General features: G+C 41.7%; 4 protein-coding genes across 5 annotated transcripts; 1 reads left to right on the forward strand and 3 right to left on the reverse strand.

Moving 5' to 3' along the window:
* Nucleotides 1–47,404: 47,404 nt before the first annotated feature.
* Nucleotides 47,405–69,787, reverse strand: CYP27C1 (cytochrome P450 family 27 subfamily C member 1). The gene is made up of 9 exons (XM_028101350.1): nt 69,506–69,787; nt 63,499–63,689; nt 62,126–62,325; nt 60,600–60,809; nt 59,247–59,410; nt 55,422–55,588; nt 54,126–54,204; nt 53,455–53,658; nt 47,405–48,899 (listed from the first exon to the last, which is right to left on the reverse strand). Exons 1-9 carry the CDS (start codon nt 69,785–69,787, stop codon nt 48,783–48,785), a joined length of 1,614 nt encoding a protein of 537 aa, XP_027957151.1. The 3' UTR covers nt 47,405–48,782.
* Nucleotides 69,788–101,947: 32,160 nt separating this feature from the next.
* Nucleotides 101,948–127,015, reverse strand: ERCC3 (ERCC excision repair 3, TFIIH core complex helicase subunit). The gene is made up of 15 exons (XM_028101313.2): nt 126,925–127,015; nt 126,361–126,566; nt 125,469–125,705; nt 123,705–123,754; nt 123,151–123,286; nt 122,789–122,953; nt 122,298–122,502; nt 120,749–121,063; nt 115,919–116,103; nt 112,123–112,325; nt 111,229–111,325; nt 110,022–110,139; nt 106,080–106,198; nt 104,041–104,193; nt 101,948–102,402 (listed from the first exon to the last, which is right to left on the reverse strand). The coding sequence occupies exons 1-15, from the start codon at nt 126,950–126,952 to the stop codon at nt 102,271–102,273; spliced, it is 2,349 nt and encodes a 782-aa protein (XP_027957114.1). The 5' UTR covers nt 126,953–127,015; the 3' UTR covers nt 101,948–102,270.
* A 7,688-nt stretch (nt 127,016–134,703) lies between these two features.
* Nucleotides 134,704–222,261, reverse strand: MAP3K2 (mitogen-activated protein kinase kinase kinase 2). Of its 2 annotated transcripts, none has more exons than XM_028101253.2 (17): nt 221,754–222,261; nt 172,595–172,659; nt 170,237–170,355; nt 169,551–169,591; nt 168,124–168,223; nt 164,911–165,024; nt 164,436–164,523; nt 159,632–159,762; nt 158,761–158,840; nt 157,110–157,177; nt 156,842–156,934; nt 155,898–156,104; nt 154,264–154,412; nt 153,755–153,886; nt 149,922–150,051; nt 144,475–144,652; nt 134,704–143,761 (listed from the first exon to the last, which is right to left on the reverse strand). In XM_028101253.2, exons 2-17 carry the CDS (start codon nt 172,599–172,601, stop codon nt 143,536–143,538), a joined length of 1,863 nt encoding a protein of 620 aa, XP_027957054.1. In that variant the 5' UTR covers nt 172,602–172,659; nt 221,754–222,261; the 3' UTR covers nt 134,704–143,535. The 2 variants fall into 2 exon arrangements, with proteins under 2 accessions (XP_027957054.1, XP_027957053.1); XM_028101252.2 differs by having other exon boundaries at nt 172,595–172,663.
* Nucleotides 222,262–251,178: 28,917 nt separating this feature from the next.
* Nucleotides 251,179–260,591, forward strand: PROC (protein C, inactivator of coagulation factors Va and VIIIa). The gene is made up of 9 exons (XM_088022170.1): nt 251,179–251,224; nt 252,554–252,640; nt 253,806–253,972; nt 255,377–255,401; nt 255,518–255,655; nt 255,765–255,899; nt 257,752–257,891; nt 258,813–258,930; nt 260,014–260,591. Exons 1-9 carry the CDS (start codon nt 251,179–251,181, stop codon nt 260,589–260,591), a joined length of 1,434 nt encoding a protein of 477 aa, XP_087878296.1.
* Nucleotides 260,592–288,358: the final 27,767 nt, after the last annotated feature.

Consider the following 288,358-nt stretch of genomic DNA (forward strand, 5'->3'; position numbering starts at 1 on the left):
TCTCAAGTGTCCCAGACCTCTGGGGCTCTGCCAGCTCCTGGAATTGGAGGCCTCGTTCGCATCAGCAAGTGGCATGTGACCAACAAGGAGGACCTGGGTCACTAACTGAAAGTAGCAGGAACACCTCAAAACACACAGAGAGTCCTGGCAGCTCTATTCAATGGGCAACTCAAAGATAACTAGTATGATCACACCTGGAAAACTGACCCAAGCCTTTCCAGTATACCAGCAGTCATAAAGCACCTACTATATACAAACATGGTGGAGCAATGATATCCAAACCCAATCATCCCTATTCACTAGGGAGCTTATTAAAGGGGTAGGCAAGGTTGTTTTTTTCAATACATATTGATAAATGGAACTATTACGTGCTTCTTTTGGCCTAGGACGGAAAAGGGGAATAGGAGTAGAGTAGTTCCCCAGAGGAAACTGGGGTGGTTGTTATGCAAAAGGTGAATGAGCGCTGTGTAGGCAAAAAATAGTAAATATTACTCTTGGTCTGCTATGCCAGGAGTTTATCAACCTGACCAGCTTCTGCATTAAAGAATCCAATCAGCATCATGTAACAGACATCAGTTGCTTTTCTGCCTCTCCTGCTCCCATTCCTCTAAAAACAGCACCTCTTTCCTTGGAGGATTTTCCCCTCCCCTTATCAGTGTAGTCTGACCCACCTCCCAGCCACAGTAATGGGTTCACAGGTGAGCACCTGACTCAAGCTGGGATAATCAGAGCCCTTCCCAGGGACTTTCTGAACTGGGAATAAGAAGGAAAGCCCACTCCTCCTCTCAAGTGCCAAATACATGAGGAGGCAATTCTGGAAGTGTCTAGGGCCATGCTCTAGAAAAAAGCCAGTGTGCCATAGAAGAGAGTGAAGGCAATGCTAAAAGAGAGCAGAAGCCATGAAGGAGAGGATGTCGTTGTAGCCCTGCATCCCTGGATTCATCAGCCCAGCTACTACTCAAGTTTGGGTTGGGTTTTTGTCACTTGCAACCAGAGTTATAACTAAAATTCATGTCATATATTATTTTATCCACAAAGGGGGTAACTGGGCTAAGAAATGTTGGGGCCAGAGTTCTCCCTCATATAGCCCAGCTTTTCAAGCTGCACTGACCTATTCATCAGCCAAATTCAGGTTTCATCATTCCAGAAATTCAATTAGAGGGCTGTGGTAAAATCAAGATATGCTTCCTGGAGGAGAGGAATTTAAGGCTGGATTTTGAAGAAAGAGAGACCCACTCAAAGCAGTGCTGCAGGCTGAAGATCTCTTTATTATAGGAAAAGTTGTAAAAATTCATGACTCCATGGGAAGATCTTCAGAGGCACATATACTGTATTCTCACTACTCTTAGCAGCATGCCATGGTTCAGGAAGGGATCAGGTTCCCTGTGGCTGCACGTCCTGGAGAAAAATGAGCTGGCCCCTCAGTTGTGCTACCCTGCTTAGCTCATAAGCTTAGCAGAATGAACTTGACTCACATTGCGGCTGGGGATTAAAGCTGAGGGGCTCCAGGAGGCCTGTCGAGCATGGCTGAGTTGGAAGTGTGTCCAATTGACATACCTCTTAAAGCCTGAAGAATGGAGCTGATGCATCCTGACAACTTGAAAGGAACCCTGCCCCCATGGTCTATACAACACTAGCAAGTTAATCTTCATCACAATAACTTTGCCTGGCATCCTGGACTCAGCTCACTTCCAACATGGGTTACAGGATTCTTTGCCTATTTTTAATTGGGTTATTTGTCTTTTTATTATTGAGTTGTAAGAGTTATTTTTATATTCTAGATACAAGTTTCTTGTTAAATATATGACTTACAAATATTTCTTCTCATTCTGTGGGTTGGCTTTTACTTTTTTTTTTTTAAGATTTTATTTATTTATTTGAGAGAAAGAGAGAGGGAAAGAGCACCAGCAGGGGGAGCAGCAGAGGGAGAGGGAGAAGCAGGCTTCCCGCTGAGCAGGGAGCCTGATGTGGGGCTCGATCCCGGGACCCTGGGATCATGACCTGAGCCAAAGGCAGCCATTTAACCATCTGAGCCACCCAGGCGCCCCTACTTTTTTTTTTAAATCGTCTCTACACTCAACATGGGGCTCAAACTCCCACAACCCTGAGATCAAGAGTCACATACTTTACCAACTGAGCCAACCAGGTGTCCCAGCTTTTACTTTCTCGACGGTGCTCTTTGAAGCGCAGAAGTGTTTAATTTTGATGTTTAATTTATTTACTTTTTATTTTGTTTTGTGTGGCTTTTGATGTCATATTTAAGAAACCATTATCAAATCCAAAGTCCTAAATGTTACTTTATGCTGTCTCCTAAAATTTTTATAGCTTTCACTTTTCCATTAGGTCTTTAATCCATTTTGAGTTAACTTTTACATGTGGTACGAGGTAGGGGTCCAATTTCTTTCATTTGCGTGCAAATATCCAGTTGTCTTAGCACATTTGTGGAAAGGACTAGTCTTTGCCCATTGAATTAGTTTGATACCTTTGACAATAATCAACTAACTGTAAATGTGAGACTCTCATCTATTCCATTGATCTATATGTCTCTCCTTATGCCCATAGCACACTGTCCTGATTACTATAGCTTTGTAGTAAGTTTTGAAATTGGGAAATGTGAGTTGTCTGACATTGTTTTTCCTTTAAAGATTATTTTGGCTATTCTGGGTCCCTTGGGCTTCCACAGGAGTTTTAGGATCAGCTTGTTACTTTCTATGAAAAATCCAACTCAAAATCTGATAAAGACTGTGTTGAATCTGTAGATCTATTTGGGGAGTATTGTCTTCTGATCCATGAACATGGGATGTGTTTCCATTTAAGTTTTATGTAATTTCTTTCAATGATATTTTGTGGTTTTCCATGTGCAAGTCTTACACTCCTTTTGTTAAATTTATTCCAGAGTATTATATTCCTCTTAATGCTGTTGTAAGTAGAATTGTTTTCTTAATTTTGTTTTTGTATTTTTCATTCCTAATGTATGGAAATACACCTGGTTTGGTTTTTAGTTCTTGTTTTTGTATATTGTGTTGGTATCCTGCAACCTTGATGAACTCATATATTAGCTCTAACAGGTTTTTTTTGTGGATTCCTTAGAATTTGCTTTTTATAAGGTTATGTCATCTGTGAACAGAGAAACTTTTATTTTTTCCTTTCTGGTCTGGATTCCATTTATTTCCTTTTCTTGCCTAATTTCCCTGGCTAGAATCTCCATTACAATATTGAAAGAAATAGTGAAAGCCAACATCCGTGTCTTGTTCCTGATCCTATCCTGATGCATCCAATCTTTCACTGTTAAGTATGATGTTAGCTGTAGATTTGGGTTTGTTTGTTGGTTTGTTTGTTTGTTTGTTTGTTTGTTTTGTAGCTGTCTTTACTAAGTTGAGGAAGTTCCAAGTTCCCTTCTACTCCTAGTTTGTTGAATGCCTTATAATGAAAGGGGGTTGGATTTTGTTGAATGGTTTTTCTGCTGTCTAATCTATTGACAGCTGATAAATAAACATGTCGTTGTTATTTTCAGTCTATTAATATGATGTATTACATTAATTATTTTTTGGATGTTAAACCAATCTTGCATTCTGGGACAAATCTCACTTGGTCAAAGTGTATAAATATTTTCATGTGTTGCTCAATTTGGTTTGCTAGTATTTTGTTGAAGAATTTTGCATTTATAATCATAAGAGATAATGTCTGTAGTTTCCTTTTTTTGTGATGTCCTTGTCTTCTTTTAATATCAGAATAATAATGACTTTATAGGGGCACTTGGGTGGCTCACTCAGTTAAGCATCTGACTCTTGATTTTGGCTCAGGTCATGATCTCAGGGTTGTGAGATCAAGCCCTGCATGGGTCTCCATACTGGGCATAGAGCCTGCTTAAGATTCTCTCTCTCCCTCACCCTCTTCCCCCTCCCCTGCCCTCTCTCCCTCTATAAAGAATATATATATTGACTTTATAGAATGTTTTATTCCTTTCTATTCCAGTTTTTGGAAGGGCTTGTAAATAATTGATATTAGTTCTCCTTTAAATGTTTGATGGGATTTACCAATAAAGCCATCTGGGCCTGGGTTTTTCTGTATGAATAGTTTAGGATTTTTTATTACAAATTCAGTCTCTTTTCTTGTTTTAAGTCTATTTAGACTTTCTATTTCTTTTTGAGTCAGTTTTGGTGGTTTGTATCTTTCCAAAAATTTATCCATTTCATCTGTTATCTAATTTATTAACATACAATTGTTCATAATATTCCTCTACAGTCCTTTTTATTTCTGTCAGTAATAATATCCCCTATTTCATTTATGAATTTAGTTATTTGAATTTTCTCTCTTTTTTCTTGACCAAAGTAGGTAGGTTTGTCCATTTTGATGACCTTTCTAAAAGACTAACTTTTGGTTGTATTGATTTTTCTCTATTATTTTTTCTGTTCCCTGCATCATTTATATTCACTCTGTTCTTTATTAATCACCTTCCTTTGCTTGCTTTAAGTTTAGTTTGTTCTTTTTCTAGTGTCTTAAAGTGGAAGGTTAGTTTATTTTAGATCTTGTTTTTTTTTTAACATAGGTGTTTACAGCTATAAATTTCCCCCTAAGCTCTGCTTTAGCTGCATCTTAAAAGTTTGGTATGTTGTATCTTCATTTATCTCAAAGCATTTTCTAATTTCACTTGGGATTTCTTCTTAGATCCATTGGGTATTTAGAAGTTGTATTGTTAATTTCTACATATTTGTGAGTTTCTCAAATTTCTTTCAGTTATTGATTTGCAATTATATACCATTGTGGTGAGAGAATGTACTTTGTATTATTTCAGTCTTTAAAAATTTATTTTGATTTGTTTTATGGCCTAACATTTGGTCTATTCTTCAGAATGTTGCATGTGCACTTGAAAAGAATGTACATTCTAATGTTGTTGGGTGGGAAGTTCTATTGATGTCTGTTAGTTCTACTTGGTTTATAATGATATTCAGGCCTTTTATTTGTTGATTTTTTGCATTGTCCTATCCGTTACTGAGTATGGCATATGAAGCCTCCCAATTATTACTGTTGAATTGTCTATTTCTTCCTTCAATTATGTCTTGTTTTATATATTTTGTGGCTTTGCTGTTAATTGTATATATGTTTATAATTGTTACATCTTACTGATGAGTTGACTCTTTTATCATTATAAAATGACCCTCCTTATCTCTAGTAATATTTTTAAAGTATATTTTGTCCAGTGAATAGCCACTCCATATTTCTTATCTTTGCTGTTTTCATCACATATCTTTTTTCCATTCCTTTACTCTTTTTTTAAGATATTATTTATTTATTTGACAGAGAGAGAGACATCGAGAGCAGGAACACAAGCAGCGGGAGTGGGAGAGGGAGAAGCAGGCTTCCCACTGAGCAGGGAGCCCGATGCAGGGCTCGATCCCAGGACCCCAGGATCATGACCTGAGCCAAAGGCAGATGCTTAACAGCTGAGCCACCCAGGCGCCCCTCCTTTACTCTTTTTTTTTTAAGATTTATTTATTTATTTGAGAGAGAGATTTATTTATTTGAGAGAGAGATTTATTTATTTATTTGAGAGCATGAGTGAGGGGAGGGGCAAAGGGAGAGTGAAAGAGAGAGAATCTCAGACTCCACACTGAGCACAGAGCCCTACACGGGGCTTATTTCACAACCCTGAAATCATGACCTAAGCCAAAACCAAGAGTCAGATGCTTAACCAACTGAGCCACCCAGGCACCCCATCCATTCTTTTACTTTTAATCAATTTGTATCTTTGGATCTAAAGCATGTCTCCTGTAGACAACATATAGTTGACTCTTGTGTTTTGTTTTGTTTTGTTTTGTTTTGTTTTGTTTTGTTTTGTTTTGTTTGATCCAGCCTGAAAATCTCTGCCTTTTGATTAGATTGCTTAATTCATTTACATTTAATGTGATCACTAATGTGGTTGGAATTATGCCTGCCCTTTTATTTTTTGTTTTCTATATTTCTTATATATTTTTGTTCCTCTATTCTTCTGCTACTACCTTCTTTTGTATTAAATAGATATTTCCTACTGTATCATTTCTATTTTCTTAATGTTTCTTTTAATATATACACTCCAAGTTCTTTCTCAGTGGTTACTCAGGTGATTACAATTAGCATGTTAATTTATATCAATCTAGTTCAGATTAATACCAAGTTAGTTTCAATAGTATATAAAACTTTGCTCCTATAAAGCTCCATTCCCTTCCCTCTGTTTTGTGGCTTCATCTTCATATAAATTATATCTTTATACATTTTGGGGCCATTGACACAGATTTTTAATTGGTGCTTTATGCATTTGTCTTGTAAGTCAGATTAGAAAAGACATTTATACTCTCTTCTATATGTACCTATTAGTTACTTTACCAGTGATTTTTATTTCTTCATACAGATTCAAGTTGCTGTCTGGTGTTTCTTTTATTTCATCCCAAAGGACCCCCATTAATATATCTTGTAAGGCAGATTTCCTAGTGATGAATTCTCTCAGTGTTTGTTTATATGGTAATATCTTAATTTCTTCATCTTTGAAGGACAGCTTTGCTGGATATAGAATCTTTGTTTCACAGGATTTTTTTTTCTTTCACAACTTCGAATATATCATTCCACAGTTTCCTGGCCCCCATTGTTTCTAATGAGAAATCAGCTTCAAATCTTATTGAGGATCACTTGTACATGATGAGTCATTTCTCTCTTATTGCTTTCAAGATTTTCTTTTCTTTCTTTGTCTTTTGACAGGTTGATTATGATGTTTATAGGTGTGGGTCTCTTTGAATTCACCATACTTGAAGTTTGTTGACGACTTGGAAGTTTGTTGAGCACTCATAAACCTAGATCTATATTATTTATATATACTTGATGTAAAATATGAAATGATTTTTTTCACCAAATTTGGGAGTTTTCATCCAATATATCTTCAAGTTTTTTTTCTGCCTTTTCCTCTCGCCTCTCCTGCTGAGATTCCCATTATGCATATGTTGGTATGTTTGATGGTTGGTATGTTGGTATGTTTGACTCTGGGAATATGTTAATATTTCCTCATTCTTGTTTCTTTCTGCTTCTCAGACTGGATAATCTCAATTGAGTTATTGTCAAATTCATTGACTTTTTTCTTCTGTCTGCTCAAATATAGTGTTGAGCACTTCTGGTGAAGATTTCATTTTAGTTATTGCATTTTTCAACTGCAGAATTTATATATATACATGACCATGTCATATTAAAAGAAAATAAGAGAATGATGATGGCACAACAAATATAGAACACCAATAAAGAGGTGGAAATTATTATATGTTTTCTTTTAGTATGACATCTTTTCTAATTCTTTGAACATATTTAAAATAGCTAATTTAAAGTCTTTGACTAGTAAGTCCAACATCTGAACTTCCTCGGGGACAGTTTTATTGATCATTTTCTTCTTCCTGTGACTAGGTTATGCTTTCTTATTTCTTTCCATGTCTCACAATTTTTTTTGAAACCTGAATATTTCAAATAATATGCTATGGCAATTCTGAAAATCAGATTCTCTCTCTCCCCAGAGTTTGTTGTTTTTGTTTTTTGTTGTAGTTGGTTTTTGTTTTGTTTTAGTGCTTTTTTTGAACTAATCTTGCATAGTAAGTATTCTTTGTCATATATGGACACTGAAGTTTCTGTTAAGTTAGTTTGGTGATCAGTTAATGGTTGGAGAGAAATTTCCTTAAAGACCTGGAACCAATAAGTTCCCCAGCCTTTGCAGGGAAGGGCTCTGTATGTGTTGGGCATGCCTTCATACTCAGCCAGGCAGTTTACAACTCAGCCAGGCAATTGTACAAGTCAACTCTTAAAGCTTTAGCTTCCTGCTTACAGAGCTTCAAGATCAGCCAGAGGTGAGAGCTTAGAGCCTTTTCAAGTCTTTCTTGAGTGTGCATACAGCCGTTAATATGCTCACAGCCCTACACATAAGCTTGGCCTTCTCTTCTAGATTCCCAGGAGTATTTTAGAGCTTTTCAATATCCCATGGACATTGCATTCCCCAGATTTTCCTCTTAAACCTCTTGATTAGTCTATTATTTGACCCAACTATAATCAATTGCCTGTAATTTTTTTAAGATTTATTTATTTATTTGAGAGAGAGAGCAGGTGCAAGTGGGGGGAGAGGCAGAGGGAGAATGAGAGAGAGAATCCCAAGCGGCTTCCCTGTTGATGCAGGGTTCAATCCCACAACCCATGAGATCATGACCTGAGCCAAAATAATGAGTCTGGTGTTTAACCCACTGAGCTACCCAGATGCCCTGCCTGTAATTGTTTTTTAAAAATTCTCTGTGGGAAAAGGCTTTTCACACAGTGTGTGCTCAGAGTCCAGTCAAATACAGACAGCCTAGTAAATGAGGTCTTCCAAGGAACCACCAGCATGTCAAATTATGACAGTTTTCTGGTAATGGGACTTTGGAAGTGCTCCATGCCAGTTTTGCTCTGTTAGGTGGCTGCCAGGCTGCTGATTTTCACTGCAAATGTGGACTGTTATTTTTTCAAGGCTATCCTGGGGATGGGATTAGGGCAGAATAAAATGCCACAAAGCTTACCATTCTCACCAAGATTCAGGCATTTGTCTTAAATAAAAGCTCCCCAAATTTCTGCAAGCTTGTAGTTAATTTCCAGAGTTCTTAAGAAGCTGATTCTCACCATTTTTCATCAATTTTTTCATTGTTTTTATAGAGAGAAATGTCAGAGGTCTTTTTTTTAAAGATTTTATTTATTTATTTGACAGAGAAAGAGCACAGGTAGGCAGAGTGGCAGGCAGAGGGTGAGGGAGAAGCAGACTCCCCACTGAGCAGAGAGCCTGATGTGGGGCTCGATCCCAGGACCCTGGGATCATGACCTGAGCTGAAGGCAGACGCTTAACGACTGAGCCACCCAGGTGTCCCGTCAGAGGTCTTTATTTCACCATTTTAACCGACATCCACTTCATATTTTACATTCAATTCCACGATATAGCCAAGTGTTTTTTTCCAAGTGTCTTAATATAACATTATCTGATTTTAAATTATTTACCATGGAATGAAATCAACTCTCTAGAAAGATACACTGAGTAGTCTATTCTGGGACTTCACACCCACCAGCATACTGCTAAGAAGTATAGCACATTATAACGTTCTAATTATGTGTTGTCTGCTGTACCAGACTGTAACCTCCCTGGGTACAGAACAAAGTAGCCTTCATTTCTGTCAATGATGCTTGGCACAAGAACTTGAAATAAGGTGGTTATAAATGTGGAGACAAGGGGCACCTGGGTGACTCAGTCGATTAGCATCCAACTCTTGATTTTGGCTCAGGTCATGATCTTAGGATTGTGAAATCGATCCCTGCACTGGGCTCTGTGCTCAGCATCCATGCTGCTTGGGATTCTCTCTCTCCCTCTCCCTCTGCCCCTGCTCCTGCTTACTCATGTGCACTCTCTCTTCTCTCTCTCTTTCTCATTCTCTCTCTCTCTCAAATAAATAAAATCTTTTTTTAAAGAAATAAATAAAAATGAAAATAAATGTGGAGCCAAAATTAATAGTCCATGTTCCTATTTATCTGAAGATCCCAACATTGGGCAGGATAGCCCAATAACCTCTGGGGGAAATGCCCTGTTAACCCCAAAAGACTGAGTTCAATACTTACTTCAAGGTCTGACATAAACCTTGGTCATTCCCAAACTGTATTTTCTCTGCCATGGGCTCTAAAAACTTTCCTGGTGGGAATTACCATCTTGAAATTCTAGGTTAGAAGCCTCTGATGCCCACAAAAGAGAGACATTTCTTCCAAAATGAATAAAATCAAGTAGTATATGTAATGTTATATATTGCTATATATAATTATAATATATAGGACATATATTATATATACATATACTATTCAGCAACATACATACATATACATACAGAACTCTTTTACTAGTCATTTCAAATGCATGACTAAATAACCACAATCTCTTGGCCACTGTCCTGGACACTTGATATTTAAGGATACTCAGCCAGAGGAGCGGTCTTCTTATCTGTCTGGTGGAAGCCAGGCTTTGCCTCCCACTGTGTGGCTGGAGGAAGCCAAGCCCTCTCCCTCCTCTCTCCCTGGTAGCCAGGGAAGGTTACACCACTCAGGTTCAGCTGACTGGGTGCTTCTGCCAGAGTCACTGAGCCAGCGAGATCATCTATTCCAGCAGAGGAGCTGAGGATCCAGGGAGGGTGCCACCATCTCCAGATGGCTTCTGGGACAAAGCCTGGGCAGTGATCAGGCCACTCTTTGTTCCTGCCCACTCTGCCGCTGCCTTCCCAGTCTGCCTCAGTAATCCACAGTGCTCTCCAAACACACCCCTGCTCTGCTTCAGCAGCCAGAATCAAGTGCACTATATTCCCCTCTTGGACCTTTGGCCATTCCCCATTTTTATTATTAACAGTCTTGTACATTTCCTTAACAATTAAGAACCAAGAATCCACTGGCATAGGATTTGTGATCCTGAGTCTAAGCAGTAGCATTTCAAGCCTTACAGAAGGTGGGCTTATGACTAGTTTCTCTTGATGAACTCCAATGCACACATGTATTCTCTGGATCCCAAAAGCTTTTTCAGGACCCTCAGGTGCTGGAGTAATCCCTACATGTACGATTCCTCCCGATCCCCCTCCTCAGCTCAGGTCTTGAAGTCAGCCTCACAGGGGCCTCACAGACACAACCACACTTGTGCACACCTGACACTCTTTGTGCTGCTACGGTGGTAGGACCCTGGGGGCTCCTCAGGGGAACCATGCTGCTTTCTCAGATACATTAAGAAGCGTCTCCCTCGATCAGGGGGCAGAGCAAGATGGCGGAGGAGTAGGAGACCTAGATTTCATCTGGTCTCAGGAATTCAGCTGAATAGGGATCAAACCATTCTGAACACCTACGAACTCAACAGGAGATCGAAGAGGAGAGTAGCAACAACTCTCTGAACAGAGAAGCGACCACTTACTGGAAGGTAGGACATGCGGAGAAGTGAATCCGAGGCGATATTCGGGAGGATAGATGGCGGGGGAGGGGCCTCCGCCGGCCACTTCTGGCAATTGATAGAGCCATGGAGCACAAAATCGGACCTTTTAGAAGTTGGCTCTGCTGAGGGACGTCGCTGCAGTGGCTAAGCGGGGGGTGGAATCCTCCTGGGACAGTGTGGTCTCAGGACCCTTGGGGTCACAGAAAGACCGGGGGTGCCTGAGTGCGCCAGAGCTCCCAGGTATCGGAGCGGGGAAGCCGGCTGCAGAGACAGAGCTGAGGCGCGGGCTCTCAGCTCAGGGTTGCCATAAACTGTGATCAGCGGCCCAGTCGGGCCACTGCTCCTCCAGCAGGGAACCAACAAGCGGCAGAGCTGGGGAGACTCCCCTTTCTCCCCGGGGAGGAGCGGCGCGAGAACGCACCGCAGGGATCTGCTGGGTTCGGAGACTCCACACGGGGTCGGGTGCCAGAGATAGCAATGCTCGGTCACAGGCCGGGTGAGCACGGAGTGCGGCCGGAGACCAGGGAGACGGGAGTGACTGCTTTTCTCTGGGGGCGCACTAAGGAGCGGGGCCCCGAGTTCTCAGCTCCTCCAGGTGGAGATTGGGAGGCCACCATTTTCGCCCTGGTCCTCCAAAGCTGTACCGAGAGCTTGCAGGGAACAAAAGCTCCTGAGAGCAAACCCGAGCAGCTTGCTTAGCCCGGACCGACAAGGGCGGGGCAATTCAGCCTCGGGCAAAGACATTTGGAAACCACAGCAACAGGCCCCTCCCCCAGAAGATCAGCATGAACAGCCATCAAGCCAAGACCAAGTTTACCGATCAAGGAGAATGGGAGAACTCCAGCGCTAGGGGAATACTGCACATAGAATTCATGGCTTCTTTTTTCCATGATTCATTAGTTCATCAAAGTTAATTTTTGTTAACTGTTTTTTTTATTTTTCTTTTTCCCTTTTTCAACCAAAATCTTATCAATCCCTTTTTAAAAAAAACTTTTTATTTTTCATTTTTAGAGTCATATTTTATCCCTTCATAGTAGTTACCCTTATTTTTGGCATATATATATAAGTTGATCTCTCTTTAAAATTTTGAGATACAGTTTCCTCTAACAGATCAAAACATACCCTAAATCACTAGTGCATGGCTTTGTTCTAGTCTCCTGCCTGATCACATTCTCTCCCTTTTTTCTTTTTTTTTCTTAAATTTTCTTCTTTTTTCAAACAACTTCTTATCTTATCAATTCCTTTTATGAAATCTTTTATAATTTTCATCTTTACAGTCTTCTTCCATCCACATTGTATTAACCCTTATTTTGTACATATATGTCTTTCTTCCTTTAAAATTTTAGGAGACACTTTTTTCTAACAGACCAAAATACGCCCAAAATCTAGTGTGTGGCACTGATCTATGCACTAGCCTGATCATATTTGATCATATTCTGCTTTTTTTGTATTGTTCTGTTTTTGTTTTTATCTTTTTTTTCTTTTTTTTTTCTCTTTTTTTTCTTTCTTTCCCTTTCTTTTCCCCTGGTTTCAGGTCTTTTCTGATTTGTATACAGTATATTTGCTGGGGACGTTGTAAACCTGTTAGCGTTTTGTTCTCTCATTCATCTATTCTCCTCTGGACAAAATGACAAGACGAAAAAAATCACCTCAGCAAAAAGAACAAGAGGTAGTACCGTCAGCCAGGGACCTACTCAATACGGACATTAGTACGATGTTGGACCTAGAGTTCAGAATCATGACTTTAAAGATACTAGCTGGGCTTGAAAAAAGCGTGGAAGTTATTAGAGAAACCCTTTCTGGAGAAATAAAAGAACTAAAATCTAACCAAGTCAAATTCAAAAAGGCTATTGATGAGGTGCAATCAAAAATGGGGGCACAAACTGCTAGGATAAATGAGGCAGAAGAGATAATCAGTGATATAGAAGACCAAATGAAGGAAAATAAAGAGGCTGAGAAAAAGATAAACAACTACAGGATCACGAGGGCAGAATTCGAGAGATAAGTGATACAATAAGATGAAACAACATTAGAATAATTGGAATCCCAGAAGAAGAAGAAAGAGAGAGAGGGGCAGAAGGTATATTGGAGCAAATAATAGCAGAGAACTTCCCTAATGTGAGGAAGGAAACAGGCATCAAAATCCAGGAGGCACAGAGAACCCCTCTCAAAATCAATAATAATAGGTCAACACCGCGACATCTAATAGTAAAACTTACTAGTCTCAGAGACAAAGAGAAAATCCTGAAAGCAGCTCGGGAGATGAGATATATAACCTACAATGGTAAAAATATTAGATTGGCAACAGACCTATCCACAGAAACCTGGCAGGCCAGAAAGGACTGGCAAGATATCTTCAGAGCACTAAACGAGAAAAATATGCAGCAAAGAATACTATATCCAGCTAGGCTCTCATTGAAAATAGAAGGAGAGATAAAAAGCTTCCAGGACAAACAAAAACTAAAGGAATTTGCAAACACGAAACCAGCCCTCCAAGAAATATGGAAAGGGGTCCTCTAAGCAAAGAGAGAGCCTAAAAGCAGCATAGATCAGAAAGGAACACAGACAATATACAGTAACAGTCACCTTACAGGAAATGCAATGGCACTAAATTCATACCTTTCAATAGTTACCCTGAATGTAAATGGGCTAAATGCCCCAATCAAAAGACACAGGCTATCAGATTGGATTAAAAAACAAGACCCATCAATATGCTGTCTGCAAGAGACTCATTTTAGACCCAAAGACACCCCCACATTGAATGTGAGGGGGTGGAAAACCATTTACCATGCTAATGGACACCAAAAGAAAGCTGCGGTGGCCATCCTTATATCAGACAAATTTGATTTTAAAACAAAGACTGTAATAAGAGATGAAGAAGGACACTATATCCTACTTAAAGGGTCTATCCAACAAGAAGATCTAACAATTGTAAATATCTATGCCCCTAACATGGGAGCAGCCAATTTTATAAGGCAATTAATAACAAAAGCGAAGAAACACATTGACAACAATACAATAATAGTGGGGGACTTTAAACCCCCCTAACTGAAATGGACAGATCATCTAAGCAAAAGATCAACAAGGAAATAAAGACTTTAAATGACACACTGGACCAAATGGACTTCACAGACATATTCAGAACATTCCATCCCAAAGCAACGGAATACACATTCTTCTCTAGTGCCCAAGGAACATTCTCCAGAATTGATCACATCCTAGGTCACATATCAGGTCTCAACCGGTACCAAAAGATTGGGATTATTCCCTGCATATTTTCAGACCACAATGCTTTGAAACTAGAACTCAATCACAAGAGGAAAGTCGGAAAGAACTCAAATACATGGATGCTAAAGAGCACCCTACTAAAGAATGTACGGGTCAACCAGGAAATTAAAGAAGAATTAAAAAAATTCATGGAAACCCATGAAAATGAAATCACAACTGTTCAAAATCTTTGGGATACAGCAAAGGCCGTCCTGAGAGGAAAGTATATAGCAATACAAGCCTTTCTGAAGAAACAAGAAAGGTCTCAAATACACAACCTAACCCTACACCTAAAGGAGCTGGAGAAAGAACAGCAAATAAAGCCTAAACCCAGCAGGAGAAGAGAAATAATCGAGATCAGAGCAGAAATCAATGAAATAGAAATGAAAAGCACAGTAGAACAGATCAATGACACTAGGAGCTGGTTCTTTGAAAGAATTAACAAGATTGATAAACCCCTGGCCAGACTGATCAAAAAGAAAAGAGAAATGACCCAGATCAACAAAATCATGAATGAAAGAGGAGAGATCACAACCAACACCAAAGAAATACAAACAATTATAAGAACATATTATGAGCAACTCTATGCCAGCAAATTAGATAACCTGGAAGAAATGGGTGCATTCCTAGAGATGTATCAACTACCAAAATTGAACCAGGAAGAAATAGAAAACCTGAACAGACCTATAACCACTAAGGAAATTGAAGCAGTCATCAAAAATCTCCCAACAAACAAAAGCCCAGGGCCAGATGGCTTCCCAGGGGAATTCTATCAGACATTTAAAGAAGAATTAATACCTATTCTCCTGAAACTGTTCCAAGAAATAGAAATGGAAGGAAAACTTTCAAACTCATTTTATGAGGCCACCATTACCTTGATCCCAAAACCAAAGACCCCATCAAAAAGGAGAATTCCAGACCAATATCCTTGATGAACATGGATGCAAAAATTCTCACCAAAATACTAGCCAATAGGATCCAACAGTACATGAAAAGGATTATTCACCATGACCAAGTGGGTTTTATCCCTGGGCTGCAAGGCTGGTTCAACATCTGCAAATCAATCAACGTGATACAATACATTAACAAAAGAAAGAACAAGAATCATATGATCCTCTCAATAGATGCAGAAAAAGCATTTGACAAAGTCCAGCATCCTTTCTTGATCAAAACTCTTCAGAGTATAGGGATAGAGGGTACATCCCTCAATATCATAAAAGCCATCTACGAAAAACCTACAGCGAATATCATTCTCAATGGGGAAAAGCTGAGAGCTTTTCCCCTAAGGTCAGGAACGCGGCAGGGATGTCCACTCTCACCACTGCTATTCAACATAGTATTAGAAGTCCTAGCCACAGCAATCAGACAACAAAAAGAAATCAAAGGCATCCAAATTGGCAAAGAGGAAATCAAACTCTCACTCTTTGCAGATGATATCATACTGTATGTGGAAAACCCAAAAGACTCCACTCCAAAACTGCTAGAACTCATACAGGAATTCAGTCAAGTAGCAGGCTATAAAATCAATGCACAGAAATCAGTGGCATTCCTATACACCAACAACAAGACAGAAGAGAGACAAATCAAGGAGTCGATCCCATTTACAACTGCACCCGAAACCATAAGATACCTAGGAATAAATTTAACCAAAGAGCCAAAGGATCTGTACTCAGAAAACTATAAAATACTCATGAAAGAAATTGAAGAAGACACAAAGAAATGGAAAAACTTTCCATGCTCATGGATTGGAAGAACAAACATTGTGAAGATGTCAATGCTACCTAGAGCAATCTACACATTCAATGCAATCCCCATCAAAATACCATCCACTTTTTTCAAAGAGCTGGAACAAATAATCCTAAAATTTGTATGGAACCAGAAGAGACCCCGAATAGCCAGAGGAATATTGAAAAAGAAAAGCAAAGCTGGCGGCATCACAATTCCGGACTTCCAGCTCTATTACAAAGCTGTCATCATCAAGACAGTATGGTACTGGCACAAAAACAGACACATCGATCAATGGAACAGAATAGAGAGCCCAGAAATGGACCCTCAGCTCTATGGTCAACTCATCTTCGACAAAGCAGGAAAGAATGTCCAGTGGAAAAAAGACAGTCTCTTCAACAAATGGTGTTGGGAAAGTTGGACAGCCACATGCAGAAGAATGAAACTGGACCATTTCCTTACACCACACACAAAAATAGACTCCAAATGGTTGAAAGACCTAAACGTGAGACAGGAGTCCATCAAAATCCTAAAGGAGAACACAGGCAGCAGCCTCTTCGACCTCAGCCGCAGCAACTTCTTCCTAGAAACATCGCCAAAGGCACGGGAAGCCAGAGCAAAAATGAACTATTGGGATTTCATCAAGATAAAAAGCTTTTGCACAGCAAAAGAAACAGTCCACAAAACCAAAAGACAACCGACAGAATGGGAGAAAATATTTGCCAATAACATATCAGATAAAGGGCTAGTATCCAAAATCTATAAAGAACTTATCAAACTCAACACCCAAAGAACAAATAATCCAATCAAGAAATGGGCAGAAGACATGAACAGACATTTTTCCAAAGAAAACATCCAAATGGCCAACAGACACATGAAAAAGTGCTCAACATCGCTCGGCATCAGGGAAATCCAAATCAAAACCTCAATGAGATACCACCTCACACCCGTCAGAATGGCTAAAATTAACAAGTCAGGAAACGACAGATGTCGGCGGGGATGCAGAGAAAGGGGAACCCTCCTACACTGTTGGTGTGAATGCAAGCTGGTGCAACCACTCTGGAAAACAGTATGGAGGTTCCTCAAACAGTTGAAAATAGAGCTACCATACGAACCAGCAATTGCACTACTGGGTATTTAGCACAAAGATACAAATGTAGGGACCCGAAGGGGTACGTGCACCCCAATGTTTATAGCAGCAATGTCCACAATAGCCAAACTGTGGAAAGAGCCAAGATGTCCATCGACAGATGAGTGGATAAAGAAGAGGTGGTATATATACACAATGGAATATTATGCAGCCATCAAAAGGAATGAGATCTTGCCATTTGCAATGACGTGGATGGAACTGGAGGGTGTTATGCTGAGTGAAATAAGTCAATCAGAGAAAGACATGTATCATATGACCTCACTGATATGAGGAATTCTTAATCTCAGGAAACAAACTGGGTGTTGCTGGAGTGGTGGGGGGTGGGAGGGATGGGGTGGCTGGGTGATAGACAGTGGGTAGAGTATGTGCTATGGTGAGCGCTGTGAATTGTGCAAGAGTGTTGAATCATAGATCTGTACTTCTGAAACAAATAATGCAACATATGTTAAGAAAAAAGAAAAAGAAGATAGCAGGAGGGGAAGAATAAAGGGAAGTAAGTCAGAGGGGGGAGACGAACCATGAGAGATGATGGACTCTGAAAAACAAACTGAGGGTTCTAGAGGGGAGGAGGGTAGGGGGATGGGTTGGCCTGGTGATGGGTATTAAGGAGGGCACATTCTGCATGGAGCACTGGGTGTTATCCACAAACAATGAATCATGGAACACTACATCAAAATCTAATGATGTAATGTATGGTGATTAACATAACAATAAAAAATTTAAAAAATTGTTGAAAAAAAAAAGAGATAGCCCTGGGGACACAGAGCAGCTGGGGTCTCCCTTTTTTTTTGCAGCCCAGCCCTAACGTCTTTGGAAACGTGCCGCAGTTCACTCTTGCCCTCCATGTGGGATGGGCCGACCAGCAGGGTGCTCACAAACAAGCTTTCCTGCATCCATGTGTTCGTGGCCCGGCCCGTGATAGAATTTCAGGGCAGATGGAGGACTGACTGCTGGGAACAGAAGTCCTCCCCTCCGGATGCTCGCTATGAAGCTGATGAGTAATCATGGCACTCAAGTGAGACCTAGGGGTGCCCGGCCACCACCGTGGAGGAGTGGTCCTCCAACTGTTTGGTCTCAGGAGCTCATTCAACTCTTAAAAGTTATAAAAGACCCTAAAGAGCTTTAGCTCCTATTGATCATATTTATAGTATTTAGCATATTAGAAATTAAAAGAGAAAGTTTAGAAATATTAATCCCTTCAACGAGTGCTTTTATTCTCCGGCCCTCAGTATCCTTAGCTGCTTCAAACGTGTCCTCTGCTCCCCACTCAGAGGCTGTAGGCTGCGAGACGATCTACCCCTTCTCCCCATGTGCCCATGGAGCAGAAGTTTCACTCAGCCAGTGCAGCTGATCTCAGGGAGGAAAAGCTATAGTTCACCTCAGTATGTCTTACTAAGGTGTACATGACTGCTAGCCCCAGACCTTCTAGGAAAAACCTGATCAGAAAAGGGGTTAACTAGGTTAATACAAATAATTCTCTCCCTCTTTGGCTTTTCCAGCAACCTGACAATGGAATGAACATTCTACCCACCTCTGTGGGAGTCTTTAGACTCCAATTTCCTAGACCCTTTCTGCTCTTCAGAGCTGCTTCTACTCTTCCACTTTAAACCCTTTAAAACGATTTTCCCCACTTGGGCCTGGAGCCCCCAGGGTGTCTAGTCATGAATGGATGTGCAGCAGTGGGCAGCATGCCAACACCTAAGCCCGGGAATGAATGAACCAAGTGCCTGTCGTGCGTCAGGACGCCCATGAGGGCGCAGCCAGGCTTCACCTCTTGCCTCATGGACTTCAGTTTGCATTAAAGCTGCAGGTCTCAAACTTTTTGGTTTCAGGTTCCTTTTCAATCTTCAAAATGTTTCAGGACCCCAAGGAGCTTTTGTTTGTGTGGACTATATCTACCCATATTTTTCCCGTTTGAACCTGAGCAAGCTGTAAATATTTATTAATTAATTAAAAAATAAAGCCATTGCATATAAACATAAAAGAACACATTTTGTGAAAAATAACTGCAGGTCTCAAAAATAAATTTAGTGCCTTTTTTTTTTTTACAGTTTTTGCAAGTCTCTTTAACATCTGGCTTTAATGGGAAACAGCTGGATTCTCCCAGCTGCCTCTGCAGGCAATACGGTGCGGTGGGCTGTTCTGGTTCAGTGTTGGGAAAATGTGCCACTGGAGAAGGGGGTGGATTTTCTTTCATAGCCTTTTCAGGTAGTTGTAGATCTGCTTCCTTGTTACTGTGCCCAAATGTGACATGTAGTGGTTTCTTAAAGGTTAATTTCCATGTGGAATCTGAAACCATTTATCCTCTGTTTGCCCTTAAACCATTGATCTAACTTGCTTTGTGAATGGATCTCTTACCCAGGCATGCACGGTCACGCATGAGTCCTGGGGAAGATTCACGGACCTATGCAGTGTTTCCCCACTGTTGACCCTTTTCACCGTCATACAATATCAAAAAATCAAATTTGGTAACACGGCCACTGATCGCATCAAAAAAGTCTTCACATATTTGGAGGCTGTCAAGCTTAGGATGGCAGTTACAATTTTGCAAAATTCTAATTTTTCCTTGAATGCTCAGATTTTATTATTGGCAACAAATACTGTCATTGTTTCCCTTGAAATGACAGACTCACTTTGTTCATTTTCCAAGAAATGTCTGTCAAATATTCAAGTCTGAATAACCATTGTTTGTTTGTCATTCTTTCAAGTAAAATGAAATTTCATTCTCTCAAGTAAAAATGGTATTCTATGCAAAAAAGGCGGCCAGATCGACTTGCGAGGCACACAATCCCATAGGTGCTTTCCTTGGGACAACTGTCACCCTTGCTTGTGCATTACAAGGGTTCTATGCCAACTTGAATTTAATACAATTAATATATTTTACTGTTTCATCAAGGACAATCTTAAGGAGAATGGGCACTTTTAAGAATTTGCGAGTGTGTGTGGTGGAGAAGAAAATGACTACAGTTTGGAACCACTGCGTGAGTCGTGCAAAGACCCTACACCTTTACCCACCAATGTTTGTGGCTTTCAGTGCAAATGCTGATAAAACAATTTTGACCTCTTGCATTCCCATAAAGGTCTCGTGGGATTTCCAGCCTGCCTGGACTATACTTTGAACACCTGTAGATGGAAGCATCTTCAAGCCAGTGATGGGTATGTTCTCTCAACATTTCTTAGCACGGCTCCAAGTCCCCGTGGGCTGGGCACCCAGCAGAAGTTCCACAAATCCTTGCTGGCTGAATGTTTGGCATCTCTGCAATGCAAGGTTAGGGAATGGAGTCTGGATAAAGGTACTTGTCATGGGAGTACATGTAATTAATATCCAGAGCCTGAGAGATACTCCCTGGAGACTGGTTGGTTTGGGGCAGTGCCCAGGTATTGGTATTTTTTAAATATTTAAAGTATTTAGGGGCACCTGGGTGGCTCAGTCATTAAGCGTCTGCCTTCGGCTCAGGTCATGGTCCCAGGGTCCTGGGATCGAGCCCCGCATTGGGCTCCCTGCTCAGCGGGGAGTCTGCTTCTCCCTCTCTCACTCTCCCTGCTTGTGTTTCTGCTCTTCTAACTCTCTCTCTCTCTCTGTAAAATAAATAAATAAAATCTTAAAAAAAAAGCATTTAAAAATCCTGCAACAAGAGAACTAACTACAGGGCCATCAGGCTGAGAACAGAAAGGCAACCTAACTATAAGGGGTAGAAACCCATTGGCATCTCTTCCTTTCCTTCACTTCTGCTTCAAACAATCAACACAGAGCACCTTGACCTTGGACAATGCAGTCTTGTACATTGTCAGGAGGCTTCCAGGGACTTCCTGCAGAATGTGTGGAGAGGGGTAAGGGGAGGTGAGGTGCGTTCTCAGAGGCCCTGGAGGGACTGGGGTGCTGGCTCCTCTGGGTGCTATTGGAATCATAGGGGGATGGGATCTTGAACGAGGAACGGATGGGGCTCCAGGGCAGATGCCTTGGTTCTGTTACAGAATTTTGGAGCCACGCTGGGCAAGGTGCTGTTCATGCAGCTCTGCCCTACAGCCCTCCGCTAGGGGTCTGCCTACTCTTTTCACTCTGAAAGAGGTCTCCCCAAAAGTCCAAGAACCTTCTCTTTGGCCCTGCTTCTTCCCAAGGGACACTTAGCAAGTCACCCAAGTGCGAGTGATTCTAATTCTGTGCCCATGTGCCACCTCAGGGCAGCCTCCCTGCTCTCTAGCCCTGGGCTCTCTCTGTCCAAACGTAGGGCTCAAGGCCCGGAGCCCTGCAGGCTCCACCACCCATCTGTGAGCCTCCCCCCTGAATGCATTTCTGTGGCTGTGAAGGGGCAGAAGAGGCCAGTGAGAACAAGGCTATTTTTGTTCCTGGTGATGCTTATAATTTCTTTTTTGCAAGTGTCTTGTGCCCTCCAGAGAGCGACTCAGGGCTGCTTGTCTAAAAACCTTCCTAGGTTATTATAATGCATGGCCAGGGGGAAGACCTGGCTTTGTTTATTTATTTTTCAATACTGATTATTCAGTAGGGAAACCAGGGAAGATATTTTGAGATCGAGGTGGAAACCAGAGATATGTACCTCACATGTGATTATGCAAATAAAAAAAAAAAAGCAGTATGTTTCTATGTAGTTTACCTATATAGATTAGTAAGCCAGAACTGTAGTTGAAATTTGGTTAACAATTTCATTGCTTATGTTTGTCTTTCTGTGATCAATACCAAAGAAGTGTATGAAATCTTGAAGACCCAGTTTCTCAATAGTGGTATGGGCTTGTAAGAAAAGTAGCATTATTTTATAATATTGTGGGGTGTAGAGAAAATATTTTTGTGTTTCTATAGGCTTTCTGAACAAAATTTTGCTGAAACTTGGAATTTGGTTGTCTTAGGGGGCTCAGGGTGTTGCAACAGAATACCACAGTCTGGGTAGTTTAAACAGAAATGTATTTCTCACAGTCCTGGAGGCTGGGAGTCACAGATCCAGGTCCTGGCTGATTCAGTCTCTGGTGAGGGCTCCCTTCCTCCTTGCAGATGGCCACCATCTTGCATGTCCTCCCAGGACAGAGCGAGTGAGCAAGCTCGGGGTGTCTCTTCTTATACAGGCACTAATGTCATCATGGGGCCTCACTTGAGCAAGCTCATCTGGCCCTAACCACCTTCCCAAGGCCCCATCTCCAAATATCATCACATTGTGAGGTAGGACTTTAACACAGGAATTTAGAGGGTAGGCAAGCAGTCTGTCCATAATACTGGGCTAAAAGCAAGCCTTAGAAGTTAATTTACAATGTGAAGATAGTGAGACAGCTCTAGAGAGGTTACCTCTCTAAGCTGGGGGTACATTTCAGCCCTTGGTGGGAGGCCTGGAATTGGGCTTTCCTCGTGGCACCTGGCTGGAGCAAGGAGGGGCCACAGGTTTGTTATTTACTGTAAGATCATTCATGAGAACGCTGTCTCAGATTCAGAACACCTCATAATTGCATTTAGAATAAAATTAATAAAGATGAATGTTAATAACAAACACCAAAGTTTTAAGTAATATATACTGAATGTTGATACCTTCAAGTAGAAAAAAAATAAAAAGAAATAGAATCAAATGATTAATATGATGGCAGTTGCATGGTGACAAATGTGGTGATTTTAATTTGTCTTTCCTCCTAAAATTTTCTTAAAAAGTGTATATTAATTTGAGAATGGAAAGAATTAAAAAGAAAGTTTTTTTTTGTTTTTTTGCATGACGGTCATGATAGGGAGGATCTCTGTCTTAGTTATCCATTGCTGCATTACAAATTAAGTCAAAATTTAACAGCTGCAAACAACACACCTTGATTATCCCCCATCGCCTGTGGTCAGGAGTCTGGGCCCAGCTGAGCTGGGTCCCTTGGCAGCCCCATTCCAGAGTCAGTGTTGTGTCCCAGGTGAATTAGGCTTATTAAATCAGTATAATTTTAACCTGGTCAGAAATAATTTTAAAGTGGTTCAGTTTATTTCATCTCCAGTAGCAGTATACATTCTGACTAATGTATTTGTGGTACCTAAGGAGTGTTGGCCATTTCTCGTAATGATTCTTTGTGGGTTCTTCCTTTAATATCATTATTTATGAAACCTCTATTTTCCCAGCAAACTGCTTGGGATTTCAATAAATATAAAATTTCGTATTTTGAAAAAAAATTTTTTTTATCCATCACTCCTTGGCTGATGGATAGAGAATGATGCATCTATAGGCCCTCTTCTCCTAGAAGGCGGGAAAATACCCTTGGCCCTTAGAGACTGTATGGCAGGTAACCTGGATCCTTACTCTTACTTGCTGGAGTGTAAATATAGCCCCCACCGAGGGCCCCAGAGCCCACCACCTTAGCAGCACAATAGGTAAGTATTTCAGTATTGAACTCATAAAGAAAATCATATTAATTCATGAAATATGTTTGAGTGCCTTGTGGTTCTTTCCTGTTCTTCTGTTTTGGGGTTTTGTATACGATTTCTATAATGTGTCGTTGTGACCATGCTACCTTGTCTTCCGGAGGCCCCCTCACTCCAGCCCTGCAAGCTCAATGTGCTTGCACTAATACAGCTCTCACGAGCACCGGAGGTTTGCGTTGCAGGGCTTGGTCTTCTTGGCAGAGTTCACTGTGTGTTTGGAATCAGTCACAGTAGTGGCTGGAGAAGCTGTTACACAATTTCTTGGCAGTGAGTATCTTCATTAGTGATCTGCATAATTAGGCATGATGGCACGGGGCAGCGGGGGGAATGTGGCTTGGACTTTGTATTAAGAAAAAAAGCTGAGAATGAAATAGAAAAGCCACTATTTGGAAACACAGAAGCTAGCCATGCAGAAGCAGTGACCTTTACCTGGGATCTTGGTGACCAGAGCTCTCCTGGCCTCTGTTCCTTACCTCCCTCCCCAGAGACCAAAGCCTTCTGACCTCCATCCATAGGAGAAGCCCTTGGGAACCCCTCCAAATTCCAAGTAAGGCCTTGAAGGACTCAACTCCAGGGCCTCCCTTCCCAGGCTTCGCTGGGTTGACCTGCCCTTGACCTAGACCCTAGTGGGCAGTGGGGGCAGGACCATGAAGGAGCTCATTTTCCCCATCATCTCTTTGGGGAATCCCCTGGCCAGCCCAGAGGGAGACGCTTCTTCTTCTTTTTTTTTAAAAATTTTTTACTGTTATGTTAATCACCATATATTACATCATTAGTTTTTGATGTAGTGTTCCATGATTCATTGTTTGTTCATAACACCCAGTGCTCCATGCAGAATGTGCCCTCTTTAATACCCATCACCAGACTAACCCATCCCCCTACCCTCCTCCCCTCTAGAACCCTCAGTTTGTTTTTCAGAGTCCATCATCTCTCATGGTTCGTCTCCCCCTCTGACTTACTCCCCTTCATTCTTCCTCTCCTGCTATCTTCTTCTTTTTCTTTTTTGTTTCAGAAGTACAGATCTGTGATTCAACAGTCTTGCACAATTCACAGCGCTCACCGTAGCACATACTCTCCCCAATGTCTATCACCCAGCCACCCCATCCCTCCCACCCCCCACCACTCCAGCAACACCCAGTTTGTTTCCTGAGATTAAGAATTCCTCATATCAGTGAGGTCATATGATACATGTCTTTCTCTGATTGACTTATTTCACTCAGCATAACACCCTCCAGTTCCATCCACGTCATTGCAAATGGCAAGATCTCATTCCTTTTGATGGCTGCATAATATTCCATTGTGTATATATACCACCTCTTCTTTATCCACTCATCTGTCGATGGACATCTTGGCTCTTTCCACAGTTTGGCTATTGTGGACATTGCTGCTATAAACATTGGGGTGCACGTACCCCTTCGGGTCCCTACATTTGTATCTTTGGGATAAATACCCAGTAGTGCAATTGCTGGTTCGTATGGTAGCTCTATTTTCAACTGTTTGAGGAACCTCCATACTGTTTTCCAGAGTGGTTGCACCAGCTTGCATTCACACCAACAGTGTAGGAGGGTTCCCCTTTCTCTGCATCCCCGCCGACATCTGTCGTTTCCTGACTTGTTAATTTTAGCCATTCTGACGGGTGTGAGGTGGTATCTCATTGAGGTTTTGATTTGGATTTCCCTGATGCCGAGCGATGTTGAGCACTTTTTCATGTGTCTGTTGGCCATTTGGATGTCTTCTTTGGAAAAATGTCTGTTCATGTCTTCTGCCCATTTCTTGATTGGATTATTTGTTCTTTGGGTGTTGAGTTTGATAAGTTCTTTATAGATTTTGGATACTAGCCCTTTATCTGATATGTTATTGGCAAATATTTTCTCCCATTCTGTCGGTTGTCTTTTGGTTTTGTGGACTGTTTCTTTTGCTGTGCAAAAGCTTTTTATCTTGATGAAATCCCAATAGTTCATTTTTGCTCTGGCTTCCCGTGCCTTTGGCGATGTTTCTAGGAAGAAGTTGCTGCGGCTGAGGTCGAAGAGGCTGCTGCCTGTGTTCTCCTTTAGGATTTTGATGGACTCCTGTCTCACGTTTAGGTCTTTCAACCATTTGGAGTCTATTTTTGTGTGTGGTGTAAGGAAATGGTCCAGTTTCATTCTTCTGCATGTGGCTGTCCAACTTTCCCAACACCATTTGTTGAAGAGACTGTCTTTTTTCCACTGGACATTCTTTCCTGCTTTGTCGAAGATGAGTTGACCATAGAGCTGAGGGTCCATTTCTGGGCTCTCTATTCTGTTCCATTGATCGATGTGTCTGTTTTTGTGCCAGTACCATACTGTCTTGATGATGACAGCTTTGTAATAGAGCTGGAAGTCCAGAATTGTGATGCCGCCAGCTTTGCTTTTCTTTTTCAATATTCCTCTGGCTATTCGGGGTCTCTTCTGGTTCCATACAAATTTTAGGATTATTTGTTCCAGCTCTTTGAAAAAAGTGGATGGTATTTTGATGGGGATTGCATTGAATGTGTAGATTGCTCTAGGTAGCATTGACATCTTCACAATGTTTGTTCTTCCAATCCATGAGCATGGAAAGTTTTTCCATTTCTTTGTGTCTTCTTCAATTTCTTTCATGAGTATTTTATAGTTTTCTGAGTACAGATCCTTTGGCTCTTTGGTTAAATTTATTCCTAGGTATCTTATGGTTTCGGGTGCAGTTGTAAATGGGATCGACTCCTTGATTTGTCTCTCTTCTGTCTTGTTGTTGGTGTATAGGAATGCCACTGATTTCTGTGCATTGATTTTATAGCCTGCTACTTGACTGAATTCCTGTATGAGTTCTAGCAGTTTTGGAGTGGAGTCTTTTGGGTTTTCCACATACAGTATGATATCATCTGCAAAGAGTGAGAGTTTGACTTCCTCTTTGCCAATTTGGATGCCTTTGATTTCTTTTTGTTGTCTGATTGCTGTGGCTAGGACTTCTAATACTATGTTGAATAGCAGTGGTGAGAGTGGACATCCCTGCCGCGTTCCTGACCTTAGGGGAAAAGCTCTCAGCTTTTCCCCATTGAGAATGATATTCGCTGTAGGTTTTTCGTAGATGGCTTTTATGATATTGAGGGATGTACCCTCTATCCCTATACTCTGAAGAGTTTTGATCAAGAAAGGATGCTGGACTTTGTCAAATGCTTTTTCTGCATCTATTGAGAGGATCATATGATTCTTGTTCTTTCTTTTGTTAATGTATTGTATCACGTTGATTGATTTGCGGATGTTGAACCAGCCTTGCAGCCCAGGGATAAAACCCACTTGGTCATGGTGAATAATCCTTTTCATGTACTGTTGGATCCTATTGGCTAGTATTTTGGTGAGAATTTTTGCATCCATGTTCATCAAGGATATTGGTCTGGAATTCTCCTTTTTGATGGGGTCTTTGGTTTTGGGATCAAGGTAATGGTGGCCTCATAAAATGAGTTTGAAAGTTTTCCTTCCATTTCTATTTCTTGGAACAGTTTCAGGAGAATAGGTATTAATTCTTCTTTAAATGTCTGATAGAATTCCCCTGGGAAGCCATCTGGCCCTGGGCTTTTGTTTGTTGGGAGATTTTTGATGACTGCTTCAATTTCCTTAGTGGTTATAGGTCTGTTCAGGTTTTCTATTTCTTCCTGGTTCAATTTTGGTAGTTGATACATCTCTAGGAATGCACCCATTTCTTCCAGGTTATCTAATTTGCTGGCATAGAGTTGCTCATAATATGTTCTTATAATTGTTTGTATTTCTTTGGTGTTGGTTGTGATCTCTCCTCTTTCATTCATGATTTTGTTGACCTGGGTCATTTCTCTTTTCTTTTTGATCAGTCTGGCCAGGGGTTTATCAATCTTGTTAATTCTTTCAAAGAACCAGCTCCTAGTGTCATTGATCTGTTCTACTGTGCTTTTCATTTCTATTTCATTGATTTCTGCTCTGATCTCGATTATTTCTCTTCTCCTGCTGGGTTTAGGCTTTATTTGCTGTTCTTTCTCCAGCTCCTTTAGGTGTAGGGTTAGGTTGTGTATTTGAGACCTTTCTTGTTTCTTCAGAAAGGCTTGTATTGCTATATACTTTCCTCTCAGGACGGCCTTTGCTGTATCCCAAAGATTTTGAACAGTTGTGATTTCATTTTCATGGGTTTCCATGAATTTTTTTAATTCTTCTTTAATTTCCTGGTTGACCCATACATTCTTTAGTAGGGTGCTCTTTAGCATCCATGTATTTGAGTTCTTTCCGACTTTCCTCTTGTGATTGAGTTCTAGTTTCAAAGCATTGTGGTCTGAAAATATGCAGGGAATAATCCCAATCTTTTGGTACCGGTTGAGACCTGATATGTGACCTAGGATGTGATCAATTCTGGAGAATGTTCCTTGGGCACTAGAGAAGAATGTGTATTCCGTTGCTTTGGGATGGAATGTTCTGAATATGTCTGTGAAGTCCATTTGGTCCAGTGTGTCATTTAAAGTCTTTATTTCCTTGTTGATCTTTTGCTTAGATGATCTGTCCATTTCAGTTAGGGGGGTTTAAAGTCCCCCACTATTATTGTATTGTTGTCAATGTGTTTCTTCGCTTTTGTTATTAATTGCCTTATAAAATTGGCTGCTCCCATGTTAGGGGCATAGATATTTACAATTGTTAGATCTTCTTGTTGGATAGACCCTTTAAGTAGGATATAGTGTCCTTCTTCATCTCTTATTACAGTCTTTGTTTTAAAATCAAATTTGTCTGATATAAGGATGGCCACCGCAGCTTTCTTTAGGTGTCCATTAGCATGGTAAATGGTTTTCCACCCCCTCACATTCAATGTGGGGGTGTCTTTGGGTCTAAAATGAGTCTCTTGCAGACAGCATATTGATGGGTCTTGTTTTTTAATCCAATCTGATAGCCTGTGTCTTTTGATTGGGGCATTTAGCCCATTTACATTCAGGGTAACTATTGAAAGGTATGAATTTAGTGCCATTGTATTACCTGTAGGTGACTGTTACTGTATATTGTCTGTGTTCCTTTCTGATCTATGCTGCTTTTAGGCTCTCTCTTTGCTTAGAGGACCCCTTTCCATATTTCTTGGAGGGCTGGTTTCGTGTTTGCAAATTCCTTTAGTTTTTGTTTGTTCTGGAAGCTTTTTATCTCTCCTTCAATTTTCAATGAGAGCCTAGCTGGATATAGTATTCTTGGTTGCATATTTTTCTCGTTTAGTGCTCTGAAGATCTCATGCCAGTCCTTTCTGGCCTGCCACGTCTCTGTGGATAGGTCTGTTGCCAATCTAATATTTTTACCATTGTAGGTTACATATCTCTTCTCCCGAGCTGCTTTCAGGATTTTCTCTTTGTCTCTGAGACTCGTAAGTTTTACTATTAGATGTCAGGGTGTTGACCTATTTTTATTGATTTTGAGAGGGGTTCTCTGTGCCTCCTGGATTTTGATGCCTGTTTCCTTCCTCACATTAGGGAAGTTCTCTGCTATTATTTACTCCAATATACCTTCTGCCCCTCTCTCTCTTTCTTCTTCTTCTGGGATTCCAATTATTCTAATGTTGTTTCATCTTATCGTAACGCTTATCTCTCGAATTCTGCCCTCGTGATCCTGTAGTTGTTTCTTCTCTTTTTCTCAGCTTCTTTATTTTCCATCATTTGGTCTTCTATATCGCTGATTCTCTCTTCTGCCTCATTTATCCTAGCATTTAGTGCCCCCATTTTTTATTGCACTTCATTAATAACCTTTTTGATTTTGACTTGGTTAGATTTTAGTTCTTTTATTTCTCCAGAAAGGGTTTCTCTAATAACTTCCACGCTTTTTTCAAGCCCAGCTAGTATCTTTAAAGTCATGATTCTGAACTCTAGGTCCGACATCATACTAATGTCCATATTGAGTAGGTCCCCAGGGCTATTTCTTAAAGGACCCCGGAAACGATCCTGCTTCCAGAGCATGGGAGACTCTGCTCAAACAGTATATACCTAGAGACTCAGGCCTGCATCCTTACAGGGCATCTCCCTGGAGAATACCAGCGTAGAGAGGAGACCACCAAAGGCAGGCTGGGGCATTGAAGCATGAGGACCAGGTGCCCCAGGGCACTGAAAGCCCAGTGAGGCTTTCAGTGAGCTGGGCACGCAGGCCGTCCAGACTGTGTACTCTGGGGACCAGACACCACCAAGGCCCCTCCCCACCTCTGAGTTGATATTACCAAATATCAATGCCTGATTAGTCTGGATTAATTCCTGGCAGTTTTATAATACCTGGGTGCTGGATTGAGTGTATCTATGTGTTCTTTTCTTTATTTTGAGAACAGTTTGAGTGTGTGTGTCAAGCTGGTCTGCATTCAAGTGTCAAGAGGGCTAAAAACCAAGCTTGGCCTCACGGCGTGCAATCAAGAGGGACTGTCCAAAGCAGCTTGAAGGGTGTGGACAGAAACTCAGAGGTCCTTCCAGAGGCCAGTGAACATGCAAGAAGCAACCTAGAGAAGGTTCCTGACCTCCCAAGGGTCTGCCTGTCCTCCAGCAAGGACCAGCCTTCTGTGACAGACAGCCTTCTTGGCAAGGGCAGTGCTTAGGATAGTGGCCCCAAGAAGCTTCCACTCAAGCTGGGGTCTACATGCTCTAAATGGAAGTTTTCCTTCCCGACAAACAAACTGCAGCTCTTCCCTGCCCCTCATGTGCAGGCCAGCATAAGCTGGGTCTGGAACAGTGGGCTCTCAGCCCAGCTCTGTGCCCTGCCTTCTCCCCCATCCTCTTCACAAAGAAACGTGGTGACAAGCCCCCTCTCCAGAGCTCCCACTCCCTGCTTCCTTTAAGCAGGAGCAGTGTTTAGCCTGCCACGTTGACCACCAGCCCCCCACCCCAGTTCTCTGCTTTGGAAGAAGACATTTCCTCAGTGCTCTGCCCCAGCCACCATTTCTCTGAGAATCACCCTTTCAGGTGCTTTTCTGGAATCCTGGGACAGCTGAGCCACTTCCTGCGCCTGGAACTCTCAATGGGCTGTGCCTCTGCGTTCAGGCCTCCTGAGCTTAGGCCAAGGCCAGGCTGCCGCCATTTCTGTGCTATCCACCATGCACAGAGCTCCTGCCTGCAAGGCCCCAGGGGCTGTGTCTTTCGTAAATCCACCTTTTGGTTGGGGTGGGGCAGGGGGTGGTCAGGCACAATTCTGTCCTCGGGAGCACCCAGCCTAATCCATGGCCAAGCCTAAAATTTCTCTCAAAGCACATGAGGGAGGGCTGAATCTTTAAACTGGCTTCCTAATGTATTCATTTTTGGCAAGTAGATCTCACTGGGGATTATTCAAGTTCTTAAGCCAAGTACATTTTCCTTTCTTAAAAAGTAATAAGACCAAGAACAGCATCAGGGTTGTGTCGGAGAATGTCCTTGTCTTTAGGGGATGCATGTTGAAGTGTTCAGAGTAGAAGTCCCATGTTGGCAACTGACTATTGTGTGGTACACACACACACACAAACACACACAGTGTAAAAAGGGACCAGGCAGGCCTGGCCACATGTTAACAAGTAGTGAATCTTGGTGAGACAGAAATGAGTGTTCACTGTACAATTCTTTCAACTTTTCTACAGGCTTGAAATTTTTCAAAATTAAGTTTGTAGGGAAAAAAACGAAACCCTCAAAAGTAATCCCACAGTCCCAGGGTCATCTCTGTTGACCTCCTGTCAATAGAAGTGTGGCTTAGGGTCTGTCCTCCAGCGTCTTCTTGGGCTCACCCACCTTCTGGAGCCTTCTGGAGCCTTCTAGCGCTGCAAATTGTGAGAAATCAAAATGCATGTTCTGAGACAGGGGACTCCAAGTCCCCTCAGCCTCCAGCTTTCCAGATGCAATAACTCTCTTGGTGGCTTCCTGGCTGCCTGAAAGTGCTCTCCTGGCATGACTGGAGTGTCCCTGATTCCAGGAACAACAAGAGCCTAGAAAGGGACTGAGCGCAGACAGCAGTTAATCCATCTTTCGCCTCGGCCGGTCAGGCCACCAGCTCCACCTAGTGGTGAGACTGGGCCAGCGCCTCCCCTGAGGGCCTGGCACACACCCGAGGCCTCCCTTCCCCCAGGGTCCTGCTCAGCAGTTTGAGAGGCAGAACGCCGCAGACAAAGAACATGGGCTTTGGAAGCAGACAGCTTGCGGAGGTGCCCAATAAATATCTGTTGACTGCATGGACAACTTGGATTCAAATCTAGACCCTCGACCTACTGTCAGTATAATTTTTGAGCAAGCTATTTAATATCCCTGAGCCTCTCTTTTCTTATCTGAAAAGTGGGGATAATAAACGCAATACAGGTGGCGGTGGTGAAGACTAAGAGGAATATGGAAGCCCTGGAAAAGGCAGTCATTCTTCAGTCGTGATTGTCCAAATTAAGTGCAGCCAGAGAAGCCCCCAGACAGTTAAGGAGAAAGTTTTGTGCAGGGTCCCTGGGGACAGAGACAGGGGAGACATGAGCCTGGTGTCTGTGCCCCATCTGCAAAGTCTCGGGGTGAGGGGCCAAAAGAGGCTCAAAGTGGGGGAGAGGAGCCTTCTCTCCATGTCCACACTGATCCTGGCCGAGCTCTGCACAAAGAGACAGCAGGAATGCAGGGTGGGGCTCAAAGCTCAGGCAGCCAAAAGAGGTGGCATCTGAGGCAGATGGGGCTTGCTGTGCAGGCCAGCAGCCACCTGGAGCTTGGCAGCATCCAGAGGGCAGGGGACCTAAACTGAGGTTGGAGAGAACAATAACCCCAGAGAACTGGAGACGGAAGAGAGGGGCAGACGCTCTTAGTCATAGGGTCTCCAAGTGGTGAAGTGTGGGGAGCCATCCAATAGACCCAGTTCCCACCCAGAGGCTGAGGAGGTCTACAGCAATCAGTTCCATGTGGTTTTGCCAGTGACTTGCACGAACATAGGGACTGTGGTTGCCAAGATTGTGACCCACACAACGCCAGCCAAACCATTCAAAATTTCACTTAACAAAACCAGGATATAAAAGTGATCCAATCAGCGAAACAGACTAAAACCAACAAACATCAAATCTGGCAGGGACAGAACTGGGGGGAGGACCCCTGGTAAAAGGTGGTTCCTGTGGGAGGACAGACAGGGCTACATCTTTCTCAGCCTCCCAGAGGACCGACGGGGATGGGGTACCGAGAAGACTAACCACATCCTGGCTGGATCAGTGGGTGTACAACACTCCAAACAAGGGAGGTATCAGCCAACCTGACCTCAGGGTTGGCCACATCCCAGGTTTCCCCTGGGTCCTGGGCCCAGCTCTGAGGACCACGCTTTAAGAAGGGCAGGGATATGTCAGATGGAACACATCCAAAGGAAGAAGGAAGGGGGCATGGTGGCTTAAGGGGCTAAAAGCCACAGCACGTGTCATGGCGAAGAGAAGACCTGGAGAAGAAAAGACATTGTGGAGACACAAGCGACAACATCACACACGTTGAATGAGGGGCTGCCATGTGGAAAGGAGAGGATCCACTCTGGGACACACACCTGGCCTGGGTAAGGAAGGGTTGGTGCACAGTGAAGGAGCTGGTTTCCCTGCACAGCCACGGCTCATGGGAAGGAGGCAGTCAAGCCATGTGCCTACACTCAGGAGGGCCAGAACAGGGAGGGGAGCCCAAGCATCCCTCTGCGTCTTCCCGTTCTACTATGGCATCATTCTGTGAATCTTGGATGTTTAGTCTAACTTATCTTAAGACTCATATTCCTAGGCAATCTTTCCATTTGAGCATAAATTGCTCTTAACTTGTTAAACCCAAAGCAGGGTGATCAAGGAAATAATGAGAATTCAAGGCATGCTCCATATGACTCTTCAAGAATTAATCTAAATAGCAGGAGACTACATCAAAATAAAAAGTTTCTGCACAGCAAAGGAAACAATCAACAACACTAAAAGACAAAAAAAAAAAAAAAAACTAAAAGACAGCCTACTGAATGGTAGGAGATAATTGCAAATGACATATCTGATAAAGGGTTAGTATCCAAAATCTATACAGAACTTATAAAACTCAACACCAAAATAAACAAATTAAAAAATGGGCAGAAGACATGAACAGTTTTTCTCTGAAGAAAACATACAAATGACCAACAGACACATGAAAAGATGCTCAACATCAGTCGTTATCAGGGAAATGCAAATCAAAACCACAATGAGATATCACCTCACACCTGTCAAAATGACTAAAATCAAAAGTTCAAGAAACAACCAGTGTTGGTAAGGACGCGGAGAAAAATGAATCTTCCTGCACTCTTGGTGGGAGTGCAGACTAGTTCAGCCACTGTGGAAAACAATATGGAGCTTCCTCAAAAAATTAAAAATAGAACTACCTATGATCCAGTAATTGCAACTACTGGGTATTTACCCAAAAAAATATAAAAACACTAATTCAAAGGGATACATGCACCCCTGTGCTTATTGCAGCATTATCTACAATAACAAAACTATGGAAGCCACCCAAGTGTCCATCAACTGATGAGTGGATAAAGAAGATGTGGCACACACACACACACACACACACACACACACACACACACAATGGAACATTACTCAGCCATAAAGAAGAATGAAATCTTGCCATTTGCAATAACATGGATGGAACTAGACAGTATAATGCTAAGCAAAACAAGTCAGTCAGAGAAAGACAAATACCATATGATTTCACTCACATGTGGAATTTAAGAAACCAAACAAATGAGCAAAGGAAAAAAAGAGAGAGAGAGACGAACCAAGAAACAGACTTTTTTTTCAGGAGGGTAGGGGCAGAGGGAGAGGGAGAGAGAGAATCTTAAGCAGGCTTCATACCCAGCATGGAGCCCAATGCCAGGCTCGATCTCACGACCCTGAGATCATGACCTGAGCCGAAATCAAAAGTCAGATATTTAACCGACTGAGCCACCCAGGTGCCCCAAAGCAGATTCTTAACTATACAGAACACACTGATGATTACCAGAGGAAAGGTGGGGAAGGGGTGGGTAGAGTAGGTGATGGGGATTAAGGAGTGCACTTGTCATGTTGGAAAAAATAATACTAAAACTGTTGGTGCTGCTGGTCTGTTGAACCCCTTGAGTAAACATGTCTCCACTGTGGAGTGTTAAATAAATATTTAATGAATAAAGTAAGAAATAAAGTTTAAAAGAAAAGGAAAAAAATATGGAGAAATAAGAACTCTCATACATTACTGATGAGAGTGCAAAATGGTACAGCCACTCGAAAACAGTTTGGTAGTTTCTTATAAAGTTAAAATTGTAATTACCATATGATCCTGGAATCCCACTTTTAAGCATTCATTTAAGAGGAATTAAACTTCTGTTAACACACACACACACACACACACACACACACTATATATGCACGTGTGGCAGGAAGCCTAGAAAGGTGTTTCCCATCTATAGTCAAATACATCTGGACATATCCCACTTTTAAAGATTCATGAATCCTACTAATATGCTAACATTAAGTTCCTGAGAAGTACTGCAGTAAAGAAATGTGAGTGTTCCCCAAATGTATTTGATCACCGATAATTCTGATACATTAACAAGGTTAAACAGACAGCCTGTGAAATGAGCGTTCTAGCTGCTAACACACTGGGAAGCCTTAGCCCATACAACAGACAGTGGTCTTTATAGGCTGGATGTGACCTTATGATTTCCTCACTAGAATTCTGGTCAAGGTGGGTCAGGAACCAACTTACCATCTTCATCTGTGTCACTGCTTCAAGTCTCTGAGAACAGAGAATAAGCTATTTATTAATCACCTGCCCCAAACCATGTAGAATCTCATTTACCCCTCCCACCCATTCTGTGTATATATTATTATCCGTGCGCCACAGAGGAAGAAACAGTGGCTCGGGAGGACTGGTAACTTGCCAGGAAGCAGTGGAGCAAATACACACACATACAATAAATAAACTATAACATAAATATATTAAATATATTAAAGTATGTAATATATAATATATATATATAATAAACATGTAGTTGTGTGTCCAGTATGGCCACCACTGACCACAGGAGACTGTTGAGCACTTGAATTGGGGCCAGTCCACATTGATATAAACATTACTAATGTGGTATTTTACAAATTTTTTCAACAAAAAATTTTTTCACAAAAAATTGTAAAATATGGGCACCTGGGTGGCTCAGTGGGTTAAGTGTCTGCCTTCAGCTCAGGTCATGATCCCAGGGTCCTGGGATCAAACCCTGTCTGGGGTTCCCAGCTCAGTGGGGAGTCTGCTTCTCCCTCTGTCTCCCCCATGTGCATGCGTGCTCTCTCTGGGGGGGGATCAATCAATCAATCAATAAAATCTTTAAAAAATTGTAAAATACCAAATTAGTAATGTTTATATCAATGACATGTTGAAAAGATAATATTTTGGGTATATTGGGTTAAATAAAACACATTATTAAAATTAACTTTGCATTTCTTTGTACTTTTTTAGTGTGGTTGTAGAAAATTTAAAATTGCCCTATAAGTTGTACCAAAACATCTACTTAACTTCTTTCATTTGTACCATTCCTTCAAATAAAGTAAATGGTACCAAACAAAAAAATTTTAAATTGCATACATGGCTCACATTTTCCTTCTATCGGACAGCACCATTCTGGAGTTTTATACACCTCTTCTTCCTTGTGACCTGCGGCCTAGTAGGTGCTTCATAATATTTGCCATTTTTGAGACAAATGTTGATTGATGTCTTGATTTCTTGAAAATACACTTGATCCAGTCTCCTTGGCCTCAGCCTCAGAAGAGTGAACTGCAAGTGGGAAAGAGACCCCACAGACCATGCTGTGTGTGGTGTGCCACAAGACTGAGAACACTGGTGATAAAATTTTTAAAAGAAAGACACACACACACACATACACACAGGATCAGCCTCCCCTGGGAGAAGACTGTGATGTCAGAGCCCTTTAAGAAGCCAAAATGAGAACCACACCCACCTGAGCCCTCATCTGACGTTTCTTCCCAAACACAGCAAATACACCAATCAGGGAGCCCTAGTGATGGGGAAACGGCCACTCCATAGCTGGAGCTGAAGACAAGGACTAGGTGGTCATGGTTTATACACTATGACACCCTTCCCCTCTCCCCAACCTCTCCAGTGACTCGTGACCAGAGGCTTGCTGCCAACTTGAGACATTGCCTGGTAGGGAAGGAGTCTGGTCTGTCCAGTGCTTGCTCTTAGAAACCGGGGTGGGGAACCACAGAAAGGAGCAATGGTGGGAGAGACGGGGGGCACTAACTTGGAGTGTATTATACATAATAGAGAAATTGTCTGGCCTTTGCCCCTAGTCCCTGGGAGGCAGCCCCTAAACCTTTGGAATTTCCCAAGCATTATTCACGCCTGATGGTTTACACTAACAAGGTGACTCAAGAAGGAGGCCGGTCACCTCAGAAAGACCAAGCATGTGGTTACAGGGTTAGGACTTTGAGCAACGTGATATCAGGCTGACCTTGGAGGGAAGAGCGGTAGGAGATGGAGTCACATGGGCCCAATTCAATCAATCATGATTACATAATAAAATCCCAATAAAAACTCTGACACCAGAGCTCAGGTGAACTTCCTCTGTTAGCAATGCTCTGCATATGGTCACACTTCAATGTGCTAGGAAGAAAATATGTCCCTGTGGGCAACTCCCCCTAATGCATCTCTCCCTTTGACAGGTTCTGACTAGCATCCCTGTGTCCTAATAAAACTGTAATTGGAAGTACAGCACTTTCTTGAGCACTTTCTGTGAGTCTTCTGGTAAATTATTGAACATGAGAGGGTAGTGAATGCCCCCAAATTTGTAGCCAGCTGATCAGAAGTGAGGGTGGCCTGGGGACCCTTGAACTTGTGGCTGGTGTCTAAAGTATGGGCAGTCTTGTGAAGGACAGTGCCTTTAACCTGTGAAGTTTGGCCCATCTCTGGGTGGCTGGCTGAGACACAGGGACAGAAGACCCGAGGAACATCAGGGCCATGCAGGAAAGCCAAGGTGTCGTGTCATCAGGAGCAGCATGTCAACTGGGGCTCTGGTAGAGACAGGATGTGCAGGGAGGGGAAGGGAGGAGAGAAGCAGACTCAGAAAGAGTCATGATAATATGAACCTTATTCCTGTGGCCAGGCAGCCGCAGAGGAAGCTCCGAGAGGTCAACACTGCCACCAGAGGGGAGCCGACGGGGAGCCAGGGCACGGGGAGGTGAGGGGAGGTGGGGTCACTTCACAAGTCCTGCAGTGTGTCAGCAGGGAGCCCGGGACTCAAGCCCAGGCAGCCCACACACCATGCCGTGCGCTTCCAATGCCACCTGGCCTTCATCTCGGCCACTTGTGCCCTTTTCCCATCTGGGCCATGACTTTGTAATCGCTCAGTCTCTAAGGATCAACCCTAATGGGACACGCGGTTCCTGTCCTCAGAGCCAGCACACTAATGTGCAGCTCAAAACTCAGACTGTGTCCCATTCCCCAAGGCAGGCAGTGCTGAGTGGTTGCCCTGGGAGGCCTGCTTCATTAAGCCCCGTGGGAGGAACCATGCCCTTACCCTTTCCTGAGTCCCAGCTATGTGCCAGGTGCTTCGATTTCATGACCTACCGAATCCCCACCCAGCAAAATAGCCGTGCCATCCCTCTTGTCTATGTGAAGGCCTCAAGGTCCCTAAGTGCTTGCCAAGGTCAAGCGCCAGACAGACCCAAGGTCTAGCCAGACCCAAACCCCAATGTGTCTGCATCAAAGCTCAGAGGTGTCTCCGGCATCCTACTGCTCATCTCAGGAGCTTCAAGGCAGGGGGAAGAAGGCAAGCGTTTGGGGAACCCTCACCTGGCAGCAGTGTTTGGGACAAGAGTGAGACGGAACTTTGGGACCCAACAGATGCCCACCTGCTGCCAAGATGGATCACATTCATGACACCCTGTCCCCAGGCCTCCTTTGAAGCAGGGCTAGCTGGGAGTCATTTGCTCAGGGAGCCCCATGCTGCTTTTCTGGAATAACCTATTTATGGAAATTGTTTCCACACCCTGGAGGAGGGTGTTATTTATCTCTTTCTGTCTCTACCAAAAACCAAAACACTTTGTTTTCTTTTTAAAAACTTAGTTTTAAGAGAAATATGTTCTGGCCATATTTTCTGCCATACAGAAGGCACTTTCAAACATCCTTGGGGGTCTCTGGGGCTTGTCTTAACATCCTGTTCCAGGAGCAGCCCACTTGCTCTTGCCTCTCCGATCCCACTAGGGCTCTGGGGGATCCAGGAGGGCCTCTGCAAGCAACACTGTAATCCTAAATTTTCACTGAGGCTGTAATTTAAAATCCGTATGGGTGGTAATATTAACACAACCACCTACCACATGTCTGACATTTAAAAACCCACGCTGGGTACCTGGGGAGTACTCGTGGTTTTACCACACCCGCAAATGCAGACCTATCCTGGCAGCCAGCATTTACTCATGACAGCAGGCTCGCTCTCTACAGGGTTTTCCACTCCCGCTGCCCTGCCCATCCGACGGCCAAAGCAGGACCAGCTCCTCAGCAGACAGCTTAGGGATGAAACAAGTCAACAAAGTTCTAGAGAAGGTTTTTTATTATCCAAAAGCTAAATTAGAGCCTTTAGAGAAAACAAAGCATTTGTCAGTGACTAAAATCTTCTGCCTCTTCTATATGTCACCCTGAGAGATGCATACAATGGGACTTTTGGCCATTGCCATTGTGTGTGACACCACTGACCTTAGAACCCATCATGATTATTCTTATTCAAGGCCTCACTTCCTGCACTTGTGTTTGTTCCAAAATGTGCCCCTTATGGAGAACCCAGCCATCCTTCTTGCTCTTATGCTCCAGGAGCTTATACAGGACATACTGGATTGAGAAGGAGGAATACAAGGAAGGGGGCCCTCCTGCTGTGAAGGCAGGAGACATGTCCTGAGCACAGAATTAGAACTGAACGCACCCCCCCAAAGCCAACTGCCCTGAAGGGCTACACTTTCAGGGATAAATAAAAATTCTCCCAGTCGCAAAATGACAAAGATTGTCCAGACTGTCTCATAATTTTCCCATAAGAATAACATAGCCACAGGGGTGCCATCATGCCTTGTCCAGGAACCCCACTGCTGAGAAATAAGAAAATAGCTGCCCTAAGCTGTTTAATACCCTGGATGTGTCTGGCAAATGCAAATGTAAAGCTCCTTTGGAGGAACACCCTCATCTGGGTTGCATGTGCGTTACAGATGAGGCACCACCAATAGGGATGCGTAATCCAAAACCGTGAAGCAGGTGAGGAAACTAGCCATGGTGAGCAAGAGTCAAAGGAAACCGTGAGCCACTGAACTGGACTCCTAAGAACTCCAGATAATAGGACAAGGTGATCTGATTATAAAATAATTATCTTTACATTTATTTTTTTAAAAGATTTTATTTGACAGAGAGAAAGAGAGAGCGAGAGCATGGGGGAACAGCAGAGGGAGAAGTGCCTATCTTTACATTTATTAAAGAATAAAAGAAGGAATCAAAGCATGACAAAAGAGCAACATATTATTAAAATATGTTGTCAGGGGGCACCTGGGTGGCTCAGTCAGTTACATCTGCCTTCAGCTCAGGTCATGATCTCAGGGTCCTGGGATCAAGCCCTCAGTCTCCTTGTCAGTGGGGAGCCTGCTTCTCCCTCTCCCTCTGCCACTCCCCCCATTTGTGCTCTCTCTCAAATAAATAAAATCTTAAAAAATAATATTACCAGGTATGCAAGAAAATGAACTAAACTGTTTACAGAATGGTTATTGAACTGGAACACTCAACGGGTGTGTTCAGTAGCAGGTAAAACAGCTGAAAGAACAATGGTAAGCTGAAAAATAAGTCTGAAGAGATCCCCAAGAATCCCAATCAGGAGAGACAGAGATGGAAATTCTGAAAGAAAAGATAAGAGGTGTGGAAGGCAGAATGAGAAGAGCCAACTAACAGTAGAAATTCCTGAAGAAGAGTACAGAGAGAATAGGAAAGAGAAAATTTTCTAAAAAAATAATGGCTGAGAATTTTCCAGATTTGATGAAGGACACAAATCTTCTGGTTCAGGGGATTATAACAGCTGTATATAAGATCAATAAAAATAATGAAATTAGGGGCGCCTGGGTGGCTCAGATGGTTGAGCGTCTGCCTTCGGCTCAGGTCATGATCCTGGGGTCCTGGGATCGAGCCCTGCATCGGGCTCCTGGCTCAGCGGGGAGCCTGCTTCTCCCTCTCCCCTTGCCTCTCCCCCTGCTCATGCTCTCTCTCTCTCTGTATCTCTGTGTCTCAAATGAATAAATAAAATCTTAAATAAATAAATAAATAAATAAATAAATAAAAATAATGAAATTGGAGGACTCAAAGGCCAAGGCCAAGGACAGTTGGACAGAAAAGATAAATTGCCTAAAAATAAGAACAGACTGACTTCAGACTTCTCAACAGCACTAACCGAAGCCTAACAACAACAGAATAATATCTCCAAAGTGTTGAGAGAGAATAATCACCAATGCAGAGTTTCAGACTCAATTAAATTATTCATGGAGGAGGGTGGCCTCTAGATCTAGCCACAAATACATAGGAAAAAGAGAGGATGGATGAACATGCTAAATGATACCAAAAGAATGAGATCACCAACATTCAGATTGGGGGGGGTGGCTTTCACAGAACAAATGACTTGGTTTCTTCAACAAATTGCAAGGGAATTTGAGGAAGAAAGAAAAAGAGGAAGAGGAGAACCCTAAAAAAAGACTTAAGAGACAAATCAGCCGATCTCAACAAATGGACCTTATTTGAATTGATTCAACCATGTTAAAAATTATATTCATGAGACACCTGGAAGTTTGAACACCAACTGGATATTTCATAATAATAACGAATCACTGTTAACTTTTTAGGTGTTATTATGGTACTATGGCTATCTGTTTTAAATAATCTTTATGTTTGAGAGATGTGCATTGAACTATTAACACATGTAATGATATGAAGTATAGTGTTTGCTTCAAAATAATCTAGTAAGTGGAGAGAAACATAAAACCAGATTGGCTGTGAGTTGATGATTTTGAGGCTGATACAAGGGAGCTCATTATATGTGTGGCTGCTTGAAATTTTTCACAATAAAAATATAATAGTAGTAATAATAAAATAAATCATTAGTTGAAAAAGCATCTTTCAAGTATATGAATAAATATGTTACACCATATTAATATGATGAAATATTATGGAGAGTTAAAATTAAAGAAACAGCGACATGTAACAACATGAGTACATAACATAATGTTGAGAGAATAAAGCAGGCTGTGGAGTATGACACTATTTATACAAAATTTGAAAACAAAAAAATGAGCATGAAACAAGACATTTCCAGACAAAACTGAGTTTACTACCAATAGATTTGTTTTATTTTGTTTTATGTGGAATTTTCTTAGATTTTTTTCCAGTCTTATTGAGATACAACTGATAGCATTGTATAAGTTTAAGGTGTGCAGCATAACAATTTGACTTATATATATTGTGAAATGACTACCATAATAGGTTGACTTAACATCCTCATCTCTTATAGATACAAAAAAAAAAAAAAGATGTTTTCTCCTTGTGATGAGGACTCTTAGGATCTACTCTCTTAACACTTTTTGAATATACCAGAGGGCAGTGTTAACCGCAGTCATCATGTTGACTGACATCCCTAGGTTACCACTAACAGATTTTTATTGCTACAACTTCTAAATTATGTACTTCAGGAAGAAAGGAATTAAAACCAGAAGGAGGATCTGAGATGCAAGAAATAAATGGATGGCAGAGAGACAGGTAAATATGTGGGTAAATCTAAATGAGTGTTTATGCCATAAAACCATAATTATAATAGTAAGTAATATGGAGGGTAGAAAAGGTGAACCTAAGAGACAAGGCAGGAGAGATATATAAGACAGAGCAAGGGGCAGGGGTGCCCGGGTGGCTCAGTCAGTTAAATGCCTGGCTTCAGCTCAGGTCATGATCCCAGGGTCTAGGATGGAGCCCCACACTGGGCTCCCTGTTCAGTGGGGAGCCTGCTTCTCCCTCTCTCTTTGCCTACCCCTCCTCCTGCTTGTGCCCACGTTCTCTCCCTCCCTCTCTCTCTCTGTCAAATAAATAAAATCTTAAAAAATAATAAAATAAAAATTAAAAAGAGTAGGAAAAGAGTATGTCATTGCCAAGCCAGTGGGGAGGGGAAAGGGAAAGAAAACCCAATCAAATCAGAAAGAAGTCAGGAAAGGAGAATCAAAGACAGAGAGAGAGAAGTTAAAAAGAAAGTGCAAAATAAAATGTAAGATAAATCCAAATGTATCAGTGGTAACAAAACGTTAAGAGTTAAATGACAGAGATCAACAAATGAGATTTTTTTCAATCCAGCTACGTTCTGTTTACAAGAGATACATCTGGGACATAAGAACACAGCAAGATTGAAAATAAAAGAACTGGGGCAGGAGATAAAATGGGAATAGAAATGCCAGGCAAATAAATAAAGCTGCAGTAGCTAAAGAAATGACAGATGAAAATGGACTTTGAGGCAAAAGTACCTGGTGGGGATCAGTAATAATGACAATGGTAATGACAAATGGGATAGCTCACCAGGAAGATAAAACAACACTTTACTTGGATGCACCTAATAACATGAACTAAGAATATATTAAGCAAAAACTGATAAAGCCACAATTATAGTGGGAATTTTTAACATGGCATTTTCAATAATTGGCAGGCAAACATTAGTAAGCAGACAGATGTTCTCGACAACACAACACCAAGCCTGGCCTAATAAACATATGTTGAGCTCTGCACTCAACAGCACATATGCAACATTTTCTAACCCTGTATGAGACAACGATGCAAGTCTCAACATCATGCAGATCAAAATACAATCAAATTAGCAATTTAAATCAAAAGAAGGTCACAGAGGGCCACCGGGGTGGCTCAGTCAGTGGAGCATGTGACTCTTGATCTCAGGGTTGTGAGTTCAAGCCTGTGTTGGGATTACTTTAGAGATTACTTTAAAAAATCTTAAGGAGCACCTGGGTGGCTCAGTCAGTTGGGCATCTGCCTTCAGCTCAGGTCACAATCCCAGGGTCCTGGTATCAAGCCCCACATCGAGCTCCCTGCTCAGCGGGAGTCTGCTTCTCCCTCTCCTCCCTGCTCATGCTCTCTTCTCACTGTCTCTGTCTGTCTCTCTCTCAAATAAATAAATAAAATCTTAAAAAGAAAAAGAAAAAAAAGAAGGTCATAGAATTAGAAGACATGACAACAGGTGGGGCTCTAAATGGCCCCCTTTCCACGCTGGGCAGATTCGTATGGCCCATTCCAGGCAACAGCCCTGACCCTTGTCTAAAAAAGTAAGGAAGCCCTAGCACAGACTTCCATGCTTGCCACTTTGTCCAGTGTGGGTCTGTCCTGTCCCTGGTGTCAACTGGGGCCAGTCCCTGTGGGTTCCTGAAGGCCCCAAGGAGGAACATCACAAGGTCTCCCCGGATAGCAGCTATGACTGAGGCAACAGGACTCTATCTCTTTCAGCTGAGGCAGCAGGTGGCAAGTACCCTGCATTCACACTCAGGCAACCCCCAGCCTGGGGTTATCTCCTCACTCCAGGCTGAGTGAGCCACTCAGCGGGAGCCTGCCCCTCATTGCCTGCAGGCTGCGGAGTGCAGCACTGGTGAGAGTCCCCGCACAAGCCTGGGCACACAGGAGGGCAACTAGATCCACCAAGAGTGGGGACAACAGAGTTGGGCAGGGGTTTTAGTCTGCCCAAGGGGAGAGCTTGGATGGGCCATGGGACCCAGACAGAAGTGGACCCTGGATGCCCCATGGCTGGGGGACAGTCGTAAGAAGCCACTTGGAGGAAAGGCACGGCCTGCTTCTTGGAGGTACACTTGGAGGTTCCTCATTTAGAAAAACTCCAAAGGAGGGAGAGTGAGCTTTGCAGGTCCTCTCAGGCCAAAGAGCCTGAAGCCAGATCTCCTGTGGACATCAGAAGCCACCCTTCCCCTTCCTGCCACCTCCTCTTCCTCTGCCAGCTCCAAACCCAGAGGAGGGGGGGAGGGGGCACGGCAGAAAAGAGACACCAGCCTGTCCCTCCCTCCATGGGCTTCCCTGAACCACCCAGAGCTGAGGGGGCTGGGGACTTGTCTGTGACTGAGATTCAGAGATGTTTTATTTCTACAGGACTGGATATCTTCATTATTAAATGAGAGGGTTATGATGGCTAAGAGTAACTGGAAACTTTTCCAGCAGTGACTTTGGGTCAAAGTGCCTGTCACAGGCCAAGCCAGTCAAACACCTGATTGAAGAGGAACCCGGGGTGGGGAGGGGGTCGCCTACAGATCCTGCAGCCCAGGGCCTTGACCTTCCTGGTGTCTGACTATTGAGCTGTAGCTTAGTGTGGAGGATGGCCAGTGTCCCTCCAGTCATTCTGCGCCGTTGGCCCTGCTACCTTGACAGAGCAGCTTTGAGCTGATTCTCACCACGCACCCGGCACCTTCATCAGCTCTCAGACCCGCCGGGCTCGGACCCCTTTCACAGGACCAGCACATTTTTAGAAATGGAGTTTGGGGGCACCTGGGTGGCTCAGTCGGTTAAGGTCCTGGGATCGAGCCCTGCATCACGTCGGGCTCCCTGCTCAGTGGGGAGCCTGCTTCTCCCTCTCCCTCTGCCTGCTGCTCCCCCTCTTGTGCTCACTCGCTCTCTCCATCAAATAAATGAAATCGGAAGAAAGAAAGAAAGAAAGAGAGAGAGAGAGAGAAGGAAGGAAGGAAGGAAGGAAGGAAGGAAGGAAGGAAGGAAGGAAGGAAGGAAGAAAAGAAAGAAAGAAAGAAAGAAAGAAAGAAAGAAAGAAAGAAAGAAGAAAGAAAGAAAGAAAGAAAGAAAGAAAGAAAGAAAGAAAGAAAGAAAGAAAGAAAGAAAAGAAAAGAAAAGAAAAGAAAAGAAAAGGAAGGGAAGGGAAAGGAAAGGAAAGGACAAGAAAAGAAAAGAAATGGAGTTTGCAGTCTGAGAACCCTGAGGCAGGGAACAGACTGCAGGGCCCACCACTCTGCTGGTTCACACCCAGGATTCTGTCCCGGTCCCAGCTTGGCTGCGGTGCCCGCCCTGCTCCTCCCTTCGTCACTCGTGTCTCTAGATCTGTCCTCAACTCTGAAGGCCAGCTGACCCAAGTTGACAGGTCCCCAGAATCCTAACACAGCAGCTATCCGGTAGCTAAATCGATCATTGCTAACAATTACTGGGGGGAAAAAAAGGTGTAGCTCCCTGAAGAACCTAATTTATAGTCAGTTTGGCTGGTTAGTGAATAGTAATGAAAAAGAAATGAATCATGAGGTAATTAATCAATCCAGTTGTTGGCTTTCGAAGACACGTTTTATTGTGGAAATGCACCCACACATGTACACAAAGCCGGGAGAATGTCATGAATCCTCCATGTACCCTTCACCCAGCTCCAACAGTTCTCAGCACTGGGCTGATCTCAGTTCACTTTGCCCTCCCCACACCCCCCACCACCCCCACACATCACCCACCCCCCACAGCAGCATTATTTTAAAGCAAATCCAAGATGTCATAGCAGCTCATCCACAAATATGGCCCATTGGTATCTCTAATTGATGTCTCCAAGAGATAAGACCTCTCTCTTTTTAATGTAATAACTACTACTACCACACTAAAAAAAAAAACAGTAATTCCTTAATATCATTCAAATACACAGTCAGTGTCCAAATTTCCCTAATTATCTCTTAAATGTCTCTTTACGAGCGGTTTATTTAAATCTGGATTCAAACCATGTCCAGCATCACGTGTGGTCAATACGTCTCTTAATTCTCTCGTAATCTGCAACAGCCTCCTTCCTCTTTTTCTTTTTCCTTGTCACTTATTTGCTGGAAAAAATGGAATTATTTGTCAGGTAGACTTCACCATATTCTGGATTCTGCTGACTGCATCTGCATGGAGTTTTTTGTTTTGGAGTTTGGGGGTTGTGGTTTTTTTTTTGAAAGCTCTTGTGTATTTTATGATTTTTCCATTTAGGGGTGCCTGGGTGGCTCAGATGGTTAAGCGTCTGCCCTTGGCTCAGGTCATGAACCCAGGGTCCTGGGATGGAGCCCCACATCAGACTTCCAGTTCAGCAGGGAGTCTGCTTCTCCTTCTCCCTCTGCCTCTCCCCCTGCTTGTGCTGTCTCTCTCTTTCTCAAATGAATAAAATCTTTAAAAAACATAATAATTTTTCCATTTAAAGACCACTTTTTTTTTTCATTTCAAAACCATTTTTTTATTTGAGTATAGTCGACACAGTGTTACCTTAGTTTCAGGTGTACAACACCGTGATTCCCCCACTTGATACATTACGTTACACTCACCACACATGTAGCTCGCATCCATCACCATACAACCCATTACAATACCACTGACTGTGTGCGCTGTGCTGGGCCTTACTCCAGTGACTTACTCATCCCATAACTGGAAGCCTGGGCCTCTCTCTCTCCCCTTCACCCATTTTGCCCACACCCTGCCCACTTCCCTCGGGCATCCATCAGTTTGTTCTCTATATTTACAGGTCTGACTCTGCTTTTTGTTGTCATTTGGTTTTTGTTTATAGATTCCACTTATAAGGGAAATCATATGGTATCTGTCCTGGAGTTTTAACATGTCCCTCTATAACTTGTGTTTCCTACAAACTGGTAGTTGATCTACAGACCTCTCCGGTACAATTTCCATTTCTTCGGTAAGAACACCATAGTTGTGCCAGGTGCTTCTTGTTGTGTCACATCAGGAGGCTCCTAAGGTCTGTCTGTCCCTCTCCCCAGGGAGACGGGACCGCAGGCTCGAGTGTTACCATCACCTTCACCACATGCCCATCGCCGGGCGCGGCCCCGCTTCACCAGAGGGGTCGCCTTGCAGAATAAAAGTCACTTTAAGTTGCTGCGTTCATCTCAATACTTTTTAATTTCAGTCACAAACAGAATAAAATTGTAGCTAGCTTATAAAAGTCCATGAACCTCAAAGCAATCCAACATCTTGTCAGTCACTATGACACAATTTCGTATTTAACTGTACATATTTTTACTGTGCTCAGACTAGAGTTATTCTGTCTTCACACGCAGATTTAACGCTGTTACATACTTTAACAAGGATGGTATGTGAAATGGCTATTATTTCTGTTTTATTTAAGGGTTATTTTGCAGCATGACTAAAGTGCGGGGGGAGATGTATGGTATGTATTAGTAGGGAGGTGATTTGGGGGAAGGATTATGTGAAAAGATTTGTGGGATTGAGAAGAAGCGGTTTCAAGCATGACTATGCAGGGAGAATGTTACAAAATGGTGTTCTTTCTTATTAGTGATCAGCAAGTAGCGTGAAAGGCAACAGAGCTTGGTGTGAGTGAACAATCCTGAGGCCCAAGGCGTCCGGTTGGAGCCTTACATAAGCACCAACAGCTGGATCACATTTCCGGTTCAGATATTTAAAATAACACCATGAAGATCAAAATATTATTTTATCTATAGCATGTCCACTTTTATGTTTATTTTTCCTTGAAATAAAAATGTTCTAAAGTTACATGGCTTTCCACAATGCTTGTCTAATTCATTTTTCTCAACTGAGGCAATGAAATTCCACACAGATTTTCTTATACATCTTCTTAGTGTTTATACTCGGTTAGAAAACCCAATATTTCTGGATTTCACAGGAGTTCTATTTTTTATTGATAATTTCTTTCAAACAAAAGCTAATCTTCAACTTCTTTAGGAGTTACTAGAAAAGGAAGCGCCAGTTTGGAGAGAAAAATAAGAATATGGTTCTTTTAATTTTGAGCCCTTCGGCAGGATCTAAATCTTAGGTGCTCAGGATAAAATGTTGACTCTGGTGCTTTCTTCCCATACTCACAGTACTACAGAGACATTCGTAATGTTCCCTCTTCAAATTGGAAACAGTAAGTTGCATTTGCCTCCTGACATAGAGTCCTGGTACAGTATTACAGAACATATATTCAAGCATGGAATTTATAAGTAAACAAACATTTCCTTGCATAAATGCATAGGAGACTATTGAATATCAAGTATAGCACAAGGGTAAGACCGCAGAGGAGACACCAGGATTCAGTGCCCCTCATTTTTAAACAGTCGTTTCTCCAAAGAAAAAACAACACTGGTTTGCAAAAGTCAAATAATCTTTTCAAATTACTCTGCATAAAGATGTACAAGTCTCCCAGAACATGGGGGGCCAGTTTATTACAAAGACAGCCTCTAAAAGGGACGGCTTCCCTCCTCCGCCATCATCAGTAACATTGGAACACCCGGTTTGTGTCAGGAGGCTGGCTGGGTTTAAAAATCCAGGCTCACTTTCTGTTAACAAAACGCACGTGGATGGGCCCCCCTGGCATCAGCAGCCCATGGGTTTTTGCAGGAACGGCTTTAGTCCAAGAGGATGTTTTGATCTCAAAATGTTGAAGCAACTAAGAAGAGAAAGAGAGAGGGGGGATTCAAAATGGGGACAACAGAGGCCTCGCAGTGCTCTGAATGCCCCTCATCTTCCTGCGGTAGCCATGGGTTGCAGGGAACCCAGGAAGTGGGCACGGTGCAGGACACCAATCTCTGGTCAGGGGGATGCAGGGGATGCTGCGGGTCTGAAAGCAGCACTAGGTCCTGCACAGGAGCCCGGCCTGTCCACTGAGCAACTGGGAAGTTCATGTGACAAAGATATGCAGACACAATATTCAAATGACTTCCATTTTCTCAGCCATTTCAAAACTCCAACTCCTCTGCTTCCTCTTCAGGTCGAGGTAGAGAAGTAATCAAAGGAGCAAAGAGAACAGAGGGACAAGTTTTCCCTCCGGCTGGGAACCTGAGGTGACATAGCACAGCACAGCACACTGCTGTTGGCAGGTGAATCACCCAAACAGGCTTCAGTGATTGATGTCCTCAGTTTAAATATTCTCGATCTGTACCTTTGATTCCATTTCTCATTTCTGCGGTTCAAAAGGAGAACCAGCTCTACCATTCAGGGTCAAACTGGAAAGTACCTCAATAGTGAGTTTTAGGGGCGCTGGGTGGCTCAGTCAGTTAAGCGTCTGCCTTCAGCTCAGGTCCTGATCTCAGGGTCCTGGGATCAAGCCCCGAGTCTAACTCCCTGCTCAGCAGGAGAGTCTGCTTCTCTTTCTGCCCCTGCCCCCACTTGTGCTCTCTCTCTCTCTCTCAAATAAATAAAACCTTTAAAAACACACACACAGTGAGTTTTAAAGAGCACCAAAATATCCAACAGCTTAAAGCAATAACCTCTGCCACCAACTGGCCCTGGCCTGATGTTCAAGGTCAGGTTGGCTTAGGGAACTGAAGGCAACCTGCTCTAAAGACCCGTGTCATGGGCACCTGGGTGGCTCAGTCGTTAAGTGTCTGCCTTCGGCTCAAGTCGTGATCCCAGAGTCCTGGGATCGAGCCCCGCATCAGGCTCCCTGCTCAGCGGGAAGCCTGCTTCTCCCTCTCCCACTCCCTCTGCTTGTGTTCCCTCTCTCGCTGTATCTCTCTCTGTCAAATAAATAAATAAAATCTTAAAAAAAAAAAAAAGACCCATGTCAGAGCACACATGTGTTCCTGGTGGGGGTGGAAGGGCCGTGCTCACCAGCACACTAGCTGCTGGCCCCTACTCTGCTGCCCACTGGGTCCAGAATAAAGTCCAGCCTAATGAAGTGTCAGTTTTGGAGAACATATAATGTCACATGGGATCCAAGCTGCCCACCCCCACCCTGCCCCGACTCCCTCTCCAGCCTCGTCCCCCAAGCAAAGCAGCAGGACCCACTGATGGGTCCTCAGGTGGGCTGAGGCTCCAGGGGAGGTCAGGCAGGGGGAAGGGGCAGGGCTGACTGGGGACATATGTTGGACCCCCTCCGTTGTCACATTTCAAGAGCCAAGCTGAATGACCCGTATTTCCGCAGCTCCAACACGTTATAGCATCGAGATAGCTTCAGCAAAACATCTAACCTCTGACCTTCAGTTCTGACTCCACAGAACTGCTTGCACACCCCACATGGCAGGAGAACTCACGTGTAGGTCTCCTCACTTCAAGGCCAACGTGCCACATGGCCTTCATCCCTTTCTGAGTGGGCAACACTATGCTCGCTAAAAAAAAAATCCAAACTACACAGAAAACGTACAAGCAAAAAACAAAGCCCCTCTTGCGCCTCAAGTCCCAACTCCCAAAGAGCTAAAATGTATTTCCTAAAAGTTCTCTGTGTGATACAAATACCCTGTTCCCATTTGACAGTGCTCCATTAATGTCCTTTCCCTTCCCGAAGCCAAAGGCATGTGCCCTGTCCTACTGGGGGAGACTCCATTTATTTGGTTAAGGAAAGCCCGTCCGTTACTACTGTGCTAAGAGATTTTCTTCATTAATGTGTGTGGAATGCTATCAATTCTTTCTGGGGGTGGTCATATATTTTTCCTCCTTCAATTAGCTACTGTGGTAAATGATATCAACAGATGTCCCTGAGGTGGGCCATCCTTGCATTCCTGAATACACCTGATGTGCTGGGGATGCATTTCTGTTTCCTATGCTGCTGGATTTGGTTTACCAATTTCTCATTTAGGATATTTTCCATCTTTGTTAATAAATCAGATTGGCCGGTAGTTTTCCTTTCCCGTATTATCCTCTCCAGGTTTTGAATATTGGGGCTATGCAAGTCTCATAAAAATGAGACTTCCTTTTTCTAGTCTCTGTTTGTATAAGGTGATGATTACCCATTCATGAAGGTTTGATAAAACTTGCAATGAAACTGTCTAGGTCTGGAACATTTGGGAGGCAAATCTTCTTACCACCAACTCCCTGTATTCAGTATCTGAGGTCTATTGTCCTTCGAGTCAATTTGGGCAACCTACGTTTTCTAGTACATTGTGTATTTTATCTAAATCTTCAAATGTATTCGCAAAAAAAAAGCAATTTGTGGTATTTTCTTGATTTAAAAAAATCAACGACTGCATTTTTAGCCATGTCCCCTTTCTCATTCCTAACATGGCTCATTTGTGCCTTCTCTCTCTTTTTTTTTTCCTTGACAATTACAAAAAATGATGCTCCGTTTCTCTATTTGCACAAGTAGAAATGAGGACTCAAGGAAAAACTGCAGCAGGTACATTTGTATGTTAATAGCACCAAACAAACAAAACCCCACCACTGCCACCAAACACCCCGTTTCTGACCCCCTTCCAACGGGAGCACCGGGCAGGGCTGGCCTCTGTGCCCTCAGCTGCCATCTTGCTCTTGTGGTGTCCCTTCTGGTTCTTCAGGCAGCCAGAACGGGGGGGGAGTGGTAAGCTCCACAGCCAACTTTCCGTAGGAAGCGGCCTCTGCCTGTCCTGGATGCAGCTGCAGAATCTATGGAGCCAATGTTATGGAGCATGAGACCTTCCTGAACACCCAAGAGCAGACACTCAGAGCAGGTGCATGGACAACAGCCGCTTCCACTTCTCTGGCACAGACTGTGTCCTCACACACCCAAGAAGTAGGTATTTGGCCCATTTCGTGCATAAGGGAATAGGCTCCGCATGGTTGAGAAACCTGCCTGGAGTGTCGGAACTGCAAACAGTAGAGCTGGGATTTGAGTCCGCTTGCCCCGGAAATGCCATCCACGCCGCACCGAGCTGCCTCTCACGTCAGACGCCGCCGGGACGGGCCAGTGTCCGCAGGGCCCACACCGTCCCCAGGAATGGCTGCACTGGTAGCAACACCACTGAGCCTGGCCAGCAGCCACCGCATCTCAACTGAGGGGGGGATGACCGTTTGACACACTGGTCACCGGGCTTCCTCCCACCTGAGCCACCCAGCTTGAGAGGCGTTCTGCTCCCACGCCTCCTGCTGCGTGCTCTCCGGCTGGGCAGAAGCCCCCTCAACTTCCCAGCTCTCAGAGCCGTCCCCAAGTGCTGACTGTCCAGAATCCCTCTCCACCCCTCCCAGGCTGGCCAGGCTTCCATAGCGCCTCACGCTCTCTCAGGCCATCTGTCATCGAGGTCCTAACCTCTCAGTGTCCTGCTGTAAGCTGCAGGAGAGCACCCCCATGACATGGAGAGAAATGGAGGAAGGAGTCAAGACACCTGGATTGTGCCATGCACCTACCACTCTGTGACCATGGCAAGTGGCTCCAGCTCTCGGAGCCTCAGTTGCCTCCTCAATAAAATGGGGATCCTGGGTCACCAGGTAATCTCTACATTCTTCCAATGCAATGTCAATGGCAGTAGCTCCCAAACCTTGGGCCAAGGTCTTCCACGGCTAAGATATGTTAACAGTACTCTTCCTAAACTTGCAGGGAAACCTGATGAGTAGAATTTTCTCTACTAAAGTGTTTTCTTTTATAAAATTTCCTTCAAACATGATTTAACTTATGCTACAGCACAAACTGAAATACAGTATAGGCAGAAAAGCATCATTTTAATAGTAAGAGATTAAATATAACAAAACCAAGCCTTCCTGCTGTTTCACAACCTAAACAAGTGTGAAAACCACTGCACGGCCTAAGTGGCTGGTTCACACGTCTCTCAGAGTGCAGCCCAGCAATCACTGGCATCAGAACCCCCTGGCAGCCCCATCCCAGACCCACCAAATTCCTATCTCTGTGGTGGCCCAGGAACCTGCATTCTAAGGATCCTCCTAATGCCTTTGCTGTTCCAAAACGTTCGAAGACCACTGGTTTGACACCTTCCCGTTAACTTCTGTTGAGAGCTCCACATGTGATGAAGAGCTGAGCTCTTGGACCCCTGTAGACCCACCACAGCATGCACACCTCCCAGTCCTCAGGCCTCCAAGAGCCCTAACTGCTGCTCCACGGTTCCAAGGAGAAAAGAGGCTCAGTGGGTGGTCAGGGGACCCAAGGGGGTGGCATTTTAAAATATAAAAGGGATTTAACACGAAGCTAGTGCATTTGAGTTCTCCAAATCACATCTCCTTTCCCACCTAAGTCTTGGTCTGGTGGAGCACAGGAAACGAGGTTGAGGCAGAAGGCCGACGTCTGGCCCCCACACGCCTACCTGGATCAAGAGGAGGTGGATCTCCAGCTCTGCGATTCTCTGTCCGATGCAGCTCCGAACCCCGTACCCAAAGGGGATGGACCCAAAGTTGTCAACTCGGTCCAGGCTTCCCTTCCGCAGCCAGCGCTCCGGCCGGAACTCCCTGGGCCGAGGGAAGTTCTCATCCGCATAGGATGTGGCATAGTGGCAGAGGGCCAGCTGGGTCTGAGGACACCATTTGCAACAGAAAAGGAATAAAGAATAGGATCAGGCAAAAGCAGAGCAGAGGCAAGAACCCAGTTGGCCAGTCCCTCCCGAGGTGCTTCTGGCCAGAAGGAGCCACGTAAGGGCCCCCACGGACAGCAGTCCTCCTTCAGTGGATGCCCACCTCTCATGCCACTGCAGCCACTGAGGAGATTCAAGTCCTTCAAACCTCCCCCCTCACCCCGACAACTGCTGTGTCCACCATACCTGAGGGAGGGAGGAGCTACAGAAACATCTGGCTTTGCTTTTGCCAGGGCAATGAGCACCTCCTTGCTTCTAAAGCCCCATCTTCATTATAAAATACATGCAGTAGGAAAGGAACCTATTGATATTTGCTTGGGCTCAAGGACTTCCTAACATACCAACAGATTTCCCACTCAGCCACCATGGCAGAGCCCAAGTCCCCACACCCTGGCAACCAAACTCACGCCTTTGGGAATCAGGTACCCGCCAACGACCAGGTCTTCCTGGGTGACTCGGCCGTTCCCTGGCAGCACTGGAAACAGCCTGGAAAAGAAGCAGGAATGGGGTGGTCACTTTTAAAGTACTTTGCTAAACTTTCAAAAATCTGGTCATTTTGCCATTTTCATTTTTCTAAAACGTAACACGTGGTCCAGTTTCAACTAAGAAATCTCATGAGGATCTTCATGGCTCCTTAGCTTTGGCCAGGGAGTATTCTAAGGTATGGGAAAACAGGTCCCCTAGTCAAAAATGTTTATGAAACACAAAGCAGAGTTTTGAACGTGCTACTGTGTTCCCAGAAGGGATAATCCCAAGTCCGGGAAATTTATGTGCGCATGTGACTCCCTTTATCAAGGAACAGTCCACAGGACTCAGGGGCCCTGGAAACACATGTTGAGAAATGCTCTACTTCAGCTTGTGGACTGTCTCCGAGAAGCAATTCAGAGAAAACGCTGAATAAAACTGCAATCGACAAATACCAGTAAACACATAGCTAGCTTTTTTTCCCCTGAGGTTAAACAACATGCTGTGGATTGAGGATGCACCACAACTTGAAACACCATTATCAAGTTTAAAACAATTATTGTAGAGTACACCATGTTGCCACTTCTACTCTTCTACATGGCAGTTCCTCAACAGAATCCTTGAACCTCAGAATCCTCGAACCTCAAAGGAGGAAGAAATTTCACTGGCCACTTGATCCTACCTCCCACCCAAACCCACCCAAGGCCACCCATATCCCTCACATCCAGGCTTTTCCGAGTGTTGTTAAAGCCCTGTCCAGGAGCGAATAAGTCCATCTGGTGTCGCCAATCCAACTAGCATATCCACACGAGAACCACAGTAAACAGGTTTGGTAATTAACCAAACATCCCAAAATATTTTCCTGATCAATCTATCTTGTTCTGCTTTACTTTCAGAGGAACAGGAACCGTGGAGTACTGATCCAGGAGCATGCCGGGGAGCTTGGTGAACCAAATGACTAAAACAGGTACGATGTCATGGGGTGATGGCTCCAAAAAGCTTTATGAAGAACAACTAATATTTCAGACCCTAAAACAGAACAGCCTGTCTGCTATTCTGACAAGGGCAAAGAGGAAACAGATAGTTATAACTATCTCCTTCCTAAACATTTCGGCCACTGAAGGTTGTTGGCCCATTTGTTTTGGACCCGGTTTTTAAGTCCAAAGCATAAATCATAGTGATAAAGAATCAGAGACTTAAAAGACAGTTTTTGACATGAATTTTGGTGAGCCTTTTACCTCAGCGTTTCCTTCAGCAGAGCTCTGACCAGTGGGACTTTGGGGACGTCAGCTGCAGTTGGGACATGCCTTTCCCCCAAATTCTTAACGATCTCCCGGTACACGGTCTGCTGCACTTCCGGGTGCCACGCGAGAAGGTACACTGCCCAGGATAAGGTGAAGGACGTCTAATAAAGAAACCGGCAGGCACAGGCACGTGGGTGAGTAACACCAGGATTTAAGCAGCAGGCAACGTCGGCCAGGAAGTCACGTGAGCATAAGCACATGTGCAAAGTCATGTCCGTTCAACTCTATCTGAGCACGTTAGGGCTTAGCAAAGCAAAAGCTGATTTTCCCTAAATCATGCCAGAAAAAAAAAAAACAAGTATTTTTGGAAAGTAGCATCAGCTATGTGATTCAATTGCTCTTTCAATGAAGGGGTGCAGAAATTATTTTTGAACCTTTTTGGAACACATAAGAGCAATTCTCTTCGATGGCGTCTAAGAGGACCTAAGGATGCTGGTCAAGCCTGGAAGTGGTGCCGGGAACTTTCTGTGACCTTCTTTGCAAGGGCCATCTGGTTTTTTGCTAGAAACAGAGCCTGCCGGTCAGCCCGGGAACTGTTCAGTCTGGCACTGCGCAGGCCCACGATGGCTGGGCGGGGCCTGCTCTGGCCGCCTCAAGGGGCTGGGGGCGGTATTTGTCCTCCACTGTTTCCATGCTTTTCTCAAGTAAAGCAACCTATAAGGATTTAATAGATCATTTATGCAAAACAGTACCATTTTTTTATACCATGTCTGACTGAAGAATTACATTTCTGGTTATTTAAAATAATTATATCTTATTCTCCCAGGTTCCAAGACTCTCACTACATTTTCCCTATTACCTATGTGACTGTATTTCACTCTCATAAACAAGGAAAGTCCACAGTATAAATGCCTTTTCTTTTACCTAAAAAAAAATCTAAAGTCAGTAGACCATACTGCTATCATTTCCCTGTCATAGATATTATCTGTTTTTAGAGGGCAAGCTCTCCTATAATATATATAATGTTCAAGTTCTTCCTTATAAATGATAAGGAAAAAATTTAGAAATTTCTATTAAAATCACATTTCTGTGGAAAAACCAAATGCAGTATATCCATACAATGGAATACTACAGGCGTACCTTGGAGATATTGTGGGTTGGGTTCCAGACCACCACAATAAAACGAGTATCACAATAAAGCAAGTCAAATGAATAGTTTGCTTTCCTAGTGCAAATAAAAGCTATGTTTACATTACACTGTAACCTATTAAGTATCCAATAGCATTATGTCTAAAACAACAATGTACACACTTTAATTTAAAAATACTTTGTTGCTAAAAAATGCTAACCATCACCTGAGCTTTCAGCAAGTCCTAATCACCCACTGAGCACAGACCAGTGATTCTATTTTTATATGTTATTATAACAAATATAATATATACTTATATATTATATATTATAACAAATATAATGTGTATTATATATTGTTATAGCAAATATAATAATAATGAAAATGTTTGAAATATCATGAGAATTAGCAAAATGTGACATGGAGACACAAAGGGAGCAGATGCTGTTGTAAAAATAGAGCCAATAGACGTGCTCAGTGCAGGGTGGCCACAAACCTTCAATTTGTAAAATAAAAACGACACACTAATCTGCGAAGCACAGTAAAGCGAGGGATGCCTGTACTCCATAATAAAAAAGAATAAACTACTTTGATATGCAACTACATCGGTGAATCCTGAAATCATTTGCTGACTGAATGAAGCTGGATGCAAAATACACACTGAATGATTCCATTCCTATAAATTGCTAGAAAAGTGCGAACTGATGCTCAGCATCAGAAAGCAGATCATCGGTTGCCTGGGGCAGAGAGAGATGGACTGAAATGGGAGTAGGGAAATTCCAGGGGTGGTAGAAATGTTCAGGATCTTGATGGTGGTGGTAGTTTCATAAATGATCGCATGTGTGCTTACCCTGTATCTGCCAACAAGTTATATCAAACTGTACGGTTTAAAAGGATGCAGTTTCTTTTGCTTAAATTATACTGCAATAAAGTTTTTTAAGTAATATTTTAGAAAATGAATATGAATTGTAAGAACGCTTCTGCTGATGTGGCCTCCAGGGGCCTCTGGTAGGAATGGTCCTTTCTGCCCTCCACCTCATGTGATGCTCTTAGTTACCACCAGGGGCCGGGAGGGACAACGCACCCAAATCCGCTTAGAGGCAAGGCCAACCACTCACTCATCCCTTCCCCATTCAAGCAAACCCGCACCACCCACCACATTCACATGACTGATTAGAATTTTCATTGATCACATTGATTTTATTGGTTAGCTTGATACATGTTTTTGTTTTATTGTTGTAGAAGATCCATAAGAATAAGGAGTTTTTACTAAGTTTTTTGCTTTTACATGTTTATGTGACATTATCATAAAAACAATGTCAGCCCTGGGGGAGGGGGTTCTCCCTTTAAACAGAAGGTCTGTGCCTTATTCAAGTTCAGGAAGCACTCCTGTAAAGGAAAAGCTTTGAGGTCATGAGCTTAGTTGTTTAGTTTTGAAAGGCTTTGGAAAGAGTAAAGCACCAGGCAAATCTTAATTATTTCACTCAACTAACTTTTCCTCTACCAAATACTAAAAGCCCAGCCCTGCTTTTTCCTGTTTCACTACTTCTTTTTAGCAAATTTTAAAATTTCTCTGTACATATATCCATATGAATATCATTTTTCACACATGAATAAATGTATCCTATTACACATATGTTTTAGGAGGAAACTTGGCTCCTATCCCCCCACAGCCCTCCATCCCCCAGGCAGGTAACCCATGTTAACAACCCATTGTGCACCCTCCATACTTCCTCCACACTCATAAAATCACATACAGGTACGGACATGCACACAGACGGGCAGGGGCTGGGCCACTGTTTGTTTTACCAACAGGAGCACGGCATACACAGGTTCTGCGCCTTCATTTCTCACTTAACAACAGGGGATGCAATTCCCACCCAGTCCATTGACAGTGCTTTGTTTCATTCAGATATTCATCCTTCCTTGGTCATAGTAGATTATTCATCTGCTACAATAAATCTATTCATCGGGATCTTACTTAAGACTGATAGACATGGGGCGCCTGGGTGGCTCAGTTGGTTAAGCGTCTGCCTTCAGCTCAGGTCATGATCCCAGGGTCCTGGGATTGAGTCCCACTTTGGGCTCTTTGCTCAGTGAAGAGTCTGCCTCTCCCTCTCCATCTGCCTCTCCCCCCAGCTCATGCGCTCTCTCACTCTCTCTCTCTCTGACAAATAAATAAATAAAATCTTAAAAAAAAAAAAAGACTGATAGACACACATATTCATAAGTCGAACTGTTTATTAAACTTTTCTTTCTTTATGCTCTCATTAGCAGGTTTGGGTTTAAAAGTGACGGTGGCTTTATAAAATGAATTAGGGAGTCCTCCATGACCTGCAACACTTTAAATGATAATAAGGTTTCTAACATCTGTGCCTTCTTCATTTTTGATATTATGAAGCAATGGACCAATGCTTGCAAATCGGGAATGATTTTTTAACTTTAAAACACATTGTTACTTTGTGTGCATGATAACTGAATGGGGGTTGCATTTTTTGCAGAATTATGTTTTTACGTTTTAAAATACATGTATATTATTTAAAAGTTAGAGTTTCCTCCTGGAGATGTTCAGCAGCGAAGCAGATGTTCAGTTAGCACCAACACATATGCACATATAAGATTACTTGGAAAGGCCCCCAGCTTCAGCTGTGCTTTGCTTATCAAGAAGAGAGCAAGGCCAAGATGCTCACCGTGTCGACGCCAGCCAGCAGCATCTCTGTGATGTTGGCGTAGATCTCCTCCAGCGTCAGCTCCTGGCTGAGGAAGAGGCATGTGAGCAGCCCCCCACTCACGCTCTCCCCACGGTCCATGTGGCACTGTATGTCCCTCAGCTTGTTGTCAACGTGGATTTGGCCTGTTTGAAAAGAGTTATTTCTTTTGAAATAAGTTTTGGTTGAGAGTAATCTCTTCATCCTCCCAATAACTTAATCTGTGGCCGGTTCCAAAGCTAAATGAAACCCAGGTCGATTTACTGTCAACCTGGGAAGCTCATCCACATGCTTGTTTGTATAAATGAATGAAAAGTTAAAGACAGGGGCACCTGGGTGGCTCAGTCGGTTAGACATCTGCCTTCGGCTCAGGTCACGAGCCCAGGGTCCTGGGATCAAGTCCCATGTCAGGCTCCCTGCTCTGCGGGAAGCCTGCTTCTCCCTCTCCGACCCCCATTCATGCTCTCTCTCGCTATCTCTTTCTTTCTCTCAAATAAATAAATAAAATCTTGAAAAAAAAGTTAAAGACAAGCTAAGCATCTCTTCCTCTCTAAAAATAATGCAGAAGATATTTGCAAATGTTTGCTTTACTCATCAAAAAGCCAAGAAAGCTTTGGAGTAACAAAACTACAGATCCCTTCTTTTTTTTTTTTCCTACTATGTTTCCAGAAGACGGAATGGCGTGAGCATAAAGGCCATGTTACATAAAAAGATAGTGGCACTTTCAATCCATAAGAACTTACATATTCAAATGAATGTTGGCCTTCAAAAGACACTATGGGACACATCTTTCAACGTTAGTGTTGTTCTAAAACCATTGTTCTAACAAACATTTTGCAAATCTTTTTTTTTTTGGAAATTCTTGGTTAGCTATGTAGGGAAACAAATGTCGCTTTGCTGGGTTTGAACACAGTACTGTTTCCTCATTTGTTTTGCCAGAGGAATTTGTCTCTTTCCAAAAAGCTGCAAATGAGAATGTTCGAGTGAAAGTGCACAGGCCCAAAACGCTGTCTGCATCTCAAGCACTGACAGAATTATTGGACCAAAGTCATCATCTCCCTTAGACATTTACTTGCATAAATCACCGTTAGCATGTTTGTCACAATAAAAAGAATTAAAAAATGAGAAATCGGTCGTGTTGCTCATAGTGGCAACCCACATGCATCTCGTCATTTGAGAAGCCGAGCCAAATCCCGGGTCCAAGTAAAAACATGCAACTGCATCAGGCCACCCTCCGGAACGTCACCCCTCTGGCAGCATGAGCATCAGATGCACCACGAGCCGCGCAGTTGTGTCAACTGGTGAGACAACAGGTGCCCCTCATTCTTCTCTTACTGAATTTGAAGAGTCCGTCCCAGGACCTGCAGAACTCCCGCCAGGGTTTCGGAATGAAGGGGCGCAGCCACCTGGGGATGGCGCCCGCGTACATGGAGGTCTTGAACGTGCTGAACATGAGCCCCAGAGCCTCGATGTAGTCCACGGTGGGCTGTGGGACGCTGGTCTCCAGGCAGCCCAGGCGGCTCTCATAAAGGATGGTGGCCACCCCTGCACAGGAGACAGAGTTTAAAACCCTCTTCTTCTCCATTACTCACAGTATCAACATGCAATATCTAGCCATAAAAGTAAGTTGCAAAAGCAATCGAGGCACCTTCCTCCAGCAAGGTTCTGTTTTATCACCAGAGATTTTCTCTACTAGGTCCTGAGCTACAGGGCTCTAAGTATTCAATGCTGATGGAAAACAGGTCAGCAGGTCATTCCTTCTGCCTGGCAGGGCTCAACCGCATCACACCCCCTCCCTCCCTCCCTTCCCAAGGGTTTGTTCAAGACCCAGGATGCAAAGTCCTAACCTTTTGGTCACTTGCCCAATGTTGGGGAATTGAAAGGTGGCTCCTCTGGGCCATGAAGTGGGGAGCCCCAGAGAGCCTCAGGAGCAGAGGAAACAGCTTCAGTGAATCAGGAAAAAGCAGGATTTTTCGCTGTGTTTACAACTCATCTCTCTGTTGATTTCGTTACTTTGTTCAGGGAGCATTAATATAACTTTAAAAAGTTAACTTAAAATTTAAATTTGAAATAAGGTAAACTCACTTTTAAAAAAGGAGAAGCCTGAAAGAAGGTCCTTGGGAAAAAGCAAAGTACAAAACAAGATGTTTGGTTCACTACTGTTTTGTTTTGTTTTGTTTTTCAAGTAAAAGGTAGGGACACCTGTCGGCTCAGTCGGTTAAGCCTCTGCCTTCGGCTCAGGTCATGATCCCAGGGTCCTGGGATGGAGCCCCACATCGGGCTCCCCGCTCAGCGGGGAGCCTGCTTCTCCCTCTGCCTGCCACTCCCCCTGCTTGTGCTCTGTCTCTCTCTCCTCCTCTGACCAAAAAAGAATATTTACATGTATCCCTTAAAGAAACTGGTGACCTCCCTGGGTCAGGAGAGAGGGAGAGGGCGGGGACTTTTCAATGACTACCTTTGGGGTTTGATTTTGACTTTAGGACATGGATGGGAATGTCCTACCCATCCCACATGAATTTTAAAAGCTAGAATGACTGTGGTAGAGGCCCTCTAAACTTCTGTTTGCTACAAACTGTGCTAAAGCAAAATGTGCAGGAATTAGGAGCACGATTCTTGAGTTAAAAAGACCTGGATTTGAAACTAAGTTTCTGCCACTAAAAATGGAGGCAGGTTTTCAGTTTCCCCACTTGTAAACCAGTGGTGGTGGTACACCCGGCTAAGTTAGCACTGTGAGGGCTACGGGTGTGTATGTGCGGGGCTCAGCACAGTGCCTGCTGGGGACACAGGGCATGCCCAGTGGATGAGAACTATCATTTTGGGCAAATGTCCTGTCTTCCATCTACCTCCTGACTTCGCCTCACCTTCCATTGAATATTTGAAGAAAAGGTCATTGACATTGGTCACAGTTTCTCCATCTTCTGCCTGGCTCTTGAGGATGTAGATTCTTTTAATTAAATCAGCAATAACTTGGTTGATTTCTCCTGAAAAAATGGCCACATCTCTTGGTTTCAGAATTCTTTGTCTCAATACACGTCTCATCTTGAGCCACTGTTCACCCTCCCTAGAAAAGTAAAGTGAGTTTCAAATAATCTTACTTCCATTGACATTCTGGAAAAGAACTCAGGGAACCTCTGAGAGTTTCCCCAGCAATAAAAAAGCCAACAAGGTCTGCCGATCCAAATGGAATTAAGATACTGTGTAGGGAGAGGAGAGTAATTTCAGCCTTGCTGTCTGTTCCCCTTGAAGCAAACTTTAAGGGGAAAAACTGCCCCTGGGAATCATCTTTATGAAAGTAATATGATTTCCTTTGAAAAACCTTGCAAAACTGTTATAATAATGAGACACGAGGCTGTTGTGATTAGCAAAAGAGAAAAAGGTTTATGTGTATGAACTCCTGAACCCTGAGTTCTGAACTGAGCTCCTGGGCGGAGAGTGGATAGTGGATGCCAAGCCGCAGGTGATGGTGCAGAGAGCAAAGAGCTTTTGCAGCATTTGGTCACTCCCCTCCGGGGCTGGACCAATGGGGAGGAGGTGTTTGATTATTTCCCTCAGAGCAGAAGTTGAGGGACTCTGGTGATATCCAGTCCCAGCTTTTATTTACCTCATCTGAGAATCCTATGGTTGTATTTCTCCCCAGTTCATGCATAGAGTATATATATATAATACATATATATTATCACAATAAATAAAATCACAATAAAATTTCTAAACCAAAGGGATTTGGACCAGGGGATACACAGATGCTCTGTGTTCTCCTTCCTGCCTAGGACTGTGCTGATTAGCTCTTAGGGGCACAGAGGTGTCGGTGAGCCTTGTTTACAAATAATAATCATAGCCTGTTATGAGACGGGAACAGCATCACATAGCGATCCATGCAGGAAGGATCTTAGCCCCTGTTCAGTACCTCCTAAAGCAGCTGCTTGCCTCCTTCCCTGCCCACAGATCAGCTCTGTGATCCCCCCCTCCCTTGGTTGTCACTGAGAGGACACCTACAGCCTCCGAGCACTGCTTGAGAAACAATTCCTCCCCTCTCCCAAGCTAGTGTGACCCGCACTAATCTCTTCCCAGAGGAGAAGGGACAAGGCCCTCAGCACCAGTATTTAGGAGATCATGCAAAGAGGCTATTTTGACACTACTCCACTGGGAGTTGTACAGTTTACTAAAGACTGGTTTTCAGAGCCCAGCCTCCAGGCAGGGGTCCCCCGACGATGGTCCCCCCAGGCCACATACTCACGCTGAGATGAGCCCGGTGGATCTCCCTCGTAAGTGTCGGTACTCCTGCCAGGACCCCATGTCGGCTCTCTGGGGCGCGGCCCCCTCTGCCCGGAGCACCTGAGCCACCATGTCTCGGTCTGCAATAGATACTACAGACTGAAGACCAAAGTGAGACTTGAAGATTTTTCCATATTCCTGTGTGTGCTTCTGCTGCAATACCATGGAGAAACCAAAAAAGGAAAAAATACAGATATGATATACCTTTGACATAAACATTTCTATGTGTTAGGGGAGAGAAAATTGGGGCAGAGGAAAGCTCTACATTATACAGAGCTGAATCAGAGTTGTAACTTTACATATTCCTGAGATAAATGTAATTTCACGTCATTAACCATATTCACATAAGTTTTCTTATTCTTTAGAGCTATGTTTTTAACAATACTTAGCTGTGTGGAGCAACAGGAGAGAAATATCATTATGGATGGGAATGAACTGCAGAGCCTTCAATGGCCTGAGCCAAAAAGACTGTGCCAGCCCCTGACCCAGACCCTCAGCAGCTCTGCCACCCTGTTCTGCAGAGAGAGCGCCCTCTGCAGGCAATCTGTAATGAACCTGTAAAAATGGATCCCTGCAAGAAAATGAAAGGGCATCCAGATTTGAAAGAGAGAAGTAAAGCTACCTTTAATCAGAGATGACATGATCTCCCATACAGAAAATTCTAAGGAATCCACTAGAAAACTATCTGAACTAATAAGTTCAGCAAGCTTGCATGATATAAGATCAATATGCAAAAGTCAGTTGTATTTCCATACACTAGCAATGAACAATCCAAAAAGAAAAGTAAGAAAACAATTCCATTTATAATAGCATCAAAAACAATAAAATGCTTAGGAATAAATTTAACAAAAAAAGTGCAAAACTTCTACTTTGAAAGCCATAAGAGATCATTGAAAGAAATTAAAGGAGACCTAAATAAATGGAAAGCTATCCCATGTTCATGGGTTGAAGGCTTAATATTATTAAGATGGGAATACTCCCCAGATTGACCCATAGATTCAACATAATCTCTATCAGAATTTCTGTTGACCTCTTTGTAGAAAATTGACAAGCTTAAAATGGAAATGCAAGGGACCAAGAATAGCAAAACAACCCTGAAAAAAAAGAAGAGCAAAGTTGAAGGCTTCCTTTTTCTCTATTTCAAACTTGCTACAAAAGCAACAGTAATGAAGACAATGTAGTACTGACATGAGGATAGACATCTAAACCACTGGAGTAGAATTGAGAATTCAGAAATAAACCCGTACATCTCTGGTCAATTGATTTTCAACAAGGGTGCCAGTGCCAAGACAATTAAATAGGGGAAGAATAGTCTCTTCAACAAATGGTGCTGGGACAAATGGGTATCTACAGGCAAAGAATGAACTTATACCCTTCTCTCATACCAGATATAAATATTACCTCAAAAGGGCTCAAGTCCTAAATGTAAGAGCCAAAACCATAAAATTCTTAGAAGAAAAGATAGGGGTAAATCTTCATGACCTTGAATTTGGCAATGGTGTCTTAAGATATAATACCAAAACCACAAACAACAAAAGAAAAAGTAGATAATTGGACTTCATCAAAATTTAAAACTTTGGTGTTTCAAAGGACACTATAAAGAAAGTAAAGGGTAATCCCCAGAATTGAGAAAATATTTGCAAAGCACATATCTGATAAGGGACTTGTATGTAAAACATATAAAGAACTATGACAACTCAATAAAACAATGAACCAATTAAAGACTGGGCAATTATTTGAATGGACATTTCTCCAAAGAAGATATACAAATGGATAATAAGCAGATGAAAAGAAGCTCGACATCATTAGTCATCAGGGAAATGCAAATCATAGTCACAATGAGATGCCACTTCACACCCACTAGAATGGTTGTAATCAAAAGGATAGGTAATCACAAGCCCTGGCAAGAATGTGGAGGAATCACAACCTCTTACATTTGCTGGCTGGAATGTACATACTGCAGCCACTTTGATAAACAGTCTGGCAGATTCTCAAAAGGTTAAATTCGAGTTACTATTTGACCCTGAAATTCCACTCCTAGATATATATCCAAAGAAATGAGAACATATGTCTATACAAAAATAAACTTATACTGAACGTTCATAGCTGCATTTTTCACAATTAGGAAAAAGGTGGAAACAATCCACATGTCTGTCAACTGATGAATGGACAAGCAAAATGTAGAATGTCCCTTACACTGGAATATTATTTGCCCATAAAAAGAAATGAGGCACTGGTACCCACCACAACATAGATGAACCTTGAAAATGTGATGCTCAGTGAAAGAAACCAGACACAAAAGACCACATGTTATGATTCCAGTTATATGAAATGTCCAGAATAGGCCAGTCTACAAAGACAAAAAGTAAATTAGTGGTTGCTTATGGCTGGGGGGGATGGAGAGTTGGGGAGTGACAGCTAAGTGAAACAATATGGGGTTTCTTTTTAAAGTTATGAAGATGTTCTGGGGTGCCTGGGTGTCTCAGTCATTAAGCATCTGCCTTCAGCTCAGGTCATGATCCCGGGGTCCTGGGATCGAGGCCCTCATCAGGCTCCCTGCTCGGCGGGAAGACTGCTTCTCCCTCCTCCACTCCCCCTGCTTGTGTTCCCTCTCTCGCTGTCTCTCTCTCTGTGTCAAATAAATAAATAAAATCTTTAAAAAAATGAATAAATAATAAAAAATAAATAAAGTTATGAAATGTTCTAAGGTTAAGTGGGGTGACTGTCATATGGTATGTGATAATAGCTCTAGTACCAAAAAACAAAGAGAAATCACAATAAATGTAAATGGGTTAAATAAATAAATGAGAGAGAGAGAAAGTACCCTTCAGCCTGGCTCAGCATGGCAGAGCCAGGTCTGAGCATATGGGGAAAATGACTGTCTCTCTTTGGTATCTGTCAACATTTCTCATCACCCCAATTCTCAACCTCAAAAATAGCAGGCCAGAGAGTCCATTGTCTCTCCATTCTTCCTTCTACTCCTCAGGTAGAAGATACTCACTTCCTTATCAACCTGGGTGAAGTCCTCCCACCCAGAGATAAAAACACTCAGCCTCAACTGGAAGGTGTTCCTCTGGGTCTCTGAATGGGAGCCATGGATGAGATGACTGTTAATAGCCAACTACTGGGAAATGGGTCACTCTCCAGGCAAATCCAGCTACTGAACAGGCACCATCAGCACTAAGGAGCAACTGACCAGGCACAAGAAAGAACAAGATGGATGACCCAGATAGTGTACAGCACTTTTTTGCTAGTGGACCACAGAACAGTACAGTCAGTCCTGGTACTTAGAATTTGCATAGACATTAAGAGCACAGACCCTGGAGTTTAAATCTTAGCTCAGTGTGTACTAGCTAGGCAACCTTACCCACTGCACTTCAGTTTCCTCACCTGTGAAATGGACAAATAACAGAACTTCTCTCACGTGTAGGACTAGAACTGTGCCTGGCACGTGAAAAAAGTTCTAGAAGTGTTCATTATTAGTATTTACATGTTATGATTATAGCTTACAAAGCCCCTCCACAGCCCTAATCTCATTTGATCACATAATAACTTGTGAGATGGATGAGGATTGTCAGACTCCTGCACAGACAAAGAAAATGAGGTCCAGAGAGAATAAGTGATTAGCCAAGACTCCACAGGTGCACGTAGAGGCCAGCATTTGAACACAGGGCCCTCCTGCTCTGTCACATCTGAAACAGCCTCTAGCAACACAGGCTAGGATGTTGCTCTGTCACTAATTAGCTGCGTGACCTCGGGCAAGTCACTCAACCAACACTTGGGTCTTTTCCACCTGTACAGGAAAGACTTGAACCATACAGATGACTGGCAAGCTAACACTGTGTGATCACAAGTCTAATAAAGTATACTGGACGTAATGGTAACAGAGTAACTGTCTTCCTCCTACAAGGGCCTCAGGAGCAACCTGGAGAGCAGGGCAGAGGTTTTTACTTCTAGTAAAACTTCTAGCTTATTCAGTCTAGAGCAACCTGCAGTGGGGTAACCCAAGGCCATAAAGCACTCCCTGGGGTCCTCAGAGGGGTTGCAGGAGGATTCCTGCTCTTGTAAATGAGTGCTATTTGGAGAATAAAGGAAAAGGGGAGCCCAGAAGGACAACGGAGCTGGGAACAGTTGGGGCCTGTCTACTGTGTTTTGAGAAAGCACAGGTGAGTCAGTTCCGTGACTGTCCTCTGGCAGGTGTGTGCCACCACTCAGGACCATCACGGTGATAGGTGTAGTCTGAGCCTTGGGCAGGAGGGCTGCGTGTAGGGTGATGGCAGGAAGCAGGGCAGATGCAGGGAAAATGCCCCTCTGAACTGAGACACTTTCTGGTGGTGGAGAGGTGGCTCTCTAGGCCGCTCCTGCTAGAGATGCAGGTTTTAACAGCAGTCAGCTTCTCAAAGAAACCTGTGCTGTGGAACCAACTGTGGGCTTATGCTGTGAGGATAAAAGCAGATGGCAACAGAAGGGGATAAAAGTAAAAAAAAATAAATAAACAAATTAAAATTAAAAAAAAGAAAAATATCAAACTGTACTGACTTGTCCACAATCAATAACAAAACGTGTTTTTCCCCATTTGAAAACTATCACACCCTGATATCTTATGTCCAGATTCCACAGGGAAAAGAAAGAAAATCCTTTTTGACCCCTAGAAGCATGTCAGGCGAAAACTGTGTAGGGTTGGTGTGGGGATGGAGAGGAGGGTCTGGAATTTCAAATTAAACCTTCTCCTGAGTTCTGTTTTTTCTCCCAATGAGGTTTCTGCTTCTCCAGCCCAATCAGGGCTTCTGCATCAGGTATGTTTCTTGGTTGAGGGAACGAACGAATGACCATGACCGCAGACCAGGTGGGTGGTCACGGAAGGCTTCCTCGGAGAAGTGCTTTGAAGGATGGTTTTGAACAAAAGTAAGTGGGACGGGGGTGGGGGGAGGGTGTTCTTGGAAGCGGTTAGAAGGCCCAGATCCCAGAAAGAAGTGTGCGCTGGGGTGGGAGTCCTGAGGAAATGAAGAAGTCAAGTAAGGAAGCAGCTGCAAGAGCGAGAGGAAAGGAGATCCCATGACCCTTGCAGGTGGAGGGTCCCACCTTGCAATGAAAGGCGCAATTTGGGATGGGGAAAAGAAGGGCAAAACTCAGGGTCGCGATGAGAAACTGTAGGCTGACGTGTCCCAAAACTCCCACAGGTTGTTGGAACGACTGGGTTCTAACTAGGTCCCTGCCCGAGTCCTGGCTTGCAGCCGAGGTTCATTTACATTCGTGTGGCGGCCTCATCGTTTGGAGGCTAAGCAACCTGTGGCCTCCGAACCTCAGATGTTTGGAGGAGGGGGCGTGTTTGTTTTCCATTTATAAAACACAAGCAAAAAGGACCAGAAAGGGACGCAACATGACCTCGGCCGGCCGTGTAGACACGGTGCTCTGGAGAGCTCAGAGCAGCTCGCAGCGCTCCCGGGCCGGGCCCCCGACGCCCCCGCGAGAGAAGGAGCTCTTCTGGGGCCCCCTCGGGGCCATCCCGGGACTGAACCGCAACTCCCTCCGCTGGGCTCCGCAAGCCTCCTCCCGCGGGGGTCCACCCTGAGCGGGACCTCCTACCTGGGGACAGCTCCCCGGCACCCCTCCTCGGGCTCATTCCCCAGAGCCCTCTCCCCGCCTCGCCCAGCCCGGAGACCCCGCCCTGGCGCCCTTCCTTGAAGCCCCTTTCTTGGCGCCCCCTGCCCGGCGTCCCCTCCCCGGCATCCGCTGCCCGGTGCCTCCTTCTTGGGGTCCCTCCCGGGCGACCCTCCTTAACGTCCCCTTCCCGGCCGGGCTTGGCGCCCCCTCCCCGGCGTCCCCCTCCCGGTGCCCCCTCCCTGGAGTTCCTTCGGGCACCCTCCGCGGCGCCTCCTTCCGGACGCCCTCCGGCGAGCGCGAGGCCTCCGCGCTCAGAGGAACAGTCCCCTGGCCCGCTCCCCTCCCGGCCGGGCGCGCGCTGCTACCTGGATCTCGTGGATGCGGCTGAAGCCGTCCTTCCAGAAGAACTCCACCAGGTTGGCGAGGGTGCGGGGCCCCGGCATGGCGGCGAGGCTGCGGGGCCCTTCGGCCCGGCCCCCGGCCCGCGGCGCTCCCGGCCTCCCCACTCCTTTGTCCTCGGCCCGCGTCCCCGCCGGCAGCCGGGCGCCCTCGGGCCGGGAGGGCCGCGAAACCCCGGCGCTCAGGAACCCGCCTCGCCCGGCCGCCGGGCTCACTCGGGCGTTCAGGATTCGCGCCAGGAGAGCCATTGCAGCCATTTGGGTTGGTTGGTTGGTCGAAGCAATTGTTTTGTTTGGGGAGATGCTGCCCTTTGGGGTTGGTTGCTCTTTGCTTCAATGTGTTCGAGCAGCGCTTCTTTGAACTCATACCGCCTGGGCATCAGTTTACACAGACCATTATTAAAGGCTCCCTCCCCTAAGGCTGGAAAAAAAAGAGGCTGCAAGAGAATGAGGCGGTTAGCTTTTCTTCACATCACATTAATTCACCACTTAAGCGTTGTTCGAAACCACAAAATTTTAAGTTCAACCCCACTTCTGACCATGGCCCAAAAAAAAAAGAAAAAGAAAAAGAAAAGTCTACTGGAATTTTCAAAAGTATTTTCTTCCTTAAAACTTACTGTGGAGGGGCGCCTGGGTGGCTCAGTCGTTAAGCGTCTGCCTTCGGCTCAGGTTATGATCCCAGGGTCCTGGGATCGAGTCCCGCATCGGGCTCTCTGCTCCGCGGGAAGCCTGCTTCTCCCTCTCCCACTCCCCCTGCTTGTGTTCCCTCTCTCGCTGTGTGTCTCTCTCTCTGTCAAATAAAGAAATAAAATCTTTTAAAAAAAATTACTATTGAGAGTACACCCAAAAAATTTAATTCACTATATATATATATATATGTTTTAGAAACTGCTCTTCATGATTTCAAGCTATACAGTTATAATTCAACATGCAAAAATGTTAGATGATTTGTGCATGTAGTTCGTGATATTGTAAAATGGCCACATTATTATTTTACCACAAGTTTCCATAAGGATAATTTTGCAGTCTCCGTTTGGCTTTCATGAGTCTGCTGGATTTTATGCCGGCTCACCACTGCAAGTAGTGAGGAAGTGTGGTGCTTGAACATTGGCTTGCGTATTTGGCAAGTTTCTGGTGTCTCTCAAGGATCACAAGGATTGGTCCTGTTAAATGCAACGCTTAGAGAAAGGAACACACCTACACGGGAAAGTGAGGAGAGGATCTTGCCAGAATAGGTTCAGAGCCCAGTGCCTTGTTGCAGAGAGGAAGTCGGCCACTGAGGGAGGGACTTGGCATGGGAAGAGCAAGAAGTGTGTCATCTGGTTTCAGGAAGGGAGCCCAGATTCTGAATGAGCAGTTCAACAACTTACCTTGAAAACTGAGAACATTGCTTAAAGATTTCTACAGTTTGCACTCGTGCAGCTGAAGGAGAAAAAACACACATGCACACACAAACTACAAACACCAAGTATTGTTATTAAACAAAACTAGATATATTTTTTGATTAATAGTTTATGCCTTTACAGCTCTGTTAAATCTACACTGGGCTTATAATAATTGTAAGTATGTAAGTGAAGCAAAGATGGCCACAGTTATTCAATTTCTAGAACTTACTAAGAAGTACTCAGCAACTCTTATTTATAAAGCATTGTAGCTGCAAGGGATTCAAAGAGTAAGCCATTGAACCTGCCTGTGAGGGCTCATAACCTATAAGAGGAATACAACAGGCACACAAATCCAAGCGGGATTACCATCAGTGTCATAAAGCTGGTACAGAATATGACTGGATTTTGTGGGAAGGAGTGATCACACCTACTTGAAGGGCTGGTGCAGAAGAAAGACCTCCCAAGAGAAGTCACATTTTCGGCAAGGTTTGAAGACCGGGCTCAATTTCAGTAATCAGAAGTGGGGCAGCGGTTGTTCGGGGAGAGTATGAAGAATGGCACAATGACTTTGTTTTGAGAGACTTTTTTTAAGTATTTCTGAGGGTTACTGGTCCTCCAGAACAAAGATTTCATTAAAGGGACCTTACATAGAAAAAGGCAATTCAGTCCATTCTAGACAAGAAACTGTTAAATATAGATTTATATATAAAGTGATTTGGGGAGCCTCGGTGGCTCAGTCGGTTAAGCGTCTGCCTTGGGCTCAGGTCATGATCCCGGGGTCCTGGGATCGAGTCCTGCATCGGGCTCCCTGCTTCTCCCCCCACTCATGCTCGCTCTCTCACTCTCAAATAAATAAAATGTGTTTAAAAAAATAAAGTGATTTAAAACATGGCTACATCTTTATTAGGGCTAACTAAGAAAAAGCCTGTGGTTGAAGACAGGAAGGTAGAGGGGAGTAAAAGAATACAGAAAAAGACAAGAAGAAAGATTTGATCATGTGCAGAAACAGGTCTTCAGGGAGCACTCTTGCTCGCCTATGTCTTAGGATGTCATCTCTGGTGATGTCTAAAGCTTGTTCCATAATTGTGGATACAGATAAAGTTAACAGTTCTTCATATTTGCCTCAAGCCCTAATGAAACTGAGCCAAAGGCTATTTTAGAATCTCAGTACAGTGGTATAAATTATCAATCTGAAATTCTGCAATAGAATAGTATATTGTTTTCTTTTTTTTCCTGTTTGCTTATTACAGTTTTGTAGCTCATTATTATTATTAGTGGAAAATGTATATAACACCAGAAATAGAATAAATCGTTCTGATTGGGAGACTTTCTTTCACTCTAACCTAAATAAATAAATAAATAAAAATTATAAAGTAACTATTACTTTGGTCTTTGTGCAGTTTTTTTTCAGTGAATATTGCTTTTATAATAAAAAATAGTTTATTTGAAATAAATGATTCTCATAGTTATGGGGAAGTTTAATGGGAGAAAATAAAGGGTGGAATGTTATAAGAATCTGAAATGCAAGTAAAAAAGGACTGAAAAAAATTTTTTTCCAAATAGGAAAATACTGTTCATGTGCTTGTTCCTTTCTCCCCCAGTGAGCAAGAGAAACAAAAATGAGACTCTGATTTCAAGTAGACAGGACAGCACTCTCTGTCCTCGTCTGACCTGAAACCAGGAGATTTTGCACAGCTGGTTTCCCTCAACAAAACCAGCTTATTGGCAGTACATAGGGAAACAATGAGGTGCCCTTACCCCAAGAGGAAAAAAAGGGAAATAAAGTTGCCCTTTAGAAGTTGGATGAATAAACTCTACACAAATTAACTATCTATCTGTGGAAGTAAAACCAAGATATACAGTCTTTAAAATCTCCCAGAACTCAAATCAAGGTGACCTCAGATGAATCTCTAGGATGCAAAACTGGAATGTGGGGGCTGGTAGGTAAGCAAAGCTTAATGACGTGTATTCATGGAATAGAATAGGGATGATCAAACAATCTCAGAAAAGAGAACTAGTGTACAAGACGTTCTAGGAAGCAAGGCTTTCCATTCCCAAACCCAAACTTGCCGGTCACGGTGAGGCAGGAATAATTTGCCAAGCTTCATATGGTCTAGGGCAATATCTCTCCCCCATGCTGGCTTCCCGTGCTCTGATTCCTCGCCCCTGATTGGTTTCATTTTCCATCTTTAGAATTAATGATGCCTCTAAAAAAAACTAATGGTAGATCTTGCTACTTCCCCACACCCGTCAATTAAAAGACAAAACAGAAAGAAAATGAAATGAAGATATTCTGGAAGACAGAACTGAAAGATCTCAAATCTTCTTTCTGTGAGTAAGCTGGGGCTCTTTAAGCCGCTGCTGACACGTAGCCCCAACCATCCCCGTCAGTTGAGGCAAAGAGAAAAACTTCCCTCTTCCTCAAAGGTATGTGGGAATTCTCCAGTGGGGTTCGTTAGCCAGCAAAGCTCTAGAAACAGTTGTCTAGCTGCCAAAATACCTTTAACTTCTGGGGCAGAGAACGAACAAAGGCTAACTGACGTTCTGGGCATGGGCAGGGGGTGCCCAGTGGTAGACCACTAGGCGTGGGAGGCAGCCTCCTGCCACCCTTGGCCTTCCCTTCCCCACGTGCCCATGTTCAAGAGGAACAAAGGGATAACCTGGAAACCTCAGCGTGTTCGGCGGCGGGGCATGGGCTCCTGGGACCGGCATGCCCACAGGAAACTGGAAGAGAAGCAGACCTCTGGTTGACTCTCAACTCAGGGACGCCTTGGGTCTGTCACTGCATTATTGTTATTTATGTCTAATCCTTTTTAAGGATCCACAGTTCTCCCTAGACTGAGAATCAGTATTTCCCCACAAAATCACCCTAAGTTCATGGAGGCCTGAGGCCCTTGCCAGGCCAATGAGAAGAGTGCACAGGCTTCCACTATCCATGAAAGTCTTCTCAGCATATAAAGCAGGCCCTGAAATATGAGGAGCCCAGGCACTGAAATACACCCTGATGAAAGCAGGCCATAGCAAGGCATTCTGTGCAAGACAGACCTACTCAGAATCAAACTGTCCTCCCTTCACCAGTGGAAGGAACAGTGTTAATAATAACTGTAACTTACTGAGCATTTACTATATGCCAGGTATTACACAGAGATCCTCATGCAGCTTCTCAATTCTCATAAAAATCTCCATTTTATACATGAAAAAACAGACACAGATGTTCAATAAGCCCATGGCCACCCAGCAGTAAGCAGTGCAATCAGGATTCAACCAGGCCTTGGGCTCCAAGCCCATAAATTTAGCCAAGCACTGTACATTCTCAGCTAAGCTTCCACACAACAGCATCAGAGGGCAAAGCAGGAGCAGTAAATGGTCTCTGAAAAATACCCTAGCATGTGGGAAGCAATATTGTATGGAAAAAACAGTTCTGTAGACATCTAATGTCCCAGATCTTAGACCCAGATCTGAGTTTTGACCAAGCCTGTACCTTACTACTTGACTTTGGAGAATTCAACCAAACCTCTTAGCTCCACGTCAGATATGTCTATCTCATTTATTAGGTAAGAACAAAGGATGGTCTGAAGAAATATCTGAATTCTAAACTGAGATCTTAATATATCTCAGAAAACCTTCTTTAAGATGAGAAATTTGTCAGGGTGCAGTAGAGTTTATTATTAGTGAAGATCCACAATGGAAATCTTTTAAAGGAAAACAAAAATTCCAGATAAGAAACTGGAAGAAGAAAAGCAAAAAGTAAAAGATCATTTGTTTGCACCCAGCACATTGCTTTCCCAGCAAGCACTTTTACCCGGGGACTCTACAGCCTCAGGAGAAGAGACAGAGACAGTGGACAGGACCCGCCTCAAATGGCACTGATGTTGCCGATGTTCACCAACTGCCGCTGACAAAAAAGTAGAGAGGCCACACCCAAAACTTGCCTCAGTCTCAGGCTAGGAGGGCCTGGTGGGTCATAGGCTAATTACGTGAATGGGTGATTCCCAAAGTCACTGGTAAGGTGGAGAAAATCCACTCTTAGCCACTGAACCCTCACCGTCTCCCTTCTCTTCCTGGGCCCACTTCTTGCTGGCCACTCCCAGGCAAAGGAGGAAAGTACCAAGAGCCTTTGGAGACCACTGACCAGGTTCAAATCCTTGGTTTTCCAGCAACTTAATCAACCTCTCTGAGCCCCAGTGTTTTCATCTGAAAAATGGAGACGATAATAATTGGGTGCCTGGTAAAGAGCATCCGTAAGAAAATCCATAATCTCATATTTAATGAAGAAAGACTAAAGTTTTCTCCCTAATATCAAAAACAAGGATATCTGTTCTAGCCATTTTTATTCAGCATTGTACTAGAGGTTCTAGCCAGGGCAATTAGATAAGGAAAAGAAAAAGAAAAAAAAAAGAAAGGAACCCATATTAGAAAGGAAGAAGTAAAACCATGTGTTTGCAAATTGTAAGGAATCCATACATACACATATTTAAGCTAATACCAATCCATACACACCAAATATTTAAGCTAATAAATGAGTTCAGCAAAATTGCAGGACTCAAGGTCAATGTACAAAATTGGTTGTACCTCTACATGCTAGCAATGAACAATCCAAAGATAAAATTAAGAAAACAATTCCACTTAAAATAGCACCAAAAAGATTAAAATATTTAAGAATAAATTTAACAAAAGAAGTACAAGACTTGGACACTAAAAACTATAAAATATCATTGAAAGAAATTTTAAAAGCAGTCAGTGGAAAGTCATCCATATACATGAGTTGAGAGACCTGACTTAATATCATTAAGATGGCAATATACCTCCAAATGATCTACTGATTCAGTGTAATCCCTAACAAAATTGTAGCTGCCTTTTTTTACAGAAACTGACAACCAGATCCTAAAATTGGTATAGAAATGCAAGGGGCCCAGAATAGCCAAAACAATCTTGAAAAAGAAGAACAAAGTTGGAGGAGTCATATTTCCTCATTTCAAAACTTATTATATAATCAAGATTATTACATAATCAAGGTGATTCAGTGCTGGCATACTGATAGACACTTCCTCAATGAGATAGAATTGAGTGCCCAGAAATAAACCCATAAAACTATGGGCAATTTATTTTCAACAAGTGTGCCAATACAATTACATGGGGAAAGAATTCTTTTCAACAGATGGTGCTGGGACAACTGGATGTTCACATGCAAAAGAATGAAGTTTGACTCCTACCTCATGCCATTTGCAAAAAGCAACTCAAATATAGGCCAATGATTTAAATGTAATGAGCCAAAACTATAAAACCCTTAAAAGGAAACATAGGTGTAAATGTTTATGACCTTTGATTAGGCAATGGTTTCTTTTTTACTTATTTTTTTTAAAGATTTCTATTTTCTTGACAGAGAGAGAGAACACAAGCAGGGGGAGTGGGACAGGGAGAAGCAGGCTTCCTGCTGAGCAGGGAGCCTGATGCAGGGCTTGATCCCAGGATTCTGGGATCATGAACTGAGCCCAAGGCAGACGCTTAACAACTGAGCCACCCAGGCACCCCTAGGCAATGCTTTCTTAGATATGACAGCTAAAGCACAGACAACAAAAGAAAAATAAGGGACAACTGGCTGTCTCAGTTGGTAGAGCATGTGACGCTTGATCTCAGGGTGGTGAGTTCAAGATCCACGCTGGGTTGTAGAGCCTACTTAAAAAAAAAAGTAAGTTGCAGTTCATCAAAATTTAAAATCCTTGTGCTTCAAAGAAAGTGAAGGAAAGTGAAATGGCAACCCAGATTTCCAGTTTCTGGTCTGACATATAAGGAGCTTGGAAGTCATCACTCTTGTACTAACAACAAGAAACTGAAAACTAAGTTTCTTAGATCCAAGGGAGAACAGAGGTCACAGGGCAAGCTGCTACCCCATACATTGATGAGAGCAGAGAATCACAACATATGAAAGATGAAGCCCAAGAGCAGAAGCTCTGCAGGAAGCAGAACCAGAGTAGGGAAACTGAAACTGTAATTGATGAATTGCTGGAGGCTCAGTGTGGGCAAGTTTGAGACTAAAACACCAGATGTCCACTCTTATGGAAGGTTTCAAACTTTTGTGAGTTTTACCTCCAGGAGCCCCACCAGGTTCTGACAATAAAGATCAGAGAAAAATACTGCCATACTTCCAGAATTGGGAGGGGTGTTGAGGGAAGTCATTGAGATGTGACTACCAGTCAACCTACAAGTGCAACTGGGCACTTGGAGGTTCCCCACCCCTCCCCTGTCCTTTGGAATGTGTGTTCCACTTGTTTTCCCTATTTCCAGAAGCTGCCCCAAGGATACAACCTTGAGATAGAAATGTGGTGTTGGGACTATCTGGATGGTATGCATGACTGCACCCATTAAGGCATCTATATAAACTTTGAGATTCTGGTGGAGTAAGTGCAGTATTTTGCAGCTGTGGAGTATTTTGCAGCTGCCTAAGACAAGCCCCATAAGTAGATTTCCTTGCATATGAAACCTGCCACCTACCAATCTGGAGGGCTCTGCCTCTCGCTTTGGTCTCTCCCTTCTCTCCAGGTACCAGGGGCTGGTTTCCGATTTCACTCAGTATGCTCCCAAAGAAGTTGCAAACTAGCAAGGGGAAATACATTGGAACACTCTGTTTTTAATAAGACCAGCTTTCAAGAAAAGCTATTTTACGAGAGCCTAACTGACTGAGGGTTTACCGGAGCCTAGCCAACCTGTAGGAAGCAGAGTACTCAACAGCAGCCCACTCTGGCCTTCCTGTCCTGCCAAAGGGGGCAGTGGATCTGAGAAGCACTTGAGCAGGTCACAGCATAGGCTCACTAAAAGACTGAGCCCTAATCATGAGCTGAGAGAATGTTTCCCTTCCCACACATCTTACTGGGACATCACTAGGGCTCTTGTGCAATAAAGGGAGGCAAAACCAAAAAAAACAGAGGAGTTTAGCCTCTGACACAACTACAACAAACAGTAAACACAGTCTAGCTCCTAGACAGGTAAAGCCTCACACTAACGGCATCTTTACCTAAGTTCCTTTTAACCACTACATCATGTCAGGCTTTCAACAGAAAATTATAAGGAAATCCTAAAAGACAAAAAACACTTTGAAGAGACAGAGCAAACATCAGAACCAGACTCAGGTATGGCAGAGATGTGGGAATTATCAGACTATGAATTTAAAATAACTATGATTAATATGCTAAGGGCTGTTATGGAAAAAAGTAGACAACATGAAAGAATAGATGGGCAATGTAAACAGAGAGATGGAGACTGTAAGAAAGAATTGGAAGTTAATGCTAGAAATCAAAAACACTGTAAAGAAATGAAAAATGCCAGGCTTATCAGCAGACTGATCATAGCCCAAGAAAGAATCAGTGAGCTTGCAGAAATGTCAATAGACACTTCTAAAACAGAAATACAAAGAGAAATATGAATGACAAAATGAACAGAATATCTAAGAACTGTGAGGCAATTTTAAAAGGTACACATACACATAAAGGAAATACAAGAAAAATAATAAAGGAAAGAAGAAATATTTGAAGTAATAATGACTGAGAATTTTCCAAAATTAATGACAACTAATTAGTTTTCCAAATTAATGACCAAACTACTGATCTAAAGGCTCAGAAAACATCAAACAAGATAAATACCAAAAAAATCTTTATCTAGACATGTCTTATTCAAACTGTTAAAAATCAAAGACAAAGAGAAAATCTTGAAAGAGACAGGGAAAAATACCTTACCTGTAGAGGAGAAAGGATACAAATTATACCAGACATCTCTTCAGAAACCATGGAAGCAAAAGGAGAGTGGTGTGAAAAATTTAAGGCATTAAAAAAAGAAAAGAAAACTCCCCAATCTAGAATTCTGTACTATTAAAAATTATTTTTAAAAAGTGAAAGAGGGGTTCCTGGCTAGCTCAGTCAGAGAAGCATGGGTCCTGAGTTATCAGGACCCATGAGTTTGAGCCCCACATTGGGTGTAGAAATTAAATAAAAATTTTAAATAGAGTGAGAGGGACGCCTGGGTGGCTCAGTTGGTGAAGCATCTGCCTTCAGCTCAGGTCATGATACCAGGGTCCTGGGATCGAGTCCCACATCGGGTTCCTTGCTCAGCGAGGAGCCTGCTCCTCCCTGTGCCTGCCGCTCCCCCTGCTTCTGCTCTGTCTCTCTCTCTCTGTCTCAAATAAAGATAAAATCTTAACAAAAAAGGAATAAGTGAAGTAAAGTAAAATATTTTATTTGTAGTATTCCTAATTGATATAATAGATAAGTTTGTTCAAAAAAATAGCAACAAAATATCCAGTGATGACAGTCTATAGAGAAGTGAAATAAATGACAGCAATGTTGTAAGGGGCAGGAGGAAGGATTTAGGAATCCTCAATTATAAAGTACTTGCACTACCTGTGAATTGGTATAATGTTAATTGAAAAAAGACTTGAATCTGTTGTAAATGTATATTGCAAATTCAAATGCAACCATTACAAAAAGTAAACAAAGAAATATAATTGATATGCTAAGAAAGGGGAGAAAGTGGAACCCTATAAAAATGCTCAATTAAAACCAGGGAAGGTAGAAAGAGTGGAACAACTACAACAACAAAAAAGAAAAACAACAAAAAAGAAACAAAGAACAGGGCAAGGAATAGAAAATGGTAACAGATTTGGTAAGACAGTAATCCAACCATATCTATAATCACTTAAACATCAATGGTCTAACACATCAGTTAAAAGGCAGAAACATCAGAGCGGATAAAAAGCCAGGCCCAACTGTATGCTGTCCACAAAAAGAAAACTCACTTTAAATATAGATAGATTTGAAAGAAAGGGGATGGAAAAATTTGAGCGTTGAGAGAGAGAGAAGGAGAGAAAGCTGGAGTAATTATACTCATTTCATACAAAACCATTCAGGAGTGCCTGGGTGGTGCAGTTGGTTAAGCATCCAACTCCTGGTTTTGGGTCAGGTCGTGATCTAATGTGGTGGGAACAAACCCCATGTCAGGCTTCACACTCAGCACAGTCTGCTGGAGATTCTCTCTCCCTCTCCCTTTGCCCCTCACATTCATGTGCTCACTCACTCTCTCTCAAATAAATAAATAAATCTTTTAAAAAAACAGTTCAGAGCAAGGAAATATTATCAGGAATAAAGAAGGGCATTACATAACAATAAAGGGACCAATTTTCCAAGAAGACAATGATCCTTACTGTGTATGTACCTAACAACACAGCATCAAAATACATGAAGCAAAAACTGATAGAACTGCAAAGAGCAACAGATGAGTTGACTATTATAGTTGGAGAGTTCAATACCCCCCTATTAGTAATTGACAGATCCAGCAGGCAGAAAATCAGTAGGGACGTAGTTGAACTGAACAGCACCACCAATCAAACTGCATCTAATTGACATCTATAGATGACTACATTTAACAAGAGCAGAATATATATTTTTCTCAAGCTTATACAGAATATCTACCAATATAGACATATTCTGGGCTGTAAAACACACCTTAACAAATTCAAAAGAACGGAAATCATACAAAGTATGCCATCAGACCACAACAGAATTAAATTAGAAATCAGTACCAGAAAAATACCTATAAAACCCCAAAATACTTGGAAATTAAACAACATGCCTCTAAATAATTCATGAACCAAAGTAGTCTCAAGATAAATTTCAAACTAAATGAAAATAAACATGCAGCTCATCAAAAGTTGTGGGAGGAATGCAATGAAAGTAGTGCTTAGAAGGAAATGTATAGCATTGAATTCACATATTAGAAAAGAAAGAAGATTTAAAATCAATACTCTAAGTTTCCACCTCAGGAAACTAGAAAGGAAGAACACATTAAATCCAAAATAAGCAAAAGAAAATAAATAATAAAAATTAGAGCAGAGGGGTGCCTGGCTGGCTCAGTTGGTAGAGCATCTGACTCTTCATCTCAGGGTTGTGAGTCTGAGTCCCACATTGGATGTAGAGATTACTTAAAAAAAAATTAGAGCAAAAATTAATGCAATTGAAAATAGGAAATTGAGAAAATAAACAAAACCAAGAGCTTTGGAAAGATCAATAAAAATGATAAACCTCTAGTCATGTTGACCAATAAGCAGAAAGAAGAGATAAATTACTAATATCAGAAATAAAAGAGGAGCCATGAACATCAAAAGGATAATAAAGGAGTATCATGAACAATTCTATGCCTATAAACTTGATAACCTGGATGAAATGGACCAATTCCTTGAAACACACAGTCTACCAAACACACAAGGAGAAATAGATAATCTAAAGAGGACTATATCCATGAAATAAATTGAATCAATAATAACCTTCAAACATAAAAAGCACCAGGCTCAGATGGATTCACTGCTGAATTCTACCAAACATTAAGGAAGAAATTATACCAATTTCTTATAATCTCTTCTAAAAAATAGAAACAGAGGGAATACTTTCTAACTCATTCTATGGGACCAGTATTACCCTAATATAAAAAAACAGAAAAAGTCATTATGAGAAAGGAAAACTACAAACCAATATCTTTCATGAACACAGAGGCAAAAATTCTTAACAAAATATTAATAAATTGATTCCAACCATGTATAAAAAGAATTATATATCACAATCAAGTGGGAATGATTCCAGGTATATAAGGCTGGTTCAAGATTTGAAAATTAATTAATGTAATCCATCACATCAATATGCTAAATAAGAAAAATCATGATTATATCAATAGGAACATAAAAGCATTTGACAAAATTCAGCACCCATTCATGATAAAAACTCTCAACACTGGAATAGAGGGAAAATTCTTCAGTTTGATAAAAGACATCCACAGCTAACATCATACTTAATGGTAAGAAACTGAATGTTTTCCTGCTAAGATCAGGAATAAGGGAAAGATGTCTGTTCTCACCACTTCTGTCCAACATCATACTTGAAGTCCATGCTAATGCAATATGGTAAGAAAAGGAAATAAAAGGCATACAGGTTAGGAAGGATAAAACCATCTTTGTTTGCAGATGACATGATTATCCATGTAGAAAATCCCAAAGGATCAACCAAAAAACTCCTGGAATGAATAAGCAATTACAGTAAGGTTGCAAGATACAAGATTAATATGTAAGTCAGTTGTTTTCTTACATACTAGCAATGAACAGTTGGAAATTGAAATTAAAAACTCAATACCATTTACATTAGCAAATGAAATATTAAGTATACGTCTAATAAAATATGTGTAAGATCTATATGAAGAATACTACAAAACTCTGATGAAAGAAATCAAAGTTCTAAATAAATGGAGAGATAGACCATTACACGGTTAGGAAGACCCAATATTTTCAATATGCCAGTTCTTCCCAATTTGATCTATAGATTCAGTTCCAATCAAAATCCTAGCAAGTTATTTTGTGGCTATCAACAAATTGATCCTAAAGGTTATTTGGAGATGCAAAAGACCTAGAATAGCCAACAAAATACTAAAGAACAAAGTTGGAGGACTGACACTACCCAACTTCAAGATCTACATAAAGCTACAATACAAGACAGTGTGATATTGGTGAAAAAATAAACAAGTATTTTGATGAAACAGAATAGAGAGCCCAGAAATAGATCTTCACAATATCCACTGACCTTTGACAAAGGAGCAAAAGGCAATACGATGGAGAAAGTCTTTCAACAAATGGTGCTGAAGCATAAGAACAAGAAATTATTAATAAAATTTTTAAAAAGACCCCTCCACCTGGAAATTAAATAATCTTCTATTAAACTCCTTGAGCGGGGCACCTGGGTGGCTCAGTCTGTTAAGCATCTGCCCTCAGCTCAGGTCATGATCCCAGGGTCCTGGGATCAAGCCCCGTGTCGGGCTCCCTGCTGCTCTGCCTACTTGTGCTCCCTCTTGCTGTCAAATAAATAAATAAAATCTTTTTAAAAAAATTCTTCAGCAAAGGGGAAAATACAAACCAAAATTATGAAATTTCTAAAAAATTTTATCATGAAAACTGATAGTATAATCCATTAAATTCATTTAAAGTAATGATCAGAAGAAAATTTGTAGTCTTGAACATTTTTTAAATTTTTTATTGTTATGTTAATCACCATATATTACATCGTTAGTTTTTGATGTAGTGTTCCATGATTCATTGTTTGTGTATAACACTCAGTGCTCCATGCAGAACGTGCCTTCTTTAATACCCATCACCAGGCTAACCCATCCTCCCACCCCCCTCCCCTATAGAACCCTCAGTTTGTTTTTCAGAGTCCATAGTCTCTCATGGTTCATCTCTCCCTCCGATTTCTCCCCCTTCATTCTTCCCCTCCTGCTATCTTCTTCTCCTTCTTTTTTTTTACATATAGTGTAGTATTTGTTTCAGAGGTACAGGTCTGTGATTCAACAGTCTTGCACAATTCACAGCGCTCACCATAGCACATACCTTACCCAATGTCTATCACCCAGCCACCCCATCCCTCCCACCCCCCACCACTCCAGCAACACCCAGTTTGTTTCCTGAGATTAAGAATTCCTCATATCAGTGAGGTCATATGATACATGTCTCTCTCTGATTGACTTATTTCACTCAGCATAACACCCTCCAGTTCCATCCACGTCATTGCAAATGGCAAGATCTCATTCCTTTTGATGGCTGCATAATATTCCACTGTATATATACCACATCTTCTTTATCCATTCATCTGTCGATGGACATCTTGGCACTTTCCACAGTTTAGCTATTGTGGATATTGCTGCTATAAACATCAGGGTGCACATAACCCCTTCGGATCCCTACATTTGTATCTTTGGGGTAAATACCCAGTAGTGCAATTGCTGGATCGTATGGTAGCTCTATTTTCAACTGTTTGAGGAACCTCCATACTGTTTTCCAAAGTGGCTGCACCAGCTTGCATTCCCAACAGTGTAGGAGGGTTCCCCTTTCTCTGCATACCTGCCAACATCTGTCATTTCCTGACTTGTTAATTTTAGCCATTCTGACTGGTGTGAGGTGATATCTCATTGAGGTTTTGATTGGGATTTCCCTGATGCCGAAAGATGTTGGGCACTTTTTCATGTGTCTGTTGGCCATTTGGATGTCTTCTTTGGAAAAATGTCTGTTCATGTCTTCTGCCCATTTCTTGATTGGATCATTTGTTCTTTGGGTGTTGAGTTTAAGAAGTTCTTTATAGATTTTGGATACTCGCCGTTTATCTGATATGTCATTTGCAAATATCTTCTCCCATTCTGTCGGTTGTCTTCCGGTTTTGTGGACTGTTTCTTTTACTGGGCAAAAGCTTTTTATCTTGATGAAGTCCCAATAGTTCATTTTTGCTTTTGTTTTCCTTGCCTTTAGCGATGTTTCTAGGAAGAAGTTGCTGCCACTGAGGTCGAAGAGGTGGCTGCCTGTGTTCTCCTTTAGGATTTGGATGGACTCCTGTCTCACGTTTAGGTCTTTCAACCATTTGGAGTCTATTTTTGTGTGTGGTGTAAGGAAATGGTCCAGTTTCATTCTTCTGCATGTGGCTGTCCAACTTTCCCAGCACCATTTGTTGAAGAGACTGTCTTTTTTCCACTGGACATTCTTTCCTGCTTTGTCAAAAATTAGTTGACCATAGCGTTGAGGGTCCATTTCTGGGCTCTCTATTCTGTTCCATTGATCGATGTGTCTGTTTTTGTGCCAGTACCATACTGTCTTGATGATGACAGCTTTGTAATAGAGCTGGAAGTCCGGAATTGTGATGCCGCCAGCTTTGCTTTTCTTTTTCAACATTCCTCTGGCTATTTGGGGTCTTTTCTGGTTCCATATAAATTTTAGGATTATTTGTTCCATTTCTTTGAAAAAAGTGGATGGTATTTTGATGGGGATTGCATTGAATGTGTAGCTTGCTCTAGGTAGCATTGACATCTTCACAATGTTTGTTCTTCCAATCCATGAGCATGGAACATTTTTCCCTTTCTTTGTGTCTTCCTCAATTTTTTTCAAGAGTATTTTATAGTTTTCTGAGTACAGATCCTTTGCCTCTTTGGTTAGATTTATTCCTAGATATCTTATGGTTTGGGGTGCAGTTATAAATGGGATTGACTCCTTAATTTCTCTTTCTTCTCTCTTGTTGTGGGTGTATAGGAATGCCACTGATTTCTGCGCATTGATTTTATATCCTACCATATTACTGAATTCCTGTATGAGTTCTAGCAGTTTTGGGGTGGAGTATTTTGGGTTTCCACATAAAATATCATATTATCTGCAAAGAGTGAGAGTTTGACTTCTTCTTTGCCAATTTGTATGCCTTTTATTTCTTTTTGTTGTCTGATTACTGTAGCTAGGACTTCTAATACTCTGTTGAATAGCAGTGGTGAGAGTGGACATCCCAGCCGCGTTCCTGACCTTAGGGGGGATGCTCTCAGTTTTTCCCCATTGAGAATGATATTCACTGTGTGTTTTTCATAGATGGCTTTCTTTTTTTTTTTAATATTTTTTATTTATTTATTTGAGAAAGAAAACGAGAGAGAGAGAGAGCATGAGAGGGGGTGGGTAAGAGGGAGAAGCAGAATCCCCGCTGAGCAGGGAGCCCAATGCGGGACTCGATCCCGGGACTCCAGAACCATGACCTGAGCTGAAGGGAGTCGCTTAACCAAATGAGCCACCCAGGCGCCCCATAGATGGCTTTTATGATATTGAGGCATGTACCCTCTATCCCTATACTCTGAAGAGTTTTGATCAAGAAAGGATGCTGTACTTTGTCAAATGCTTTTTCTGCATCTATTGAGAAGATCATATAGTTCTTGTTCTTTCTTTTATTAATGTATTGTACCACGTTGACTGATTTGCAGATGTTGAACCAACCTTGCAGCCCAGGAATAAATCCCACTTGGTCATGGTGAATAATCCTTTTAATGTACTGGTTGGATCCTATTGGCTAGTATTTTGGTGAGAATTTTTGCATCCATGTTCATCAAGGATATTGGTCTGGAATTCTCCTTTTTGATGGGGTCTTTGTCTGATTTTGGGATCCAGGTAATGGTGGCCTCATAAAACGAGTTTGGAAGTTTTCCTTCCATTTCTATTTTTTAGAACAGTTTCAGAAGAATAGCTATTAATTCTTCTTGAAATGTCTGATAGAATTCCCCTGGGAAGCCATCTGGCCCTGGGCTTTTTTTGGGTGGGTGAGATTTTTGATGACTGCTTCAATTTCCTTAGTGGTTATAGGTCTGTTCAGGTTTTCTATTTCTTCCTGGTTCAGTTTTGGTAGTTGATACATCTCTAGGAATGCATCCATTTCTTCTAGATTATCTAATTTGCTGACATAGAGTTGCTCATAATAGGTTCTTATAATTGTTTGTATTTCTTTAGTGTTGGTTGTGATCTCTCCTCTTTCACTCATGATTTTATTTATTTGTGTCCTTTCTCTTTTCTTTTTGATAAGTCTGGGTAAGGGTTTATCAATCTTGTTAATTCTTTCAAAGAACAAGCTCCTACTTTCGTTGATCTGTTCTGCTCTTCTCTTGGTTTCTATTTCATTGATTTCTGCTCTGATCTTGATTATTTCTCTTCTGCTGGGTTTAGGCTTTATTTGCTGTTCTTTCTTCAGCTCCTTTAGGTATAGGATTAGATTCTGTATTTGAGATGTTTCTTGTTTCTTGAGAAAGGATTGTATTGCTATATACCTTCCTCTTAGGACTGCCTTTGCTGCATCCGAAAGATTTTGAACAGTTGTGTTTTCATTTTCATGGGTTTCCATGAATTTTTTTAATTCTTCTTTAATTTCCTGGTTGACCCATTCATTCTTCAGTAGGATGCTCTTTAGCCTCCATGTATTTGAGTTCTTTCCGACTTTCCTCTTGTGATCGAGTTCTAGTTTCAAAGCACTGTGGTCTGAAAATACACCAGGAATGATCCCAATCTTTTGGTACCAGTTGAGACCTGATTTGTGACCTAGAATGAGATCTATTCTGGAGAATGTTCCATGGGCACTAGAGAATAATGTGTATTCTGTTGCTTTGGGATGGAATGTTCTGAATATATCTGTGAAGTCCATTTGGTCCAGTGTCATTTAAAGTCTTTATTTCATTGTTGATCTTTTGCTTAGATGATCTGTCCATTTCAGTGAGGGGGGTGTTAACGTCCCGTACTATTATTGTATTGTTGTCAATGTATTTCTTTGCTCTTGTTTTAATTGCCCTATATAATTGGCTACTCCCATGTTCGGGGCATAGATATTTACAATTGTTAGGTCTTCTTGTTGGATAGACCCTTTAGGTAGGATATAGTGTCCTTCCTCACCTCTTCTACAGGCTTTGGTTTAAAATCTAATTTGCCTGATATAAGGATTGCCACCCCAGCTTTCTTTTGGTGTCCATTAGCATGGTAAATGGTTTCCCACTCCCTCACTTTCAATCTGGGGGTGTCTTTGGGTCTAAAATGAGTGTCTTGCAGAGAGCTTATCGATGGGTCTTGTTTTTTTTATCCAATCTGATAGCCTGTGTCTTTTGATTGGGGCATTTAGCCCATTTACATTCAGGGTAACTATTGAAAGGTATGAATTTAGTGCCATTGAATTGCCTGTAAAGTGACTGTTACTGTATATTGTCTGTGTTCCTTTCTGATCTATGTTGCTTTTAGGCTCTCTCTTTGCTTAGAGGGCCCCTTTCCATATTTCTTGTAGGGCTGGTTTCGTGTTTGCAAATTCCTTTAGTTTTTGTTTGTCCTGGAAGTTTTTATCTGTCCTTCTATTTTCAGTGACAGTCTAGCTGGATGTAGTTTTCTTGGCTGCATGTTTTTCTCATTTAGTCCTCTGAATAGATCATGCCAGTCCTTTCTGGCCTGCCAGGTGTCTGTGGATAGGTCTGTTCCAATCTAGTGTTTCTACAATTGTAGGTTACAGATCTCTTCTCCCGAGCTGCTTTCAGGTTTTTCTCTTTGTCTCTGAGACTCGTATTTTTACTATTAGATGTCAGGGTGTTGACCTAGTTTTTATTGATTTTGAGAGGGGTTCTCTATGCCTCCTGGATTTTGATGCCTGTTTCCTTCCCCAAATTAGGGAAGTTCTCTGCTGTAATTTGCTCCAATATGCCTTCTGCCCCTCTCTCTCTTTCTTCTTCTTCTGGGATCCCAATTATTCTAATAGTTGTTTTGTCTTATGGTATCACTTATCTCTTGAATTCTGCCCTCATGATCCAGTAGTTGTTTATCTCTCTTTTTCTCAGCTTCCTTATTTTCCAACATTTGGTCTTCTATATCACTAATTCTCTCTTCTGCATTTATCCTAGCAGGTAGAGCCTCATTTTTTATTGCACCTCAGTAATAGCCTTTTTGATTTCGACTTGGTTAGATTTTAGTTCTTTTATTTCTCCAGAAAGGGTTTCTCTAATAACTTCCATGCTTTTTTCAAGCCCAGCTAGTATCTTTAAAATCATCATTCTAAACTCTAGTTCCAACATCGTACTAATGTCTGTATTGAGTAGGTCCCTGGCAGTCGGTACTGCCTCTTGTTCTTTTTGTTAAGCTGACTTTTTCCATCTTGTCATTTTGTCCAGAGGAGAATAGATGAATGAGAGAACAAAATGCTAATAGGGTACACAGGGAGCCTACTTCTCCCTCTCCTATTCCCCCTGCTTGTGTTCCCTCTCTCGCTGTGTCTCTCTCTGTCAAATAAATAAATAAAATCTTAAAAAAAAAATACTAATAGGGTACCAACGTCCCCTATCAGAAAAGACCTGAAACCGGGGGAAAAGAAAGGGAAAGAAAAAAAAGAAAAAGATAAAGATAAAAAGAAACAAAAACAGAACAAAACAAAAAAAAAAACGGAATATGATCAAATATGATCAGGCTGGTGCATAGATCAGTGCCACACACTATATTTTGGGTGTATTTTGGTCTGTTAGAAGAAAGTGCCTCCCAAAATTTTAAAGAAAGAACAACTTATATATGTACAAAAATAAGGGTTAATATGATGAAAGGATGGAATATGACTGTAAAGATGAAAATTATACAAGATTTTATAAAAGGAATTGATGATAAGAAGTTGGTTGAAAAAAGAAAGTAGAGGATTTTAACAAAAAAGGGGAGAGAATGTGATCAGGCAGGAGACTAGAACAAAGCCATACACTAGAGATTTAGGGTATATATTGATCTGTTAGAAGATACTGTATTTCAAAATTTTAAAAGAGAGAACAACATATATATATATATGCCAAAAATAAGGTAACTACTATGAAGGGATAGAATATGACTCTAAAAATGAAAAATAAAAAATGTTTTTTAAAGAAATTGATAAGATGTTGTTTGAAAAAGGGAAAAAGAAAAATTCAAAAAAGACAGTTAAAAAAAATAACTTTGTAAGCCTAAGGAATCATGGGAAAAAAGCCATGAATTCTATGTGCAGTGTTCCCCTAGCACTGGAGTTCTGCCGTTCTCATTGATCGGTAAACTTGGTCTTGGCTCGCTGTTCTTGCTGATCTTCTGGGGGAGGGGCCTGTTGCCTTGGTTCCCAAATGTCTTTGCCGGAGGCGGAATTGCCCCGCCCTTGTCAGTCCGGGCTAAGGAACCTGTTCGGGTTTGCTCTCAGGAGCTTTTGTTCCCTGCAAGCTTTCCATACAGCTTTGGAGGAAAAGAGTGAAAATGGCGGCCTCCAATCTCTGCCCTGGAGGAGCTGAGAACTCGGAGCCCCGCTCCTCAGTGTGCCCCCAGAGAAAAGCAGTCAGTCACTCCCGTCTCCCTGGTCTCTGGCCGCACTCCATGCTCACCCAGCCTGTGACCGAGTGTTTCTATCTCTGGCACCCGACTCGGTGTGGAGTCTCCAAACCCAGCAGATCCCTGTGGTGTGCTCCCATGCTGCTCCTCCCGGGGGAGGAAGGGGAGTCTCCCCGGATCTGCCGCTTTTTTGGGTCCCTGCTGGAAGAGCAGTGGCCCGACTCTCACTGATCATGGTTTATGGCAACCCCGAGCTGAAAGCCCACGCCTCGGCTCCATCTCTGCAGCTGGCTTCCCTGCTCCCATACCTGGGAGTTCTGCCTCAGTCAGGCACCCCCAGTCTTTCTGTGACCCCAAGGGTCCTGAGACCACACTGTCCTGCGAGGGTTCCACCCCCCACTTAGCCACTGGAGCGACGTCCCTCAGCGGGGCCGACTTCTAAAAGTTCCGATTTTGTGCTCCGTTGCTCTATCACTTGCCAGAAGTGGCCGATGGAGGCCCCCTCCCCCGCCATCTATCCTCCCGAATATCGCCTCGGATTCACTTCTCCACACATCCTACCTTCCAGAAAGTGGTTGCTTTTCTGTTCAGAGAGTTGTTGCTATTCCTTTCTTCGATCTCCTGTTGAGTTCGTAGGTGTTCAGAATGGTTTGATCCCTATCCAGCTAAATTCGTGGGACCAGAAGAAATCCAGGTCTCCTACTTCTCCGCCATCTTCAGCCTTGAACATTTTATCAAAAAAATGAAAGAACTTAAGTTCTCAGCTCAAAGAGAAATTAATAAGGCAAAGAATCAAGAAACAATAGATCCAATTAGTAAAACAAAAATCCTGGTTTCTTGGGGAAAAAAATAACAAAACAGACAAACTGCTACTTACATTTACTCAAGAAAAAAAAGAAAGTACAAATATACAAAATAAATATTAAATGGGGAAATAACCATTGAAACAGAAGATATTTTTAAAATCCTAAAGGACCATTTCTCAGGCCTCTATGAAAATATTGAAAACCTATATGAAGTGGATAACTTCCTATGAAAATACAGTTCATCAAAGCTGACCCCAATAGATGTAGACAGTTTAAACAGACTAATTTCCCTAGAAGTAGTAAAAATTATCAAGGCACTTCCACATTAAAAAAGAACCAAGTCCTCAAGGTTTCACAGGGTTATTCTACCAAATCTTCAAGACTAGAAAGTCACAGTGCTTTACAAAGTTTTCCAGAGGACTGAAAATGAAGGAACATTTCTTAACTCTTTTTATAAAAGAGGAACACTACCAAAACCTGATTAAGACAGTAAAAAAGGATTATAAATATCATTCATGAATATCCATGAAAACATTCTAAATAAAATACTAGTGAATAGAAATCCAAGATGACATTAAGAAAATGATACAACATAACCAAGTGGGATTTATTCCAGGAATACAAGGTTGATTACATATTAATAAATAAACACACCATATTTTTAGATCTAAGGAGAAAAATCACATTTATTTCCACAGATGCTGAAAAAAGTCTTTGACAAAATTCATCACCCAAAATTCATTAAAAACACTCAAGAAAATAGAAACTGGTGGATACTTTCTTAATATGTGAATAGACTCATGTACGTGTGTAGACACACGCACACACACACACACAGACACACACACACACACAACTTCTGTACTACAACCAGCGTTTCATTTAATGGGGAGGCACTAGGAACTTCCCACTAAGGTCAGGAACAAAGCAAGTTTTCCCACCATCTCCACTGCTATTCAACATTATACTGGTGATACTAGCCAATAAGACAAGAGACTCAATTACAGACAAGAGATTTGTTAAAGAAAAGTAGAACTAGCTCTATTTTGGAGATGATTTGAATGTACATGGAAACCCCTAGGGAATCAGTGATAATACTACTTCAATAAATTAGCAGACTATCAAATTAGCATATAGAAATCAATAGTCTTCCAGGTGCCTGGGTGGCTCAGTCGTTAAGCATCTGCCTTCGGCTCAGGTCATGATCTCAGGGTCCTGGAATCAAGCTCCACTTTGGGCTCCTTGCTCAGCGGGGAGTCTGCTTCCCCCCTCTCCATCTGCCTCTCCCCCCAGCTCATGCGCTCTCTCATTCTCTCTCTCTGGCAAATAAATAAATAAAAATCTTAAAAAATCAATAGCCTTCAACTTAAACAAACAATAAGCAGTAAGAATATATAATACAGAAAATCCCACTTACATGATAAGAAAATAAATTACTTAGTAGTAAATATAGTAAGAAATATTTTAAAACTACACGAGGAAAATTTTAAAAATATAAAAGTAGACTTGAACAAATGGGAAAACATTTCTTGTTCTTGAATATAATGACTCAGTATTGTAAAAATGTCAGGTTTCCCTAAATTAGTTTATAAATTTAATGCAATCCCAAGAAAGACACTAACAAGTTTTTTTAAATGGAACTACACAAGTTGATGTTAAATTTCATATGGAAAAATAAACATTCAAGAATATTCAAGAATAGCAAGGAAAACACTAAAAGGAAATGATATAAGGTGACTAGCCCTATAAATCATTAAAGCATGCTATAAAATTTCTATAATTAGAAAAGTGTGGGGCTAACACATGAATAGACAGGCAAGTCTATCATAGTTTATCATGTCTAGCATGGAAAAACCAGAAATAATTTCAAATACATATGAAACTTTAGTGTATGATAAAGGTAGCAACTCAAATCACTAGAGCAAAATGGACTTTTTAACAAATGATGTTGTAACAAATGGTTAGCCATTTGGGAAAAAGATAAGATTGAACTTTACCCCAAACCATATTCAAGAATAAACTCCAAATGATCAGGATCTAAATGTAAACTGAATCCGTGTAAGTATTAGGAGAAAACTAGAAGAATTTCTCTTTAGCCTGGGGAAAGGCTTTCTAACTATGATTCAAAATCCAGATTCACTAAATGCACTATAAGATTGATAAATTTGATTAAAACAAAAAACTGTGGTTTTGCATGGCAAATATCACCATAAACAAAGTCATAAGACCATCAACACCCTGGGAGAAAATATTTGCAACATATATTACAGAGCTAGGACCAGTATGCCACTATATAAATAACTTAAAAATTGAAGGGAAAGAAGGAGGGGGAAAAAAAAGAAGAAAAACTGGCAGAAGATGGCAAAGGGCAATTTAAAATTTATATGTGAAAATGAAAAGATTTTCAACCTCACTCATAAGAGAAAAGCAAATTAAAGCTACACTAAAATACCATTTCTCACCTATCACACTGGCAAAATTTTAAAATTATAATACATTCTGATGGCGAGGCAGTGGATAAACAAGCATCTCATACATTGCTGGAGGGAATGTGAATTCGTACAACCATCATAAAGAGTGATTTGGGAGTAACCAGCAAAACTACAGTTGCCTTTACCTTTTGAATTAGTGATCCCAATTCTAGGAATTTTTCCTGAAGATATACTTCCAACAATAAGAAAATATATTGCCCAGTGTTTATTACTGAAGCATTGTTTGCAGTTGCAGAATATTTTCAGTAATCTAAATGTCAAATATAAGACTGTTATTCTGAAAGATGGGAGGGCCAGCAGATTTGATGCCTGGTGCGGACCCACTTGCTGGCTTGCAGGTGTCCCCTTCTTCTCTGTATGCTCACATCACCTTTCCCCTGTGCAAGCTCATGGAGAGAAGGAGAGAGCACTTGCATTTCTTGCTCTTCTTACAAGGGCACTGATCCCGTTATGGAGACTCTACCCACACCTAAATCTAATCACCTCCGAAAAGCCCCACCTTCTAACAGCATCACAGTGGGGGTTAGGACTTCAACACGGGGGTTACATTTTGAGAGGACACAAACATTCAGTCCATAGAAACAGTGGTTAAATGAACATTGCCCCTTCACAAAATAGACTACCGTCAGTTGTTTAAAAAAAAAAAAAACAAAGAGGAACATCTCCATGAATTGATAGGATTTTCCAAAATTTATTAAGTTAAAAAAAAAAAAGCAGGGGTGACTGCCTAGCTAGGTCAATAGAGCATGTGACTCTTGATCTCCAGGTTGTGACTTCAAGCCTCACATTGGGTGTAGAGATTACTTAAATAAAAATTTTAAAAAGCAAAATGCAAAGGATGATCTACAGTATACTACCTATTGTGTAAGAAAGAAGAAATAATAATAAAGAAGGAAAAATAACAAAATATACATGTATTTACTCATTTGAGGAGAAGGAAACACATGCAAGATAAACTATAAGCTTAGATGGATGGCTATTAGGCATGTCAGGAAATGGAAAAGACAAAGGAAATTAGGGGGCCTGGGGAGTGAAAAAGACACTTCTCTGATGTTATTCTTGGTAAAGTCCAGACTTTTGGAGTCATGTTAGTGTTTCACAAATCAAAAAAGGAAAATAAGTAAAATCTACAAGGAGGGAGAAAATTTAATACAAATTGAAATTTAACACAACTAATAAAAAAACTCCAAATGAGCCAAACTGTGTATCCAATGAATAACATAACCACGCTGAAGGGGGATTAGGGAAAGAATCCAAATTATGTTTGAACACAGTATTAGGATGTACACCCTCAGGCTAAAACCCCAAATATCCCTGAACAAACACTGAACTCTAATTAATAGGCTTCTCTTCTACAGAGGCAAAAATTAACATCTCTGAAACTATGTACTTTCTAGGACTGAGAAAATAGGAAAATAAATTGTGTAAGATGGGAATCAGTTTTCTCACTGTCCGAGAAGGGAGTTGTATATATGAAAGATAAACCCTGTGTGTTGAGCTGGAATTATAGGTATCAATGTGAATTCATGGGGAGATATGTAGGTAGGAGGAAGGAAGAAGGAAGGAAGGAAGGAAGGAAGGAAGGAAGGAAGGAAGGAAGGAAGGAAGGAAGGAAGGAAGGAGGAAAGAAGGAAGGAAGGAAGGAAGGAAGGAAGGAAGGAAGGAAGGAAGGAAGGAAGGAAGGAAGGAAGGAAGGAGGGAGGGAGGGAGGGAGGGAGGTAAGAATGAGGGAGGGAGGGAGGAAGGAAAGGGGAGAGATAGATATTAGATAATACTGAAATGGATATAGATGTATAAGGGTGTGTATATGTGTGTATATACACTCATATAATGCTACTTTTTTGTCAACATGTTGACATAGAAGATATAAAAACCCATGTCGGACTTCTAGAGATTAAAACTACAATGTCTAAAATGAAAAATCTACTTTAGGAGCACCTGGGTGGCTCAGTCATTAAGCGTCTGCCTTTGGCTCAGGTCATGATCCCAGGGTCCTGGGATCAAGCCCTGCATCCGGCTCCCTGCTCCTCAGGAAGCCTGCTTCTCCCTCTCCCACTTCCCTTGCTGGTGTTCCCTCTCTCACTGTGTCTCTCTCTGTCAAATAAATAAATAAAATCTTTAAAAAAAAAATCTTTCTTTTGCTGGCTTTGTTTTATTTGCTCTTTCTTTTCTAGTTTCTTAAAGTGGAAGCTGAGTTCATTGACTTAAGATCTTTCTTCATTTCTATTATAGTTTAATGCTATACATTTCCCTCTAAGAACTGGATTGACTGCATGTCCCAAATTGATATGCTGGGTTCTGTTCTATGTACTTTTATGTCATGGTCAGCCAGGTGTAGCTACAAGAGAAGACACAGGAGAGGTTCAGAAAAACAAGTTTATTTTACTCACAGGTCCTAGAAACACAAGGCATGGCACACCATGTCACATGGGGCCACCTGGGGAAGCCTCAGGGTGGTCAGCGGGCAGATAGCAGGAGTTGGGTGGGGGGAGGCTGGGGCTAGAACCTTTACTGGAGTGTTTGTAGGACAGGTGAGGCAAGGCAGGATAAACACTTTAGGGTTGGTTGGCTAATTTGAATAATTTCAGCAGGCTCTAAACTAGAGGGATGGTCCCTAGTTGCCCGTACCTGGCTTTGGAATGATTAATATTACCTCTTAGGGTATCTGGGCCAGGTAGAGGAGGGATGGCTCTGGATTGGTTAGTTTGCTGATCAAAGACATGCTCCTGGCTGGACCCTTTGCCATCTCAAGAACTGGCTAGCCATAGGAGAGGCAGTCTCTTCCCAGCCAGAAAGGTTAAGATACCAAACATTGTAATATGCAGAAATAAAAATATATAAACAACATGGTTTTCATTTTCATGCAGTTCAAAAATACTAAATTCCCTTTTGAGGTTTTTAATTTAGAATTGCACTACTTGGTTTTCAAATATTTGGGGGTTTCCCAGAGATCTTTCTTTTATTGATTTTTAATTTAATTCCATTGTGATCACAAAACATAGTCAGTATGACTTGAATCCTTTTGAACTTATTGGGACCTGCTATATGGCCCAGAATGGAATCTGTCTTAGCAAATGATCTGTCTGAACTTGGAAAGAATGTGTATTCTGCTGTTAGTGGATGGTATTCTAGAATGTCAGTTAGGTCAAGTTGATGGATAGGGTTGTCTTCTGTGTCTTAACCAATTTTTGGTCTTTTTACTCTACCGATTATTGAGAGAAAGATATTAAAATCTCTGAATTGTAAATTTGTCTTATTCCTTCTTGCAGGTCTACCAACTTTTGCTTCATGTATTTTTAAACTGTTATCTGGGACATAAATATTTAGAGTTATTCCCTCTTTATGAATTGATCTCTTTATAAAATAACATCATTATAAAATGATGCTCTTTATCTGGGGTAATAGTCTATGATCTGAAATCTACTTCACCCAATATTAGTATAGCTACTCCAGCTTTCTTTTAACCTATTCGCATCCTAATATTTCATCTTGTAGGCAGCATAATTTGGTTCTTGTTCTCAGAATTTGACAATCTCTGCCTCTTAATTGAGGGTGTTCAGACCATTTCCTATTTATTATAGATTTTTTCCATCTACCTCTTATTTCCTTTTTCACCTTTTTTAGGGTTCAGTATTTTTCATGATTCCATCTCCTATGTTGGCTTATTAGCCATAATTCTTTGCTGTGCTATTTTAGTGGTTGCTTCAGAAGTTGTTTTAACTTACCACAGACTACTTCCAAGTAATATTGTTCCACTTTATATATAATACAAGAACTTTACAATAGTATACTTCCACCCTCTTGGCTTTTTTGCTATTGTTATACAATTTATTTTTATAAACTCCACAATACAACATTGTTGCTCTAAAGTTATTTTTTATTGTGGTGAAATATATATAACATAAAACTTACCATTCTACTCACTTTTTTTTTTAAAGATTTTACTTATTTATTTGAGAGAGAGAGAATGAGTGGTGAGGAGGGGCAGAGAAGAGGGAGAAGTAGATTCCCCACTGAGCAGGGAGCCCGATGCGGGGCTTGATCCTAGGACCCTGAGATCATGACCTGAGCTGAAGGCAAATGCTTAACTGACTGAGCCACCCCAGAGCCCCTGAACCACTTTTAAGTGCACAGTTCAGTGGCATTAATTATAGTCACCTTGTTGCACAATAATGACCACTATCTCTCCAGAACTCTGCAATAAATTCTTTACAAAAAGAGATGTAAAGAATAAGAAAATCGGGCGCCTGGGTGGCTCAGTCGTTAAACATCTGCCTTCGGCTCAGGTCGCGATCCCAGGGTCCAGGGATCGAGCCCCAGGACAGGTTGGCTCCCCGCTCCGCGGGAAGCCTGCTTCTCCCTCTCCCACTCCCTCTGCTTGTGTTCCTGCTCTCGTTGTGTCTCTCTCTGTCAAATAAATAAATAAAATCTTTAAGAATAAGAAAATCTTTTCTATTCACCAATGTCGTTTGCAGTGCTCTTCCTTCTTTTGCATAGATACAGATTTCAAACTAGGATTATTTTCCTTTCTTTGAAATTCAGAACTTCCTTAAACACGACTTGTAGTACAGGTTTGCTAGTGATGAATTCTTTCTGCTGCCATCTTTATCTGTGTTCCCTGTACATAACATGTACTCTCTCTGGCTCCTTTTTAAGATTTTCTTTTTATCATTGGTTTTAAGCAATTTGATTTTGATGTACCTGGGTGTTGTTTCCCTTGTATTTCCTGTGCTTGGAGTTTATTTTTGTTTCTTGTTACTGAGGGCTTACAGTTTGCATCAAGTTTAGAAAAATCTCAGGCATTGTATCTCCAACCCTTTTTTCTGTCTTCCCTTCCTCCCTTTTCTGCTTCCAGGATTCCGAATAGATGTACCTGAAGTCGCCCCATGGCTCACGGAATGCTCTGCTCATTTTATTTCAGTCTTTTTTCTGTGTTTCATTTTGGACATTTAAGTTGTGTTTTCAAGTTCACTAATCTCTCCTCCCACAATATCTGATCTCCAATAACCACTGTTTTAGCTGTCAGTTGCTGTTGGGAGAGGCTGAGAATTTTTTAAACCATCTAGAAATGGCTCCTTTTTAAAACAGTTCTGTCCTCCGTTTGCATTTTACTACTTAAGCAGCAAGAAGAAATCAGGTGGCACCTTGAACACTGCTTGCAAACCTTGCAAACCTAGATCACAAAGCTCATTAGAACGTTCTGCTCTCCGCAGAACCAGACAATAGCGGCACTAAGTTTTCTGCCACTGTGTGAGAGATCCCCCTTCCGCTAGTTTCCGATACCGTGTCCCTCACTTCCTTTTGAGCACTCACTGGCATAGCCCAGATTTCTACTAATAGTCTGTTGAAGGCAGTTCAGGTGCGCTCTCCTCCAAATCCCCGCAGTCTCCGCCCACTTCCTAGTTTCAAAGCCACACCCACTACTCCCAGGTATTGGTTAGAGCAGCATCCCGCCCTCAGTACCACCCTTGGTATTGGTTCTGTTGCCGTGTTAACTATATGCAGCCAGGACCACTATTCATCTCCAGAACCTAGCAATCAATTCTACTTTAAAAAAAAAAAAAAAAAAAAAGGACATGTAAATAGGAAGGTTTTTTAATTTAAAATTCAGTGGCTTAAAATGACATTTACAATCTCATTGTTTCTGTGCCTCTGGAATCCAGGAGTCCAGGGCCTCAGCTGGGTCCTCTGGCTCAAGGTTTTTCACAGGCTGTAATCAGGGCTAGGTCAGGGCGGCAGCCAGCGCAAGGCTCAACTGGGGGATGACCCGTTTCCAAGCTCACTCATGGGGCCGTTGGCAGGATTCAGTCCCTTCAGGGTTGTTGGGCAAGCCACCTGCCGCGTGGGATTCTCCAGAGGGCAGCTTGCTTGCTCAAAGCAAGCAAATGAGGAGTGTCAGAGAAGAGTACGGAAACAAGATAGAAGTCAAAGTCTTTTGTAATCCGATCTTGGAAGGGAGAGCCATCTCTTTTGATAGATTTTATCCACTAGAAGCAAGTCTGTACTTCTAGCTCACCTTTAAGGGAGGAGATTATACCAGGGCCTGAATGCCAAAGGTGGGATAATGGGAAGCCATTTCAGACGCTGCCCAAGACACCCATAAAGTATAGATTTTTCATTTTAGACATTGTAATTTTAGTCTCTGGAAGTCTGACACGGGTTTTTATATCTTCTATGTCAACATGTTGAATTTTTCTGGCTTTGTGGGCATCTGAAACACAGCTACAACTTTTAATGGCCTGTGTACTAATTGTATCATCTGGGCTATTTCTGGGTCCATTTTATTTCCCTTTTCATTATGGGTTGTATTTTACTGGCTCTTTGCTTGCCTGGTAATTTTTTTTTTCTTTTTTAAGAGAGAAAGCATGCATGAGCAGACAGGGGGGGGAGGTGGGGGGAGGGGCAGAGGGAGAGGGAGAGATTCTTAAGTAGACTCCACACCCGGGCGCCTGGGTGGCTCAGTTCGTTAAGCGACTGCCTTCAGCTCAGGTCATGATCCTGGAGTCCCGGGATCGAGTCCCGCATCAAGCTCCCTGCTTAGCGGGGAGTCTGCTTCTCCCTGGGACCCTCTTCCCTCTCGTGCTCTCTCTCATTCTCGCTCTCTCAAATAAATAAATAAAATCTTTAAAAAAAAAAAAAAGTAGACTCCACACCCAGCACGGAGCCTGATATAGGTCTCGATCTCACGACCCTGAGATCATGACCTGAGCCAAAATCGGGAGTTGGATGCTTCATCAACTGAGCCACCCAGTCTCCCCAACTGCCTGGTAATTTCTGATTGGAAGTCAGACATGAGGAATTTTACCTTATTGGTTGCTGGATATTTCTGTGTTGCAGCAATTAGCTTTGTTCTGGGACACAGTAAGTTATGGGCAGTTGGATCCTTTTGGGTGGTGCTTTTAACCTTTGTTAGACAGGACTGAGGCAGCGGTACTTTAGTTCTCACTTCACACACTGCTGAGGCAGAACCTTGCTGCATGTTCTACCAGATGCCCTGTGAATTAGAAGGTTTCTCGCTCTGGCTGACAGGAACAGAAACAACCAGGCCCTGGGTGGGCTCCCCCAATCCTCTCCAGTGGCTCCTTCTACGCCCGGCTGACCAGTGCTCGTTGTGAGACTCAGGGGACCCTAAGCAAATCTCTGCAGTTCTTTGTGCAGCTCTCCTCTTTGGTACTTTATCCTGCCGATCCCACTTGCCATGGGTGTGAGGGCTCGCTCAGAGCAAAGGCAGGAGGAAGGGGTAGTGGGGTGGATGGTTACCAGTAGGTGATTCACTCAATAAGCAGGCAGGGGTCATAGGGCTCCTTTTAAGTCTACAAATTTTAAATTTTAAAAAAGTGTTTAAAGATTTTTTTTTTTTATCCTCTCTTAAGTCTATAAACTCTTTTCAGAACCCAATTTGGGGGCGCCTGGGTGGTTCAGTCGGTTAAGCGTCTGCCTTCGGCTCAGGTCATGATCCCGGGGTCCTGGGATCAAGTCTCGCATCGGGCTCCCTGCTCAGCGCGGAGTCTGCTTCTCCCTCTCTCTCTCCCCCTGCTTGTGTGCACGCTCTCGTGCTCTCTCAAATAAAATCTTTAAAAGAAAAAAAAGAACCCAATTCAGAGTCACTGGGCACCTACTATACACCAGCTCCTAAGGTACAGACCAGAACTCAGATTAATAGGGTACAAATATAAAAAATGAAGAAAACCAACACCATACAGGACATAGCACAGTAGAGGCAAAAAATGGAACACGGAAGATCTATCTGTATCTGGCCTTGTCACGGGTAAACAAAGGGGGTATCTGCGAGTCTTGTCCATGTCATATGTGGAAGGGTGGTTCTCTGCAGTTAGCAGTTTTCCAGAACACAAAAGATGGAGGATTTAACAGTCCCCATTTTCCAGGATCACAGGGCTTGGGTGAAAGTCCACATTATCAGTAGACAGGTTACAGAACAAGAAAACGGTGAGCACCAAAGCAGGAATTTGAAAATACAAGTTATTTGATACTGTTTGAGTATCTCAAGCATATAGGTGTGACAGGAGGTAAGAATCTGGAAATAACACCGGTTGTGATCAAGTCTGAGACATTTCTGTGCCAGCCCAACAGGGTGAGTAATGAGCAGGTCTACGGGCCTCAGCGCGTACATGCCTGAGCACAGGCCTCAGCTCTGGCTGCTTGGGGCCATTTCTGGGGTTTGCACAGACAGAGTGGCTAGCTGCTGGCCAGACTATGAGTGTTTGTCCCCAAAAGTCAGCTCAGAGAAGTGGCATTCGGGCAAGGTGGCTCTTGCTTCAAAGCACTCCTGACCAAATAGGTATTGTCTTCCCAGGCCTGGTCTGCAGTTGCTTCACAGAACAGCCATACAGGCGTGTCTGCTGACACAGGAAAACAGAATGCTGAGCCGCGGGGGGCAGGGACTCCAAATTTAGAGGTCTTATGTATTTAGCACAGACTTTCAACACTCCCCAGGTGTGAGCGCTGTGGCCTATTAGGAGAAGCCTCCTCCTCAAAATAACAAGTTTTTCTTCGTGACCTATGTGTATGCCTTGTGTGTCTCTTTTTTATGAAACAATCCTGCCTTTTTTGTCTTTCCCTCTTTTCTTTCATACCAGGAACAAGAGAGAAAAAGACATTTCTCAGAATAAAAGAACTAGCTATCAAAGACCCAAGGGCAACACACTGCTATCTGAAGAGGAACCCAGCCTCCCAACAGTATCAAAAATGAATCTGGGGGAGAAATAAGAGGTCACTCTCTGAGAGAAGCCCCAACTGTAGGAGCTGTGTGTGTGGTGACTTCCTGGACGTGTGATGGCCTTCAGGTGACCTAGAAGACCTGCACACAGGGGTGCCTCGCACGGAAGGCACAGGGGCTAAACGGTGAACAGGCAGCTCTAGCCCATCCTTCTCTCTGGGCCCTGGCTGTGTCCGTGCCTCAACACCAAGCAGCAAGTCTTCTTTATCTTGGGGTGTGTCTCCCCAGTAGAGCTCCTCGGTGCCTGATACAAAAGGGGCCTCGATGGAGGTTTGTCACCTAGACGTAGCCCATGCCTGTGACAAGGCAGAACACCTGTAATCAAGAGTGGTCAAATGCTCCATTTCTGTTTACTCAGAACATTAAGATAAATACATCTGAAATATTACAAATATTTATATACAGGAATGACCACTGCCCATGACTGAAAAGAGGTCTGAAAAAAAACCCCAAAAACAGAATCTCCCAACTTTTTTTAAGCCCTGGACGACCCATGAAGACAGAACTGAGTTCTTGATGCATTTTCAACACAGTTAACAAGCGTTGCATCTACATCAGTTTGGCCAATGCTGGAGGAAAGAATGAGGATGTGGAAAATCCCTATCCAGTGTTGGTGCCGAGCACCCAGCCTTCACCCACATGACCCTACAGACGTCATTTCCTGAAGCGCTTGAAAAGCGGGTGCACGTGCTTCGTGGAAGCCTTGCTCCGAGCCGAGTGGTACTCCATGTACACAGTGTCATCAGCCCCAGACATGGAGCTCATGGTGCCAAAGCGCCGAGATACCTGCAGGGGCACCCAGCCCATGGTTAGTTTCCAAGGGAAAAAATACTCCTTTTGTAACATTTATAATCATAATAAGTTTTATAAACTTTTTAAGTTTAATAAATACTAATTTATGAACATTTATTGACCACTTACTGTGTCTCAGGCATTGTCTGAAGCAGTTTACATGTATTTACATGTGTTAACTCATCCAATCCTCACAATTATTACAATTCCCATCTTACAGATGAGGAAACTGAAGCACAGAGAGATTAAGTAACTTGTCCAAGATCACACAGCTCTTAAAGCGCTGGGACTTGAACCCAGGCAGCTGGCTTCAGATTCCCTATTCTTTTTTTTTCTTTCAGATTCCCTATTCTTAGCCATAAAGCTACTGCGCCTCTCTTAATGACAATTTATAAACAGAATTTTTCAACAACGAGGGCAGCAGTCCCACAACACCTCGAGACTCCACCATTAGGCTCTGAATCAAGTGGAAATTCAGAAAGCCCTGGGCTTGAATCTTGGCTCTACCTCTCACTGGGTGACTCTGGACAAATACTGAATGTCTGAGCCTCAGTGAACTCATCTGTAAAATGGGGACAGCCTCATCTGTCTTGACATAAGTGGTGTGAACAGAAACCACATAGGCAAGGGCCTGACCCAGACCGTGGCATACTACTTGCACCAGATTACAAGCCAAGTATGCAGACAGGCACCGAGCAATGCCCTCAACAGCCTGACCTTAGGTGGCTCACTGGTTGGTGGGAATGGCCTTAGTACACAGAGGCAAGAAATTTCCCTGAAGCATCCATCCATGGAGAGTGCCCAGAGGGGGATCCAGCCCCCACATTTGGAGGCAGAATGGCCTCAGGCTGGAGGGAGAGCAGCACCTCCCCAGGGGACCCTGCTTTTCTTTCCTTGTCCCAACCATTGCTCACCTTTTGGCTCTAGTATCAATTTAATTTGTTTTCAAGTACCTGACAAAACTGTAGTTTTCTCTGGAAGGGCTGGTAAGAACTCCCCATAATGTTACTTTCATTAATTATACCATATTATATTGGCCTAGCACATGGCAGTGAATATTCACTAAGTATCTGTAGAATAAATGGAAAGTTCACTATTTTCAGAAAACTCTAAATGTTTCAAGATAATAGTCAAACTACCATGTGAGCTGATCCTCAGACCCACCCTACAGGCTGGAAGGCCCAGCTCTATTACTGAAGAAGGAGCCAGAGCTGAAGTGACCTGCCTGAGGCCCCAGACGGTGAGCCCAGGCACAAGAGCCCCTCCCACAGCCACCCTGCTGTAAGCCTGGGGCCGCCTGTGCCATCCCAGGCCCCACTGGCAAGGCGCTACCAAAACCCGAACCAGACGTGGGGTGAACGGCGTGGGGGGCCAGCTACAGTGGCCGTGGACTTGGCCACGGGAAACAATATGTAAGGAAGGAAGGAGGTGCACCAAAGGGCTAATGGGGGCTGTTTCTGTTACTCTCTTCTCTGCGGCCCCCTGGGCTTTCCAAGTCGTCACAGACGTCACACGTCTAAGACGTCACCCAGGTGCGCACACATACACACACACACAACTAAGTACACATGCGCGCACAAGACTTCTGTCCTTTGGGAGGACGGACACCTGCAGCCTCGCCCACCCACTCACCTGGCTGGATCTGGAGGCAAACTCCCCTGCCACCACCTCCTCCTCGGCATCCAGGTCGGTGGCCGCCAGGACTTTCTGTAAGAGCTGCTGCTGCTCTTCCCTCGTGGAAAATGCCAGCTCTTCGTCCTCCAGGCCAGCAAGCTTTGTGATCACCTGCAGAGCCCAACGCCACAGGCCCCATGTCCCCTTCTGTTTGCCCGCCCCCAGGCCCAGCTGAGCAGGCGCCCAACCTCGGAGAGCTCCTCCCCAGCATTCCAGAGACCAGCTTGGGAGCCCCCTGCAATGCGGGGCTCAACTAGTGACTGCAGGGCAGGAGAGGTGAAGGGGATTCCAGAGAAAGCTACTCCCCCAACAGCAGATACAGGATCGCTTACAGAAGATCACTGGGGGCCTCGGCGGCTCTAAAATGTCCCTTCTGGCAGTTTTCCAGCCTACACCAGATAAAGGAAGGGACCAAAGACAGACATGGCCTGCTGCCCGAGGGCAGGGTCTTCAGCCTCCCGGGCCCGCCAGGGCTTCCAGTGAGAGGGAACACTTAGAAACGAGATCCTGTCCAGGTGGATTTACGAGATTTTTTCTAAGAGAGAGGTTTGGTTTTCCTTTCTTTGGGGGTAACTTACTACACAGCCTACCTATCCCTGAGGAAAGCCTGGGCTGATGGTGTAGAGAAATCTTTTTGTCCCCCTTTAATTCTTCCCATCGTTTTAATTGAAAGAGAAGTCCCAGAAGTAGGGACGTGGCTGAGCCCTTCAAGTGGCCACAGACCCGGAGCACAGATACCGGGCACTTCTGCCCTGGCCCAACCACCCCTCTGGGAACTCCGGGGTCAGGGTTCTGGGAACTCTGATCTGGCTGCTCTCAGCGGGCAGTGCTGAAGGCAAGGCCAGGAAGGCAAAGACTGCTCCGCCCAACACAGACCATCGCACGCCCACGTGCCTTTCTGCCCAGCTCTCCTTTCGAAGAACCCAGAACACTCCCTCATGTGGTGCTTGTCTCCTCCTTGACCCTCCCAGGGATCAGGAGGTATGAATGCTGCCATCATTTACAGACACATAAACAGGCCATCGTGCAAATCCTTCAAAATACGGTCAAGTATCCTGTCCTCCAGCTCAGCATGAGAAGTCTGAAACTGTCACTGCTTCTGGCTAAGGAAGGAAGGGCTGGACAGCCCTGACCTCTTGTCTGCAGCTAATAAAGGGAACTCACCAACTTGTAACAAGACGCGATCAAAAGCATCTGAAAAGGCAGCCTGTAGTCTTTTGTAAACCAAGAACCTGGGAACCTGCATGTTCTAGGGACATCCTTTCAGTTCTCTGCTCCAGCACCCCCATCCACTCCCACAAATAAAAATCTTTGGGGGCACGAAAGCCTGACCTGAACAGGAAAGAGAGCAAACGCGTCAGCTGACGGAGGTCAGCCACAGCTTCGGCAGCCCCAGAACTGTCCGACTGCCCGTCCGTGGCATGCGGACAGCTCTGGCGTGAGGCCCGCTGAGGCCCAGGCTCGCAGCTGACTAAAGGAAGGGCTCCCCCCGGGGGGGTGCCCCATCACAGCCTTCCTCGCTCACATTACAAATCAGGTCTGTGGGCAACGGGAAGTCCTAAGGCTTGGGCTTGACTGCCATTGCTGGCGTAGGAAAGTAACTCAAGGGGCTCAGAGTAGCACAGCGATGGCCACAGCTCCAGGGCATCTCAAGTCCTGCGAGGCTAGCACATTTTCCCACCGACAACTAACACTCTTTTGGCAAGACAACTATAAAATGTAAACAAGTACAGAACCCAAGCCCCTTGCTTCAGAGGCCCCATTCTTTGACCAGTCACTGTGGGAAGCCAGGTGCTGCACAATATTTTCCCTCAAAGTCCCCGGCAATTCATGCTGAGAGGAAGGGAATCTGAGGCAGGGCTTCCAATGCCCTAAAGTTCTGTGCCTGTCTGAGCTCTGTCTCACACTGGGGCCCACAGCAGTTCCTACTTCTCTTAGAGGCATGGGTACCGAAAAAGCCCTGGTTCTATTCTGACCGGAGATCAATGAATACATACCTTAAAGCTATAACCCTGATCTACCAAAAACCTCTGCCGCTTGGTGGAGTAAGCCATTTCCTGTGTGTCCTGGGACACCAACGAGTAGAAGAAGGCATTGTACTCCTCGGCAACCATCCCTTAAGAGAGGAAAGGAGAAAGGACAACATTAGCTGTTACAGTGCCAGGAACCGAGGGTCCAGGGCTCAAAAGTAAGTATAGCTGACCCCTGAACAACACGAGAGTTAGGGGTACCGACCCCCTGCACAGCTGAAAATCCACATGTACCTCTGACTCCCCCAGCACTTAACTACTCATAGCCTACTGCGGACTGGAAGGCTTACCAATAACATGAACAGCTGACTAACACCTATTCTGTATGTTATATGTGTTACATAGTATTTTTAACATAAAGTAAGATAGAGAAAACATTATTAAGAAAATTGTAAAGAAGAGAAAATACACTTACAGTATTGAACTACAGTTATCAAAAAAATCCCTCACAGTTCAAACCCGTGCTAGTTAAGGGCCAGCTTTGCAGTCAGGGGGCTAATGGCCCCAACTCTGCTCAGGCACTTCATCAAAATTAAAAACATTTTTTTGTTTTTTGTTTTTTTAAAGATTTTTTATTTATTTGAGAGAGAGAGAATGAGAGATAGAGAGCACGAGAGGGAAGAGGGTCAGAGGGAGAAGCAGACTCCCCGCCGAGCAGGGAGCCCGATGCGGGACTCGATCCTGGGACTCCAGGATCATGACCTGAGCCGAAGGCAGTCGCTTAACCAACTGAGCCACCCAGGCGCCCTGTTTTTTGTTTTTTTTCTAAGGTTTATTTATTTATTTGACAGCGAGAAACACAAGGGGAACACAAGCAGGGTGAGTGGGAGAGGGAGAAGCAGGCTTCCTGGCCGAGCAGGGAGTCCAATGTAGGGCTTGATCCCAGGACCCTGGGATCACGACCCGAGCCCAAGGAAGACGCCTAATGACTGAGCCACCCAGGCACCCAAAACGTTTGTGCTTTAAAGGACACCCCCCCACGAAAGTAAAAAGACAACCCACAGAATGGGAAAAGATATTTACAAAGCATGTATCTGATAAGGGATTTGTATCTGGACTATATAAATAACTATTACAAATCAATAATGAAAAGACAAATGACCCAATTATTAAAAGGGCAAAGAATCTGAACAGACATTTCTCCAAAAAAAATCTACAAATGGCCAACATCCCATGAAAAGCGCTCGACATCATTAGTCATCAGGGAAATGCAAACCAAAATCACAGTGAGGTACCACCTGGCACTCCCTAGGATGGCCAGAATCAAAAAAGATAATTACAGCAATTGTCAAGGATGTAGAGAAACTGGATTCCTCATACACTGCTGGTAATAGTGTAAAATGGTGCGGCCATTTTGGAAGATAGTCTGGCAGCTAATTAAAATGTTAAACAGAGTTACCATAGCTGACCCAACAATCTCCTTCTAGATATATACCCAACAGAATTGAAAGCATATGTCCACACAAAATTTGCACATGAATTTCACAGCAGCAGTATTCCTAAGAACCGAAAAGTGGAAACAACCAAGTGTCCATCAACAGAAGAACGAATAAACAAGATGTGGCATGTCTGCTCAATGGAGGATCATTCGGCAATAAAAAGAAGGAAGTACCGGGGCGCCTGGGTGGTTCAGCTGGTTAAGCGTCTGCCTTCAGCTCAGGTCATGATCCCAGTGTCCTGGGATCAAGCCCCGCATCAGGCTCCCTGCTCCGCGGGGAGTCTGCTTCTCCCTCTCCTCCCCGCTTGTGCTCTCTTCACTATCTCTCTCTCTCTCAAATAAATAAATAAAACCTTAAAAAAAAGAAGGAAGTACTACTACATGCTACTATGGAGGACCCTTTTGAAAACACGCTAGTCAAAGAAGGCAGCCGCAGAGGGCCCAGACTGCATGATTCTGTATGTATGCAATGTCCAGAACGGGCACGTTTATCGAGGTAAAACTAAGAGCCGTGACTGCCTGCAGTTGGGGCTAGGAGGCAAGGAGAAAGGAGTGACTGCCAGTGGGAAAGGGTTTCTTTTCTGGAGTGATGAGAATATTCTAAACATAGCCTATGGTGACGGTGACACACTTTGCAATTATATTAAAAACCACTGTGGGCACCCGGGTGGCTCAGTCGGTTAAGGGTTCAATTTGGCTCAGGGTCATGATCTGGGGGTGATGAGAGCGAGCCCCAAATCGGGCTCCGCACTGGGTGTGGAGCCTGCTTAAGATTCTCTCTCCCTCCCCCTCTGCCCCTCCCCACCCCACTGTGCACACACGTGTGCTCTAAAAAAAAACAAAAAGAAAAACCACTGAATTGTACTCTTCCAATGGACCAACTACATGGTACATGAATTCTATCTCAATAAAGTTACCAAAAAAAAAAAAAAAGGTTCAGAGAGAAAACCTAGGACAGAACTCTCACAGAAACTGGGCCAGAGACACTGCAGCCTATAAAAGCTGATCCTTCCGGACAATCTGAAGATTTTTGCTTCACAGCTCAATTGTCAGCAGGTTCCGTGTCTGTGTACTGCCTCTGAATTCAACTATTTCTTAGTCTTATGAGAGCTCAGAGATGTAAGAAAGCAGCCGAATACCTTATGTCAAATAGTATTTTTTTAAAAAAACAAAATTCTACTCAAATTCAAACTGGTTTTCAAGTTAGATTTCTTTTTTGGAAGGTGGTGAGTAAGGCTTAAGTTACGAATTACGTTCACATCTGCTAGGCAGATTCTATTCCTGTCAGCTTATAAAAGCTGCCATTTATCCAGCAGCCTCCTATGCTGTTACATAAGGCTTACTCCTCACAACAGCCCTGCAAGACAGGATGTACTCCCACTCTGGATGGAAAAGCAAGACTCAGAGGGGCAAACTACCTGCCCAAGGTCCCAAGGTCGGCCTGGTGCCCACATGCATGCTCTTTCTACTAATGTGCCCTGCCTCCATATTAAATACAGTTAGCTCCCTCCTACACATATTCTAACACGGTACGATTCCAACCTACACCCACCAACCCTGTTTCCGGACACCCTAGCAGTCCAGCTGTCTCCTAAGAAAGGAAAAGCGAACACCCCGAGGACAAGGCCTGTGTCCCTGTCTTAGGGCCTCCCTGGTCCCAGGAGGAGGGGTGCCACCATCTCTAAGTAGCAGCGCCAGTGCCTGTCACGCCCACTGTTGGGGTCTGGGCCCTTCGACCACAGTTACGAGGCACAGACTCCGACCTCCTGCATCCTCATGCACTGAGCATGCGACAGCCCAGCCGCAAGCTGCCGCCCAGGACGGGGCTCTTCCCAGGTGCTGTGTGAGGCAGCTAGCCGCGGCTGCCCAAGCTGCTCCTACCACGCCCTCCCCTTACTCCGGACTCAAGGTCCAGGCTCCAGGTCCTAGACATCACTGGTGGCCCAGCTCTGCTTTTTCCTGCTACGTATACACCATGCACACCGCACTCCTGGTTCCTCTTAACAATCTACCATCACAAGCACTCAGCTGAGCGGATATCCATGTGAACCAGGCAGCTGCCAGGGAAAATATGCACACAGTAACCCCAAGGCATGGAGATAATACGAGCCAGGCAGACCTTGGTCCTGGCTCTGGGATCCCTCCCTGCAGAGTCTACTAGGCCCAGGGGCACGACCTCGCCACTGTGAACACACAGGCAGCTTCCCAACCAACGTGGTTCAAAAGGAAAGACTTCCGGGCGCCTAGGTGGCTCAATTGGTTAGGCAACTGCCTTCGGCCCAGGTCATGATCCTGGAGTCCCGGGATCGAGTCCTGCATCGGGCTCCCTGCTCGGCAGCGAGTCTGCTTCTCCCTCTGACCCTCCCCCTTCTCATGTGCTCTCTTTCTCTCAAATAAATAAATAAAATCTTTAAAAAAAAAAAAAAAAAAGGAAAGACTTCCTGGAGCAGAAGGGGTAAGACCACCTTTACCTTTTTTGGCTCGGAGCACTCGCCCCAGCCTCTGGGCCTCTTGCCGCCGGGAGCCACCATGAGATGAGATCTGAATGAGAACATTTGCTTCTGGCAGATCAAACGATGTGTCGCCCACCTACAGAAATGAAACAACCGTGAGTCTAGGAAGGTTTTTTATTTGGGACAGAAAGAAAAAAAAAAAAAATCAATTGGCCCTGAACTTAAATAAGCTCTCTAGATAATTGAGAAAGATAATCACCATCCTCTTCTCTCTGTACCAGATGCAGGCAGGCCTCTAGGACCTACTGTGAATTCTCTGGAGAGCTGTCCTCAAGAAGCCGTCAGGACCCACAGTGCCCACCCGTTGTCTCAGCGACACTGCCAGTACGGGCTACTGGGGCCCAGCGATGAGCGGGTCCTATCAACAGACGCTCTCTGTAAATGATCCCTCTTCTTTTTTTGCTACAGAAACATGTCTTAACAAAATCATTCACACTCTCAACTGGAGGCCACTGAAACCACCGGCACGTGCGGGACACATGACCTAGTAGGGGCCACTGTCCACACTGGGCTGGATCTGGCTCTGGGTAACGGCCTCTGCTTGAGGGTTCCAACCACTGAGGTTCCCAAGCACACATCAAAGTTTGGCACTTACTGACCCAGCCATGATCACTTTATTAGTAAATCTCATTTATTTTGAGCTTTGGGTCTGTTCTAATCTGAATGACTGCTCTACACTGTTGGGCCACAGCTTCTAAGAGCTTCACCCAGCTGGGCCTTCATGAGTTTGCATCGTGCTTACCTTGACTACCCACCATCGAGGCACACGAGGAGCCTGGAGAAAGGCCGCCTGAAGCCCACAGCAATCTCTAACTTCACAAAGAGAACCTCATCTGAATGCCTACTTTGGCCACAATAAGTAATGAAAATTTCCCCCTTAGATAAATAAAATATAATTTAAAATTCCCATATCCCCAAAAGAAGCAGGAAAAATCTCAGTCAAGCAAAGAGACTTTATAGATCATCCACAGTACATTAAACACTGCATCTGCTCCTTCTGCTACCCAACAGGAAGCATTCTGTCCCCAGACACAGAAACATGGGAATGAAAACTGACACGTCACATCCCTTCAACAAACATGAATTCACTATCTAGACATCCCCTAGTGCCCCCCTACCCCAGGGGGTGCTGGTACCTCACCACCACCCTGCATGCCACACAGACCTTGGATATGAAGATGGTGTTGATTTTGGGGTTGTGCTTGAAATTCTGGAGAATCTGCATCCTCTCTCCTTGGGATGTAGGACCATAGATATAGGGTCTAAAGAAGAATGAAGCTGCATTAGGAAGGCCACAGAATCACCCCCTCAATTATCCTGAAAGCACATTAGAGGGAAAGGGAGCTCCTGCAAGGTTTCTCTCTTCCAGGAAGCCCTCCATCATGCAAGAATATCAGGAGAAGGCCCATAAAAATGAGTGGCTACAGACCCTCCGTCAACATTCTGGTCACCACTCTCTTCAGGATTCCCTCCTTTACTTTTTCTTTTTTTCTTTGTTTATGCTTTTTCCTGAGTCAGCATCCCTCAATCTAAGCTTCATGTCGACACAAGTAGTGCTAGCACAGAATCCAGGTGGGACTGTGGGCTAGTGAGGACGTTGCTAGTGATTCCTGAGAAGCTCTTTCTAGGTGCAGGGCCGTAGCTGGGATGCTAGCCCAGTCATCCTTGCCTTCCTGGCCCCTGGTCCATAGAGTCTGACCCCGGCTCCACAAGAGTGCTCACTCAGCCTGCCACTCCTGATGCCAACTTGCTCCCACCTTTGGAGCCCAGCTCAAAGATGGTGCCCCACCAAAGCAGCACAACTCTAGCCCCTGATCCCTGGGCTGAGGGTGACCGGGCGCCCTTTTCTATTTGCTCTGACCTCTGAGTCTGACCACCTGCTCCTCTGTCTCACCTGGTTCCTGGCCCTGGGGCCACAGAACCAGACCTTTAGATCCTAAGGAGTTCCTGAGAGCTTCCAGAGAGGAAGAGAAAAAAAACAAACAAACCGAGCACCTTCTGCACTCCGGCTTGGAGTAGAGAAGCCGCCTGGCGGCAGCTCCAACTTTTCAATTCTTACTTGTTCAGCCTAATGGCATATTCCTTCAGGGCAAACACGTTGTCAGCAAAGACAATAATCTTGTCATTCCTCCTTTCATGAAACTTGATCAGAAACTGGCAGGCTCTGAATTTGTTGGGGTTCATGGTGTACAGCAAGATTCGTTTCTTGGTTTTAATTGCCACATACTCCCGGTAAAACTCAGGAGACATTGGGCACCAAACCTGTGACACAGTAAGAACCACGGGTCAGTTTGCAAGTTGAAATATCACGTGATTAGAAACTTTCGAAGACCATTCACTTAGCAGTACTAGCTTTAAAATAAATCAAAAAGGGGTGCCTGGGTGGCTGAGTCGGTTAAGCGTTAGACTCTTGATTTCGGCTCAAGTTGTGCGATCGAGCCCCATGTCAGGCTCCAAGCTGGGCATGGAGTCTGCTTAAGATTCCCTCTCCCTCTCCCTCTGCCCCTCCCCATCTACTCCTTTCTAAAAAATTAAAAAAAAAATTATATATATCTATATCTATATCTATATATATATATATATATAAACCAAATCAAGTACCCAATGGTGAACCAGGACATTCTTATATTTCTCTAACACATAGATTCTTAAATGTTATCGATATCCAGGGAATTACTTTTACACCAGCTCCAAGTAAGGGAAATCAGGTTCTCAACCAGTGGTCCAAGTAATCCCTCCTGTTTAGACCACCCCTTCACACGCAAGTCCACACACAGCACCGCTATGGAGAACCACACACACAAACTTCCCAGCTCTGTTGTTGAGTCAGCCTAGCAATGACGTCCTAGGAGTAATGAACACACCTAGCACCTAGATCCTGGTTTGTAAATTTCATTCTCTACTAAAAGGGCACCCTGGAGAAATGGCTGATTCCAGGGCCAGGGTGGGTAGGGAAAGTACCAGCTGAGTCTAAAATATCTTCTGTGCCAGAAAGCAAGGAAGTGCTCAAAGAATGATGGGGACATGTCAAACGGATACAGAAGCCAGCTGGATGGGGGTCCCATTGGTTGCATCGGAGACAATTTGATCATTCGAATAAGAATGACAATAACACTGTTGAGGGCCTCCTCTGTGCAGGGCCCTGTGCACGGGCTGCAGGCAAGATAAAGGAAGCTCAGACAAATATACTGAAGCGCCATGGGTTTTAAAGGTCTCAAGCCTGTGAACACACAAAAAGGACCCTCTGGAAACTTTGTACTGAACAGGCCATAAAGCCTATCCTGACAGGCGTGGAATTCTGTGACCAGTGCCACTTCTGTGTGATCATCACAGACCCTTTCTTCACGCTGCAACCAACATGGAATTAGCTACCTTCGTTACATGCCGAAACAGGGCTGAGCTCAAATTCCTAGGTTTTGCTGCTGCTGCTGCCACTGTATTTTCTGGTTGCTCTCAGGCCACGTCCTGTCCGTGTCCACATTGGAATTTCTCATTCTTTACCGAAAAAGCAATTCTTTTTTCACAGTAAAATCTTTAAAATTATGCATTTCAAAGAACACGAATGGTCCATAAACATACGAAACAATACTCAACGTCATTAGTAAACAGGAAAACACATATTGAGATCATAAAGGAATACCATTTTCATACTTACTACGTCAGCAAAAATTAAACAAAAATAAAACTATTATGTATTGGAGAAGATGTGGAAAAACCTCGCTCACCCTTGATGAGAAGGTCAACTGACACAAAACAGTTTTCTAGGATGCAACTAGTAAAGTGAACATCCACATAGCCTTTGACCCAGAAATGTTATTCCTAGGTGTATCTGCCAGAACAGTGGACTTCACAGTTGAAGTGAAACTAACATTTTTTTACATCACAAACTAAACATTCATATGCACGAACGGTTTTATTAAATAACATATACCCTTAATGTGAACAACACTGCTTTAGAAAAAATTACCCAAGGCCCCAAAAAACAGGTATAAAAATATTTGCAGCAACACTGTCATAACAGGAAAAAAAAAAAAAAAAAACTAAGCTCCAAATTTACAGAAACAAAATAAATCAGTGGCTCTCTAGGGCTGGGAGCAGAAGCAAGGATTCATGGCAAATGGGCGTGAGGGAAATCTGTGGCGGCAGGAAGTTCAATTCTAAAACTGGAGTGTGAGGATGGCTACAGAACTCTTTACACTTACTAAGATCAAAGGATTTCTAAATCATAGTATTTACTTACAACAGGTGAATGTTAAGAAACATGAAGTTATACCTCGATAAAGCTAATAAAAAGACAACTTAGCAACCTAAATGTCTGTCAACATTAGAGATTTTATTTTAACTTGCTATGTAATATTCCATTATATATCAAACTGTAGTGTATTTGTACAATGGAATACTACAGAGCAATTCAAAAAAATGAACTACAGCTACTTGCATCATCAAAAAAGTAATACAGGGCGCCTGGGTGGCTCAGCCGTTAAGTGTCTGCCTTCGGCTCAGGTCATGATCTCAGGGTCCTGGGATCGAGCCCCACATCGGGCTCCCTGCTCAGCGGGAAGCCTGCTTCTCCCTCTCCCACTCCCCCTGCTTGTGCTCTCTCTCTCGCTGTGTCTCTCTCTGTCAAATAAATAAATAAAATCTTAAAAAAAAAAAATTAAAAAAAAAATAAAAAAATAAAAAAGTAATACATTCTGCAAGAAACAAAAGCACTAAGAGACATATATAACCAGGTTCTATTTATATACATATACTTTTTTTTTCTAAGATTTTATTTATTTATTTGAGAGAAAGAGTAAGCAAGCACAAGCAGGGGAGGAGTAGAGGGAGAGGGAGAAGCAGACTCCCCACTAAGTAGGGAGCCCGATGTGGGGCTCCACACCAGGACTCCAGAATCATGACGTGAGCCAAAGGCAGACGCTTAACTGACTGAGCCACCCAGGCGTCCCTAAAGACTTTTTTTAAAGGCAAAGCTAAACAAAAGAGGTGAAGGAAATATACACAGAAGATAAAATAATAAAGGGAAGCAAGAGAGTGACAAACCCAAGTTCCACAACAGTGGATACCCTGGCAGGGGGGAGGAGAGAAGCAACGGGAGAGGAATAGGGGGCCTCAGAGATTTCTGCAACACTCTACTTTGTAAAATGGGTGCTGATTATGAAGATGCAACTACAGGGCAGGCAAGTTTTCAGCAGAGCAAGTCCACTTGCACAGGTTCTTCACACTCACCTTTACCCGAGAGGCCCCCTTCTGCCCTTTCACCCCAGCCAGTGAGTGACAGTCACTTCAAGGTGCCAGAAAGGATTTTTGTTGTTGTTCCTTGTAAGGAGACTTACCTTTGAACATGTACTTTTAAGCATTTACCCATGCAGGTATTCACTGCAGAATGAGATCAGGACAATGTGTTTCCCAGTATGTTCAGAAATAAAATGATCTAGGCCACAGGTGCCTTCTGGGGGCATCAAATCCAAGAGGCTTGGACACTGGGGTGGCCTGGATGGTTGCCTACGCAGGACCACCCAAGAATCCCTCAAGGGTGAGGGTGGGTGGGAAGAGCCTGAGGTGCTCCCTCCCAGAGGAGAGGAGCATGGATTTTGGAGTCAAACCAGCCTGGATTAGCATCCCGACTTGCGCACTTACTGATTGTGTGCCCCTGGAACGTTGATTCTGCGGAGTGGGAAGAACACTGCCCACCACACGGGGGTGGGGGGCCTGAGGCAACAGGATGAGGTGGCGGCACTTTTGCGTAAGTTCTGACCTGTGCATTTGCCCGTGGGGGGGTGACCTGATCCCTTTCCCCTGAACCCTGGGGGGAGTCCCTCCCTTGGAGACAGTGCTGGGAAGAAGCCAGCTACCTCAGCACACTGGACTTTGGCTATGTAGCCGTTGTTCTGCAGCTCCATCCAGTTGGCTTCGTAGAGCTTGGGCCCAATCAGAAAATTTAAATCGACGATTTTGTCATCTTCCCGGACGAGGGTTGCAGTCAAACCCAGCTTGCAGTGGGCCTGCACGATGGTGAGCACCCGTCGGAACATCTTGGCTAGGGAGACAATCAGTGCATTCACACCGTCACTTTTTTAAATGCTCAAGGACTACACACAGCCTTGTGACTTCACACTGGCCTGGGACACTATGGAGGCTAACCCCCTGAATCACAGGAATCTGGCTCTAGACAAGAGTGACTGGGCAAGAACACTTAATCACCACTTTCAGACCTGTCCAAAAGAGGGAAGAAAAAGAGAACAAAAGGGAGAAATGGCTTTAGGGAGGCTCCAAGCTAGGGAACCCTAGGATCCTTCCTTGCAACAGCTAAGCTACCAGCAGGAGCCCAAATGGCAATTTGAAACATAACCTACAACACTTAAAATACCATTGAGTTCTAAACAATGCAAGGAATTTGCTTGCCCCGAAACTTATATCCAGGTTACAGGAATACGGATGGGTAATTGGGGGATCAGAGGATAGCAGATGGATCTGCCCGGCTTCCCACCATCTTCCCAGAAACCAAGGGGACAAAAGGGAGACATGAAACCCCAGGCACACCCTGACCCTGGAAAGTCTCTTCTCCACACTTTTCCAATTAGATTCATCTGGTCAACCAGCAACCCTGTCTTTCTCTCTTTGGAATGTTATAATTCTTTCTGATTTATCAAATTAAATAAACACATAAATGGGTATGAGACATTAATTTCAAAACACCCAACAGTGGTTTCCATGGGCTCATCTTTTAAAAATCCTAATACTCTGAAAGAAGGTTAAAATGTTTGAGTCATGCTTATCTTCCAATATAATTAAAGGTAATGCTAGTAATACTGCAGAACCAGACGTTAACAATCTGAGGAAGGAGGTGTCACACTGCACCAGAACATAAGCCAAAAACCTAAGAAGAGCAAAACAGCAGAGTACTGTCTAACCCCCAAGTACCAGGACTTCCAAGCCTAACGTGGTTTGCACATACACTTGGAAGACGAAGACCAGAAGCACGGTTATGTCCGAGGACTGTGCCGCTCCAGAAAAGGGTAGCCAAGGACCCCAGACCAGGCTCCTCATGTCAGAAGGGCATGGGAGCCAAGGCAATGGAGACACCAACCTAATGCAGGAGCCAGGAAGGCTGCACCAGATAGCCCAGAGATTCTATCAACCCAAGGGAAGCATGAGTCTCAACCCCGCCTGGACACTCTGCAGCCAGAAAGGCCTTCCTGTGGCATCTGCCCTGCAAACAGGTCACGTCCCACTACCACATTCTCTAACAGCCCTATGGCTGTCAGGAGGAAGAACTCACATACGATACAGTGCATGGCTTGACAAATTTTTACACAGGTATGTGCCTGTGGAATCACCCAGGTCAAGATAAGTGCTCTTAGCACTTGGAAGTCTCTCCTCTGACCCCTCCTGTCAATACCAGCACTCTCCCTCAACAGAACCACGACTAACCGACTTCAGTCACCCAAACTTTCTATAAATACAATCACAATACACACTTTGTGGGTATGACTTATTTCACTGTACGTTATGTCACAGTTGTCATTTGACATTTATTTGTGTGATTTTTTTGTCCCTCCCACTTCAGCTCCAGTCCAAGCACAGTGCCTGATATTCAGTGGGTTCTTAATAAATACTTGCTAAAATAATGAAGTTGGCACAGTGTCCTGCATGCAGTAAGCACTTAATATATGCAAGTCCTGCAGTGCAAATTTCTTATTAATATAGTGACCCAATAGGACCCTTCTTGGAAGATGTATAAAACACCACAGCAACCTTTACCTTTTGAGATAGATCTCAAAGATTTATCATTCTACCTAATCCAACGTGGCAGATGTTTAACAATCAAGAAACTTACTGTGATTTACTAGAATTCCCTTATTTAACATTGGCTCTCTGGCCCAGTGAGTGTGGCCAGGCCAAGGGGCTCACAAGACTGAATTCAGAATTCTTTATGGCTGTTTGGTTTTACTCTCTTACCCAGCCAGAGACAAACTGACCCAGTGAACTAGGGAAGAGACACACATAGACACCCATGGTGAGCATGAAATTTTGTGGGGGTACACCTCTGTATCCTCATCACCAGGAAACCGATCCCAAGCCTGCCAGCCGCCCTCTAGGACCTGGGACACAGGCTAAAGAGGAACATCAACATAAACTAAATACACACACAAGGAGAAAGCCTCAAGTTTTCCCAAGCTTCAAACATAGCCTCCAACTAAACCACCACATGGCAATTCCAAATTCATCTGTAGGATGTGATTCTCTAGGTCACCAATTTCTAATCCAATCAGACGCAATACCCCCTGCTCCCTAATTTTTTTTTTCTTTTAGTTTTTAAATTAGCACACAGTAAAACTGGTGGGTGGGTGGGACTGGTTCTATAAATTTTAACACATGTATAGATTCATGTAACCACTCCCATAATCAGGGTACGGACCAATGCATTACCCCAAACACTCCCTTGTGCTCCCCCTGTACTGTCACACCCTCCTTAACCCCTGGCACCCACTGATCTGCTCTCCATCACTATCCTTTTGGTCTTTTGAAAGGCACCATACACTATATAACCTTCTGAGATGGGCTGATTTCACTCAGCACGTACCTCTGGAGATTTATTTAAGCTGTTGCATGCAGCAACCGTGTGTTCCGTTTCATGGCTGAGTAGTGTTCCAGGGGAGGGATGGACCTGTTTGTCTATCTGGTCACCCACTGCCGGGCACTTCAGTTGCTTCCAGGTTTTGGAGACTCTGACTAGAGCCGCTATAAACATTCAGGAGCAGCTTTTTGTGTGAACCTGAGTTTTCATTCTCTAGGATGAATGTGCCCAGGGGTGGGCCTGCTGAGTCATATGGCAATTTTCTAGGAAACTGCCCAACTTTTCCACAGTGACCGTACATTTTGCGATTCCCCTGGTGACACATGCTAGCTGCTCTGCCCTCTCGTCAGTACTCATTACTGTCACTAGTTTCCATTGTAGCCACTGTGATGGGTGTATAGCGGCATCTCATCTCCTGGTATTAATTTGCATTTCCCTCAGGGCTAATGATGTGAAACATCTCTTCCGATGCTTCTTGGCATCTGTACATTCTCTTCGGTGAAATGTCTATTCTTGTCTTTTGCCCATTTACTAACATCTTTGCCACTACCAGAATGTCCAACTGGCAATCAAATGAATGTGTTTAAAGCCTAACCTTCCCTCTATGGCTTTCAACATCTCAATTAATGGCCACTCCTTCCTTCCAATTACTAAAGCCAAAAACTTATAGTAATCCTTCATTTCTCTTTCTCTCAGATCCCACATCCAGCCAGTCAGCTTCATCCTCACAATACATCCAGAAGTAGATTACCTTTATTCTTACTCTTGCTGGTACCCACCCCACCGCTTCTACCCTTGCCTCCTCCAGTCTACTCTCAGCACCGCAGCGAGGGTGGTATTTTTATAGCCATAAATCAGATCATGTCACCCTCTGCTCAGATCCCTCAAATGGCTTCCCACCCACTCACAGTACAAGCCAAAGGCCATACAGTGACCTATGAGGTCCTACGGCATTTGGCCCACACTCTATCCTGCCTGCCCCTCTCTGACCTTGGCTTTGACTGTTCTCGTCTGTGTCCCTCCCACCACACGGGCACCTTGCTGTGCCAAGTACTCTCCCACATCAGGGCTAACACCCTGTTCCTTCAACCTGAAAGACCCCTGATACCTACCTGGCTTGCTGTGAACATCTCTAGGTATATTCAGACATCCAGGAGTGCTGGAGGGGTTCTCATTGCACCAAAAAGAAAGAACGCTAGGGCCACTTTGGCCATATTTCAAACATGAAAATGCCTCTGATTTCATTTCATTCAGAGAAATCTCAAATTTACACTTCTTAATTTATCAGGGCTCCCCCTTCATTTGTTTTATCAAAAAAGATTTGCCTAGACTACTACTCCGCAATAAAAGGGAAGACGTTATCAATACATGTTATAATATCGATATATCATGCGAAGTAAAAGCAGGCACATATAAGAAAATATGTATTATATGATTCTGTTAATAGGATGTTTCCAGAAAAGACAAATCTACAGAGACAGGAAGCACTTCAGTGGCCCCTGGGGCTGGGGGTGAAAGCACTGACTATGAATGAGTATGAGGGAGAGGTTCTAAAACTGGATCATGGTGATAGCTGCACAAGTTCACAAATTAACTAAAAATCTTGAATTGTACACTTAAAATGGGTGGATTTTATCAGTGGATATTATATCAATATAGCTATTCTTTAAAAAAAAAGATTGCTTGCAACACTTGGAGAAGTAGGGCTTCTATAATATATTAAGAATCAATACTTTGGGCTTCAAATAAAACAAACACCACTACGGCAAGGACTTCAGTGCTCCTGGTCCAGTTTTCATGGCACCACAAACCAGTGGGTTAAGGGTAAGCTGAGCTGCAACAGTAAGATGGAGGAAGGAGGGAAATACCATTTTCTGAATGACTATGCTGGGCCCATGATTAAGGAAGCTGTGAAGGGATACACCCATCCACCACCCACCCTCATCCCCACCCCCACATGCTTATGACTTACTTTAAACCTCTACCCAGCAAGCCTTTCTACCAAGATGAATGTACTACACAGCAGTCCTTCCCTCAACCCAACAAGTGGAAATCAATTTCTGTCTCTGAAATGAGAGGGCAACTCAGCTCTCAGCCTGCTTACCTGGTATGGTATGGACTTCATCCAGGATCATGAGGCCCCACTCCTGAGTTTTGAGCCACTCCATGACTCGCTCAGCCTCCCAGGACCTTTTGGTGGTGTGGCCCAGCATGGAGTAGGTGCTAATGGCAATGGAGCAGCCTATGGGCTTGTCCTTGGCGTCAGAGGTGAAGCGGCAGATCTGGCTGTCGTCGATGGTGGACCACATCTTGAACTGGGCTTTCCACTGTTCCACAGACACAGCTGAGTTGCCCAGCACCAGACAGCGCTTTCTCACAGTGCATGCAGCTGTCACGCCAACCAGGGACTTCCCAGCACCTGTGCAAAACCAAAGGGCAATGAAAACCGAGGCCAGGTTGCAATGGACACAGACAGAATGACTCATCAACACACGAATCTGGGCGAATCCTCACAGCTGATGTTGTGAGGCACTTATTGCTCCAGAGCCTCTGTTTTCTTCTTCATAAAAAGGAGACATGCTCAGCTCATGCCAAACACGAGAATTAAAAGAGACAAGGCCCAGTCCCTCCTGTAGCATTTTCCATGAATTCCGTTCAAACGCTGAAATCTCCAAACAAACCAGAGGTGAGAGACACTCCCATTGTTTGCCATTTTGAATGTGAGAAAATGAAAGCTGAGGACAACTTGCCCAAGCCATGGGGAGGTGGCGCTGCTGGGGCACACGGACCACAGAGAGGGCTCAGTACAAGGCAGCTGCGCTGAGAGCTCAGGATTATGGGAAAGACAGACAGACCCTACTGGCACAGACAGAAGCAAAATTCCAGGGCTTCCAAGTTACTATCACCCACCATTTGAAGATCAAGATAAAAATCAAGCTCTTCCTTTTAAACAGCAATTCCTCTTTTACCAGGCATGTGCATCAAAATCACCCAGGGTGATTTAAAAAAAAAAAAAAGAACTTGAAGGCACAGGCCTCTCCCCTGGAGATTCTAACCTCCTTAAGTCTGAAGTAGGGCCCCCAGGTGAATCTGTTGTGACCTGTGGCCAAGAATGCTGGTTCAGGACCTGACATGACTTAGGACAAATGACATCAGACAGGTGCCAAGGGGGCTGTACGGCCCTTTCTTGGACGTGTACACTGTAATAAGCCATCCAGGAATAAACACGCGAAGTTTCTGTGCTAGGAAGTCCCCAAATACACACAACTCACAAGACTGATTGCAAAGAACAAGACCTTAACCCCAGTGTAAAATAGCACCTTCCCCTCCTCACTGTCTAACCACTCACCCTGCCTCTTCTCCAGTGCCCAGGATCTGACACTTGGCTTAGTTGATCTGTTTACCCTCTGTCTCTCTACCATCAAAACAAGCTCCGTAAGGTCAGAAGTGTTGTTCTATCTACCAATGCAACTCCAGTGCTGAGCTCAAAGCCCTACCACTCAAATATTTGTTAAGTCATGAATTAGGGAATCATCTGAACTTCGCTGCTCCCAGGTGTAATTTAGAGAAAGGTACACAAAAGAGAGTGAGGGGAAGCTGTCAGACCAAGACAGAAAAGCCTGACCCACCTTCTTCACTCAAGTGTCACTTACCACAAGGAAGAACAATGACCCCAGAACGGGCACGTCCGTTCCCAAACATCTTCCGCAAGCTCTTCTCCTGATAAGGTCTAAGGACAGCTGTGGGTTTCAGGTCAATGTTGATATCCGGGTTAACAGAATCATTCCGGAAGTCATATTCTGCCAACAAAGGGTACTCCAGGTGGATGCAACGTTTCTGGAGTTCCTCAATCATTTCCTGGGGAGTGAGCATGAAAGAGGTTTTATAATCTTAAGTCCAAAGCATGCTCATAAACTGTACATAATCCAAGGGGCCATTTCCTACATCTCCCTAGGACTTGTGAAGACTGACACACCAGCCTGAGGAATAGGACACGCAGGACTAACTCCATTAGGAGGAACGATGCTACAGCCCAGACACCAAAAAGGAGAAAGCAATACAGGAACAGACGGGGACCCCCTCTCCCACAGACTGCAGAGTCCACACAGGGCTGGGCCAGCTTAGGCAGGGTGCATGCACTAACCTGCTTGACTTCAAAAGACACTGTCTGGGTCTCTTCTTCTTCTTCCTCATCCTTGTCCATTTGTTCATAAAAGTCAAACAGGTCCGTGGGGATGTCAGATTTACCCTGTGGATCTGTCACCCGGGAAGTAGAAGGCCCAACACTGCCTTCAGCAGTCTTGGCAATCTGTAAGAGAAAGGCGGGATCTGGACCTCTATACGACGAGCCCTCCTGCTACCAGACGAGAGCCAAAGTTGCAAGGGGAAATGCAGCTGTAAGAAGACTGTAGGGTCCCAAGGTTGCAAATGCTGAACTAATAGCCCCTGCGAGAGCTGACATCCCAAATGCTCCCACCCCCAAGGGTGACCCAGGAGGCCACCTACAGCAGACTTGCTGGTGAAAGTCTCTGTGATGAGCTCTGTAGCCTCCCCCTCGGAGTTCCGCAGGCGGCATTCCCGGATCACTGGATCCTGGAGAAGATGCTGGATGACATCAGGGTGGGAACTTTCAACGAAGTACCTGCAAGAGGGGATGAAGGAGGGGATTACTGACTGGCACACCATTTCCAGAAGGTTCTGTAGCTCATTTAATCAGATGGTCTGGAAAGAGTGGCTTTGTACCTCTCTCCGCTCTTACTCTCACACAGCCTTGGCCAAATCTGAGCTATGAGCTACTGGCCAAGATACAGCAAATGAGGAGCAAAACGCTGCTTTAAAGTCAAATAAGGAGGGGTCTGAGTCCCAGCTCCACTGCCAGGGGGCACACAGTGGCCAGCGAATGAATCTCCAGTCTGGGTCACTTCACTTTGTTTATTCCTTTTATCTCCTTACCCAGCAGAGTAGGTGCTAGCACAGACAGTCCACAGACGTGAGCTCCTTGCCCCCTTCTCTGCACAGGGTGAAAGTGCCTCAGGCCGGCCTGTCACAGAATCCCTTACCTGTTGTGCTTCAGGACCAGCTTGACTTTTCCATAGCTGACAGTACACAACTGCAAGGAGTGACATCAAACAGGCACGATTAGCAACACGCGGCTCACTCAGGACACATTCATTACTGGGCATGTCTTACTACTTACCAAGTGAAGAGCTCATTTTACTTTAGGAAAGCCCAACATGCAATCCTAAAGAGGTTAGGTCTGCCTAAATTGAGCTTTTTCTTATTAATCTCTACTTTTGAGAGTAAAACCTTGCTCTTGCCTGGCTCTGATACACATCCCTTGATTTATAAAATGCTATGTAAAATCTTTCTTTTATTTTCCCTTCCCCTTTCCTCTCCATTCCCACAGGCCCCATCCTAACCCAACGGTTCGTCCAGCCACACCAGCATTATTACAGCTCCCAGCACAAAGCTGGCACAGAGTAAGGGTTCTGTAATGGCTGCCTAAATTAAATGGAAAGCCTCCCGGCCTCCTCACCAATGGTCCTATTTCCGCAACTAGAGTCTAAGTTTCTTGATGGAAGAGAATACAGCTAAAATCTTCCAAGTGCCCAACAATCTTTAGGATGGAACGCAGCAGAGGTTGTGTGGTGGCCATGGAAATTCGCCACTCTGATCTCGGGCTGTGGCCTGCCCCTGCTGCTGCCCTCTGAATCTACCACTGTACTGTACCAACACCTACATTCCTGCAGGCAGCTGCCGGCCGAGACTGAGCACAGCTAGCGTGCTGATGCAGGGTTCATTCCAGCAAGGTGCAGGACTTCTCCCTGGACACCTTTCCACATCACAAGAAGCGAGAACTCTCACCAGGGCTCCTGTCAGCTTCTCTGAGATTGGATGCTTTACTGTACTGGATGCCTGTGGCACTCACCTGCCACTCCAGATTTGGGGGTCTGAATCCAACTCCCTTTAGATCAGTCAAGGGCAAGAAACTCACTGTCCATCTCTTCTGAATGGCATTCACCTATCTCTCAGGACAAACCCAAGCATGTTCAACTGCTCTTCATATGGAACCCTAGCCACCTCAACACTTGGAAGTTCTTTTTGACATTCCCAAACAGAAATTGTTGACTATTGGTCCCATGCAGGTATTCGGCCCTAAACAGTTTACCAGTTATATTAGTCTACTCAGCTGCCATACAGAACACCAGAGACTGGGAGATTTAACAACAGAAACATTTCTACAAGTCCACAATCAAGTAGCCAGTGATTAGTTTCTAATTAAGGCTCTCTTCCTGGCTACCTTTTCACCATGTGCTCCTATGACCTCTTCCTTGTGCACACACAAAGGGAAAGAGAGCATGTAAGCTTTCTGGCTGACTCTTCTTAAAAGGATGCTAATCCTACTGGATCAGGGCCCCAGTCTTGTGACGTCATTTAACCTTAATTATTTCCTCATTCCAAATACAATCACATTAGGGGTTACGGCTTCAGCGTTATGAATTTTGGAGGGGATACAATTCAGTCCAAAACACCATTCCCTTTTGGCTGCATTCCCAAATAACCCTGGCCAAAAGGGCTGAATTAGTATTCCCAGTGCACTAGTAACCATTGTCTCAGAGCAACTCATGGGACATGTGGCCTCAGCAAGAACACCATGCTGGATCCAGAAGAGTAGGAGCTCGGGTAATCAGTTATGCGGGCTCCCCACATGAGATCTGAATGGCATTTTCATGACTGCCACAGGCTGAGAGCGTGTAGCATCTGTCTCCACTATTACTACATTAACAAGGAAGGCAAAAGAGCTAGCCTTAGCCCCCACTTGCCTTAATAAACTGAATAATTCCATCAGGGACTCCCGTTTTGCTGAGCTTCCTGAGGTACTCAGTGATGTCACTGGTTTGCAACCCAACACTGACAGCTGCATACAGGGAGTAGGCAGTTAGTTTGTACTCATGCACATGGGTTGGTCGGCACACTGGCTCTGCGATGGCCACCAGGAAGTCTTGAGCATATTTGTAAACTGGAGAGAAGGCTTCTAAGAAGATGTGGCCATCAGGAGCCTAAGAAACACCAAATGGACACAACAGACAAAGAAATTAATGAGCTGTAAAGACTATTAGACTCTTTCCCAGATCATTATCCAGAAAAGAGAAGCTGCCCAAAAAGTCTTTAACACCCGGGATGTTTTTGTAAGCACTCCTTCCGCCAACTGTGAGACCTGTTACTTTAATCAGATACAAGGAATGGAGAGACAAGGACAGGTTTCCAAAGTCAGGAGCTGCCTCCCACTATTCTTCACAGGGAAAGCCCACCTTATTGGCTATCCTCAAGGTACCTTTTGGCCAGGTTTCAAACGAATGTAGAGTATTAACTACTTCAAGCTGAGCAAAAGAGCTGCCTAGCAAATACATAACTTCCATTAATTTTTTAAATGGAGAATTAAAATAATACATAGTAAATGGCATTTATTCGATAAATAAAAAAGTATTTCCACGCAGGCGGTAGAAATGGAGGGAAGGTAAGAGGAAGGGCTTGGAGATGACGGCAGCCCAAGTCTAGCCAGCACATGTGTGCCACACCTGCTCATTCCTATCTTGGGCTGCTCAAACAGTATGTATGAAAGCTCTCTCCTGGCCAGCAATGGAGAGTAGTACCCTGCATTTCTATTTTGGGTCCACAAAGTCTCGGTCCTGCCCTAGCTGAGGGTATGCTTACCACCCAGAGAGGCCTCGAGGTGTGGTCGTCCTTCAGCGGCATCTGCAGCCTGTAGTCCTTGGCTCCATATTCATCCACTTTGGTGCCGGACTCATCCACCTGCTTCCCGGCCGCCGAGGGGACCGCTTCCTGAGAGTCGTTCCCAGGGACGTCGTCTTCATCTTCTTCTTCATCCTCGTAGTGCCGCTTCTTGGACTTCTTCTTATCTGCAGATACGGATACACAAGTGAGCCCAGCAGGAGGAACCTAGGGCTCCCTCCTAGCGGCATTTCGAGGAAGCCTGGCAGCAGCCGTATTTCCCAAACGCCACACACTCCTAGCCAAGAGCCACCTGCGTGCCTCTGGCGTGCACTCCCTCAAATGCTTCCCACCCGTCCCACGACACAGGGTGCCCAAAGGTCAAGGATCGCCCCTGGTCCAGCGGCCTGTCGCGACAGCATGTACAAGGCCGCGCGCGAGACACTGTGGGATCGGCAGCCGCTGAGAAACCCGGAGCAGCTACGACACGGGACGATGGGGACGGCGAACGCAGGCAGGCCCCGGCGCGCCCGCGCCACGTCTCACCGCGGTCCCCCCGGTCTCTTTTGCCCATGGCAGCTACAGCACCAAAAAGCCGGTGCCACGGGTCCCCGCGGCGGCTCCTCCCAGGGGGACTTCCGCTTCACACCGGAAACTTTCCGCAAACACACAGGAAGTCCCGCCTCTGAGCTCCGGGTCGCAGGGTGGGCGAGCAGACCTTGGGACTGCGTTTTTCCGTGGTGTGCTCTGTGCCGGAGCCCGTTTTTCGCTCCTATTCCTTCCTGTAGTCAGTCAATGAAGTATTTATTGAGCATGTTTATGGAAGCCCAGGCACTGTTTTTAGCCTCTGGGGTAGGACAGTGAACAAAGTAAGGCCCTGGCCGCCTGGAACTTAAATTCTGAAAGAGATGTGGGCCGTAAACATAACGGCGTTAAGAGCTCCAAGAACAAATAAAACAGGGCCCAGAGTGACAAGCAGTGCCATTCTAAATAGAGTGACCTCAGAATGCCTCTCTGTGGGGTATCTGGGTAATGGACACTGGGGAAGGTATGTGTTGTAATGAGCACTGGGTATTACATAAGACCGTACCCCTGATGAATCACCTGTACCCCTGAAACAAATAATACATTGTTAAGTAATTGAATGTAAATTTTTAAAAATGAAAAAAATAAATCAGGAGAGTTCCCAGGGGGGGAAAAATGCCTCTCTCGAGTGACATTATTCGAGCAAAAGTTCTGAAAAAGTGAGGCAGTATTCTACGTAAATCGCAAGGGAGAAGCTGTGTGAGCCTAGGACTCCACCACACAGGTTTGACCTCTAACAGGAAGATGAGAGGAGAGCAGTGTGGCTGCAAAAGTGGGGGAGAAGACTTAGTACCCAGTACTGTACATGTAGTTTAGTGGTTCTCAAAGTGAGGTCCCCTGGCTGCATCAACATCAGACAGAAACGTTCTAACTGAATAGAGGCACGAATGCAAAGTATCAGGCCCCACCCTAGACCTATTGAATCAAAACTCTAGGGACACAACAGTCTTGTTCACAAGATGCTGAATGATGGTCAGGTTTGAGAACACTGATGTAGAGCCTCGTAGGCTATTGCAAAAACTTTGAATTTTATTCTGAAATAGGAAACTGCTAGAGATTTTTGAGCAGATAAATGACAATCTGATTCAATATTAAAAAGTCAATCTACACTAGCTGCTGTGTTGAAGATAGCCTTTACAAGGTCACGGGCAGTGATTGCAGCACTCCAGTTGAGAAATGCTGGCTTTACCAGGGTGGTAGGGGTAAAGGTGATGAACAGTGGTTCCAGTCTGAATGTATTTTGAAAGTAGAGTGGGAGTTGCTGACTGACTGGATATGCAAAGTGAGATAGAGGAGTAAAGGATAACTCCCAAGATTTTTGGCTTCGGCAACCGTAAAAATGATGTACCTTAAAGAACGTACAGGTTTGGAGGGTGGTTCTAGACATACTGAATGTGAGTGGCTGTATTAGTCCACTTGAGTGCCATAATAAAATGTCACAGACTGTGTGACTTAACAGAAATTTATTTTTCCACAACTCAGGAGGTTGGAAGTCCAAGATCAAAGTCCTGCTCTGTTCCTGGCTTGCAGATTAGCACCTTCTTGCTTTCTTGCTGTGTCCTCACTGTGGGGTTGAGGGAAGGGCAAGAACTCTGGTGTCTTCCTCTTCACATAAGGACGCCAGCTCTTCCAGATTAGGGCCCCACCCTTATGACTTCATTTAAATTTTATCACTTCCTTACAGGTTCTGTTTCCAAATACGGTTCACAATTTCAGTTAGGGCTTCAACATACGGGTTTTGGGGAGAATACAATTCTTCTGTCCATAGCAGTGTGCTAATAGACAATTAAATAAAATGTCAAGAAGGCAGTTGGATGTAAGCCTGAAGCTCAGGGACCTAGAAATATAAGTTCGGGAATTGTCAACATATGTATGGTACTAAGCTCTAGAACTGATGGAGGCTGCCTAGGGAATGAATGTAGGTAAAGAAAAGTTTGGGATACATTTTATAGTGAAGAAGCTGGAAGGTGGAGAAGTGAGGCAAAACCAGTCAAGGAGCAGAGAGGTAACGAAATGAGGAGACCTGGAAGTCCTGCTTTCATTTGACAGCATTTCGGGGTAGAGGAAGTGATCAGCTGTATTAGCTGCTGCTGATCAGCTGAGCAAATTGAAGACTGAGATTCAGCCATAGAATTTGCTATGTAGAGATCAGTACTCTGCTAAATGGCTTTCAGTAAATTGAAGTATTGGTCCCTGCTCTAAATGAATTTCACTCAAGAAGTAGAGGAACCATAGCTTTAAAACTGGATTTTCCACTTTTCGATTTTCCATCTGGTTCAAATACTACATGCCATGTAAAAATCTTGGAAAACAGAGAAAAGCATTGCGAAGGCTATTTATTTTTTTAAGATTTTATTTATTTATTCATGAGAGACAGAGAGAGAGAGAGAGAAAAGCAGAGGGAGAAGAGATCACGACCTGAGCCAAAGGCAGACACCCAACCATCTGAGCCACCCAGGCACCCGCGAAGGCTATTTAAATCATACATAATAAATACCACCCCTAGCTATTTACATTTTGGGTTATTTTCTTCCAGGCTTTTTTTTTTTTTCCTGCAAGTAAGTGTTTTTATACCATGAAGATGTTATTTGGACATATGATTTTATAATCCTAACAAGCTTTTTTCACCCTTTGTTAGAATGAGTGTTTAATGACTTTAATTTTTCATGGTATCACAATATCATGATTTATTTAGCCAAGCCCTAATTTGGGGGCATTGGAGTAGTTACAATTTATCCTATTATATAAGTAGTTCTGTGATGAGTATCATCGGATATAAATCTTTAACTGTATCTTAGATTATTTTCCCAAGTCGAGTTTTGAGAAATAGAAATACTGGGTTAAACATATGGCCTTTTTAAAGTTCTCACTGCCAAATTTGCTTAATTTTAGTGAAGGAAGTGATGAGGAAGAATGGCTAATCTAACATTTTCATAATTAAAATATTTTGTGAACTAATATTTCACAAGAATACTCAATGGGAAAAGCATAATCTCTTCAGTAAGTGGTGTTGGAGAAACTGGATAATCACATGCATGATGAATGAAATTGGATCCCTATTTTACACTACTCGCAAAAATACTCTAAGTGGATTAAAGGCTTAAATATAAGATCTGAGACCATATAAAACTCCTAAAAGAAAACATAGGGGAAAAACTCCTTAACATTGTTCTTGGCAACAATTTTTGGATGTGATACCAAAAGCACAAGCAACAAAGGCAAAAATAAATAAATGGGACTACAATAAACTAAAAAGTTTCTGCATAGCCAAAGAAACAATCACAAAATGAAAAGGCAATTTATGAAATGGGAGGAAATATTTTCAAACTATATATTTGATAAATGGTTACTATCCCAAAATAGATTTTAAAAACTCAGTAGCAAAAACTCAACCCTATAGCATAAAAATAAACAATCCAATTTAAAAATGGGCAGAAGAACTGAATATTTTTCCGAAGAAGTCATACAAATGGTCAACTGACACATGAAAAGATGCTCAACATCACTAATCATCAAGGAAATGCAAATTAAAACCCCAATGAGCTATCACCCACACCTGTTAGAATGGCTATAAGATATAACAGATGTTGGCAAGGATGTAGAGAAGAGGGAACTCTGGTGCACTGTTGGTGGGAACATAAATTAGTGCAGCCACTATGGAAAACAGTATGGAGGTTCCTCAAAAAATAAAAAATAGAACTACCATATGATGCAGCAATCTCACTTCTGGGTATTATTCTAAGGAAATGGAAACAGGGTCTCAAAGAAATATCTGCACTCCCATGTTTACTGCAGCATTATTCACTATAGCCAAGATATGAAAACAACCTAAGTGTTTGTCAAGGTATGAATAAAGAAGATGTGATATATATATATACATACACACTGAAATAGCCATGAGAAAGAGGAAAATCCTGACACTTGTGACAAAATGGATGGACTATGAGGGCATTATGCTAAGGGAAGTCAGATGGAGAAAGACAAATACAGTATGATATCACTTATAAGTGAAATCTAAAAAATATCTGGACTCATAGAAACAGAGTAGTGGTGGTTACCAGAGGCGGAGGGGGTGGAGGAAATAGGGAGTTGCTGGTCAAGGAATAATATTTCCAGTTAGAAAATAAGTTCTAGGGAGCTAATCTATAGGATAGTGATTATGGTTAATAATACTGTATCATAGGCTTGAAAGTTGCTAAGACGGTAGATCTTAATGTTCTCACCAAAATAAAGAAATGGAAGCCATGGGATATAATGGATAATGCTTTGGTGGTAATCGTACTGCAATATATAAATGTATCAGGTCAACAGATTGTATTTCTCAAGCTTACATAATGTTATATGTTAATTATATCTCAATAAAGCTGGGGGGGTATTTTGTAATATGCAAGAACACCCACATTTATCATAGAAGTTTAAAAATTACATATAAGCAAAAATAATAACTACTCATAACTGCACCACTTGAGTGACATATATATCCTCCTGATATTTTTTCTATTTTTTTAAAGATTTTATTTTTTTATTTGACAGAGAGACACAGCGAGAGAGTGAACACAAGCAGGGGGAGCGGGAGAGGGAGAAGGAGGCTTCCCACTGAGCAGGGAGCCCGATGCGGGCCTCGATCCCGGGACCCTGGGATCATGACCCGAGCAGAAGGCAGACGCTTAATGACTGAGCCAGCCAGGTGCCCCTTTTCTAACTATTTTTAAGTAAAAAGTGGGATCATACTATACATCTCATGTAACTTGCTTTCTTTTAGTCAGTAATAATATGTGGTGAAGAGTTCCATTGTATGGATATACTAGTTTATTTGCTCAATCCCTGTGACGGTTCATTTTGTGTGTCAACCTGGCTAGATTATGGTGTCCAGTTGTTTGGTCAAACACCAGCTTAGATGTTGCTATTTAGTTTTTAGATATAATTAACATTTACAAGCAGTAGACTTTAAGTAAAGCAGAATATCTTCAATAACGTGGGTGGGCCGCATCCATTCAGGGAAGACCCCAAGAGAAAAACAGGTTTCCCAAGGAAAAAGGAATTCTGCAACGCAGAAGTTTGCCTCTCTGGAGAACCCTAGTACAGATTTTGGTAAAGGGAAGTGGGATGCTAGGGAGCTAGGGAATATGGGACCTAGAGGGTGTTATTGTCTGACAATAAGTCAGACAGAAAAAGACAAACCCCTTATGATTTTACTTATATGCAGAATCTGAAAAACAAAACAAATGAACCAACAAAAACAGAAACAGACCCATAAATACAGAGAACTAGTGATTGCCAGAGCAGAGTGGGTGGGGTGGGCGGGCAACATAGTTGAAGGGGATTAAGAGGCACAAATTTCCAGCTATAAAAAAATAAGTCCCAGGAATGAAAAGTCAACAGGGAATATAGTCGATAACACTGTAATAACTCTGTATGTTGACAATGGTAACTACACTTATCATGGCGAGAATTTCATAATATATAGAATTGTTGAATCACTATGTTGTACACCTGAAATGTATATTTTCTGTCAACTATATTTCAACTTTAAATATTTTTAAATAAAAATGTGGGAGTGGCTTTAGAATTGGATAATGGGTAGAGGATGGGGGAGTTTTGAGACGCAGGATAGAAAAAGCCTAGATTGCCTATTGATAGAAACACAGACATTAAATGTGATTCTGGTGAGGTTCAGAGGGAAATGAGGAAGATGAATTGGAAACTACAGGAAAGGTGATCCTTGTTACAAAGCGGCAGAGAACTTGGCTGCATTGTGTTCTTTTGGGTGGAAGGTAGAACTTAAAAGCAATGAAGTTGGATATTTAGCAAAGGTTGAAGGTGTGGCCTGCTAATAGTAAAATGTGAGAGGAAAAAGATAAATTGGAGAAGGAATTGTGAAGCAAAAAGGAACTAGAATTTGAAGATTTGGAAAATTCTCAGCCTATCGGTATCGCAAATAATGAGAAAGTATGCTCTGGAGAAAACACAAAGGCTGTGGCTGGACAACCATTTGCTAAAGACATTAGGCTTGTGATCCATGGACCCAGTAAACTATCTCAGCAGAAACGCTGATGGCTTGGAAGGGGACAGAAATGGGATGAAAAGCAGGCTGTCAGACTTTTGTGATTCTGTAGGCAGGAAAAGAACTGATAGAACTATTTTGGCTGTAGACATGTTATCCTTCAAGAAGAGGGAAGAATGATTTGAGGGCAGCTCAGAGGCCCCCCAGAGGGGACAGGCCCAGGATGCAAGTCTGCTGAGTCTTTGGGCCATTCCTTGGTTGTGAGGGGCAATGTCACCACTCCAGCAGGCTCCTTAGAACACAGCATGGAGATTGTGAAGATTCTTCTCAAGTCTTAAAATCTAGTGGAACTTGCCCTGCTAGGTTTCATACTTGCTTGGGACCCATGCCCCCTTTTCCTCCTGACCGCTCCCTTCTGGAATGGAAACGTTCATGTTCTGGAAGCAGATCACTAGTCTGGTTTCAGAGGTTCCCAGATGGGAAGGAATCTTGCTCCAGCATGACTCTTACCCCAGGTCTTACCCATAACTGATTTGGATGACTTAAATGAGAGTTGAGTTGGTGGTGTGTAGATGAAATACTGGCCTTAGAGGTGATGCTAGAATGATGAAGACTTTGGGGGATGTTGGGATTGGCTGGATGTATTTTCCATGTGGGAAGGATATACATTTTTAGGAGCCACAGGGTGAGACTGTAATGGGTTTGTTTCACCCCAAGAAGATATTTTGAGGTCCTAATCTCCAGTACCTCAGAATGTGACCTTGATGGAAATAGGGTCTTTACAGAGGTAATCACGTTAAAATAAGGGCACTAGGGTGGGACCTTATCCATTATGACTGGTGAGCTTATAAAAAGGTGAAACACAGAGACACCACTACATGAAGATACTACTTACATTGCCATAAGCCAAGGAATGCTTTGGGGCTACCAGAAGCTAGAAGAGGCAAGGAAGGATTCCCTTACGGGTTTCAGTGGGAGCATGGTCCTGCTGCCACCTTGATGCCAGACTTCTAGCCTCCAGAGCAGAGACAATAAATTTGTTATAAGCCACCCACTTTGTAATACTTTGTTATAATAGCCCTTACTGTTGGGACATACACAGCCTCAATTTTGAGCTTTTATAGATAAACCTTAGCACATCTGGAATCATTTCCACAGGATTAATTCTTAGAGAATTGCTGGCTGAGAGGATATACAAGATTCTGAGGCTTTTGACTTGTATCACTAAGTTGCCTTCTATATGAAGATATTAATTTAAATGATCTCTAATACTGTGGGAGCATCCATTCCTTACACTCTGATAGGCTTTGTTTTTGTTCTTAATCACTGTTAATCTCTGATTTGGATAACTGAAGTGTCCATTATAAGACATGCCAGAGCGGGACGCCTGGGTGGCTCTGTCGGTTGTGTCTGCCTTTGGCTCAGGTCATGATCCCAGGGTCCTGGGATCGAGTCCCGCATCGGGCTCCCTGCTCAGCGGGAAGCCTGCTTCTCCCTCTGCCTGCTGCATCCCCTGCTATGCTTGCTCTCTCTCTCTGACAAATAAATTAAAAAAAAAAAAAAAAAAAAACACATGCCAGAACATGTTGGGTAGGATTACAGACATCTCCTGGGAAGATTTAGTTGCAATGTTTCCCAGGTCAGTCTGTTCTTGGTTTCCTAGAAAGTGATCAACTCAGGCAAAGGAGGGAAAACTGAGAACACAGTGTGTCCAACAGCAGATCGGGACAAATCAATCACAGTGGAAATAAATATCAGCTTTATTAACACTCAAAGTGCCATTCATTTATATTCATTCCAAAGTCCAGAAGGTTACTCAGAGTAAGCCTTTGCACCACAATCTTTCAAAAAATGAACATGTAAGAAAAAGCAATTTTCATTGTGCTAATTATTGCAGGCCTTCATGCACGATAAATCTAAACAAAGATGTGAGCCAACAATATACAAATTTCCATATAAACAAAGTCATTGATCACTAACAAAATATAAACATGGTTTCTTTCACATTAGATTAAAAAAAAAAGCTATTTACCAGCAAGAAAAAATAAGTACAAAAAATTGTAAAACTCAGAAATTTTATACATTTTTACAAGCACAATTTTGAATGAACAACACAAAGTCAAAATGTGCATGAAATGTGGCACATACCACACTGTATCTGGCTTCTGGTAGGTTTTTCTAATCATACCGGCTCCTTGTAACATAATACGCTTAGTGACATTCAACTTCAACAGTGGACTTTATTCCTAATACAAATAATTTTTACGTGGTACCGCATATTAAAAACAAGGTTTTCCTTAAGTACAATAACATTGTCAGATTGGAAATTAAATTTCCAATTCTTTTTCTGCCAGTTACTTAAAATACACAGTACAGTCTAAAGACACAACAATGTATGTTCAAATATTTCTAAACCAATTTATACTCAATTACAGAGGATCACAATATGTCAATGTACTGTTTTATAAATGTGGTCTGACTTTGCCCAGTAAGAGAAAAACTAAAAGTTGAAATCTTTAGGGTAGAATATAGGAAATATTCAAAAACAACAGGACAGGCGAACAGCAATTGAGATATAAAAAATCTTGACATCTCTTCAAGACAATTTAGTTTCTCACATTTTTTCATAGCTTTGAGAATTCAAAGGCCATTTTAATGGACAGTGTGTTTTTGCTACTGCTTTAAAACCTATTTTTCCTCTTAATTTGCATTTCACAGAATCCTCAAGAGAATTCAATGCCCTTCCTTGCAAGAGTATTTTAGTTGATATCTAAGTAAATTTGCATCCAATTCTGGAAATACAAATGCATTTTAAATGGTTAAAAACAAAATTAAAAAAATATTTTTGATCAGCCAGCTGAAAATATATTCATATAGTAAATAATCTCTCAGAAAGCTTTTATATATATTTAATTATTCTAACTAAACAGTACCCTTATAAAACAAGTTCATAAAAATGTAGAAGTGAAATGAAAGTAAGAAATTACTGGGATATATACATGTGCCTACAGACAGACAAAGACATCTCCACACACACCCCCTGATACGCAGAGTTACCAGCATACTTTCAACTTAGTCATGGATTTTAGAATACATATAAAATCAGAAAGTGATGTTGAACTCCTGAGTTCTTCAACAAAGATAGAACCATAGGTAAGTATACTTTGTAAAAGCAAGAAGGTCCATTTAAGTCAGTAATAGCAGTGCAGTTACTGATGGCTACATCTTGAAAGAAGTTAAAACAAAGACACAGACAGTAGTTCAATGCACGCATTCATGATACTCATACATCCATCAACAATTATTGGTCAGAGTAGTAAATCAGTGTACAAATTAAACATTTCCAAAAATGTGCAAAAGTCAACTTTGATAGGAAAAAAACACCTTTGTACATAATTATAAACTGCCCAGCATTCAACTGAGATTAAAAACGTTTACAGAGAAACTAATAGATTAAATATAGACACTTTAATGGCTACATTAAAAAATGTACATTAGGTCAAAGGGTAAATTTACAAATTGACAACCATAGTTTGCAACAATTAAAAGTCTATTCTCAAATTTATCCAAGTTTACTTTTATTTACAATGATATTTGAATAAAAAGAACCATGTGAAATGTAAGAGATGTCAGACATTAAAAGTATTTTTGGTATTAACTCTTATAATATTTCAGAATGCAGGGTAGCAAATTTTAAAACCAATAGCAATAGAAAAAATGTAAACTTTTTACTTACTAATTAAGATTGTATTACAAACAACTGTTTGTTTTTAAAGAAGTATTCTTATCCGTAGACACTGTACTTGCACTTGAACAGGGTATATTGCAAGGGTTTGGCCCACTTTCCTTTGCCCATAAGCCTTTCCAACTCAAATATTTCCACTAGTCCTTTCTTCTTATTCCAGGTGGAAAGTCTTTGGAAAAATGAGAATATGTCAAATCCATTTTGGAGCCTAAGAATCTAATAGAGCTTAAGATGTGACTCTGTTACTTATCTCTTCCCTCCAAGTAATGCTTATGCTAAAATCACCACTAGTTACACGGGGTTTTTTTATTCTAAAAATATATAAATAAATGAACACAAAAGTGCTTTTCAGTATAGTCACAAACTTTACTGTTCTCAACTGGTATGAAGGGACTCAGAAATCCTTATGTGGGGACAAATTCTGCATGTATACTGGAGAGCAGGCTCTTCCTTACGTTCCAAAATGTTGACGGCACAAAGCAGACATCAGCCCATAACCTACTTTTCTTCACAGCTTTCCTAAAATGCCCCTCAAGTCAAACACAAGTTCATAAATGTTAAGACACTAGGAAGAAAGTATGCCACCAACCTGAGGCATCATATGTCAACATATATGTATATGCATTGATGGTCAAATGACAGTAAGATTGGCACATGTACAAGCTCAAATTTGTAACGTTTATGTAGTTCTGTAATAGTTGAAGTAAGTTCTGTATGTCTAAATGCAAACACTGAGCACCTGTCTTTTTACTTGAAGGATAGATTGAGATACAAATTCTACAAGTATCTGCTTTAACATGTTTATACCATTAGCTTACAGGTGGGCAGAAGTAACAGTGATAATCATTTTGGCTATGTGTGCAGGGAATATAAAAGCTTTGGTTTAAAGTGATTCCGATAATACAGATTGTAAATACAAACAAGGAGTCATCAGGCATAGGGAATAACAGTACTCACTGACTCAATGCCTTTGCTGTTATTAACAAAAATATCATATTACAATCAGTTAAAATGCATACTTATGAAAAATATGGAAGAGTTACATATGAGACTGTATAGAGGCAACAAATAAAAATTTATTCTCTTTAACTATGACTCCTCCCTCAGCTTTCTGAAACTGAACCATGTCTGCTCTATCACCAAGAAGATTCTCTAGACTCCCCTGAAAGCTCATCACCATCTACAGCTCTGAAAGGTGAGTATGGAGAGATGGCTGGCCCTGATACTTCCCATACCTATTATGGCATCCTGTCCAGACTGTGGCAGAAGTCAAAGCAAAGCTAAAGACAACTATGAAGTAGGAACAGTGGCTTCACAGCACGCCTTCCCTAGCCAACCAAAAAGAGGTATAAGACAATTTCCTTTTGAACACTTGGTAAGCTAAGGAAGCTTGTTTTTGTAAAGTCTGGAAGAATTTCTATTCCAAAGAGCTCATGAAGAACTATGCAAAATCAATTATTTTCTATTTCAGAATTATATATAAGCTCACTATTATACACACGTACAAATTCAATTTGAATCTACTTTTACCAACCAAGAGCTTGGCAATTTACAATAAATACCTTTATTAAACAATCACTTGTACTAGCTACTTGTGGAAAATGTGCTGGCATTCCTACCTGAAGACGATTACACTTATCCATCATTAGTAGGTCATACACATTTCAGTTGTTCTTCTAAGAACAGAGACTAATCTAGTTGAACATTCATACCTTTCCTTCCTTCCCACCCTTGCCCCAACTCCCACACACACACACACACACACATTCTCTCTTCACAGAAAAGTAAGCTAGAGCTTTAGTCAAAATGCTAGTTAAAAAGTAAGGATCAGAACTGCTATCCCTGGATTCCTTGCACATTGCCCTAAGTCTCATTGCCTTAACATTTGTAAACCATTTAAATTACCTCTTTAGGGCAAAATTAACCATTCTAGCTCTGCTATGAAAATCATAACTGAACCATGATATACAAAGAATTTGGACAGTGCCAATGTGATTGAAAGTCAAGTTACCAAACTGGAAAACAATTTGCTACGTCTCTTTAGAATTAGAATACCTCTTTCTATCCTTATTGTAGGCATTCACGTCTAGTGGAGACCGCAGTGTGTCTATCACAGACTAATGCTAATGTTTCTCTTTGAACATATATATATGTAAAATATGGACATACACACACACACACACACACACACACACATATGTAAAATAAAAAGAGGTAGAAAAGGGTAGGAGGAGGAAGCAGGCATTAAGAAAGGTTTATGGGCCAATATACAGTCCTAAGGCCAAATGAACTCTTGAAGCCTAGTGATTTTGGAAAAACCTTCACTGTGGTGGGTAACTTGAATTATTATTGATATAAAATAAAATTAAGGCATAAAGAGAAAAAGGCACTACCAAAAATGAACAATTGTTTTTCATTAACTTAATCTTAAAATTCAAATAAATATGAGCATTATATTTGTAAAAAAGCCAAACTTAATATAACAATAAGGTCTTAAGAAACTGTCCTGATCCTAGCACATGTAACACTATTGAAAGAATTCAACTTCTGTCAAATATTTTGGGCATTTTAATAATTTAGATTTAAAAAATTGTTTTCCCTTTAAAAGAAAAAGCAGGAAAAAACCCTCACTATGTTATGGGATATATGCCCCTCACCACTAGAATTGAGTAGGGGCTGGACTTTTATATAAGAGGGAGTCCTGAGACAGAGGCCGCCTGACCTATGGGGTCCCTCCAATTTGGGGATACTTTTAATCCCTGTTAATAGGATTTTAGTTTATAACAGCCAATGATTGCCCAAACTGGTTTCCCCTCATCTCATAAAAAACAATAACATTTTAAAACATCACTGAACTTTCAGAGTTAGGGTATGCCATAAAATAAGTCTATCTGTTTGCCCAGGTTCCTCCTAGACTATGACCTACTTAGGGATAAGTTAATCTAGTACCTGACATAATAAGCCACAATTATTGAATAAGCAAGTGAAAAAGATTCACACTCTTTAAAAGAAATTGATAGATTCCTCTATTTGACTGACACCAGGTGATTCTGTATCAAGCTATTGGTCTCTAGACCTCAAATGAAACCACTGGCACAGAGCTCTGCTGTGGCTCAGAGTTTGCATCTAACACCCTGGCTTTTGCATCCAAGCCTGGTCATCCCTATAAACTATCCAGATTTGATTTTCTTAGTGATTTCACATATCTTATAACCACTCCATCTCAGAAGTACTACAGACCAGACCTGACATATGTAAGAACTAAAGCAGCAGAGAGCTCTTGTAAAAAAAATATTTGCACCTTTTTAATGTACTTTCTATTGGGAATAAAATAAAGGCTCTCTCAAACTGAAAGCCAATTCAATTTACTCTGAAATAAGTTTTAACTTTTCTTTTACATTTCAGCCTGTGCATTAACATTTCAATCTCTCATATAATAAGGTTGACTGCCTTTGAGAACTTTCTAAGGCAATCGTCTTTAACCATTTTCAAGTTAGAAACATGTTTTGTAAAAGAGAAAAATGGAAAAATTTTCAAGATAGTCATACTGAAAATTTCAAAGTCTGTATACTTTTAAATACATTTTAAAGAATTACCAACCATCAAAATTTCCATTAGTCTTTATGATATTTTTCAACCCTTTTATTCAATACAGTTTGTTTGCAATGTAAAAGATCTTATATTTGGTCCAAGCCTAAGTCATGCCATTTTGAATCTCTCAAGGCCTAAGTAGAAAGATATTTCCTGAAAAGCACATGTAAGACTGCTAGTGAATCTTCTCCAGCACCAAAAAGTCTGCCACTATCAAAGCAGAATGCATTTTAAAGGCACAAAGTCAGCAGTCTGGCCATTTTCCAGCCTCAGCAAAGAAACATTACAGTATAGAAGAATCAGTTGTGCATTTAAAAAACAAAATACATTTAGAGTCATTTTTAAAAGTTCAAATTTCATTTGTTGATCCATACCATTAGAAAGAAAAAAATTGGAGTGTCATATTTAACTGCCCCTAATACTAATAGAGGGGTTTCCTTTCAAAGATTTTTTTAAAATTTACTTTTGGTCTTTCATACCTCATCCCACTTCAAGCTTTTTTCTTCTAGTAGTTCTTATATATATTAACTTTTATTGTCATTTTTGGTACCTTTACAACTTGTTTGAAATAAATTCACATCACATTTTATATAATAATTCTGTAAACTATTAGTCTACTTTTAAGTCTTTACATAAAGAACAATACTTTCCCATATTTTTCTTATAAAACAAAGGTCTCCTGCAGCAGTGTTAAAGTACAGGTGATTTTATTTTCCACAGCATTTAGAGAAGAAAAAGAGACTGGAAAAAGCAAACGGTTTTGCTTTGGGTTTCACAGCCCCCCCAAGATTTCTCCCTAAAGAGCATTTGTCTCATATTCTGCACTGCTGGTTACCCTGCCAGACCAAAAATGAGCTAAAAGGAAATCAAAACCACACAAGACAAAGGAATGAAGGAAAAGCCCACTGGTCCAGATACCATGATCTTGCTCAAGCAGAAGAGATGCCTTCACTCATAAAAGACAAAAGAAATTATAATAGATCCACATCCTTGGGGACTATGTTTATAGCACAAGATTTGGCAGTTGATTTTTAAGGGGGAGGGGCCACTAATTAATATTCTTCCTTGCAAGCTGCTTCCTTTGATCATAAAGGTATGGGAGAAGCTTTGACAACCATATTTGTGCTTTGACTTTTTCTCAGACTACCTAGTGGAATTTCAAATATTCCTACAGAAAATGCCAGATAGGACCTTGATACAGGAAACCAAGATCTACCTAACTTCAGAAACAACGTATTTTAAAAGAGTCCCTAGAAGAGCATACCTCTTAGCAGAAAATAAAATACCAGAGTCCCTTATGAATCCTATGAAAGGCTTCACATTTACGGCCTCCAGAAAGACTAATATTTCCTAACCTTTAAAAATAAAGTACTTAGCACTTGCTTTAATATGCTGAAGCAAACTGCAAGTAGCTAAATTACTGCATTATTCATATTTTTCAGTAGCAGAAATCAGAGATAGTGGGAGTTTCCCAGCTGCCTCTTTCCACTGGATGTCCTTGCTCTTGGTGGATATGTTACACTAGAAATACCTGGCAGTTTTAAACCTTCCTATAAAATAGTTAATAGTTTGTTTTGATATGCTTTTCTTTTCCCACAATTATGAACTGACTTTTGAGGAAAGAATATATACAGATGGCTGGGTTTAATAGGCTCCATATTTAAATTCATTTTGTTTCTACAATGGAAGTTATTGATTTGGGTGTAATACACAGCTGGTAAGGAAAGGATTGCTATTTGATGTTTGTTGAGATTGTTCACCCTTGACTTGAAGTAGTGGTATCTGCTCCTGTAAAACCCTTATTTTGCATTGCATCATTTTCTCTCTGAAATTTACTTTTAGCAAGGAATCTACTCTGTAAATGGCTATTTTCAGTTTATAACTGGGGCTGGTCTTTGCATCAGGTTCTCAACTTCGGCATTTTCAACATTTTGGTCAGGATAATTCTTTGTTGGCAGAGGGGGATGCTGTATTTGTATAGTGTAGTTTTTTTGGCAGCATCCCTGGCCTCAAGACTACCCAATGCCACTAGCATCCTTCTAGTTGTGACATGAAAAACTGTCTCCAGGCATTGCCAAATGCAAAGCAAAATTATCCCCACCCAACACTGGTGAACCACTATTTTACACAGTAGCTATTTTTTGAGGTGCTTTAGTATTCTGTGATCCCAAGAATGAGGATTTTTATCTCATGACACTAGCTTTAACATGTGGATACCCCAAGTTAAATTCTTAGTTCCCAAAGAATGTTATCTATGGTGAATCAGGAGTTAGAAATAGGAAGATATAGTATACATGATTTTGATTATTTCTCTTTTCCCTTAATTTTGGAACTTCCTCCCTCCAATAAAGACCATAGTTTAAAATATACTAAACAACATTTAGTTCTTCTTTTCATTATTTCTATTAACTGGCAAATGTGGATTCTTCTGCCCACACACTGGATTAGAGCAATCTCTTTTTGCCTTTTAATTTGGATTTGCTCACTGACTTCCCATATCTGCTTTACTCTAAAATAGTATTTTTTTTTTTTTTAAGCAGAAAGCTATCCCTCAAGGTTTACAGATTCCAGTAACATGGATCTATTATAGTGTATTTGCTTATTATACTGGTTAGGATTAACAAATAAACATACCTCTTAGAGATTCGTATTTTATATCAAGATTCCTACTGAGCAAAAAGCTTGGTAGACAGAGGTTAGATCTAAAGAATACAGATCTAAGAAGGAACCTATATTCTTTGAGTACCTACCCTAAACTCAAGTTTAGGGCTCAACCCCACAAATGAGGACCTATTTTAAATACTAATCACTAAAAACTACAAATCATACATCATTTTCTTCTCCTTGTTTTCCATGTCTCCCCATCACCACCAATCTGTTAGTGACATGGGGAAAGACTCTACAATCCTTAGGTATTCTAAATGATTTGTTTGTACTAAAAAGAGCAACTATGTACTAAAGTGCTTTATCTCTCTGAACCACATCAGTACATTATAAAAAATTAAAAAAAAAAAGGAGTTTCAAGTTCTTATAAGGGAAAAAAAAGATTAAATATAAAAAATTTAGGTTACTATTATTATTAAACAATTTAACCAAGAATCAAGAGAAATACTTTCCCTCTTGTCTTTTTTTCTCCCCATCTCTCTTTTTTATAAAAAAGAAAAGTGCAGTCAGAGAGAAGGTGAATGAATTGATGGGAGCTGGGTAGAGGCACAGGAGAGGTTACTGGCTGCTAGTGATAATGCACAAACATGTGCCTTAACAGTTCATCAGCTGAAGGTCTCAGTTTGGCCTCTATGAAGATCCGTTTGAGGAAATCTCGAGTATAGTCTGAGACATGAGGTGGCAGCTTTGGGTTTGTTGGCTGAGTGGCGATTTTAAAGATGGCAGCCATAGCTTCAAATTCTGCCCAAGGAGGCTTTTCAGTTAGCATTTCCACCACAGTACAGCCCACACTCCTAGGGGGGGAAAAATTACACAAATAGTATCATCATGAAGGAAAGCCACTTAACTACAACATGAGAAACAGAACTAAAGTCCATTTACATTAAAATACAACTTGATTTTAAGTTTAAAGTTTCATTAAAAGGTTGTAATTATATAAAACTATAATTTAAACATAAAAATTCATGAAAATAAACCACAATTTAAGGACTAACTCAAATGGTTAGGCAAAGAACATTATTCAACTTATAATTTTTGCTTAAATATAATTCTCTAACTTGACATTAAATATAATTTTTTGTCTTTATCTTACAAAGAACACAAACGCTAGAAATTCCATTTGCCTTTAGATGCCTAAAATGAATATCTATTAAACACATTTTAACTTGGAAGTTATTAAGCAATTAAAGATTAACTGAATTACATGATACTAACAAAGATTAATAACTCTTAAAGTTCTTCAGGGAAATAAAACAAAGATAGTTTTCTAATGCTGGAATTTGCTTTAGATGAAATCCTTCCTAAAGAAAGGAAGACAGGTTCAAGAACTACATTTATTTAGCTAATCATTAAGCTACAAAGAGGCAAAATTAAAATAAAAGTAATCCTTATAATCCTGACATCCTGTTTCAAAAGTACAAAAGATCATTTAAATCTGGCTCAGTAATTTCCACTTTGGGTGGAATTATGTAAGGTGTTTTTAGGCAAACCTAGCATCAAAACCTACCAGATGTCTGCTTTTCTGCCATAGCCTTCTCCACTAATTACTTCGGGGCTCATCCAGTATGGTGTGCCTGTGACAGACTTCATCCCTGTCCCTGAAAGACAGATGGTTTGAAGCCGTTTGCTGGCCCCAAAATCTCCTAGTTTGACGTTGCCTGTTGAATCCCGCAGGATATTTGCACCTAAAAATATGAAAACATCCTCAATTCATTACTTTTATTGGCTATTTGGAATTAAAAAAAAAGAAAGGGCAAGAATTACTTAGACTCATCAGTCTGTCTCCAAAATTAGGCTGCTTTTTGTCTTCCCAACAGTACCTGGCATAATGCCAGTCACACAACCAGGGCTCATTAAGGACTTACTGCACAAACACTAAATTTTTAGAGTCAGCTGTGTGCGCTTTAGAACCTAAGAAGGTTCTCCCACTGAAATTTCAGGATGGGGCCAGTAGGAGGTAAGGATGACAAAGAAGAAAAAGGAGAAAAGGGCTAAGAATGTGAAGCTCAGAGAAGGATACAGAAAGCAATAGTAAGCTCTCGGCTCCGGTTTCTCTGTGACAAAGCAAGAAGCCCATTGCTGCAGCTTATTTCCCTGAGAAGCTAGCTTCTCCTTAGGAACTTCATGTGGGACCTTCATAATCAACAACTTCTAGCACTTTCCTCTCTACTGTAATTTAATGTTGGTTACATTTTACAGTTTTTCTTAGTATTGGATTTTGTTTTATACTAATTTTATTTCTCAATGTCTCTCTATATTTTAAATCTCTTCTAAGTAAGCTTTCAGCTTTCTGTTTTAAAATTTCATTTACTTTTATAATAAACTTTTAGTTTTATTTACTACAAATGGACCTTGATCACAGGGTATGAGGTAGTGTTTGCTGAACTCCACAATGAGTTGCTCTTCCCCAATTTCCATACTGCACTCTTCGGAAGTTCACTATGCACAGCCCACAATCAAGGTGTGAGGATTTATGCTCCAGGCTGAGTGGCTACAAAACTTATTTGTAATTATTCTGCATGGGACATTTGTCTCCTCTCTTGCATTTATTCATTCAACCTTTCATTTATATTAGTATGACCACATGGATATTTATTTTATACTCTTGAGTCATAATCAAATATTTTTTTGCTCAAGTTGTCCCAGCTTTGGCCATTGGGAGCTCTTTGTATTGGCTTCTGTGTCCCTCAGCCATACTCTGAATTACTGTGTTCCTGTTTGGTTTGGGTTTTTTGTTATTGTGGTTGTTTTTGAGCATTTTCTTACTTTCTGGCACTAAAAGATGCTCTGGGCTCAACTTGTGTATTTGCTGCACCAGTCCTAGAATCAGTCATTCCTCCAAGGAACCCTGGTTCCTTTTAGTGGAGAATGGTATCAGAAATCAAGATCTAGGTGCTAGATTCATTTATTTTTTATTCTCTCTTTTCCCTTTTATCACTTTTTTTGCCTATTATCACTTTTTGAACTCAATCTTTCTTCTGGGATTATAAAGGTGGTTTCCGTCTTACATAAATTATTTTTATTCTCAGTCTTCTATAACCTTAACCATATTTCAAAAAAAAAACCTTAATTGTCCTTTTATCCTTTTTTTAATGGCCTCTAAGAAGTAGAGTGACTAGTAGAGAAAATCTGCATTATAGAACAGAAAGAATGTAGACTGTGCATCCCCACCATGGGCTTCTGTACTCGTCTTTCTGTTCTCCCAGCAAATTCCTCAGCCTAGTCAACGATGGCTCCCAAAAGCCTCTCTCCAGGGGAGGGTCCTGGATCCATTCTCTGCATGCCATAAGCCTAAGCGTGCCATGGTACCAGACCCTCAAAAAAAGCACTGCCTAATTAACATCTCCCACCATCTAAAACTTACAGAAAGATTCTGTCAAAAAAGCCATTGCCTGTAAAATATTTAGCCAAAGGAAGGACAACAAACAAACTAGTTTTTTCTGTCTATGAGCTGGTAAGGAACAGTCCTGGGCAGGTCACAGACTGGGAGAGCCATGAAATAATCACCAGTGGTGAACCAATGCCTACTCATATGAAGGTATGAAGAGAAAATGTATAGCCAAGCTCCCAAAATAACTTTTAATTTTTTAAAGCTCATTTTAACTACATTAAAAGCTTTTAAGGAGACTTTTCAAACATACAAAAGCAGACAGGATAGTGTATGTACCCATAACCCAGCCCCAACAACCATCAGGACAACTGCTAGCCACTCCCTCCACCCTCTCAAATTATCTGAAGCAAATTCAACACATTATGATCAACAAACAGTCTACTACATGTCTTTAAAATATAAACTTATTACACCTAAGAGAATGGACAATAACTCCTTAGTATTACTAAATATATACTATCTTTTAGCATTATTTTAAAGATTTTATTTATTCATTTGAGACACAGAGATAGAGAGAGAGAGCATGAGCAAGGGGAGAGGCAGAGGGAGAGGGAGAAGTAGGCTCCCCGCTGAGCCAGGAGCCCGATGTGGGGCTCCATCCCAGGACCCTGGAATCATGACCTGAGCCGAAGGCACACGCTTAACCATCTGAGCCACCCAAGCGCCCCAATATATACTATTTTTAACATTTAAAAAAAAAATCAGAATCCAAATAAAGTCCATACATTGAGACTCATTGATATATATCTTTTAAGTCTTTCCTAATAAATTCCCTCTAATCTCTTTTCTTTATAATTTATGAAGAATCTAAGTTGTTTCCTATAGCTTTCTTATGGTCTAGATCTTGCTGACTCCATCCCAAGGAGTCATTTAACATGTTCATCTGTCCTATATATGTTCTATAACTCAGTAGCTGAATCTAGAGGCTTGATCAGATTCAGGTCCAATTTCTTTAGCAAAACTACTTACATAGATGATGTATTATTCTACAAATAGGAAGTACATAATGCTGGACTATCTCTGTTTTAGTGATGTCAGCAACTGTTTATATCTAGTACTTATATCTGTTAATTCCTTAGTGGTTACAAAATGGTACTATTCTATTACTCCTTTTTCATTTGTTAGCCAACATATTTCTATAAAGGTAAGTTTCCTATCATCTAGTATTTAGTCCTCCGTAGTACAGTTTGTAACACAAAAGCAGAGTAAAGGAACCCTATTATGAAATAACAAGTTGGTTCCCTAGCAACAATGATCAATTAGTTTTTATCCTTTTTTAAAATTCTTTTTATTTATTTTTTTTTTTTAAGATTTGAGAGAGAGAGAATGAGAGAGAAAGAAAGCACATGGGGGGGGAGGGTCAGAGGGAGAAGCAGACTCCCTGCTGAGCAGGGAGCCTGATGTGGGACTCGATCCAGGGACTCCAGGATCATGACCTGAGCCGAAGGCAGTCGCTTAACCAACTGAGCCACCCAGGCGCCCTTAAAATTTTTTTTAAAGATCTTATTTATTTATTTGAGAGGGAGAATGAGAGAGAGAGCGCACAAAAGGGGGGAGGGTCAGAGGGAGAAGCAGACTCCCCGCTTAGCAGGGAGCCCAATGCGGGCCTCAATCCTGACACTGACTCCAGGAGATCATGACCTGAGCCGAAGGCAGTCGCTTAACCAACTGAGCCACCCAGGCACCCAGTTAGTTTTTATCTTAAGTTTCATTACGAACTCATGGGTTTAAACTTTAAAAGCAACCAACTATCTTTCCTTCTCCCTCACCATTTAAAAAATTGCACAATGAAAAAAATAAAAGTAAAAATAAAAATTGTACATTACAAAAATTTGGGAAATACAGAAAAAGTAAAAAGTATGCAAAAGAAAACAACCATCACTCATCCTGCCATTTGGAAATAATCACTGTTAATTATATGGAAATTTTTCTTCTAGGTCGTACTTTAATTTTGCAAACTTGAAATCATATTGCATATCCAGTTTTATATCTTGTTTTTCTCTTACAAATCTATTTGCCCTGTAATGCTTTTAAATCTGCTTCCTTCCAGCCTCATTTACCAGAATCGTTTATCACTCTTTCTGGCAAGGTTAGAAGAGGACCCCCTGGGGGGTTGCTGCCCTCAGTTCCTTTACCTTTTCTCATTATGAAAGCTAGACAGAAACTGGCTTGAACAGAAATTATTCCTAATAGAATATTCACAATCAAACAATTTCCCTATGTGGTTCTTTAAGCTATCAGGTTTTGTACTTGACTAGTGAGGTCTGCCTAAGCTGGGGAGGTCTTGAGGTGAAAGTTTCCTAGTTCTTTTAGATCATGAGCCCTGTCCTCAACCTCCCAGACTCACCAGCAAGTTCCACTCCATACAAGCGATCTGGCTCGGGCATTTTGCAGCAGATTTTAGTTCATCACTAGAAACTGGGAAAAAATGTTCTCTTTGGCCTGAATATGACCATATTTATGATGTGACACTACTAATAGCCTACTGCTGCCTGGAAATCTTACTGATAATGTACATTTAACATATACTTTGTATATTATATTATATGCTGTATTCTTACAATAAAGTAAGCTAGAGAAACGAAAATGTTAAATAAGGAGAATACATTTACAGTACTGCAGTTTATATATAAAAAAAAATCTACAAATAGGTGGACCCACACAGTTCAAACCTGTGTTGTTCAAGGGTCAACCATATATGTGTGTGTGTATTTATTCTTACTAAGTGATTTTTAAATGTGGGTCACAACCCAGTATTTACAGAATCAGACCTTTGGGTATACTCTGCAATACAAAGTTTTAATCACTCTTGAATTTGAAGCACCTCCGCCAACTGCTTTTGTCTCACGTCATGCATTTCCCTTACATACCTGCTCCCTTACAGTTGAGTTTCTGAGTTTTAAAAAGTGAGTTTAACTGAGTTGGAGTTCATCAAAGCTCAGGCTTGGCCTCTCTTCTTCCCTCTTCTTATTCTCTCCCTAGGTAATGACATCCATTCCCATGGCTTTAAAAATGATCTCAACATAAAGTATATCATCAGCATAGCTAACTTTTGAGTGTTTTCAAAATACAATGTTTTAAGCATATTATATACATTAACTCATTTAATTCTTACAAAAACCCTACGAGTTTGTAGACACTATTATTATCCTCCTTAAAAATGAGGAACTGAGGCAGAGAGATTATGTGTCTTCTCCAAGGTCACACAGTGATGGATAAAGCCCAAATTCGCATCAGGTCAGCTGATGTCAGGGCCCCTACTCTTAACCACTATATTCTAATGCCTATGTCCTATGTACGAAAACATGTTTTCATTTTCATGATCATCTGAACTTTACTGATTCTGTGGACCCCCCACATATGAGCTACCCACTTGTAGAGATGTGAACATCAGGACAAGTCAGAATATTGACTGTGTCAGTGAGAAAGCAGAATTGTTTCCTAAGGTGTTTTAAAGGTAGATGTAGTAATTTAAATGCTAAATTTCTTAATCATGTCACTAGTTTCATTCAGATTCACACAAAAAAAACTGTACTTGAAATAAAAAATAGCTCATTACTTACCTTTGATATCTCTATGAACAATCATATTACTGTGCAAATAATGTACGCCCTCCAGAATCTGACGGGTGTATTTCCTAGTCACATTCTCAGTAAGAGCTCCATATGCTTTTAATTGGTCCTTAATTGAGCCCTAAGATAGGAAAAAAAAAGAAAACTATGGTATGGTTTGAAATGAAAACTACTATTAAATATTTTTAAAAGGATCTGTAGCTTATGAGTGGGAGGCTTTAGCTGGAGAGTACAGGAATTCTCAGTAAGGACATTACAGGCCATCTAATTTAACATAAACTCTACTATATTCCCTGAATACAACTTTGGAAGAATATGGTCATAGCTGAAAGAAGCCTTCAAACTATTTTTTGACTAATGCCCTTGTTTCCATGACTAAGTTGGTTCTAACTATCTCTTGTTCCTTGCAATCGTGTTTTTTAAAATCTTGCTTTTTTTTGCCCTGAATATATTTTTGTTTTTCCTACTTGCTCTTCTCAATATGCCCTACTTGAATCTTATTTATTTTGTTTGATAACTGCTACTTTATTTCTCAGGAGAAAGAATGGATATGACTAAAAAATCAGAACACATATGAAAGTTTTTCCTTTATATACATACTCAACATTCTAGTTCAAAACATGTAAAAATATATTAAAGAAGAATTTCAAATTTTCTTACATGTTTTTTAAGGCAAGATGAGATGCCATCTCTGAGAATGCTGAATCACTCTGAGGTGAGACACTGGCACTTGAATTTTGAAAAACCTTCCCTACTGTAGATTCCAACATACTAATTTGATGACTAATCACCACTTTAAAAGATGGGAATAAAATGCTTCCTGAGGGACAAAATCTTTTCTTTTAAACAGAGAATATATCCAAATGTTTCTGCCTTTCCTTGAGTTCTGGCCAATGGTGTACTATGTCAAATGAAAGTAGATCCTTAGACTTTACAGGTTTAACCTTTGCTGTTTCCACTATTCATGAGCAATTCCTGAAAGGAAAGCAAGATGCAATTCTGCTGACTCGAACTTGCAAACACATGTGTGGAAAGCCTCAGGCAGTCAAGAACCTATATGTCAATGTGGCTTGTTTGTTCAGTCTATTTATTGTGTCTCTACTTGTAGTAATACACAAAATAACACACCTAGAACTTAGCTGTCCAAATAATAAGCCCCCAAATACTTGTAGGCTGCAAAATGAGTGACAGACTTGAGGCTTTTCTGGACCTTGGGCAGTTGGGCCAGTGGCCTATAGCTGCTAACAGCTCCACCAGTGCCATCTATTTACTCCTGTGTACCAAAAAAACAGTAATCGTCTTCAGTGTGAACAAGCAGATTGGGTTGCAAAGTACTGTGCCAACAAAAAACTATGTGTGTGTGCATGTGTGCACGCATGCGTGTGTCAAAGAAATCAACTGCTAGTCCAGGGACTGAAACTAAAGTTATGGTTTTGTTCTGAAAGTAGTTCTAGATAAACTAAGGAAGAGAATGCTACCTTTGGGAAAACTGAAAAAGAGAGTAACAATTTGGGCAAAGCATGAACTCTAGGGCACAAAGAGATCCACCATACTAAATTTAATGAGAGAAATTATATAGCATCATTCACAAACTTCGACATTCAGTAAAGTCTAAGATCACGTATGTCTGGCCCATATTATGCCTGGGCTTGGCATATGTATAATTCATTTTAAGATTGTTGATGAACTATTATTAATTTAGTAAAATGATTTCAATGACAACCTATACTTTGAAGAGATAGTTGCCCTTACAAAACTAAGTAGAGCTAATGAGAAACATGATCTAACACCTCTTCCTGAATAGACCTGGCTTAGTCTTAAGATTGCTAAATCTATAAGATTACCCATCTCCGTTTGTGATGTAAATCAGTTCTAGCCAATTAACCATTTAATCTTATCTTCAACAATCTGGGTCCCTATTCATACTTATTCAGAATTATTCTTTTATTTCTAATTTAAATATTTATTGCACAAACAGTAATGGAAATCTGAATAAAAGAGAAAATCACAATCCCAACATAACACATTTTCAAGTTTCTTCTGTCCTTGTCCAAATACAGATACTTTTAAAATATCAAAATCTTTATTTAAAAGTATCTTATATTCTTTTCTCTATCTTATTATAAGTACTTCCACCAACTTTGTTACAGAGCCTTCACAATCTTCCTGGGCAAGGCCATCATAATTTACTTCCACTGTGGGAACTGATATTTCCATCACAGATAATACTAAAACAAATGTACACAGCTTTTTCTTTCTTTTGGATTACTTCTTTAAAATGAATTTCTGTGAAATCACCAAGTCAAAAGGCTTCAAAATTTCTATGGCATTTAATATATCCTGCCCATTTGTTTTCCAAAGGAATTAAAAAAAAACGAATTTACTTTGTCAACAGGATCTTTGAAATAAACAATTATTCATGATGATAAGAAAGAAAGTAAACTTAACTGCTGGTCTTGTGAAACGGGATGATTAAGGCCATGACTATCGGATACTAATCCAGTTTTTACTGACCCATAAGCTTAAACTGCAACCTTGTACATGAAACATATAATTCTAATAATCCACTTAAAGACCCATAAATCAAATCTTTTCCTAACATATACAACTGATTAAATTATATGAATGCCTGTGTTTTTAAATGAGTAAATATACCACCATCTTGAAAATCAGTATTAAAATGTACCCTACAAATTCTAAATATAACATAGAAGGAATGACAGTTTGCAAGTCACAATTTGCAACTCCTACTGAAACTACTGATTCAGGCAATGATTACCCTTAGATAGATGGTTGAAATGGAACTGGATACTCTTTTTTTAAGATTTATTCATTTGAGAGACAGAGAGAGACGGATGGGGGTGAGAGAGAGAGCACAAGCACGTGAGTGGAGGGAGAGGCACAGGGAGAGCATCTTCAAGCAGGCTGCCTACTGAGCATGGAGCTGGATGTGGGGCACGAGCCTCGATCTCACAACCCTATGAGATCATGACCTGAGCTGAAATCATGAGTCGGACACATAAATGACTGAGCCACCCAGGCACCCCAGGAACTAGATATTCTATGTGCCATTGCTAATAGCTCAGATTACTTTATGGTCTTCAGGAAAAAACAAAACCTTACACTGGAGGACTCCGGATGTCAATCATCTTAATTTAGCATTCAATCTTCACATCACTAACAGTGAACAACCAGAAATTGTATGTCTCCTAATGGGATGCAACATGAAATGCACAGCATCATATATAATGCATTCTAATAAAAAATGTTGAATCTTAATCTAACTTAGATATCAGATCTAACTTGGGAGTTTATAGGAAATAAGAGGATATAAAGGAACAAATTAAACACCACGAGGATGCAATTAGAGAAATATGAGATGAGACTGTCAACAGAACTAGCCCAGTATCTTTGTCAAACCTATGTCATGTAAAAATGTTCTAGAGTAAAAAAGAAGTAAGGGACGTAACAGTTAAAGGTAACATGTGGTCCTGGACTGGATCCTGGTTTAGATAAACCAGCTATTATGGTTATTTTAAGAGCATTTAGGGAAATCTGAGTATGGACTGCTATGGTATCTATAACCTATTTTAGTATACCTCAGCATTTTTTTAAAATGAGTTAAAAAATAAATACATAAAAATGAGTTTAAAAATACAAATATAAATGAAGACAGAAAACAAAATTATATTACCCAGCTCTAATTTAAAACTTCCAAAATGTCCTTAACTAGTTTAACATTTTATAATTAAAGTTCTGTTGTTTTTCTTTCCTCATCTAAGACTTTAAAGAGATGTCTATTTTCAAAGGATGTACTAACTTACCCCTGGCATATATTCCATAAATATGGAAAGTGTTTTTTCCTGGGGATCCCTCAAACAGCCATAATACTGAACAATTCGCTCATGCAGCAAGTTTTTCAACAACTGAATTTCACACTCAAGTGCATTTACTTCCTGAAAGACAGAACTCACTGTTAAGTCTTTACAGCATTGCTAGTAAAAGCAGAACATTCGAACTTCACGGACCATTAAGGTGGTTTCATTCTGAAATTTTTACTTCCCAAGGAAGTAAACATTTTAAAGTCTCTAAACAGTAACTTTTGTAACAGTCCTTGATAGTATATTAAAGCAACACTAAATCAGATTAGGAATATAACTGAGCACTAAAAGAGAAAAAAATTCACAGTACAAAGTAGATAAATATATCTAATGATAGACTGATTTGTTTTGCAAATAATTTGCATTAAGAAAAAAAATTCTACTGTGTTATATTTATTTAGTAAAAATGCTTCTTATAAATGTGACAAAGTAGCATGTGCAGTGATTCTTACCTTGCTGGTTTCAGGGCTATCAGGGTCAAACTGAACTTGTTTAACTGCCAATTCTCTTCCTGTATCGACATCATAACAGAGGTAGACCCTGCCAAATGCTCCCTGGCCAAGCAATTTGCCCAATCTCCAGTTGGTTGGAGCACGAGGTGCTAAAAAAGAACACCTTCTTAAAATGGAACAGCCAGATAGCACACAAATGGTTAAGGACTAAATGAGTAAACTGCATTAGTGACATCCTTAATTGAATATACTTGGATACAAGCGAAAATCATGATCATCCAAATTCACAATGATCATCACTTTGAAAATTTTTCTCCTTAGTCAATTTTCTAAGAATTCTAAACCCAAACAAGGTTCATATATCCCACGTCTTATTTTTTCTAATGAGATTATACTCCCCGCTCCGATTAAAAATGTAATAGCATCTTTCACTCAATCCAGGATACCACTGATTGTCAGATGCACTATTTCTAATCTTTATTACAGCAATATTTGTAGTTAGTTTTCCATCTGCTTACAATGTAGAAAGCTGGAAAGAGTATCACTCTCATTCTAACAAGAGAAAATCTTGAAAGCAGCCAGAGGGGAGAATAAAGAAGAATAAATACATACATAAATTATAAATAAATACAGAAGAATAAAGATAAGAATTACAACAGACCTTTCCTCAAAAAGTATACAAGCCAGAAGGAGACAATGGAGAAATAGCTTTGAAGTGCTAACAGAAAAAAAAACTGCCCAGCATTCTATACCCAGAAAAATCTTTCTGAAATAAAGGAGAAAAAAAGATCTTTTTCAAACAAACAAAAGCTGATCATTACCAGCAGAGTTACATTACAAGAAAGGTTAAAAGCAATTCTTTTACAAATCTGATACCTGACAGAATCCTGCATTTACATAATCTATAATCTACAAACTCCTGAGTCTACAGAAATAAAGTGAATGATATAAAAAAGATATTCTCTTATTTTTAATTACTTCAAAAAATAGCTGTCTAAAGCAAAAACAGCAACAATGTAGTGTGAGGTCACGAATGTAAAAGTAAAATATGACAATACTAGCATAAAAGGGATGAATGTGAAATATGCAAATACTGCTGCAATAAATACCTTTGAGCACAAATCTTGGTATGCACTACTTACATGATAAAATCCAAATACTCCACGATCTGGCCTTAATTACGTTCTAGTCCTTTACCTATTGTTTCAAGTAAGATATCCTCCACGTTAGCCAAAAATGAACTATTCCCCATTCTCAGAACATGCCATGTCTTCCTGCATATATCACCTCCTGAACTGGTGAATCCCACATTCAAGATCTAGATTAAATACTGTACTGTAATCATTTCTCCACACACCATTCTTCCCCACTAGATTACATCTTAAAGGTCATATTTGAATAAAAGACAAGTTGGTAACAATTTTACTAATAAAAGAGAAAAGAATCAGCTACAGTAATTAGCAGTAATACTGTACTTATACCTGATATTCCAACAAACTTTAAAAACATTCTTTTTACCTTTTTTGAGAAGTCTGTCTCACCCTGAGGACTGGTTTGGTATTTATTCCTTTTAATACTATAAAGTTCTGCAGAGGTTCTACTAAACATTCACTGTGCCAAATTCTATTACTTACAGCGGCTGGGTGGGCTGATGTCCATTACAGTCAAAGTAGGATTGTCTATGTCACTTCCCCTTCTCCTTATTCGACTATCATCATACTCTGGCGTAAAGATACTGCTTCCACTGCTAGTGCTTAAAGAGTGGTCAGTAGGACTGAAACTCACAGGAGACCGGAAGCTGGTCCCCTGGGTCCTTCTAGCTCTTGGAAAAGTTTTACGACCTACAAAATCAAAAGAGAATTACCTTACAACTTTTATTCATGTTCTAACTGAAAGTATTTAAAATCTGTAACATAAAGTACAGATGTCTGCCTTGTGACTAGACTTGACTAGGCTAAGAAACAGAAATAGCAATGCTTATTTGATTACATGTTTTAAACTTAAGAGTATTTTCTTTTCAAGTTCAAGGAAATATCCTTCTTAACACTGAATCATGAAGTCAAAAATGAAAATACAAGGAAGAGAAAAGGTAAAAAAAAAAAAAGTGGGGAAGAACAGGATCTGAGTATGAATTCAAACAATCTCTTTTGTTAAAACACACACACACATTCTAACATCACTGCACTCCCTTACTTCTGGATAAAAAGAAAATCTATTCTTATTTCCAATTATAAGAACAAAAATTAGAAAATTTGTAAGTAGCACTTTTTTTTCCTTAAAAGTACAAAGCAAATATGAATTTCGTCATGAAGGAGTAATTTTCTAGTTAATATCATTTTTAATTACCCCTTTTCTTTTAAGGGAAAGGTAAGTATTATGAGGTAAGTTGGCATAAACCTAAGATGTTATTATAGTTTTAGTTACCTAATTCCTTTCAAAAACTGTTTTCAGCAGAAAACTAAATGATTTAGGAACACATTTATTTCTAATGGTTTATTTATGATATTTTATAAAATTTTAATTTTATTTTTGAGATCTTTAACAAGCTGTTCTTGTGGTCTAACTGCCAGAAACTTACCATCATTATAGTCTTGATGGTGATATGAAATATGATACCTTCTTGGGTATGTTCCTCCTTTTCCAAATTTCTCAAAGATAGGGTTATCATAGTCTATTGAGAAATAAGAAAGTTACAGGTTATAAAAAAGTCAAATATCCCTAATTTTAAATAAAAAACATGTTTACACATTTTTATTCATTTTTTTAAAAAATTCCCCTCTCCCTCACAGCCAAAGCATTGTTTAATGACATAAATATTTAAACATTTAGAATACAGATAGTCTAACCTGAAAATTCCTGATGATTATCTGGGTAGCTCTGTGCCCTAGGCATTCGTGATTTTGGATAGCTCTCTCTAAAAATAAAAAATGTCATGTTAAATGAACAGAAAGTATGTGAATAAGACATTTAAAATATAAGTATCTGTATGTATGTGTAGAAATTATACATATACACATATACATAAGAATAAAGAAGCTCAGTCTGAAATGTTAACTGAAAGAAAGGGACTTCTTGGGCACCTGGGTGGCTCAGTCGTTAAGCATCTGCCTTCGGCTCAGGTCATGATCCCAGGGTCCTGGGACTGAGCCCCGCATCGGGCTCCCTGCTCAGCAGGAAGCCTGCTTCTTCCCCTCCCCCTCCCACTCCCCCTGTTTGTGTTCCTGCTCTCGCTATCTCTCTGTCAAACAAATAAATAAAATCTTTAAAAAAAAAAAGAGAGACTTCTTTTTTAACACTTCTTTGGTGCATGGAGGCAAAAGCCTGGCTTTTAAAATCAACCCATAGGGAACAGCAGTAAAAATGTAAGTTTTGGAATTATGGATGTTGGCAAACACCTGTGTTTCAAACCTAGCTCTACCACTTAACTAGCAGTTGCAACCTTGGCCTATCACCTTTCTGAGACTTTCCATATCTATAAAAACAAGATAATAATTTCCAACTCATCAAGTGGGTGTGTACACATAGTGCTCAGGACAGTGTCTTTCAAATATTAAGTGCTCAAAGACAGCTTTCACATTACTATTTTCCTGAATTTCTTAAATGTTTCAAATATCTATCTTGAGGTAGACATGGCACAAAGGTTCCATGTGTACAGGTAAAAGAAAATTAAAGGTGTACTCCCATAAAGTATTAGTTATATTTTCAGAATTTGCTCCAAAAAGAAATCCCAGAGGAGATCAAATAGGTAAAGATTTTATGGACTCTGTGTGCTATATGTAAACACCGTCTTATTGAGACCAAGAGAGGAGGAGCACCTATAACAAAAAATTCAGTTGCAACTTCACCCAGGTTATATTCCTGAACAGCTATTTCACAAAACAAACGTACTTAAATTTTAAATGACACTTAACATACTGGGCCACAATTACCAAGAAAGCTATCTATAATTTAGTGCCAGAATGAACATAATCCTGAATAGGTGAAACAACTCAAGAAACCTCCAAAACTAAATGTATGTTTTTTTTTAAGATCTATTTATTTATTTGAGAGAGTGCATGCACACATGCACGCATGCAGAAGGGGGGGGAAGGGGGAGGGAAAGAGAGTCCCAAGCAGACTCCACGCTGAGCACAGAGCCCTACATGGTTTCGATCTCACGACCCTGAGATCATGACCTGAGCTAAAATCAAGAGTTGGAAGCTCAACCAACTGTGCTACCCAGGTACGCCACCAACAGTTTTAAAAGTAAACATACATAAATTCTAAGTTTGCATTTAGCTTCAAACATACAATTTTAAGAAGCAAAATACATTATAATCAGATATCATTTTATCTGATAGAGATACTGAGCCCCAGGAGGTTAAAGGATTTGTCCAAACTGTGAAAAAATTCATTTGCCCTAAGTACAGACAAGTACCAATTACATTCCTCTAACATGCTATATATACACATATTTACCCACATATATTAAAAAATAAAAACTACAATCAATATTACCCATCCAAAGGACTATCAAGTGATGGACAACTTCCTGAGCCAGAATTTTCAGGGCTGCTCAAAGACAATGGGTCCAGCATCTAGACAAATAAAGAGTTCCTCCATGATTCAATATGATATAACCAGAAGTTACCAGTTTCTTTTAAACAGCTTTATTGAGATATAATTCATATAACATAAAATTCACCCATTTAAAGTGTACAATTTAGCGGGTTTTAGTATATTGAGAGTTGTGCAACCCTCCTCAATATCTGAAAACACTTTCAGTACCCAAAAGACCCCATATCCAATAGCAGTCACCTCCCCCCAGAGTTATTAATTTTTTAATGTTTTAAATGTAGTGATCCCTTATAGGTAGGTAACTTCAAAATTTCCTGAGAAAAATATTTTCTCTATACACTATTAGCTAAATAATTAAAAGCTAAAAGATTTCACATAACTCTGCTTACTGAACACTGAACAATAGCCCCACTCAAATAGAATAATGACACCATTATTAAAACATTTAAAAATGTTTTACAAAGTTGACAAACCTAAGCTTCACAAAGTTAAATATCTGTAGTTTTATTGTATCTTTCAAATGCCAAAATCTGAATGTTAACCCCATGATTACAAACAAAGGCATTCATTTATTTATAGATGAGCAAAGTAAGAAAATCAGCCTTATTCCAGCTTTGTTTATATATGAATGCACACAGGCACATATAAGTTAGTTGGCATTATCCTATGTGTTTCACTATTTTGTTCACGTAAAAGGGAAGATATGGGATGGGAGAAGAGGTCACACACACAAAGGATACCAGCCAAACCACACAAATCCTGACAACAACCCTTTAAACAAAATGAAAAATGACATCCAACTTTTGCTTACTTGGTCCATGCTCTCTGGAATGAACTCTCCTTCACTGTTGATACTGGTGAATGACCCATTCCGGGCAACCTGGTGTAATTCATCTGGAATGTATCCTGGGGGAGGGGAGCTTCTATCTCTACTAGTGGGACCTCAAAGGAAAAAAATTATGCAATTTTACAAATATCAACTGGGAACTAATTTTTGTTTCGATTAAATATACACACAGGATTTCTGGACTGCAGTACCAATAATTTTAGCTACTGAAATCCAGTTTTAGTAAAACTTCTCCAAACATTCATTTCTATAAATCTTCAAATGTATTTATACATTTTTTAACTCCCATTCTACTATAATTACTAACCTCACTGTAATATTCATTTATACTTATTAGGTGGTATGTTCCTCTCACTGCTGACAACTGCATTATGGGGCTGATATTATAATAAAGATTTTTAGATGCCACTGCTTCTGAACTTCCAAGGGTCATTTGTACCTAGATATATGTTATCCTTTAACAGAACTGATGGAAGGCATCACAGTGTAGTGGAAATAATGTGGGCTTTAGACCTCAGACTCTTTAAATATCAGTTCTAGTTATTTACCAACTGTATGTCTTTGGTAAAGTTACCCAATCCCCACAAACCTCTTTCCGCATCTGTCAACATAAGACACAATCCCTCCTCTCTTAGAGAATAAACTGGTAGTTGCCAGAGGGAAGGTGGGTATGGGCACAGGTCAAACAGGTTAGGGGAATTAAGAGTACACTTATCTTGATGAGCACTGAGAAATGTACAGAACTGTTGAATCACTAAATTGTACAACTGAAACTAACATAACACTGTATGTTAATTATACTTGAATTTAAAAAAGATTAAAAAATACATAAAGCCAGCACTTAGGTACGGTAAACAAACAAAAAAAGACTAAATCCCTCCTTTGCAAGGGTATTGTGGTGGTAAAATTACTCATACTGAACATATGCTATGCACATCTAGCTCCGTGATGTTCTTTCCATTCCCTTTCCTTAAGCTTTAGAAACCTAAAGGGGCGCCTGAGTGGCTCAGTCATTAAGTGTCTGCCTTCAGCTCAGGTCATGATCCCAGGGTCCTGGGATGGAGCACTGTGAGCCCTGCGTCTGGCTCGCTGCTCAGCGGAAAGCCTGCTTCTCCCTCTCTCACTCCCCCTGCTTGTGTTCCCTCTTGCTGTCTGTCAAATAAATAAATAAAATCTTTAGAAACCTAAAGTGATATACACAACTAATGAATCGTTGAACACTACATCAAAAACTAATGATGTACTGTATGTTGGCTAACTGCAAATAAAAAAGATAAAAAAAACCCATAGAAACCTAAAGTGAGATTACTTCTTAAATCATTTAGGCCATAGTAGTGTTTTCAAATTGGAATCCTGAATCTTATTCTTGGGTACTTTAAAATTAGGTTTTATGACAAGCCATATTCCGGGCATTTAAATTTCTTCACAGTTCAGAAAATGAGAAAATCTAATATAGTTCATCTAATAAATCACATTTCTTATGAAACAATAATCCACTTTATTTTTACCTAGTTTATAGAAATAACACTACATTTATTAACACAACTCTCCCCTTTTCTCTGAATATTTTGAAATTAAACTATTAAAAAAAAGATAGGAAGTTATGTAAGCATTTAAGTTTTAGTCAAATTTAAAGCAAAAAGGCTTTGCCTTATAAAAAGGGGTCGCTGTAAGTATATGCCAGCATTTGTTAGTGAGGAGATAGGGAGAAAGAACAAAATGATTACCAAGAGATGTGCACAGAAAAGATAACTTTCTACTTGGTTCTGAAATAATCAGAAACTCAACTCTGAGCCAGGGGTTTACTTAAGCTTTGTAACAGCTATGATCATACTGTTCCTAGTATTTTTATTCCTTCCATATACTCTTGTTTATAAAAGAAGATCAATATACTCATTACTAAAAGGAGATAGGGAAGAAAAACTGCTAGATGAAGTTTCTTCATCTCCTTACTTGATAACCCATTTTTCTTTTCATTTACTTATTTTTACTGAAGTCTAGTTGACACACAATGTTAAAACAGTTTCAGGTATACAACATAGTGATCTGACAATTCTAATGCTCACCACTGTAAGTGTAGTTAGCATTCTATCACCATATGTTATTGCAGTATTATTGACTATATTCCCTACACTATGCTTTCATTCTCCATGACTTACTTATTTTATAACTGGAAGTTTGTGCCTCTTAATCCCCTTCACCTATTTTGTCCAACTCCCCAATCCCCTGACAACCACCAGTTTGTTCTCTGTATCTATTAGTCCGGTTTTTTGCTTTGTTTATTCATTTGTTTTGTTTTTTAGATTCAACATATAAGTGAAATCATATGGTATCTGTCTTTCTCTGACTTATTTCACTTAGCATAATACCCTCTAGGTCCATCTGTGTTACTGCAAATGGCATGATCTCATTCTTTTTTATGGCTCAGTAATATAGCATTCTCTCTCTCTATATATATATACACATATATATATATATACACACATCACATTTTCTTTATCTATTCATCTATCCATGGACACTTAGGTTGTATCCGTATCTTGGCTATTGTAAATAATGCTACAATAAATACTGAAATGCATGTATTTTTTCACATTAGTTTTTCGAGTTTCTTTGCATTTCATTTTCTTTACCAAAAGACACAAGAAAAGATGTTCAATATCACCATCATCAGGGAAATGCAAATCAAACCACAATCAGATATCACCTCACACCAATCAGAATGGCTAAAATCAACAGCACAAGAAACACCAGGTAGAGAAAAAGGATGTGGAAGGAACCTTCATGAACTGTTGGTGGCAATATAACAGTATCCACTGTGGAAAACAGTATAGAAGTTCCTCAAAAACTTAGAAATTAAACTACCATATGACCATGTAATTCCACTATTGGGTATGTATACCCCAAGATAACCCATTTTTCTTAACTTTTGTTGGTAATGGATATCCCAACGCACTCTTGGTTAAGGCCTCCACACCAGCATACACTCCATCCCGAAGGTAGTTTTTCCTATAGCTATCTTTTATGAAAATAATTGAAGAAGAGTAACTGTCAATAAATAAGGAAAAAAGATGATGGTCATATCTATCAAAGCCATTCCAAGTGTAAACGGGTGCCAATAAAATTTTCTACATTACAATTTCCAGTTTCTTCTTATGCTAGCACTGAACTCAAATAAGAATATTTATTAGTAGGACAAGAGTGAGGTATTCAGTACAGTTTTAATTCAAAATGAACTTAAAATGTCAATTTAACTAGTGCATTCAGCTTATTTTAATGCAACTAGCGTGAAATGGCAGTATTTTACTCTAAAATGATAAATACTATAATGTGATAAGGGAATAAAGAAAGAAATGTATACTTAATAACAGTCATTTTTTCTAGTTTGAAAAGCAAAATGTTCTTTAAAAGCGTTCTATTAATTTATTGCCACAAGAATCTCATGATTTAAAGATGAGAACAAAGTTACTGGTCTCAAGTTAATTAGAGAGCTGGAATTTGAATTTAGGTATCCCTAATGTTCTTTCACCAAAATTCTAAACTATAACAAAATATATCTGAATGAAGATAAGCAATTTCTATTCTACTTGTATACCATATCTCTGCTGCTCGTATTTCCAGCATTTGTGAAACCAAAAGTAGGACTTACGTAAGACAGATACTTAGAAGGAAGTACTCATAAAATAGCTTCTTCTGGGGGACCAAAACAGAAGATGAATAACAGATTTTGGGGGAGTCCCACACACCAATTTAATCTTTTATTATTCACAATCCTCTTCTCTTACCTTTTTTTTTTTTAAAGATTTTATTTATTTATTTGAGAGAGAACACAAGGTGGGGGAGGGTCAGAGGGAGAAGCAGACTCCCCGCTGAGCAGGGAGCCCAATGCAGGACTCGATCCTAGGACTCCAGGATCATGACCTGAGCTGAAGGCAATCACTTAACCAACTGAGCCATCCAGGCGCCCTGTTACTGGTCCTGAATTCCTAACCACATCTCTTATTCAACCCCTCTTCTGCTTTCTCCCTCTCCAGTCATCTGTTTCACCTCCTCTTCTACTTTTCCCTTTCAAATCCATCCCTCACATATGTTTTCATGTTGTCTTTAATGATCATATTCAATGCCCTTTCTGTTAAAAAACATTTATACCAGTGGTTTTTGAGCAATGTAATATTTTTTTATCATATAAAAATAGAGATTATCAATGTTTTACACTAAGTGTAGTATGAAGTTAGAGCCACCTCCTTCAAAACTGACAATACACAGGATCCACTGTTTCTCTGTATACTACAAGCTTAAATTTAACAATCTATTATTAATGGCGAATACTGAATACTAATAAAGCAATAATCTGGAAACTCTTAGCAATTCATTTTGATAGTACTACAATGACTAAAACTTTGAGAAAGGCTTATGAACTTAGTCCATCCATTAATTTTAGTATATTAGAATTACTTATTTTAATTTCTTCCCTCCGATTTGTACAATTAAGACCTCTTTGAGGTTTTACTTAAATTTGTTAAATATTAAAATACCCTAGATACATAAAGAAAACAAATATTTAAGTTGGAGACTGCTAATCTTGTAACACTTGACATAATTTTTCAAGGAACATCAGAAACTAGAACATAGTTGACTGAGAAAAATTACAGAGAGTACAGAGGTAGGCTGCTATTTATCATGGCTATGTTTAGGTGTTACCCTACATTAAAGGATGGAGAAGAAACAGAAATCGCCCTTTTTATGGTTCGGACACCAGCATTCTTACCTATTAGAGAAAGCCGCTTTTTCCTCTCTGCTCCAAATACTGTGTTATCTAAATCTTCTAGTGATGGCAATGGTTCTAAATTAGTAGCCTACAAAGGAAAAAGGATGATTAATGCTATTCTTCCCCTTTGGGGCTTCAAACAGAATCCTTTCCCCTATCAAATACAACCTAGATATTCTATATCATTTGTAGGTCTTATCAAAGCTACTTTTTGAAATTCTAATTCCAGCATAATTCTTCCCAAGTTCTCAGTATTTCTATTAGTTTCATATGTTCAGTATATTATACTTATTTATAATTTCAGCTACATAGTTTTGAGGAGCAAGGATATTAAGCTATAGCAATTCAATATATAAGTTTACATTTCATTATACTGAAAAAGTATCAATGATTATAGAACATAACTATGTTTCATATACTGACTTTCACTGGCATAAATCCTATAATCCTTATTGAAAGAAGTCTCAATTCATACCTGTGTACTTCCGTTTATTACAAGTAATATCTTGAGGCTCTTCATATGAATACTACGATCCAGCAGTTCCACAGCTTTGTCCAAGTCATCTTGGGTAGTTAATGGAATTACCAACTAAACAAAAAGGAACATAATGAATCATGCCAACCATCCCACCAGGTCAAGTCCTTTCAGGAGCATCTCTGTTACTATGGAATTACAAATTTCAAAATACCCTGGCTCTCTGATTTGTCAGTATAATGAAATTCTGAATGAATAAATGTATTTAGATCATTTCACTCTTCCCATCCTACCACTAAAATCATACTGAATAAGGACAAATTTTTTTTTGCTTTATTAATTAAATTCTTCTAGAGAACACATTTAAAAATTAATTTCCTAGGATATTCCCATAAAGTTCCAAAACATAAAGTACAATATCTTCATCCCAAAACAGCATTAAAGAACACACACAAAAACTATATAAAATAAAGGTACTATCTTTCATCTGCATTGATGAAACTCACGTTTTTCTCTATAGTTACTATGGATTTGCATTCTCAACTAGAGTGCTTATCAACATCTCAAATACAATGAACATCTATAGCAGTTGCCATGGAGGGGGCCACTAGCAATGTACCTGCAATCTACAATCCACTTGGGGCTCTCATCTCCGACCCTGGTGACTTGACCACTAAACTCTAAAGAAATAAGTTAAATGGGTCAGCCACCCAAAGTAAACCCTAAATGTGGATATGTGCTTTCACTAGTTCTCTCATGGGTCAGATGTTATAAAGGACAAAAGCAGGGGTGCCTGGATGGCTCAGTGGATTAAGCAGTGACTCCTGATTTCGGCTCAGGTAATGATCTCAGGGTCCTGGGATCGAGTCCTGTGTTGGGTTCCACACTCAGCAGGCAGTCTGCTTGAGGATTCTCTTTCCCTCTCTCCCTCTTGGTCACCCCCCACACCCCAGTTCACATGCATGCATACTCGCTCTCTCTCTAAAATAAATAAATCTTTAAAATAAATAAAGAACAAGAACACCTTAAGAAGTCTATGAGAAAGCATGATTTACACAACTTAAGAAAATTAAATTTTTTTTAAATGTAAACTTAGTAGCTAAAGACAACTGTCAATAATCTTCCTCAATTCTAGGAGCTAAAACATACAATAATTAACAAATTATGTCAAACTAATCTCATTTTTCTTGATAGACCTACAAGACTGGTAGATCAAGATGATACTGTAGTCTTAAAATATCTTGATACTTTAGAGCTTTCCATGATATAATTTTAGACCAAACAAAAACAAAGATATAACCTGATTTCCCTAAAATCATACCATGAAATAAAGAATCAAATTCAAGCCATTTATATAGGAAAAGATTCTAGGAAACACTGGTAGGGGAATGGGGAAGTCAGGGAAGGAGGTCCATAAATGGTGTGTTATCTAGTAAGTTACCACTGTGGTTAAGAGGAACCCATCCATCCCCACCTCCCACCCCATCCTTGAGTCTCATTCTCCCATCACCCCCTGACAACCCCACATGTACTTTAGTGTAGACACTATAGCTGTACCTCTGAAAAGCCCTCAGAGTCTCAGGGGCTGGCAGTTGGAAATAAGGCCAGCATAAGAGAAATAATAAATGCCAACATAGGGCCAGGCAATAAGAGATGTTCATGGCTAATTAAAAACCCAAAAAGTATTTGAAAAATAAAATCTTAAGGTATTACTATAGTATGATACTCATCACCTTGTTCAGGGATATTATTTGTTTGGATACAGATTTTTACTTTATCAAAATATTTTCTGCTTTCATCTATAAGTGGTTTCTTTAGAGAAACTAATTAGCATATTTTTGCTTTAAATAATTCATTTGAAAATCTCATATTTGAAAATATTTTATTTGCACAATTCTTTAACATTTGCAAAGAACTTTCAATGTTTTCTCAAGTTAATTTTTACCAAGCTCTCTACAGTTACTCCATTCCCATTGGCATTTTTTCTATTCCTAAAACATATTAGTCTTTTCCATCTTAGGATCTCTGTAGGTACTTTTCTCAGCTGCTCTCAGCCCTCTCTCTTGAGGGGAATGTTCTTCCCCTCAAACTACCTGCAAGTTTGGCTTTTCATACCTCAAGTCTCAGTAATTAAATATTACCACCTGAGTTCTTAGTACTATCTAACCAGAACACCTACTGCCTTGCCTTTATTCTTTTTCATGGTATTTTATGCATGTCCTTCAAAGAACCTCATATATTTGAACAATTCATCATTTAATTGCCTGCTTTTACCACAAGTCTATAAACTCCATGTGGGGCTGCAATTCATAAATCACAGCATTATGCCTGCCAAATTCAACAAGTATTTTCTGAGAAAATAACAAATTAACCAATCAACCAAACTGTCCCTGAAAATTTTAAGATTCAAGATCTTGATCTCATAGGATCTGAAAGAAACCTCAGAGATTATCTAATCCAATCTGAGTTTTACAGAAAGTTCAAAAGGGAATTTTCCAGAACACAGAGCTCCTCAATGCCAGAACAAGCCCTTAAGATCACATGTACTGACTCACAAACATAAACATAATGATCTAATCATGTCCTAACCAACATGAAAATAATCCTTTTAAAGTTTTAACTAAACTATCTGACTACTAAAGCTCTATTGTCTCTATAGCCAAGTGCAGAGTATGAGAAAAAAAGATAGTTCATCAAAAAGTACAGAGAGTGATAATAAAACATAAACAAGCAGCAAACTTTTTTAAAAAAAGATTTTATTTATTTATTGAGAGAGAGAGAGAGTGCAGGGGCAAACTGGGGGTGGAGCAGAGGGAGAGAGAGAATCTCTAGCAGACTCTTCACTGAGCCAGGAGCCCGACTTGGGGCTTGATCTCACAACCCTGAGATCACAACGTGAGCCAAAATCAAGTCGGACACTTAACTGATTGAGCCACCCAGATGCCCAGCAGCAAACTTCTAAGTAATACATGTATTTCCTCCTTCAATATATTCTCATTCTATTATTTGCACAGTAGCATCTTTAAATACCTTCCACAATGGAAAAAAAATCCATTTCAGTTAGTTAAAATTTACAAATTTACTTGTAGTATTTTATTTCTCTAACATACCATAACCTTATCAATCCCTAAATAAATATTCCTAAAAGTCTCTTAAATGAACATACTACTTTCCAAATTAAGAGTTACTGAAAGTTAAACTGTACATGTTTACCTCATTATTGGTATAATGGAGATCCATAGACTGTCCAAAGGCAATTTTAGCTTTAGATCTCAGGTCTTCCAGTTTAACTGGTCTGGGGAACTGAAGGATTCTATACAGACAGAATTTTAAAATAATTAATTTTCTTAGGTATATTAAGTAACATATTTACAACAGTTATCTCTTCGGTAGAGAAAGACAAAATTAAGTCTGGAACTGTTTTATGAATATTAAAAAGCAACTGTAAAATGTTCATTGAAGAAAGTGATTAAAATTAAACTTAACTATGTGACAGCTATATAATGGAATGCAATGAAACTGTTAAAAAGAATAAAGTTGTTCCTTGGGGATTTAAATTTTGATATCTGTACCCTTATCAACTCAACATTTCTGAACTATATATCATGTAAGTATATCCCAAAATAATAATTTTTTAAAAATTAAAAATTTTAAATTCTAATATTTTCTTCCTCCGTAGCAAAGGATTAGCCTGTACTGCCCATGGGGAGCATGCACCTAAGGTTGGAGATTTCTACACCAGACTGTAAACTCTGTAAGTGGGAGGGACCATGTCTGTTTCACTCACCTTATTCCTTCATGCCCTAGTACTTATAGTACTTAATAAATAGTGCTCAGTGAATGGAAAAGAACTAAAGAAATATTGATAAAAGAACAATAAATAGGGGAAAAGTAGATTGGACAGCAGGATGGTATATTTGGTATAACCCATTTTTGTAGACATCTCTGTGTAAAGCATTTTTACATCTTCAGGTTATATGACTTGCAAGCCTTTTTAAAGTCTTAAAATGGATAGCTCTTTCATTAAATGAATTTAATGAGACACTGATAACAGAAATGAAACCCCATCTTCTTTAACTCCTACTAGACCTTGTTAGCAATTTTGTTGTCAACCACCACCACCCCCCACCACTGCACAAAGATAGAGATACCCAGTGGAAGACTAGGCTTATCCCTTTGCTGATTAATTTATAGCCACCATTCCAACTCATCTTTCTCAAAGCTACTAATTAAATATATGTCATATGATTGAGGTCTCTCAATCAAAATTATGAATGTTAACTCCATGTACATAAGTTCTATATAATATCTGAAGGGATGATACAATTACAATAAGTAGAAATATATTTAATTTCCCCTGAGTAAAAATAAAAGGAATTGGTAATGTTTAAAGACTACATTATGCAATGACCTTTTTTATTTCCTAAAATAAAAACATTAATCATTTCTAATGTTTAGCCTAAATTTTGACAGATTCTATTTTAGGTCTAAGTACATGTTACACATTACCAAGGACTATTCCATTCTCAATTTGTAAGCCATGAACCTCCACTAAAGTCCAGGGAAAAAACCTCTAATGGCTTTAATTATGACTCATTTGATTAAATCAATAAACTGACATGTAATGTTTCTTTCCTTACCTTTTTTCCCCTCTATGTTCAAATTTGACTCGAACATCATTCTGTAATGAAACAATAAATCATTTCAGAGATTAGATAAAATTTCTAGAATTTCTAGGTCATTTTTTTTCTTAGTCACTTGTTTTTTTATTTGTTTTTTTCCACTTGGTCACTCATTTAAAATAGAGCAGGAGGAAAGGAGGTTTCATTTTTAGTGTGAACTCCAATCAACTGATAGGGTCCACCAAAGAGCTGACTTGAGAACTGCGTTGCTGAATCTGGGCTGAAAGCAAAGAGCACCAAGATCTCTTAGTGTTAGCACCATGGGTTTGAGACACTTGCTAATCCTGTTGGACGGAAATATAGAATACTATAGTCCCACTTTTTGTGTTGAACATCCCAAACAAATTTTATTTATAAAAATCAAAATGATGCTCATTTGTAAAGAGAATAATATACTATTTTTAAATAAAAACAATTTGCTTATCTTAAGTGCTTTAAGAACGGATGAAATATCAGCATTAGAGAGCAGTTACCACATTAAATGAAACTCTAGCACACCCATTTGGAAAAATGTATGACAAACAATAAAATATTTGACTTAAAAGTGTAAAAGACAAGACACTTTAACAAACCCTCTATAAGCTCATCATATTCAAGACAACTCATATAACAATATGTATTTATTAAAATATCAAAACAAATACCTGCTTTTTTGGTGATGAAGATTTTGTTTTTCTGGTTTCCTGTAAAGATAAAGCTGGTCGACTGGCTTTATGAAGAACAGCCAAATCTTGCATGATTGAGTTCAAAGCTTGCTGATCATCTAAGTATTTTCAAAATAATATATACACAGAATTATAATTTCAATATTTATTTATCATAGATATCAAACACAAAATTGATCATGAAATTTAATGCAAAATGCATTATTTTAACACAAAAAATGCATCTAGGACATTTTCAATGCCTACTGAAAATTATTTCACCTGTTATTCTGGTGAAATAAAATTTTTAATTATTTAAAAACTGAAGGCAGGGGCGCCTGGGTGGCTCAGTCATTAAGCACGTCTGCGGCTCAGGTCGTGGTCCCAGGGTCCTGGGATCAAGCCCCGCATCGGACTTCCTGCTCAGTGGGAAGCCTGCTTCTCCCTCTCCCTCTCCCCCTGCTTGTGTTCCTTCTCTCGCTGTCTCTCTGTCAAATAAATAAAATCTTTAAAAAAGGTAAAAAATAAAAACTGAAGACAAGTAACATTAAAACTGCACTAGACTCAAGCACTAGCATCACACTAGGTGTGACATTTAAGGCAAAATAAAGCCATTCTGATTCTTCTAACAATGTAACATCCTAGTTATGTGTCAAAACAGCCCCATCACAACAAATTACTTTCTGTGACTCCTAAATAAAACATCAATAGAACATCTAAAATTTTAATTAAAGCAAGTTGGGTGGGGAAAAAATAAAAGACTTTCATCATTATTTGGCATTTATGTTCAAAGTACGAATTCCTTTTAGAGTTTTTCATCAATACTTCAAGCCAGAAACAAAAGGCTTATCTGTGGATAATGACCTACTGATATTTGGAAGTGTTTTCTTGAACTTCTTCACCATAAAGTTCAACAAGACTACAAACATTTAACAGACTATTTAATGATCTCAGCCAGTAACAACTTCAAAGGTAATAATGTAAGAAAAATGCATTCCTTAGAAAATAGTAGTGAATTCATAAAACTAAGTGAAAAGATCATGAACCATGAACTTTTAATTTCTTCCAAATATATCAAAAATTTCTTTCTAAGACTATAAGCATGAATCTCCTAGTAATACCAATTACATGTGCTCTGGAAAAGTTCAGAGACAATTTAATTGATTTTCACTAGTAAATCAATTCTACTAATGATAATCAGCAAATGGTCAATAAAGGAACTGAGGGACTTTTATAGCTTACATTTTAAAATGTAACTATTTTGGTGAGCAGTAATTTAAGTTTCAGAGTAGTAATAATTAAAACATCTTTATCCTGTAAGGAGAAATCACTAAAATGAATGTGGCAATTCAACGGCTTCATTAGCCTTTCAAACACACAAACAGCTAACTTCTCTAATGTATTATTTTTTTATAACACTCAATATATTCTGCTCTATGATGAAACTATTTGCATATTAAAGTTAAAATTAATGGTGCCAGAGGCTTATTAATAAATTCCAGATTTTAAATTTTATAATCCTTTACAAACTATTCTTTATAAAATGAAATTTCATCATGTTAATTTAGCCAAACAGCAACTGAGCCAGTTGGGTATAATGTAATCACAAAGTGCGTTCTGTCCACAGGTCTAAACCAGACTGTGTTATTTATTGATAAAAATAAATCTGCCCTTAAGGAAAAAAATTAGCTGAGAATGATCTCAATTGGAATAATATAATCTCATGTAACCTTCTTGAGAAAAGTAAGATCCTTAATCCTATACCGGGGAGAGGGAAATTCTAATACTTAAATGTATGTATATATGTTCTAATTATTTTCTTCATTAGGAAAAACTTAAAACACTTGAATTTAGAAATTTTCTCACATTTAACATCACAATACCAAAATAAATGTCTGGCTTAAATCTCTTATCACATTTACATATACTAATTTCCTTGTTTTAAGAAAATGAGTACATTTTTTCTATTGTAGATGTAGAAAAGTAAAGAGAACCGTTTAAATAAAAGTAACTTCTTAGGTAGATGACATACAAACGAAGGGCAATTTAAAAGTCAGGTTTCTTCATCTAGTATTCCCTCTGGACATGAGACTCTAAGTAAGTCCCAATCCATCTTAGCAGTTTATTTTGAATATCCCTACTAGGATATCCTGCATGACATGCTTATTCCAAATCTGTAAGTTAACTCAAAAAGTGCTTTAATCAAAAATCTATTAAGTAAATAAATACAAAACATTATATAAGTCTACAATCATAAAACTTCTTTATAAAAATGTTTTTCATACACACAGAGAAAAATATTTCTTCCCCATTTTATCCCTTAATTACAGACAAAAGTTGCTTTTAGTTTGAACTCACCCATCATGGCAACCAGCTCAACAATTTGAAAATTAGGAAAATGGTTCTTCCATCAGCATTCTTTACTGCCTTAGGAAGAGAAAAGATGAACACATTAGTGATAAAAAGAAACAGAAGAGGCAGCCACACACAAAAAAGTCAGAATAAATAACATTAATGAGAATAGTACAATATTAATACCTCATACATTTTGCTAGGAAGAAGTGTTTTTTGCAAGATACTCAATTACTGAGAATGAACTAAGGATCTTTATTATATTCCATATTAAATTTAACTCAATATTTTTCAGGATCCTGTCTATCTAAGCTAAAAAAAACCCAGAATTTTTCAAAGTAAAAAATCTTTTTTTCCTTCCCCTTGCCCAAAGTAAAAAATCTCTTTTTTAAAAGACTTTATTTATTTGAGAGAGAGAGAGCAGGGGGGGAGGAGGAGAGGGAGAGAGAGAGGGAGAAAGAAGGGGAAAGAATCTTAGGCAGGCTCTGCACTGAGTTCAGAGCCTGACTCAGGGCTTGATCTCACAACCCATGAGATGATGACCTGAGCCAAAACCAAGAGTTGGACTCTCAACTGAGCCACTGAGGTGCTCCAAAAAAGTAAAAAATCATAGGAGTAACCCAATAAACTCAAATTCCTACAGGGCAGATATAAAAATGAACAGAAAAGGTCATGTTTAAGGACAAAAAAGGAGAACATCAAAAAAATAGTAAATATCTACAAAAATTCTCTCTTCCAAAAAAGAAAAAATTGTCAGAATCAACTTTTTCAGAACTCTAGAACTACCCAAAGGCTTGCAGTAATCTGGGCAGCACTTAAGAATCTTGGTAAAAAGAGAGCCTCTGACCTTTCCTATTCCTATCTCTACCCTCATCCCTAGCTCCAAAATAGCAATGTAAACCAACAGTCCACAGTCACTGTGAATATAAGCAGCTTGACTGTCACTGGAGAGGGCAGAAAGGGACTGGAACTTCTTCAAAGTCTGATTCCAAAAAAAATGCCATACGACCTATCTAGTGGTTGGTCAATAGAACCAACTTGGAAGGCTGATTTTATTTAACCTGACTAAAGTTCTTCCAGTGCAAAGAGCTTGGGGTGTTTGCTGAAACCTACCAAGAACAACTGCTGCTATCTCAATGGTCTGAGAAAGGGGAGAACTATTGGGGCAAAAATTAGGTTTTAGACAAGTTGAGGAATGAGATTTCAGTAAGGAGGTCTGAATAGCTCCAACACATTTCTGGGACTCTGAAAGTCACACATACGCCCAGAACTGTTGCATAATCAAGAGAGGCCAAAGAAGGCCCTAAGCTTTCACCTAACAACTAAACTAACTGAGCAATCTTCAGTGACCACACACAACAAAGAATATAAACTTTAAAAAAATTAGTGCCCAAAAGTCACTAAACAAATTAAGAACAATAAACAAAACACACTGGAATGGGAGGGAAATCTGAGTTCCAGAGGTGGCACACTACTTTTTCAAGAAAAAATTATGAGATATATAAATACAGTATGACCCATACATGGGGGAAAAAAGAAATCAGCAGAAACTGACTGTGAGGGAGCCCAAATGTTGGACTAACTAGACAGATTAAATTGGCTATTTTAAATACGTTCAAAGAACTAAGGAAGTCATGACTAAAAAACTGAAGAATGTATGAGAATGAGGACTCATCACAGAGGATATCAATAAAAAAACAAAAATTTTAAAAAGGTACCAGACAGATATTTCAGAGCTGGAAAATACAGTGTCTGAAACCATTAAGCACACCAACATACGCATAATGGGAGTCCCAAAAAACGAGGAGAAAAATAAAGGTGCAGAAAGGATATTTCAAAAAATAATAGTGAAAAACTTTCCAAATTTGGTGAGAAACAATTTACACATCCAAGAAGCTCAACAAACTACAGGTAGGATAAAATCAAAGTTATCTACACCTAGACACATCACACCCAAACTATTAAAAGATGAAGAATCTGAGAGCAGCAAGAAAGAAGGAACTCATCATGTACAAGGGATGCTTAAGTGATTTTCAGCGATAACCTACGAAGGCGGAAAGCAGTGGATAACATTCAGAGTGCTGAAAGAAAAAGACTACCAACCAAGAATTCTATATCCAGCAAACCATCCTGCAAAATTGAAAACAAGATTAAGACAATCTTACATAAACAAACACAGAGAATTCATTATAACTAGAGCTACCCTACAACAAAATATTAAAAAAAAAAAAAAAGAAATACAAAAGGAGTCCTTCAGGCTAAAATATAAAGGACACTAGACAGTAAATCCAATCCACATGCAGAAAGAGCACCAGTAATGGTAATTAATTACATATCTAAACATAAAAGACCACAAAAATGTTTTTTGTTTCCTTTCATTTCTTCTGTATGTGAATGTGATAGGTACAAAAATGGTCCATCCAAAAGGTGTCCATATCTCATTTCCTAGAACGTTTACATATAAACTACCTTACATGGCAAAAGGAACTTTGAAGATATGATACATTAACAAATTTAAGATGAGGATTACCCTGGATCATTGGGGTCAGACCTAACATAATCACAAGGATCATTATAAATAAAGGAATAAGCAGGAAAGTGAATGTCAGAGTGATGCTGCATAATAAAGTCTTGACCAGTCACTTTTGGCTTTGAAGATGGACTGGGATAGCCATGAGCTAATGAATATGGCAGCTGCTAGAAAGTGGGAAAGGCAAGAAAAATGAATTTTCCGCTACAGCCTCCAAAAGGAGTATGGCAATGGTGACAACTTCATTTTAGCCCAGCGAGACTCATTTCAGAATTCTGACTTCCAAAACTTTAAGACAATAAACTTAGGTTGTTTTAAGCAGTATGTAGTGAGTATTTAAGACCACACCCAGTTTCTATGACTTGCTAGAGAACTCAACAGACTCAGCAATATAGTCACACTGACAAGCTATAATTTATTATGGCAAAAGGATACAGAGAAAAATCGGCAAAGGAAAAAGGCACATGGGGCAAAGTCCAGGGAAGGTCAGGGCTAGCTCTTAAGGATCTTTTTTAAATAGGGTCACAGAGGACACACTTAATTCCTCCTGCCCCCACCCAGACATGAGTTATGACAACACATGTAAAATGTCGCCAACCAGGAAAGTTAAGAGACTCAGGACCCAGGGTTTTTATGAGAAGCTGATCAATAGATATCCTCTGCCGAGCACATACCAAAATTCCTAACTCCCAGAAGAAAAGCAGGTGTCCAGCATAAACTATACCGTTTGTATAAGGAGCTTAGGCACAGTAAGCCATTATTATCAGTTAGGCAGGTATGGACCCTGATAAGTCTTCAGATGCTAGCCAAGGGTAGACCTCTGAAGCAGTTCATTCTAGGGATATGCAATGAGGCCTACTATGTATGTTAATTCTCTTCTACATAAGCAACAACAAGAAATATACAGGTTTAAAGAAACTGCATAAAGCAATGATATAAAGTGTTTTGTTGGGCACACAATATATAATAATATAATTTGTATAACAACAGCACAAAGGGTAAGATATACTGGAGTTGTATAAAAAAGTGTATGTATACCACTATAATTAAGTTGATATCAACCCAAACTACACTGTGTTAAATTATTAATTTTAACCCCACCTCAACTCTACAAATAAACTTTTAAAAAGTTGCAAAAAAACCAGAAAAATAAGTTAGCATACTAGAAAATATCTAACACAAAAGAAAGCAATAACAAAAATGAGAAACAAAAAAAAGACATAACACACATAAAACACCAATATAAAGTAGCAGATGTAATTCTACCCATGTATCATTACATTAAATGTAAGTGGAATAAACAAACCATTTAAAGAATAGAGATTAGCACAACAAATTAAAAAGCACTGATCCAACCATATGCTGTCTACAACAGACACACTTCAGATTCAAAGACAAAAAAGAATGAAAATAAAAGATTGAAAAAGATATACCATGCAAGCAGGAGTCAGAAAAGCCCTGCAGTGGTTATACTAATAGAAAACAAAATGGAATGCAAAAATTGTTATTAGAGACAAAGGAGAACATTTATAATGAAAACATGGCCAGCTCATCAACAATATATAACAATAATAAACATGTATGCACCTAACAACAAACTCTCAAAATACAGGAAGAAAAAAAATTACAAAATTGAAAGAATAATTAAAAAATAATAGTTGCAGATTTCTATACCCCATTTTCAACAATGCATAAAATAGGAAAATCAGTGAGAAAACAGAAGACTTGAATAACACTATAAAAGTTCGACTATTAATAGACATCTATACAACATTCAACCCCCAAACAGCAGAATACACATCCTTCAGAAACGAACATAAAACATTTTCCAAAACAGACCATATGTTAGGCAATAAAACTAATCCTGGTAAGTATAAGTGGACAGAAGTCATATGAAATATGTTCCCTGACAACAATGCAATGAAATCAGAAACTGATAACAGAAGGAAATTTGGGAAATTCACAAATGTGTGAAAATTAAACACACCCCTAAAGAACCAAAGAGTCAAAAAAGAAGTCATGATGGAAATCAGGAAATACTTGGATAAATGAAAATGAAAATATACTGACATTTACAGGATGTGCATAAAGTACAACATAAAGAGAAATCTGTAACTAATAAATGCTCATGTTAAAAAGATGGCAAGGATCTTAAATCAGTAACCTAAACATTTACCTTAAGACCCTGGAAAAAAGAAGAGCATTTGAAACCCAAAGGAAGCAGAAGGAAGGAAACAATAAGGATGAGAGTGGAAATAAACTAGAAAATAAAACAATATAAATTTTTTAAACCAATGAGACAAAAAATTGGTTCTTTAAAAAAAGAAATAAAATTAACAAACTTTCAGCTAGACTAATGAAGAAAAAAAGAAAAGACAACTAAGCTCAGGATTAAAGACAGAGCATTACTATCAACCTTAGAGAAAGAAAAATAAGCAAATACTATGAACTATATTTCCAATAAACTAGATCACCTGGATGAAATAAATTACTAGAAACTACCAAAACTAACTCAAGAAGAAATTTAGAAATCTGAATTCAATATAAAAATTAATGAGACTGATTTAGAAATGAAAAACTTTCGGCAAATAGAAGTCAAAACCACATGCCTTCAAACATTTAAGGAAAAATTACCACGAATTATTAAAGATAGAGAAAGAGAAAGAGCACTGAAACCAGTATTACTGTGATAACCAAACCACACAAAAACATTACAAGAAAACTAGATACCAAAATGAATATAGATATAAAAGTCCTCAACATATTACTAAAAAAACCTAATTCAGAACATGAAAAAAAGAGATTATACACTATGTACATGTGGGATATATCCCACAAAAGCAAGGTAAGTTCAGCATATAAATATCAATGTAATAAGCAACATTAATGAATAAAGGACAGATATTTTTTACTGGGGAAGATGGCGGAGGAGTAGGAGACCTAAATTTCAACTGTTCCCAGGAATTCAGCTAGATAGGGATCAAACCATTCTGAACACCTACGAATTCAACAGGAGATGGAAGAAAAGAATAGCAGAAACTCACTGAACAGAAAAGCGACCACATTCTGGAAGATAGGATGTGTGGAGAAGCGAATCCGAGGAGATATTCAGGAAGACAGACGGTGGGGGAGGGGGCCTGTCAGCCAATACGGACAAGTGATAGAGCAGCAGAGCACAAAATCGGAAATCTTAGAAGCCTGCTCCGCTGAGGGACATCCCTCCAGTGGCTAAGCTGGGGGTGGAATCCTCGCTGGGACATGTGGTCCCAGGACACTTGGGGTCACAGAAAGACCGGGGGTGACTGAGTGCGGCAGAGCTCCCAGGTATCGGAGCAGGAAAGCCGGCTGCAGAGAGGGAGCCAAGGAGTGGGCTCTCAGCTCGGAGTTGCCATAAACCGTGACACACTCAGGCCACTGCTCCTCCAGCAGGGACCCAACAAGCTGCAGATCCGGGGAGACTCCTCTTCCTCCCCCAGGAGGAGCGGCGGGGGAGTGCACCACAAGGATCTGTTGTGTTTGGAGACTCCACACAGGGTCATGTGCCAGAGATAGAAATGCTCGGCAACAGGCCGGGTGAGCATGGAGTGCGGCTGGAGACTGGGGAGACGGCAGTGACTGACTGCTTTTCTCTGGGGGCTCACAGAGCAGTGGTGCCCTGAGTTCTCGACTCCTCCAGGGCAGAGACTGGGAGGCCGCCATTTCACTCTCGTCCTCCAAAGTTGTACGGAAAGCTTGCAGGGAACAAAAGCTCCCGAGAGCAAACCTGAGCAGATTACTTAACCTGGACAGGGCAAGGGTGGGGGAATTCCGCCTCCAGCAAAGACATTTGAGAACCACGACAAAAGGCCCCTCCCCCAGAAGATCAGCAAGAACAGCCAGCCAAGACCAAGTTTACCGATCAATGAGAACAGGAGAACTCCAGCGCTAGGGGAATACTGTCCACAGAAGTCATGGCTTTTTTCCCATGATTCCCTTTTTCAACCAAAATCTTATCAATCCCTTTTCTAAAATTTTTTTTTATTTTTCTTTTTAGAGTCATATTCTATCACTTCATAATAGTTAACCTTATTTTTGGTATATATATATATATATATATATATATGTTGCTCTCTCTTTAAAATTTTGGGATACAGTTTCTTCTAACAGATCAAAACATACCCTAAATCTCTAGTGTATGGCTTTGTTCTAGTCTCCTGCCTGATCACATTCTCTCCCTTTTTTTTTAAAACTGTTCTTTCTTTTTTCAAACAACTTCTTATCAATTCCTTTTATAAAATTACAGTCATATTCCATCCCTTCATCGTATTAACCCTTGTTTTTGTACATATATAAGTTTTTTCTTTAAACTTTTGGGAGACACTTTCTTCTAATGGACCAAACTACGCCCAAAATCTAGTGTGTGGCACTGATCTATGCACCAGCCTGATCATATCTGATCATACTCTGCTTTGTTTTTTGGTTTTGTTTATATCTTATTCTTTTTCTTTTTTTCTTTCTTTACTTTCTTTTCCCCCGGTTTCAGGACTCTTCTAATTTGTTTAGTGTATATTTTCTGGGGACACTGTTACCCTGTTAGCATTTTGTTCTCTCATTCAGCTATTCTCTGGAAAAATGACAAGATGGAAAAGTATCAGCTCAAAAAAAAGAACAAGACGCAGTACCAACTGCCAGGGACCTAATCAATACAGACATTACTAAGATGTCGGAACTAGAGTTCAGAAAGACGATTTTAAAGATATGAGCTGGGCTTGAAAAAAGCACAGAAGATATTAGAGAAACCCTTTCTGGAGAAATAAAAGAACTAAAATCTAACCAAGTCGAAATCAAAAAGGCTATTACTGAGGTGCAATCAAAAATGGAGGCTCTACCTGCCAGGATAAATGAGGCAGAAGACAGAATTAGTGATATAGAAGACCAAACCATGGAAAATAAAGAAGCTGAGAAAAAGAGAAATAAACTACTGGATCACGAGGGAGAGAATTCGAGAGATAAGCGATACCATAAGACGAAAGATTAGAATAACTGGGATCCCAGAAGAAGAAGAAAGACGGAGGGGGACAGAAGGTATACTGGAGCAAGTTACAGCAGAGAACTTCCCTAATGTGAGGAAGGAAACAGGCATCAAAATCCAGGAGGCACAGAGAAGCCCCCTCAAAATCAATAAAAATAGGTCAACACCCCGACATCTAATAGTAAAACTTTGGAGTCTCAGAGACAAAGAGAAAATCCTGAAAGCAGCTCAGGAAAAGAGATCTGGAACCTACAATGGTAGAAAGATTAGAATGGCAACAGACCTATCCATAGAGACCTGGCAGACCAGAAAGCACTGGCATGATTATTCAGAGCACTAAATGAGAAAAATATGCAGCCAAGAATACTATATCCAGCTAGGCTCTCACTGAAAATTGAAGGAGAGATAAAAAGCTTCCAGGACAAACAGGGGGGGAAAAAAAAAAGGAATACGAAAACACGAAACCAGCACTACAAGAAATATTGAAAGGGGTCCTCTAAGCAAAGAGAGAGCCTAAAAGTAACATAGACCAGAAAGGAATACAGACAATTATACAGTAACAGTCACTTTACAGGCAATACAATGGCACTAAATTCATATCTTTCAATAGTTACCCTGAATGTAAGTGGGCTAAATGCCCCAATCAAAAGATACAGGCTATGAGACTGGATAAAAAAGCAAGACCCATCGATATGCTATCTGCAAGAGACTCATTTTAGATCCCAAGAGACATCCGATTTAAAGTGAGGGTGTGGAAAACCATTTATCATGCCAATGGACATCAAAAGAAAGTGGGGTGGCAATCTTTAAATCTAATTAGATTTTAAAACATAGACTGTAATAAGAGATGAGGAAGGACACTACATCATAATTAAAGGGTCTATACAACAAGATCTAACAATTGTAAATATTTATGCCCCTAACATGGGAGCAGCCAATTAATATAAGCCGATTAATAACAAAATCAAAGACACACATCAACAATAATACAATAATAGTAGGGGCTTTAACACCCCCCTCATTGCGATGGACAGATAATCTAAGCAAAAGATCAACAAGGAGATAAAGACTTTAAATGACACACTGGACCAAATGGACTTTATAGATATATTCAGAACATTCTATCCCAAAGCAACAGAATACACAGTCTTCTCGAGTGCACATGGAACATTCTCCAGAATAGATCACATCCTAGGTCACAAATCAGGTCTCAACCGGTACCAAAAGACTGGAATCATTCCCTGCATATTTTCAGACCACAATGCCTTGAAACTAGAACTCAATCACAAGAGGAAAATCAGAAAGAACTCAAATACATGGAAGCTAAAGAGCACCCTACTAAAGAATGAATGGGTCAACCAGGAAATTAAAGAAGAATTAAAAAAAATTCATGGAAACAAATGAAAACGAAAACACAACTGTTCAAAAATCTGTGGGATACAAGGGTGCCTCGGTGGCTCAGTTGGTTAAGCAATTGCCTTCGGCTCAGGTCGTGATCCCAGGGTCCTGGGATCGAGCCCTGCATCGGGCTCCCTGCTCCTCAGGGAGCCTGCTTCTCCCTCTCCCTCTACCTGCCACTCTACCTGCTTGTGCTCGCTCTCTCTCTCTCTGTCTCTCTCTGTGTCCGATAAATAAAATCTTAAAAAAAAAAAAAAATCTTTGGGATACAGTGAAGGCAGTCCAAAGAGGAAAGTATATAGCAATACAAGCTTTCTCAAGAAACAAGAAAGGTCTCAAATACACAACTAAAGGAGCTGGAGAAAGAACAGCAAATAAAGTCTAAACCCAGCAGGAGAAGAGAAATAATCAAGATCAGAGCAGAAATCAATGAAATAGAAACCAAAAGAACAGTAGAACAGATCAACAAAACTAGGAGCTGGTTCTTTGAAAGAATTAATAAGATTGATAAACCCCTGGCCAGACTTATCAAAAAGAAAAGAGAAAGGACACAAATAAATAAAATCATGAATGAAAGAGCAGAGATCACAACCAACACCAAAGAAATACAAACAATTATAAGAACATATTATGAGCCACTCTATGCCAGCAAATTAGATAATCTGGAAGAAATGGATGCATTCCTAGAGATGTATCAACTACCAAAACTGAACCAGGAAGATATAGAAAACCTGAACAGATCTATAACCACTAAGGAAATTGAAGCAGTCATCAAAAATCTCCCCTCCCCCCAAAAAAGCCCAGGGCCAGATGGCTTCTCAGGGGAATTCTACCAAACATTTCAAGAAGAGTTAATACCTATTCTTCTGAAACTGTTCCAAAAAATAGAAATGGAAGGAAAACTTCCACCTAATTTTATGGGGTCACCATTACCTGGATCCCAAAACCAGACAAAGACCCCATCAAAAAGGAGAATTACAGACCAATATCCTTGATGAACATGGATGCAAAAATTCTCACCAAAATACTAGCCAATAGGATCCAACAGTACATTAAAAAGATTATTCACCATGACCAAGTGGGATTTGTTCCTGGGCTGCAAGGTTGGTTCAACATCCGCAAATCAATGTGATACAATACATTAATAAAATAAAGAACAAGAACCATATAATCTTCTCAATAGATGCAGAAAAAGCATTTGACAAAGTACAGCATCCTTTCTTGATCGAAACTCTTCAGAGTGTAGGGATAGAGAGAGTACATACCTCAATATCATAAAAGCCATCTATGAAAAACACACAGCGAATATCATTCTCAATGGGGAAAAACTGAGAGCTTTCCGCCTAAGGTCAGGAATGCAGCAGGGATGTCCACTATCACCACTGTATTCAACATAGTATTAGAAGTCCTAGCCACAGCATCAGACAAAAAGAAATAAAAGGCATCCAAATCAGCAAAGAAGAAGTCAAACTCTCACTCTTTGCAGATGATATGATACTTTATGTGGAAAACCCAAAAGACTCCACCCCAAAACTGCCAGAACTCACACAGGAATTCAGTAAAGCAGCAGGATATAATATCAATGCACAGAAATCAGTGGCATTCCTATACACCCACAAGACAGAAGAAAGAGAAATTAAGGAGTCGATCCCATTTACTATTGCACTCAAAACCATAAGATATCTAGGAATAAATCTAACCAAAGAGGCAAAGGATCTGTACTCAGAAAACTATAAAATATTCTTGAAAGAAATTGAGGAAGACACAAAGAAATGGAAAAACATTCCATGCTCATGGACTAGAAGAACAAATATTGTGAAGATGTCAATGCTACCGAGAGCAAGCTACACATTCGATGCAATCCCCATCGATATACCATCCACTTTTTTCAAAGAAATGGAACAAATAATCCTAAAATTTGTATGGAACCAGAAAAGACACCAAATAGCCAAAGGAATGTTGAGAAAAAAAGCAAAGCTCTTGGCATTACAATAACAGACTTCAAGCTCTATTACAAAGCTGTCATCATCAAGACAGTATGGTACTGGCCCAAAAAGAAGACACACAAATCAGTGGAACAGAATAGAGAGCCCAGAAATGGACCCGCAACTCTATGGTCAACTAATCTTCGACAAAGCAGGAAAGAATATCCAATGGAAAAAGACAGTCTCTTCAACAAATAGTGTTGGGAAAATTGGACAGCCACATGCAGAAGAATGAAACTGGACCATTTCCTTACACCACACACAAAAACAGACTCAAAATGGTTGAAAGACCTTAATGTGAGACAGGAGTCTGTCAAAATCCTAAAGAAGAACACAGGCTGCAACCTCTTCGACCTCAGCGGCAGGAACTTCTAGAAACATCACCAAAGGCGAGGGAAGCAAGGGCAAAAATGAACTATCGGGACTTCATCAAGATAAAAAGCTTTTGCACAGCAAAAGAAACAGGACGCCTGGGTGGATCAGTCGTTAAGCGTCTGCTTTCGGCTCAGGTCATGATCCCAGGGTTCTGGGATCGAGCCCCACATCGGGCTCCCTGCTCAGCGGGAAGCCTGCTTCTCCCTCTCTCACTCCCCCTGCTTGTGTTCCCTCTCTCGCTGTCTCTCTCTGTCAAATAAATAAAATCTTTAAAAATAAATAAATAAATAAAAGAAACAGTCAACAAAATCCAAAAACAACCAACAGAATGGGAGAAGATATTTGCAAATGACGTATCAGATAAAGGGATAGGATCCAAAATCTATAAAGAACTTCTTAAACTCAACACCCAAAGAACAAATGATCCAATCAAGAAATGAGCAGAAGACATGAAGACATTTTCCAAAGAAGACATCCAAATGGCCAACAGACACATGAAAAAGTGCTCAACATCGCTCAGCATCAGGGAAATCCAAACCAAAACCTCAACGAGATATCACCTCACACCAGTCAGAATGGCTAAAATTAAGTCAGGAAATGACAGATGTTGGCGGGGATGCAGAGAAAGGGGAACCCTCCTACACTGTTGGTGGGAATGCAAGCTGGTGCAGCCACTCTGGAAAACAGTATGGAGGTTCCTCAAAAAGTTGAAAATAGAGCTACCATACGCAATGGTACTACTGGGTATTTACCCCAAAGATACAAATGTAGGGATCCGAAGGGGTATGTGCACCCCGATGTTTATAGCAGCAATGTCCACAATAGCCAAACTATGGAAGGAGCCAAAATGTCCATCAACAGATGAATGGATAAAGAAGATGTGGTGTATATATATATATATACACACACACACACACACACACACACACACACACACACACACACACACACACACACACACAATGGAATATTATGCAGCCATCAAAAGGAATGAGATCTTGCCAATTGCAACGACGTGGATGGAACTGGAGGATATTATGCTGAGCAAAATAAGTCAATCAGAGAAAGACATGTATCATATGACCTCGCTGATATGAGGAATTCTTAATCTCAGGAAACAAACCGAGGGTTGCTGGAGTGGTGGGGGTTGGGAAGGATGGGGTGGCTGGGTGATAGACATTGGGGAGGGTATGTGCTATGGTGAGCGCTGTGAATTGTGTAAGACTGTTGAATCACAGACCTCTACCTCTGAAACAAATAATACATTATATGATTAAAAAGAAGAAGAAGAAGATAGGAACGGAAGAATGAAGAGTGCAAAATCGGATGGGGAGACGAACCATGAGAGACTATAGACTCTGAGAAACAAACTGAGGGTTCTAGAGGAGGGGGTTGGGGGGATGAGTCAGCCTGCTGATGCGTATTAAAGAGGGCACATACTGCATGGAGCACTGGGTGTTATATGCAAACAATGAATCATGGAACACTACATCCAAAACTACTGATATATGGTGATTAACATAATAAAAAATAAAGGGCAAAAACCAAATGATCATCTCAATAGACAAAGAAAAAGCATTTGCCAAAATCCAATGGCCTTAAATACTCAAAAGACGAGGAAGAGAAGGAAATTGCCTTATGTTGATAAAGGGCACCCATGAAAAACCCACAGCTAACAGCATACTTAATGGTGAAAGACTAGACGCATGTACCCTAAAATTAGAAACAAGATAAGGATGACTAGTCTTGCCACTCCTTTTTAATACTGTACTGAAAGTTCTATCCAGAAAATGAGGCAAGAAAATGAAATAAATGGAATCCAGACTGGATAAGAAGTGAAAGCATCCCTATTTGTAAGTGATAATGTTGTATACAAAAATAATAATAATAACTTCACAAAAACATTATTAGAGCTAGGGCGCCTGGGTGGCTCAGTTGGTTGGGCAACTGCCTTCGGCTCAGGTCATGATACTGGAGTCCCAGGATCGAGTCCCGCATCGGGCTCCCCGCTCAGCGGGGAGTCTGCTTCTCCCTCTGACCCTCTCCCCTCTCATGCTCTCTATCTCATTCTCTCTCTCAAATAAATAAATAAAATCTTAAAAAAAAAACATTATTAGAGCTAATGAACAAGCTCCATACAGTTGCAGGATGAAAATATTTTTTAAAAAATCAATTGTATTTCTACATACTAGTAATGACCTTATGAAAATTAAATTCCATTTGAATATTATTCAGCCATTAAAGAGGATGAAATCTTGCCATATGCAACAATGTGGATGGAGCTAGAAAGTATAATGCTAAGTGAAGTCAGAGAAAGAAATATACCACATGATTTCACTCATATGTGGAATTTAAGAAACAAAACAAATGAGCAAAGGAAAAAAAGACAAACCAAAAAACAGATTCTTAACTATAAAGAACAAAAAGATGGTTACCAGAGGGGAGGTGGGTGTGTGGGATGAGTGAAATAGGTGAAGAGGATTATCTTGATGACCACTAAGTAACACACAGAATTGCTGAATCACTACGTTGTACACCTGAAACTAATTTAACACTGCATGTTAACTATATAGTTAATATATTACATATAAACATATATAAATGTAACATATATAAGATTTTTAAAAATTACATAAAAAGTAAAATAAATTCCATTTATAATATCAAGAAAAATTACTTAGGAATATACTTAACACAAGTCATAGATACACTGTTTATAAAGCATTACTGAATAAAACTGAAGGTCTAAATGTACAGAAAGGTATCCCACGTTCATGGATGGAAGACAGTACTTTTTTTTTAAAGATTTAATCTTTTCATTCGAGACACAGAGATAGAGAGAGAGAGAACATGAGCAGGAGGAGAAGCAGAGGGAGGGGGAGAAGCAGGCCCCCGCTGAGCAGGAAGCCCGATCCGGGCCTTGATCCCAGGACCCTGGGATCGTGACCAGAACCGAAGGCAGATGCTTAACCATCTGAGCCACCCAGGTGCCCCGGAAGACAATATTTTTAAGATGGGAATATTCCCAAAGTGATCTACAGATTCAATGCAATTGCTATCAAAATTCCACTGGCCTTTTTTTTTTTTTTTTTTTTTGCAGAAATGGGAAAGCTGATTCTTAAATTCATAAGGAACTACAAGAGGCCCTAAAGAGCCAAAACAATATTGAAAATGAAAAAGTTGGAAGATTCACATATCCTGATTTCAAAGCTTATTAAAAGCTATATAATCAAAACAGTGGGAGTATTGACATAAGGGTAGAGATTGGTGGAAGAGAACTGAGTCCCAAAATAAACCCGAACATCTATGGTCAAATGATTTTTGACAAGGTTGTCAAGACAATAGTGAATGAACAGTCTTCAGTAATGTCACTGAACTGGATATCTACATACCAAAGCATGAAGATGGACTCCTACCTCATACAATATGCAAAAAAACACTCAAAATGGATCAAAGACCTAAATGTAAAAGCTAAACCCATAAAACTCTTACAAGGGAACAGAGGTATAAATCTTCATTACCTTGGATTAGGCAATAGTTTCTTAAATATGACATCAAAAGCAGAAGTAACAAACGAATAAATTGGTTTTCATCAAAATTAAACATTTTTGTACATCAAAGGACACTATCAACATATTGAAAAGACTACCCACAGACTGGCAGAAAATATTTGCAAATCATATATTTAATAAGGGACTAGTATACAGAATATATAAAGAACTACTACAGTTCAACAATAAAGGGACTAACCCAATTATAAAATGGACAATGAATTTCAATAGACATTTCTCCAAAGATGATATAAAAATGGCCAATAAGAACTTGAGAAGATGCTTAATATCACCAGTCATCAGGGAAATGAAAATCAAAACCACAATGGCATACCACTTCACACCCAATAGTATGGCTATAACCCAAATGACAGACAATAACAAGTGTTGCTGAAAATGTGGGAAAACGTGGCTCAGTCGTTAAGCATCTGCTTTTGGCTCAGGTCATGATCCCAGGGTCCTGGGATCGAGCCCCACATCGGGCTCCCTGCTCAGCAGGAAGCCTGCTTCTCCCTCTCCACTCCCCCTGCTTGTGTTCCCTCTCTCACTGTGTCTCTCTCTAATAAATAAATAAAATCTTTAAAAAAAAAAAAAAGAACGAAAGTGTAGAAAAACGAACTATAGGAATCACTATTTCACTTGTTAGGTATATACCCAAGAATAGTGAAAACATATAACCACACAAAAACGTGTACACTAATATTCAATGCAGTGTTATTTATAAGAGTCCAAAAGCAGAAACTCAAATGTCCATCAACTGATGGATGAATAAACAAGTAATATATATCCATACCCATTAAGTCATTAAAAGGAATGAAGGACTGATACATGTTCCAACACTGATGAATCCTAAAACATTATGCTAAGTGAAATAAACCAGATACAAAATGCCACATATATGACTGCATTTATATGAAATGTCCAGAATAGGCAAACCTATAGACACAGAAAGATTAATGGTTTCCCAGGATAGGGGTATGGGAAATAGTGAATGACTATAGATCATGATATGTTCTGGAATTAGTAGTAATGGTTATACAACTTTGTGAATATACTAAAAAATACTGAGTTTTATGTACACTTTTAAAAAATGTATTTCATGGTATATGAATTATATCCTGGAAGCACAGAACAGAGAAAGGGAGAGAGACAGGGAGGCAGAAAGAGAAGGGGAGAGGAAGAAATAATAGAAATGGGAGATTCTGTTAATAACTAGAGATCATCTGCCCATCTAGAGAAGCAACAGCTACTGAGCTCCAGTCAACAGCTGCTTACAGGAATTCAGGCTCAGTTATTGTCAGATAGGCTGATTTCTCAAAAAGCTCCAAATTTTAATGTGAGATGTCCTCATTTTCAAATATTAGCAGCTAATTCACATTTTTAAAAAACCATTGTGTGTATTTTCCTTTTATGCTGCCACTTTGCAACCACTGACATTATTTTAGTAATTCTCTACTGGGGGGTGGCATACACACAGTTTGAAAAAACAAATTAAACATTACAACTACTTTAATTTTTTGTTGTAATGTTATTTTGAAATGTCAAGTAACAGTAAAGAATTGTCAAAGAAAAATTTAAATATATGTTAATACGTGGCAATATAACAAAAAACATAAAAATGCCCTTTATGTCACCCTGGCAATACTATACCCAAGGGCAATTACTATGCTACCTCAGTTGTTAGGGCATTTTAATTAAGGCAAGTAGATAGCTAAATTTTAAATAGTTGAGAAACAAAGATACTAGGCTAAATCCCCTATTTTACAAATAAGAAATCTGAGGACCAAAAAGATAATTTACTCAAGGTCATAAAGCTGGGCAAAGTTAGGACCTGAATACTCATTTCTTATATCTCAAACTTTCTATAACACTGTGTATGTCACTCAAATTCACCTTTCAAAAAACGCTAGCATGGGAATTTTCCTCCCATACATATGCACATAGAGAATGTCACAAAATGATCGAGGAAGGTTTATTCAGTACATTGTCTTTCTACAAATTTAAATTCTCAACTGAATTCTTCAGTTTTTAACTTAAAATGTTTAAGTCAAATCTTGACTAACCTCAAAAATAAAGTATTGTGAATACAAAATTTTTTTCCAGTTAAACAAAACATCCCTTTCAGGAAAAACAATAAAAATTCCCCAGACCACAAGAGTTAAGTCAAAGTGGCATAAACCTAATGGAAATCAGCTCAAGGCTGCACTTATATAAACAGCTATGGTACTTTTACCAATATTCTGAGACTAAAATTGGAAAAAACATGAAAATATACAAAATTAAGTGTACAAAATAGGAAAAAAACTAAGCAAAGTGGAATCACATCTGTACCCGAAAATTCTTATCCACATTTTTTATTTTGTCACTTTGACACTTATTACCATAGATTAGTTTTGCCTGTTCTTAAATTTCATATTAATTAATTCACACAAGCCATACTCTTTTGTATTTATTTTCACTCGGTATCTGTTATGGCTCTGAGATTCTTCCACATTACTATATGAGTATTTTGTTCATTTTCATTGCTGTGTAATAGTCCATTATATGACCATATGTCAATTAATTCACCCATTCTATTACTGATGGACATAAATATTGTTTCCAGTTTTTGACTTACAAATATTGGTTCTACAAAGCTCCTTGAACATATCTTTTTGGTGAACATAAACACATATTTCTGTTGGATATACACCCAGAAGAAATTGCTGGGTCACTAAGACATATATAGTGAACTTTAGCAGATATTGCCAAATGCTTTTCAAAGTAGCTGTCAATCTATATACTCCCACCAATAATGTAAAAGAGCTCCAGTTCTTCCACATCCTCACCAACCCTATTAGTCATTCTGGTGATTATGTAGTATCTCACTATAGTTTTAATTTACAATTACCTGGGGGCATCTGGGTGGCTCAGTTGTTAGGCATCTGCCTTCGGCTCAGGTCATGATCCCAGTATCCTGGGATCGAGCCCCACATCAGGCTCCCTGCTCTGCAGGAAGCCTGCTTCTCCCTCTCCCACACCCCGTGCTTGTGTTCCCTCTCTCACTGTGTCTCTCTCTTGTCAAATAAAAAAATAAAATCTTAAAAAAAAATTTACAATCACCTGACAATTAATGATATTGAGTACCATTTCAGAATGCTGTCTACAAGATCAAAGGACACAACAGGTTGAAAGTGAAAGGACAGAAAAAGATATCCCAAGCAAACAGTAAGCAGGAGACCCGGAGTGGCTACACTAATATCAGACAAAATAAACTATAAGTCAAAGCTGTTACAAGACACAAAGAAGAACATTAAATATTGATAAAATGGTCACTTCAAGAAGAAGATATAACAATTATAAACACATATGCACCAAACAGCAGAGCTCCAAAATATATGCTACCTATATAAAATCTTAAATACTTAAGATTAAGATTTCAAAACAACCTAACTAGTTTTGTTGACTGTTTCCTTTGATGTGTAAAAGCTTTTATCTTGATGAAGCCCCAACAGTTCATTTTTGCTTTTGTTTCCCTGCCTTTGGAGACGTGTCTAGCAAGACAAGAAGTTGCTGTGGCCGAGGTTGAAGAGGTTGCAGCCTGTGTTCTCCAGGATTCTGACAGACTCCTGTCTCACATTTAGGTCTTTCATCCAATTTTAGTTTATCTTTGTGTACGGTGTAAAAAGTGATCCAATTTCATTCTTCTGCATGTGGCTGTCCAATTTTCCTAACACCATTTGTTGAAGAGATGGTCTTTTTTCCATTGGATATTCTTTTCTGATTTGTCAAAGATTAGTTTGACCATAGAGTTGAGGGTCCATTTCTGGGTTTTCTACTCTGTCCCACTGATTTATGTGTCTGTTTTTGTGCCAGTACCATACTATCTTGATGATTACAGCTTTGTAACAGAGCTTGAAGTCCAGAATTGTGATGCCACCAGCTTTGCTTTTCTTTTAAATATTCCTCTGGCTATTGGGGTCTTTTTTGATTCCATACAAATTTTAGGATTATTTGTTCTAGTTCTGTGAAAAATGTGAATGGTATTGATAGGGATTGCACTGAATGTGTAGACTGCTCTGGGTAGCATAGACATTTTAACAATATTTGTTCTTCCAATCCATGAGCATGGAATGTTTTTCCATTTCTTTGTGTCTTCCTCCATTTCTTTCATAAGTGTTCTGTAGTTTTTAGGATATAGATCCTTTACCTCTTTGGTCAGGTTTATTCCTAAGTATTTTATTGTTTTGGGTGCAACTGTAAATGGGATTAATTCCTTAATTTCCCTTTCTTCTGTCTCATTGTTAGTGTATAAAAATGCAACTAATTTCTGTGCATTAATTTTATATCCTGCCATGTTGCTGAATTCCTGTATAGAGTTCTCCCAGATGTCCAGTGACAGATGAATGGGTAAAGATGTAGTGTGTACACACACACACACACACACACACACACACACACACACACACACACACACACTGGAATATTACTCAGCCTTCAAAAAGGATGAAATCTTACCATTTACATCAATGCGGATGGAACTGGAGGGTATGATGCTGAGCAAAATAAGTCAATAAGTCAATCAAAGAAAGATAATTATATAGTTTCACTCATGTGGCATATAAGAAATAGCGCAGAGGATCATTGGGGAAGGGAGGGAAAACTGAATGGGAAGAAATCAGAGAGGGAAACAAACCATGAGAGACTCTTAACTACAGGAAACAAACTGAGGGTTGCTGGACGGGAGGTGGATGGGGGAATGGGGTAACTGGGTGACAGGCATTGAGGAGGCTACGTGACGTGATGAGCACTGGGTGTTATATGCACTGATGAATTACTGAACTCTACGTGTGAAACTAATGATGTACTTACTATACATTGGCTACTTGAATTTAAATTAAAAAAGAAAAGAAAAAACCAACCTAACTCCACATCTTAATTAGTAAAAGAAAAACAAACTACACCTAAACCTTACAGAAGGAAAGAAATAGTAAAGGTTAGACCAGAGATAAACAGAGAAGAGAGAAATAAAGAAAATCAGTAAAACCAAGAGTTGGCTCTTTAAAAAGATAAACCTTTAGCTAAGACTAAGAAAAACAAAAGATTCAAATAAACTAAAATCAGAAATGAAAGAGGGAACATAACAGAAATAAAAAACATCATATGGGAGCAGTATAAACTGTACACGAAAAGCTGTATAACCTAGAAGAAATGGACAAATTTCTAGAAACCTAAAACCTACCAAGGCTGAATAATGAATAGAAAATCTGAACAGATCTATGATCAATAAAGCTATTAAACCAGTAATCATGAAACTCCCCAACAAGAAAAGCCCAGGAATTTATCAAACATTGATAGACTCTTTTTTCTGAAACAATCCTTCCAAATTCTGAAACATTCTTCCAAAAAATTGAAGAGTAAGGAGCACTTCTTAACTCATTGAATGAGGCCAACATTACCCTAATACCAAAGTCAGACAAAGAGACTACAAGAGAACTATAAACCAATTATTCCCTACGAATATTGATGAAAAATTCCTCAACGAAGTACTAGCAGACCAAATTCAGCAGCATATTAAAAGAATTATACATCATTAACCAAGTGGGACTGATTACTGAAAGGCAAGGATAGTTCAACATATGAAAAATCAATGTAATATGTCACTAACATAATAAAGGGGAGAAAACACAAGATATCCTCATGTGATACAGAAAAAGGATCTGACAAAATTCAACACCTTTTCATGATAAAAACACTCAACAAACTAGCAATAAGAGTAAACCTCCTAACCTTAATAAAGATCATATAAGAAAAGCCTATACCTAATATCAAATCCAGTAAACAAAATGAAAAATACTAGAATTGGTAAATACAAAAGTTTAAAAAGATTAAATTTTCTTTTTAAGATTTTATTTATCTGTCCAAGAAAGAAAGAGAGCGCGCACGCATAAGCAGGGGAAGCAGCAGGCAGAGGGAGAAGCAGGCTCCCCACTGAGCAGGAAGCCCGATGCGGGATTCAATCCCAGGAGCCTGGGATCATGACCTGAACCGAAGGCAGACACTTAACCGACTGAGTCACCCAGGCATCCCTAAAATGTTTTTTTCCCCTTCTCTTAAGCTCCTTTAAGAAACACTGTATAAAGCTAACACACACACACACACACACACACACCCCATTCCACCCAATACAAAAAAATATACATTCTTTTCAAGCACCCATAGAACATTCACCAAGATGGACCTAGGCCATATCCTGGGCCACAAAATAAGTCTCAACACATTTTTTAAAAATTGAAGTTACACAAACTATGTTCCCTGATGATAATACAAGCAAATAAAAATAGAAAGACAACAGAAAAATCTCCAAACATCTGGAAATAGAACAGCTAAAAGACAAAATCTCCAAATTTTTTAATATACAGAATTAAATGGAACTAAAATATGTAAAACACAGATAATGGAGTGATAAGAGGGAAAATTACAGTATCATGCTGGGCTGCTGCTGTACAATACCTCCCTCCCCCAACAGATGCCCTAACTAATGTCCTTTGGTCTCTTGCAAATATGGAAAGGGGTAAAGCAGAAATGAACCCTATGGTACTGGACTGGGACTGGAGGTTTCGTTATGAAATAATTTTTTTAAATATGTACAGATAAAGACACATACAGATGTACATACACACAAACACACACACATGTTTGTACCTATATGTTTTATAGCTCTGTTTACTGAGACCTGAGAGCACTGACATCCTACTCGGAGGGTGTACACCTGCTAGATGCTGGTTTCTAAATACCTGTCTCCACTAAGACGTACCAAGGCTCCTTGAAAATGTTATTCTCAGGTATGAATCAGGTAACCACAAGATGAGCCTGGAACATCTTACTGTGTCAGAAAGAAAGGATACAAAGAGTTATGAGATGTCAAAAGGACACAGGAATCAGTTTGAAGAGATTTTCACTGGCCAAATACAAGACATTTTGAGCAACAAAATGATTACAACCACTAATAAAAAAGGAATCCATGAGTCCACAGAAACATTATTTAAAAAGGAATCAATAAAAGGAAGAAGAGGAAGTTTTCTTTTTTTGACACTTAAAGTACGGGTGCCTGAATGTAAACTAATAAATTATATAACGTAATTATGAAATCACCATTTGGCAATTATCAACAGTAAAAATTCAGTCAAGAAAAATCAATGAGTGCTGAAACTCACGTGTAAAAGTGTGATGAAGAATGAAATACTTAATCTCAAAATACCTTCCCCCCAAATATTCATTAACTATAAAGAAAAAAAAGGGTGCCCTTCTTAGTGTAGAAACTTGGCAGAAAGCTTAGTGAACTGACTGATATTACAATCACCAATAGTGGGCAAATTAAAGTCATTTACCAACTGACAGGATGCACTGAAAAGAATATTCACCTCTGTGATGTTTCTGCCAAAATAAAATAACCTAAACTGAATCATGGGGAAGCATTATTAGACAAACTCCAACAAATTTAGAAATATTCTAAAAATTAACTGCTCTAAAAACTTCAAAACTGTCAAGATCAGGAAAGTCAAGGATCATGGAGGAGTTGTTCCAGATGGAAAAACACTAAAGAGTCACAACAATAAAATACAAAATATGATCCTGATTTTTGCTAAAAAGGATTATTATTTGAGACTTCCCAACTTTGAATGCATTCTGTGGATTAGATGATACTACTCTATCAATGTTAACTTTCTGATTTTGATGGATGTATTCTGGATATGTAAGAAAATGACCTTGTTGATAGCAATTACAAACTAGTATTCTACAGTGATGAGGTCTCATTTATTGGCAGTTCATTCTCAAATGATCAGAAACTTCTTTATAACCATTTTTGCAACTTCTAGAACTTATTATTATTTCTAAAGAAAAAAAATTCAAACCAAAAACAAAGTTGAAAAAACATAAACATTACCTATTCATTCAGTCTTCTCCATCTCAACAAAAATAGAAAAAAAATTAAAAACCCTCTATTTTTCCAGTTGCTCAAGACAAAAATCTTGGAATACACTTAATTCCTATCATTCTCTCACTCTACATTCCAAATCCTGTTAGCTTTTCCTTAAAAACATGTATCTCTGCCACCATCATTCCATTCCAACCTATGATTACCTCCTTACAAATTACTGCAAAAGCTTCCTATCTAACCAGGCTGTTTTCACTCCAAGCACTCATACAACTTACTTCCCATACAGCAGTGGATAAAAGCCAGTGGATAACAAATTGTAACACATTCAGACTATCGAATATTATTCAGTGTTAAAAAGAAATGAGCTACCAAGCTGTGAAAAGACATGAAGAAATCTTAAATCTGTATTACTAAGTGAAAGACGCCAATCTAAAAGATTACTGTATGAGTCCAACTGTATGATATTCTGAAAAAGGCAGAACTCTGAAGACAGTAAAAAAATCACTGGTGACAAAAAAAAAATAGAAAAAGAAATATCAGTGGTTGCCAGGGGTTGGAAGAGGACAGGCAGGGAGAGAGATGTATAAAAGAAGCCACCAAAACGGATACAAGTCATTATGTACTTGTCCAAACCCAGAGAATATATAATACTAGGAGTAATCCCTAATGTAAACTATGAACTTGGGTGATTATGAGGTTATCAGTCTAGGTTCATCAATTATAACAAATGTACCACACTGGTGGGAGATGTTGATAATGGAAGAGTCTATGCATAAGGGGGTGAGGGGCAGAAAGTTATGTGTGAAATCTCGTACCTTCCCTTTAATTCGGCTGTGGAACTAAAACTGCTCTAAAAAAAGGTCTTAATTAAAAAACAAAACAGAGGAAAAAATAAAGTCAGAGCATGTTAATTCTCTGCTCAGAACTTTTCAGTAGTTTCTCATCAAATCTTGATTAAGATCAACAGTCCTTGCCAGGGGTTACATACCCATATATAATCTTGTCTTCCCAATCTGTACCTCCCCCACCCTGGTTTTACTGAGATATAACTGACTTCCCTACCTCTTGCCATTATGTTCTACTACAGTAAAAGTTACATTAAATGACACTGCTGGATGATTCCTCTCAAAAAAGACGGCTGCAGCACCTGGGTGGCTCAGTCAGTTAAACGTCTGCCTTAGGCTTAGGTCATGATCCCAGGGTCCTGGGATCAAGTCCTGCATCAGGCTCCCTGCTCAGGGGGTAGTCTGCTGTTCCCTCTGCCCCTCCCCTCTGCCCATGCTCTTCTCTCTCTCACTCTCTCTTGCTCTCAAATAAAAATCTTTTTTAAAAAAGGCTATTTAGATACTGGTAGCTGAAAACATAGATATCCACAGCAATACTCTCATGATTCTCCATCTCCTACCCCACCCCCCACATCTCACCTGTCTTCTTTAGAATCCCTTCCTCCATTATCTGGATGTTAAATATCAGTGTTATTTGAGGTCGCATTCCCACACTAGCGGTCTTTTCATTCTATTGGCTCTCTTGGAGCAACATCTTTTCCTTTGATTACAACAACCACTACCTATAAGCTAATAACCCTCAAATCTTTATCTCCAATCTATAGCTCACCTTCACATTTCAAATTACAGAAAATAATCTGAAATTTCCATCCAGGGCCATATGCTAAGGATGCCAAGCAATAAGCTAAAAAGGGCACTGATTTCCCTCAGTCTCCAGACTGATTATATCAAAAAATTAATTTGGTAACCCTTTGTATTTATTACACACAGCCAAATATATTCCCTGATATACTGAGATATTGAGAAGATGAGGCTCTGGGCAATCACTCCCTGATTTTACCATTTACATATGGGATTCCCTCATAAAACTGTCAGAGTGTCAGACTGGAAAACCTTATAATTTACAGGGCACTGGACAAAGTATTCTAAAGGGTTTGGCCTCAACAATGGAAAAAATTTTGTGATGGACTAATTGCTGCTCTGGTTCCACCTAACAAGCTTAAAAGTTAAAAACAAAACACAAAAGGATCTGTTTCTAAGTAACTTACCTAAATCCCAGAACAAAGAGTATTTATAAGAACACAAAACTGCAGGGCCCAAGAAGGTAAAATTCATAATTTGTGGTATCAAATCACAAAGTACCAAGTATGAAAAGGAGAAAAACATGATTCAATCAATACAAACCCAGAAACGAAGTCATTAAAACAGTTGTCATAGCTACATACCATATGTTCAAGTAGAGAAAAGATGTTAAGTACACACAAGGAAGATAATTACTTATTTATGTATTTAAGATTTATTTACTTTAGAGAGAGCACACGTGCATGAGTGAGGGGAGGGGCAGAGGGAGAGGGAGAGAACGTCAAGCAGACCTTCCACTGAGCACAGAGCACACTGTGAGGCTCAATCCCACAACACCAAGATCATGACTAAGCCCAAATCAAGAGTTGGATGCTTAACTGAGCCACCCAGGCATCCCAAGATTATTTTTTAATGGAATTTTTATAGATTTATCATAGATTTATTTTTATAGAAAAATATAACGTTTAAGACCAAAAAATACAGTGAATAGGATTAACAACAGTAAATCAAACAGCGGAAAAAAAAAATTCATGAAGACATAACCAAAAAGTGATTTAAAAAATGAAAAAGTAGAAACAGTGGGGAAAAAACGGAGAGAGCATCAATGAATGCTAAAAAAAAAACTGAAACAGCCTAATAAACATGTAACCAATATCCTTAAATGAGAGCAGGACTAGATGAAAAGTATATTTGAAGAAATATCTAAACCGTTCCAAAACTGATGGAAACTTTAAACCTATAGATCCAAAAATCTCAACAAACTCCAAACACAAGAAATATGAAGAATACTATACCAAAGTAAATCACAATCAAATTACTTAAAAGACACATTATATACATGGAAACAATGATGACAGCAGACTTCTCAACAAGAACAATGTTAGCCAGGGACGCCTCGGTGGCTCAGTCGATTAAGCTTCTGCCTTCAGCTCAGGTCATGATCTCAGGGTCCTGGGATCAAGTCCCATATCGGGCTCCCTGCTCAGCTGGGGGTCTGCTTCTCCCTCTGCCTCTGCCCCTCCTACATGCTTGTGTTCTCTCTCTCTCTCTGACAAATAAATAAATAAAATCTTTAAAAACAAAAAAACAATGTAAGCCAGAAGACGGGGGAACAACATCTTTAAAATACAGATCATCCTCATCTTACAATGGGGTTATGTTCCTATAAATTCATCGTAAGTTGAAAACACCATAAGTAAAAAATGCATTTAATATACCTAACCTACCAAACAACATAGCTTGGTGTAGCCTCCCTCACATATGCTCAGAATACTTATATTAGCCTACAGTCTGATAAAACCATCTAACATGAAGCCTATTTTATAAAAAAAAGTGTTGCAGATTTCAGGTAATTTATTAAATAACGTACTGAAAGTGAAAACCAGAATGGCTGCATAAATACACAATGGTTGTGAGTGTTTTGGTTGCTTTCTCTCATAGTCGTGTGGCTCACCAGGAGTTGTGGCTGGTTGACCAGTATCAAGAGAGTATTTCTTGTACCACATATCACTAGCCTGGAAAAATATGAAAATTCAAATATCAAAGGACAGTTTCTACTGAATGTATACCATTTTCAAACTACCCATAAAGTCAAAATATCATTAGGTGGAACCATTACAAGTAAGGGACCACCTGTCCTGAAAAAACAAACTATCAACCTAGAATTCTAGACCCAAAAACATACCTTTCAAAAACAGAGGAAAAAAAAAAAAAGCCTTCGCAGATTTTTTTTTTTTAAGCTGAAGGAAATCTTCACAAGATTTGCTCCAAAAAGACAAAAAAAAAGTTAAAGGGAGTCATTCAGGGAGAAGGATAATGCCATCAAATATAAGTGAGGCACAACACAGAGAAATGAAGAGTACAGGAAATAGTAAATATGTAGATACACATATAAGAGATGTTTTTCCTATTTTAAATATCTCTTTAAGGGGCGCCTGGGTGGCTCAGACGGTTAAGCGTCTGCCTTTGGCTCCGGTTGTGATCCTCGAGTCCTGGGATCGAGTCCTGCATCACGCTCCTTGCTCAGGAGGAAGCCTGCTTCTCCCTCTGCCTGCCACTTCCCCATTTGTGCTCTCTCTCTCTCTTACAAATAAAACCTTTTTTAAAAAATCTCTTTAAAAAGATAAATGTGGGGGTGCCTGGGTGGCTCAGCTGATTGAGTGTCCAACTCTTGATTTCAGCTCAGGTCACGGGATCAAGCCCCGCACTGGCCTCTGCGCTCAGCGTGGAGACTGCTTGTCCTTCTCCCTCTTCTCCCCCCACCTGTGTTCCTTCTCTCATTTTTCTAAAATAAATAAATAAAATCTTCAAAAAATAAAAGACATAAAAAAAAAAAAATTGAGACACCAACATACCTCATTACCATAGACACAAAAATACATAACTAAATTTTAGCAAACTGGATCCAGGAACATTTGAAAAGAATAATATATCAAGACAAGTAGTATTTATTCCGGGAATGCAGAACTGGTTTGCACGGGAAAATAAATCAATTGGAACACAAAGGTCTTTACTTGTGATGAAATCTTTACCTATCTTTTCATTTGTTGTTTGTACTTTTGGTATCATGTCTAAGAAACCATTACTTAGCCCAACGTCATAAAGATTTAGTGCTATTTTTTTTTTGAGAATTTTCCAGGTTTAGCTCTTTTATTTCTGTCCTTGATCCATTTTGAGTTAATTTTTTTGTAGATGGTAAGGCAAGGGCTTAACTTCATTCTTTTGTATGTGGCTATCTAGTTGTCCCAGCACCATTTGTTGAAAAGACTATTCTTTTCTCATTGAGTCATTTAGACCCCTTTGTCATTTGCCTTGTTTTTGATCTTGAGGAAAGCATTCAGTCTTCATCAATGAAAAAGTTGTTGGCTGTTTTTCTAGATGCCTTTATCAGGTTGAGGAAGGTTCCTTTTATTCTTTGATAGGAACCTTTTTTTTTTTTAAATCAGAATGGGTGTTCAGTTTTGTCAAATGCGTTTTTCTGTGTCTGTTGAGATGATGGTTTTCCTTTACTTAGTTTGCTAATATAGTGAATTACATTGATTTAATTTCGATAAATGGTGGCAGAACAATTGGATACCTCCCCCCTTATCTCATATACAAAAGTTAATTCAGAATGGATCATACATCTGAATATAAGAGCTAAAACTACAAAAATACTAGAAAAAAATTTTGCGACCTTGAGTTTGGTAAAGATTTCATTTTTTTTTTAAGATTTTTTATTTATTCAACAGAGAGAGTGAGAAAGAGAACAAGCAGGGGGAGCAGCAGGCAGAGGGAGAAGCAGGGTCCCCACTGAGCAAGGAGCCCAATGCAGGGCTCAATCCCAGGGGCCTGGGATCAAGAGACAAGAGGAAGGGATGAATAGGTGAACCACAGATTTACAGGGCAGTGAAACTGTTCACATTACAACATAATATTGTAATAACGGTAAGTACGTGTAAACCCACAAAATATTCAACACAGAGAGTGAACCCTAATGTAAACTATGGACTTTAGTTAATAATAATGTTATCAATATAGGCTCATCGATTATAACAAATGTGTCACACTAATGCAAAATGTTAATAAATTGGAGAAGTAGGAGGGGGTAAGAGAGTAGGTGAGAACTCTGTACTTTACCCTCAACTTTTCTGTAAACCTAAAACTGCTCCAAAAAAAAAAAAAAAAAAGGTAAAATTCCCTCCTTTCCATCTTTGGAAAGAAGGCAGGGAGAAAAGCCACATTCAGATTCAAAGGAATGGGCAATCTAAAGTGCTGACAAGGATGCAAGGACATTATGCAACTAAAACGTTCATGTTGCCACTAAGAATGTCAAAAGGTACAACCCCTTTAGAAAAGAGTTTGGTAATTTGCTACAACCCACCCATTCCATTCAAGAAGTGGTATTTACTGGGGCACCTGGGTAGCTCAGTCAGTTCGAGTCTGCCTTTGCTCGGGTCATGATCCCGAGGTCCTGGGATCCAGTCCCATGTGGGGCTCCCTGCTCGGTGGGGAGTCTGCTTCTCCCTCTCCCTGTGCCCCTCCCCACTGTTTGTGCTCTCTCTCTCTCTCAAATAAATGGAAAAAATTCTTAAAAAAAAAGAAATGGTATTTACTCAAAAAAAAAAAAAAAACTGAAAGCATATGTCTACACAAATACTTGTACACAAATGTTCACAGCAACTTTATGTGTAATAGCCCCAAACTGGAAACTCAAATGTCCATCACCAAGTGAATAGGTAATTTATAGTGACAAAAAGCAGATCACTGGTTACCTAGGGATAATGGATAGAAGCAAGATAGTAATGGGATTACAAAAGGGCATGAAGAAATTTTTGGGGGTGGGACGCCTGGGTGGGTCAGTCGGTTAAGCCTCTGCCCTCGGCTCGGGTCATGATCCCAGAGTCCTGGAATCAAGTCCCACATTGGGCTCCTTGTTCAGCAGGGAGCCTGCTTCTCCCTCTGCCTGCCGCTCCCCCTGCTTGTGCTCTCTCTTGGACAAATAAAATCTTAAAAGAATAAAGAAAATATTTAAAAAAAAGAAGAAAAACTTTTGGGCGTGATGGATACATTCACAATCTTAATAAGGGTGAGTTTCACAGGCATATACATAGGTCTAAATTTACCAAATTACGTATTTTAAATGTGCAGTTTATGTCAATATCTCAATCAAGCTACAAAAATTTTATTCTATAACACTACAAGCACTGCAACATTGACCATAATAAGCCAATTTACGTCACTACCTTACAGATACCCCTCATCTGATTTTTAAGAAATATTACTCAGACTGGTAGCCCCTTTATTTGCCAGACTATAAATGAATTCTGATCCTAAAAATAAAATTTGCCATCATTGGTCAGATATATCCTAATTGCAAGTTTTCAAAAACTCTGAAGACAAATTCTTTTTTTTATATATATATTTTATTTATTTGAGAGATAGCGAGAGACAGAGCACAAGCGGGGCAGAGAGCGGTGGAGAGGGAGAAGCAGGCTCACCACTGAGCAGGAAGCCCCATGTGGGGCTCTTAGGACCTAAGCCAAAGGCAGCCGCTTAACTGACTGAGCCACTCAGGCGCCCCTGAAGACAATTTCTAAGATGGATTTTCCTTAGTAATATTGGTCACCTCTGGTTAAGAAGAATGGGATGGCTGGGGAGAAAGACTTTCACTATGTATCTTTTCAAATTTTTTAAACTTTGCACCATAGAATCTACTTGAAACCATATAAAATTCAAATTTAAGGAGAATTTTAAAAGTGTTCCCCAAACATTTAAATAATATGACAAAAGTCTCCCAGAACGATTAAAGAAAATGGTATTTACCTAGATGCAATAAATGGTTAATTCTTAACGATAACTTATTAGCCACAACTCATATGTAATTTCAGATTAGGTTGAATGATCACACCTCATATACAATGGTAATCATTTGTAAACATGTCTGCACATCCTTAAAAGATAAAGTCTAATTTCCATCGAGCGATCCCTGTTGACATGATAGTTGTTATATTTAGGATTTGCTTCCTTCCTCTTAACAAGTTCTAAAGGATTTTTTAGTTAAAATGTTTTATCATTTCTTGAACTGATATTTCAAAAGAATATGTAGTTTATTTGGCAAATCAAATATAAGTTTTCACATCTCCTTGGGAAGCAGAGTATTACAGTAGAATGTTTTAGAATCATATAGGGATCTGAATGCAAAACCTGGCCATTCTGAATGCAGAGTATCAATTTTTATGAAATTAGCAAATTCTTATTTTCCTCCTTTTTAAATTTTTTAAAAAGATTTTATTTGGAAGAGAGCATGCACATACAGGTAGAGGGAGGGGCAGAGGGAGAGGAAAAAGCAGACTTCCTGCAGAGTGGGGAGCCTGGCATGGGGCTCAATCCCAGGGCCCTGAGATCATGACCTCAGCCAAAGTCAGATGCTTAAATGATTGAGCCACCCAGGCATCCCTGATTTTTCTTTTTAAAGTATTATACAAAAACTGAATATATTTACCATCTCTAACATTACTTCATACTCATCCACATTTTTTCTCTCAGTGGGTCATGCTCCCTACAAAAATAAAAACAGCGGAGATCAATGGAACAGAATAGAAAACCCAGAGTGGACCCACAACTCTATGGTCAACTAATCTTCGAAAAAACAGGAAAGAATATTCAATGGAAAAAAGACAGTCTCTTCAACAAATGGTGTTGGGAAGACTGGATGGCAACACACAAAAGAATGAAATTGGACCACATTCTTATATCATACACAAAAATACCACACACAAAAATAAATTCAAAATGGATGAAAGACCTAAATGTGAGATAGGAAACCATCAAAATCCTAGAGGATACAGGCAGTAACCTCTTTGACATCGGCTGTAGCAACTTCTTACTAGATATGTCTCCTGAGCAAAAATAAACTATTGGGACTACATCAACATAAAAAGCACAGCAAAGGAAACAACAAAACTAAAAGGCCAACTCTGGAATGAGAGAAGATATTTGCAAATGACTTATCTGATAAAGGGTTAGCGTCCAAAATCTATAAAGAACTGATCAAAGTCAACACCCAAAAAGCAAATACTCCAGTTTAAAAACAGGCAGAACAGACATTTTTCCAAAGACATACAGATGGCTAACAGAAACATAAAGGATACTCAACATCACTCATCATCAGGGAAATACAAAACTACAATGAGATACTACCTCACACCTGTCAGAATGGCTAAAATTAACAACACAGGAAACAACAGATGTTGGCAAGGATGCAGAGAAAGGGGAACCCTCTTACACTGTTGGTGGGAATGCAAACTGGTGCAGCCACTCTAGGAAACACTATGGAGGGTCCTCAAAAAAATTAAAACTTGGAACTGCCCTAGGATCCAGGAACTGCACTACTAGGTATTTACCCAAAGGATACAAAAATACAGATTAGAAGAGGTACATGCAAACCAATGTTTATAGCAGCATTATCAACAATAGCCAAATTATAGAAAGAGCCCGAATGTCCACTGACTGAACTGACTGATGAATGGATAAAGGGTGGTATAATATATATATACTGTGTACACACACACACAATGGAATATTACTCAGCCATAAAAAAAATCTTGCCATTTGAAATGATGTGGATGGAGCTAGAGAGTATTACACTAAGCAAACTAAGTCAGAGAAAGACAAATACCGTATGATTTCACTCATGTGGAATTTAAGAAACAAAACAGATGAATATAGGAGAAAAAGAGGAGAGAGGCAAACCATTAAAGAGACTCTTAACTATAGAGAACAAACTGAGAGATGATGGAGGGAAGGTGGGCAGGGGGATGGGTTAAATGTTTAATGGGTATTAAGGACACTTTTTTTTTTTTAAGATTTTACTTATTTGTTTGAGAGAGTGTGTGAGAGAGATCAAAGTAGCGGGGAGGGGCAGAGGCAGAAGCAGGCCCCCGCTGAGCAAGGAGTCCTACGCAGGGCTCAATCCCAGGACCCCGGAATCATGACCTGAACCCAAGGCAGACGCTTAACTGACTGAGCCATCCAAGGAGCTCTTAAGGACACTTGTTTTGATGAGCACTGCGTGTTGTATGTAAGTGATGAATCACTAAACTCTACTCCTGAAACTAATATTACACTGCATATTAACTACCTGGAATTTAAATAAAAACAAAACTACACAAAGAAGGGAAGAAAAGGAGGGAGGGAGGAAGGGAAAAAAAAAAAGAACAGCAAGCATAATGGTTAAGAGCTCAAACTTCAGAGCCAAATTCCCTGGGTTTGAAATCTGCATCTGCCACTCACTAGCTGTGTGACGTTAGGCAAATGACTCAATCTCTCTTAGTTTCCTTATCTGTAATACAAAGATTTTTATTGGTGTATTGGGTATAATACCATCACTGGATTACCATAGGAATTAAACAAGTTAATGTTTATAAAGTGCTTAGAGGGGCCTGGCATAAGGTAATAATTATATGAACATTTGTTAATTAATTTGATATACTTAAATTTTTTTCTCTTCCTAAACCATACTGAGACTAGGAAATTTATTTTAAATGTGTATGAATCTTAATTTTTTTCCTGCATTAGATTATCTTGAAGAGGGTAGCTCTTAAATCAATACTCTAATGAAAAACTTTTGGGCATGATGGATACATTCACAATCTTAATAAGGGTGACAGTTCCACAGGTATATACGTATGTCTAAACTTACCAAATTACAAATTTTAAATGTGCAGTTTATGTCAATATCTCAATCAAGCTACAAAAATTTTATTCTATAACACTACAAGCACTGCAATGCTGACCATGATTAAGCCAATTTATGTCACACCAGGAATCTCACTACCTTACAGATACCCCTCGTCTGATTTTTAGAAATATAACTCAGACTGGTAGCCCCTTTATTTGCCAGACTATAAATGAATTCTGACTCTAAAAAATAAAATTTGCCATCATTGGTCAGATATATCCTAACTGCAAGTATTCAAAAACTCTGAAGACAATTTTTTTTCCCCCAAAACTCTCAAATCACTATAGGCTGATGTAGATAAGATATCTGCATCCTGGCTGTCATTCCTCGATATTTCTATCAGGCACTAGAAAGAAAAGACTAATAAATGATTTTCCAAAAACATTACTCAACGGTTCACCAACAAAATAATAATAATGGCTCTCAGTGCCCATCTCCTTAAATGTAAACTGGGGAAAGTAACTGTACCCACTTCATATGATTACTCTAAGTTTTGAATCAAGTATCTGCAAGGCACTTATTAGAACAATACCAGAGCATAGTGAACACCCAAAAAATAACAACAACTAACATTTACTAAGTTCAGCATCAGAGCCCAGACAATCTTGTTTAGAATCCATTTTTACATGCTACATTATATTGTCTCTCATTTGTTTATTTGTTCAACCAACATTTAATACATGCCTACTGTGTATGCTCCCCTCACTGATCACCTGAATTATGAAAATGATGAAATATCTTTTTAAAATTCTAAAATCTTTCCAAAGATTAGAAAGGCAAATATACTTTAATACTGGTATAATAAAATCATGACCAGGGTTATGGTCAAAATAGGATTATATCGAACATACTCATTCTGCTGATAGGAGCTGAACACTTTGTTGCTTATCATATCAAAACTCCCAAATAATATCAAGCATAGTACTTCTCTGTCAGAACTCTGAAGTCACTATATACTGCCAGAACCTCAAACTCCAACATAAAACCCCAAGGCTAGATATTTTCATCAAATTAATTCCCATAATCCCTTTCATTTCATGCTTTGTAAAAAGGCTGTATGTGGGCACCTGGCTGTGTCTTCATTATAATAAGCTCCTTGAGGACAAGAAATATTACTTACATATCTTTCTATCTCCCACAGGACCTAAAAGCACTTTGTACATGGCAAGCCAACTAACAATACCCTAAATAAACAAATCTCAAATCTTACTCTCCTTACAACCACAACATGACACAGCACACATCTGTCTTATTCAATCCAACCTACCTGCCTTTCCCAAATGACTTGACAGATCCCACCTCCTGGTCCTTGGCTTCTGCCTGTCCCCTGAATGCCCATCTCTCCCTCCTCTTTAGGAATTCTTACTCCTAATATCCATCTCAGAACAACTTATTCAGAAAATCTTCTCTAGTTAATTGCCACTATGAGCACTTTGCACCCCATTTTCTTCCATTTCTGGGCATGGTCTCCTATGTACCCAATTTGAGATTTCTTAAAATTTTTTGCCAACTGTGGCTTTTGTCATATTTTCATTAGGTTAAGCTGACATCTAGGTATGTTTCATTCCTAGGAAATCAGAAGTATTACTGCTATCATTAATTAAATATAGCTTCAGTATTTGGATATTTACATACTACTACTTAAACTTTTGTATTCAATACTATTTTTTTAAAGATTTTATTTATTTATTTGAAAGAAAGGGAGAGAGATAGCAAGAAAGAGCATGAATGGGGAGGAGGGAGAAGCAGGCTCCCCACAAACAGGGAGCCCGATGCAGGGAGCCCAATCCCAGGACCCTGGGACCATGACCTGAGCCAAAGGCAGACGCTCAACCCACCGAGCCACCCAGGCACCCCATCAATATTTTTTTTGCATTTTATATTATATTATTTATAATGTTCTCATGGTACTTTGTACATATTTCCTGTAACATACTCATCTGCACGTAGGTGGGGTAAACCATATGTCCCAGTTTGCTAAGGACAGTCCCAGATTATTTCTGTTGTCCCAGGATAATTATTAAGACAGTCTCCTTTCACTCTCAAAAGTAGCATACTTTGATAGTAAGTTGTACAGTCACTCTAAAGTGTATGCCTCCCTTTCACCAAAATGAAGCTCTATAATTACAGAAATAATGACCAGTTTATCTATCTTCAGTGCTAAAACAGAGAAGGTAGTCAAACATTTTAGAAACTGTGCATGTGAACAACTAAAACTATACTACAAATTGCTTAAAGGCTTATTTTACTCATCCCTTTGATATTCCTAAGATTTTCAATAAATATTCAGTGAATTATTTTTTTTTAAGATTTATTTAGGGGTGCCGGGGTGGCTCAGTCAGCTGGGCAACCTACTCTTGGTTTTGGCTCAGGTTGTGATATTGTGGGTTGCAGGATCAAGCCCCAGGTCAGGCTCCACACTCAGCCAGTCTGCTCAGGATTCTCTCTCCTCTCCCTCTGCCCCACCCTCACTCGCATGCGCACACACACTCTCTCAATCTCTCTCTCTCAAATAAACAAATCTTTAAAAAAAATTATTTATTTATTTGAGAGAGAGTGCACATGCAGGAGAGGGGCAAAGGGAGAACCAGAGGAAAAGAATTCCAAGCCAACTCACCACCGAGCCTGGAGCCCATCACTGGGCTCAATCCCATGACCCTGAGATCATGACCTGAGCTGAAACCAAGAGTTGGACACCCAACCAACTGAGCCACCCAAGCACCCCACTACTTGGTGAATTTTTAAATTAAAATAGTAAGAAAAAGAAAACCAACACAAATATTTCCATTCAAAAGTCAATTATATACTAACAACACAATAAAATACATTATCATTAATAAAACATCCATACAGCCTTTTATATCCAATTATATGGCAGAAAACTAAATGGAATAGTATCTTCAAAATGCAGAGGGAAAAATAACTGCCAATTTAGATTTTCATGCACAACTAAAATATCATTCAAGAACAAGAGCTAAAGATTTCTGACAATTATAATTTACCACCAAAAGATCCTTAATTAAGGAACTTCTAAAGGATATACTTCAAGAAAAAAGAAAGTGATTCCAGGAGAACAAATGCTAGGCAAAAAAAAACAAAAAACAAAAACCTGGCAAATGTGGTAAACCTAAATAAATATTAATTGTATGAAACAAGATTAAAATGCTTAATTCGAGGAACTGAAGAGGACAAAGTAGAATTACTGGGCACCTGGAAGGCTCAGTCAGTTAAGCATCCAGACTCTTGGTTTCAGCTCAGGTCATGATCTCAGGGTCCTGAGATCAAGCCCCACATTGAGCTCTGTGTTGAGCTCCCCCCCATCTCCCTCTACCCCTCCCTGCCCACCCTACCACTCCCACCCTGCTTGTGCTAAGAAAAAAAAAAGGAACAAGGTAGAATTATAATAGGAAACTACTACAACAAAGGGAGTGACTGAAGTTATTCACCCATCATAGTGGCCTTCTAGAAACTTGTCCCTTTGACCATTCCCACCTCCAATCACCCACTGAATTACTGAGTGTCACCAAACTAGCACAGTGTGGTCCCACACCCCTCACTAAACTGATGGCCTAGAGGTAGGCAACTGATGGCCTATAGAGGTAGGCAACTGACTCAAGCAGGAGCAAACAGAGACAATCTCTAGAAATTACAAATAGATTACCAAAAGCAAACAGTAGGAATCAACAGGTACTGAGCTGTGCTAATGAAGTACTACATGTCTTGTTGATGCCCACTTTTTATTTCTTCTGTCTGAAATGCTTCCTCCCTTTTTTCTACCTGTCCAAACCACCTTTTAGAGATTCAGTTTAAACCTTCCCTATTGCCCTCACTGGTCATCTTTCCCTCTATAAATGACAGAAGTGGAAAATAATTATCCTCTCTATGTATGCTAGGCATTTCACATACATTACCACTTAACCTAAACTACACTAGAATGACAGCACTTGCTGTCTCTCCACTCAACATGACAAAGAACCATCTTTCTTAAAGGATATTACTTCCTAAAATAGCTTCCTAAATCGTCTATGTATCTACATGAGTTCCCTGCAGCCAGACTACAACATCCTCAAATACAGGAACCATGTCTTCTACTTTATTCTTCTCACCATCCCTCTCTCTTCCCTGCACTTCTCCCCTCCCCTTTCAAAATATACTTTTCCCTTCTCACTATTAATTACTACTCTTAATAAAAGCTACTATTTACAATAGCTTGCACTGTGCTTACACTCTGCTAAATGCTTTCAAACATTTCACTTAATCTTCAGAACACTCCCACTCCCCATTTCAGAGAGATGGAAAAAGCCTTGGAGAATTTAAAGAACTTGCTCTCATAGTAGAATGAACCTAGATCTATAAAGTATCACTGTCACCACAATCACATCCCACACTGTAGTTCCCCACCCACCCCACACTCACCTGCTGTGGCAGTTTGCACTATGCCAACTTGGTTAAATTTAAACTACATTTCCCAGAATCCTCTTCCCATATGGCTCCAGGTTAGAGTTGGCCAAAGGAGGAAATTACTCTGAAGATCAGGGTTAGATAAACAGGCACAGAGTTGCCAGCAGATTCCACCATGTTTCTACTCTCCCCTGCTCTGTATACAGCTCTTCGATTGCACCTTGCTGACCAAACAGCACCCGCAGGTTCACCACAAAAAACTTGACTGAAAACCACAGAAGAGATAGCTATGCAGAGGCAACAGCTTTCCACAGACTCTCCACCAGCTCTACTCTATGGCTCTGCTGCATAAATCCCTTATTCCATAATATAGCACTTCTCCTTCTCTGATTGAACCCTCTAATTGAGTGCAACTACTCGAACCCCCTCCCAATCTTTTTTTTTTTTTTAATTTTTAAGTAATCTCTACACCCAACGTGGGGTTCAAACTCACAACCCCAAATCAGGAATCACATGCTTGATGTAATGAGCACTGGGCTTCCCTCTCTTTTCAGCTAAAGTATTTCCAAAGTCTTGGTTCCCTGTTCATAACATGAGAATACTTCAGTTCTTTGTTATTTTCTAGGGCTCAAGGTTTACTATCCTGGATTTTGTCACTAAACTGTCCACAGATGATTCTGATTTCTATCACATTAGTTCTGAAGTTATTCATTCACTCTTTCAACAAGCATTTTACTGAAAGCCTACTATATGTCAAGCTCAATGCAAGGTATCTGGCTACAAAACAACTTTAAGAGATCTTATTCTGACAAATCAGTCACACTTAAACAGAGTTATTTAGCCTCCAAATGCTGCCCTATAACAAATCTTCCCTAGACTACTGTCATCTTAACAACCACCCCAAGTAGGAGAACTTCAATCTCTTCTGACTCTCTACTATTTTCTACTATGTTATGGGTCTCACAGGCTAGACAGGTCCTTAAAAAATCACCTAGGACAACTTTTTCAAATTCAGAAATGTTGAAGCCCTCCGTCACAGTCTATTTCTAATTAATGTCAGATTTAAGACTGAAGGCTTTCCACCTACCATCAGTGTTCAACAAACTGTATGGAATACAGTTTGTGGTACTCCTTTCAGAAAAACTCTAGGCAAGAAATCCCTCTGGCACATCCCTGAATAAACCTCTCAACAGTACAGTATGCAACAGTCCATGACTAGAGGGCAAACTCTGTAATACTAATTACTAATATACATTACATGATCTCAGACCGCATAACTAGGATCTACCCTTTCCCAAATCATGAGACAAGATTATATAAACAGGGACATGGTTTAGGGGTGAAGTTGTTAGAATGCAGCCACGTACTGCTTACGGACTAGATAGTTAACATCATACCATCTCTCAAAGTAGATTTTTATCAACACTAAGGCTCGGCTACCTTCTACTTCTTTTGTTTCCCTATAGTGTCTAAGCAACTCAGAAATTTTATATACAGTTTGATGTACTCTTCTTATACATTATGTCATACAATAAAATATTACTAATTTTAAAAGGGAATCCACAGGCTATTTTTAAATGTCTAAACTGATTTAAAAATACATTAAAGCCACCACATATATCATGATGTTAATCTCTCCTTAAATTAAATCAGAGGACATTAGCCTCATTTCCTTATTGTATTAAAACCAAAAACCAAAATACTTTGTATTAAAACTGCACTGGGGTGCCCGGGTGGCTCAGTTAGCCAAGCATCTGACTCCTGATCTCAGCTCAGATCTTGAACTTAGGGTCATGAGTTCAAGCCCCAAGTTGGGCTCCACGCTGGGCATGAAGCCTACTTAATAAAAGGGGAGCAGTGCCTGGGTGGCTCAGTCAATTAGGCGCCCCACTCTTGATTTAGGCTCAGGTGGTGATCTCAGGATTCTGGGATCAAGCCCCACGTCAGGCTCCGTGCTCAGCTCAGAGTCCGCTTGAGATTTTCTCTCTCCCCCACTGCCCCTCCACACCCCCTCCCACACGTGCTCTCCCTAAAATAAATAAATCTTAAAAAAAAAAAAACTCCACAAATACCATTAAAATGCAGTTGTCAGTCAAACTTATAGTATAGTAATTATACTATATATTATACTTTTATAGTAATTATAGTAATAATTATATATTTATTTTTTTATTTTTTATTTTATTTATATTTATTTATTTTTATTTTTATTTTATTTATATATATATACATTTATAGTAATAATTATAGTAATCACAAACTTATCAAATAATGATAATTAAGCATCTTTAGGTCAAATCTAAAATACAATATGACTTTAGAACATTTAGCAATTATTAAATAATAGCATAGAAACAATTACAAACTGACTTCATTTTAAGCTGTAGATCTGTTCCCAAAGACTTATAAAAAAAAATTATTCCATACTTTTCCCACTGGCTCCTATTAATAATTTCCAAAAATAATTTTTGAATAGTTTTCCACAGCACTGTTTCTGTGGTAGGGCTGTTCACAAATACTTGATGTTCTCCTTCTGGGTATTTGGAAATACTGAACTTTCCCACCCTGTTCAACTCAGGTACAGCCATCAGACTTCCTCTGGCCAATACATGTAGGTGGAAGTGGTGAACGTTTCTCCCAGGTAAAAGCTTTAAAAGCCAGAGTATGCTTTCACACATTGTATTTTCCTTCTGTCCTGGTGTGAGATTGCAATTTATAATAAAAAATATGTATCTGGTCTTTGTCCCCATTTCTGGCAAAGAGCTCAGAAAAACCAGGTCTTTTTTTTTTTTTTAATTGAAGTATAGTTGACATGCAATGTTACCTTAATTTCAGGTGAACAATATAGTGATTCAACAAGCGTGTGCTTTGTGATATGCTCATTACAGGTGTAGCTAGAATAATGTAGGTGGTCTTTTGTTATTCACAACGAATAGCTTTAAGCCACATCTCAGTTTATATTAATGAAATGGCTTTTGAAAAGCGCCTAGTGACGAAAGCTGGTTGCCAAGGGGAACCATGTGATTAGAGGACTGGAACTTTGAGCTCCTTCCCATGGCTTTTAGGGAGGGGAAAGGGGCCGGAGATTAAGCTCAACTACCAATGGCCAACTGATTTAATCAACATGCCTAGGTAAGAAGCCTCCATTAAAAACCAAAGAGGATGGGGTTGGGAGAACTTCCAGGTTGGTAGACACCCAGAGGTGTTGGAAGAGTGGCACACTGGAAGTAAGGATGGAAGCTCCATGGCCCCCTCCTTTTCCCAAACATTGCCCTATGCATCTCTTCCATCTGCTTATTTCTGGGTTATATCCTTTTATAATAAACCAGTAATCTAGTATTTTCCAGAATTCTGTGAGTTGCTGTAGCAAACTAATCGAACCCCAAAAAATCCCAAAATGGGAACCTCTGATTTACAGCCCATTGGTCTGAAGCATAGGCAACTACCTAGTCTTGCCACTGGGTCTGAACAGGGAGGGCAGTCTTAACCTGTGGGATCTGACAATATCTTTGGCTGGATATTACAGAATTGTTTAAGGTGTGGAAACCCCTCCCACAGACACATTTCTGGTGACAAGAGGTGTCAAAGTGTTAAGTGTGAAGGGGTTCAGAACAAGCCCCCTCCAAATATGCCACTATGGCATGTGGATTAGTTTGAACTGAAGTCAATCAAGGCCCAAAAGATTCAGAGAGAGCTTTTTACCTCCCCTTAACTGCCTAAAAGAACTTAGATAGAGGGTCTGGTCTATCTAAACTATCACCAGAGATAACTACAAAGAATATGGGGAGGCATGGTAATTGCAAGAGAACTAGCAGGACCTGGAGATCAAATTCCTCTCTGTCCCAATGTCTCCACAAAGCATGGCAAACATGTTTACGAAACACTGGTTCTTCCCATCCTCCCATAAATCATTGTCTTCCTCCCCCACCTTGAAGTCCCAGACCCCTACCCCTTCTCCTCTGCTCAGGACAGCATATAAGCCTCAACTGCCTGACTACCTGTGGGTCTCATATTCTTATGGGGCTCCCATACATATGTAATTCAATTCGGTTTATCAGTCTTATGACAATTTATCAAAGAACCTAGAAGGATAAAGAAAAAGATTTTCCTTCCAGGAAGCACACTATAAAGGAAAAAAACACTCTAGTGTGTTTTTCCTTTACCTATGGCAACCAGTTATGTTCCAGATAGTGGCTGCTCCCAAGTGAGGTCCCAAAGTAAGGATCCAAAGTGGAATTCAAACTAAGGATGACAATGTTGAGCAGAAGCAAGCCAACTGACCCTCAATGAACACACACCATGAGCAAAAAATAAATCTTTGTTGTTTTAAGCCCCTGAGTTTGAGGGTTACTATTCATAGCCTATTCAGAATGATACTCTAAAACTTAATTTAAAAATTACACTGGAAATTCCTCATGTTCATTCAAGAAATTTCATCAATTCTCTGACCAAGTACATTAAGCTCTCTCATATCACTTTTCCTAGATACGAGAAAAATTAACATACTTCCCATACCATTCACTTAAAATGGACCAGTTTATTCTCGTTCCACTGAAAATTGTGCCTAACACAAACAAAGAAATCATTCAAGTTTACCCAAATATTTATCAGACCTCTCTGATTTAGCAATTATAAAGAATGAGAGGTAAGAATAATATCTGTATTGAGTGTGTTTTCCAAAAATTATGCTGGCCCTACACCCAGGAGATTCCAGTGAAGATATTTCCAAGGAGAATGCTTCCTGCAAATAATGTGGAGGCAGAGAGAAAGCTAAGGACCCCTTGCTCTAAGTAGAAGAGCCATGCACAATCCCTTACTGTACTATGTGACTATGAACAAGATTCTTAACACCCCTAAGTCTCAATTTCTTTGCTTGTAAAATCAGAATATGGTCTACCATGGTTACTGTAAAATTAATGTGTGTAAAGCCTCTGGCATGTAACATTCAAATGTTACTTCTTCCTCCCAAGATACAGTCTGAAATTTGTAGAAAATTGTGTGATATCCTCAATGCCTGAAGACATGCCCTTCTGAAATATAAATGGAAGTTAAAGGAAAGATCTTTAGGTGCAAAACAAGGATGAGAGGGGAAAAAAATGGGAAAGACCAAGAATTACTAAGATAATACAAATTCAACTACAGAATTAAAATACTCATGAGATGAAAAATATTTTTTAGTACACACTGGAGGGCAAAAGAGCAGAACTGTGAATGTGTTTGCAACCACACTGTGTCAAACACAAGCAGCTCTCCTAGGATGCAAAGTAAAATAATAGAGATGAAAATACTGAGAGATGATGACAAATATGAAGAATGGAAATCTGCCACACTGCCAAAGAACCATAATACAAAGAAAAAGCAAAGACACAGATTGGGGAAAAAGAAAAAAACAACCTTAAAGAACTGAGGTAAAATTGAGATATTATGACAATTAGCTTTCAATCTACATTCCGTATTCGTTTAAATATCTGTATAATACATACATCCATAAACTCAGAAATAGAAGGCAAGGAATCAACATTTTCTCTTATCCAAACTCCTTAACAAACCAACTTGGCAAATTAACCAACACTCTCTACCTCTCTATAATGTCTTCTAATAAAATGCTGAATATTCGATATTAATTAAGCTCATTTTTTACCAAACCAGTACATTTCTGCACTCATCAATTTACCAAGAATCAAACATCTTTATGTACTTGTTATAATTATATAGTTTAAATATTATATAAACCAATGAAATTGTGAATGTGAGTAGAGTTTTTGTTTCTGTGAAAATGAAGTTGAGTGTTTAGAAAGACTCAAAGGCTAGTTTCAAAAAAAACTGTTGTGAAAGTGGGCATAGGTGAAAAAACTGTAAAAGACTAAGGGGAATAATCATACAATTCTAGATGGATCACTAACTCAGACGTTTTTACATATCCATTTTTTAAATAAAATATTTAAAGTAAAAATGTGTCATTTTTAATTCCCCTTATATTTTTAAAAAAATTAAACTAAACACCACCAGTCTTAATCACATCAAGGAGAATGGTTTCTATGTACATTAAAACAGATATAACCTAAGTGAACTATGGGAGATTTTTACAATGCTGATAAATGTTTTTTGAACACTTTTTATATGCAAGGCACTAAACATATTATCTCATGTAAACCTCATGACAAACCTATGAGTTAAGTACTATTATCTCTATTTTACAGATAAGTGAGGTATAGAAAGGTTAAACCACAGAGCTGGGACTCACATTCAGGTCTGACTCCCAAGTACATACTCTTAACTGATTATTAATTTTTTCTTCTTTACCTTTTCAAATATTTAATTTTTTTCAATAAACATTATAATCACAGTCAGTTAATCTGTAGAGTTTACTAATTTTGTTAACTCAGTTTAGTACTGCCTCCTCTTCAAGGCCTTCTGAAGTGCCCTCCCCATCCTGGTACATAGCAGGCACTCCATGAATGGTAATGACAGTACTCTGGCAAAGCAAATCTAATTTTCTGGTTGCCCTGATAAAGCAGAGAGGCAACATGATGCGACTGTTAAGAGCACAGACTGTGGAGCTAGGGTGCCTGCATTCAAGTTTCACCTCCACCAAGCGCAAGAAGTGTGAACATGCGCAAGTTACTCACTGTCTCTGTGCTTCAGTTCCCTAATCTGTAACAGGAGTATAATAATAGTAACTAATTCATTTGGTTGTTAACAGGGATTAAATGAGTATCTTTAGCATAGTACTTAAATCAGTGCCCATAATGTAGAAAGTGCTTAAATTTGCTAAATAAACAATACCACAAAGAGAACAAAGAAAACTCAACCAGCAAATTAAGAAGAAACGTTTTGTAAATGATCAGTGATTTGGTAGGCACCACCTTTTAAGAATCTTAGGACACTCTAAAAAGAGGTCCCTTCTGTCTGTCAATTCTGTATTTATTCAATAAACATTTGGCTCCAGGCATTGTCCTATGTGCACCAAAATCAACAAAACACTGCCTCTGTCCTTGAAAGAGCTAACTTCCTAGTGGAGGACACGGAAATAATTATAGCACGATGTGGTGAGTACCGTGGTAGAGGCAGGTGCAGTGTGCTTGAGGAGCATTTTGAGGTAGTGGTGATGAGGGGACCTAATTTGGGAATTACCAAAGAATGCTGATAAAATCATATCTTAAACTATTATTTTAATTAGTCATTATTAATTAAACTCCACACAAATGACTAACTGCACAAATGGGAAAAATTACCTTTAGAAAAACCTCCCAAAGTTTATAAACCTCACAGTGCTTATAAAGTTTATGGTACTATGAATCTCAAAAAAAAAACACTCTTGAGCACTTGTAAGAAAGGCAGTGTGCAAGTGAGAGGAAGGACTCCAAAGATTCTATCCTATCCTGTCAGTTGGGAAGACAAAGTGTAACAAAAAAATTAAGCAACAATCTGAGAGTTAAGTAACAAGACAACAATACAAAATACGTTGCAAAGCCAATCCATAATTAACATCACAAAAAATGCAGTCAACCAATGTTCCCAATTAACTCTCAGGGATGTACAAGGCAAAAAACACAAAACTATACAGACACGTTTCTTATAAACGTGTGTGTACAGAGAGCTATATACCTCACACAACACTTGAGAATAAGGGGAAAGAATCTTTATTTCTATATATACAGTTCATCCTGACTTACAAAAGAGATGTGTGAAAAAACTTCATGTAAACTGTTTAATGAATTAAATCCTATTTTTTAAAAAAGATTATTTTAGAGAGGAGAGAGAGCACTCATGCCTGCGAGCACCCACCAGCAGTGGGGGAGGGGAAAGGAAGGGGAAGTGGGAGGGGGAGAGAGAGAGACAGAGAATCCCAAGCAGACAACCAGAGAAGAAATCAAGAGTTGGACGCCTAACCAACTGAGTCACACAGGCACCCCTAAATCATATTTTTTAGTAAGAGAATGTGTTACTTAAGTAAACCCTATTATGAAACCTTCTTTAAAACAGTAACCTAAAAAAAATTTTTTTAAAAACCAATAACCTATTAAATGTCAGTTAATTAGTTGGGAAATAAAGTCAATTTTATATTACATATATTTGATTTATTTCTACCTGGATTAATTAAAATGAGGTTCACCTCTAAATGTAGCCAACATACCTCATTATCAGAAATCATAGTATTCATAAAGTAAGTCACAGGAATGTAATATACAGCATAGAGAATATAGCCAATAATATTATAATAACTTTGTAAGGTGAGCAATGGTATCTAGACTAATTGTGGGGATCATTCTGTAATGCATAAAAATACTGAATAACAATGATATACACCTAAAACTAATAGGATACTGTGTGTCAATTATATTTCAATAAAAAGAAATTCACAAATATTTACTAACTTGATCATTATGGAATGAGAACACTGAGTGATGTTAAAATTTTAATTTAAAATTTTTAATTCTTAAACTTCACATACTGGTAGAATTACTATTAGAATTTAGATCTTCTGACCTTCAATCCAGTGCTTCTTGCATTATACCAGAAAATAGACAGTTTTCTCAAAATGTTTTTAGTAAATCCATTCTTCCTTTATTATATTTCTAGTTATTTCTGTCTGTCAACAAATAATGGCTAAGAAAAACTTAAACGTACTCCTTCAGTGAGAGTCCAGGAAAAGACAGGCATTGAGTTTTTCTCATTTTTCACAAGCCAGGTTTGTTTTTTTTAATTCATAACAGGAGATACCTTGAATTCATAATTACAAAAGTTTAAAACCCACAAAATCAGAATCTGATTAATATAGCTGTATAGGATATTTTATAATTCCTGCGATTTTCACTGAAATTATCAAAAGTTAGCCTAACAAGGGTCAGCAATATATGCTACAACTATTCAGTGACAGATTATTGGAGAACAGCCAGCACTACCGTGCTAATTTACCATGCCACAGATTGCTAATTGCAGTGGGGAAAATATACCTTACCTTAACCCCCATTACCAAGTGATCAAACTCAGCATCACAAATAATGGGACTTGACAGTATATGACCTGATGGGAAGCAATATGAACTACACAGTTATCACTTAAGGGTTAGTCTTGCCAAAATATTTAATTTAAAATTAATCAAGCCCTTAAAGCTAGTTTATAGTTAATACAGGGGAATAGAGGAACACACTAAATGACACCATGAGGGGGGAAAAGATCAGACAAACAGAAAATGTGACTCATTTTATAAGACAACTGGCTTGATCTCTTAAAAAAAAAAAAAAGCAACCTCATTTTAAAAGGGGGAGGCAAAACTGTTCTAGATTCAAAGAGACTTAACCAAACGCAGTGAACAAACCCTGTATCTTGGTTTGGTGTGGCTGGGTGTAAAAAAAAAACATAAAAGACCAAACAGTATAAATAGGGAGATTTAAATATGAATGTTAGATTACATTAAGGAATTATCAATTAAGAAACTATCAATTAATTACTGATTAGAAAATATGAACTAAAAAAATTAACAATAATGGTATTTTGGCTATGTTAGGAAATGTCCATCTTTGGAAATGTATGCTGACATATTTAGGATAAAGTGTCATAATGTTTACAGCTTAGTTTCAAATGGCTGAGCCAAAAAATAATACACACATATTTACAGCTAAAGCAAATACAACAAGATGTCAACAAATACTGAATCTAGAGGATGATAAGGATGTTCACTCTATTAGCAATTTCCTATAGGCTTGAAATTGTTTCATAATAAAAAAAAGTTGGGGGAGGGTGTTGAGGGGCCCAGAGAACTCCAATTCTACAAGGAAAAAAAAAAAAAAGATCCACCCAAAACCAAAGCTGTCATGACCCTAACAAGACTTCACTTTAATACAGGATCTATTAAATACAGTTTACAGCTTTGGTAGCAGGAAGGGAACTAAAAATGAAAGATCCATTAATAGACTGAGTCCATAATGTAATCCAATTTTTAAAAATAAGCCTTTAACAGCTACTTTTCTCAAAAGAGACACATGGAGATCATGCCAAGATACCCATTCTATGAGATCACACTCAACATAAATCAACAGGACTCAACATAGTTCACATTTTAACCAAACAACAAATCAATCTATGAACCAACCATTTGTCAACTCTGTAATTTGACCTTTTCTCTAAAGACAATACAGAAACATTCAACTATAAATTGTCTTAAACCTGATCATACACTGGAGAAAATTATAGAGTAGGGTAATTGGGCAGCAGTACATTTTTTTTTTTAAAGTTTTTATTTATTTATTTGAGAGAGACTGAGAGATAGAGAGCACGAGAGGGAAGAAGGTCAGAGGGAGAAGCAGACTCCCTGCTGAGCAGGGAGCCCGATGTGGGACCCGATCCCGGGACCCGATCCCGGGACTCCAGGATCATGACCCGAGCCGAAGGCAGTCGCTCAACCAACTGAGCCACCCAGGCGCCCTGGGCAGCAGTACATTTCTTAAACATTCACAACTATACGTGAAGCCTCGACTACTCAAAGGAATCTATCAATATTTTCTTCTGTAAAGAGAAATATTTTCTTTTTCACTAACCATAATCAAAGAAATAATACAGGCCAATGCTAAAATGACAATTTTTAGTTTATAAACACTTATCATCACCACACACAAATGAAAGGGAAAAAAAATCACACCATTAAAAGATGATTTCTACGATATTCTACACACTAATTTTGACACTCAATTCAGATATATTGCATAAGACTGCACCAATTACTAAGTATGTTCAGCCATTGCCACATAATTCAGCAACAAGTTTTGCAATAAGGGAATCTCAAGCTAATAACCCAACTGCGAGTTCCCCGTATGTGTCAAGAATAAACTGCACAAGTAAAATTGTAACTCTTCAGGAAATATGCATTTTACCAATTATATTTCTTCCTTTTTGTCATCTTTTTTAAGAGTGTTAGTCTTTATTACATTTCTTCTCTTAATAAAAGTGAAATTTGTTTTCTGTTCCGCCCTACTGCAAAAGGGTAAAGGTGCCCTGCGCCACCTTTTAAAAGTAATTTTTAAAAAGAAGAAAAAAAGCCAAGAAAATGATTTGGCTAGGCTGCAGCAAAACACATCGAACAGCCTACGTCAGGTACAAGAAAACTACCTCTATCAATGATGTTTAAATTTTACTCCCAGGAAGAAACTCTCCAACTATTCTCATTTTCCTCACATATTTATTTTTTCAAGACTCAAAAATACAGTCCTACAGAAAAGACATCATATTACAATCAAGGCTTCCCGGATTACCAGCTGCATGACCTTGGGCAAATTCCCTAATCTCTCCGAGACTCAATTTTTCATCTGTAAAATGGGGCGACCTCATTGTGCTGAGATGAAGGCAGACAATGCAAGACAAATGTCCGCCGCACCGTAAGTGCTAGCTAAAGCTAGACGGAAAAATCAACCCCCCAATCAATAGATTATCACAGTGTGACAGTGCAAAGACAAGCACTTTTTCGCTTACTGCATATAACATTTCTTCTCCCAGGGACCAGCTGCAATCTTCCTTCTAAAATCCCTGCAGAGTACGTGTCTGACAGCTACACAGCCCAACAGTCTACTTCGCTCAGACCTGGGGTTCAGGAAAGGATGCAAGACCCCGAGATCTGTCCACCCGGCGCCTGGGGAGCTGCGCACAGGCCCGCCGCGGCCCCCGCCCCACACAAACACAGGCACGTACCGGCCGCTCCGCGGGGACGTAGGGAGCCGCAGGCCCGAGGAGGGGCTGCCACTGCCTCCGAGCCCGCCCCTCCGCCCCCGCGCGGCCTGTCACCGCGCCCCCCGGTCGGGGGAGGCCGCGGGCCCCTGGGGGCCGGAGGGGCGCGCGAGGAGTCTGGCGCGAGCCGGATCCCTCCTTCACATGGAGCCCGCGCCGGGTGGAAGGCGCGTGGACCGTCGCGGCCGGCCGGGGCCTCTCGGAGCCCCTCGGTGCTTCTCGCCGCCGCGGCCCCGAGGCCCGCGCGAAGCTGAGCAGGAAAGGAGGAAGCCGTGGGCAGGGCGCCGCCAAAGGCCGGAGAAGGGGCGGGAGCGGCTACTGCGCAGCTGGAGGTGCCCGGCCTGCCGGTCGTGGTCCTCGTCGCCGCCGCACGCCGCGCGACCCCTGAACGCCGCACCCAGCGGCCGCACCACCTTCGTCAGGCGCCGCTGCTGAGGGCAGCCAGGCCGCCACTACACACGGACCCGTGACGTCGGGCGTAGCGCGGCGCACGTCACGGCTGGCTCGCCCGTGCGCGCGCAGCCCTCCGCCCGCCGGGAGCGGAACCCGCCGCGGGCGCGCGCGCCCATGCTGCAACGCCGCACGGAGGCCGAGGGGAGCGTGCCCGCGCCTGCGCAGTGGCCGGCTGCGCCCACGCACGCTCTGCTGCCCCCACCTCTCGGTAGTGCGGGGATTCCCAGCCCCGGTCAGCCCCGGTACCAGCCCCGCCCCGAGCTCCCGGACGCCACTCTAGGCCCGGGTGCGCCGCGCACACGCACGCGCGCCTATGTCCTCCACCTCCTGCGGGAGTCCTCGGCGCCCGAGACTTCCAATCAAATCCAGGGGAGTGTCTCCTGCGTGGGCTTTGAGCCGGGCGCGGAGCCTCAGAACAAGGAAAGGCTGGGACCGAGTCTTGAGTCCATGGCATGTTGTTTGGAGGCAAAAAGCCATCTGCTTCTTAATTTTCGGACTTTATTGCAGAATTTTTTTCTCAGGGACTTTAGAATTATTGTCGGCTTGTCAACTGACAGTAAACCACCACGCCCCCCCCCCCCCCGCACACTCGAGATCGGCCTTCTAAGGTTTACAGCTCTTCTCTGTTTAGTTCCTATCACCATTCTAGGTCGGCCCAGCAAGTACTACTTTCCCAGTTTAACAGATGTGGAAACAGCCCAGAGAGATGAGTTGACACCCCACCGCTAGACCTAGTGGCAGAATCAGAAACCTGAATCTCTTTCACTGAATCCCCCCTGCGCTCCGCATCGCCCACAGGATAAAACACAAATTAATCGCATTGGCGTTGGAGGCCCTCCGCGAAGTGACTAAACTGTATTCTGTTTTTAGCCCACGCTACTCTGACCCAGAAAGCATCTTTTCCGCCCCATCTCATCTTTCCTCAAGTACCCCCTTACAATTTCCTGTACCATTTTCTCCCTCGCTCAGCGTCTACTTGGTTTCTCGGTACATTATGGATCCCACCCCCTTCCTGCCTTTTCCAGACCACATTTCCACTCCAGCAGTTGAATTGAGAGGGATGGGAGGCCGCACCCGCCAGGCCTGGAGGTAAGCGACTACTCCAATTCAGGGAGCCCTAGCTGCTCAAGGGAGCTGGCATCCGTGGGGCAGGGACTGAGGGAGAGAGTGTTGCGTAATAACAAAATATCTGGGTCCCCTTCCAGGAATTCTCATCACAGACGCTTTCACAGAGATGTAAAAGGCGCCGAACGAAGTTGCTATTTGACAGGTGTTTGTAATAGTGAAAGCCTCAAAACAACCCAAATGACTATCAGACTGAGCTGATAATGGTTCATCTGCTCTGCAGAGAATTAGGCAGCCAACACAAAGAAGGGCCAATACCAAAGAACCTCAAAAATACAGAGCTCAATAGAAAAATAACTTGCGCCCCGCTTGTTTAGAAAGTAGAGGATTTTAAAGCTTGAGTACACATAAAATCAAGGTCTTTAACAGTTTTGATTCTAACATTCTAAGCCTGGTATGCCACAGAAAGGAGGCTCTCAGTATTTTTGAGGTCAAGCTTTAAATCCTGTATTGCTTTCCACAGTTCCTGGCCTGACTGCATAGCAGACATTCAATAAATACCTGTTTACTAAGTAATGTAGAGATGGATTTTTCCTCATACTTCTGCTTACTTCTTCCCTCACCAACCTTACCTGGGGACTTCAGTCACATCTGGTTCCTCAGAAACATCCTACATGTATATTAATAACATTTTTTTTAAAGATTTATTTATTTATTTGAGAGAGCGAAAATGAGAGAGAGAGAGAGTACATGAGAGGGGGGAGGGTCAGAGGGAGAAGCAGGCTCCCTGCTGAGCAGGGAGCCCGATGTGGGACTCGATCCCAGGACTCCAGGATCATGACCTGAGCCGAAGGCAGTCGCCCAACCAACTGAGCCACCCAGGCGCCCTATTAATAACATTTTTATCTCCATTCTCTTTTTACATTGGTGGCTTTTTCTCTTGCTTAGACATTAAATCTCCTGCATCTTTGGCGATTTTAGTGTATATGATTACAAATTAGTAATCTTGGGATTTTTTTTTCTTGATGAAAGCTTCATTTAACCGGTATTTTTTGTTTTCCTGCTCTGTGCCTGAGATTGCAATGATGAAGTGATAGGTTCCAACATTTCTCAGGAACTCTGGAATCTTGTGAGGAGGGCAGACTGCTAAGTGGATCATTATAATACTTAGTGACTTGCCCTGTAGCAGGGCTGTGTATGAGGTGCCCCGGCAGCAGAGAGAAGTCACTGGTGTGCCTGAGGAATGAGGGAAGACTTCAGAGAGGAAGCATGGTGTGTGAGTTTTCTATTGCTACATAACCGACTGCCACAGACTTAGTGGCTAAAAACAACACCTATTTATTAGTTCATAGCTCCCTAGGTCAGAGTTTGCATGGCATCATGGCTGAGTTCTCTGTTCGGTATCACAAGGCTGAAATCAGGATGTCAGCTGGACTGAGTTCTTATCTGGAGGCTCTGGAGAAGATCTGCTTCCATCCTCATTCGTGTTGTTGGCAGAATTCAGTTCCTTGTGGTTGTAGGGTTGAGGTCCCCATTTCCCTGCTGGCAGTCAGCCAGGGCCTGCTGTCAGCTTCTAGAGCACACCAGCATTTCTTACCATGTGACCCCTCCGTGCTCAAAGCCAGCAACAGAGAATGTCTTGAAAATCAAATGCCCCTCAAAAACTAATGATGTAATGTATGGTGATTAACATAACAATAAAAATTATTTTAAAAAAAATCAAATGCCCCTCACATGTTGAATCTCTGCCTGACTTCCTCTTTTGTTACCAGCCAGAGAAAACTCTGCTTTTTAAAAGTTCATATGATTAAATTGGGCCCTCCCAGATAACCTGTTCTTAAAATCAGTTGTGTCGGGGTGCCTGGGGGGGTGCAGTCAGTTGGGAGTCCGACTCTTGGTTTCAGCTCTGTCATGAGATCGAGACCTGTGTGAGGCTCTGCGTGGAGTGTGGAGTCTGCTTGGGGCTCTCGCTCCCTCTGCCCCTCCCCCCTCTAAAATAAATAAATCTTTTTTAAAAAATGAACTGTGTAGGGGCGCCTGGGTGGCTCAGTCGTTTAATGTCTGCCTTCGGCTCGGGTCATGAGCCCAGGGTCCTGGGATCAAGCCCCACATCAGGCTCCCTCCTCCGCGGGAAGCCTGCTTCTCTCCCACTCCCCCTGCCTGTGTTCCCTCTCTCTCTGTCTCTCTCTCTCTGTCAAAGAAATAAATAAAATCTTTAAAAAAAATTTTTAAATGAACTGTGTCATACCACATAACCTAATCATAGAAGTATAGCTCATTATATTCACAGTACCAACGGTTATGCCCGCCATGTTTACCAGGGGGATCTTCAGGAACATATTAGAATCCTGCCCATCACACAGGGTGAGCTGAAACTTGAATTCGGGAAGTTATTTGCTGGGAGGAATAGGATGGAAGAATGGGCATCCCAGGCAGAAGGACTCAAGTACGCACAAGCTTGGAAGGGTAAGAGAATAACCCTGCCCTGGGAAGGGCAGGAGTTGCCGTTCTTGGGGTGTTGGGAGAAATGTAGCCAGGGGGTAAATCCAGAGAAGAGAGCAACCAGATGAGGAAGGAAGGGGGGTTAAGCAGGCTAAAGATCTTGAGTAAGAAGATAAAGGTCTAAACCACAGCAGTAGCTGTGAAAGTGATGTGAGGACTGTCAGTTGGGAAGCATTCAGCTGCAAGGAACAAGACACCTGGCCCAAAACAGCTTTGCTTTGTGAAGCTCTGTTTGTGAAGTCTGTTTTCTTATATAACAAAAACCCAATAGAGGGGTCCAAAGTTGGTTAGGGCCATGAATTTTCATCTCCACAGTCAGAAGATGACTCCCTTAGCTCCAAATAGCTTGGCCTCCTACACAGGGAAGGGGAAGGACTCATATATTCTCTCTCTCTCTCTCTCTCTCTCTCTCTCTCTCACATAATCTTTTAGAACAGGTTTAGATTTACAGAGAAATTGAGCAGATAGTACAGAGAGTTCCCATATACCCCACATCCATTTTCCCCAATTATTAATATCTGAAACATTAATCAAATTAGGGAACCAATATTGATACATTATCATTAACTGAAGTCCATACTTTATTCAGATTTCCATAATTTTTACTTAATGCCCTTTTTCTGTGTCAGAATGCCATCCAACATCCCACATTATATGTAGTCCTCCTGTCGACTTAGGCTCCTCTTGGCTATGACATCCCTCATTTTTGATGACCTTGACAGTTTTGAGAAGCACTGGTCAGGTATTTTGTGGACTATTCCTGCACTGTGGTGGTGTGTCTTATGTTTTTCTCGTGCTTAACCTAGGGTTATGAATTTGGGGGTGAAGATCACAGAGGTGAAGTGCCTTTCTTATCACAACTTATCAGGGGTACGCATCATCAACATGATTTATGGCTGTTGAGCTTGACCTTGGTTGCCTGTTTGAATCCTCACTTGTCAGATTTCTCACACTCTTTTTTCCCCCACTTTCCATATTGTATTCTTTGAAAGGAAATCACTGTGCTCTCACCTAAGGAGTGGGGAGTTGTGTTTCGCTTCCTAAGAGTGCAGAGTATCTATGTAAATTCCTTGGAATTCTCCATGGAAAATATGTCTCTTATCCCTCGGTTATTATTTATGCAATCATTTACTTATATTAATATGGACTTACAGATATTTATTTTACACTTTAGGTTGTAATCCAATATATTTATTTTGTTGCTCAAATTGTTCTAGATTTGGCCATTTGGAGCTCTTTCCGTTGGTTCCTGTGACCCTTGAACATATACCCCCATCATTGTGGGATTTCCTTTTCTTTTCTTTTTCTACTTTTTGAGTACTTCCTTACTTTCTGGCATTGCCAGATGTGCCAGACTCACCTTGAATATTTCCTGCCCCAGTCCTAGAATCAGCCATTCTCCACAGAGTCCTGTTTTCTCTTATTGGGGAATAATGTTAAAAACCAAAATCTGTGATGTGATGAGCACAGGGTATTATATAAGACTGGTGAATCACTGAATTCTACCTCTGAAACTAATAGCACATTATATGTTAATGTTAAATAAAAACAAACAAACAAAAAAACACCCCAAAATCTGAAGCTAGGTGTGCTTGGGCTTCTCTTCACCAAAGACAATCTCACATCAGCCCTCCAGCAGACTGCCCCTTTTGTTCTTGCTAAAAACTCTGCTAATTGTGCCCCTGAGTTCATTCTCCTCTTTCCATAAAAATCGAATTTTAGCTGAGTAATAGACCTCCCATAATAAACAGCCTCCCTTGCAGCTAAATGTGGTCATGTGACCAAGTACTAGTAAAAGGGAAATCAATGGAAGTGTCCATCTAAGAACCTTCTTGAGAGACCCTTCCTCAAGAGAAACTGCTTTGGCTTCTCTCTCGTTGTCCCTTTCCCCATCCTGGAATACCTTACAGGCTATCTTGGAGAATGAGGACAAGGGGCCACACACACAAGTGGTAGACGCAGGACCCCCATCCCAGTCTGTGCCACACGGCTCCGTACTCTCCCATAAGAGAGGAGGACGTGTCTGCCACTGGGAGCTGAATCTATGCCTGAGAGCATCTCACTGACTGGAGCTGGGCCAGCCCCTTTCCTGTGTCTGCAAAGGAGTCAGCACTACCATGATAGGTTCAGCACACATGAGGTGTGCCCCAGGGCTGGGCACACTGCCAGGCCGTGTCTGACCACAAACCCAGGCTAGAGGTTACAAGGGAGCCGAGGGATAGATGGCTGTTGCCTAGCAGCCAACTGTGTCTTCCCTGAGAAGCACGTGGAGAGCCGCGACTTGGGGAGCTAGAACAGAACCCCGTAAGTATACCATGTGCTGTATAAATGATCTGTGGTGAGTCCATTATTTATTTATTTATTTATTTATTTATTTATTTATTTATTTATTTATTTTATTATTATCATCATCCCCAGGGCAGTTGGGGTGGACACTCACTTTGCTGTGTCAAAAAGCAAAACCTCAAAACCTTAGTAAGGTAAATCTCCTGATAAAAAGCCCACAATGCTTCCACAAGCAAAGTCAAGTCATTTCTGGGGTTTCCGCTGTTTAGGATTGCCCAAGAAGCTTTTTGAGTGTGGAAAGAGGCCATATGACAAGATTTCCCCCAGAGGGCTTGTCTTGAATTTTCTGTGATCTTGGTCATCTCTAATTCTTTCCTTTATCAGTTGCTATTACGTGTATTTCTTTAAAATTATGTTTGTTGTATATTTTTCCATTATGTTACATATATTGATGGAAAATGTGGGAAACACAAGGAAGAAAACCCTCTCCTTCCATCTATAGCTGTTTTCATTCAGTCTTTTCTCCCTGTGAAGATCTTTGTCGTGATGGTATTTTTTTGCTTTTAGGTACATTTTTAGATGGTTTTTAGGTAGTTGCAATCCTATACGTGCAATTTTATAGCCTACTTTTTTTCACTTATGCAACCTAAGCAGTTTTACTTTATTTTCTGCTATGATTACAAATTTGATAGCTGGCATGTATAAATTTTAACTCTTTTATTCTAATTTTTTGTTAATGAAAGATGTTCGTATAATGACTAGAGAACTAATGACAGCTTCTTGGCTGCCAGAGGACATAATAGAGATTTCTTTTTGCCCTTGGTATTTACGGCAAAATGACAGACCACATGAGACACCAATGCTAAGTGAAATCTGAGAAGTGAAACTCATCCAGGAGATGACTGATCCTTTCACATTCCCTTAGCCCTCGTCCCGGCGTTACATAGGACATGATACTGTGCAAAAGGAAATTATGGACTGTCTTTGGGGGAGAACTTCCTGTTTTGGAAAAAGACCCAGAGATGCTTAAATCCATGGGTTATCGGAGTTAGTGCATTCTAAGACTTTGTAGTAAAAGATATGTCTTTAAAACATCAAATTGTTAACAGTAATTAATATTTTAGAAGTTGGCCCTTTGCTTGGGGCCTCCTGGGGGCCTCCACCGCTGCAGCACCCCCTAATGGCCCATCGTTGCTTCCGATCTCTGTAACTTGACAGCGGAATGAGGAGTATGTTTCTTCCCTTTCTCCTGTTTATATTGTCTTCTTGTTCTCTTCCTGTTCCTCTTTTTCCTTCCCTCTCTGCCTCTTCCCCACTCTCTTTACCATGTTTTATTAGGTGTTTTTCACAAACATCCCGAGAAATACGTCAGCAGAATTATTATTCCCCTTTTGCATATGAGGAAAAAGCGGCAGAGAAAGGTGGGGTTGCTGTTACCAGGCTGCTGGGACACCTAAAGGAGCAGCCCTGAATGGAGTCCAGCATCCAGCCCTCCCCAGTGCCTGGTGTCTCAGGGTTCCTCCCTAATGCCAGGTCCCGGAGCCCCTCCCTGATTGCCTAATGCCGCAGGGTACCACTCCCTGTCTTGCCTTCAGCTGCCCCTCCCAGCACCTGGGGCTCTGCCCTCCAGGTTCAGCCTGGCCTGTGGTGAAACCATTGACTTCCTTCCCTCCAGGGCCCCCCAAGTCCCCTCTCAGAGCTGGTTTGCAGGACCCTCCCCAACCCCACGCCAGGTACACCGTCATGGGTGTTGACGCCAACAGACACCAGTGAAGAATTAGTCGTCTTCATCCTTCTGGCTCATGACGCCCCTCAACCCAGCGTGATGCAGCTCCTTCCACAGCTGGTTCCTGCCAGTCTGCTCAAAGGGTTGACGTCCTTTCTTCTTCTGAAGGTCTGGTTCTTCATCAGAGGCCAGCCTGTCTGGAGCTGCCCTGGAGAGGGTTCAGCGTCCTGAGAGACGGCAGTGCCGTGGACCCCTTGGCCCCTCCAGACTGCTGAGGTTGCTCAGAGCTGTCTCAGAGAGTGGTGTTCCCTGTGCCCTCACACACTGGCTGCCCTGCTGTGGCCAAGCCTGGTGGCTCTGGCCAGGCTGAACCGCGAACACTGGAGTTGGCAGGGACCAGTGCCTGACCCGCCTGGCCTGGCTCACTCAGCAGAAGACAGGATTGTGTTGGACACCAGTGGGGCAAGGCATGTGAAAGCCACTGGAAACAGATCGCCTCATCCCCACTGCTGCCCAGGAGAGGCCCAGCGCTGCACCTGCCCCAGTGGACTGTAGAGCTAGCAGCCCCTTAAGAATGGAAGGTGCCCAAACACAACCAGAAGGCAGTTATTTCCAGGGAGACCGACTCTGAGATGGTGGCCCCATGTTATGAGTCCCTACCTCTAATTTTGGAGTTCATTCTGATCAGACTCTCATGAGCCCTCCGGTGCATCAGCCTTGAGCATAGCACAGAGGCCTTGCCCGGAGAACTTGGGCAGTTTTCTGTCACCACTGAAGACACAATGTACCTTCTAGAGCCCCTAAGACACCCCCTTCCCCTGCCATGCCTGCCCCCATACTCCCTGGCCCTCCACCACCAGCCTCTCATGTCCTCTGCCCTGGAAGTTATTCATGTCAAAGCAAGAAAAGCTGAAAGATGTTACCTGCCCCCTCAACCCTTGAGGTTGTTGCCTCAAACTTTATGAAGTTTGTGGAGGGATTTCTTTTTTTTTCTTTTTTTCTTTCTTTTTTTTTTTTTTTTTTTTGACAGAGAGAGAGACAACGAGAGAGGGAACACAAGCAGGGGGAGTGGGAGGGGGAGAAGCAGGCTTCCCACCGAGCAGGGAGGTGAATGCGGGGCTTGATCCCAGGACCCTGGGACCCTGGGACCATGACTCCAGCCTAAGGCAGACACCTAAGAACTGAGCCATCCAGTCGCCCCTGTGGAGGGATTTCTGAGCCGAGAAACCACCCTGCCTGGTTGGCTTGGCCTGGGTCCCGCCATCCAGTGGACCTGGCACCTAGTGTAGATTCCCTTAGAAACTGGTGCCCAATTTTGCTGAGTCCTCACTTACAAGTCTAGTCTCACAGCCCTGCCTTTTATGTAACCCTGCTGCCTTAAAACCCTGTAGCCTGAGGAGGCCTAGAAGTGGGACATCCCAGCCCTAATGAGTATACCTAGAGCCCCATTCTTGGTTTCTGAATACCCTTCTCTACCCAAAGGGACTGGGGCTGCTACAGAAGTACAAAAGCCTGGGTCATTGTACGTGTGTGAAAAGGACACAGGAGGCAGCTGCAAGGGACTGATTTGGGCCAAATCTGGGACATGTGGAACGTTAAAAGGATGATAATAAGGGGTTATCTCCCATATAATCATTCATGAGGCATAGTGATCTAAACCTATGAGAGAAAGAAGGGAAAGCTCTCCCTAACAGAAAAATGCCAACAACCAACAGATGTAAAAGCGAGGATGGACTCAGGACATTCACAATGGACATTCAGACCAGTGGGCAAAAGCTTGATGAGGAGCAGGGTGCTTCTGCTCAAAGTCTCTCAAGTAATTAATTAGAGAAAACAGTCATTTCACAGTGGAGGAGGCTGGCAAACACCTTCAGAAAACAAAAGCCCGCAGCCCTGCCACCCAGGCTTCTGGAAGTCACCTGCTGAAATGCCTCCCAAGAGTGATCTATGCCCCTGGTGCACTCAGCAGCTTGTGCTGAGCAGCAGGTGACTTCTGCCAGCTAAGAGCCTGAATCCAGCTGGATCCAGCCCAGGTAGGCACTACTACAGGAATTACTGGCCAAAGAAGTACTTTCAAGTAAAAAAATACCTATTTCCTATGGGTGACTGCCTGCCACAGAGGTCAGGATTGGCTATGAATTTCTGCCAAGGTGTGTCAGCTCAGGCAAGTTTCTTAACGTCTCTGAGCTTCAGTCTCTCATCTCTTGAATGAACCAAAAGTTCTACTCCTAGAGAAATGAAAACACATGTCTATACAAATGCTTGTACATATATGTTCGGTGCTGCTTTTTTCATAATAGCCCCCAAATGGAAACAGCCCAAATATTCATTAGCTGGTTAGCAAAGAAAGGACCAAAACAATGATAACATTTCAAAAGCATTATGGTAAGTGAACAAAGACTTTCACCAGACAAAGGACTACATATGCTATTATTCCATTTCGTGTCGGTGGGATAGTGGCTAGCGTAGCTGCCTTCCATTTCAATGGATGTCTAGCAAAGGTAAAACTCTAGTGGTCAATTGTGGTGGCCAGGGGCCAAGGGTAGAGGAGAGGCTGCAGAGGGGTGATGGAAATGTTCTAGGTCATGAACACCGTGATGCTGGTTACAACATTGTATACTTTTTTAAAAAATATTTTATTTATTTGAGAGAGAAAGCATGAGAGGCGAGAGGGTCAGAGGGAGAAGCAGCCTCCCCACTGCGCGGGGAGCCCGATGCAGAACTCGATCCTGGGACTCTGGGATCATGACCCGCGCCGAAGGCCGTCGCTTAACCCACTGAGCCACCCAGGCGCCCCACAACATTGTATACTTTTGTCAAAACTCATCAAGTTGTACAGGTAAAAACGGTATATTTTACTGTGTGTAAATTAAGCCTAATAAAACTGATGAAAAAAGAATACCAACGTTGCATTGTCATTGTGAGGATTAATAGGAGGACATATATGCAGCGCCAAGTTCATTGCCTGACCGCAAGAGGAGTCCTAAAATGGTAACTGTTACCACGTACACTGTCTTGGGCATAAGCAAGGGCCAGTGTGTAGGCAAGAGGCCCTCCCGCTCAAGATATTCGGCAGCTGAACTGGTAATGCAAAGTGGAATGAGAAAAGCACAGGTTCGAGAGGAGATGGCCTGAGACCCACACAGGAGGCTGTTACCACCCTTGGGGCACCCAGAGCAGCAAGAAGGCCCTCCTGCCCCGAGGAAATGGGTGTGCACCCCCATCTGAGGAGCCTCCTTCTGCCATGCTCCTGCCTCAATCATGTCCTTGCCCCCACCGCCCTTATCCAGCCCGGATGGTAAAAGTCCATCCTGTCTGCTGCCAACGCCCACACCTTCTGCACCTCCCTCCCACCCTGCCCTGCGCAGCCTTGTCCCATTCATCACCCAGGCAGAGTTCCACACCCACCCTTAGCAATCCACCTCTGCAGTCCGCATTCACTCTGGTCGGGCAGCTCTTAGCTTGAGGATCAAACCTACTGCCCCAGGAGAAGCTGGAGGGAAGGCCGAGGGGCAGAGGGGAAAAGTAAGGAAAAGACAGCTGTGCAAGAAACAGGCCTCACTGTTACAGCAAGAGACTGAGCTGTATTTATATATGTTATGTCTTGTTGCTTGGCAACCAGGTCTCAGCCCAAGTGCTGGCTGGGGAGGAGGGGGTCTCTTTGTTGGAGCTGCTCAGGGTGACTCATCGCTACACACTCTGGTCCCTGGGACTAGGTTAATAGTCACACGTCATTTCAGGCAGGGTGCAGGCCGCAGGGCGCTGCTTGCTGTGGAATCCCTGTGGAGAAACGCTGGCTCCTCAAAGGAACGTGGGCTGCAAAAAGTCAGACCACCGCCGGGCTCCTGGTTCCACCAGCTGGGTAGCCTTGGGCAAGTCACTTAACCTCTCTGACCTTGGCCTCATCTTTAAATGATTATGAGTGACTTCTCATTGGGGGTTTACAACAGACCTCAAACACATTAACTCATCCACACCTACCCCCTTCTCCCCTCTGGACAACGAGGAAACTAAATATATAGTCCAGAGCAGAGTTAACCAACTTTCCTAAAGTCACCTATTTGTATGTGGAAGAGGCAGGATTCGAACCCAGGTCTGTGCAGGACAGCGCACTGTATGTCTTTTCACTGTAATACCCCACCTCGTGTTCAAGTGCCTAGCCCTCCGAGGGGCGCAGGGACTGAGTTCTGGGGCATGGGCTGGTGTGATTCTCTAGGGCAGCGCCTCAGGATAGAGGGTCTGAAAACTCTCTCTGATGTCAGCTCTATGTCTTTAGAAAAGCGCCCATGGTCTCTGCACTCCGGGGTGGGAGTGGGGGTGCAAAGCTGCCCTCGTGCCTCGGCCTGCCGGCTCTTGCTGTCAGCTATTCACTGCAAACTCCAGCTCCCTTTTTCTAGACCTGGGTCACCTCCCAGGGTAGCCTCCAGGCACTGCAGGGTCAGATTTTGGCAACCGGCTTCCCGTGGCTACCGAGCCATGTAAAGGATCTGGCCAGGTCACTCCCCTTCTCAGAGCACATCACAGGGCCCCACTGCCCATAGGATGAAGTTCAAATTCCGTGGGGGGGCAGGCAGAGAAGGCCTCCATCGCGGAGCCTCTGTGTCTCCAGCCCCTCCTTGTCCTTCTCACCACACTTCGCTCTCCAGGCCCCAGATCCTCAGCCTGCCCCACCCCCACCCTGTACATCTCGTACTGCAAGGTCCTCTGCGGCTCCCAAGGACACTGAGAGCACCCGGAGGGCAAGGCACTCACACCTTCGTCCTGCAAGCCTGCCTCTGCAGGTACCTTCTCAGAGCTTTTGCTGAGTAAGTCGCGAAGGGACAGATGAAGGACAAAACATTTACTTTATTTCAAAGAGCCTAGGGCCTCCCACATTAGGCATTTGGGGCTATTGAATAAGGCCAGGAAATCTGGTTCAAGACCATTAGCCCAATTTCATCCAACGCTTCACACTTTCCAAAAATCTGCTCTCATTATCCAGACCTATTGCCCCCCCAGTAGCTATACAAATGTAGCATTGTTTGAAGGGTCATAAGTAAAAAGGTCCTCTTGAAAAGCCATAGCATTTGGGGCACTCAGTTTCCTTCTTAGGGCCCTAGTTACCCTGTTTGCACAATAAGAGGATGGCCTGGAGGGGTGTTTTTCAAACTGCAGGTTCGGATCTATTCATTAGTATGCTCTGGAATCGAACTAGTGGGAAATAACCTGCCTGGAAGAGAAAACAGCTTGTGTCATACATAACAAAGGTGGATACTGGTTTAAGTGGAATATGTGTCTGTATGTTAGGATATGTTGTAAGATGTACTTCTTGTGCTGTGTGACAAGCAGTGCAGTTTGAAAGCTGCACTCCCTCTGAGCCCCAAGGATTTCAGCATTTGGAACTGCTACGTGGCTGGCCCCCCCATGCAAAGATCTGTCTGTGCTGGGTGAACCCCACTGCACTTGTCCATTGGCGCCCCTTCCATTGTTCTTCGGTTTGAGAAAAGGAAACAATGAACACAGACATTGTTAAAGACAAAAATGAAGGGTGCCTGGGTGGCTCAGTCGGTTAAGCGTCAGCCTTCGGCTCAGGTCATGATCCCAGGGTCCTGGGATCGAGCCCCGCGTCGGGCTCCCTGCTCAGCAGAGAGCCTGCTTCTCCCTCTCCCTCTGCCTGCCTCTCTACCTACTTGTGCTCTCTCTTTCTCTCTGTCAAATAAATAAACAAAATCTTTAAAAAAAAATAAAAAGACAAAAATGAAAAGTCATCCCCTCCCTCCCAACTCCAGGCCCCAGGTGCACACCCCAGGTGCGTATCCCTGCCTGCAGCCCAGTGTTCCTTGATTTTTAAAAAAAAAATTTTAAGATGTATTTATTTATTTTAGAGAGGGGAGAGGGTCAGAAAGAGAGGGAAAGAGAGAATCTCCAGCAGACTCCCCGCTGAGTTCGGAGCCCGACCTGGGGTTTGATCACAGGACCCTGAGATCATGACCTGAGCTAAAACCAAGAGTCGGATGCTCGCCGACTGAGCCACCCAGGCATCCCTCCTTGTTTTTTTTTAATTGAAGTAGAGTTGATATACAATGGGACCTTAGTTTCAGATGTACAAAATAGTGATTCCGTAAGTCTACATGTATGCTCACAAGCGTAGCTCCCATCTGTCACCATACAATGCATGACAGTGCCATTGGTGATAGTCCTTATGCTGTACCTTTTATTCCCATGACTTATTCATTCCATAATTAGAAATCTGTATCTCCCACCCCCCTTCACTCATTTTGCCCACCCCACCCCCAGCAAGCCGTCAGTTTGTTTCCTGTATATATGGGTCTATTTCTGCTTTTTCTTTGTTTTTTTGATTCCACACATAAGTAAGATCACATGGTATTTCTTTCTCTAAGTTTATTTCACTTAGCATAATACCCTCTAGATCCATCCATGTTGTCACCGATGGCAAGATTTCATTCTTTTCTATGGCTGACTAATATTCCTTTGTGTGTGTATATATATATATATATATATATATATATATATATATATATATATATACCACATCGTTTTTATCTACTCATCTATCCATGGACACTTGGGTTGCTTCCATATCTTGGCCATTGTCAATAATGCTACCATAAAGATAGGGATGCATGTGTCTTTTTGAATTAGTGTTTTTGTTTTCTTTGGGTAAATATCCAGTCGTGGGTATTTGGATCATATGGTACTGGATCATATGGTAATCCTATTTTTAATTTTTTAGGAACCTCCATACTGTTTTCCACAACGGCTACACCAATTTACCTTCCCACCAACAGTGCACCAGGGTCCCCTTTCCTCCACATCCTCACCAACATTTGTTATTTCTTGTGGTTTTGAATCTTGTGTTTTGAGTTTTTGAGGCATTCTGACAGGTGTGAGGTAATAGCTCATTGTGGTTTTGATTTGCATTTCCCTAATGATCAGTGATGTGGAGCACCGTTTCATGTGTCTGTTGGTCATCTGTATTTTTTCTTTGGAGAACTGTCTGTTCAAGTCCTCCATACATTTTTAAAATCAGGTTATTTGGTTTTTTTGGTGTTGAGTTGTATAAGTTATTCAAATACTTTGAATATTAATCCTTTATGGGATAGATTTGCAACTATCTTCTCCCGTTCAGTAGGTTGCCTTTTTTTGTTTTGTTGATGGTTTCTTTCTGAATCCTTCCTTTTATCTGCATGGAGGCCATGCTTCCCACAGGTACTCCCAGCCAAGGACTGAATGAAGTCACGCTGCCCTCCCTACCTTGGCTCACTCCGTTCTGCCCACTCTCTCTCAATCTCAGTATCTGGGGGCACCCGGGTGGCTCAGTCGTTAAGCGTCTGCCTTCGGCTCAGGTTGTGGTCCCAGGGTCCTGGGATCGAGCCCCGCATCGGGCTCCCTGCTCCGCGGGAAGCCTGCTTCTCCCTCTCCCACTCCCCCTGCTTGTGTTCCCTCTCTCGCTGTGTCTCTCTGTCAAAAAATAAATTAAAAAATCTTTAAAAAAAAAAAAAAAACCTCAGTATCTGTTTGTGTCCCCGCCTCTCGCCTCCCCGCTCTGCCCTGCATAGCTTGCCCCTCTCCTTCCCAAGCTATACGGAAGGCCAGTCCAGTTTTGCATTTTCATTTAACCAAGTTAAATCTGATTTGTGCCTAGATCCTACTTCCTAAATACCATTCTCCAATAAAACAAACCAGGGCTCCTAGAGAAACAGCTGATTCCAGGGCTGGGGCAGGGAGAGTACCAGAAGACCCTGGAACATCTTGTGTCAGACAGTAAGGAAGCGCTCCAGGAATGATGGAGGCAGGTCAAGGAGCACAGAAGCCAACTTAAAGGAGCTCTCAATCACCCAATCTGGTATGATTTGAGCGAAAAATAAGAGTAATGGATTATAACCCACAGAATGAAATAAATATCTAAGAGACCATCCATAAAGATATAAAAACAATGGACTAAGTAAATAAACGGGGGAAAGAGACAGTTCCTTTTTACATTTAATTCCCATTTAATGTAAAAAGAATAGTGGAAATAGAAAAGTCACTATTTGATAAAAACCACAGTAATAAGTGTTGCAAACAAGAATCATCAAGGGATACTAAAATTAGCAGGAAAAAGTATGAGAGAACAGGATATTTATATAGTCATAAAGCATCTCCCCACAGAATGTTTATTAATTACAAAGGAAAACAGTGACTTTATAGAGGAGAAACCTCAGGGAGACACCACTTTTACCAAGTGATCAAAATTATGATGAGAGTAATTAGACACATTAGTACCACCCGATAAGGGTATCCAGCGAAGGGCACATCGCTTCTGTGGTATTCTTGCCAAAAATGGGTAACTTCAACCTGGGAAGGGGAAAACAGGGAGATCCGTCCTACAACATAACTGGCCAAAGGGCTGAGGTGGCAAGGGGCAACTGAGGAACTCTCCCAGGTGGGGGTTGAAGGAGACAGGACAACGAAATGCCACGTGGGATTCCGAACGGGATCCTGGAAACAGGACGCTGGTGGGACATCTGGCAAAATCCAAATAAGGCTAGTAGATGAGTGAACAGTGTTATATCGTTGTGAATCGCCCGGCTTTGGTCCTTCTGTGGTTAACATTGGGGGAATCTGAGCAGAGCATGCTAGCCTGGCAGCTTTTTTGTAAGTCTAAATTTTCAAAATAAAATGACTGCATGCTGGTAGGCAGTCTACAGGATGGCAACGAACCTCCTTTTTCCCCCTTTTTTCTTTTTTAAAGGTTTTATTTATTTATTTGACAGAGAGAGAAAGCAGAAGCCGGGGAAGCAGCAGGCAGAGGGAGAGGCAGGCTCCTTGCTGAGCAGGGAGCCCCATGTGGGACTCAATCCCAGGACCCTGGGTTCATGACCTGAGCCGAAGGCAGACACTTAACCGCTTAACCAACTGAGCCACCCAGGTGCCCCTGGATGGCAACTAACTTTCAACTGGACTTCTGACATATCAGTTGTCAGCACTGCCCACTGCTGGGAATGTTAAGCATTCTGAGGCTTCATTCACTCCCAGGGGCAAATGCAGGGGTGGTTGAAGAGGTCTGTGGGGAGGGGGTGGGGAGAAAGGAGTGGAAGGAAGGTAGAGTACATGAACTTGTTGCTGGGCGCAGGATGGTTGCAAGTGTTCCTGACACCTTTCTGTAGGCTCCAAGTGTTTTTAAATACAAAACGTAAATATGTATGTGACAGAATTCAAACAGCACTTACTTAAGCAGAATGAAGACTAAGCCCTCTTCCTATCCCCAGTTCCTCCCGTCCTCCCCCACCCCAGGTAATCAAGGTTACCAGGATTCAATGCACATGGGGTAGAAACAAACAGGTATGCGGATTTATTCCTCATGGAGGCTGAGGGCTCTGTCTTAGGTCAAGGGCGGCAAGGAGAGACATGAAGACTGAGAGCCAGGAAGCCTCTGCCAACAGGTGAAGGAGGCCCTTTGCTGCTGTTGTGCTTTGTACTGTAAAAGAGAAAAGACAGATATGTCTGAATACCATCAAACACATTTTTCATATTGCTGGTTGCAACCCATTAGTAGTTCATAAAATCAATTTCATGTTTCATGATCATCATTTTTAGAAAACAGAAAAGGAACAGACACTGGCAAGAGTCCATCACCTGTAATAGGGGTAGACAGTTTTGTGAAACTCTGCTGCAATGTAAAATGTATTTCTAACTGAGAGTTGAGGTTTAAGAAAAAAACAAAGTCTCCGGGTGCCTGGGTGGCTCAGTCATTGAGCGTCTGCCTGTGGCTCAGTCATTGAGCGTCTGCCTGCGGCTCAGGTCATGATCCCAGGATCCTGGGATGGAGCCCCGCACTGGGCTCCCTGCTGGGAGGGGGAGCCTGTTCCTCCCTCTCCCACTCCCCCTGCTTGAGTTCCCTCTCTCCCTGTGTTTCTTTCTGTCCAATAAATAAAATCTTTAAAAATAAATAAATAATAAATAAATAAATAACAAAGTCTCAAACACTGCCTTAGGCAACAGCTTGCATAAGGCCAGTACCTGGATCACCAAGACCGTCTGTCCTAGGGTGCAGGTGACAGGGCTTGTCACGTTCCTGGGAGCAACAAGGCAATAAATGTGCAGGCCTGAATTCCTTGAAACTTTGGGTAAGGACTAGCTGGCTAATGGGTAACCAGAAGCAACAACCACTTAGCTGGGAGTACAGGGTCCCACGGGCCCCCGCCCACCACACGGGGGAAGGCTCCCAAAGATGGTGTGGGACAAACCTGGGTCCCCAGGCTGCAGGGAGGAGCTAGCCCGCGTGTCCCCACAGAGGGTGGCCTGGGGGGCAGGTAAGGAGGGCTCTCCCGCCAGCTGACAAACCCTAGGGTAAGACTGAGCAGGGCTGGGATGGCTCCCCAGCTTGGGACTCCCCCCCAGACCGGAGGCCCACCACCCCCTCCTTAACAGTCAGGGCCTTGAGCAGCCCCTGGAATGTGGGCAGCAAACCTGTAAAGGTACAGGTAGTACACACTTTAGGCTTTGGGGGCCTTAAGGTCTCTCATAATTGCTCAACTCTGCTGTTCTGCAAAGCAGTCGTGGACAGACATAACAAATGAGCATTACTGTTCCAATAAAACTCCTCGTGGACAACGACATTTGAATTTTATATAATTTTCATTTGTTACAAAATATTAATCCCTTTGTATTTTTCAACAGTTACAAAATGTGAAAACCATTCTGGGCTCCTGAGCTGAACAAAAACCGCCGGCAGGGCAAAGGTTTGGAACCCTTACTTTGGACCTTGCCCTTGTTCTCCCCCTCCTCCCTTCTCTTCCCCCTCTCCTCCTCCTCTCCCTCCTTCTTCCCTCCTCTTTCCTCCCCCTCCTCCCTCCCTCCTTCCTCCTCCCCCTCCTCCTTCCCTCCTCCCCTCCCCTCCCCTCCCCTCCTCCCCTCCCCTCCTCCCTTCCTCCCCCTGCCCACTACTCCTCCTTCCCTCCTCCTCTCCCCTCCCCTCTCCCCTCCCAACCCCATTCTCCCCCTTCCCCCTCCCCCCCCCCCCCGTGGGGCCCAGGCGCGGCAGGCCGGCGTGGTCAGGGGCAGCTGACTCACGGGCTGACTCAGCGGGAGGCGCGCTGCCAGCAGACGCCCGCAGGAGGCCGGCGGGGCGCCAGGCGTGCTGGCGGCGGTGTCGGCGGCCGTGCCCGCGACGGGAGCGGACGTCCCGCCGCAGGAGCAGCCCTTCCGGCTTCCGACCTCCGCGGAGCGGGACGGAGGACAGCCTGGAGGACGCGCGGCCCTGGGCGCGAGGGGCAGCCGGAGGGGGAGCGGGCTGTGCACCTGCCCCGAGAGGCCCCGGTGCCGCGCTCCTCCCTGCTCTTCACACGCCCTTTCCCCGGACTCCAAGCACCAACGCCGCCACCCCGCGTCCCGTCCTTCGCCTCCGCGCGCCAGCCCAGGCCCGCCTCCTCCAGGAAGCCTTCCCAGAAGACCTCCTCCCGGCTGGGTTACCTGGGGGAGCCTCCATACTGGCACCTTTGGCGTTGCTCTGTGCCGTCCTGTTTTGGGTCTGGCTTCATCACCAGACTGTGGGCCCCTTGAGGACAGCGGCCAGGCCTTCGTGGGCTCTGTATCCCTTGGCTTAAACAGAGCCCAGGCAGAGGAGGACGTGGGACATGTATACGCGTGACCAACTTTAGAGATCCAGCCTGGGGACACAGCCACGCCAGACCCCCAAAACCCGTAATAATATGTTAAAAATATTTATACACATACATGTGTATATGTTGCTTTAACATAGAAATATGAAAAAGTTTATTTGAAATCATGTTAGAATTATAAATAGCATCAAAATATGAAAAATAGGTGTTTATTGTAAATTATATATTCTGTATTATTTACTTTTGTGTTACATAAATGCTATTTAAACAGAACAATAGGAAAAAAATAAAAATAAACAACAATAGGATTAGTAACAATGGCAAATAATAATTAGTAGTAGGACTACTTTGTGAGAAAGAAATATAAAAATAGCTACATATGTTTCTAATCTCTGATACAGCAATTTATTTTAACTCATTGGATACTTAAAATTTGTATTGAGATACATACATGTAAAAGGCTACATATGGTATGATTCCATGACGTTCCTATATGACATTCAGCAAAATGCAGAAGTATGGAGACTGTAAAAAAGATCAGTAGTTGCCAGGGGTTGTTGGGGGCTGGGGGGAGGCAGGGCTAAACAGATGAAGCACAGATGATTTTAGGGCAGTGGAAATATTCTGTATGATACTATAATGATGAATGGTGTCATTATACATGTGTCCAAACCCACAGAATGTACCACATCAGGAGCAGACCCAAATGTAAACTATGGGCTTTGACTGATTATGATGTATTAATGTAGGTTCATCAGTTATAAAAAATGTACTCTCTGGTGGGGATGATGGGGAGTCTGTACATGTGGGGGTGCAGCATTGGGGGGTATATGGGAAATCTCTGTACCTTCCCTTCAATTTTTTGTGAACCTAAAACTGCTCTACAAAAAGTCTTTTTAAAAAAATGATACATACATGTAAGACTTTTTAAAAGAATGTGAATCCAGTAGGACTAAACATAGTACCAATATTTAATTTAAAAAAATAACAATGACATTTCTGTCCTATGATGCAGAGGAGATTTTTACCTCTCTGTTTCCTTGCCTGCAGCTTTTAGGAAACCCTTCTTTGATGTAGTGATCAAACTGAATATCGCCAAACAAAATTCTTTGACTTGCAATCCTGCTCTTATTAAGCCCACATTACACTAATTCCCGCTGTCAGTCCAATGTGATGGCATCGAGCTAATGATTCTCTCAACAAAATCATTTGAGCATGGAATACTTAGAATCTTACTAACAACAGCAGGTTTTTAGACTTGTAGGGATTAGCTTCCAGCTCTCCATCCTCTTTGTATCTATAGGCTGATTTTGGTAAAACAGCTTTTTGTCAGCTCCTTTGCATCAATAAATTCAACACCCAAAGTTCCATCTTTTTAAACATTTTGAAGCACACTGGGTGTCATAAATTAAAGCATGTGTGTGCTCTCTCTCTCTCTCTCGTACTTGCGTGTGTCTCAGAGAAAATGGCTTTAAAGCATAGAAGTATTTGAACTTGTGATATTAAAGTTGAATCACAAATAAGTTCCAGTCTTAGTAAAGAAGTGAGAAAGTCCTGTTTAAATTGGTTGTCCCTCTTCTGGTGACATTTTGTTTTATTTCCCCCAAACTGAGTCACTTTTTATTACATGAGGGCTTTTTTTACTTCCTACACAGAACACTGAACAACTCAGGTGCCATCAGATCATCCTTTTTCAAGATCCTTCTGACCTTTTCAAAGATCAGCAGTTTTGGAAGAACCATTCATAAGTGTCCATTCGAGTGCAGTCCTTGTCTCCCTTCTCATTCTCAATACTATTTTCAAATTAGAGGACATTCTTCTTGTCCTACACTTTGAAAATATGATTTGATGATAGCCTAACTTTTTACCGTCTCTTCTATGACTAGCAATGATGACAGCCCTCTTGTAGGCTTCCCTCTTGTAGGAAGGAGTCTGTCTCCTTCCATTTCTAGAACATCAAATAGCTCATTGGGGGCTTTGGCACATTTTAAGGAAAAAGAAATAATCAATCCTGTCCTTGGGAAAGCCTCAGTCTCACAGGAAGCAAACCACACTCCTTGGGCCATGTGTGTACAAGGTGTGCAGGACATTTAGCAGGTAGGATCTTTTCATTTTCTTTGGTAAGAGTTCATAGACTGATCAGAATTTGCAAAAATTTACACTTGCCCTGTCAAATATGCGGACAGGTGACCAAAGGCTCCTTCGTGTTTGTATATCATCGACGCTTTAAAAATTTTTTTTCTGAAGTTTCATCAAAATCCTCACGGAAATCAAAAAGACCATTCAAAACTCCACTTTTCCCAAATCAAAGTGCTTGCTTGAGAGGCATTTCTTTATTGCCATGATTGGACTCAGCCCTTGGCATCCTGTAGAAAGCGTGATTGTTGGTAGGATTTGACAGAATCAGCTCTATACACTGTAAAGGGCCAACACATCTGTTATCAAAATTTCACCTTTGGTTCACCCACAGGATATTTCAGGTACAGCATCTGAAGGAGGAACTGTAACTTTACTCAGTGTCATAGAACAATCAAAGGAGCAATACATTTCACCCATGTGGTACGCCCACGCTAATTCAGCGGCCACTATTTTCAACTGAGAATTGGTGTCATTGGGGGAGAACCCCCCCCAAAAAACAAACAAAAGCAAACAAACAAAAAAACTCTTTTGATTAAGTTAGAAGTACCTGCTTGTTTCCTTCAGGACCTGTGAGAACCAGTTTCTTCATGTGCTTTTACCTTTCTTTGCCCCCACCCCCCGTGCCCAATCCCCAATTCTTCTCTGTATATGGTGCAGATGCCCTTTTTGACGATTTACCTCCCTAACCCCATTGTATGTGTTATCCAGCTGCCACTGAAATAACACAGTTGTTTAGTTTTCTTTTTTTTTTTTAAGATTTTATTTATTTGTTAGAGACAGAGAGAGAGAGAGAGCACAAGCAGGGGGAGCGGCAGCCAGAGGGAGAAGCAGACTTCCCGCAGAGCAGGGATCCCAGTGCAGGAGTCGATCCCAGGACCCTGGGATCATGACCTGAGCCGAAGGCAGACACTTAACCCACTGAGCCACCCAGGTGCCCCACGTTTAGCTTTCTAAATGGCCATGATGTCTGGTGTATTGTAATCATGCTCGTGTTCATCATCTGAACTCTTAAAAAAAAAAAAAAAACATGGTCACAATATTCATTATGTTAAAAATTAAACCAGGGCGCCTGGGTGGCTCAGTCAGTTAAACGGCTGCCTTCGGCTCAGGTCATGATCCCAGGGTCCTGGGATCGAGCCCCACGTCTGGCTCCCTACTCGGCGGAGAGCCTGCTTCTCCCTCTCCCTCTGCCTGCCACTCTGCCTGCTTGTGCTGTCTCTCTATCTGTCGAATAAATAAATAAAATCTTAAAAAAAAAATTAAACTAGCACCGTCTAAATACAAAGCACAACAGTGAATCCACAGGCAAAGTGGACGTTCGCCCTCCAGATGCCAGCACACTTAAGTCATGGGGGGGGTTAATAATGGCTGATGCATGCTCATGAACTGCCAATCATGGCTGTCACCGTCAGCAGCAGGGACTGGGGAAAGTTCTGGGTCCATTTGGTACTAAAACCAGTGTGGCTTTCAGCCCTTCTTTTGGGGGTCACCTTTGTGTTTTGCACCTTTCCCCTAACCTTCTGTACCTATCAGTGAAAACTGGGAGTTTTCTCATGTGAGGGTAGAGTTTACCAGATGTAGGGCTTTTCGGGCTAAAATCAGAACAATCCCAGACAAACTAGGATGGTCAGTCACCCCAGGACATGCTTGTGGAATCAAGAAATAAGTCAAAGATAAATACTGTATGATCTCACTTACATGTGGAAACTAAAAATTTATGAGTTCATCATAGATTCAAAAACAGATTAGTAGGGATGCTATGGGTCGTCCGCCTTTGGCTCAGGTCATGATCCCAGGGTCCTAGGATCAAGTCCTGCATCGGGCTCCTTGCTCAGTGTGGAGCCTGCTTCTCCCTCTGCCTGCTCCCCCTGCTTGTGTTCTCTCTCTCCTTCTCTCTCTCTGACAAATAAATAAATAAAATCCTTAAAAAACAAACAAACAAACAGATTAGTGGTTACCAGAGGTGGGGGACAAGAGGGAAGGTGGTCAAAGGGTACAGACTACCAGTTATAAATAAGTTCTGGGGTTGTAATGTGCAGCATGGTAATTAGAGTTAATCATTCTGTATTGTATTTATGAAAGTCATGAAGACAGTAGATTTAAAAAATTCTCATCTTGGAATGCCTGAGTGACTCAGTCGGTTAAGCGGCTGCCTTCTGCTCAGGTCATGATCCCAGGGTCCTGGGATCGAGCCCCATGTCGGGCTCCCTGCTCAGTGGGGAGTCTGCTTCTCCCTCTCCCACTCCCCCCATCTCATGCTCTCTCTCTCTCACTCTCTCTCTCTGAAATAAAATAAATAAAATCTTAAAAAAAAATTCTCATCTCAAGAAAAAAATTGTAACTGTGTGAGGTGATGGATGTCAACTCTACTTATTGTGGTAATCATTTTGCAATATATACATATATTAAATCATATTGTATGCCTTTATCTAATACAATGTTATATGTTTTATCTCAGTAAAACTGAAAAAAATAAGTCTCAATATAAAACAATCAATGTATTTCTGTATACTAGCAACACACAATTGTAATTGAAATATGTAAAAATGCCATTTACAATAGCATTAAAAAAACATAAAATAAGTAGGGATAGATTTAACAAAATATGTTCAAGATCTATATACTAAGAACTATCAAACACTGGGGAGACAGGTTAACAAAGACCTAAATGGGAATACCAGGCTAATGGATCTGAAGACCCACCAGTAAGATGTCTCTTCTCTCCAGATTGTTCTATAGAATCAACTCAGTCCCATTCAAAATCCCAGCAAGCTTTTTTTATGTTTTAAAGAAATTGACAAGCTGAGTCTAAAATGTGTATACAAATGCAAAGGACGGGGGTGCCTGGGTGGCTCAGTTGGTTAAGCATCTGCCTTCAGCTAAGGTCATGGTCCCGGGTCCTGGGATCCAGCCCTCACTGGGCTCCCTGCTCACTGGGGGAGTCTGATTCTCTCTCTCCCTCTGCCACACCCCCCACTCTTGCACTCTCTCTCAAATAAATAAAATCTTTAAAAAAAAAAACCCTCAATTTTAAAAAACAGGCCAAATATTGAAACAGACACATCACCAAAGAGGATATATGAATGGCAAATACGCACATGAAAAGATGCCTAACATCATTAGTGATTGGGGAAATGAAATGAGATCCTACCACACACCTATTAGAATGGCCAAAAATAACAAAATAAAACAAAAAAACTGACCACGCAAGCTGGAGCGGATGCAGAACGACTGGAACACTCATATTTTGCTTGTGGGAATGCAAAATGGTACAGCCACTTTATATAACAGTTTGTTTTTGTTTTTTTAATAAAAGTAAATGTACTTACCACATGACTCAGCAGTCCCATTCCTAGAGACTTGCCCAAGAGAAATGAAAACATATCCACACAAAGACCTATACATGAATGTTCCAGTAGCTTTATTTAATAATAGCCAAGAAGTGGTGAATGGGTAACCAATTGTGATATATCCATATAATGGAAACTACTCAGCTATAGAAACTACTGATACACACATCCACATGGAAGAATCTCAGAAGCTTTGGTGAGTGACAGAAGCCAGTCCTAAAAGGCTACATACTGTAGAATTCCATTTATATGCCATTCTAGAGAAAGCAACAGAAACCAGAACAATGGTTGCCAGGGTGTCAGTGGGGCACAGGGCAACTTCTGAGGGTGACAGAAATGTCCCATAATCATAATTGTGGTGGTTGGTTACACTACTACATACATTTGTCTAAACAAACAGAACTGAATATTTAAAAAGCAAATTTTATTGTATGTATATTATCCCTCAAACCTGATTTAAAAAAAAAAAAAGATTCAGTGTGTCATTGTGCCATTGACCTTGGCTGCATCCATCCACCGCTTCTTCCCAGTGGGGGAGGGGGCTCCCCAGGGCCTCTGGTTTCTCTGTTCCCTGGCCTCCCTGGGCTGAGCCCTGAGCAGCTCCAGGCCTTCCCCAGCAGAGAGAATGGACAAGATGCCCACGGAGGAGCAGGCCTGGGGTGAGCGCCAGTGGCAGTCCTGTGAGCCCTCCATCCCACCCCCTGATCAGGAGAGGCAGCTCAGGTTCTACGAGATTCTATTTGAGATTCGAGATTGGGGGCCAGTGCTGGACAAGAGCACACCCCAGCCCTGGGGCGTGCGGGGGCCCTGGACGCTCAGAGCCAAGCCTGTGGCTCACAGACAGCAGCTGGCCCTTCCTGTCCCCCTCCTGGTTCACCTCCCCCATGCCTTGACAGGCATTCATGAAGGGGGCAGCACCCATTTTCCCCGGGCCGCTGATCCTCACAAAGCTTCATGTGGTACCTTGCTTTCTCTCTAGGATACTTTCGGAGTCAAGAGAGGACATTGCTGTTGGTTGATCGATCAACCTAAGTCTCTGTCCACCTTGTAGAAAATATTTAATTGAATCCTCATAACAACCACCTGGGGTGCACACTATTATTGGCCTCATTTTACAGATGTGGAAATTGAGGCTGAGGGAAGGAACAAAGCTGAAGTTTAAACCTGTGTGAGGGGCGCTTGGGTAGCTCAGCTGGTTGAGCATCTGTCTTTGGCTCAGGTCATGATCCCAGGGTCCTGGGATTGAGGCCCCCCCCCCAATCGGGCTCCCTGCTCAGCAGGGAGTCTGCTTCTCACTCTGCTGGTGCTCTCTCTCTCTCTTTCTCAAATAAATAAATAAAATCTTAAAAATAAATAAATTAATTAAAAAACAATAAACCTGTGTGAGCCTGACACCAAAGATGAGGTTTTTGAATATCCCACTGCTCGATGCCATCTCCTAGGTTTGGCTTTCTTTCTGTAGCCCTCCCCCCAAACTCCTCTCCCCCTCACCCCGAACCCCACACCTTTGCTTCTTAGTTGTCTGCTCACGTCCTCACAAATGCAGTCTGTTCCCCGGACACACACGTCCTTCCGCTCTCTGAATCACGGCTAGCTGTGACGCCAAAGTCCTGCTCTGGCATCAGGAGAGTGGGCCTGACCGAATTCAGGCCCAACAGGGGTGACTCACATCTGGGAAGGAAACCCCAGCGTCAGACAAGGCAAATGAGCAGTGGCCAAACCAGGCGAGGCCGCCCCTCGGAAGGGCAGCCCGGACCCTCCCGGGGACCAGAGCAGTGGCCCCCACTGGAACCTGTTGCCAGTGAGCACAGACACCTGGATTCCTGGCAGCACTCTCCCAGGGGATGGCAGCTGTTCAGCCAGCACAAACTTGGGGAGCAGCTGGTGGGGGGCAGCCTCCCTGCTTCAGGGAGGTGACTTGGGCTCCCTGCGCTGCCAGCCAACGAGGAGGCCTGAGGAAGGCACCCCTGCTGCGGGGCCCCAGCCGCCAACAAGCATGAAGCACTCTGCAAGAGGAACGCTCCTGCCCCCCCTCCCTCCGGGCAGCCTTCAAGGCCTGGGCAGACCCCCACACTGATCACCTCTCCCCCTGCAGCTGCCCTGGCTCTTCTGGCTGCCAGTGCTTTGGGCGTCTGGGCTGACTTGGATGTGGGTGCCTCAGGCACAGTCCCTCATCCACGTTCAGGATCAGTGTGCGGACCCTACTTAGACGTCCCGTGGAACCGATCGCTGCTGCCAGCTGGGGGGCAGGTGGCAGGTGAGGAGCCTGGGGGGGGGACGGCAAGGAGGAAGGAGCCCCAGGGAACACCCAGCGAGCCTGGCGAAGGGGGCAGTGGGAAGTAAGTGGGAGTGAGGAGAGCCCAGGACGGCATCTGCTGCTGCTACTCACAGGGAGGCCACCTAGAGCAAGAACGTGGGCGCCGGAGGCATTTACAAGGTCCGTGGCGGCCGAGCTGCCCCTCTTGTGTGGCCAAGCCCGTGGACTCCGTGCTTCCTGCCTGACCTGCGAGGACCGCATGTCCCCTTCCCAAGGCGGCTGCCACAGCCCTTCGCAAGACAGCCACTGGCGCCCCACTTGCCCCAGGCTGCACTCCAAACTCCATTATCTCCTCCTCCCCCTCTCTCCCACCCCTCCCCGCTGCTTCCCTGCTCTGGATCTCCTGTGCCTCCCCTCCCTCCCCTCCTCAGGGCCCTTCCTCTATTCCTGGGTCCTGCCTGCCCTGGGACCTCCAGCCGAAGCTCCACCTCACCCGGGCAGCCTTCCCTGGCCACCCCAGCTTGTGCTGACGTCCCTTCGCCCTGCTCCTCTTGCCTTCTCCGGCGGCTGCAGGCCTGTCCTACGGAACGCAATCTGCCCCAGTCAATTTAAGGGAACTTAAGGAAAGAGGGGGTTTCCTAGGAGGGCAGGGACGCAATGTCCCGATTTCCAATTTTCATGATGAAAAGATACCCCTTTCAGGGTCCCTGCCATGTGCGTGCTGGCCACTCAGCTCGACCCTCGACCCTCGGCTCCAGTAGCTCCTGTAGCTGCCCGCACAAGGGCACGTGGCTACTCCTTCTCATGAGCCCAGAGCCACGATGTACCCACCCTGGCAGGTAGGGACCTGCCCCTGCTGCTCCCTCCCACTCCTGAGTGTCCAAGGTCTCCTGTCTCAGCCTCTCTCCTGCGTCTGTGTCTTCCTCCTCCTCAGTTTCCTCTGCTTTGGGCCCAAACATGGATGCCCGGGCTCTGGGCTTCAGAATCTCCCCAGTCCAGGGCTCACAGTGGACCGAGGGCTCCGAGGCCCTACTCCTGAGGGCTGGGGTAGAGAACTGGATTGACCCCTGGGTCAGGCGACTTTCTTGGGTACGCCTGGAAGCCAGCAGGACAGGGTCACATGACCCCTGAAGGTGCTCGGACTTTGAGGGGCGTGGTCAAGCCCTCACAGCAGGTAGAACTCGAGATGCCGAATAAATGTCGACAGACTTAAGGACTGGCGCCAAGGCTTCAACCTGGACCTTGTACTTCTGCCCTTCTCTTTCCCAGCGTCCCAGCCACGGACTGACAGCAGCCTTTCCAGAACCCAGTTTGTTTTTCTCACTTGTTTGCAAAGGTGACCAAGAGGTGCCAGGAAGACCTGAGTCGACGCCAGCCCGGCCACTTTGCAGCTTGGTGAATTTGGGCAGCTAATAAGAGATTTCTGAGGGTCCTCATCTGCAAAGTAGAGATTATGGGAGTAGCCACGTGCCCTTGTGCGGGCAGCTACAGGAGCTACTGGAGCCGAGGGTCGAGCTGAGTGGCCAGCATGCACATGGAAGGGACTCTGAAAGGGGTATCTTTTCATCAGGAAAATTGGGAATCGGGACATTGCGTCCCTGTGTAATTGACAGTGTTACTACCACATAAAATAGGTGCATCTTATAATTAATGGCATCCTAGGTTTGGTGAAATATGGAATCATTACCAGTTGAGCTGATCTGGGGAAAACTGCAATATCTCTGGGTAAAAATGTCCCCATCTGCCACATAGACACAATGTCCCTCCTTCAGCCAACCACCTTTGAGGCCAAAATGGGACCTTATCTGTAGACGGTTTGATAGTCGCCCATCCCTCCCCACCCTCCCTCCTGGATGGCACCAACTGGGGGACAAAGGTGGGCTTTGGGCAAACAGGGCTGTCCGGACCTGGGAGCCTGTTTGTTTATCTGTGGAGGGGGAGGCCTCAGCACCGAGGGTCAAGCAAATATTTGAGGTTATGGATTAACTCACGCCCGGTTCAGGCTGTCATGGCGGCGGGACGGCGACCCTGCAGTTTCTCCCTGGCCCACCCCAGTAAGTCCCCTTCATGGCAGGTCTGTGACAGGGGATGGAGGAGGGATGAGCAGATGTGAAGGTCGAATCCTCCAGCCAGGGTTCTAGAGGCTGGCTAGAGCTTGGGCTAATGGGACATCAGGGCTCTGCCACGGGGCGGGCCAGGACGCCGGCTGGCATTCCTCAGGCCTGGGTGCCACAGTCCCCAGGGGCCTTCTTCCCAGACTTGGAGGCAAGTGGAAGTGGTCTGAGGGCTGCCAGGGCCAAGGGACATCATCAGGGGCAGCTTGGAGCCCAGGACTCCCCATTCTCCCCACCTCACCCCCACCTCTAAACCTAGGGTGTCTGATTTAAACAAATGTCAGAAACAGTCTCCGGGGGAGTCAGTGAAGATGGAAAGTGATGTCAGATGGAGTGGGGGAGTTTGCAGGTGGGGCAGGCAGGCCTAGCCCTCGGGCTTGGAGGCAGTGGAGGGCTCGCTCCTCAGTTTCCAGCCAGCAGGGTTACTTCTGGGGCTTTGTGGGGCACCCGGTAGTTTGGGGCAGGGGTTAAGATTCCAGTCCTGGAGCCACATAGGCCTGGGCTCGGGTCCTGGCTCTAGCACATCCTGGTTGTGGGTTTTCAATAAGCTATTTCCCTCCTCTAAGCTTCAATGTGACCACCCTCTATGAAATGGGGTGATGACATTAATACCTCCCTCGTGGACGTTATGAGTTTTAACTGAGATAATAAAAGCTAATATTTCCTGAGCATTTGCTGTATACAAACCTTGTCTTAAGAGCATTATGTGGGTTAACTCATCTAATTCTCACAATAACCCTATAAGGCAGAAACACAGTTTTCCTAACCAGGAAACTGAGGCATGGAACAGTTAGGTATCTTGCCCAGTGTTGCTGTCCCAGAGCTGGGATTTGCACCAAGTGGTCTGACTTTGGTGTCCTGCCTTCTGAACCATGTATAAATTGCTTGAAAAATGCCATGAATGTCCGATAAATGTTAGTTATGCCTCTCAGCCTGGCCATTAGATCAGCAAAGGCACCACCCCCTGACCCTCAAAGAACAGGGCAAGAGAGGACACCTGCCATGGCCCTTTTGTGCTGAGTCCCCTTTGATCTTCCCCAGGACTCTGTGCCCTTTCCACTTTTCCTCTTCAGCCCTCTGATGCTGGGCAGCTGCTGTGATCCTAGCCCCACACAGGCAAGGACACTGAGGCACCAGTGGCTGTCCGTCTAGTGAACAGGGAGCCCCAGGCCCAGCCCTTGCAATCAGCTCCCATCTGGCACCGGGGCGGCAGGCAGAGTAGGGGGGCCGGTGGGGGCTGCTGGAAGCTCAGAAGTCCTCCTCAGACAGGTGGCAGCAACTCCAGAATGTGGCAGCTCGCAAGCCTCTTACTGTTGGTGACCATCTGGGGAACTTCCGGCACACCAGTTCCTCCTGGTAAGGCCACTTTCCCCCTTCCCTGGGGCCCTCGGGGTCCTCACGAGGCCCCTTCTGGTGCCACACAAGGCCCCCACCCCGTGCAACATCTCTTCTGAGCCTCAGCGTGACATGAGAGGCACCGTGGGGAGGAACTGCCTGACAATCCCCTGTTGGAATCCAGCAGCTGCCCCCGCTGGGCAGGGGCGGGGGGACTGTGACGGCACAGTACTGTGGTGACCACAAGGAGCCCCGGGTGGGGTGGGACATGTCCTGAAGCTCCTTCCTCCAGTCTGGGAGTACGCCACACAGTCCCCTAGGCCTTTCCCCTCCACCCACCCAGTCCCTTAACTGCCAAAGCTGGGCCTGGCCAGCACCCACACCACCGCAGGGCAGCCTATCCTCCAAGGCTCGAGTTCAGGGACTGCCCCGCTCCACCCCTCCCTTGCTGCCTCCCCCCCCCCCCCACCACCCAACAGGAGGAAGCCAGGGTGCCTGGGAGGTCTGAGGGGGAATAAGCTGCCAGTATCTTCCAGCAGGGCCCCCCGCCCGCCCCCCCCCGCCCCCGCCCCGAGTCTCCTGGAGGCACACCAGCTGCTGCTGGCATTTGAGCCTCTTCTTGGGCTTCTTGAGCTTTGAGACAGGTCTGCCGTCCTCCTGGTCTGCCCGCCAGAGGGGAAGGCAGGGGAAATGCTCCACTCAGGGGAGGCCAAGGAGGGGAGCGGAGGGAGGCGGGACAGCGGCAAGATAGGGTTGCACAGGGGCACTGGAGAACGACGAGACAGAGTGAACTTTGCAGGCCTGGTAATAACCACAACATACAGCCAACATGCGTCCCTGGGTGCTCATTCCTAGGTCAGACACTGCGCTGCTTGACACCATTATCTCATCCTCAGGGTTGCGCGAAGAAACTGAAGTTTAGAGAGGCAAAGGCACTCGCTCAAGGTCACACAGAGGTCAGGCTGGGTCCAAAGGGAGGGCTGTCTGTCCAGCGCATGTACTCTGAATGGCCAAGTCTCCTGTCTTCCAAGGCTGGCCATCTGCTGTGTGTGGAGGAAGAGAGCAGAGGAGCAGGGGAGCTTTAAGGCCTGAGGGCCCAAGACAAAAATATCTTCTGGGACTCACCACAGAGTGGCCCCCACCCCAGACCCCTCCCCCCAATGAGCCTCCCCTCCCCTCCAACCAGACTCAGTGTTCTCCAGCAGCAAGAGGGCCCACCAGGTTCTGCGGATCCGCAAGCGTGCCAACTCCTTCCTAGAGGAGATCCGGGCAGGCAGCCTGGAGCGGGAGTGCATAGAGGAGATCTGTGACTTCGAGGAGGCCCAGGAGATTTTCCAAAATGTGGATGACACAGTAAGGCCATCTGGCTGGGTGCAGAGGATGAGCCTCAGGGGCAGGCTTGGTGGCCAGCAGGGGTCTGGAGGAGCAAGCTGGGGCCCCACTGCTGAGGCCCTCTTAGGAGTCCAGGGAGGCAATGGGCAACAGCCCCTTCTCCATCCAGCTTGCTCAGGGGTGGGGGGGGGTGTATGAGTGGAATGAAGAGGACACTGGCCCTACGGTCTTGGTCAGGGCACATGTGACTGCAAGGAACAGAACTCTGTAATTAGCTCCAGGAATAGGGAGTTTGGGGAAGCTGGGATTCCCAACAAACCCACTGGAGGAAGTTCAGCCCGTCCTCGGCCCACAACTGACCACTACTGCCTGCCCCTGTTCTCTGTGACCAAAATGCCACCCTCTCTGCTTCCAGCCACGCACCTGCCTGCCGGTCAGGAGATGTATGACCCAAGACTCCCTGATGTCTATCTACATACACTCCCTCTGTGCCTCAGTTCAAATTCTCAAGAGGCACAATCTGATTGCTCAGGGAATCAGAGGGAAGAGTTCTTGTCCTCTCTGGCTCCCAGGGCCCCGTGGTGGCCGTGCTGAGGTGGAAGGATGGACTGGTAAAGGAGGTGGCTATCTGATAGAAGGCTCAGACCCACTCCATCCCCAAGGGCTTACTTGAGCTACTAGGACCAGAAGTTGTGTTGCTACCTGGGGTCCCCTTCTAAGCTGTCTGTAGGGATGCCCTTCCTTCCAAGGCTAAGGGGGGAGCTCTGGTTTACCTACTTGCCTAGATACCCACTGCCTCTTTTCCCAAATGTGCTCCTCAACCTATGCCCAAAGGACTTTCTGCAGCCACAATCTGAGCACCTTACCCTAAGTTCTCCCAGGCCCAGTAGGGCAGAGCCACTGCCAAAGGGACCATCAGGCTGGATGGTCCCAGACCAGCAGCAGCAGCAGGGCCTCAGCTGGACAAGCAGACCTTCTAAATCAGCAATCAGTGTCTAACCAACAAGGTCTCCACTTTGAGAACATGGCTCAGGGAAAGATCACATCCATGAGAGGTCCAGAGAAGCCTAAAGGAGTGATGGAGGCTGGAAGGAGGCAGAGCAGCTGGGTGGGAGATTTGGGTCCCTTCCTGTGTAAAGGCCCTTGTGGTCACAGACGGTCCAGACAGCAAGCTTCCAGCTGCATTGGGGGTGGTGGTGCCTGGGATGTGGGGTGGAGATGGGCAGCAGGGGGCAAGGAGGACTGTGGCCCTGCTCAGAGTGCAGTTGCCCCAGGGGCTGGCAACAAGCAGGGGTAGACCCCTCTTAGTCCAGAAGCCCTTCCCTCCCCTGCCCCACGTGGGCCAGACTCAGGAGGCACCTCGTGGGCTCCCCATATACGTATACATGGGCTGATGGCCTCTGACCCTGTCCCTTTTCTCCACAGCTGACCTACTGGTCCAAGTACGTCGGTGAGTGCGCTCTAGATCCCAGGCTGCGGTGCCCTACCCCCTCGGGTTCTTTGGGCCGCTGCAGGGACGGGGAGGGGGCTGGTGGCACCAGTGACGCCCCTCCTCCCATGTCGCAGACGGGGACCAGTGCGCGGCCCTACCCCCGGAACACCCGTGCGACAGGCCGTGTTGCGGGCACGGCACATGCATCGACGGCATCAGCGCCTTCCGCTGCTACTGCGGCCGCGGCTGGGAGGGTCGCTTCTGCCGGCACGGTGAGAGGGCCGGCCGCGGAGGGGGGGCGGGGGCCCCGGGGGCCAGGGCGGGGGCCGGGACGCGCCGCGCCACCGTGCGTTCCCTGCGCCTCATCCCCGGTCCGCCCAGAGGTGAGCTACTTCAACTGCTCGGTGGACAACGGCGGCTGCGCGCACCACTGCCTGGAGGAGGAGGGCGGGCGCCGCTGCAGCTGCGCGCCGGGCTACAGGCTGGGGGACGACCACCTGCAGTGCGAGCCCACAGGTGAGCCGCCCCGCCCATCCCGGGGGTGGGGGCGGCACCGGGAGGCTCCCAGGGAGGGGGCGAGGAGGCGGGCCGCCAGGTAGCTCATCTCCCAAACTCTGAGCGGGTGTAGGGGGCCAGGCCTCCAGCATCTTCCTCCATCTACCTTGGATGGCTTTATTTTCTGAAGACACCCTGTCCAGCCTGGCATCCCATTTCCTCTTTTACCTCTGGCTTCTCTGAGGAGAGACAGGAACCATGAGTCTGCCTTCTTTTCTATTTTCCTTCTTATACATTTTAATTTTTATCAACTTTGTATGTGTCCTAGGAAGTGAGAATTTTACAACTCTTATCATGAATTTCAGCAGGTTGCTCCTCAGTGTGGGTCTTTTGTCATTCGCTGTACAAGGCCCTTGATGGACCCTTTTCATGTGGAAATTCCTATCTACTGCCTCAGGCACGTTTCCTTAGTTTTTTCTTTGATATCCTCCCCCTGCTGTCTGTATTCTCGCCTCCTGGACCTCCTGTTACTCAGATCTCTTTCCTCAGGATTGCCCCTCTAGGTTTATTATCATTTCTGTTTTCCATCGCTTTGACTTCGTGTTCTTTTTTCAGGGAACCTTCCACAATGTTATATTCTGACCCTTTTACTGGGAAGAAATGTCTTTTTATTTTGAAATAGAGATTCACAGGAACTTACAAGGAAATGCCTGTGAAACAGCTGGCCTGGGGGCTTTCCTTCTTGGAAGGCCCAGGTCACTGGCAGAACCCCTACTGCCCAGCTCCTCAGGTCTCTAGGCCATGTCCTGAGAGGAATCCTCCAGGTTCATGTTAGAGTGGGCACAGCCTGCCTTCCAGCCCCCTGGAGCAGAGTAGGGAAGAGGAGCTGGCGTCTGCCCAGTCTGCAGATACCTGCGTGACTCCCTCTGGTCAGCCTTGGATGTCACTCTTTCCTGTGGCTGGAGCCCCAGATCACAGTCTCTGGTTCACCCTGTGCAGAGAAGACACCAGTGGTCTTTTGCAGGGCTGAGAGAGGAGAGTCAAGCCACTGGGGCCAGGGACAGAGGTCTAGGGCTCTAGCAGTTTCACTTCCAAACTCAGCATTCCTGTCTGTAGTCTCAACCTGCAGTGTGTCCTTCAGAAGCACTGAGGCTTCCAGGGGGTTCTGTAATAAAAGCAGTCTGCTGCTGGAATCCCCTATTACTGGCTGAGGTTTTCGCTTTCTCAGTCAGCCAAGTCAGTTACCATGTCCAGCTTCTGGAGTTTTGTTGCTGTTGTCTGTCTCTATTCTCTGCCACTATGCAATTCCCCTGCTGATGGTTGCCCACCGCTCCTACAACAAGTCTAAAGCTCTCAACTGCGCATGCATGGTCCATCATGAGCAGATGCTGGAAGCCCTCCCGGCCCTCAGTTCTCTGTCCTGTGCTCTCTCCTCTTGGCAGAGGACCTCACGACCGTGCTCAGAGCTACTTTGGGGGCTCTCCAGGAATGCCCACCACTTCTTCCCCATAATTTCTTACCTGTGTTAAGAGCTTGGTGGCATCCCAGCATGAGACTTTACTTATGTACCTCAGGGATTACTCCCAGCAGCCCTGGGTATACTGAACTCAAAAGATTAATCTGTCCAAGGACACATAGATAGGTAGTGATGCTGCTTGGTGTGGCTCTTACCATTAGGTGGCACTGTTTGTTGACCGACTCACTAACCCAAGGGGATTGGCAGGTTACTGGAATTGGGTGCCTCAGCATCGCCTATCCCTTTAACCCTACAATGGAGCAAACTAGCCTGCAGGCAGGAAGTAGACAAAGATGGGGGGGGAAGTCTTGGGGAGTAGTGCCTGGCAGGAACTCACTTGCTTCCCCCTATCTTCAGTGAAGTTCCCTTGTGGGAAGCCAGGGAAGCGACTGGAGAAGAAGCGCAAGCACTTGAAACGTGACACAAACCAAACTGACCAAGTAGATCCAAGGCTCGTCAATGGGAAGGAGACCAAATGGGGAGAGAGCCCCTGGCAGGTGAGAGGAGAAGCAGCTGTTCAGAAGTTGGGTCAGGAATCACTGAGCCCCTGCTGGGAGTTCCTGGTCAGGAAGCACAGATGGAGAGAGGAAATGCTGCCTTCACTTGGGGTAGGGGCCTGTGCTAATGGTGAAGCAGTTTCAGGGAAAGCTGGGGGTACCTGACGGGAGAGTAATGGTCAGGGCAGGGTGGGTTGAGCACAGGGGCATGGGGCAGATGTGCAGGAAGGTGAGTCATAGTTTTAACAAAGAGCTGGAAAGATAATGCGCTGCTGGTGGCATTTTAGGCAGAGGTCTTGCCAACGGGAGAGGTGTTTTGCTTGGGAGAGAGCTGGGAGGGAGGGTTGACCCTGAGGTACCTCTCCAGACTCACCATGGGAACTAACACTTTTATTTGGTCCCAGGCACTGGGTGGGTGGGGGGGTACAGAAATCAATAAGCAGGGGATTGGCAGGCCTTGGGGAGCTCATAGATCCTGGGAGGGTCAGGCCCCTAAACACAGCCGCTCAATGGGAACCAAAGCCAGGATGGCCAGTGGGATAGGGAATTATGGAACCCTGAGGGGGATACTCAACACAGCCTGCAGGCTTCAAAGGCTTCTCAGAGGACTTGAGTCCCAGCCTGAGCCCCAAGGGTGAGCAGAACTCTCTGGGTGCTGCTAAGGATGACTATAGCAACAGCATGGGCAAAGGCAAGGAGATGCCCTCCAACCGTCCAACTCCGTAAGACACACAAAAATAGAAAATGCCAGCCAAGAACTGTAAGTCCATGCCTGTGTGACCAGGGAACCCAGGAAAGACCTAGCTATGCAGCCAGTGCCTCAGGCCTGAGAACCATGCTGGGGCTGTGCGGAGAGCCGCAGGCCCTGACTTGGAGTTGTCAGAGGTAGGCTTGTGATGTCACTGCCCACTCCCATTCCAGGTGATCCTGCTGGACTCAAAGAAGAAGCTGGCCTGCGGGGCAGTGCTCATCCACACCTCCTGGGTGCTGACAGCGGCGCACTGCATGGAGGACTCGAAGAAGCTCATCGTCAGGCTTGGTGCGGGCTGGAGCAGGCAGGAGGGGGCCACCAGAGGCCTCAGGGAGGGGTGGCACCAGACAGGCTAGCCAGGTTTGGGGACCCTCGTCTTTGGGGTGCTTGAGCAAGAGGCTGCTTAAGGTCCCATGGAAGGTGTTGGGGGAGAAGAGGCCTATGTACTCCCTCCAGCCACTCTTATGGTGAAATTTTAGACACAGTGGCACCTGGTATTTGGTAGGTAGGGGATTCTCTTCAAATCTGGTGGCCAGGTGCTTACAGACATGTGTTTGCAAAGTGAGGGGGTCCCACTCACATAGCCGGCTGTGTGTGTGGACCTCCAGCACCCTTGGTGAGGAGACCCACAAGGCTTCTACATGGCCTGGCCTCAGGGCCATGCTTCGCACAGACCGACAAGAACAGAGCTGAGCAGTCCAGGGCCACAAACCTGGGCCCCACTCTACCAATTTCTGGAGGGGGCTCTCCCCACTGTGTAGGCAGAAAAGAAGGAGAAGATGTATTGAGAATGACCAAATTCATATTCCCTACAATTACCTCCAGCACAGCCGATGGCCAGTGGCCTCTCGCGGCACTCGGTTTAGGATTTCCAACTCCTCCCCTCCCCCCTACTGCCCCTGCCCCTGCAGCAGCCATCAGCCTTGCTGGAGAGGATCTTGTCTCCTGTGTGTGATCCAGATCTTCCCTGGCAGAGCCTGTGGGTCCTCTCTGGGTCTTGCTGCTCTTGCCCTTTCCCCATCATGGCTTGTCACTACCTTGCTCTTGGGCTGGCACTGCTAGAGGAGAGTTGTGTCTCTCCACTGCAGTTGCTCCACGTTCCCTTTGGGGCTCTGGTGTGTGTCCTGGGCTTCCCTGCTGACTGCCCACTGCTGCTTACTTGCCAGCCCTCGCTGCTCCGTCTGGGAGTGAGTACCGAATTCCAACCAGCATTCGGCCCCTTTAGGACTGACACCATAACCGTTACCACTGGCAGGGATCTGAGGCACAGACTTATGGCACTAGTGACAGTGCCTGGGAGACACAGCGACCACTCCCGGTGTGGATCCACTGGCTGCCCCGAAGCACTCTAACCGCTCCTCTGCCCCACAGGGGAGTATGACCTGCGGCGCTGGGAGAGGTGGGAGATGGATGTGGACATCAAGGAGATCCTTGTGCACCCCAACTACAGCAAAAGCACCACGGACAATGACATCGCACTGCTCCGCCTGGCCCAGCCCGCTATCCTCTCACAGACCATTGTGCCCATCTGCCTCCCAGACAGTGGCCTTGCAGAGCGCGAACTCACCCAGGTGGGCCAGGAGACCGTGGTGACCGGCTGGGGCTATCGCAGCGAGACCAAAAGAAACCGTACATTCGTCCTCAACTTCATCAATATCCCCGTGGCCCCACACAATGAGTGCATCCAGGCCATGCACAACATGATCTCTGAGAACATGCTGTGCGCAGGCATCCTTGGGGACTCACGGGATGCCTGTGAGGGTGACAGTGGGGGGCCTATGGTTGCATCCTTCCGTGGCACCTGGTTCCTGGTGGGCCTGGTGAGCTGGGGCGAGGGCTGCGGGCGCCTCCACAATTACGGCATTTACACTAAAGTCAGCCGCTACCTTGACTGGATCCACGGCCACATTAGAGCTGAGGAGGCCTCCCCCAAGAACCAGGTACCTTAGCATCCCTCAGGCTTGTGTCCGAACCCCAGAGGCCACTCATGGAATGGGGGCTGGATTGCTGAACGGCAATATTTGAGACATTAAAGGGGACATGTAACATGCACACCAGCTACAGTTCTGTCTGTCTTTGCATCCCTTTTCTGCGCTGTTCTGGAGGGAAGTAACATTTGTGGAGCATCTACTGCATTTCTCACACTTTATGAACACAATCTTATTTGACTTCTGAAACAACTCTGTGGGGTGGGAAAGAGTAGGTCCAAGTTTGGTGAAGTCTGAGGCCGATAACATTTGGAGGGGGCTCTCTATACGAAAAAGAATAAAAAATGTGCCTGTAAAACTGTGAAAGCTCCTCCCAGGGTCTTGGAAGGAGCCTACATGAAACAGAGATATGGAGGCCAGAGCTTTATGGTAAACCCAACAATGAAGGGAGAGGTATTGAGCTCATATTACAGAGGAGGAAACCAAAGTTCAGGAGTGTTTACGTGGTAGAACCAGGATTCCAAGTCTAGGTCTGACTCCCAAACCATTGTGCCCCTGTCTGGTCTCCACTGTTCTTGGAGGGCGGCTGTGTTGAGCACCTGCTGGGTATAAAGGCCATTATCAGTCCAGTGGAGGAAGTAACCAGAGACTTGGAAGGTGTTGGTTCAGCTCAGCATGAGCTTACAGTGTAGTTGGGGAAGCTATTTAAGGACAATGTCACACAATCGTGAACAGCAGTAAGCAAGAAGTTCTGTCTTGACCCAGCCTTCTAGGCATAACTGGTGAGACAGAGAAAGAAGTAAGGATATACCTGATAAAAAGGGATAGAGGTGAGACAAGCTGAGACAATTAGCTGAAAGTCATACAAGTAATCTAACTCTGTGTGGCCTTGGCCAAGTCATTCTCTTCTATAGGCATCAGTAAAATAAAGGGATTAAATGAAAGCAGTGGTTCTCAATCCTATCTGTACATTTGAACCCCCTGGGGAACTTTCACAAACATCTACCTCCAGTTGCACCCTCAGAGACTCTGGTTTAACTGATTTAGAGTAGGGGACCCAGACATCGATATTTTAAAAACTCCCTAGGTCATTTAAAAGTGTGACTGGGTTTAAAAGCCACTAGACCAGATGGTCTTTAAGGGCCATTTCTGCTTGGATAGGTGCTAGTTCCAAGCGTCAGGACCAATGAGAATAAAGACCAACAATCTCCGAAAGGATAGCACAAGTGAGTCAGCAGTGAAGGAGGCCCTGACTTGGGATTATACCCAGCTTGTCAGAACCACAGCTGCTAATTACAGACCAGAGAGCTACCAGGACCCATGGAGTTATCTACATGCAACCACAAGAGAAGAGGTGTGCCTGAGAAGGGCCCTGCCAAATTCATCTCCTAACAGATCTGGGAAAGGCATAGATAGAACAGCTAGGAACTGGGAGGAAGTCAGGCCCAGGGTTGGAACCACCTCCCCATTTAGTGCACTGGGCCAGCGTCCCTGACACTTGCAGTGGGACATAATGCATTGAGAGAGTGACAGCATGCTGGATGTCTTTGCACCAGGTGAGCTTCCTGTAAAGACAATTAACTAGCATGGGTGAGAAAACTCTGGTATGACAGCATGAGGGGATCTACTGACCTGCTCCCTAGTGAAACTAGTGAAAATTATAAAAACAAATATTTAAAGTCTCTGGAAATGGTCCTAAAGGCAAACAAAACAAGAACATACATGCACCTTTTAAACACACACAAGAAAACTTGATCTATTCAACAGAAAACAAAGAAGGAGAATAAAAATAAATAAGGAGCCCACATATATTCATTTCATTCCTATATAGCAATGAACATGTGCAAATCAAAATTAAAAACACAATACCACTTCCAACCACCCTAAAGAAAATGAAGTACTTAGATATAAATTAAACACACAACTATGGCCATCTGATTTTTTACAAAGCTGCAAAAGCAATTCAATGGAGGAAGGACAGATTTTCAACCCATGAAGTTGGTACCATTGGGCATCTGTAGGCCAAAAAATGAAACCCAATCTAAGTCTCACCTTATACAAAAAGTAAATCAAAATGGACATAAACTATAAAATGAGACAAGAAGAAAGTATAGTTAATGGAAACTATGGAATAAGATAGAAATAATAATAAATATAATTAGGTTAAACTTACCAATTAAAAGAGAGAACTCGCATGGACCAGATGGACTTAACAGATATATTCAGAACATTTCATCCTAAAGCAGCAGAATAAACATTCTTTTCAAGTGCACACAGAACATTCTCCAGAATAGATCACATACTGGGTCACAAATCAGCCTTCAACAATACAAAAAGACTGAGATCATACCATGCATATTTTCAACCACAGCATTATGAAACTTTAAGTCAACCACAAGAAAAAATTTGGAAAGACCACAAATACACGGAGGTTAAAGAAAATCCTGCTAAAGAATGAATGGGTTGGGGCGCCTGGGTGGCTCAGTCATTAGGCGTCTGCCTTCGGCTCAGGTCATGATCCCAGGGTCCTGGGATCGAGCCCCGCATCAGGCTCCCTGCTCCGCGGGAAGCCTGCTTCTCCTTCTCCCACTCCACCTGCTTGTGTTCCCCCTCTCACTGTCTCTCTCTCTGTCAAATAATCAACAAGCAAATTAAAGAAGAAATTTTTAAAAAATTTATTGAAGCAGATGAAAATGAAAATATGACAGTCCAAAACATTTGGGATGCAGCAAGAAACAGTCCTATGAGGGAAGTATATTGCAATATAGGCCTAACTCAAGAAGCAAGAAAAGTCTCAAATATACAACCTATACACCTAAAGGAGCTGGAAAAGGAAGAGCAAATAAAGCCTAAAGCCAGCAGAAGAGGGGAAATAATTAAGATTAGAGCAGAAATAAATGATATATAAACAAACAAACAAAACCAGAACAGATCAACAAAACCAGGAGCTGGTTCTTTGAAAGAATTAATAAAATTGATAAAGCCCTAGCCAGACTTATAAAAAAGAAAAGAGAAGGGACCCAGATAAATAAAATCACAAATGAAAGAGGACAGATCACAACCAACACCACAAAAATACAAACAATTACAAGAGAATATTATGAAAAATTACAGCCAATAAACTGAGCAATCTGGAAGAAATGGACAAATTTCTAGAAACATACAAACTACCAAAGCTGAAACAGGAAGATATAGAACATTTGGACAGACCCAAAACCAGCAAAGAAATTGAATCAGTAATCAAAAAACTCCCAAAAAAACAAAAGTCCAGGGCCAGATGGCTTCCCAGGAGAATTCTACCAAACATTCAAAGAATTACTACCTATTCTTCTTGAACTGTTCTAAAAAAAAGAAGAAGAAAGAAAGAAATGGACAGAAAACTTCCAATCTCTTTCTACAAGGCCAGCATTACCTTGATTCCAAAATCAGACAAAGACCCCACTGAAAAGGAGAATTACAGGCCAACGTTCCTGATGAACATGGGTGTAAAAATTCTCAACAAGATACTAGCAAATCGAATCCAACAGTACATTAAAAGAATTATTCACCACGATCAAGTGGGACTTATTCCTGGCTGCAGGTGTGGTTCAATATTCACAAATCAATCAGTGTGATATACCGCATTACTAAAAGAAAGGATAAGAACTATATGATCCTCTCAATAGATGCAGAAACATCATTTGACAATATACAGTAGCCATTCTTGATAAAAACTTTCAACAAAGTAGGGATAGATGGAACATACCTCAACAACATACATGTCATATATGAAAGACCCACAACTAATATCATCCTCAATGGGGAAAAGCTGAGGGCCACTTTCACCATTACTTTTTAACACAGTACTGGAAGTCTTAGCCTCAGTAGATAACAAAAAGAAACAAAAGGCATCCAAGTCAACAAGGAAGAAGTCAAACTTCCACTATTTACAGACAACAAGTTACTCCATGTAGAAAACCCAACAACCTCCACCAAAAAATTGCTATAACTAATAAATGAATTCAGCAAAGTCACAGGATATAAAATCAATGCACAGAAATCTGTTGCATTTGTATTCACTAATAATGAAGCAGCAGAAAGAGAAATCAAGGAATCGGTCCCATTTACCTTTACACCAAGAACCAGAAGATACCTAGGAATAAACTTAACCAAAGATGTAAAATATCTGAACTCTGAAAACTAGAGAACACTTATGAAAGAAATTGAAGACGGCACAAAGAAATGGAAAAGCACATGGATTGGAAAAAGAAACATTGTTAAAATGTCTATACTCCTCAAAGCAATCTACACATTTAGTGCAATCCCTATCAAAATACTACCAACATTTTTCACAGAGCTAGAACACATAATCCTAAAATTTGTATGGAACCACAAAAGACCCTGAATAGCCAAAGCAATCCTGAAAAAGAAAAGCAAAGCTGGAGGCATCAGAATTCTGGATTTAAAGCTTTATTACAAAGCTGTAGTTATCAAGATGGTATGGTACTGGCACAAAAACAGACACATAGATCAAGGGAACAGAATAGAAAACCCAGAAATGGATGCACAACTATATGGTCAACTAATATTTGACAAAGCAGGAAAGAATATTCAATGGAAAAAAGACAGTCTCTTCCACAAATGGTGTTGGGAAAACTGGTCAGCAACATGTAGAAAAATGAAACTGGACCACTTTATTAAACCATATACAAAAATAAATTCAAAATGGATGAAGGACCTAAATATGAGATAGGAAGCCATCAAAATCCTAGAGGAGAACACAGGCAACAACCTCTTTGACCTCAGCCATAGCAGCTTCTTACTAGACATGTCACTGGAGGCAAGGGAAACAAAAGCAAAAGTGAACTATTGGGACTTCATCAAGATAAAAAGCTTCTGAAGGAAACAATCAACTAAACTAAACTGTACAGTGAAGGAAACAATCAACCAACTGTACTGGGCCTATGGGAGAAGATATTTGCAAATGACATATCTGATAAAAGGTTAGTAGCCAAAATCTGTAAAGAATTTATCAAACTCAACTCCCCCAAAAACCAAATAATCCAGTTTAAAAATGGGCAGAAGACATGAAAAGACCTTTTTCCAAAGAAGACATACAAATGGTCAACAGACACATGAAAAAATGCTCATTATCACTTATCATCATAGCAATACAAATCAAAGCCACAATGAGATACCACCTCACACCTGTCAGAATGGCTAAAGTTAACAACACAGGAAACAACAGATGTTGGTGAGGATGTAGAGAAAGAGGAACCCTCTTACATTGTTGGTAGGAATACAAACAAGTACAGCCACTCTAGAAAACAGTATGAAATTTCCTCAAAAAGCTAAAACCAGAACAATCCTGAGATCCAGCAATTGCACTATTACATATTTACGCAAAGGATACAAGAATACAGATTTGAAGGGGTACATGCACCTCTAATGTTTATAGAAGTATTATCAACAATAGCCAAACTATGGAAAGAGCCCAACTGTCCATCAATTGATGACAAATGGATAAAGAAGATGTCGTTTATATATATATATATAAAGACATGGAATGGAATGGAATGGAATGGAATGGAATATTACTTGGCCATCAAAAGAATGAAATCTTGCCATTTGCAATGACATGGATGGAGCTAGAGTGTATTATGCTAAGTGAAATAAGTCAGTCAGAGAAAGACAAACACCATAGGATTTCAGTCATATGTGGAACTTAAGAAACAAAGCAGATGAACATGTGGGAAGGAAGAGAGAGAGAGAAAGAAACAAACCATAAGAGACCCTTAAAGATAAAGAACAAACTGAAGGTTGGTGGAGGGAGGTGGGTGGGGGTGGGCTAAATGGGTGATGGGTGTTAAGGAGGGCACTTGTTATGATGAGAACTGGGTGTTGTATGTAAGTGATGAATCACTAAATAAAATTTAAAAAAAAGAAAAGGGAGAACTCTCAGAATTAAAAATTTAATGTGGCCATATACTATTTACACACAACTTAAAAACAAAAACACTGAAATATTAAAAATAAATAATACTAGAAATTCCACATCATCTTGAATGAAAAGAGGGCTAAGATGGTGATTTTAATAATGGATAAAATGGAAATCAAGGCGAAAATATCATAAACAAAAAGATGGATATTAAATACTGATGAATCAATCATGTAATCATCATAATATGTGCCTCTAAAGATATAACCTCAAAATATATAAACTAACAATTGACAGAAATGCAAGGAGAAATAAACAATTATATTGCAGATTTTAAAAACTCTCTCAGAAACCAATAAATCAAACAGATTTAAAAAATAAGTAGCAAATAGAATATCTGGACAATAAAATTAGTGAGCTTGAGTGATTCTTTTTTAGCATACTAGGAACATTTATAAAAATATACTGGGCCATGAAGGAAACCTGAATAAATTCCAAGGGCTCACTATGATCCAGAACATATCCTCTAGCCAAAAGGCAATGCAAATATAAATTAACAAAAAAATGTTTTAAAATCTCTTAGGTTTTTAAGTAACATATTAGTAAAAAATCATAAGAAAAATTAAGAAATAGTAAGACAAAGGTCAAGTTGTGAGACTCAACTAAAGCAAGGCATAGAGGGAAATTATATCTTTAAACATACTTATCAAGAAACAAAAGTTAACAGCAAGGATATATATATATATAATAATTATAATACATATTATATATAATACACATATATAATTATATAATATATAATATTATAACATATATTATATATATCCTTCATAGCCCAAGAGAGAGGAAGGGGGAGAGAGAGAGGAGAGAGAGAGAGATGGAGAAAGAGAGAAAGACAGAGAGAGAGATGGAGAGAGAGAGAGATTGATTGACCAATTGATTTTAACAAATTGACTTTTATGATTATGGAGGCCTGGCCCGTCCAAAATCTGATGGGATAGACTGCCAGGATGGAGACTCAGGGGAGAATTGCAGTTCTAGTCCAAAGATCATCTGCTGGCAGAATTCCTTCTTGCACAGGGGAGGTCAGTCTTTGTCCTATTAAGGCCTTCAACTGATTGAATGAGGCTGACCCACATTATGGAGGGTAATCTGCTTTACTCAGTCTACAAATTTAAAAGTTATCCTCATCTAAAAGTGCTCTTCAAAGATTTTATTTATTTATTTGACACAGAGAGCACAAGCAGGGGGAGAGGCAGGCAGAGGGAAAAGCAGACTCCCCGCTGAACAGGGAGCCCGATGTGGAGCTCGATCCCAGGACTCTGGGATCATGACCGGAGCCAGAGGCAGACACTTAACCAACTGAGTCACCCAGGCACCCCTAAAAGGGCTCTTCAAAGAAAACATTCAGAATAATGTTTACTAAATATCTGGGCACTATAGTCCTGCCAACCTGACACATAAAATTAACCATCAGCAAAAGGTTGAACTGTGCCACCCCTCACCAGAATTCAATTGTTGAAATCTTAATTCCCCAGAACCTCAGAGGGTAACCTTATTTGGAAATAGGGTTTTTGCAGATGTAATTAGCTAAGGTGAGGCAATACAGGAGTAGGAAGGACCCTTAATATGACTGGTGTTCCTAAAAAGGGGGAAATTTGAATATAGACACACCAAGAGGGAAAACAATGTGAACACACAGGGAGAATGCTAGGTGAACATAAAGTCAGACATTGGGGTGATGTGCCTACAGGCCAAGGAACTCCAAAGATTGTCATCAAGCCACCAGAAGCTAGGGGAGAAGCATAGAACAGATTTTCCTCACAGCCAACAGAAGGAACCAATGCTGCTGACACTTTGATCTTGGACTTCTAGCCCCTAGAACTGTGAGACAATACGTTTCTGTGTTTAGGCTGCCCAGTTTGTGGTACTTTGTTACAGTAGTAAACTAATATATACAGCAAGTGACACAAGAATTCTGCTTAAGAATTCTACTTAAAAAGTAACACAAACCCAAAGGAACAAGAAGGAAGGAACTATAAAGATAAAGGAGCAGAAATCAGTGTAATAACAGAAAGGGAAATGGTGAACTGGAGATGAGAAACAAAACTAAAACTGATGCACTGAAAAGATTACTTCTAGCAAGGGTAAAAATGGGAAGTGCAGATCAAAAAGATAGGAATGAAGAGAACCTATCTGAGGTTCCAGTTCAAGACAGCAATGGAGAAGGATGTTGAACTCACTCCTACCCATATATGCATTGAATCTACAGCTACATATGGAACAATTTCCTCCGGGGGGGGGGAATACACACACACACACACACACACACACACACAGACCAAAAGCTAGCTTAGTGACTCCTACACATCAGCGAAATAAGAAAAAAATTCACATCAAAGTGGGTAGGAGACGGTGAGACACAGTCTTGCCATTAACCCCACCCCTGGAGACGGTGAGACACAGTCTTGCCATTAACCCCATCCCTGGTGCTGCAACCCACAACTGGGAGGGAATGCAAAACCCTGAGCTTCTCCCTGAGGAGTGAAGAGTCTGAACTCCACACCAGGCATCCAAATTTTAAGACCTACACCTGAGAGATGAGCCCCTAAAACATCTACCTTTGAAAGCCAGTGGGGTCCATTGTGTCCATAAGACCCACAAGGCTATAGCAAACTGAGAAACAGTTCCTAAAAAGGCTCTCATGCACAAATTCATCTACCCCAGAGCCCAACACAAAGGCAGCTGAATGAAAAGTGCCCAGGGATGCCTGGGTGGCTCAGTCGTTAAGCGTCTGCCTTCAGCTCAGGTCATGATCCCAGGGTCCTGGGATCGAGCCCCGCATCGGGCTCCCTGCTCAGCGGGAAGCCTGCTTCTCCCTCTCCCACTCTGTGTTCCCTCTCTCGCTGTGTCTCTCTTTGTCAAATAAATAAATAAAATCTTTAAAAAAAAAAAAAGTGCCCAGACTTTCTTTTTTTTTTTTTTTTTTTAAAGATTTTATTTATTTATTAGAGAGAGAGAATGAGAGATAGAGAGCATGAGAGGGAAGAGGGTCAGAGGGAGAAGCAGACTCCCCGCCGAGCAGGGAGCCCGATGTGGGACTCGATCCCGGGACTCCAGGATCATGACCTGAGCCGAAGGCAGTCGCTTAACCAACTGAGCCACCCAGGCGCCCCGTGCCCAGACTTTCTGTGAAAGGGGATTATTTGCTTATCTTAAAGCACTGGCCTGAGGGGCAGATGTCTAATTAAACACATGCCTAGGGGTCTGCTGAAATACTCTCCAAAGACAGAGCCAATGGGCACCATCTTTGCACTTTCCTTCTGCCTTGCTCCAGCTCACCAGTGTCTCCCTGAAAGGAGCTTGTACCCTCACCTAGCACCCTGATTTTTGCAACTGCTACCCAGAGGACACCTCTAGATCATGTGGCTCTGATGGCCAGTGGGCCTTATGCTCACAGGTCCTACAGGACTGTAACAAAGTGGGAGACAGTTCTTCGCTAGTTACCTCCCCCAGGGCACAGCTCAGAGACAGCAGACTGAAATATACCCCCAGACTTTTTGTGAAAGAGGCCCATTTACTTTTCTTAAAGCTTCAGTGTAAAAGCAGGCTTCTGGTTTGGCACATATCTAAGAACCTACTGAGGTGCTCTCTAGGGACGGAGGCTGGTGGGTACCATCTTTTTGCTCTCCCTCTGGCTCATTCTGGGTTGTTGGTACCTGTGAGAGGCCTAATTGCTTACTTTTATGGCTGTGGCCTGAGGGCAGGCTTCTAAATAAACACATTTCTAGGGGCTGATTGCAATCCTCTCCAGAGACAAAGGAAGCCAGCGCATGCCATCTTCATGTTCTCCCTCTGCTCAACCCTGGGTTGTACATGTCTTTGAGAAAGGAAAGTGTACAAGTCTGGTGCCCTGGCTTTTGTGTCTGCTATCCAGAGGATATATCCCTTGGTAGCCTGGCTCTGGTGGCCAGTGGGGCTTGTGTTCATGGGTTTAGTGGGAGAGTAGAAAAAAAAAGAAAAAGAAAGAAAGAAAAAGAAAGAAAGAAAGAAAGAAAGAAAGAAAGAAAGAAAGAAAGAAAGAAAGAAAGAAAGAAAGAAGAAGGAAAGAAAGAAAGAAAGAAAAAGAAAGAAAGAAAGAAAGAAGGAAAGAAAGAAAGAAGGAAGGAAGGAAGGAAGGAAGGAAGGAAAGAAAGAAAAGAAAGAAAAGAAAGAAAAGAAAGAAAGAAAGAAAGAAAGAAAGAAAGAAAGAAAGAAAGAAAGAAAGAAAGAAAGAAAGAAAAAGAAACAGCTTTTAACTGGCTATCACCCCCAGGGCTCAGCACAAAGGAAGAGGATGGAAATGTCCATCTCCCTGTCTTCCCCTGAAAAAGATATATTTACATACTTTAAAAGCTGCTGCTTAAGGGTCTGGTTTCCAACAACCTGAATCTAGGTGCTAACTGAGATCCTTCCCTTTGGGACATTGACAGTCTTGGCACACCCTCAACTACTGGGACACACTAAAAATAAAGTAGGCTGCTTAGAAAATTACAGGGGTTTGAGAGACAACTAAGATCTATGGCAGGGTCAAATGATAAGATTTATCTCCCACACCAAGCCCCCCCTTCAAAGCTGGGAGAGGTTGCTCTTATATTTAATGCATAAAAAACAACTAAGAGTGGAGTAAAATGAAGAAACAGAGGAATATGTTCCAAAAAAAGAACAAGATAAAACCCCAGAAAAATAGAGATAAGTGACTTATCTGATAGAATTCAAAATAATGGTCATAAAGATGCTTACTGAACTTGGGGACAAAAAATGGAAGAACAAAGAGACAGAAATTTTTTTTAAAGTACCAAACAGAAGTCACAGAGCTAAAGAATACAATAACTGACCTGAAAAATAGCCTACAGGGGCTCAACTGTAGACTGGATGATGCAGAAGAAAGGATCGGCGAAATCAAACACAGGGTAGGGAACTCATATAATCAGAGCAGGAAAAAGAAAAAAGAATGATAGATGTCCTAGAAGAAGAGAGCGAATGAGTCACAAAACATATGTGAAAAAATAATAGCTAAAAACTTTCCCAGCCTGGGAAAGGAAACAGACATCCAGATCTAGGAAGCCTAGAGGTGTGAAAAAAAATAAACCCAAAGAGACCCACACCAAAATATATTACAATTAAAGTGTTGAAAGTTAATGACAGAGAGAATCTTAAAAGCAGCAAGAGAAAAACAACTTGTTAAGTATAAGGGAGTCCCCATAAAGCTATCAGCCGATTTTTCACCAGAAACTTTGCAGGCGGGAGAGGAATGGCATGATATATTCAAAGTGTTGAAAGTTAAAAATTGCCAACCAAGAATACTCTGTCAAAGATGTCCTCAGAATTAAAGGAGAGATAAAGAGTTTTCCAGATATGCAAAAGCGAAAGGAATTCATCACCATTAAAGCAGACTTACAGGGAAAGGGACTTCTTTAACCTGAAACAAAAGGGCACTAATTAGTGAAACATTAGGAAAACATATGAATGTAAAAATCTCACTGGTAAAGGTAAATATATGGTAAAATTTAGAATAATGTTGTAAAAGTGGAGAATTAATCACTTATCATGCTAGTATAAAGGTTAAAAGACAGAGGCAGTAAAAATACAACTTCAATAATTATTTAATGGACACACAAAATAAAAAAAGATATAAATTGTGCCCCCCCAAACATAAAATGTGGTAGGTGGGTGAGTAAAAATGTAGAGCTTTAGAATGTATTCAACTTTAAGTTGTTATCAACTTAAAATAGGTTGTTACAAATATAACTTGTTTTCTGTAAGCCTTATGGTACCCACAAAACCTACAGTAGATACACAAAAAATAAAGAGAAAAGAATCTAACATACCACTACAGAAAATCATCAAATTATAAAAGAAAAGAGCAAAGGAAGAAGAAAGGAACAAAGGAATTACAAAACAGTCAGAAAACAATTAACAAAATGGAAATAAGTACATAACTTTCAATAACTGCTTTAAATATAAATGAACTAAATTTTCCAATAAAAAGATATAGAGTGACTGAATGGAATAAAAAAACAAGATCCATCTACATACTGCCTACAAGAAATTCATGTCAGCTTTAAGAATACACACACACAGACTAAAAATGAAGAGATGGAAAAATGTATTCTACACAAATGGAAACCAAAAGAAAGATGGGGCAGCTACACTTATATCAGACAAATACACTTTAAGACAAAAACTAATAAAAGACAAAAATGTCATTACATAAAAATAAAGGGGTCAATCCAACAAGAGGATAAACATCTGTAAATATTTATTCACCAACATCAGAGCACCTAAATATATAAAGCAAACATTAACAAACCTAAAGAGAGAAATAATGCAATAATGGTAGGGGAATTTTAATACCCCACTTTCATCAACGTGATAGATCCTCCAAATAGAGTATCAATAAGAAAACATTGGCCTTAAATGAAATGTTAGACCAGGTGGATTTAACAGACATATAAAACATTCTATCCAAACGCAACAGAATACACATTCTTCTCAAGTGCTCAAGTGCAGGATAGATCATATGTTAGGACCCAAAACAAGTCTTAATAAATTTAAGAAGGGGGCGCCTGGGTGGCTCAGTTGGTTAAGCGACTGCCTTCAGCTCAGGTCATGATCCTGGAGTCCCGGGATTGAGTCCCACATCGGGCTCCCTACTCGGCGAGGGGCCTGCTTCTCCCTCTAACCCTCCCCGCTCTCACGTACTCTCTCTCTCTCTCATTCTCACTCTCTCAAAATAAATAAATCTTAAAAAAAAAATAAATTTAAGAAGATTGAAATCATATTAAGCATCTTTTTTGACCACAATGGTATGAGACTAGAAATCAATTACAAAAAGAATTCTGGAAAATTCACAAAAATGTGGATATTAAAAAATATGCTTCTGAACAACCAAGGGGTCAAAGAAGAAATCAAAAGAGAAAGAGAAAAAATACCTTGACTCAAATGAAAATGGAAAGACAACATACCAAAACTTATGTAATGTAGCAAAAGCAGTTCTAAGAGGAAAGTTCATAGTGATAAATGCCTACTTCAACAAACAAGAAAGATCTCAACCAACCTAACTTCACACCTTAAAAACTAGAAAGAGAACAAAGCTCAAAGTTAGTAGAAGAAAGGCAATATGTTTTCAGAGAGGAAATAAATGAAATAGAGACTAAAAAGACAATAGAAAAGATCATGAAACTAGCAACTATTTCTTTGAAAAGATAAATTCAACAAATACTTAGCTAGACTGCCAAAGAAAAAGAGAGGACTCTAAATAAAAATAGAAATGAAAGAAGAGATGTTACAGTGGTTACCAAAGAAATACAAAGGATAAGAGACTACTGTGAATAATTAGATGCCACCAAATTGGACAATGTACAAGAGATGGATAAATTCCTAAAAACATACAACTTACAAAGACTAAATCATGAAGAAATAGAAAGTCTGAACATAACAATTACTGGTAAGAAGATGGAATCAATAATCAAAAGCCTCGCAACAAAGAAAAGTTCAGGACTAGATGGCTTCACCAGTGAATTCTACCAAACATTTAAAGAAGAATCAGAGGAAAGATGGCAGAGGAGTAGGGGACCCTATTTCAACTGGTCCCCGGAATTGAGCTGGATATCTACCAGACCACTCTGAGCACCCACAAAACCAGCCTAAGATGTAAGAAGATCTGGGTCTCTGCAAACAGAATATTGCAGGCGGTTGGTTTCGAGGTACGAAGTGGGGAGTCGTGATTCCGTGGGCAGAAATCGGAGGATAAATGGCAGCAGGAGGGTGCCTGGCCGTGGGGATCCTACACTGCTGGTGAGTGACAGCCTCGTGCGCTGGGGACGGGGCACAGACTCGCAGACGGGTAGCAGCGGAGAAAGGATTTTAGGGCAGCCCCCGGGGCGGATACCCAGGGTGGCGGGGTCGCGCGTGAAAACTGGGAGCGGCTGGCGGTTTTAGAAGCAAAAGAAGCACAAAGAGGCAGGACTGGGGGCGCTGCAGAGGGTCTAACAACCCAGGCCGCTGCAGTTTATAGCAACACGGACAGAAACGGAGAAAGTGTGGCCTGGAGAGCTCACTGAAGAACAGACTGTGGTCTCTCTGCTCTGAGGCAAAGGGCTGGAAACGGTCTCTTCTGCTCCGCCGCCAGGGAAAGCCGCCAGAGAATAAAAGCCCCAAAACTGATTCCCGCTGAGCCCATCCCCTGCCAAAGGGGGGCAGGGCAACTCCGCCCAAACAGGGTTGCCTGAGTAACAGCGTGGCAGGCCCCTCCCCCAGAAGAGGCTGGGAAAACAAGAGGCCAACAACCCTAAGGTCCCAAGAGAACAGGTGCACCTTCCTTGGGTCCTGGTCAATGATTTGGACTCTATACATTCCCTCAACCACCCATCAACAGAATGACTAGGAGGAGGAGCCCCCAAAATAGAAAAGACTCAGAGATTATGACTTATGCTGCAGATTTACAAATGGATGCAGATATAACCAAGATGTCGGAGATAGAATTCAGGCTAGCAATTGTGAAGACAATGGCTAGAATGGAGAAATCAACTAATGGCAACATAGAGTCTCTAAGGGCAGAAATGAAAGCTGAATTGGCAGAACTTAAAAATGTTATCAATGAGATTCAATCCAATCTAGATAATCTAACAGCTAGGGTAACTGAGGCAGAAGAACGAATAAGCGACCTGGAAGACAATATAATAGATAAAAAGGGAAAAGAGGAGGCCAGGGAAAAACAACTCAGGATCCATGAAAATAGAATCAGAGAAATAAGTGACACCACGAAGCATTCCAATGTCAGAAAAATTGGAATCCCGGAGGGAGTGGAGAGAGAGAGAGGACTAGAAGATGTATTTGAGCAAATTGTAGCTGAGAACTTCCCTAATCTGGGAAATGAAACAAACATTCACATCCTAAAGGCAGAGAGGACCCCTCCCAAGATCAAGGAAAACAGGCCAACACCACAGCATGTAATAGTAAAAATCTTATAACCAAGGAAACCATCCTAAGGGCAGTTAGGGGGAAGAGATTCCTGACGTACAGAGGGAGGAACATCAGAATAACGTCAGACCTATCCAAGGAGACCTGGCAAGCCAGAAAGGCCTGGCAAGACATATTCAGGGTACTAAATGAGAAGAACATGCAGCCAAGAATACTTTATCCAGCAAGGCTTTCATTTAGAATGGATGGAGAGATGCAGAGCTTCCATGACCGGCAGAAACTGAAAGAATATGTGACCACTAAGCTGGCCCTGCAAGGAATATTAAGGGGGGTTCTATAAAAGGAAAAAGACCCCAAGAGTGATATACAACAGAAATTTAAAAGGACAATCTATAAAAACAATGTCTTCACAGGCATCATGATGACAATTCATATCTTTCAATAATCACTCTCAACGTGAATGGCCTAAATGCTCCCATAAAGCGGCACAGGATTGCAGGTTGGATAAAAAGACAGGACCCATCCATATGCTGCCTACAAAAGACTCATTTTGAACCTAAAGATACAACCAGACTGAAAGTGAAGGGATGGAGATCCATCTTCCATGCCAGTGGACCTCAAAAGAAAGCTGGGGTAGCAATTCTTCTATCAGACAAATTAGATTTTAAACTAAAGTCTGTAATTAGAGACACAGAAGGACACTATATCATTCTTAAAGGGTCTATCCAATAAGAAGATCTAACAATTGTAAATATCTATGCCCCCAGCATGGGAGCAGCCATCTACATAAGCCAACTGTTAACCAAAATAAAGAGTCATATTGATAAAAATACCTTAATTGTAGGAGACCTCAATACTCCACTCTCAGCAATGGACAGATCATCTAAGCAGAAAATCAACAAGGAAACAAGAGCTTCGAATGATACATTGGACCAGATGGACCTCATAGATATTTACAGAACATTCCACCCTAAAACAACAGAATACTCATTCTTCTCGAGCACACATGGAACTTTCTCCAGAATAGACCACATACTGGGTCACAAATCAGGTCTCAACCGATATCAAAAGATTGAGATTATTCCCTGCATATTCTCAGACCACAATGCTTTAAAACTGGAACTCAATCACAAGAAAAAATTTGGCAGAAATTCAAACACTTGGAAGCTAAAGACCACTCTGCTTAAGAATGTTTGGGTCAACGAGGAAATCAAAGAAGAACTTAAACAATTCAGGGAAATCAATGAGGGGCACCTGGGTGGCTCAGTTGGTTAAGCGACTGCCTTTGGCTCAGGCCATGATCCTGGAGTCCCAGGATCAAGTCCCACATCGGGCTCCCCGCTCAGCAGGGGGTCTGCTTCTCCCTCTGACCCTCTTCCCTCTCATGCTCTCTGTCTCTCATTCTCTCTCTCTCTCAAATAAATAAATAAAATCTTTAAAAAAAAAAAGAAGTCAATGAGAATGAAAACACATCAGTCCAAACCTATGGGATACTGCAAAGGCGGTCCTAAGGGGGAAATACATAGCTATCCAAGCCTCACTCAAAAAATAGAAAAATCCCGAATTCACCAACTAACTCTACACCTTAAAGAATTAGAGAAAAAGCAACAAACGATGCCTAAGCCACACATTAGAAGAGAAATAATTAAAATTAAAGCAGAGGTCATGAATTAGAAACCAGAAACACAGTAGATCAGATCAACGAAACTAAAAGTTGGTTCTTTGAAAGAATTAATAAGATTGATAAACCACTGGCCAGACTTATTCAAAAGAAAAGAGAAAGGACCCAAATTAATAAAATTATGAATAAAAGGGGAGAGATCATGACTAACATGAAGGAAATAGAAATAATTATTAGAAATTATTATCAACAACTATATGCCAATAAACTGAGCAATCTGGATGAAATGGAGGCCTTCCTGGAAACCTATAATCTGCCAAGACTGAAACAGGAAGAGATTAACAACCTGAATAGGCCAATAACGAGTAACGAGATTGAAGCAGTGATCAAAAGCCTCCCAAAAAACAAGAGTCCAGGGCCTGATGGATTCCCTGGGGAATTCTACCAAACATTCAAAGAAGAAATAATGCCTATTCTACTGAAGCTGTTTCAAAAAATAGAAACAGAAGGAAAACTTCCAAACTCATTCTATGAGGCCAGGATTACCTTAATCCCCAAATCAGGCAAAGACCCCATCAAAAAGGAGAATTTCAGACCGATATCCCTGATGAATATGGATTCCAAAATCCTCAACAAAATCCTAGCTAATAGGATCCAACAATACATTAAAAGGATCATCCACAACGACCAAGTGGGATTTATCCCCAGGATGCAAGGGTGGTTCAACATTCGCAAATCAATCTAATGTGATAGAACACATTAATAAGAGGAGGGAGAAGAACCATATGGTCCTCTCAATTGATGCAGAAAACATCCTTTCCTGATTAAAACTCTTCAGAGTATAGGGATAGAGGGAACATTCCTCAAGTTCATAAAATCCATCCATGAAAAACCCACAGTGAATATCATCCTCAATGGGGAAAAGCTGAGAGCCTTTCCCTTAAGATCAGGAACACATCAAGGATGCTCACTCTTGCCACTATTGTTGAACATAGTACTAGAAGTCCTAGCAACAGCAATCAGACAACAAAAAGAAATAAAATGTATTCAAATTGGCAAAGAAGAAGCCAAACTCTCTCTTTTCGCAGACGACATGATACTTTATGTGGAAAACCCAAAAGACTCCACCCCCAAATTACTAGAACTCATACAGCAATTCAGTAATGTGGCAGGATACAAAATCAATGCACAGAAATCAGTTGCTTTCTTATACACTAACAACGCAACTGTAGAAAGAGAAATTAGAGAAACGATTCCATTTACAATAGCACCAAAAACCATAAGATACCTCGGAATAAACCTAACCAAAGAGGTAAAGGTTCTATACTCTAGGAACTACAGAACACTCATGAAAGAAATTGAAGAAGACACAAAAAGATGGAAAAATATTCCATGCTCATGGATCGGAAGAATAAACATTGTTAAAATGTCTATGCTACCCAGAGCAATTTATACCTTCAACGCCATCTCGATCAATATTCCAATGACATTTTCAAAGTGCTGGAACAAATGATCCTAAAATTTGTATGGAATCAGAAAAGACCCCGAATCGCCAAGGTAATGTTGAAAAAGAAAAACAAAGCTGGGGGCATCACGTTGCCCGATTTCAAGCTATATTACAAAGCTGTGATCACCAAGACAGCAATGTACTGGCACAAAAACAGACATATAGACCAATGGAACAGAATAGAGAACCCAGATATGGACCCTCAACTCTGGTCAAATAATCTTTGACAAAGCAGGAAAAACATGCCATGGAAAAAAGACGATCTCTTCAATAAATGATGCTGGGAAAATTGGACAGCCACATGCAGAAGAATGAAACTCGACCATTCTCTAACACCATTCACAAAGATAAACTCAAAGTGGATGAAGGATCTCAATGTGAGACAGGAATCCATCAAAATCCTAGAGGAGAACACAGGCAGTAACCTCTTTGACATCGCCCACAGCAACTTCTTTCAGGATACATCTCCAAAAGCTAGTGAAACAAAAGCAAAAATGAACTTTTGGGACTTCATCAAGAAAAAAAGCTTCTGCACAGCAAAGGAAACAGTCAACAAAACAAAGAGGCAACCCACAGAATGGGAGAAGATATTTGCAAATGACACTACAGATAAAGGCCTGGTATCCAAGATCTATAAAGAACTGCTCAAACTCAACACCCAAAAAACAAATAATCAAGTCAAAAAGTGGGCAGAAGATATGAAAAGACACACAAATGGCTAACAGACACATGAGAAAATGTTCATAATCATTAGCCATCAGGGAAATTTAAATAAAAACCACATTGAGATACCACCTTACACCAGTTAGAATGGCAAAAATGGACAGGAAAAGAAACAACAAATGTTGGAGAGGTTGTGGAGAAAGGGGAACCTTCTTACACTGTTGGTGGGAATGCAAGTTGGTACAGCCACTTTGGAAAACAGTGTGGTGGTTCCTGATAAATTTAAAAATAGAGCTACCCTATGACCCAGCAATTGCACTACTGGGTATTTACCCCAAAGACACAGATGTAGTGAAAAGAAGGGCCACATGCACCCCAATGTTCATAGCAGCAATGTCCGCAATAGCCAAACTGTGGAAAGAGCCAAGATGCCCTTCAACAGACGAATGGATAAAGAAGATGTGGTCCATGTAAACAATGGAATATTACTCAGCCATCAGAAAGGATGAATACCCAACTTTTACATCAACATGGATGGGACTGGAGGAGATTATGCTAAATGAAATAAGTCAAGCAGAGAAAGTCAATTATCATATGGTTTCACTTATTTGTGGAACATAAGGAATAGCATGGAAGACACTAGGAGAAGGAAGGGAAAAATGAGGGGGGTGGAATCAGAGGGAGAGATGAACCATGAGAGACTATGGACTCTGAGAAACAAACAGGGTTTTAGAGGGGAGGGGGGAGGGGGGATTGGTTAGCCCAGTGATGGGTATTAAGGAGGGCATGTACTGCGTGGAGCACTGGGTGTTATACAAAAACAACGGATCGTGGATCACCACATCAAAAACTAATGATGTATTGTATGGTGACTAACATAACATAATAAAATTTTAAAAATAAATAAAATAAAATCTTAAAAAATAAAAAAAAAATAAAGAAGAATCAATACCAATCTTTCTCAAACTCTTCCAAAAACTAGAAAAGGAGAAAACACTTCCAAATTCGTATTATGAGGTCAGCATTATCCCGGTACTAAAACCAGACAAGGACAACACTAAAGAAAATTACCAGCCAGTATCCCTCATGAACATAGATGCAGAAATCTTCAACAAAATATTACCAGCCAAAGTCAATAATACATTAAAAGGATCATATACAGTTATCAAGTGGGATTTATTACAGGGACATAAGGATAGTTCAACATCTGCAAATCAATGTGATACACCACATTAGCAAAATGAAGGATCAAAATCATATGATCATCTCAAGAGATGCAAAAAAAGCATTTGACAAAATTCAACATCCATCTCATCAGAGTGGATATAGAGAAAATGTACTTCAACATAGTAAAGGCCATATATGCCAAGCCCAGACCTGATGTCACTCAGTGATAAAAACCTGAGAGCTTTTCCTCTAAGATCAGGAAAAAGACAAGGATGTCCATTCTCCCCACTTCCATTCTGTATAATAGTGGAAGTCCTAGTCACAGAATTAACTAAGAAAAAGAAATAAAAGGCATCCAATTTGGGAAAGGAAGAAGTAAAACTGTCACTATATGCAGGTGACCTGATATATATAGAAAACCCTAAAGACTCCACCAGAAAACTGTTAGAACTAATCAATGAATCTGTAAATTTGCAGAATACAAAATCAATATACAAAAATCTGTTGCATTTCTATGTACTTTAGTGAGCTATCAGAAAGAGAAATTAAGAGAACAACCCCATTTACAATTGTACCAAAAAGAATAATTCTTAGGAATAATATAACCAAGGAGGCAAAAGACCTGTACACTAAAAACTGTAAGACATTGATGAAAAAAAGCAAAGATACAAATAAGTAGAAGCTGTTCCATGCTTATGATTTAAAGAATTAATATTTTTTAAAAATGTCCATATTACCCAAAGCAATGTAGAGATTCAATGTTATTCTTATCAAAATTCAAATGATATTTTCCACAGAAATAGAAAAAACAACCCTAAAATTTGTATAGAACCACAAAAGACCTTGAATTGCCAAAGCAATCTTGAAAAAGAGAACAAAGCTGGAGATATCACACTTCCTGATTTCAAACTACATTACAAAGCTACAGTAATCAAAACAGTACATACATGGCATAAAAACAGATTAATGGAACAGAAAAGAGAGCCCAGAAATAAACCCATGCATACATGATCAGTTAATTTACAAGAAGGCCAGAATATAGAGTGGAAAAAGGACAATCTATTCAATAAATAGCATTGGGAAAACTGGAGAGCCACATGCACAAGAATGAAACTGGACCACTATTGTACACCATACACAAATATTAATTCACAATGGATTAAAGTCTTAAGTGTAAGACCAGAAACCATAAAACTCCTAGAAGAAAACATAGGCAGTAAAGTCCTTGACATGAGTCTCTGTGATAATATTTTTTGGGGATTTGACATGAAAAGTAAAAGTAGCAAAACCAAAAATAAACAAGTGAGACTACATAAAACTAAAAAGCATCTGCACAGCAAAGGACATCATCAACAAAATGAAAAGGGAACTACTGAATATGAGAAAGTATTTGCTAATCATATATCTGATAAGGGATTAATAAATATATAAAGAGCTTATACAACTCAACAGCAAAAAACCCAACCTGATTAAAAATAGGCAGAGGATCTGAATAGACATTTTCTCAAAGAAGACATACAGATGGCCAACAGGTATGTGAAAAGGTGCTCAACATCACTAATCATCAGAGAAATACAAATCAAAACCACAATGAGATAACACCTCATACCTGTTAGAATGACTAGTATCAAAAAGATAAGAACTAATAAGTATTGGCAAAGTTGTGGAGAAAAGGGAACCCTTGTGTACTGTTGGGTGGGAATGCAAATTGCTGTGGCCACTGTGGAAAACATCATGGAGGTCCTCAAAAATTAAAAATAGAAATACAATATGATCCAGTAATTCCACTTCTGGGTATTTATCTGAAGGAAAGAAAACACTAACTTGAAAAGATATCTGTACCTCCATGTTTTTTGCAGCATCATTTATAATAGCCAAGACCTAAAAGCAACCACATTGTTCCCTCGATGGATAAATGGATAAAGATGTGATACACACACACACACACACACACACACACACACACACACACACACTCTCTCTCTCTCTCTCTCTCTCTCACTCACTCACTCACACAAAATGGAATATTATTCAGCTTTAAAAAGGAAATCTTGCCATTTGTGCAACAATGAATGGACCCTGAGGTTACTATGCTAAGTGACATGAGTCAGACAAAGAAAGACAAATACTATATTTTCTCACTTATATATGCAACCTAACTAACTAATTAACCAACCAACTAACCAACTAAATTCATAGATACAGATTGGTGGTGGCCAGAGGAGGAGATTTGGGGATGGGAAAAATGGATGAAGGGGGTCAAAAGGCACAAACTCTCAGCTATAAAATAAATAAGTCTTGAGGATGTAATGTGCAACATGGTGACTACAGTTAATAATACTGTATTGTATTTGTACTGTTAGAAAGTAGATCTTGAATGTTCTCCTCACAGAAAACAAAATTTGTAACTATATATGGTGATGGATGTTAACTAGACTTATTGTGGTGATCATTTTAAAATATATACAAATAGTAAATCATTATTTTGTACACCTGAAACTAATATAATGTTAAATGCCAATTATATCTCAATAAAAAAATAAAATAGAAAGGAGAGGTAATTAGGAACTGTTTTGCTAGAACCTAATAAACTCAAAAACATAAATGAAATAGATACATTCTTGAAAACACAAGAAGAAAATTGAAGTGGTGCTGAAAGCCATCCCTTCTTCCCTTCCAAACCTCAGACACATGTTGTTTTGTGTCTGTGAATTCTACCAAACTTTTAAAGAACAGGCAGTTCCCATCTTAAACAAATTCATACTTCAAAATGAACAATAACAAAAAAACCAGCAGCAGCTGCCCAGATCATTTTATATGTAGTGCCATAGATATCTCCCAGTTGGTGCCTAAGGCTTGCTGCCTGACCATGAACCTTCATATCCCATCTAAGAACTTGGGTTTATATCCCCTATATCCCTAGCAGTTGTTAGGATAAAACAAAATAAAAATCTGCAGGGTGCCTGGAGGTATCAGTGACTCTTCCTTCCCCCTCTGTCCTTACTCTATGCAAAGTCTAGGACTGAGGGTCACAGTAACGAAAACTTCTTCAGAGATGGAAGAGATCTGCACAGACTGAGTCATCTATGAAAGTGGGAGTGCAGTTCTCCAGTGGAAGCCAGCCATGTACAGAGAATCCTGCTCTGGGGTTGCTGAGCTGAAGGGTTGGGGCTTCTGCTTCCTGAGGGGTCCTCCACCCAGCTTAACCAGGAGGCAGAGCAGGGGTGGAAGGACAGATAGGAAACTGCTAACTAAACTGAGGCCAAGAGGACCAGGAAGAGATGGGGGGAGGTGGCAGGATGGTGGGGCTGGTGAGCTGGTGGGCACAGGTTCAGGAATAGGTGGACCAAGTCCCAAGGGAGGCCAGGAGCGGCTGAGCAAGGACATGGGCCCCAGGGAAGAGATGGCTGGTCAACCCCAGCTGTCTTAGGGGAGGCTGCAGGCTGAGGGCAGGGATGAGAGTAGCTGTATTGATCACCCTCACTTAGTTAACCTTGTGATGACAGTTGTCTCACAGCAACGGGGGGGGGGGGGAGCGGGGAGGGTAACTGCTGACTCTCCTCATATTGATGAGGAGGAAAGAGGCTCAGAGGGACTCCCTAAATTGTCCCTAATGGGGGAGGTCAGGTGGAATCTATGGTAGGCCTCAAAGTCCCTGTTCTGTCCCCTGTGACATGGAGCCAACTTGCAGGTGGAAGTCATGTACAGTTGGGCAATGGCAGGACCTGGGCTCTGTCAGTGTTTGGAATAGGTCAATCATTAGCCAATTTCAGCCTTTCCCCTTGGCAGGCTCCACTGGTAGGTGCTGGGCTAGGCCTGGTCCTGGCTGTAGCTCTTCTGGGGACTCCATGGGGCTTGGCCAGGAATGGATATGGAAGGGCAGGCAGGTGACAGTGCCTGCCCTCTCTGTTCAGGGTATTTCCCCATGGTAGGTGGTTCCTCATCTGTTCCCACCCAGAGGGCTGCAGTCCTGTCTCAGGGGACAAACAAGCAGATGGTTAGGTTACTGAAACAGTTGAAAAAGTGAGTTTTAAAAGGATCTGTCAAGAATGAAAAAAAGGCATTGAAAGTAGTCATCATGGGGGCATTTGCCTGGCTTGGTCGGTAGAACATGTGACTCTTGAGCTTGGGGTTGTAAATTTGAGCCCCACGTTGGATGAAGAGATTATTTAAAAATAAAAATCTTAAGAAAAAAGAATGTAGGGCGCCTGGGTGGCTCAGTCGTTAAGCGTCTGCCTTCGGCTCAGATCATGATCCCAGAGTCCTGGGATCGAGTCCCACATCAGGCTCCCTGCTCCGCGGGAAGCCTGCTTCTCCCTCTCCCACTCCCCCTGCTTGTGTTCCTGCTCTCGCTGTGTCTCTCTGTCAAATAAATAAAATCTTTAAAAAAGAGAGAGAGGAAAAAGAATGTAGTCATCATGGGAAAGTCAGAATTGTAATGGAATTTATTGCACTTATTTTGTGGTTTAGTATTATTTTTATCTTAAATTATATATGGGGGGAGTAGGAACACACCATAATCTTTCTAGTTCCCAGAAATTCTCAAGTCATTCTCTGTTCTGGACCTATGCTAAGAAAGAGGGATTTTTCTAGGCCCTTTATATGCACTATTTGATTTAATCTTCTAAGTGATCTTAAGAGATGCAGGCTGTTGCTCTTCCACTTTACCCAGATGAGGAAACTGAAGCTCAGAGAGGTTAAATACTTTCCAAATGCACATGGTAAGTATGAAGAGAATGAAGACCTGCCCCCAAATTTGTCTGACTCCAGGTGAGGATTCTTACTTAGTGTCAGTCCTGGAGATACCTCAGCAGAGCAAGGAATTAACAGGACAGATGAGGGCATCCCTAGGTTCTGGCAGAGGCTGGAGCTGAATGGGGCTGGCTATGGCAACACAGGGTCCTAAAGGCTGACACATCACTGTTGTGTGGTCTCCACAGAGTCCTGCTTTTTTTTATAAAGTGAGATGTAGGACAGAGGGATAGCAGCTTTCCCAAGACAAGGTATGTGTGCTACAGCTGGGTTGCAGTAACTATATAGTAACAAGTCTAACTTGGCTCTAGAGAATCTACATTGTTTGGGGGTAGTTACTTCAGCCCACTGGGCCACAGTACTCATCAGTTGTCCCTCATTCGGAAGGCAAGCAAACCCAGATCACACAGAAAGTTGATGGGAGAGCTAAGCCTGAAGCCCAGGTCCCCTGGATTCTAGCCTATGTCCTTTCCCCTCCCACCACTCTGTGCTATGAGCACAAGGGCCAATGTGGGCACTGAGTTCCCACAGAACCCCTCATCAGGCAGGAGAGCACTGCACATGTTTAAAAAATCATACATGTGGTTAAACAATCATATGGTGCAGAGGACTTCATATGGGTAGTCACAGTCTACCATCTCATCTCTCCTCATTTCTTTCTCTCTACGCTGATTTGAGGAATTTCTATCGATCTGTCTTCAAGTTCACTAATTCTGTCTTCTGTGTCCAATCTCTGTGAAAGTTGTGCAATGAGTTATTAATTTCAGATACCAAAGTTTTCAGTTCTAGAATGTCCACATGATTTTTCTTTACATATTCCATTTCTCTGTAGAAAATCTCCACCTTTCCACCCATTTGGCCCACTGTTTTCTCTATCTTCTTTAATATATTGTGGGTCTACATATATTGTCTCCTTTCTTCTTGATTATTGGTTACATTTTTTGCTTTTTTGCCTGTCTCATAATTTTTATAGAATGATGATAATTATTTAAAAAGGAATCATAGCAGCTGAAGATTGTATTTTTTCCTATCAGAAAATGTTTCTCCTTTCTGGTTCAATCAAGAACTAAGCTGGTATCAGCTGATCTTTCAGCAGACATTGCAGGCCAGAAAGGAGTGGCATGATACATTCAAAGTGCTGACAGAAAAAACAAAAAATTACAACCAAGAATACTCTATCTAGCAAGGTTATTATTCAGAATAGAAGGAGAGATAAACAGGGTAGAGGCCAAAAAAAAAAAAAAAGGAGATAAAGTGTTTCCCTGACAAGCAAAAGTTAAAGTTCATCAACACTAAACCAGCCTTACAAGAAGAAATGTTAAAGGCAATTCTTTACATGGAAAGAGAAGGCCATGAGTAGAAGTAAAAAAAAATATGAAAGGAAAAAATTAATAGGTAAAAGCAAACATACAGTAAGGTGGTAGGTTAATCATTTATAAAGCCAGTATGGAGGTTAAAACACAAAAGTAGTAAAATCAATTATATCTACAAAAATTAGTCATGGGATACACAAAATAAAAAGATGAAAAACATGACACCATATATATAAAATGTCGATGGGGGAGTAAAATTTTAGTTATTTTAGAGTTTGCTTAAACCACTTGGACCATCAACTTAATATAGACTGTTACACACATATAATGTTCTATTGATAACCACAAATTAAAACAAAATTACACAAAAAATAAAAAGAAAGGAATCCAAGCATAACACTAAAGAAAGCCATCAAGCGACAAGGGAAGAAAGCAACAGAAGAAGAAACAGAGAACTACAAACACAGCCAGAAAACAATTAACAAAATGGTGATAATTACTTTAATTATAAATGAACTAAATAAGTGCTCAAGTCAAAAGTCAAAGGGTCACTAAATGGCTAGAAACAAAAACAAAAGCAAAAGTCATCTATATGTTGCCTGCAAGAGACTCACTTCAGACCTAGACAACACAGATTGAAAATGAAGGAATAGAAAAATATATACCATACAAATAAAAAAGGCTGGGATAGCAATACTTATATCAGACAAAACAGACTTTAAAATAAAGACTATGGCAAGAGACAAAGAAGGGCACTACATAATGATTAAAGGGTCAATCCAACAAGAGAATATAACAATTGTAAATATCTGTACATCCAAAGTAAGAGCACCTAATACATAAAGCAAATGTTAGCAGACATAAAGGAAGAAATCAACAGTAATACAACAATAGTAGGGGATTTTAACATCCCACTTACATCAATGGATAGACCATTCAGACAGAAAATCAAGAAGGAAAGAGTGTTTTTTTTGTTGTTGTTTTTTTTTTTTTGGAAACAGTGGTTTTGAATAACACATTACACTAGATAGACTTGACAGATATATACAGAACATTCCACCCAAAACAAATAGAATACACGTTCTTTTCATGTACATATGGAGCATTCCCCAGGATTGATCACATTAGGCCACAAAACAAGTCTCAATACATTTAAGAAGACTGAAATCGTATCAAACATCTTTTCCAACCACAACTGTATGAATCTGGAAATCAGTTACCAAAAAAATCTGGAAAGAACCCAAAAACATGGAGGCTAAACAACATGCTACTAAATGATGAATGTGTCAACTAAGAAATCAAAGAGGAAATCAACAAATACAGGGAGACAAATGAAAATAAAAACACAAGGGTCCAATGTCTTGGACTAGCAAAAGCAGTTCTAAGAGGGAAGTTTATAGCATTACAGCACTAACTCAAGAAACAATAAAAATCTCAAATAAACACCTAAAGGAGTTGGGAAAGGAGAACAAACAAAGCTAGCAGAAGGAAGGGAACAATAAAGATCAGAGCAGAAATAATGAAATAAAAATTAAAAACACAATAAAAAAGAACAATGAAACCAAGAGCTGGTTCTTTGAAAAGATAAACAAAATTGATCCACTTTTAGCAAGATTTATCAAGAAAAAGAGAGAACTCAAAATCAGAAATGAAGGAGGAGAAATAGCAGACACCACAGAATCACAAGATTATAAGAGAATATTATGAAAAACCATATGCCAAAAATTGGACAACCTAGAAAAAAGGATAAATTCCTAGAAACACACCATCTTCCAAAACTGAATCAGGAAGAAATAGAAATTTTGAACAGATTAATTACTAGTAATCAAATTGAATCAGTAATTAAAAAAAAAGAAACTCCCAACAAACAAAAGTCCAGGATCA

The sequence above is a fragment of the Eumetopias jubatus genome, unplaced genomic scaffold (genome assembly GCF_037043125.1).
Source record: "Eumetopias jubatus isolate StellerSeaLion01/CBP00866 unplaced genomic scaffold, mEumJub1_p1.0 scaffold_3, whole genome shotgun sequence".
In the NCBI taxonomy this organism is placed as follows: Eukaryota; Metazoa; Chordata; class Mammalia; order Carnivora; family Otariidae; genus Eumetopias; species Eumetopias jubatus.

Coding starts and splice junctions, on each gene's coding strand:
- CYP27C1 (XM_028101350.1), bottom strand. CDS start 69,787: ATGGCTCTCCTGGCGCGAATCCTGAACGCCCGAGTGAGCCCGGCGGCC. Junction 62,326..63,498: donor TCCACCGGGCTCATCTCAGC/GTGAGTATGTGG, acceptor TTACTTTTCTAG/GGAGGGTGAACAGTGGCTCA. Junction 59,411..60,599: donor GGACGGACTCTTCAAATTCA/GTAAGAGAAGAA, acceptor CTTTTCAAACAG/GCCAAATCCACGTTGACAAC.
- ERCC3 (XM_028101313.2), bottom strand. CDS start 126,952: ATGGGCAAAAGAGACCGGGGGGACCGCG. Junction 126,567..126,924: donor AAGAGACCGGGGGGACCGCG/GTGAGACGTGGC, acceptor CCGTATCTGCAG/ATAAGAAGAAGTCCAAGAAG. Junction 121,064..122,297: donor GGTCATTGTTCTTCCTTGTG/GTAAGTGACACT, acceptor GGTTTTGCACAG/GTGCTGGGAAGTCCCTGGTT.
- PROC (XM_088022170.1), top strand. CDS start 251,179: ATGGCGGCGGGACGGCGACCCTGCAGTTTCTCCCTGGCCCACCCCA. Junction 252,641..253,805: donor CGGCACACCAGTTCCTCCTG/GTAAGGCCACTT, acceptor CCCTCCAACCAG/ACTCAGTGTTCTCCAGCAGC. Junction 255,656..255,764: donor GGGTCGCTTCTGCCGGCACG/GTGAGAGGGCCG, acceptor CGGTCCGCCCAG/AGGTGAGCTACTTCAACTGC.
- MAP3K2 (XM_028101253.2), bottom strand. Junction 159,763..164,435: donor AAAGCGGCTTTCTCTAATAG/GTAAGAATGCTG, acceptor TTTTCCTTTGAG/GTCCCACTAGTAGAGATAGA. Junction 153,887..154,263: donor ATAGCCCTGAAACCAGCAAG/GTAAGAATCACT, acceptor TCTGTCTTTCAG/GAAGTAAATGCACTTGAGTG.